Source organism: Podarcis bocagei (genome assembly GCF_964188305.1).
Source record: "Podarcis bocagei genome assembly, chromosome: 11".
In the NCBI taxonomy this organism is placed as follows: Eukaryota; Metazoa; Chordata; class Lepidosauria; order Squamata; family Lacertidae; genus Podarcis; species Podarcis bocagei.
In genome coordinates, this window is record NC_138136.1 from 33,055,240 (window position 1) to 33,343,597 (window position 288,358).

General features: G+C 41.9%; 4 protein-coding genes across 13 annotated transcripts in view; 2 read left to right on the forward strand and 2 right to left on the reverse strand.

Annotated features, from left to right (window-relative positions):
* Positions 1 to 11,370: 11,370 nt before the first annotated feature.
* On the reverse strand, positions 11,371 to 143,127 carry VCAN (versican). 3 transcript variants are annotated; one of them, XM_081213448.1, is made up of 16 exons: positions 142,665 to 143,127; positions 126,069 to 126,135; positions 109,706 to 110,071; positions 101,101 to 101,275; positions 100,866 to 100,993; positions 92,615 to 92,908; positions 80,028 to 82,076; positions 55,651 to 60,972; positions 53,475 to 53,588; positions 51,599 to 51,712; positions 47,791 to 47,838; positions 40,391 to 40,549; positions 34,819 to 34,901; positions 14,605 to 14,749; positions 13,434 to 13,616; positions 11,371 to 12,741 (listed from the first exon to the last, which is right to left on the reverse strand). In XM_081213448.1, the coding sequence occupies exons 2-16, from the start codon at positions 126,127 to 126,129 to the stop codon at positions 12,611 to 12,613; spliced, it is 9,372 nt and encodes a 3,123-aa protein (XP_081069574.1). In that variant the 5' UTR covers positions 126,130 to 126,135; positions 142,665 to 143,127; the 3' UTR covers positions 11,371 to 12,610. The 3 variants fall into 3 exon arrangements, with proteins under 3 accessions (XP_081069574.1, XP_081069575.1, XP_081069576.1); XM_081213449.1 differs by lacking the exon at positions 142,665 to 143,127 and adding an exon at positions 141,439 to 141,459; XM_081213450.1 differs by lacking the exon at positions 47,791 to 47,838 and having other exon boundaries at positions 142,665 to 143,126.
* On the forward strand, positions 37,649 to 40,373 carry LOC308597603 (tigger transposable element-derived protein 1-like). The gene is made up of 2 exons (XM_081213451.1): positions 37,649 to 37,853; positions 38,038 to 40,373. The coding sequence occupies exon 2, from the start codon at positions 38,055 to 38,057 to the stop codon at positions 39,753 to 39,755; it is 1,701 nt and encodes a 566-aa protein (XP_081069577.1). The 5' UTR covers positions 37,649 to 37,853; positions 38,038 to 38,054; the 3' UTR covers positions 39,756 to 40,373.
* Positions 143,128 to 184,745: 41,618 nt separating the features above from the next.
* Positions 184,746 to 286,407, reverse strand: XRCC4 (X-ray repair cross complementing 4). Of its 8 annotated transcripts, none has more exons than XR_014013078.1 (10): positions 286,130 to 286,267; positions 277,952 to 278,103; positions 277,438 to 277,590; positions 272,822 to 273,012; positions 244,722 to 244,888; positions 241,774 to 241,926; positions 239,654 to 239,757; positions 228,650 to 228,797; positions 221,603 to 221,770; positions 184,746 to 186,724 (listed from the first exon to the last, which is right to left on the reverse strand). XR_014013078.1 is itself a non-coding variant. In XM_081213465.1 (10 exons), the coding sequence occupies exons 3-10, from the start codon at positions 277,980 to 277,982 to the stop codon at positions 186,616 to 186,618; spliced, it is 1,056 nt and encodes a 351-aa protein (XP_081069591.1). In that variant the 5' UTR covers positions 277,983 to 278,103; positions 279,337 to 279,589; positions 286,130 to 286,237; the 3' UTR covers positions 184,746 to 186,615. The 8 variants fall into 8 exon arrangements, 7 of the variants coding, with proteins under 7 accessions (XP_081069591.1, XP_081069592.1, XP_081069593.1 ...); XM_081213465.1 differs by lacking the exon at positions 221,603 to 221,770 and adding an exon at positions 279,337 to 279,589 and having other exon boundaries at positions 286,130 to 286,237; XM_081213466.1 differs by lacking the exons at positions 221,603 to 221,770; positions 286,130 to 286,267 and adding an exon at positions 286,308 to 286,407.
* The window catches only part of TMEM167A (transmembrane protein 167A), an 8,479-nt gene continuing 6,472 nt past the window's right edge, over positions 286,352 to 288,358 (forward strand). Inside the window, exon 1 of the mRNA XM_081213479.1 lies at positions 286,352 to 286,466. Within this exon, the coding sequence (XP_081069605.1) occupies positions 286,464 to 286,466 (3 nt within the window). The 5' untranslated portion in view covers positions 286,352 to 286,463. The remainder of the gene's footprint in view (positions 286,467 to 288,358) is intronic.

Genomic DNA, 288,358 nt, shown 5'->3' on the forward strand with positions numbered 1-288,358 from the left:
AGAGAGAGAGAGAGAGAGAGAGAAATCCTGTAACTTAAAGGAAAACTGCCTCAAATGAAGGGCAGTATAGAAAAGTAAGTAAGTAAGTAAGTAAGTAAGTAAGTAAGTAAGTAAGTACAGGACATGTTGCAGAGGAGGGAACCTTAACATTTACACAGGAAAACACTTCTCTATGTGTCTACAATTCTTTATTTGCTCATGAATTACACTTATGACATATTGGCAGCTTAGTTCTTTCCAGGCCTTTAGCACTTGCACAAGACACTGTTTGTTCTGCAACAGCTAAAGAAGAATCCTGCACCAAGTAAATAGGACAAAGTGCCCTATTTCCCACACATATCTCTTATAATATATTTGCTCGTGCCATTGTCAAATCTTAGAATACCTTTGGAAGATTTTCTTGCTTTCCAACATGGAAGAAAATCTATTGGGCCATTCCCTCGTTTTTCTAAGGCTTTTAAGATGGTGTCCACTGCAGCTTTATATAGCTGGACAGTGACTCACCATCATTATAAGCTTAATGTGTGTCATATATTTGCTTCATTGCTGTCTTCCGAACCAACATGGTCTAGCACAGGTTATGACAGCTATATTTTCAAAGACTCATCCTGAGGTAAGAATGTGGTGGGTTGGGGGGGGGGGGCAACCATTTCTCCACAACTCCAGAACTGAGGCCTACTAAGAACTGAAGTAATGACTATGGCAAAAATGAGGCAGGAATGTATATATAGGTTCACAGCCAAGGCTGCAATCCTGTGCAGACTTTAATGGGAGTAAGCACCACTGAATTCAATGGCATTTATTCTAAGGAAACATATTGTGTTGTCAGTCATGTTACAGGTGTGTCACCAGGTATTAAAATTATCACTATATTACCACAAGATTTACAGGAAAGTAATGCACTTAGCACTGGGTCTTAATCCTGACTGGACCTGGAAAAATAAGGAACTCCTCCCACTCCAAAACTGTATTTCTCCAGCTAAGTTGACATCTGAAGCGATAGAGTAGCCTTCCTCCACCCCCCTCTTCGTGTTATTAATCTTTGACTGCGTCTCAGCTCATTGTAACATTATCCACTGGTTGTGAATTATTGATTTGATTAAAAGGCTATTTAATAAGTTTACTTGGCAGAGAAACTGTTTTGCAGTGCCCTCAGGCAAAGGCTATTAATGCCTGACTCTCCTCTCCACAATCAGATAATTTATACATAACCTTTTAATATTCAGACATAAAGGTTACTGCTTCAGTAAAGCAGCCCCATCTTCTTCGTTTCCATATTTGCATCAGAACTGTGTAGATCCATTCGGAATCAAGTTTTATGCATTAATCATTTTACAGTCCTATGCTGGACAATACAAAATTCATCATGTCGGTATAAAACCCCATAGGTTTTGAACTTGCCATTTTCCTTTGTAGCGGTATAAATTATTATTCCAGTCACACAATTCATTTTGACTTTGCTGTTGTTGTAACACATGTATTTCCACTTTTTGAAAGTGATGTGCTTTTGTTCCACATTATATGTGGGAAACAGTAGTAGCTGAGGAACAAAAATAATAATACCCGGGTCTACTTCCATTGGCAGGTCAATGTCAATGTCACAAAAGTAAATTGGAAAGTGGGGGCCCCATGTCCCCTCCTAAATCCAACTGGAGGAGTGCCTCTCCTCAAAATGAAAACAACATGTCCCTTCCATTATGGCTCCAAACTGCAAGCCACACCCATTAACAATATTGTTTTGAAACTTTGGACCCTGGGAGACTCCAGCTGTGGCTGTTCCAAATTCAGTGACTATAGCCCATTTCGCTGGACTCTGTGAGAATCAATTCATTTTCATAATAACCAGTGGAAGGATTTCCCTGAATTCTAAATGGGAGATAAATGCCTCTCGACAAGTAGGTGTTATGAGTAAACAGTTACCCTTCTTCCATTCAGCAGCCAACCCTCGCCCTTTCCAAAACCAATCTTAACACATCCAACGTAATAAAGCCTCCTGTGGCTGACATCTAGTGGTGGCATGCTCAAATTACAGTCTGTGGAAGTTAAAAATGATGTGTTCAAAATCACATTTCTTGAAGGAAATTAAAACCTACGTGTGGCAGATCAGCTCACGGAAATAACAGTCTTTTCACTGTGCCTCCATAATAGGCATGACTTTTCAACAGAACTAGGATTTCTCAGTTCACCCGGACCTGTTCCAGGGCCTTTGCAGCAGCTGAATCCATTACTTCAAGTCTGTACTATATTATAAAGTTGTTTTCCTTCATTTGCCATACATTATCCAAAGTCCCTACTCAGGATTTGTGTAGGGTTTGTTCCTTAGCTTTTTCTTCTCCCATAGATGTCCCACAAGGCAGTGGGTACAGGTTTTTCCTCAGGGCTTACTCTCAAAGCAAGGCAGCAGATGTTTAGGATCAGTGTTTACACCTTCACCTCAGTGGGCTACCTGCCCAGGTTGATAATTGTAGCCAAGGGGCCCCTCCAGATGTGCACTCATTTTACACTTTATTATTATTATTATTAATTATTATTTTTACTGAATGTGCAAATTATTGGGAATTGATTTGTACTCATGATGCTCTCGGGGCGATCCATACACAATCCCACTTTTTACAGCATTTGCGCTCACTAAAATTTCAGAGCATTCTTATGGCTTCATTTCCAGTCACTGAATGTCCTGCTGAAATCACATAGCTTTTCAGACCACACATGTTCTGGGTGGTGGAGCCTTGTGTTTACTGTGCTAACCCTTCCAGAGAGTAATGATACGGTAGCAATTCGAGGATGGGGAAGGGTTGTTGTTGCTGTTTTACTATGGAATGTAATTTGCAGCACCGGATTTTGGGTGGTGCAGGCGGTTCCCCCGCACAGGGCGCTGAGCCGATGGAGCACAAAAGAAGAAGATGAAGATGAAGATGAAGATGAAGATGAAGAAGAAGAAGAAGAAGAAGAAGAAGAAGAAGAAGAAGAAGCGGCCTATTTTTATATGGGTACCTGCTGAGAATGCCTGTTAATCAGCAACTGTACTAAAAGGAATTATTGTTAAAATAAGAAATATTCAGGGGAGGGGGATTTTGTCTTCGCTCAGGGCACCATATTGCCAAAGTCTGCCTTTGCTTTTTAGTGTTTGTATATTGTAAACGGCTCGTGATCTTCAGATGAAGAGTGGTATAGAAATTTAAGAGATAAATAAAGAGGAAGGCAGAATAAATCCACCCGAATGCATTAGTATTGTGCCAAGAACATATTGCAGAATGCACCCACAATGCAACACCAATCTGGGAGGTGGGGAATAGGGACAAGAGTCCTAGTACCAATAGCCAGGACAGAAGAATTAGTTTCATGCTAGGATATGGAAGTGACAGCAACCTTTTTCTGGTGGTCCCTCGATGCCTGTTCCTTCAGCCTACAGAAAGGAAGGCTGTTTCAGGGCCCTGTGGCAGGTTGGGGTGGTCCTCCTGGCACTGTTTCCGGATAGCTATTGTTCAGCTGCTGGCGCAAATTTGCTTTGTCTGAGGCATCACTCCTACAACACAAGGATTTAAACCCTAATAACCTCCAGATGGTTCTGCACTGTTTCTTGGCTTTCACTCCTTTTCTTGGACGCAGAGGTACTGCATTTGGAAGAGACTCTGGCGCCGTGAATCAAAAAGCTATCCTGAGCCATCAAGTTATTATTATTATTATTATTTTAAAAAAGCTTCCTTATTAATTTTGGCTTTTTTCCATCATTGCAACACAATTAACTTTCTGTAAAATAAAAAGTAAAATGTGTATTTAGAAATGATAAAGTTTTCCCATGCTTTGTGCTGTTAGTGAAAAGCAATGTCACAGTCTAAGTAAGTTAAACTATATTAGTTTATATTATACAGACTTTGGTGGGATTTGAGCTTAAGGGGCAAAAATACACACACAAATGCCTGTACCTTGTTTCTTCCCTCTCTCTCTCTCTGTTTTTTTGTGGTTGTTTTTTTAATTAAAAGCAGTCTTGGAAATTAAAAGCTGTGCATTTGGGTGCAGGAGTGGGGAAGTGACCTTGAAAGGCGAGGACTCTAGCACAATGGCAGGACACATGCTTTGCATGTAGAAGGTCCCAGATTCCATTCATAGCATCTCCAGGAAGGGCTATGTCTGAAACCCTGGAGAGACTACGCTACTTTGAGCTAGATTGCTCAAAGGTCTTATTCAGTAGAAGGCAGCTTCCTATGTTCCTTTCTGTGCTGGTTGTTTTTCAGTTACAATCATGCCTGTCTCAAGCTCCTTTTCTAAATTGCAGCGTGGAAGATGCATTTTATGAGAGTAATCATACATCTGGAAGTGCAAGGGGAGCTGTGGTGGGGAAAGGATTAAGCAGGCTCCCCACACTGCTCTTCCACTGTGCAACATTGCAGCCCCTCAAGACTGCTTTTCAGGAAGGGGGAAAAATACAAAGAGTTGAAGCTTATGTGCATTTGTATATAATGTGCAGCTGACCTCTACATTTCATCAGGTATGCTTCAGGCTATTTAATTAATCTTTCCATCATGAGTAAATAAACCTGTCCTAATTCTAGGACTATTATTTTCACATATGAAGCTACATTTTGCTGAGTCAGACCACCCCTACTATCTCAACTCCTCTGAATGGAGATTGAACCTGTGACTTGAAGGATGCTGCAAAACTTTGGGAAGGCTGTATTTTAGTGCTTTGGGTGAGTGGGCACAGCTCAGTGGTACAGCATACAGTGGTACCTCGGGTTACATACACTTCAGGCTACATACGCTTCAGGTTACAGACTCCTCTAACCCAGATATAGTGCTTCAGGTTAAGAACTTTGCTTCAGGATAAGAACAGAAACCGTGCTCTGGCGGCGCGGCAGCAGCAGGAGGCCCCATTAGCTAAAGTGGTGCTTCAGGTTAAGAACAGTTTCAGGTTAAGAACGGACCTCCGGAACGAATTAAGTACCATTGTATACAACTTTACATGCAGAAGGTTCCAAGTCGGGGGCATAGGAAGGAGTGGTGGGGGGGGGGCAACCCGCCCCAGGTGCCCTCACTGAGGGGGGTGACATTTGGCGTGCCGCCCACCTGCCACTCCCAAGCCTACCCTGAGCCGCAGCCAGTGGTATTACACCCTCCCCCCTTCATTTTGACAGCTTGGGGGAGGCTTGGGAATCACTGGCAGGCAGCGTGCCGAATGTCCACCATGGGTGGCTCACTCCGCCCTGGCTGCAGGGCACGCGCACCGCTCCGGGCACCCGAGCGGCTATCCCGCGGCTGGGAGGGCACCCTCTGCGCCACTCCCCCCTCGGGAGCGCACCCACCCTGCACAGTGCAGGCATATGCTCTGCCGCTGTCCCAGGTTTATTTCATCTGAGGATCACAAGGTGGCTTACCGTTTACAGGTTCCAATCCCCGGCATCTCCAGGTTGGCTTGGAAAAGACTCCCTGCAGAAAAACCTGGAAAGCCTCTGCTACAAAGTGTGCACAAAACTGAGCAAAATGGACTGAGCAGCCACTGACTCCCTATGGTCCTGTGAGCTGTTACCTTTCTGTTTCTCTGCAAAGAGATGTGCATGTTTTGTGGGTGGGTGTATGGAAAAGAGAAGGAAAGCGAGAAGCAAGGTAGAGTTGGAAGGAGAGGTGTTCAGTATATGCTGCAGGAAAACAGCAGTTTCCTAAGTCTTTCAGACATCTCACGCTTCCATTTTTAAAAGCGAAGGAATGTTCTTCTTGCATATATACAAACATATGCGTTTGTCCACTTCCTTTAAAAGCTAAGGCATGCAGAGAACCCAGGTGCTATTCAGCAAATCCTGGTGTTCTTGGCATTTATTCATTTCAAGTTCTGTATTTATGTGTATAAAACCTTTCCTATAAGCAAAGAGGTGGTGTTGGATTGCGCCCATAACTTAAAACATAATGTAGGAAAGCAAATGTAGGTGTCCATTAACGGAGAGAGTTTGGACCATTCAGCTCTGTAAATGTGTGTGGTGGGAAGCGGAGAGCATGCTGCAGATATCAACACAGGTTCTCCCAAGTCAGCTTTTGTTTCCAATACAGCACGAAGACCCTGATCTTGCCAGGTTTGTTCTTATCAGTTCTGAGTTGGGTTGCATCTTCTGCCTAAAGCAGATCCATGCAACTTTGTACCCTGCAGCTGCTGAAGTATATTTTGAAAGCATATTGTGGGGCAACTATAGCCCTGTTCAGACGTTCTCTGGGCTTTTGTTGTGTGGGATTGTGCTTACTCACAATCTTCTTCCTGCCTTGTATACTTCTTTGCCATGTCTGACGCATCCAGTGTGTATACGAACTGCACACCCAAACATACCTGTTCATTTGATTGTGGGCCCTGCCCATTCAAGGGTCCTCAATCACATAAACAGAGCCTATCGCTCATACAGTTTGAATGGCTTTAGGCTCTTTTAGACATGGCACCAAGCACTCATAGGTCCAGGAGGTACACAAGTTGGTTCAATCCAGTTCTGCCCTGTACAAGCATTCAAGGAACATGTGGGCAGTGCTTATATTTTTCAAGGTTATCTTTAAATTAAATGAACAAAAGACCCAGTTGAGTGTTAAATCAGTGGGCAATGAACTATTGCAGGGTAAACGAACAGAAAAAAAACAGAAGATGGAATAGAACCTTTGGCAATGTGTAGCAATGTTAATGGAACTAAGTAAGAGAGTTAGTAAAGCAGACAGGAGAAGTCAGTGGAACAAGAGGGAAATGCAGATTAAGGGAAGGACAACCCAAAAGTGACAACATAGAAACAAAGAAAAAGAGAGAAAAGTGACATAGAACAGTGGTTCCCAACTGTTTTGGAATGGCAACCCACAAGTCCAATTTTACTTGGTAGGTTGACCCTTTGTTTTACTGTCACATGAATTTTGGACCCTTGGTCTTTGGCAGCTATTATCTACGTGCATTTTAACTGCAAGTTTGCCTAATTTATAACCACCTCAACAAAAATTTACTTAATGCTTCTATTAATGTGGAATTTGTTGAAATATTTATAGTACTTACAAAGTTATTCAGTTTTGTTTATGGGAACGTAAAAACACCAACCATCTAATTGCAGGATATTGCTCCGTAAGCTGTACAAATTTTATTCTAAAACGTTACTCAAGCAGCGTTAGATATAATGAACTAGTAAGCTTTTTAATCCTATTTACAATAGAGTCCATTTTGGCAAGCATCAGTGGGATGGCTGAGCTTGCATTTTGCCAATGAGTTGGTCAGTGCAGAGTGTGATGGTTGTCAGACATACTCTCAAATCTTTATTGTTACATTGGCTAATGCTTTTAATTGTTATTTCGCCTAAGCAACCTTCAGATCACCCTTGGCTCAACTACAAGCTGTTCCCTGCAGCAGATCTGGTGACAAGCACCTGCACATCACAGGCACTTATGCACACCCTGCATGAGCAGCCTGTGGCAAACTGTCAACAGCTCTGCCACCAGCAAGCAGCTCCCATGTGTTAAAATGTAAGCCTTGGGCTTTGCTGATGTTCAGTTACAAGTGTCAACACATCATTATAATAGGCCAGCCAAACAAAAAGCTGTAAGGGGTATTCATCCTATGAATTGGGGATTAAATGCAATAATTATTTGGGGTTTACTTACCAAGTCCACGACCCACGTGCCCAGTGGGCTACAATCCACAGGCTGGGCATGGCTGGCTTAAAGGAGGTTTAGCCAGACTTTAGGGATAAGGAGCACACAGGGCGTCAGATATCTGACAGGGATACTGAAACTTAATATCGTGAACCCTCTTGGTGGTAAAATAGCCTGATAAGGAGCTGGCATGCCTGCCACCACATTTGAAGCACACTCCCAGTGGCGAAGGAAGAGGAGTGCGGGGGGAGTGCACAGCCCCTGGCAGCTCAATCCCGGTGGGGTACCATCGCGGCTGCACCCCCCCGCCCGTTCTGGGTGCCATGCCCCTGCAGGTGGCGTGCCACGCTTGCAGGATGCGCACCACCACCCCAGTGCCGGAGCATGAAGCTCTGCCACTGTACCCTCCTTCTCCAACCCCAGGTAAATGGGCCACTGAATGGAAAGGGGATCAGGCAACGGTGAAGGTGAGCCCTTCGAGGGCCAGTGGGTGCTTGGTGCACAATCGCTTGGAGAACGCAGAAACCACTGGTCTTTTGGATGTGGTTGCTTGGATTGTGCACAAAGAATTTAGCGTGAAAATGTTCATGCATTCCTACTACCTTCTTTGAAACGAGATGTAAAAGAGACAAGGGGAGGGGCAAGCAAGAGTGCAAGGACTTAAAAGGTTGTTCTTGATCCAGCAAACCTTGGTTCAGTGGACTGAGATCCCTACCCAGAGCCAGGAGTCAGCAAACTTTTTCAGCAGGGGGCGGTCCACAGTCTCTCAGACCTTGTGGGGGGCCAGACTATATTTTGAAGGGGGGGGGGAAATGAACGAATTCCTATGCTCCACAAATAACCCAGAGATGCAATTTAAATAAAAGGGCACATTCTACTCATGTAAAAACACGCTGATTCCCGGACCGTCCGCAGGCCAGATTTAGAAGACGATTGGGCCAGATCCGGCCCCCGGGCCTTAGTTTGCCTACCCATGCCCCAGACCATTGACTTGGAGAATGGGACAATGGGCTTATTGTGTAAAGCAGAGGCAGTTAACCTGTGGCCCTCTAGATGCCATTGTATCCCAACACCCATCAGCATGGCCGATAGTCAGGGAAGATTGGAGTTGTAGTCTAGCTCCAATCGGGGGGGGGGGGGCAAAGGTTAGCCACCATGGTGGTGTAAGGGCCAGACAGTGCATATGTTCACTAAGACTGGCAAACTGTTTCAAAGACCAACCTTCACAAAGAAATCAACTAAGAAGGAAGGCAGGCATGACTCAGAAATACATGCACTTACTTAGCACTATGCCAAATGATTTTATTTTTTATTTTGTAATGATAGAGCACCTCTGCTTTGCAAAGTATATCCCCACTTTCAAATCCTTTGAAGAGTCTTTGTATTATTAGTTGGCTGAGCTGAGGTTCAGCAATTCTTCAGTTCCCTCTCCTCCACTTACCTTGATTTGTCAGCGAGTCTCAGGAATAACAGCAGTAATCCTTGTGCTGGTACCAACAAGATCAAAATGTCTGATCAAAATGTCTGTTTCAGTACAAATGGTGAAAAGCAGTGATAAAACCTACACTAGTGTATTTTTGTACAAAAGGACATATATATACTGTTTATTGAGAATAATCTCAGTTTACACAAGATTTATTATTTATATTTATATATATATATATGGTATATTATAAAACAGATTTCATAAATTACCTGCATCTAATTGACTATGGTCAAATCAATTTCCCATTAAGTCAATCAAAAAAATTGACCCTGGTTAATCAGCTAAAAAGTTATTATTAGAAATGTAGAAAAAAAGTTATGAAAGTGTTTGCATCACTCAGTATTTGTTGCTCTTGGTTATTTGACTTGACTCATCAGTAGAACTTGACATTACATAGACTTAAATTTGAAGACATGCAATAAACAGAACATATCACAGTAGAGCAAAACAAGATTTCTTTGGTGAGCCAGAAGCCGATATATAAAAAAATTAACAAGGTTTCTAAAGTTCTTTCACAAAAAACCCCAAAACATTCACATTACACACCATACAAAATAGAATACAAATAGTGAAAAAAGTATTATGGGTATAGAAAAGGAAAGAAATGTACAGTTCAAAACAGTGGTAGCTTTTTTATGAGAGACCATGATTCTTCTCAAGGTGATTTTACATTTCACAAAACTGGTCCCAGTCTGGGAACCCCTGGGCCTTTGTAAGAGTGAAGCGACTGAATGTGCAACAAAATGAAGCTATATATTGTTTATGCTCATTGTATACCTTTGGTGAGCAAGCTTACCTGCCAACTACCTCAGTCTTAACATGGAAGGTTAGCACACCTATTTCCCACAGCATGGTTCAGTTTTGCTTCTGATCATCACACAACAGGGCACCTGAAATGGGATCTCACCACTCCTCTCCAACTCTGGTTTTTGGGCCAGCCAGATATTGTGCATTATTGTCTTGAAGCTCATTTAATAAATGGCCCAGTTTCTTTTAGATTCCTCCATATTTTGTTTGCAGATTGTTGTACAGAGGAAATAAACTGTGTTAATCTACCATAGATTCACACATTATTTAATCAGTCTATGGTCACCACAAGTTGTCAGGGTGCATTAATTCAGCTGAAAGAGGTTTCAGGCAGTGGGAAACTGTAAACTACCTAGGGGAACATGCCAAAATCAGAGTTACAATTTGTTTTCTTACATTTTATCCTGCCTCTCTTCCATCATGGCACCTAGGGTCCCAGTAAGTCTTCCCATGCCTATTGAAGGGGTCCAGAGTTGCTTAGTGTCAGCAACATGTGCCTTCAGACCATAACCTCGGACTTGAGAGGAAGCCCTTTACAAGTAAATAATCCACACCACTTGAGGCTGCATCTGTTTGAAATTCTAACCGCACAACATTTATGTGTGAAGACACATTGCTGCACCAATCCAGGGCCAGTTTCTTGACTTGTGAGAGTACACATGAGCTCTGTTCACAACTATAGCTACATCACATACTAAACGTACACAACAGAATTGGATTATGAAGAGGTCAGTCTATCAGCTAGCCCTTACTGATTGATTAATGTTACCTTCTACTTACAAACTTCACATGTACTGATACAACTAGAATATTTTTCTTCTTTAATACGTTTTTGGAATTCAAAGAACAGAACATTTCAGATCTTTTCTTCTCTCCTCAACAAAGCTAAAAACAGAATATTGCAACTGGGGCGGGGGTTCTTTTGGGCCAGATAGGACCATACTTGTTCAAAGATCCACCATTTGTGCCTAACGCAGAGAGTGTACATTACATCCCTCTGCGCACTCCTGGAATGCCTATACTGCTTCTCTGATATCACCAGGCATCCATGCAGAGCAGACCCATTTTTGTGTGGTCAATTTTATCCCAGATAAAATCCAGAAATTGTCCTGTGTTAGACTTGATGCACAAGGCCAGATTAGAATGTCATACACTTGTGTGGGTAGTGGCAGCTTTGTAGGTGAGGAAGGCATACCAGAAATGTGGAGAGGGAAGACACACTCTTGCTCCCCAGGCATGGCATAGATCTGGAGATAAGATACTTCTAGCCCTTGAAAGTACCGACCCAGCCTAGCCCTTGAAAGTACCACTTTCTGCAATTAGTGTACCCCACCTGGCCATGGAAGATGAATCGAGAAGAGCTAAGGAGACATATCCCCTCCTTATACTAGGCCTGTTAGGCAGAAAAATCTACAATAGTTCTAGGAACACAGAGATTATTCACAAGTCAAGGTATTGATTGCTTACAAGTCACACAGCTCTCACTCATGATCCCATTTATTATATAGATATAGATATATTCTCTCAAGTCAAGTCAAAAACATTTGAAGCCAACTCTAGTTCTCCCAAATGCATCAGGATGAGCTTGGAGGCTGAAAACAAGCTACCAAGCTATTTCAAGATAAAAAGAACATCCAATAAATTATATCAGTATGGCTTACTTCATTTATTTAGGTACGCTTCACAGCTGCAGCATTCATACACAAACATTCATTACTTTATAAAAGGATTAAAAATGGTTATATATATTTATATATACAAAATTATTTACTTTTTCGTTTGTTCGGTTTTTTTGTACAACAAAAGTTGTAGGTCTATCGTATCTCCATCTTAAAATGCAGAGAGCTGTAATGTAGACCCACGGTTAGTGTTGTAAAAGTCATCGTTTAAAAAAAAAAGTGGCCCTGGTTGAGATTTATTGTATTAGCACTTATTATTGTTATTGTTATTCCTACAGGCCCTCCTTGTCATCTTTAAAAAAAAAGTCCTCCAGGCAAGTCCCTTTTCAATCAGTGCCAATGCTGAAAAGGACGGAAGTCAAGTTCCACATTGCAGTCCATTGTTCACGGTTGTTCCTGCTTGCTGTGCTCCTTATGTGTAAGGTTTCAACACACAGTTCTCTATGGACCTCTGCTGGGAAAGAACAGCGTTCCTCTGCTACTTTGCTCATCTTCAGCCATTGCAACAGCCGTTTTCTCCCATGGTTACAAAAAGAAAAGAGAGAGCAGACTGCAATTTAAAATTATTTTCAGCCTGATGAAGTACCTCAAGACAAACAAACAAACAAAAAATGATTAAAGACCTCTGAGGCCAAAAAGCCATAAATAAACTTGAACTTAGTGTGACATTTCATTGTATATACAGGGTTGCTGTTCTTTTAACGTAACACACATTAAAACACCATTAAATCATCTTATTTACATTATCATTGGTGCTAAAATGGAAGAGTTTTAATTATTATAGGACGCTGGGACAGGGACTCTAATGTTCCCTCATCAATGACATATGAACATTAACATGCTATAGATGGCTGGCAATGTCTCCCTTTTCAATTTTGCATTTGTAGCGATCACAGATGTGTGCTGAGAGTTCTGAGGTCCTTAAGTTTTCAAAAAAATAAAAATGCTTGGTAATACTCCTATAATTGATTTTTAAAAAGGCACAGTTAAGTTAGGACTTTGGCTGGCATGGAGAACATCCCGCTTTTGCCAGAGTGCGTTCAGCGCCTTGAATCCTGCCATGTCCTGATCCAACGATGAAAATGTTTTGATGAATTTAATGAGTTTCCCTTTCCTGGTGAAGAATGTTTATAATAATATTTCTTAGAGTAAGTCCTTTGGAATGAGGATGCTGGAAACAAAAGAGAAAGAAAAGAAGGAAAATGTTGTAAGCATGCCAGCAAAACTAGAAGCATGATGAAGAGATGCACTGTGTTAGACACACAACTCAGGTTCGGACATTTCCTGACCAGCATAAAGTCTTTGTGTGGTGGAGGAGAGGGCATGGAGGTAACATGGGTGTTCACACATTACATTCAACGAGGGTGCAGTCTGTGAAACTGGGAGCACAAATAGTTGAGCTACACACTCATACAGTAATGTATGTGTGTTGTTCAGCCAGTGTACAGTCTGTGTACCTGCCTACAGCAGAGCTGTTCATATGAACAAGTGTACACTCTTTCACACAAATGTTTGTACAAGTGCAAAGACGGCTTGTACTGTATTCAGGGTAACTTGTGAACCATCCTAGAGTCACATGCAATTCGGGCTCTCTGTTTGGAAATCCCAATTGTGCAGATGTCCAATTTGCACAATTCTCCCACATCATAAAAATAAGACGATGGAATAAAATGAGCATCAGAATGGTCATACACCTGTATGGAACACCTGCATTAAATAACACTATCTACAGGGTAGAGTGGAGAGGTGTGTTGGGGCAGGGAATGGTTTCTCATCCTCCATGCAAAGACATTTGACTGACAGACTGGTGAGGGTCTAGCCTGAACCTTGCCAATCACAAATCCCTTTGCATAGGCAACTCACGATTCATGCAGGTAATTTTAGGCAAATCCCATCGTCCATTCCCTTGGCACCGGATGATTGGAACGTGGCGCTGGATAAAACCATCTTTGCAGTGGTATCTGATCAAGGAGTTTATTTCATAACGAGGCTTCATCTTCCCAAAAGTCTTTGCATTTTCTACAACTGGGGGCTGGCCACAGGCAACTAAAAGTACAAATTCAGACTTATTGTCAGTTTTCTTCCACACCATAATCTTGGACAAAGCTCCCTTCTCTCTCCAAAAAGCCCACGATTCAGACTGGGTTCTCAGTCATTTTTAGAGAGTTTGATTAAATGGGTGGGGACCCCTAGCCTTCATTTTTAAAAACTAAATTAGTCAATTGGAAATATAACTTAATTTGATTACAACAATTTTCAACCTTTCCTAAATAGTCACTAGAAGTTTATAACATTGGAGGAAGGCTAGGAGGGCTCGTGTGAAATCTCACGGGAACATCGACGGCCGTTTGAGATGTTGTGAGAGCATCCGAGAACCAGCATGCTGAGATGACCTTGCCCCACAATCAAGGCACAGAGGTTAAAAGCTCTTTTCATGCCAGGTCTGCCTGGGTTACCCACCACGAAAGAGCTTTTAAGCTCTTTGTCTGATTTGGGGGGCAAGGCATGCCAGCTCCAGAAAACTAGGATTGCTCATGGGGGGCAGTTCCAAGGGGGTACTTTGCATATAGGCACTTTTGCTCATATGAGGGACCCTTGGGACCAAACCCCCATGAGAATGAACTCTGCTCATTGAAGGATCTCACAAGTGGAACAACACAATCCTAAGCACATCTACTCAGAAATAAAGCCTATTGAATTCAGTGCTGAATTAAAATAAGTGGAGTTAAGATGGCAGTCATATGTCATTGCATTTTTCTCTTACTCAGCTGAAACATGAAATTACAAGAAAGCTAAAGTTGGGATGAAGAATTCTTCTTAGAATGCATTCATTTGTTTCAGCACATTTTTAGTAATGGCATGGAGCCAGTTTCAATAACACAGCCAGCACTGATTTCTGCAGCACTAACATAGCTTGGTGTGCAATGAAATATGCTAGTATTCAGACATTATGACTTGCACACGTAAGTCCACAAGCCTGCACTTCTTATGTATTTCATGTGGCAATTTGTGACCCTGGTCTGAAAATCTTTACCTGTTCCTTTCTTGCAAGTGTATGTGAGATGATAATTGCATGGTACATCGTTCCACTGGCCATTCTCATGCCAAATTATAACAACACAATCTTCTCCAGAAGAAAAGAAACTGTCTGGTTGGTTTGGTCTCCAGTTTTCATATTGCTGAGGAAGACAAAGAAAAATACCAGAAGCATGGTTTAAGAGAAACTGAATTCAAGCAGGGCTTGCTAAGTTAAGGACCAATGAAGTGTAAATATTTCCTTCCTCCCCGTAGTCCCAAGGAAAACCTGTCCTCTGAAGCTGCTATCTGCACTGGGAAGAAAATTTTCCCATAAGTCAATAAAGTGTTCCCTCCCAATGCAAATAGCAGCTTCAGAGGGGAGATTTTCATCAGGATCACAGTAAATGGGGAAGGGTTCTCCACCCATTGCTATTCCACTATTTATCCTTCCCCGAGTACCATAGCTCTTATTTTAAATTTTTTTGAAATGTATACATTAAATACTGTAAGGTAAAGGTAAAGGACCCCTTGATGGTTAAGTCCAGCCAAGGGGACTATGGGGTTGTGGCACTCATCTCACTTTCAGTCCAAGGGAGACGGTGTTTGTCCACAGACAGCTTTCTGAGTCATGTGGTCAGCATAACTAAACTGCTTCTGTCACAACGGGACACCGTGACAGAAAACAGAGCGCACGGAAACACCGTTTGCCTTCCTGTCGCAGTGGTCCCTATTTATCTACTTGTACTGGTGTGCTTTCGAACTGCTAGGTTGGCAGGGGCTGGGACAGAGCAATGAGAGCTCATCCCGTCACGGGGGTTTGAGCCACTGACCTTCTGATTGGCAAGCCCAAGAGGCTCAGTGGTTTAGACTACAGCACCAAGCAAGGACACAGGAGCAGGAGCACCCAGCTGGTCTCCTGGCACTGATGATGCTGTGGCTGATTGAGAGGGTGAAAAGCAAGGCTAGGGAAAAGTCAGTGCTATAAGGCAGGTTGATCTGGCACTCCTTCTGCTGTGTTCACACAGTGCCAACCTCCCTCTCCCAGCAACAAACAGCAGGGGCAGAAGGCCAAGTGCCACTGCCATCCCCGTCGGCCACTCCCAATTGCAAAGATGCATTTAACATCACATTTAGGCCAGCCACTCCTCAGGGCAAATATGCATTTAGCATCACATTTGGGTAGGCCCTTAGTTTAGGAATCAGAAAGTTTTCAAATATATAGGCGGATTGTTTGTTTGACCTATTTTCTAATTTTTAAAGGTATGTTGCCATCACATCTTCTATCCCTCCCTGAAAATAGTGAAATACTTGTATTAATAACTGAGAAAGCTGAAATTTTAGTCAAGAGTCTAACATGGAAGCACCCATCAGAGATTGCCATGTGGACATTCTGTACTATCCAATATGTACTACTACAACCTTGTGTCTTGTTTCTCAAATAGCCCAGAGAGAGAAAATGCTTGCCTTGCCAAGATATCCCTTTTTCATTTCTGTAATGCACAGCATTAGAATATGTTTCAAAACATATTCAAAACATATTGGGAAAGATTGAGGGCACAAGGAGAAGGGGACGACAGAGGACGAGATGGTTGGACAGTGTTCTCAAAGCTACCAGCATGAGTTTGACCAAACTGCGGGAGGCAGTGGAAGACAGGAGTGCCTGGTGTGCTCTGGTCCATGGGGTCACGACTAAACAACAACAACGTTTCAAAACTCTTTATCTGAATAAATAGGACTACGGCAGAATAAGTACTACATTGTACTATTCTTTGTCTTGCGTACAGGTACAGATATATGAGTGACCAGGAAAAGAGAGGGAGAATACTTGAAATCTTTTTAGCTTTTCTCTGTGGTGCTACAAAACTTTCATTTCAAGTAGAAATTAATGGTGGATAAAAATAAGTTTCTAGAAGAGCAAGAATCCTCATAAATACCTGGCACGTACCAGTCACTCTGTCCCTTAAATGGTCATAATGGCACAGTTCACAAGTGCTTTTATTTAATCTCAGTGCTTACTTCTTGGAGCTGGTCCACTTACATGCTTATAAAAAGTACAAATTGTTTTCCTTTAATTCTTTATCTAGTAATCCAAACATAATGTCTTTCTGAGAACATTTTACTAATAAAGTTAATGCATCACACAAAAGTGGTGCTTAATTATCCTGGCTGTGGAAAAGCGGGATATAGTATTTTGAATACTGTATAGTATTTTAGTGTCGTATTTCCTCCAGTATGTCAATAATAGCGTTTTATGTATACAGGCAAGTGAACTGTAGACTTCTAAATTGGGCTGCGTTAAAAGTATTGTCTGTGCCAGGCTATAAAACATTTTAATTGCCATAAGGCTAGGGCTACAGTCTTATGCTTACTTATCTGTGAGTAAGACCCACTAAACTACAGCATCTTTTTTTCCTATATAAATATGCATAGGATCATTCTTGCCTGGTATCATGGTATAATACACATTGGTCTTCTAGGAGATTCTAACTAAACATCAGGAAGAACTTTCTGACAGCAAGAGCTGCTTGACAGCAGAACAGACTCCCTCAGGGTCCTTTCCAACTCTACAATTCTACCCCAAGCAATGAACTGACTTGCTTTCTAACCAGGTGCAAAACTCTGAATATAACTGCAAGAGTCAGGGCTTATTTTGCAAACCTCATCCAAAACTACTAAGTGACTTCAGTCACTCTGTAGCCAAGCCTCTAAGTAACACCTTTTCCTCCAATAGCTGAACATTCATTTTAGTTTCCATATGCTAGTAGGGGATGCTGGTGGTCAACTCCTGGCAGAAATGGCAGCCCTGGGATTTCAAGACGTTACATTCCAGCCAACAAAGATTCAAGAGCCTTTACATCAAGGGCCTGCAATAACAGCCGTGAGCCCTGGCTTGCATATGCTGCTGGCAAGGCCCTTCAGTCCCATGGAATGGATTTTGCAAGATTGCACCACATCCCCGGCCGTAACGTGCTGTTGCCTCACAGCTGATATCATCACTGTGCACATTTACTTTGGCTTTCTGACCCGCATGCTGCTTTTTACTAATGCCAGAACCACTTAACAGAGGAGGTTCCAGACTCCTGAAATGCTTTCTTAACTCTCCATGCTACACATATTGAACTTTTCCATTTCCTTATTTAGGCAAGCATCACTGATGGGGAGATAAGCCTTCAGAAACGGTTCCCTCGGCCCGCATTAAAACATGGCACAAGACAAGTGCATTGGGGGCTTGATTCCTCCTTTTACAAATATGGGTGGAAGTCAGGTTTAACTGATGCAGACCAGTTATTGGAAGATCCCAGTGCAGATGGTGCTCAGATGGCTCTGGTGAGGCAACTGTGGCCCTCCAGTTGTTGTTGGACTCCCATCAGTCCCAACTAACATGGCTAGTGACCAGGGTTGGAAAGAACTGTAGCTCAACAATATCTGGAGGACCACAGCTCATATGATCAAGGCAAGCTTTACATTTTGCCACTACCTCTGTGGCATCACGTGCTTCTTGTTGTTGGCATTCGTCTGTCTCCAGAGATAATTGAGCGCACCTCTGGGGGTGAAGTCCAACTACTGCATTAGCAACACTGAAGTGACTCCCCTGGGTGCCCTGCAGTGTGTATGGAGGTTCTGGGCTGCCTAGACAACAAGACCTCTCTTTTGGCCTCGTTGATGTGGTCCAAAGAAAGCAGAGCAATATGTTTAGCATCAGCTAAGCTGCAGAAATTTTTGGAAGGCGGTGTACAAGGCGCCATCCAGCTCTGCATTTGTGTAGAGTTTGCTCACGAACCTTTTCTTCTCCCAAAGATATCCCGCAAGGCAGTCAACATTTTCCTTCTCCAGGGGTACCAACTTGAATAAAATATTGGTGTGACCCAGGTAAGCCCTGCCGTGCATAACTGATCCCATCACACAGCACACATGCACTGTTTGAATGACAATGTCCATTAACTTTGGGAGGCCCGAGCCTCCTTAAATATTTTATGGGTGGGGTGAAGGAACTTCAGCCCCTAAGACTTGGCTCCTATGTCCTCCAAGATGTGCTACCTTCCCAGGTTGATGAGCCCCATCTGCCTCTCACTGCCCTCTACAGCATGTACAGAAAGTGTCTTCATAACTGTTAGACTGTCTTGCCCAACCAATCCGCTGGAGCCTGTCTTGGCATGCAGGGAAAGTCTCTAACTCACTGAGGGTTTGAGACCCATCAGCTACCCTCACCTGGTTTAGCCGGCCAGTCAAAACCATTTCCTGTGGTGTGGCTACTGTCACTTGCGGACAGCTTTTAGGAGCCATAGGTGAGAGCCGAGTGCAGGGTGAGGACCAAAGGTAGGCAAACTACCCAAGAAGCAGCACAATGTACCCCCCCACCAGAGGTACAACCCCTCCCTAGTAGGATGGAAAGTAATAGTAGATAAATGAACTTTCTGATGAGAAGAAAGGACCTCAATCTTTCACTAAGCTCCACAACTACAATCTGCCGCAAGACTTTAAGGGTTGGGATTTCGGCAACCACAGTATCAGTTAACTGATGCATGAGCAAGGCTACTAATGGGAATGTGATCCAGCTATATCTTTTAATAGATTTAGGTGAAAACGGACATCATTTCATGGGAGCTTCTCCTGGTATATTCATGGAAGTGTCTTGTGCAGAAGCTTTCAACTGATTTCCATCAACTAATTTCAACAGGGCTCATGCAGGCAACATTGCTGTGGTTTGTGCTCCATGTCTTTGTACTTTCTATTTTATTTTATTCTATTTCTGTATTCTTCAAATAACACATGGAAGAGAAACAGAATGTTTCATTTCCAGTTTTGGCACAGAACAATGTCTTATATTTTTGAAGCTCAGCCAGCCAAATGAACAGGCGGATACAAAAACAATACCCCTTTCCCAGTTACTTTCCAGCTAAGTTACATCTTTGTATAAATGAAGAAATAAAGTGTTATGCTTTAATAGATGAATGAAGCCATCAGCTAAAAGTCTCGCTTTTGTACTTAAATCAATCCAAGGATGATCCAGGTACAACAGCAAGCTTCCACAGATACAATGGCATGTGGGGATATGTTCTGTGTGTGCAGAGTGGTTCTGCTTGGGGTAATATACAGGGCATCAAGAATATGGAACAAAATGCACAGAGATCTTTACGGGAGTGATCCTCACATACAAGTGTCAACAGATGAGAACTGAAATGTGACATTGCCAAATCTTCTAACAAGTATATACAACTTGTCCCTAAGATCAGCTTCCATACCTGAGGACTGGAAAGTAGCCAATGTAACACCATTTAAAAAGGGGGGGTGGAGGGAAGAGGACCCTGGAAATTACAGGTCACTTCACTTAATATTAGTCTCTGGAAAACTGGTGGAAAGCACTGGTAAAGATAAAACAGCATATGCCGAAGCAAAACCAGCATAGCCCAGGATGCTGAGCTAGATGGTTAGATCTTCTCAACAGATTTTTGCTACTTCCAGCTTTGACATCCATTTGAACCCAAGCTCTCCTGTACTCCATTTCCTGAAAAGCAAGTGGGTGCTGTTACCGGAAAAATCCGAGGGCTCCCTTGGACAAAAACAAAGACACCAACCAGGATAACTTGGAGCAAAACAGCAGCCTGTAGGCTTGGCCTTTATTGAACTAAGACTGTCACGGCAGGGTGCTCCCCTCACTTGCAGGTGAGAGGAAAGACCCAGAAAGATGGTCTGCCAGACCTTATAAAAACTTTTGAAATTCCCATCCTCCAGGTCAAGCCCACCCCCAGAAACATCATGCATACATTACAGAAAGGAGGGGTTGACATCATGCATACATTACAGAAGGGGTTGACATCATGCATACATTACAGAAAAGAGGGGTTGAGGGAGGAGTTGTGGTGGTAACCTGAGTGTCCTGTCACCTGGCTGGTTCCTCCTTTCCCACTCCCCATGAGTCACTTCCAGGAGACAAAGGGGTTTGCAGTTTCCTGCCCCCAGAGGGAAGATCTGATTATTGTCCTTTGTTTCAGTCTGTGCTGAATCCACTACCATATGCAGGTTCTTTGTGATTTTGATTGTCTTCTGTCTGGGATTATCAGGGCTGACATAGCAACTGGGCAGGGCTCCTGTGGATGTGCTGGTATGCTGAAGGGATTATGGCTGACCAGAACCAAGCCACCCCCCTTTGATAGTCCTTGTCACATGGAGTAAAATAAAATGGAACAGTGCAAATCCGATGTATGGTTGATTTTCTATGAATTTATAACAGAAATGTGGCGTATGTAGTGTGTGAGTGTGAGTGTGTGTGAAGTTTGTGCAAACAGAATGATTGGGGTGGGGGGTTCCTGCTACAGTGCACGGCCAGCCCTACCATTAGGCTAACTGAAGCAGCTGCCTTAGATGACAGATGCTGTTGTTGGGGAATCCTGCTAAAGGGAAGGGAAGCACCATCCTGCTAAATGGGGAGTGGTCATGGAAGCACCATGTTCAAAGCCCATTTCCCAATGCATGCAGAAATGGCACAATCCTATGGCAGCAAATTGTCATCGGTTGAAGGGAAGGACACACTTTGCTCAACCTCTGGGCCTCCCCACAAGAAAAGAACAAAGCAATGGATTGTGGTTGCTTCACCAACAGGGGCTTCTTTCTAAGTTGATTTGTTTACAAGCTTTAATTAATTAAATAGTTCATCAATACATTGAATTTGCAAGTTAATTGAACAAGAGTTCTGAAGCCAAAAGCACACAGTCTTTGTTTTTTAGATGATGTAGATGTATTGTAGAAGGCACCAGCATAGAAGAGGCAACCCCAGTTTGGGAGAATTCCTCATTTAGGACGGTGCATGCTACCCATATTTTTCAAACAACCCTGTAAAGTAGGTTAAGCTGAGGAACATTAGCTGGCCCATGGTCACTATATTAACTTTATGGCTGAGGGTAGACTTAAATCTGCGACTCTCCAGTCCTAATTGGACATCCAAACTATAATCCCATGCTGGCTTTCACATAGATCTTTCTTGGTGAGATTCATTACAGGAAATTTAAGCTGCTTTCTGCATCGCCAACTAAGCACCACTTTCCAATAATTTATCATTCTTTCAGAGAAAGTAAATACAGTAGTGTGGTCATTCCTCATTAGTTATAGGACTGTGTTCCTACTGCTACCCATTTCTATGGTATCTAACATTTAAGTTTCAGTTAAATTATACTGCTCCATGCCACAAGAGATACAGAAATCCTTTCTTGAAACTGCATTTAGACAAAACAAGATAAAAACAACAATTGGTTTTGTTAGCTGCTTGCTAACTTTTGTCATTCACTCACGACGCACATCCAAAATATACAACTCTAGCTTTTCTTTCTTGAAATCTTTTGCATATATCCTAACCTATTCTGGCTTTATAGCAGCTTAGTTACTTGGGTAACCAATAAGTAATTCTCGTGGCTCTTCAGTTGTTTGAATGTTGTCAAGGTGAATCTGTCCTGAACAGTATCTAAGCAATGCAATAGATACTGAATGATAACAGCTATCCCTTTTATCTCTGAAATCCCCACCAAGTGCCTGGGATCAATAGTTGGGATTTCACATTCCAGAGCAGTCAATGGGACAGAGTGTAATGAACCGCGACTAAATCAACTGCCAATGCAGAAAGCATAATTACTTGACCGTTGTGTGAGAAACCAATGAGCATCCAATATCAAGGATGTGGCTCTTTCTAATAAACAAGTCCCAAAATTAAGTAAGTCAGTCATTTAATTTTCAGCTTCTTTAAATGCTTCCTTAAGAGAACTGAGGTTTTCTTTCTCTTCCTTCCACTATCCCCTGGAAATTTTTTGTCTATGTGGGCAGGGGGAATGTTACAAGCCTTTCATAAAACCCAAGAAGCCAAGGACACCTTCAAAGCAAAGCAAAATAAGCCTAGCATTTATCAGTGAGTGCTTTAAAACTGAACACCGGAAACCTTCATTAACTAGTGTTGTCTTTCCCATAATCCCTCCTATCTATTAGGAAAAAAACTTTTCCACTAAGGCAAATAAGACCTTTCAGGTTTTTATCTAGAAAGTGTGCTTCCTACACTGGTAAATTTCTTCTGAAGTCTATTTAGCTTCAAGTAAAGTCCTTCCACTGCCCACATGAACAGCTGGGTTGTCTGAAAGTTGGCCTATCAAGGGTGGCCTTAGTTTAGTAAGTTCAGACTGAGCTGATTCATAATGAACTAAGCATGGCTTTGGTTCCACTGAAGGCAGCTTTTAATTAGTGTAACACTGCACATTGCCCATGGCACTTTTTAGATGTAGCAAAAACAAACATGGTTTTTAAATGCACTCCTAAAGTGTGCAAGCTACAAACATTTTTATCAACGTGTACTATAGGTGCAATGATAAGAGAGTCAAGAGACTTGTCAACCCAGAAATAGGTCGCAGTGTATTCAATGGGCATCACAGTTTGCATTACAGGGGTAGCGAACCTGTAGCCCTCCCATCCCTGGTTGGGCTGATGGGATATGAAGTCCAACAAGAGCTGGAGAGCCACTAGTTCCCCAAGCCTGGTGTTTAAGATCAGTGCCTAAGTGTACCAGTTTGACAGATGTGTTTGTCTCCTTCACATGTTATTATGTACGTTCAAAAATCCTAAGCACACACAAAAACAGTGTGTTTAGGAGTCATGTGTTTGTACAGTGTAACCAGCAGGTTTTGCCAGACTTGAAAAAGTGTACAAACTCCACCTTCCCCTTCTGAATCAAGGCGGAGATGTTGCACAGAACAGAAGAGAGATATTCTCCCATCCCAACAGCTACCATTGACGAACTTATGTGTGCTGCCAATTCACACACAGAGGTGGGAAAAGACAAATGTATCATTGGAATTCTCCAGGAGGCTACAATGAATCAGGGGAGGATAGATCTAATCTAGTTGCATGGTTAAACGTGCCACTCTGAGTAAAAAAATAAGAGAGTTGATGGGAACATTCAGAAAGCAGATCTGCATACTTTAATGCAGGACAGACAAAAAGTTATACAAGTCTCTACTTTGGATGTGCCACCCACATAAAATCTTATTAGCTCCCTCCTACTGGAGTCTGCTGATTGGACTAGGGTAAATATTACATGTGTACCTCAGGTACACTGAGTTTTGCACACCAGACACCTGAGAATCCTCCACATGAAAGGGCCTAACATGACTTATTAGGATGTGGGATACTATTAACTTTCTGACTGCATGCCAAATTTTAAGCCTGTGGATCTCTCAGCACATATATCTTCCGATATATGTTTTCCACATGTCTCACAATGATTTCCTAGTATAAAAAAGTGCCTTATGTAAAAAAATAAAATAAAATGCTCTGAATTTTTATTTTGCTATTGGGGAGCAATCATTTGGGGATTTAAAGCTATTTTCCACCAAAACTTGAAGAGATCAGCTCAGTGTAAATGCTTATTCAGCGTCACGGAAAATCCCCACTAGATGGAGCTGTTTACTCGTTGCTGAACCAGGATAATAAACGTCCTTGATTAAAGGAGGTTAAGAGCTTTAATACACCGGAAAGATGTGATTCCTTTAGTGCTCAGCACAAATACCAAGGAAATCAATCACAATCTTCCCATTGCCTTCTGCGAGCTTCGTGTGCTTAATGGTATGGTGTCTCTAGCTGGGAGAGGAAACGAGAAGGAAGAACAAAGAGAGGAACTGGGTTTTTAGAGCAAGTCTTAATAAAATGCAGATTCAAGCAACTGGTTTTGTTACATCAGCAGTTTACAAAAAACAACAACAAACCATTCATCACTGAAGACTACACTCAAAAATTCCCATTTCAGACATTTGTGCCATAGTATCACAACAGGCAACAGGACCCACCCTACCATTAGACAAAGGGAGGCAGCCACTTTAGGTGGAAAATACAGGGGAGCAGGCAGTGGCTACAAGGTGCTGAGTGACAGATCTGTGTGTCCCACACAGCCTGCTCTGCACCCTCTAAGCCCAGCTGCTGCCCTCTGTTGCGGATATGGTGGAGGATGCCGTCCTGTCACAAGTGTTGAAAGATTTGACGGCCACTCCAGTCAGCTTCTGTACATTGAATGGGATGGGGTGCCACCTTGCTTTTTGCCCCAGGCAGCAAAATATCTTGGGCCAGCCCTGTCAGACAATGAAGAAACAGCCTGCCTACCTATCCATCCTACACACTTTATGGGTCTCTGTGATTAAAATGGCTTTTCCAACTTGTCACAACTATAACATGAAAAACAGCAGACAATTCAGTTAGTGTATGTCCAGCTTTGCAAAAACATAATTAACAATTTAAAAAATCCGGTTATACCAAATGGCAATCATAAAAGCAGCACCTTGCAGCCTTTCCAAAAAAACAGGAAGAGGCCAAGGAAAGCAAGAACACTTCACAGTCTCAGGACAACCACCACAAAGGCCTGTTTTTCACAGCACATATTATTGGCTCACATGGCAAGGTTGGATCTGAAGCATGCAGCTGGTATTGGGAGATGCAGTCACTGAGGTATATTAGTCTGAGTCTTTGAAGAACTGAGGAGGTTAAAACTAAGGCCTTGAACATTTATCCAATGAAAATAGGTACATCCTAAGTGGGACATTCTGGACTCAAATAAGAAACCGGGACGGCTTCTCTAAATCAGGGACGTTTCTGGAAAAGAGGGACACTTCCAGGCTAAATCTGCTTCTGCCTTCTAAGATTCATTTGTTCCAGCCCAAAGATTAAAAAACAAAGCAAAACGCCCATATATATATGCTGCTTGAAGGTAACGGGCTACCTTGTTTCACTAAGCAAAAAATACAAACAAATGCCTGTGTGAGTGGCGTCTTTACTAGTTTGAGCAAAATAAACACAATTTTGTCACCAAACAATATGTTTCAAGTAATTATAGTGGCAGGCTTTCCCCTCCTCTTCCTCAGAGTAGGTCAAATGGGTATCTTAAATTGAAGCCGTACCAACCAAAAATGAAAATATTTGCTAAGTTTTAAAATCCTTTTATTCGAGGGTCCCGGGGGTCTTTGGCACAACAGGCTTTTTGTCTGCAGTCTGCCTACAGCACTCTCAAGCGGGGGTTGTTTGTTTTATTTAACTCTCCCAGGCAACTTTATTCCATGGAAGGCTCACGGTCTCTCTCACCTCCCCACCTTCCTTTATGCTCTCTCTGAAAGGGGCACAGGCACGGATTTGTGTAGGGTAAAACTGAAGAAAGAAAGAAAGAAAGAAAGAAAGAAAGAAAGAAAGAAAGAAAGAAAGAAAGAAAGAAAGAAAGAAAGAAAATGCTTTGTTCTTTTCGCATAAAGAACTTCTGTTTCCTTTTGTTGCAACATTGCCTCTTCCCACTGGCATCCTGAAAACCCATATTATAAACATGTGAAATGTGTCTGCATGGAAGGGAAGCGAAATGAGCATAGGTCTCTGGACAGTTTTAAAGTGGCAATGCGCCTGTTTCCTTGCTGCCAGCGAGCCAGGGGTGAGACACAATCTGGCTGCAGAGACCAGTCTGCTCGTTTAATAAAGCACTAATCTTGTGTAATGTGAGTGAGCTCACTGCCATACAAAGTACTAATTATCAGCAGCGTTTTCCAAAGGATATGAATAACTCCCCCCTGTGAGAAAGAGGCCCAGCGCACAACCCCGAGTAGCTGTAAGTAGTTAATCCATAACATGAATGGTTCCAGTGGACTCCTTTACAGCTTCGCCTGCTTGCAAAGGTCCCGAATAGCAAAATGGTAATCATCCAAGTTCAGTGGAAAATGTGCCAAAAACAATACCTGCTTTTTTCTGTTTACATGGTTAGGCTTTGCTGATATCAAAGTTGGCACTCGCCAATCTAATTGAATTATTTGAAATGCAATTTCCCTACAAGGTTTTTAAACACCTCCTAATGATGTCTGAAGGGGGCTATTTACTCACGGCATGTGCATATCTTTTTCTTCTTTTTCTTTTAAAGAATTCAAGTAATTAAAAGGGGAAGCAGCAGAACTTTAGGAACTCAAACCTTAGAGACAGGAATTGTTTGATCAACAGATGCCCCTGTGTTTATATGAAAAAGGCTTTCTCCCCAGTTTGGGCAGCAACCCAGGCTTGTCAAGACTTGAATCATAAAATTCCCATGTGCTTCTAAGGAAGCCCCAGGAAATCCAACAGGACTGAAATGTGAAGAACCCATGGTCAAATCCTTTTGTAGTTCAGATTTCACATGGCACCATGGCTTGTACAGTGGTACCTCAGGTTACGTACTTAATTCGTTCCGGAGGTCTGTTCTTAACCTGAAACTGTTCTTAACCTGAAGCACCACTTTAGCTAATGGGGCCTCCCACTGCTGCCGCGCTGCCGCAGTGCGATTTCTGTTCTCATCCTGAAGGAAAGTTCTTAACCTGAGGTACTATTTCTGTGTTGGCAGAGTCTGTAACCTGAAGCATCTGTAACCTGAAGCGTATGTAACCTGAGGTACCACTGTATAGGTAAATAATGACTTGCTTTAATTAGGGCTGCCATACATCGGAAGCACAGATTTTGGCAAAATTGCGTAAGAATAACTCCAAAAATTTTGCAAAGAAAAAAGGGGGGAGAGAGAGATCAACAACTTTGGGCAAAACTAAAAAAAAGCTCCTGAACAACTTTTATGTCCAACAGATAAAGACATTGGTAAGATTATTGTAATAATCTGCAGTTTCAAAAGAACATAGAATCAAAATAGATGAATAAAAGAATAAGTTAAGTTAAAATATGCAGGAAATGATAAAATAAATTTAAGGAACCGAAGAAAGAGGAAGAAGGAAGTCGAGGTTGGAAATGTTAGAACTATGGTTAAACTACTGAAATGTATATAAATGAAAATAATAATAATAATAATAATAATAATAATAATAATAATAATAATAAAAACTTTTGTGTTCAGATTTTCACTTTTGGAAATATGGCAACCCTAGCTTTAATGGCTTGGCTCACGCACAGCACTAAGCCAAGTCTCAGCTCTGAAGCTGAGTACAGAGCAGATGGGCAACACTAGACAAGCAGCTCTAAGCAATGGTTTGCATATTTTACACCTGGAAGGTCACATTGTAATGTGGGGCTTATGGTTAGAACAAACCATGGTATGTCTAGTATATTATGTCTAGACTTAGGCACACAGCTATTATTGCTACAAAACCTGGAGCAAGGCGAATCAGGCTACAAGAGAGTCCAAGTTGGATCTGCTTGTGAGCTTTCCATAAGAACATAAGAGTAGTCCTTCTGGCTCAAACCAAAGTCTTGCTTAGTCTAGCATTCTGTTCTTTTAGTGGACAATCAGGTGCCTATGGGAATCCCAGTAGTGGGACATATCTGGGGACACCGGGTATGAAACCTGAGACCTGAAATTCTTTTCAAAAGTGCTTGGCTCAAGAGTTGCAGCAAATTATGCCTTTACATTGGTAAGAAGTCTTAACTTGCTTTTGTTCATGAAGTTCAGTTCAGTTCATATGCAAACTCTTGCAGCAATTTTAATAAAGCTCCTTTAACACTAAGCATGAACCCTACAGAGAGAGCTATGTTTATATAGGAAGCCCTCCTGAATTCCAGACACCTCCAGGGTGCAAGATACTAGGAACTGCATTCCCCCCCCCTCTCTCTCTCCTTTTTATTCTTGGGTGGTTTTCCCAAACTTTTTTTTTAAGCTTTTGTAAAACTTGAGGTATTACTGGTGAAATGCATGAAAGCAATTTTGTTTGGTCCATGAAGAATGATTCCAGTGTGACAGCTCGTGGTTGGCTCTGCAATGACCTAAGCATTTTTTCCTGCAAAGCTTTGCTTGTCAATGAGTCCTCATGGATTAGAAGCTTACTCCACTTACTGGAATTATTTTTGTTAACTTCATATGCATTCCAGTCAGGGTATGAAAAAAAAATGCAGTGCACAAGTCTGGTATTTTTACAGTTGTTAATTCTGGTAAATTGCCAACAGCTGATAATTTCCATGGGAAAAAGTAACCCAAGAATTCTGAAAATGAACAGGTAGACCCTTGATTCTTAATTACACTTCTCGTCTAACACATTGATTGATGAAGTATTCAGTTAACAATATAGCAGTTGATCCTTACTTGTACAAAGGCATTGTGCAAAGAGACTACTACTGGGCAAAAGAGTGAAAAGTTGCCATTCAATGAAGTTATTGAAATGAAAACTCTACTGTATTTCAGCATGCAACTAGTTTCTCCTGATTCAAAGAAGTCTTCTCTCAAGTCTTGGTTCCAATGGGAATTTCAGGTGGAAGCTTTTTTTTAATAGGAACCATGCCCTCAGAGAACATATGTAGCAAGTCTTACAGACTTGTATATGAACATCTACTGATCTCTGATTCCCCCAAGTATCTCCTTATTTAAAAATGGGTAGAAGATTAAATTGGGTAGAAGAGAAGGGCGGCCAAGATGATCAAGGGTCTGGAAGCCAAGCCTGATGAGAAACGGTTGAGGGAGCTGTGCATGTTTGGCCTGAGTAAGAGGAGACTGAGAGGAGATATGGTAACCATCTTCAGATATTTAAAGGGCAGTCACATAGAAGATGGAGCAAGCTTGTTTCCTTCTGATCCAGTGGCTAGGACCCGAACCAATGGATTCAAGTTACAAGATTCTGACTAAACATCAGGAAGAAATTTCTGACAGTAAGAGCTGTTCGACAATGGAATGGACTCCCTTGGAGATTTTTAAGCATAGTTGGATGGCCAACTGTCATTGATGCTTTAGCTGAGATTCCTCGAGGCCCCTTCTAACTCTACAATTCTATCATTCTATGATTATGTTCTATCAATCTGTGATTCTGTGTGCAATTCCCTAGACCCTAGCAATGATCAAACATTTATGAGCTGTAGTTTTTAAATAAGCTACAGCCACCAACTATACAAATATACCTGCTAAAAATTTCATTTAATTTATATTTTTATTTTCTTTAAGGTTCAAAAAATGGAAAAAAAATGATTTTTTTGGTTAAGAAACAAATTATTTCAACCAAAATTTATTTTTCTTCTAAGATTTGAAAGTAAGAGATGCTTCTCCACATGAGACAAAAGATATCACTACAGCTGGAAATTAAATATTGAATGGTTTGGAACAAAAGTACTATGTGATTGTTCTTGAGCTCAGGTACACCCCCCTCCAACTGTTACCACCCTGGGGCTTTCTCCCTCTGCTCATTTGCCCTTCCCAGTTTAACCAGTTGGAGCAAAGCTTTGTGATGGAGAATCCTTGGACTTCAAAAACAGCTGGACTAGATAAGCTGTTTCCTCCAATACTATAAAAACACAATTCAATTCTAAAAATATATATTGCCAGTTCTTGCCAAACAAATTGCCTTATATGGACAGCATGAGAAAACTGAGAACTTCCTCAATAACTTCATGAAAAAGATATGCACTGAAGCAACCCTAAAGCACATTCTATAATTTGCCATGGTAGTTTCCCATTAAAATGTTCTGTTCCTATGAAGAAGAAACCAGGAAAAGGAGAAAAACAAAAGCAGAAGTGACAGAAGAGAATTTCTGAAGACAAAGCTGACAGCAGTTGAAAATATTTCATTGTGCCAATTCATAATTTATTTCAGAACTCTGTGTTGGATATATTCATTCATTTATCTGTCTGTCTTGCCTACTAATTACACTTCCATATCCCACATTTTAAAATATACATTATCTTCTGCTTTTCCTCCATAATGGAGCCCAAGAAAGTGTACAGGCAGTTTCCAAGCTATCACCCATCTAGGCACTGACTAGACGTATAAGCAAGGTTGTGCCTTTAGGCCAGTGTGGGATTATTCTTTCAGAGAGCCTCACAGTGACATACATTGGATAACCCAGATGGGTGAAATCCATAGTGAAGTCCCTTTTGTTTGTTAGGCATCACTGCACTGGTTTCCCAGGGTGTGGCTGCTGTGACATTGCTAACAGCTTCTGGGAACCACAGGTGACAGCTGAGTGCAGGGTGGGGACCAAAGGTGGACAAGCTACCCCAGAAGGAGCACAACGTGTCCATACGCCCGGAAGTACTACCACTCTCCTATCTATAGCAGGGATAGCTAACCTGTGGCACTCAGTGTTGGATTCCAGCTCTCATCAGCCTTGACTGCTGGTTATGCTGGTTATGCTGTCTGGGGATGATGGGAAATAGAGTCCAGCGACATCTAGAGGGTTGCAGGTTAGCCACTCTGGTATATAGAATAGCAGAGCTTTTCAGGAAAATACAAAATAAGTCATTGCTTAATAAAACAACGCAAGGAACTATCAGGTGAACTTGTTACTTCCTTCAGTTCTATAACCTGTGTCAGAATTCAGCTCAAAACATAGTGCACATTCATTAATTAGTTGGAAAAAGCTGTATCAAAATGTGCAGAAAAGATGTACAGTGGTACCTCGGGTTACAGACGCTTCAGGTTACAGATGCTTCACGTTACTGATTCCACTAACCCAGAAATAGTACGTCAGGTTAAGAACTTTGCTTCAGGATGAGAACAGAAATCGCATGGCGGCACGGCAGCGGCAGCAGGAGGCCCCATTAGCTAAAGTGGTGCTTCAGGTTAAGAACAGTTTCAGGTTAAGAACGGACCTCCAGAACAAATTAAGTTCTTAACCCAAGGTACCACTGTAGTCTCGGCTCTTGACACCCTACCAATGAAGAGGGCAAGCTTATACAGCCATGGTAGACTTCTTTGCTGCTTCTCATATGCCCTAGTCCCCTGCCTTCCTCCTCTCCAAACGCTTGCACATTTCCACATCCCTTTAAATAAAAAAAAGGATGCACAGAGTCGTAGAATTGTAGTGTTTGGAAGGATGGCAGGTTAAAATTATATTCATTGCAACTAGTGGAAGTTGGGACCAGTTCTCTTTTGCTGAGTGAGCTGGGAAGGCAGGAAGTTTACATAAGAAATGAATAAGAGCCCTGCTGGATCAAAATGAAGATCAGTCGAGTCCAGGATCATGTTTCCCACAGTAACCAACAATACATCTGTGGGAAACCCCGGCAAGACCTGAGTGCAATAGCATCTTCTGCTGTTATTTCCACGCAACTGATATTCAAAGGCATGCTGTTTAACACTTTGGGATGCATAAAATACTGGTCATGCTTAGAAGATATCCATTAATGTTAGCAATGACTGAATTAAGTTCTATTGATTTCAGTAGAACTACTCTAATCACTGCTAAATCTGGCTTTAATCCTGTTTGTATAAGCTGGAAAAAGCATAAACATTATTGATTGTTTCTAAAGAAAAGAAGTGGAGGGAAGTGGTTAACAGAAAGGAAGAAAAAATGGGATGGAGATCAGTCGGAAAGAGGTCTGTTGGCAGATGTCCTTATCCTGCTCATCAAATGCCTTCTTTTCCTCATCTCAAAAAAGAAGCTAAAAATTTAACACTCGGGTTTGTTCAAAAGCCTGAATTAGGATTTCATTTCCTGGAGTCTGAAGATTGGTTCCATGCCATTCTTGGCTCTCCCACCCTGAGGTTTATCACATGTTTAATACTGACTAGCTTGAAGACAGGCTGATCTTGCGAATACAATTCTTGGAGTGCTAGAATGCATTCAATCATGAAAGGGTGGGGGGGAGGATAAACATGGTAAGTGGAGAACAAGGCCATTCAAGCCCACAATACAGACAGAATGTATGAGGCTTCCAAGAATGAGAAAAAAAGGGGGTGGGAGGGTGCCCTGGGGAGAAACAGGCTCTCTCCTGCCACACGCCAAGAGAAACTACTCCTCAAGGCACAATAAAGCACATTTGTTCCAGCAATAAAGTATGTCAGCAATATAGCACATTAAGAGAAGGAAAGAGTTGCTCCCCTTTTTCATTTTCTACACTGTCACCTGCAGCAAATAGCAGCTCTTAAAGAAAAGGGTCCTTCAAACACATGCACACACACAAAGCCGCTCAAATCCTCTGGTAAACTCTAAATGGTAATCAATCAAGGCAGATTCTTCAGTGACTTCTTTCTGAAGCTGTCATGTGTGATAGTCAGAAGTGATGCCAGGACCAGACCTTTTCCTGGAGTCCTGACAACAGAAGGCAAATGGTAAGCGTAGCTAGCTCCAGTATCTGTGCACAATCCACAGGCTAAATATATATATATATATATATATATATATATATATATATATATATATATATATATTCATATGGAAAAAAGGTATTTTTCACTTGGATGAAACAAAACCCTGTTTTAAAAAGAAAGGGGCAGCTGAGTGAGCAGCAGTTTTATTTGCTTTACTTTTGAATTTATGCGGTATTTTGTTGCAAAGCATCTGCGCTTAGGTTGGAGAGTGAACCGACTTCAGTTCACGCTATTCAGTCTGAGAATGTTCCACACCATCCCAGTTAGGGCCTAGCTACATGTGGCAGGAATAAGACGTCACTAGTGATCATGCTGTAGCTTTTAAAAAAATTAAATACCAGGCACAGGAGCAGGAATTGTTCCAAGGAGCACAATATGGGGTAGAGGGCAGATTTAAGCTTCCCCTCCCACACCTAGGTATCGGAGAAAATCCACACCACCACGGCAATTTGGGTTAGGATAAAATAAAAATTCACGTCAATGCCATTTAAGCCCTTAGAAAAGAACAGAACATGGAAGACTTCAGTCTCCAAAGCAGAATACATGCAAGGCAAGGACTTCAGTGTGGGACGGTGGGTGCCTATTCTTGTAGCTGCAGGTTGGCAGCCTTTGTGCAATGCAGCTGGGACTATAGGAGCCTCAGCGGTTTGTATTCATGGGGTCCACATGCTCCATTTCTCCCAGGAAATAGCTGTGTATTAAAGGCCCCAACAGAGAACACAGGAAATGTTAGTGCAAATGTTCACTCATCCAAGGCTTGCAGCTCACTGAAATACCTCAAGGACTGCCTCTCCCCATATAAAGTGACCAAGACTCTGCATTAATCACCTGAGGCCCTTCTTCGTGTGCCTCCTCTCCATGTGGGATCTGGAGGGTGGCAACACAAGGGCGGGTCTTTTCTGCAGTGGCTCCCCATTTGTGGAATGCTCTCATCCAGGGGGAGGTTTGCCTGCCACATCTATTATAGGCACCAGCCAAAAAAAAAACATTCTTCTTCAACCAGGCCTCTGACTGATTCCACAGCCTTTTAAATGTGTTTGTGGGAGGGGGAGTTATTGATTTATTGTTTCTGTTTTTTAACTATTTCTTTGTGCTTTTGTCTCATGTTTTTATCTTGTGAACCACTGTATATGTGGTTTGTGAAGATAAATGGTGGGCTGGGACTTCTGTGGAGAGTAGAAGTTGTGATTAAAACTTAGGTTCATTCATAGAAACTAGGGACTAGGGAAAGATCTAATCCAGGGGTCGGTAAGGTTTTCCTTGCCTGGGCAGAGATCCCTCCATGGGCTAGATCCCACCCCCCGCAATTTCCGGCGTTTGTGTCTGTGCAGGCGCAATTTCCGGAATCGCAAAAACGAGTCCCCGGTTTAGCACAGCGCGCAGGGACTCGCTGAGCGGGCAGCTCGGCTCCGGGGCCGGTTAAACAACCCCCATGGGACACAAGTGCCTTAGGTTGCCGACCTCTGATCTAATCTGAATCCCTCCTAAGTTTAAGCAAATGCCTAGAGGAGGTGCAGCTAACCCGACGCCCTCCAGAAGTTGCTGGAGTACAACTGCCGCCACAATCTCTGGTCATTTGCCATGCTGTTTAGGGCTGATGGGAGTCTTTCTTTAGAAAGCTCTGGAGAGCCACAGTTTATCCACCGTATGCATAAAGCCCATACAATGGTTGTGTATAAGCTACGTTTTTAAGTTGCTAGGGAAACAGCTACCACCATTTCTCTTACTTCGCCCTATTATACAAGCAAATGACATGTCTTTGTCCCAGGCATGCAATCTAATTCAGTTGGGTGGGGCAACAGTAGAAAAGAGTGTGAGCAAATGCTAAGATGGGATGAATTCAAGCATATGCCACTTTATTTTAGTTGGAGATTGAAGGCAAAAGGGTTAAGGGAAGAGGTAAGTTCTGAGCTGGAATTTGAAAGAAAGACTGGACCAGGAGTAAGGAAAGTTATGTACAAACACGTGATGAATCACACTCACCGAGGCTCAAATCCAAAATTACCTTGGTATTATTACTGCCTGCCCTACATTACAATAATAAGAACATCATACCATAGCAAATCAGGCTGGTTGTTTGCTAGGATATAGTTTTCTCCATTGTTCTCGCAGCCTGACCTATTTTCTTTTCTAAGAAGCAGTGTCACAAACAACTGAAACGTTTTCCAGATACTGTTTTATAGGTCTCTTACCAGCACGCTGCCATCAGTCCAGCGGAAGTCACTCTCATACATCTTATCGTTTAGGCCAATCCACTGGTAGTCATGCCCTATGCCTAAAAGGAAACAGAACCAGTGATTTTTTTTTAACCAACTTTCCCATAAAAGGGAATTATCTCAAAATGAAAGTATTTTCATAGACTTGAATTAGCCTTCCTGTGTGTGCTTCAAAATGATTATTCTTTCACAAAGAAAATAAATGAATATCTGCAGCAGCTTTTTATAACTGAAGTTATTTATTTTAAAAAAATCACATTGCCACCCGCCCCCCAATGATTTCATATTTTGCTGCTGACTACTCTTAAAGAGTTGGATAGTTGGTTTGCTTTTCAGATGGCTGTATATGATAAAATGCTTGACACTCGCCAGTATTTGAACAGGCTTGTTTAGTTTGTTACACTTAAAGAAGTAAAACTTCTCAATGCCCTTATGGTATCAGACTAATAATTTATCTATGAAAAAAGCGGGTGGAATTCGACATAGTACTAAGGCAATTGTTCCATCAGTGCAAGAGTGACAAATTTATTGATCTGCTTTCCTTTGGACCACATCAGTGAGGATGAGAGGGGGGGTCTTGTTGTCTGGACAGTCCAGGACCTTCATACACATTGTCCAGGCTTGTACTCTGAGGAAGTCACTTTGCTGTTGCTAGCACAGTAATTTGATTTCACCCCCAAAAGCACACTCCACTGTCTCTTGAGACAGACGGATGCCAACAACTACAAGCATTTCAGCAAGGAAATCTCCTCTCATCCCCTATTCCTGCATGGCCCCTAAAACTGTTCTAAGGCTTCCCCCAAGTTCCTCAAGAAGATTTGAGGAGGGTGTGTAAGAGGGGGAGAGGACGGGCAAGTGGAAATCCTCATGATGATAGTACTGATTAGTAGAATACCACCCATGGTCACTTATCTTGATCACTACTGTTGCCATTGGCTGCTATTTTTTACCCTGAATACAAATGTCCAATGACTGTGCTGATTTCACACGTACTGTGATCCAGCAACTTCAGTGCACATGCGGGTGCTCCATTGCATATTTTGCACCCTGATGGATCAGGCTTTCCAGCAATTTAGAGTTGGAGAATGATGTGAGTAGATGACAGTAATTTAACCATTTTGTTATGTACCACAAATTGTATGTAGAATATTCCCTGGAAGAGGTAAAAAGCGTGTGTCACATTTGTATGAGCACATAGAAGTTGAATAATGCCCAATTGAAAACATAATATTTATATTTTTTTTGAAGGAGGGAAACCCTCACCCCATGCTGATTGTATTTTCTTGTTTAATATAAAAAACAGAAAATGCAATAAGCTACAAATAACGAAAATGGCCACCATAAATATTTCCTTCTTAATTTTCCTAGTTATTTCTAATGTTTTACTGTGCCGAGCTGGTGTGCCGGTTTTTCTTTCCAGGGATGCATATCCTCCTGAAGCAATTTTTAGAAACATTTGAAAGGAAGGGTGTGCCAAACGACTTGGCAGAAAATCAACAACCTGGTGACTTCTCAGAAGACAACACAAACCCAGAACGAACATGTGTTTTCTTCCAAGAACATATTCAGGGAATGAACATCTTACCCAAACATTAACACAGCTAATGATGAGCATTTTGAAATGAACCTCATGTGCATTAGCCTGGAATGAGAATTTGGATTTTCCGATAGCACCTGGGACTGCAACCAATGTCAGCCACTTGTAGTAGAACGCAAAGTGACTGATGCAGGCGTTCCTGCAAGCAACAGTATTTTTAAAGTGCCTGGAGATGAGACTGTCTAAACAGTGAGCCTAAAATACAGTAGTGCCCCGCAAGACGAATGCCTCGCAAGACAAAAAACTCGCTAGACGAAAGGTTTTTTTGTCCGCGATTTGCCTCGCAAGACGAATTCCCCTATGGGCTTGCTTCGCAAAACGAAAACGTCTCGCGACATTGTTTCCTTTGTGTAAAAACCGTTAAAACCAAGGGTGCTTAGCTTGAGCAGCTGCAGTTGCGACTTGGCTTCGAGGAGCAACTGTTAGCACGTGGTTTGGTAGCCTTTTATCAGACTTTGCTCACTTTTGAAGATTTTCCAAAACTTTTCCAGAACTTTTCCAGAACTTCTCTTTCATCCATTTGGTAAGTTAAACTTTTAAAACTTTTTGGGGGGGTTTTGGATTTTGGGTTGGGGTGTTTGGGATTCAAGGACTTGGTGTTGGGAAGGGGTTTGCGATAATCTGGGGGCTTGTGGGCCTTTTTGGGGAATTTTTATGATTTTCTGTGACCATTGTGCCAGGTTGCTTATTTTTGAAAATTTTTCTGAGTTTGAATTTCTGAGTGCTGGCTGGCTAGGGGAACAGTGGGGGAGGTTTCTGCAGAAATCTGGGACCATGTGGGGGTTTTTTGGGATTTTTTATGATTTTCTGTGACCATTGGGCATGGCTGTTTTTTTTCAAATTTTTTTTTCTGAGTTTGAATTTCTGAGTGCTGGCTGGCTGGGGGAACAGTGGGGGAGGTTTCTGCAGAAATCTGGGGGCTTGTGGGGGTTTTTTTGGAATTTTTATGATTTTCTGTGACCATTGGGCATGGCTGTTTTTTTTTGAAAATTTTTCTGAGTTTGAATTTCTGAGTGCTGGCTGGCTGGGGGAACAGTGGGGGAGGTTTCTGCAGAAATCTGGGGGCTTGTGGGGGTTTTTTTGGAATTTTTATGATTTTCTGTGACCACTAGGCATGGCTGTTTTTTTTTGAAATTTTGTTGTTATTTTTTGAATTTTTTTTTGTCTGGGTGGGGAAGCAGTTGGGGAGGGGTTTGCAGCAGTAGGGGAGGGGCTGGGGGAGCAGTTGAGGAGGGGTTTGCAATTTCTGTGTTATGGGTGGGTTGGTGCGTGTCTGTGGGAGCAGTTGAGGTTTTTGAAGACATTGGTGATTTTTGAAGCTTTTCCTAAACTTTTTTTACAGCCATTTGAGGTTCCTGAGGACTTCGGTGGTTGATTGCTGAAGCTTTTCCAGAACTTCTCTTTCATCCATTTGGTAAGCTCAACTTTTAAAACTTTTTTGGGGGTTTTTGGGATTTTTGATTTGGGGTTGGGGTGCTTGGGATTCAAGGCCTTGGTTCTGGGTTTTAATTTCTGTGTGGTGGGTGGCTGGGTGCTTTTGTATTTTTTGGGTTTGAAGCACATCACTGATTTTTTTTCCTGTTTCTTAGTTTACGAAGGTGGGACCTGTGCTGCCATGGGACCCAAGAAGACTGCTCCTGCGGTGGCCGGCGAGAGGAAGAAGGAGAAGGTGACGCTGGAGATGAAGAAGGACATCATTCGGAAGCACGACGGCGGAATGCGTGTGACGGACATCGCCAGGGAGTACGGCAGGAACCCATCGACCATCGGGACCATCCTGAAGATGAGGGAGAAGATCATGGCGACTGATGCAGCCAAGGGAGTCACCAGGATCGTGAGGAACCGCCCAGCTGTCCTGGAGGAGGTCGAGAAGTTGCTGCTCATCTGGATAGAAGAGAAGCAGCGTGCAGGGGACACAGTGTCTGAGGCCGTCATTTGTGAGAAGGCCAAGGCCTTGCATGCTGACCTCATCCGGGATCAGCCAGGAACCTCAGCCGAGCCAGAAGTCTTCAAGGCTAGCAGAGGTTGGTTTGACCGGTTCAAGACGAGATCTGGCATCCACAGCGTGGTCAGGCATGGAGAGGCTGCCAGTTCTGATGTTCCTGCGGCTGAAGACTTTGCAGCGGAGTTCCTGGAGCTTGTGAAGACGGAGGGCTACGTTCCGCAGCAGGTCTTCAACTGCGACGAGACCGGGCTGTTTTGGAAGAGGATGCCCAAAAGGACTTTCATCACTCAGGAGGAGTCCAGGCTGCCTGGCCACAAGCCCATGAAGGACCGTCTGACCCTGCTCTTCTGTGCCAACGCCAGCGGCGACCTGAAGATCAAGCCCCTGCTGGTGTACCACTCGGAGAACCCACGGGCCTTCAAGAGACACAAGATCGACAAGGAGCGGCTGAGTGTCATGTGGCGATCCAACAGCAAGGCTTGGGTCACACGTGTGCTGTTTGTGGACTGGGTCAATCTTGCTTTTGGCCCTGCTGTCAAGCAGTACCTGCTGGACAACGACCTGCCGCTGAAGGCTTTGCTTCTGATGGACAATGCTCCTGCCCATCCTAAAGGCCTTGAGGTGGACTTGTTGGAGGAGTTCAGCTTCATCAACATCATGTTCCTGCCGCCTAACACCACGCCACTGCTCCAGCCGATGGATCAGCAGGTCATCGCCAATTTCAAAAAACTCTACACCAAGGAGCTTTTCAGGCGATGCTTCGAGGTGACTGACTGCACCACCATCACCCTGCGGGAATTCTGGAAGGACCACTTCGACATTGCCACCTGCTTGAAGATGGTCAACACGGCCTGGAAAGGGATCAGCCAGAGAAATTTGAATTGCGCTTGGCGCAACCTGTGGCCGGACTGTGTGGCACCAAGTGACTCTGATGCACCAGAGTCAACAGTGGTGCAGGACATTGTTGCCTTGGGGAGGACCATGGGCCTGGAGGTCACGGAGGAGGACATCTGCGAGCTGGTAGAGGGGCACGACGACGAGCTGACCACCCAGGAGCTGGTTGAACTGCAGGCAGAGGCTGCGCAGGAGCAGGCCTCACTGGAAGAGGAGGAAGCAACTGGGGAACGGCTGTCCTCCGAAAGACTGAGGGACATTTGCCAGAGGTGGAAGGAGGTGCAGACTTTTGCAGATCTACACCACCATGAGAAGCACGTGGCACATGACGCTGGGAACTTTTATGATACGAGGGTCATGTCGTATTTCAGGGAGCTGCTGAAAAGGCGGATGAAGCAGCAGACAATGGACAGGTTCTTGACCAAGAAGCAAAGAGTGGAAGAGGAGCCTTCTTCAAGTGCTCCCCCAGAGTCTTAGAAAATGTCTGTATACTGTACTTTGTTGATTTTTAAATGTATTTCTGTCATGTTTATAAAGTTAATTTATTTTCCCTTCAATTTTTGAACTGCTCTTTACAGTATGTGTGACTTTAAAGAGCAGTTAATAAACTGTTGTTGTACCAAATTTGGCTTTGTTTGGACTTTTTTTGACCATAGGAACGCATTAATTGATTTTCAATGCATTCCTATGGGATTTCGTGCTTCGCAAGACGAAAAATTCGCTAGACGACAAAAATTGCGGAACGAATTAATTTCGTCTTGCGGGGCACCACTGTAAAATTAAAACATTGGAATAAAATGCCTCACTTAATTCTTCTTCTAATGTCTTTTTCTCATGAACTAAATTCTTTAGGATTGTAAAAGATGAATCCCTCCAAAGATCAGCCATTTCTCCCACTCTAGCTAATGAGTTTGGCAGATCCTTAGAGCTGGGCTGAAAGGAACAAAGTAGCGGTCAAGGACAAAAGGTCCTCTTTTAAAAAGGATAAACGATAACACACATTTCAGAAAGCAAAACATAAAATAAAATATTTTGAGGCCTGGTTGATATTTTGTTTTACAGCCATTTCCACTGCCTCTGCATCCTCAGCGTTGGATCAAAATGCCACATACGGTTCACAAAGAGCTGTTCTTCGTGAGACAGGATGCTGGTCAGATGGGCTCCCTGGAGGCGGCACTCTCTCTCTGCCGCGTCCCACGTGCGCCGATGAGCAAAGTATTTGTAGCACTGCCCTTGGAACTTGTGCCATCCGTAATCACAGGTTTCAGTATCTGCAACAAACAATTGCAAAACTCTTATTGTAAACATGGGTTGGCAATGCCCAGGGGCTGCCCATTGGCAGAGGCAACGCTGAAATGCCCAAAATGAAACATTCAGTGACAAGGGGACCAGACATTCTGCATACAGAAACGCTCAAATGCTTCACTCAAAAAAATAAACTGAGTCGGTGAATAACATTTATGTAGTAAGTGTGTGCCTTCTGCAGATTGTTGTTTGGAAAATATTACATAACATCAACATTAAGGGGTGGGGGGAGACCATGGTGGTGAACAGCATAAAATCAGCAATAAAATTGCAACCATGAAACAAATACAAAATACATTACACATCAGCTTAATACACTGAAACAGCTGGATCACCCCTAAGGGTAAAGCCTGGACAAACAGGTGAATTTTAGGCAGGAGATCAAATGCCAATGCTGCAGGTATCAGGCTGATGTTCACTGAAAGCATATTCCAAATAACATGATGCTACCACACACAAGGCCCTGATCTTAGTGAGCATAGACTGAATCTCAGGAGCAAACTAAGTATCTCTTTGATGTCCAACTTTGAAGAAGAAATTGTGCAAGACAAGGAAGTGGTCTGGAGAACTGAATTCTACTGAGGGTTAGAAAGTGAAGGCCCACTGGCAGAGATCACAACGAACTGACAGATAACCTTATTACACCCAAAAGCTCTGATCCATGAACATAAAGAGCTTCCTGAGGACCACAGCTCCCAAGGAAGTTGTATGCTTTCACCCAGGGGATTCTTCATCTGGGAACAACCTGGAGCCCCTGTGCTGAGCAAAGTCCAGGAACCAGCTAGATTTAGAGATAAGGCTACCAGTCCAGACACCAGCAGCCAAGATCTAATGGGCTCTGAGCCTGCAGAAGTGACTGATGCCTTAAACAACAGATGGAAATGGAGACGTGCAAGACTTTGAGGAAAGATTCCTTGGGAGTAATGGTCTTCTCATGAGTAAGGTCTTCCTTCTGAGGACACTTCTCTTTGACAACAGTTGACAGAATTCAGCAGGACTTGGGCAATGCTATTCTACCAGAAATGTGCCTTGATTCTAAGACACTGCTTGCCCGAAATCAGACCTTGCCTGAGCCCTCATTTGAAATACTTCTTGCCTGGCAAGAGACCTCAGACTGGCCTTGGATTGGTTGCTGACTGTGCCCACAACAGCTCTGTTATCTGGAAGTTCCCTTGTGACCCAGGACCCAGCTAGGACAGCAACTAAGCCTGAAGATTTAATGACAGGCAGTGGCTCTCACTACACTAGAATCAGGACACTTCCTCATCTGAACGGTGTACAGGTTGCTTCTTCAGCAGAGGGAGCTGCTGCAGTTACATCTTCAAAGAAAGCTATTTGCATATAGAGCTTTTTGGATTTGGACCATGGCTTGTATGTTTTCCAGATGCATACACTCAGCCATTAGCGCTAGAAAGCAGAAAGGAAATTCTACACCAGATGCCAGATACCACATTCCACGTGGAATTGCAAAAAAAAGAAAAAAGGAACGACCTCATCTGTGTCATTTAACGGCTTAAAAGACAGTGATATCATTTTAACATTTCATAGGAATATAGACAGCATAAATGAAGCTGCAAGCCCTGCACACACTTGGGCGTCTGATCCACTTTAATTCCTTTAGCAAAACTATACCCTATGCTTGGTAGTTAAAGGTCACTTATTCCCCCCATTAACCATTGTTGAGTGATACAGTTTTAAACATACAGGGCTGGGAGGGGTTTCCTGCACTCACACTCCATGACTAAACAAGCTCTAATCACAGCTAATGATCAAAACCCATTGTAATATCATTCAGACAACATGATTCACTGAGCAGAGATTAGCTGAGGATAGTCAGATTTACCCAAGTAATGTACATCTCAGTGAAGCCAGTGGCAAAGTTTCCATTGATTTAATTCATTCAGACTGTGCAAATAGATTTTGAAGTAGATAAAGGCAGAGGCACAGCTTTCAGATTTAACTGTAAAGAAAATTCATTCCTGATTCCTAACACTTTGAAAATGGAGACCCAAGGAAGTTGACTTCCATAATAAAAATGATGCATGAAGACTATTGTCAGCTAATACTCAAAAACACTGCAGCCCACACCCTGACAAAGTTAGTCATGACTATGAGTCAAGACAAGTGACATGGGCCAGCAAGCTGTACTTTTTCACATCTCCACATGTCTTCCTGATGCACATGTAAAGTGGTGTGTGTGTGTGTGTGTGTGTGTGTGTCTGTTGGTCTGTGTGTGTGTATATAAATAATGTTTGTATCAAGTGGGTAAGGGAAGCAAAATCCCATCTAGAGCCGAGGGGACATGTCTTGGTTTTTTCTTGGAGGTTTTTCTTTTCTCACTCCTCCCACAACGAAAAAGAAAAACCACTTTGCTGAATTTTCTCATATTTCCCTCTGCTATTTCTTTGTTATGATCACCATTTCCTCTCTTCCACACCACATAGACACACAATGCCCTGGGTATGTCCAGGGTGGAGGGTGTGAAGTCGCACTGTTGCCTCTTGAGGGGGGAAAGCCCCACACTGAGAAACTGTAGGATAATTTCTCCTCTCCACAGAGAAATTCAGTGCATTGTCTGCCCCTGCCCAACTCCACCCTATTCCCCAACATCTCTGCCCACACACAGGATGGAGATTAATATTGAGAAACTACACATGTGTCAGATTTGGCCCCTCTTTCCCCCTATCTTATCATGCTGTGTTCGAATGTTTGAAGCACTTCCTACACACAAGCCCTAAAATCAGAAATGAGCTGAGTGGGCAGAATTATTATTATTTTTAAGCAACAGGTCACACTATGGGAGGGGCAATGGCTTTGTTCACCTCCTTTGTCATGTAAAAAAAGAAAAGATGCCCCCAGTTCTCAGTTGTCTGTATGTGAAAAGGGAAGACACATGAATATAATACACATGGTTGCACACGTAGTTTGGTTCTAAATCTCATTGAAAGCAATGGGATTCGAGTCAGCTGCAACTGATTTGTTCCACTGGTTTCATGAATAACTTTAGTTGGACTGGGCCTGTGTGCTAGGTTTTAACATTGCAACAGGACACACAAGTTATAACTAGTGAGAAAGAAAAATTAGATCCAGGTGGATTTCTGGCCCTAATATGGAAGGGTTTTGTGTTTTTTCCCATAGCCTTCATAAAATAAAATAAAAAACATTATTTGCGTTTTTCATTTTGGCAATGCGGTCTTTAAGAACTGATGACTGAAAATAGCCATGGAAAAAAATAACTGTTGTTGTGCATGTTGTTGTGCAGTTCACAGATGCAAAGCTGGAGTACTACCTCAACAGAGATTAAGACCAGCCAAACAATAATAAAAAGGCCCCTGGAGGGGACCTTTTTAAATATATTAAATAAATTTAAGGGACTATTTTCTGAAGGCAGCTGTAAAACTGAAACATAAAATAATGAAATGCACGTTGTCTATCTTCACGTGACGGATGGTCCCGATAAGAACACACAGTAGAAAAGCGTTTGCATCAGCCTGTAATTCAATTTTGCTAAAGGGAAGCAAACATGAAGCTTGGCAACGTAGCACATTTTAATGGCTTCGTGTCAATTACACTGCCAGCACCGCAGAATCCCAGAGTGGAGCTGACAAGTGGCATAAAATTCCACTGCTGCTTTGGGTTGTGCCTGAGCCCTTTGCAGATGTGCTTTTTTAAAAACCATGCCCTGGGGCGGAGGGATGGTTCAAATCCAGTGAGGATTTACATTGAGAAAAAGAGTTCCATTCTAGCCTACTTCCTGACATAAGCAGGGAGAAGGGATATTTGGATATTTGTGGATGTTTCAACATATAACTTTCTACCAGCATTCCAAAATGGTACAGTCTCACTGCATCTTCTTTCCACAAGGTTGCACTCTACTAAATTCTGCCCACTGAAATGGATGTACCCAAGTTAACCATGTCCTTCCATTTGAATGGGTTTATTCGGAGCAGGACTGACATTAGTTACAACACATAGGATGGTGCTAATGTGAGGTCCGTATACAAAAAGAGGTCTTAGGACTTTTTAAGTACCAAAGAGCCTGTTATACTAGATAATCCATGAAATTTCCTGAATCAGTGAATAATTTAAATACAAATAATAATAATCCAATGTGACCCATGTGCATAGAGACGCTTCCTTTTACAACATTCTAGGCATTCATAGTTAAAATGTATTATATTAGAACTGAAATTCAGCTTGGCATGTTTATGGTGTTTTAAAAGCTGTTTCACTAAACCCAGGAGTCATTATAGTGCAGCAGTTCATTTTTATTTATGGAGTTTTATATATTCACATCATCTCTTTACGATAACTTCAGCATGGATATTATTCTTCAGACGTATCTAAGTTATACTGTCTAGAGATTCTGAGCAGAGTTGCTTTAAAAAAAATATTTTAGAGCTGTTGGCTTGTTTTTAACTGGTGCAATAATCATTTGACTATAACCCTTGTCTTGTTTTAGAAGTCCTCTGAAAATGCGAGAAAAGCAAAGTCTGAACCACAATTGCTATCAAAGTCAGTGGGGTATAGTAGATAAAGCATTGGACTTAGATTGAGACCTAGGTTCAAATTGCCTTAGCCATGAAGTTTACTGGCAAGTCACTTTTTAGCCTACTTTACCTTAAAGGGTTGTTTTTAGGATAAAAACGGTATTACTTCATGGATGCATCTCTGATGTCCTTTGGGGAAACATGGAATACAAAATGTGGTAGGTAATGGGTAATTCCATTAACATGTCAACCTGCAGACCCATTTTTTAATTTCCATATATAATTAACATGTTCTGTATCATTTGAAAGATAATTTCCCAAAGTTTCATGATCTGGCAACAATTTTTCAAAATGACATTTTACACATGAGTAAAACAACCTGAAGCATGACATGCAAGATTACTCAGAATTTCTCTCTTTCTTTTTTTTAAAGTTTGGTTAAATACCTCTCTAAGAAAATAGAGAATTGGTTGATGATCCATCATTGCAGTGATATGGTTTTGCTTTTCATTTGGTGAAATGACAATAAATTTTATGTTGGGGGGGAATTCAGATGAGTTTAGGTCAGTAAAACGTATGTTACTTGACCATGTTATGTTAGTCACAAAAACACATACTTTTATTCCCTCAACAAAAGAAAAGAAACATACATGTTTTGCGTTTTTCTCTTCTTTGAGGTTCTTAACATTAATAAAATGTGGTAAGATATTAACTGAAATGTTCTTTACATGCAACATTTTTGTGACCAACCTACCACCACTATTATGCATAAATGTTGCCATGTGTGTCATTTAAACCTCTTTCTAGGACTGTCATATTTTCTTCCCTAAGAATTTAATCATTATTAAGGGAGAAATCCTATGCACAAGGAACTGCCATAAAGCAAGCTGGTGCAAATTAAGCTGTAGCAAAGTTACATGAGATCCAAATTCTGGTGGAATCTACACACATATTAAAAACGCTATGAAAATGCTTTTTCAAAAAACATTTTGAAAAATACATTGAATTTGGCATAGCTCACTGTCACCATCTAGTGTCACATTTGCATATTGCACTTTACAAAACATTTAAAATGTCCTATTTGCAGCTGTATAGCTGAGTCCTCTGTTCAACAGCATGGCTGCTGCTGCTGCTCTGCCTAAGCCTGGTAGAAGGAAAACGAGCCTTTAAAATAGTGTTATGCAGCAGGCTGCCAGGTCACATGGCTGAACTGAGCAGGCATGACATGCAGCCTAAGTCCCTCCCCCCCTCCCGTTCCTGCCACCCCCCTGGAATGCCCCTTTTCGGGGGCTTACATTGGCCTTGGTTCAGCCAGCTGAGTCCCAGCTGAGCAAGTTGCACTTCTGTATCTTTCACTGAGCTAGGGACTTAATGTTGATCTGCTGCACCCTAAGTTGCCTATTCCAGCAGATCTTGCCAGGGCCTATTATATGTACCATCAGCATAGATCATCTTACACAATTTTACAAAAGGAGACAAGTGGTACAATCAAGAGGCTTACAGTCTGAAAGATCAGTCAAGCAAGGGAAGGTAGATATATCTTATTGCTTTTAGAAGAAAGGTAATATAATCATGTGCATAATATATATTTAGGAATCAGACACCCTTATTAGGTTAATTAGAAGCACCTATGGTTTTTAGAAAAGTGCAGAAATATTTGGCTACTAGATTCCTCACTGCCACCCCCTTTCTTGAAGCAGGCAAAAGCTTCTCCCGGTTTCCCCTCAGATGCATCAAGGAGGTAGATCTGTCTTAAATGGCTCTCGCTAGGTAGGTTCATCCAGAGCAGAGGTGGAGGACAGTTTTGGCACCACAGGCCAAAGTTGATGTCAAAATCCCTTCTGCTCCCATCAGAGTGAGACTGGGCTTAAAAGGGAAGAAGAAGCCTTTGGGAGTCCCCTTTAAGCAAGACTGTAGGCGGGGGGACTCCCAAAGGCTTTTGGAAGCATTTGCAAGCCTCCCTCCCATTAACATTGCAGTGAGATTGGACTTAACAGGGAAGGGAGAAAGAGCCTTTGGGAGTCTCCATCTCACTCTTTAAGATCGCAGGAAGATCAGGTTTAAAAGGGAGCGGTTGAGTTTGGGCACGTCTCCAGGTTGGAAACTGTAAGGCCCCTTGTTCTCACATCTAAAGGTATTTAAATGGGACTTGGGTTAGACAACCCTTCAAATAAAGGATGCTTTCAAATAGAGGACTGTCTGCTATAAAGGAAGGCGCATGGCCACTCTAATCCCACTTTCCTGTCTACATGTTGTGCCCAGTTAAGCTGCCTGAAGAGTCCTGCTGCCAAGCAGGGTCCTGTGCAGACAAGCTCTAACTCCCCAAGATGGCTTCACTTCAGGGCCTGAGACGAAGTGGGTTTAGCAAACATATAAAGCAAAAGCTTGTAAATCTAATTTAGTCAAATGGCTTTCAGAAGTGGCATTGCTTCCCCCAGTCCTTCTCAGCTGTGGGAACTGAGCTAGAAGCTATTTCCAAATAGAAATGCTTCTTTCCTTCCCAAACTACAATGACTTCCAGAACTGAGCCTGTGGGGAGGGACAAGAGCAATCACAAACATTTGGACAGGGAACGAACTCCTTTATAAAACGGAGCACTTTTGCTAACAAAGAAATCATTTATTTTCCTTAGGAAAAGGAGGAAGAAAAGAAAAGAGGAGGAAGGGGGAAAGAAACCATCTCTGGCTATACTGCCCCAAGGAGGGTTGTCTACTCACAATTGCATCTGCGCAGTTTTGGCAGCAGGTTCACATGCACATCTGCATCTGGTAAACAGTGCAACGAAGGTTCAATTTTACTTAATGTTTTTATATATGTAAAAAAGACTTTATATAACACAGTAAGGCTGAGTTGTACTGCCAGGAAGAAATGGCACCAAAAGCAAAACCTGAGCTATAGGAGCAGAGTGCAAGAGAAGAAGAAGATGATGACAGAGGTGAAGGCAAAGACAAAGGAAGACCATAGTTTAAAGCACGCCTTCTACTTTGTTCCAATGGTCTTGGAATAAATATGCTGATTGTGTTGCATTTCTTCAAAATAGCCACCCAATTAAAAAAGTCAAACGCCAGTGTTAGATGCCGCCAAACCCAAAAGCAACATACACAATCTAGTCACACACCTCCATCTACCCACACATATACAACCTCAGCCACACACATCAATATCCCACATTTGCACTGTCATTTTAAACTCCCCTCACCATCATTTGCCCTTTTTCTCATCCCATCCCTATCTGTGGTAGTTAGGGAGGGAAATGAGAATGGAACCTTTATCTAAGAGCAATTGCAAGGGACAAGCCGTATTTTCCCATGTATAAGACTAGATTTTTTTCCTAAACAACAATGTCCAAAATTTTGGGGCATCTTATACATGGGGGCCATCTCCCCCCATTTTCTTAAATTGGAGGCCCCCCAAATAAGGGGCGTCTTATAGACGGAAAAATACGGTAATTTTCATAAGGTGGCAGCATGAAGGAAGGGGAAAAACATTTTCCCCCTGCTGTCACCCAACCATCTCTCTACAAAAACTTTCCTCCCCATACAGTAATCAGGCTAAGAAGTAAGCTCCTGTTCATTTAATGGGATCTTTTTTAAGAAGCTGGACTGCCACAGGGCTGAGAGAGGCTCTGGCCCTCTGGTAGCTCACCCCCCGTTTTACAATCTGATCTGGCAATGAACACACTGAATCCAGTGTTAGTTGCAAATAGACGGGGAACAGTATTCAGACAGCTTTTTCACAGATGAGGTCTACCTATGGGGAAAGGCTGCAGCTCAGTGATAGAACATCTGCTTTGCATGAAGAAGGTCCCAGGTTCAATCTTCAACATTTATAGAAAGGGCTGGGAGGGACCCCTGCCTGAAACCTCAGAGGGCTACTACCAGTCATTATAGATAATATTAAGCTAGCTGGACCAACAGCCTGACTCAATATAAGGCAGCTTCCACAATCTTGGGTTTCTCTGCCTATTGGAAGAGGTGAAGGAAGTGAAAGCAGTCAAATAGCAGTGAATCTTGATGTTTCCATATTTCAGTTCTTCCATCTCTTCCACTGTGACAACCAGGATTCACTGGCTAATGTCCCTTTCTTGGCCCTCATGTTCCCCCGCTAAGCTGATACTGACAGAGAAAATATAAACACTGGCTGAATGCCAACTGCCCTGCATACAATTACCTTATCTTCTTGGTACAACAAAAAGGTCACCTACATCTTCTCTAATATTAGTTCAAATGTTCGCAAGCACTCAGAAATCCATTTGGCAAACGATTGTTTTTACAAGCCAATAACTAGTTCTAGGAAATAACAGAATCATTCACTCATGCCCTTTCGTGGCATAGGAATGCATGGTTCTGTACTTTTTGGCTTTGCTTTAGATCTAATGAAATCAGGTTCATTGACATGTAATCAAAACTGCTTTCCAGACAGCGGTCCACATTTTCTTCCCCCATTGTCTGGTAGAATGGGCAGGGGGTAGGGGCTGCCAATGAATGCCTTCCTGCGATCTCAAACCACTGCAGGACTTTCTGTGGAGGAAATTTAAATTCCAGAGTTGACTGAGCTGAGGTCTGTTTCAGACTGACAAACGAGGAAATGTTCACATTAAGCATTTCAAATACACTCTCCCTGGTTGGTCATAAAGCACAACTTAAAGCTGCCATGAACTTCAGACTATTTCAGCGTTAAGGATTTGTTGCGGGAAGATATTTTCAGAAATATCCTTCTGCTCTAAAAACATGGGTCAAATTCTTGTATTAAAGAGGAGATTTCAGGAGACTTTCCCAGCCTATGCCAGACTACTGCAAAACTGAAATATAATGAGTGCTGGACCTAGTCCTATGCCTGAGGCTTCAACATTAACAAAACAAAAGCAAAAAAAAAAAGTCCCTTCAGGCTCATGGAATATTTTTAAAGCACTTGCAAATTCACAGTCTTTCGCCCAGTAGGCTTACGATGAAAGGCAATCCTGAAACATGCCAATGTTTATGTAATTATGCCTGGAAGACACTCTTGCTCTAGCTGTGAGTGAATCCAGTCAGAGCAAGATGGGGGGGGGATGGTATTTTCCTACATGTGAGGGTGAACGTAAAGGGGTAAAACCCACAACTATTAAAACCTTCAGCTCATTTTTCATCCTGGAAATTTCCCTATTACCTTTGGACAGGCCCGAACCCATGCTGGAAGATTCGTGTTTATTCTGTAATACCACCTTTACAAATGAAGGGCAGGGAGGTAATGTTAAAAGAGTGCTGGAAAGCCCACAGCAACACTACGTAATTAACTTCTCCGTAGGGCCATTACGTTAGCCTGCTTGACCAGAAGACCCAGACACAAAAGGAAAGAAAAACATGGTGTCACCTTGAGAAAGGCTTGTTGAGTTTGTTAAGGACTCTCTCAGGTCTGCAGTGTTGGGTGTATTACCATCACTGTGCTTATCTTGTAAATGGCAGAAATGTCATATACCTTTTGAATTTCATGGCTGTTAGATTCCACTGTTTACTTTTCTCTCTCTACACCAGGAAAATCTGTAACCCTCTGGATGTTTTGGGCTCCATCTACCATCAGCCCCAAACTGCATGGCAAATGGTCATGGATGATGGGAACTGTAGTCTAGCAACACCTGGAAGGCCACAGGCCTCCAATCCCTGGGTTGGTGAACCTAAGGTCCCCTACATGGTGCTGAAGAACAACTGCATCATCTCTGCCCACTTGCCATACTGGCAGGGCATGAATCTTTCTTGGTTCATGGGAGTGAAGTGTTTCTCCACTGATATGATCTGAAGGACCTCATGTTTCCTGTCTTAATTCAAGCAGAACATTTCTAAAATCAATTCACATCACAATTCTATACATGCATTTAAAGGCCCATAGAATTCAGTATGTTTATTACCCAACAAAGTGGGTGCAGGATTGCAGGGATTATGGGAATTGTAGTCCAACAATATCTGGGCACCCACAGGAGTCTCCCCTTCCCCCCAAAAAAAACCTCTACACCTGTGTAAACACACACAGAGAAGAAGAGACTTGCCAACTGAGGATAAGATTTATCTGATGAAGAGGCTTTGGTCCACAAAGTTATGTAACAATAAATTCTTTTTTGTATTTTCTGTAGCAGACTAATGCAGTTACCTTTCTGGAATCTGGAATAGCATCGTCCAGGGACAGATTAAAGAACACAAATTAAAGAACCATATCCCAAACTTAAAACTTCATTTTTTAAACATCACTCTTGAAGTCAAATGTTGGAAACATAAGATGACAAACTAAAATCAAGCTGAGAGGATTAATTTTCTACCTCAGTAAAAGAGACTACAGCAATTCCCACCCCCCACCCCCCAGTTATGACTATTTTCAGCAGGAAGGAGAAAGAAAGCAAAGCAACACAAGCGAAAGAAAATAAAAGCAAAGACAAATAATTATCCATTAATTGCCCCCACCCTCCCAATAGAGGCCTGATTTGTTAGCAAATTTGCATATTTGATTCCATTGTAAGCACAGTGGAGTTAACTATAAATTTCAAACTGAACTCACCTTTTTCACAAAGAGCCCCAACATAGCTTGGAAGACAAAGGCAAGTAAACGTATTGATGCCATCAATGCATGTGGCTCCATTTCTGCAAGGGCTGGATTGACATTCATCAATGTCTGCCCAAGAAAATGAAACAGATATTTAGAATGAGGTATTGTCCTCACTTGCAATGTAAAAGAAAGTTTATATGTATTAATAATGTCAAATAAATAATGTACCTAAATTGATTTCAGATATCACAATGCATAAGGACCTAACAATTTTCTTCAACATTTGCACACAGAGTTCAGCAGCATTTACATCTCAGAATTTGCAGAACAATTCTAAACAAAATATACACACACACTGCATGACCACTGGGTCTGTAACCTGCATCATCAGTTTCTACCTCTCAGAACTTGTAGTAGTAATAGTAGTAGTGGTGGTAGTAGTAGTAGTAATTTACTTTACTCATCTGGCTGGGCAGCTCCGAACAGAATATTAAAAACACGATAAAACATCAGTCATTAAAAACTTCCCTAAAGAGGACTGACTTCAGATGTCTTCTAAACGTCAGATAGTTGTTTATTTCCTTGATATCTGATGGGAGGGCGTTCCACAGGGTGGGTGCCACTACCAAGAAGGCCCTCTGCCTGGTTCCCTGTAGCCTCACTTCTTGCAGGGAGGGAACCGCCAGGAGGCCCTTGGAGCTGGATCTCAGTGTCGGGGCTGAACAATGGGGTTGAACGATTCTCTCTCTTTTTTTTTGAACCCTCAGAATACCTTTGTGATGTATCCAACTTATTCTAACTTGGGACCATGGAAGACTGAACTCCTATTAGGCTGCAATGGCTGCATTTCACATTACTTCGGTAGACACTGGCATCTGTTCCTACTGCCCTTGCCCTTTCATCTCCTGGTGGTCATAAAAACCACCTCTCCTGGTGGTCATAAAAACTCCAAACAATAGGGGTTGTGTCCGGTGAAGGTGGTCCTGTGTCGCCCAATATATTATTGGGGTTGCTCCAACCCTCCAAAACAGATTGAGGGCACATGCAGCAAGAGGAGAGGGAGGAGAAGTTCCGTTGCACAACCAGAATTCCTTGTACAGTTGGGACAACTTCATTGGATACAAACATAGGAATCCCAGAGAAATTGGCTAATCCAAGAACAGTAGGCTAACTGTTTACAGAGTCCATCATCACAAAGAGTCTTGCCATTACCACAACTGTTTTTGTCTTCATGCAATGTGACTGGCCTAATGAATCAATCAAATAAATAAATAAAAAAGCAAATTCATTAATTCATTCAGTGAATATGCTCATACTTCTGCCACTCAGTTTCTTTTTAACTTCTCTTTAGCACATGTAGCGGTCTTACCTCCAATGTGCTACTAATCTGAAATCTGAACTGGAAGAACTTTCAACAGGCTATTAGCAGCATTCAAACATTTGAGGCAGTTATTCTTCCTCATCTATTTATAAACACCAGATATTGCCATTCATAAATATTTCTACAGGTTTTGCATGTGTATAAATTGCAGTTGATCATCCTAGTAGATCTCACAGAGATTTGCTGCCTGGTGTTCAAGTTTGTATACAAACTACCACATAAGAAAGCATACGGAATAAGGCACATTTTGCTGGTGTACTGGATACAAATTCCCATCTTCCCGTTGGCTTTTGTCCACTCAGCACAGTAGATTGGCACATGAAAATTTACTCCCATACACAAACTGCATTTGCGGATTGGACCGAAAATGGACAAAGTTGGTAAGCAAGCAAGAGTTCGTCTTGCTTGCTTACATCAGTCTGAGTCTTCTGGTACTACAATACCATGCCCTGTTTTGCACATTGAATAATCAGATAATCAAATACCAACAAAGACTTTGCTTCTTACCTACTTCACACTGGTCACCACTGAAACCCGGCATACAAGTGCAGATGTAGAAAGTGTCACGTGGATAACAAGTTCCCCCATGCTGGCATGGATTACTCTTGCATGGCTCTTGGCCTGTAAAGTGAGTTCATGGAAAATTGCTATATTTTGCTAAAATTGCTTGTTGGGTGCTGACTCTCTTTCAGCAGAAAGACATTTCCTACTTTTCAGCTGGTTCTGTCAGATTTGCTATAGTTGCAGATTAGACAGAAACCAAAAGCAATTCATCATAATATGCAGCAGCCATCATCCATGTTGGCAATGCAATCCTTACTCGCTGGTGAAAACAATTTACTTTCAGAAATATTTCATTTTCTTCAAATGACATTTTGTATTATTTTTGGCAACTGCAATATTCTACTGAGGATTTAGTTGGCATGACATGACAATTAATTATAGCCGAAAACAGTTAAAACATATGTGCACAGTGAGTGAAATATGCATTTATCTGAACGGGGTTAGTTTATGTGGAATGATTGGGTACACAGAACATGCATTCTTATACCACACTTCTTGTTTGTCATTCTGGATATTGTTTGCTTTCCATCAAGCCATATTCTCATTTTGTTTCTTTATATGGTTATTGAAGGACTAACTGAATAAGAGGCCAAACCAATATGCATATTTAAACATTATTTCACATAAGATTACAAATGTATAAGGCTCTTATATTATGTAAAATAGTATGCAATGAACCAATTTTGGTTCGGCATGTAATATTTGGACCAGTTCCTCATATGCATTATATCAAGATAGCATCAGGTATGATTACTTATGCTACATAAAAGTGCTTAGTGGAACTACTACAGCCATTTTCAATCATATCTATAGCCTTGCCATGGGAAGACTTTGGGGAATGTTTAAGACTATAATCTTTTACACATGTAAGCTACCAATATACAGAACCTCCATGGCAAGTTACTGTCACACATAAAACATCTTTATGACATGAAAGCAGCATCAATCAACAGGGAATCATATTTATATTTGATAATAAACACATTAAGAAGGTGTAAATCTGTCCTGTCATAAAGGAACAGATCATGCCCCAGAGTGCCTCCTTTAATGATTTAATCACAAATACAAATAAAAAAACCCTAAGTCTTCAAATTTATCTGTCTAGCACTATTCGTAATGCTTCCTGTCATGGTTGACAGACAATGGGAGATCTCCACTAATGTCAAGGACTCATCCTTACATTTTAAAAACAAAACCACAAACTTTAAAAAGAACTTGAGACCAATAGCGTAATTTATCAAAGCCATACCAAAAGTGCCACCAAGAGTACTAGGAAATCATCCATTTGTCATGTTCCCTCAACAGTAGGAGCTTATCACATGTAAAGCAGTTGTTCCAAATGCAGAAACCCACACCAACAGCAAATCCTATACATGCCTATTCAGAAGTCTCATTGGGTGGGGCTTATGCCTCTATAAGTTGGTATAGGATTTCTGCCTGAATCCCACCGTACCCCATGTACAAAAGAGTAAAATAAAAGAACTGATGCAGATTCAATGGGGCAGGGAGATAATTGCTATCCACCTCTTTAGTCAGGTGTGATTTTCTTTCATTCCAGGATTGGGATAAAATTGTGAATCCAGTCAAAATTACTATTAGTAAGACTCATTTTTGTAGCCCCCTTTTGCACATAGGTATATCTGGCTGAAGACAAATATATCTGCATTATTATGACATATCAAAGTCTAATAACCTTAGAATATCTGTTAACATAAAAAGACTTGTTATTCTGTAAATATTCCAAAATTATTTCCCCATGTAACCCAAAGTTTCATGGCTCTCTCACACAATATGTCTTTTCTTCATGCAATCAGCCTTCACTGTTGCTGGACAATGAATGGGCACATGTTACATGTGAATCTGCCAAGCCTAGATACAGCCAAAAGTAATTGATGAGGGGAAAGGCACTTCTGCCAGCCATACCCACAAAAGATCCAATTTGCCTATTACATTTGTAAATGTGTCTGTGTGCTCAAAAAAGGTTGAGATTGCAAAGATTGATGAAAAATGCATTGTGAGACCTAACAGTAGTATCTTCAGAGTTTACTATATTGTATCATCAGGCCAATATTTTCATGTGAGTGAAGAACATTTCAGTAGTGGAAAATTTAACTCTTACCTGGTATCTGAACTGCTGTGCCTTCGACTGAACCCCCACCTGTGCCAATCAGGAAATCTGATCCATTAGTTACATCCAGAAGCAAAAGTGGTGGTGTTACAAGTTCAATGCTGTTTATGCCCCCTGTGGTTCTTGCCTGCTTAATATATTCGGGAGTGTTTTCAGAGCCTGGGTTTTTTGTTGCAGCATTAGAGGAAACAGTCGTTGGCTTCTTCTGCCCATCCAATGCAGTCTGGGTTTCCACAGTTGTGTCGACTGATGGAGGGGATGAAATTGGCCAAACATCGGCTTCACCATCAGTCCCAAATACTCCACCTGTTTTACTTTCATGTGGAATGGGAGACGGTGTGGTGCGTATCCATGGTAAGTCTCCATCAGCACTATTTTCATCTAACTGATTTAGCTCCTTCTCATGAGAAGTTTCTTCTTCTGAACTAGATTCTAAAATGTCAGTTCCTGGAACTATAAATGTTGTTGGCTTAGCTTCTTTTGAAAGAGACTCTCCAGGAGCAATGGTTCCTTCGACAATAATCACTTCTGTTGAACTTCCTGGCTTTTCCTTCATTTCTGTTACAGAACTAGGCACAGATTCAGTGGTCTTGCTTTCTGATACCAGTTTGGGAGAAGATGCTAATGGGAACTCGGTGCTTCCTGAAGACTCTTTCAGGGCAGGTTTGTAAGTTGCTGTGATGTCAGCACTAGCTTCTCTAAAGGTTTGTACTGGTGACAAATCATGCTTGTCATTGTCAACTGATGATGAAGTACTTGGCATTATGTCTTCAGGATACTCAGAAGCTCCATTGAGTAAATAGACAGTCACGGGCAACTTTGGAGTTTGAGTTGCAGAATGTATTTTTTCTGGATCTGTTTCTATGGATTTTGTGGCTTCCGTTTCCTTCATTCCTTTGTAGACCTCTTGGGTTGTTTCTTCAGACTTCGTTACACTTTGGGAAGCAAGTTGTACAGTAACTGTGCTTTCTTCAGATTTGTGTGTTGTCAAAGATTGCCATGGCTCAATGGGTAGGTATGGTGGCGTAGGAGCCACGAGTTTCTTTTCATCCATATCTACTTCTCCTTTTCCTGAAGAGTCTGCGGTAGAAGCAATTTCACTTTCATCAGCTATTGCTTGGTTGTCTGACAATGTTTGTAATTCAGCATTGTCTTCTATTGTATTTTTGGAATCTGTATGTTTAGTTTCCAGCTCTAATTCTTTGTCCTTTTCATCAGTTTTGGAGCTGGTTGGCGATGACGTGGTAGATCTAACAAGAACTGGCATAGTTGGAAGCAATGCAGCTATTTTGGGCAGCTCTTGAGTAACACCCGTTTCTGTTGTGAAAGGTGTGGCATCTCCTGAGCCCACATCATCTGATGTTGGTGTCAGATCAGATATCATGGGCTTGCTGAATATGAACTTACTGGTTACAGAACTCCCTTGACCATCTCCAAAGCCATCTGATTTTTCAACAGCTAAAGTAATTGTAGGTGTGGCAGTCTGAATTTCTGTTACAGAAGTATAAATGCTGTACATCGAGGGTCTCTCAGAGCCCACAGTTCTTTGTCCACCTATGTCTTCAATATTTGATTTCAAGTCATCAATGTCTATAATTGTTGTTGCATCAGATATTATTCCATGGCCTACATCAATGAAGCTGGAAATATCCCCCGAATAATTCCTTTTGTCACCAGGCAGTGGGATAAGTTCCTCAAAGTCTTTTATGCTGTTTGTGGAACTTTCATCTGCAAATGTCTCTGAAAAGTCACTATCCGAGGTTGGTAGCATTTGTTTTTCTTCTCCGTGGGTGGGTGATGATACTAATTCTATTTCAGATCCATTCACTGCTTCAGCAAGGTCCACAACTTTTGAATTATTTTTGCCAGGTGTATGAAATGATGTTGTTACTATTTTTGGCAACTGGGTAGGTGATTCAGGATATTTTTCCATGGTGTCCTGCCAACCAGAACCTTCTCCAGATCCTTCGTGAATTGCTATTCTCATCATTTCAGGTTTCGAGGTGGGTTTAGGTTCTTTAGCAATTCCAAGAGTAGGCCTTCCAGGAACAGATTCAGGAACAGGAGTTGTGTCTTCATACATCACCACGTGAGAAGCTTCCTCTGAAATTCCATCAGTAGCTACCGATGTTGATAATGTTGTATTTTCCTTCTCCTGATAGCTATTTTCTAGGTTTTGAGAATTTTCAAGAATGAGTTGCTTTATAGTAGGTACTTCTGTGCCAATGACCCTAGTATCTAAGGTAGATGCACTAGGGGCTATTTTGTCTCTTCCTGCAAGCAACTCTACTGCTATAGTATATGGATATTTATTAACATTGCTGAAATCCTCATATTTTTCAGTGGGATATGTATCAGATTCTTTTATTTTTTCCTCTGAAGTACTTGCTTCTGAACTTCTAGGATGAAGAATGTCAAGACTTAATGTGCTTGCACTGACATTTAATATAGCAGAACTTATAGGCACAGTAGTAGATGGAACAGTAAAGATTGCATCTCCTGAACCTTGTTCTGAAAAAAATGGAGCATTACTGGTTGCCTTTTTTACTGGCTTGTACCCTGTAGACATGGAGGAAAGTTTGTGGCTGTCCTCAGTTGGGTAAGCATTTTGCGCCAACTGTTCTTTCTCTTCAGCTGCTGGTGAAGGGCTTACAGGTTCATCTGGAAATGTTTCAGACTCAATCGTGAGGATGTTATCATGTGAAGAAAGATTCTTTTGCACAAATTCAGTTCCAGGTGTGACATCAGTTTTTATTTCTTCTATGTATGGGATAAATGTAGAAACAGTTGAAATTCCTGTCTGTCCAGTTAAAGGTTTTTTACTTTTAATGAAAGATTCTTGTGTTGCCACTCCAAAGGTCTGTACCATTTCATCTGATGTTTCAGCAGCATGTTCTTCATCAGAATTCATTTCATCTTCTAAAGGAGGGATTGTAGTAAAAGCTATTGTTTCCGATTCAGCTGGTGTTTCTCCTTCAGTGTTTGTAATTCCTGCATTCACTGAAGTGAATGTGGTGGTGTGATGACTATGTGTGTCTAACTTTGCAGGTGCATCAGTAAACAGCATATATCTAGATGTCACGCTGCTACCTTTGTTTTCATTTGTTGTTTTTATAGGAGGTTCTGTAAAAGAATCTATGTCTCCAGAACCTTGTTCAATCAATGGAAATTTAGTATTTATTATTCTTTCTGTAGGACCACGAGCCACAAGTACTACACTACTTCTGTTATCTCCTGATTCCTCTCCAGAGCCTACATCCACCAGGTCAATTATCTCAGCAGAAATGGTTGGAGAAAACTGTCCAGTGCTTTCTGGTTTGGCAGATTCCATTGTTTCGTTTATTAAAAACTCAGAACCTCTTTCTTGCAGAATAATGTTATCTTTCAATGGTGTAGGAATGCTGACAGAAAGGATTGTAGTGCTTCCACTTCCAGTTGACTCTACAGATGATGCCACACCAGATGTCTCAAACAAGTCAATTTTCTTTTCAGTCGCTGTAGAAGATGTTATCTCTTCATTGGATTCCAGAATAGACTTTTCACTAAATGGCAATTGCGTGACTGCATCCAATTCATGTTTTACAGGTCCTTGGTTATCAGTTATATCCTCTGATACTTGCACGTCAGTTTTAGTTTCCATGGCCTTTCTGTCTGATTCAGTACTTAACACTTGCATTGTGGGATCAATAATAATTGCATATTCCAAAGGTGATGAATCTGTGTTAAGTGTGTCTAGCTCCTTCACTTGTGTGTCTGTGCTTCCAGGATGAGATCTCAATAGTAATGAACTCAATGTAGTAGCTATAGTGATAACATCTATTTTTTCAGTACCTGGGTCAATAAATGGGGAGTCAGTACTTACCACTTTGCTGGTGGGACCCCCCAAAAGAATGTCCATGCCAGGTTTCCTCCAAACATCTGTGGATCCATCCCCAGATTCTTCATCTACAGGAATTATCTTCTCTGTGGCCTCTTTAGTTTTGAGAGGTGAGGCATCTGTCACTGATACTGATTTAGTGAGAGTTATGGATTCTTGGCTCACAGATCTGACGCTATCATTACTAAGCAGCAACTTTTCTGCTTTAACAGTAGTTGAATACTCCTTGGTTGAGGAAATGGTGCTCTTATTCTCGTCCTTATCATCCCTCACTTCTTCGGCATTTTTGGTAGAGTTCAAAATCAATTTAGGAATAGTTTGGGTAGTAAGAGCTTCTACAGAACTCTGTTCAAGTGTAGAATTCATGTCTATATACAAAGATGCAGGAGGCTGTGAAGCACTAGGGCTGCTTTTTGTAGGGCTGTGTCTGCCAAGATCTGAGGAAATATCCTGAACAGGATTTTTTTCTGTTCCTGTCATTTTTATTACCGCGGTCGTAGGTTTAGCATTCTCTTGTTGAACATCTCCAGAGCCTTCTGGTATATTCAACAAATTAGGACTTCTGGTTTTTTCTATTGAACTTTCAGCAGTAAGAAGTGCATCTGGTCTAACTGTTGATTTATATTCATCTTGTAGAACATTTTCAAGTGCTGTGCTGTCTTCTATGATTATGGAAGCAAACGTTGGACCAAACGTTGTAGTAGAAAACATTTCAGAAGCTTCTTTTGGAGGTGTTTTTACTGAGTGTGAAAAGCTGTAACTGTTTGACTCAGGCATGGTAGTAGAAGCGCCTGAATATTTTGTATTAATTACAGAGAAAATGCCAGGATGTTTGCTTAAGATTTGATGAAAACCTGTTTCAATTTGTGTTGATTTCTCTGTAGTGTCTGATAAAGGCTGGCCATGTAGAGATGTTATTTCAAGGATTGTATCTGTAGTAGAAACTTCAGAATCGCCACTAAAGGCCAGTTCCGTCATGATAGATTCTGCTGTTAGCTTCTGCGTAGTGGCTTCTCCTATAATTTCAGCAGATTCATTTGGCTGCATTGTGGCAGAGATCTCATTTTCAGACACTATGTTAGTATCATTGATGTGTGAAAACGTTACGTTTTTGGAATGTGGTAAACTTTCAATCTGGTCACTCCTTGCTTCTTCCGCATTTCTATCTTTAGGTGCTGTAGTCACCTGTTGCTTTCCATTGATAAACTGCAAAGCCGGTGGAGTTGTGACATCAGTAGTATTCTCGCAGTCTTCTTCGTCATCATCTTCTCCAAGATTGTATATTTCTGGGTAGAATAAAGGGTCCAAAATTAAAAGTTCTGCAGATTCCTCATCTGGCGTTGCTGTGCAGGGTTCATCTTGTGTTGAATCAGTATCTGTAGGGGGCTCGTCTATTTCATGATAACCAAATAAATCCCAAACTTCATGCACTGGATCTGCAAAGAAAGAGAGCTTTTAATAATATTTTTAGCAACTGGCTTGACATGGGCATCAACTGTCACAGTAAAACCAAATGCACTGAAAGGAAAAATAGATCAAATGCTCCCATGTGCTTCCATTAGTATCCAGCTATTTAAACACTCCTAATATTTCACTACCATGCTGTTGTTGTGTTTGTTGTACTGAGTCGTCCCTCCCCAAGTTTTGTGATACCATGAAATGAAACAAAATAAATATTTCAAAGTGCTTATTGAAACAGAGATACTATAGTCTACGAAGAAAGAGGAAATTGTCAACTATTAGGTGAATAAAGTATCGATGATATCACACACATAACTACATGCCACTGCAGTATGTTCTATAATAAACTAATCTTCCTTAGAAAGTTAGAAAAGAAAATTTAGAGTTTAAATATAGACAGCTTAGTGAAAATTAACAAATCAATTAGGTCTTCAAATAGTTCAGCATCAGTGTTTGAAGGGCATGGCCTTCTAGTGGCAGTACAGCATTCACTGGGAGAAGGATGTAGCAAGGTGATAGAAAGATTTGAGACACTCTATCAGAAGCTATGGAGGGAAAGGAGATTGACAGTATCTGGGACATCTTGGAGACTATGAAGAGGTCCAGGGTGACTCTGTGAGCGATGATAGCATCTAGATATGTTTGGTCGGGATATGAAGCCAGTGGGTAGGTATGACTGCATTGAGAGCAAGATGGATGTGGGAAAAAGGACTTGCTATCTGGAGGTTCCTTTAATGAACTGACCAAGGTCACGGCTAACTGCCCTTGCTTTGCACACAACCTGCTTTATGGGCTAATGAAACTGAAGTAAAGGTATTACAAGCTATTTTAACATCAGGATTATTTTAGGGCACACCATTTTTTAATTACAGAGATGAAAGATAGAGACCTTTTCTCTAGTTTTGTCTCTCCAGCATTTTTTAATAAAATGAAAGTCTGGAGAGCTTTTATTGTAACTGAGAGGCCTGTAATAGAAGGGAAGAAGCCCAAACCCTTCATACTGACTATAATTTTCACTCTGCCCTGAGATCTATTCAGGCATATCCAAATACAGCTAAGGTTCCCAGAACTGCTTTACCCCATGATAGTAGTTTCTTGGAAAAGTAGAAGACTGTGGAGTTGTCTTCATATACTGCAGTAAACCAATCAATCCCCCGAGGCTATTGAAAGCAATGGCAGCAAAACAAACTACCATGATGAGAAAAACTCAGGAATAATTTTCCCCCTTACCTAAACAATGCCATCTTCAGTAATTCTGAAAGTCTTTGTTTGTTTGTTAAACTCTCTGCTGCTGTAGTTCAAAACATTTAACCAATCAATTCAAAATTATAAACTGAAAAACTGGCCCCTCTATTGTGGGGCAGTAATGAGACTAAAAAAATTCTGGCCATTGGGTTACTTTTCTCACCTGGGAGACACATAGATTACTGGTTTAGTATAATTCATTTATAGTAGGTAATAACCCTGATGAAAAGCATCTGTTTTAGGCACCCAGAGAAGACATAAACATATATACATGTAGCCAACAACAGCCTACATCAAGTCTGCATTGATCTCCTTAAGCTTTAAAACATATAATACACACAAAAGAAACAATTTATAGAGATGCAATGCTCCAACATGATTCTGCTACAGATTTAGCATATTTAGATGATTTTAAAACCAGGTTCTCTTCTAAAACATTGAACAGTTGTTCACAACCTAACAGTTCCCCTGGGTGGATGGAATGGTATTGTATAGCATAGCATGGAGTTCTATAATATTACATTAAATACCTTCTTCATGCTACAGTTTTTGTAATTTGGCTGTGATCATCAGTTTTTCAGTCCTCATAGGTATTTGCCTTATGAACAGAGCTTGAATCTGTACCTTTTCTTTTACCTTTTTTCATTTTCTTTTGCTCCTGTCAGAGCACACATTACATCACCTAGGGTCCAGATTCACTGCAATTCTCTCCATTTGGACTCTCACTGCTTTGATCAACCTCTCCCCCTATAAAATGTATGACCACTGGAAATCTAGCAATCTGATAGAGGGTTGGGGGACACCATCTCCCCACCACCACCACACACACACCCCTCCCTCTCCCTCACCTGGCTTGAGAGGGGCGGTTGTCAATAATTTTCAGTAGTCTCAGTTCTTCCCCAGATGAAGAGATCAGAAAGGCATGCAAGCCATCTAAAGGGTGTGTATCCATTCAGCTCTCATTTAGGGGATATGGAAGACTAAATTATGCTTCAGGATAATCCTGTCCTTCTAAGCTGGGCAACAACATAGATGAGGAATGGTCAGCAATTGCGGAACGATCAAGGTTTAGATAGTTTATATGGATAGCATCAGAGGGACGCGGGTGGCGCTGTGGGTTAAACCACAGAGCCTAGGGCTTGCCAATCAGAAGGTCGGCAATTCGAACCCCCACAATGGGGTGAGCTCCCATTGCTCGGTCCCAGCTCCTGCCAACCTAGCAGTTCAAAAGCACGTCAAAGTGCAAGTAGATAAATAGGTACCACTCCGGTGGGAAGGTAAACAGCATTTCCGTGCACTGCTCTGGTTCACCAGAAAGTGGCTTAGTCATGCTGGCCACATGACCCGGAAGCTGTACGCTGACTTCTTCGGCCAGTAAAGCAAGATGAGTGCCACAATGCCAAAGTCATTCACAACTGGACCTAACGGTCAGGGGTCCCTTTACCTTTATGGGTAGCATCAGCTTCAACTGGATGAAGATCTTTTGAGAACTGTTGGTTCTCAACTGTGCCAATTTTGGTCCTTGGCTTTAGCTTTCTATTGACTACACTATTTTCTTGACCTGCCATAGCTCTCTATAACCTTCCAGCTTTTACCTAGTAGAACTCAGGGTATTGCACATGATAAGAAGCTATATCACTAGACTATAGACCTTGCTGACCCTGCCACTGCTGACTTGTCAGTGATATTGTCAGTTTGCCAGGAGGGGCATGATTATGCCAAAGCATCGTTTAGTCTTCCAAATTTAATGAATAATTGCTGTATGAATGCAGCCTTCAAATATCAATGATGAATCTCTGATCCCTCCATCTGGGGAAGAACTGAAACCCCTGAAAGTTGCTAACAGTTTTACTCCCTCTGGCAAGATGGAATTTGGAATTTGCCCAATGTCAGCAAGTTAGTTGTGGGGGGGAAAACATAGCTACTACATACACTTAAGTTAAACAAACCAAGCTATGCAAAAATTATTAACTTTTTTATTCTATTCTCCCCTCTCAGACTTATTTGTAAGCAGGCTGGCCAAAGTCAGAGTGAAAGTCAGTGTTTTTTGAAGTCCTGTTCACAATGTTTCCTAGCTGATGTATCCTTGTCAAAGCACTGTTATCTTTGGCTGTGGTTTAAAAGTTTAAGGAATATATTGCTGAACATTTTTCTGTTGATTCAGTCTTTCACCCAAACACATTTAATCAAAGTACACTTTTTGTCCTCTCTTCAACAATTAAAAGAGAGATTTGGGGGAAAGAGAGATTTTGCAGCAGTAAGCCCTTCTTCTTCTTTTTAAGGACACATGAAACTTGTATAAAGCTATAAATTATTAGTCAACTCAGTTTCTTGAAGGCAGTGCTAAAGAAGAACTTATTTATTGTACAATTGGCTTGAAAGGAGTTTAAAGTCAAGCAAGTTGGGTGGTCAGTCTTGGTATTGGAGTTTTTAGATTCAGTTACAGAACTGGTTTACAGCATTGCCTGTATTCCAGTAGAAGAGCATGGAAAAGCAGATGAATGTTTTAATTAGCAGAATCTTCTCAAGTTCCAATTCTTGTCTGAAGGGCCCCATTTCAGACTGTCAGAATTGTTGGCTGAGACCAGAAACATCTGTGCAGAGTGGATGTTGCCAGAGGGAGCATCCTCACATTCTCCACTCTGGCTTCATCACAGCTTTGCAAATGCTTCTTCCAAGCTCAGAAAAGTCATTCATTCATTTCAGTTTAATGCATCTTCTGGCTCAGTGGTACACTGGCTCTTTAATCATATTTTGTTGACCTCCAATGTTTTAAATTAGCACCTCAGCAATATCCTCACTTCTGTCTAAATCTTATGCCATGTCAGCACTCTCAATTTTATTTTTCCAAAACAAGAAATGCAAAGCTTTTCACACCTGTCCTCCTTATACTGACAAATCTGGGTAGTTCTATTTGCACATGTGCAGTTCACACTTATCCGGGCCACTTACACACAAGTAGATGTGAACGAGCCACCATTTATACTGCATATCGCCAGAATTTGTGCGGAAATGAAACAGCTGGAAACAACTGGAAAATTCTTTTCTACCTTATGTATGTCAAGATTTTTCTTAGAAATTCCAGGAGATATATATATATGAGGACAAATATGATGGACATTGAGTGCACAGGTGAACACTTTTGAACATGGGACAGGTTACTTTGGTCTGGGGTTATTTATACCACCAGAGGTTAAGAATAATCTCTTCCTTATTTACTAAAGAGACCATTTATGGTAAGGACAATTATGTATACTATTGATAAGCTGCTTTCAGATAATATTTCTGGTAGAACATTCAAAGAAGTAACCCTAGATCTCAAGGGAAATGGGGAGGGATGTTTTATTCTCACTTTCAGAGGGGTGGTGGTGGTTCTTGTTATAGAATTTAGCATTTCTTCCGCTTTCTTATGTCTTCCATTTCTGTTTAAAGTTCAATATAGCCTTGTTTTTTTTTATTCACTCATCTGTTGGCTGTAGATTTTCAATATGACTGTTAATATGGTTTTGGATTGTGCAGAATGGTTGCAATAGACTTAATATATATTTTAGGGCAGTTCTAAGAAAGTTTAAATTAATGCCACACGTCCTAAATGTTGACAATGGCAGTGCTATTTCTTTCTGCAGCTTTAGTTAATATTCAGCTGTCCAAGACTATTATTTTTAGACTATAGTTGAAATCCTCAAACCGCTTACTCTGAATTGCAGTCAGTATAACTGCACTGGAGAAAGTGGCCTGAAGTAGCAGCTTATGGTGATTAAGTGAAAGATGTGTCATATATAAAAGTAAGTTATAAAACTATAAAGACAGCATTTTTTTAAGATTGTTCTGTCTCTGAATCTGCATGCATGTATACTGTGCAATTATTAGTACATGTAGTACAATTTTCAAAGACAAAAATTGCATTTCCATTGAAAATCACTGTCTGACAATCACCAAGAGAGATTGATTTGCCATGCACTCGTCAGGTACTACAAAACTTCAGTTCTGAGAGTGGAAGAACCTTACAAGTTCCTGTTCAATATTAGTTACAGGTAGGTAGCCGCGTTGGCCTGCCGTACTCGAAACAAAATAAAAAATTCCTTCCAGTAGCACCTTAGAGACCAACTAAGTTTGTTATTGGTATGAGCTTCCGTGTGCTACTGGAAGGAATTTTTTTATTTTGTTTCTATTCAATATTAGTTTGGAATAGCTGTATTTTCCCCCTGGCTATGTGAGCATATTCCAAAGGGGCATCAAGTAAGGCCCAATTTCAATATTGACTATCTGAGCCTGCCACAGTCTGCACAAAATAAACTGAACCTTATGCAGAATAACTTGAGTCAAAGGGGAAGAGGCCCAATTCAAGCTGAGAAGACTATGGGAAAGCGTAACAAAGCTTGATCCAACTTGCCGTCTAGCTGGGTCCAAAGAGGAAACAATAACTGCACAATTAGGTATGTCCCTCCTTGAATTCTACAGCAAGTTCTGCCTGACCAGACTCTGAAAACCACCATCAAAACCCATTAAGGGGGGGAAAGGCTATTCACATAAATGTTGCTAATATAAAAGAGGACCTTTTCATACGTATGGGCACAAAGTAACTGACGGTTTGTTTGTTCTTAACTGCGCTGTGCTCAACCGAGCATTGACAATGATCAAGCATGACACTGTATTACTTTATTTTAGCCAGTGCCTAATTCTTTAACTACCTAAGCAGTTAATGAATGTGTCTTTAATCAGGGGTATACTGATTTGCCAAAAGAAAGACCTTGATTCTAGCATGCTCTCCTTAACTTAACCTGGTATTTTAAACAATCATTAAGTTACAGGATAAACCAAGGAATTTGTTAATGTTTATTCTCCCTTACTAAATGAATACTTCCACCTTGCCTTTTTTAGTCATGGGAATGAACCCATAACTTAATCCCATGTCTAAAAATGTAACCTTGGAAGAGTTTGCCCCAAAACTATATAGGTTTGCTGTGTGTCAGGCTTGGCAATAGCAGTGTCTTTCTTGGAAGTCCCCTCTTCCATAAACTGTTCCTAGCTTATGGTTTTAAGATCTGGCTTAACGAAGAAATCTCATAGTATTTCTTAGCATTAAACACACAATCCTATTCCGAATCATTATTTATTCACTAATATCAATATGCCAAAACATGTTTTCTTATGCTGCCTTCAATCAAGGAATTTTGCCCTTTTTGGCAATAAAACTGTGAACACAGATGCACACCCACTCTCTCACACATTCTATGTGGGTGTTATACCAAAACTATCTTTCCACTCTGGCAGCCTGCACACACCACTAAAAAATGAGGAAATTGAGGTTCTGGTGAGCTCAGCATCTTTTATATGGCATTAAATCTTGCCCTAAAAAAATCCTTTAAGACTCTTTACAGTTCAGCATTGCATACAGGACTGGTAGGGTGAGATAAATACAAAAATGCATCCTTCAGTGAAGTGGTAGGATTACTGGGATAATGAAGCTTTAAGGATAAGTGAACTCAATAACAGGTCTCAAACCTTTACTCGGGTTTATCACTCCAGCCCATGGATTCCTCCCTCTGCTTGAACAAATTGGTTAGTGAGGACTCCTACATCATTTCTCCCCAATGGTTAATCATCTCCCAAGCAGGATTCAACATTCTCTGACCACCAGCACAAGGGTGAGAATAATGGTGGAAGAAAATGAAAACCCATGCAACAATTGCGCTAGCAGAAGCTTCTTGTGCAGCCAGTTGTGCAAATTATTGTCACTGTCCATTTTCCAGGAAGAGGGTCACAGAAAAACCAAAGTCTAAATACCATAGTTCTTGGGGCTGGTTGTGCAACTATCCACAAATATCCTGGCTTCCTGCACTTTCTCTCACGCAAGCCATTCTGCTAGGGCCGCTAAGGGACTTTAACTTGGTGCTACAATGAACTCCTCTCTAAATGCTTACATGGCAGAAGTCAAAATGGCATGCAGGAGCATCAGCATCCTGATACTTAGGAATGGCCAAGTGAGCACAATCAGTTACTTATATATGTGCTGAAGACTGAAGTAGAAAGGTCAAGTAAGCCTTCTCAAAGCTAAAACGCGTTGCACTTTACTGGCGACGTTAATGGAGAATCCTGAACAGCTGGCTATGTGCTGAACTCAGAGGAAGGAAGTAGTCAGAAATGTATCCTTTCTTCAACGAATACCTGTTGTTAATATCTCACTGGAGTCAAGGATATGGTAAATGTTAATAATACTTTAAAAATGTATTCATCATGTGTTGTTCAGGAAAACACTGCTGTCAACTTTACTGTGTGAGATTTATGCAGAATAAGACTATTCTATGTACCCTTGCTTAGGTGTAATTCTCCCAAGAGAACTTGCATCTGACAAATATTGTATAGGACTGGGCTTGAAATCAGCTCATTTCCTGATTAATCTGTCAAGTTAAAAAATTGCACGGTGGAAAAATTATATTTATTTCATACTACCACCATTTTAATTTGAAATGAAGGGGGGGGACCAAGTTAAAATTGAGAGTAATGAAACATTCTTTCTCACTCTGGACTGTTTACATGTGGCTTTCCATGTGAAACTGAAGAACTTTCCATGTGGTATCTGAAGAAGTGTGCATGCACACGAAAGCTCATACCAAGAACTAACTTAGTTGGTCTTTAAGGTGCTACAGGAAGGAATTTTTTTATTTTGACCATGTGAAACTGAGGTAATGAAATTACCCACAAGCACTTTACTACCTTCAATATGCACACATAAATTGGGCCTGACTTTTTAAAAAGCATTTATCAAAAGAATATGGTATCTCATCTAACATAGGTACTGAAATATGCCTGTGCTGGTAGTTCTCTAACAGTTATTCTCATATTCCCCCCCCCCAAAAAAAATGGGTGCCTAAAAATAGCATAATGTGGCTAAGGATAACATTCTTGCAGGATTAACACTGCTATATAACCTAGTAAACACCATGAAAAGAACAAGGGATCTGCCGAGGACAGTTTATTTGATCAACTGTGATTCTGACTGCTGGCTGTGTGTCCAATGGCCTTGTAAAGGTAACATTTGAATTTTGTTTTAAACGACTAAGAAGATACTTGGAACACTCAATGCCAAAAAAGTCATAACATAACTGTGATTCCCCATTGTATTCACATATATGGGATGTAGATCTGAATTCCTATATTGTTTGATGCCCAGAAGCATTATTAGGAAAATGATTTTTCTTGTCTAAATTATGCCAGTAAAGCTGAATGAATGAGTAAACCAACATTTGGATTCACAGCAGATAATAATCATGGACCTCACTAAATATTCGGTTGTAACTGCTTATGTCACAGTAACAGATAGGTAGCCGTGTTGGTCTGCCATAGTCAAAATAAAAAAATTCCTTCCTGTAACACCTTAAAGACCAACTAAGTCAGTTCTTGGTATAAGCTTTCGTGTGCATGCACACTTCTTCAGATACACATATGTCACAGTAATACACATTTATTCTAGATCTGTGACTCCATATGACCCATTCCCCCCTACCTAACCCCATAAATCATTGGGCATTTTTTCATTTAGTAGGAGAGAGATAATGACCCACCAGCTTAGTTCCTAATATTTACTTCTCTAAATATAGGTCCTGTAAAAGTGGGTCACTGACTAGAACAGAACAGTCTTACTTCTCTTATTTCAAAAACGTTCCTGTAAATATTTATTAGCTACATAGAGCAGTAATTTGTTTCCAGAAACTTGAACCCAAAATAAGTGATGTTACCTTTGCTTTGTAAATTTATTATGATGTTCTGCTGATTTTCCAAAAAGGGCAAGGCTAGATTAGAAAAAGGAGATGATGTTCCCACATTCACTCAGCCACTTCCCAATGAAACAACATAATAAAGTTACAATGACAAATTAAGTGGTGACAACCCATTTCACCAAGGATCTCTTCATATGCCACCCCGTGGTTTCTTCCTGCAATGCTTAGCCGATGTCAGAAGCCTTACGCCACATAAGAAAAACAAATGCTGTAGCTCAGCATCACCCTCCAGAAACTGGAAAGGAGTGCAGTGTGCTGCAGCTTCTCTGCAAGAATATAATGGGGGGCTTTGACAAAATCCTTACTGAAATCAAGATACACTACGTCCACAGCACTCCCCTGATCCACCAAGCTTGTAACTCTATCAAAAAAAGAAATGAAATTCATCCAGCATTACTTGTTTTTGAGAAACCCATGCTGGGTCTTAGTAATCACAGCATCCTTTTCTAAGTGCTCACAGACTGACTGTTTATCCTTTCTGTCAACCTGATGGTGATTTCAGGAGTGACAGACCTGGCAAAAGGGGAAGAGATTAAAATATGTGTGTATAGGAGATCCTATAAAGCTATGGTTTTCCCACTAGTGATGTATGGAAGTGAGAGCTGGACCATAAAGAAGGCTGATCACTGAAGAATTGTTGCTTTTGAATTATGGTGCTGGAGGAGACTCTTGAGAGTCCCATGGACTGCAAGAAGATCAAACCAATCCATTCTTAAGGAAATCAGCCCTGTGTGCTCACTGAGTGGAAGGACAGATCGTGAAGCTGAGGCTCCAATACTTTGGCCACTTCATGAGAAGAGAAGACTCCCTGGAAAAGACCCTGATGTTGGGAAAGATTGAGGGCACAAGGAGAACTGGACGACAGAGGACGAGATGGTTGGGCAGTGTTCTCAAAGCTACCAGCATGAGTTTGACCAAACTGCGGGAGGAAGTGGAAGACAGGAGTGCCTGGCGTGCTCTGGTCCATGGGGTCACGAAGAGTCAGACACAACAAATTCAGCTTAACTTGGTGGGGTTATTCATAGATGATGGATCTGTCTCTTTGAGAGGAGTGTTTTCATTTTACTATTTCTACTGCAGTGTTAATGTGCCAAAAATGGCTCTTACACTAATCACGCCTGATAAAGTACTGGACATTCCCTGCAATTTTAGCGCTTTCATGAGACTGGATGTGTTGAAATAGGGAGAAAGCGCTCAAAGTAGTATGGTATTAATATAATAAATTAGAGCTGGTGGTGGTGGCTGTAGTACCTCAATCTTTAAAAAGCACCATTTTGAAATTTCTATACCACTGCGAAATTTGTTTGGAAAGCAACATATACAAAAAGAGAGGAAAAAAGAGAGGCATCAAAAGCTTCTGCCCATACAAGGCTATTTGCATTAATGGTGCCAAATGCCACATTTGTTCTGAATTTGGTTTTATGAGTGTTGGCCCATTTGTTTTGGAACTAAAGTTCTCACTATGTCCAGCTATTTCCCCAGAGGTGACAATTAGCTAACATTTGCAGCAAGAATGGCAGGACATTCACATTTCAATAGTGCCTGAAGGAACAGATGACAAACTTTCCACATGTTCAAGAAGTGAAACATATTCCTCAATAGAAAACACATGTTAAGAGTTGCATCCATGTAAAATGCGGAATAGGTCCTTCTCTATATGTACTTTGCAAAGGGCTTTTTTCTATTTCCCTATGAGAATAATGAAAATGGCATGGTACCCATGAATAAAGTGACCATTCATTTGTTTCATAAATGCACAAAAAGCCATTAGGAAGCCTCAATTATTGTTTATAGGGTGATGAAGTTTCCTTGGCAACAATGCAAAAAACAGCAGAGACAATGTGTATATGATTTTGTTTCCTGGTGTCTACGAAGGAATCTGAGGAAAGATAATCATTCTTTAACAAGCTTCACAGAAACATCTTACAATGGACGGCAATGGACTATTGAGTCAATTGTTTAAGATTTTTTCAAATCTACAGTTTAGGCTGGCAATTAACATTAAGCAGTTTTCAAGCCTACAATTCACATTTTGAACAAAGGGCAGGAATAATCCATAATAGATGCTTTTCTCTCTTTCAAACACATACAATCGTTTCTCAAATAAAAAATGAGCTTATACTATCCCTGTGTTCACTTTGTTTAGAAAGGCGTCCATAATGCTTGTAGAGCAAGCATAACAAACAACAGGTCTTCCAGTTAGACGGATTTAACACAAAGTGGTTTCACTTGTACCAGTGAAAAATTAAGTGAAACAAATAATACTTAGGAATGTGAGAGAGCCAAATTCTAATGTCCACTTCAGAACAAACTTATGTTCTCACTCGCTCCACTTTACTTAGATTCTGATTCTTATCTGCTTTTTAAAATAGCAGTGGCCTATTGCCATATTCACCTCGGTAGTTAAGGCCTTTTTTCAGATATCACAGCTATGGTGAGTGAAAGCTAGCGGAGGAGCAAGATCTCAGCAGCAGACCCCCATCTCAATCATTTGTATGATTCAAAACAACAGGAACTATATGTTCATAGAGGTCTCTCCACTGGGAAGCCTTGAAAAGCAGGGTAGCCAATAGTGTGTGGATAGAGATCTAAACGAACACAGCTGTCCATTCATAAGTGCCATGCAGACACTCAACTGCATTCAGACAGATCCCTCTACAATATGTGAACTCATGCACCAAGAAGATCACCAGTAGGGGCACTTGACCTTTTAATTTAATTTAACAAAGAAAGCTGTTCAGAAAATGTATAAGTCATGACATAGCACTGTTTGCATTGGTCCACTCTGTTACTAATTTGGAATGCCACTGGGCTGCTTATTAAAGCAACAAAGTGGCAGCAAATGTTGTCTCTCCCACCCCCTGTAAAAGGCCGAATTCAAGTCCTCTGTTATCTTACCTATACAGTGGTACCTCGGGTTACATACGCTTCAGGTTGCATACGCTTCAGGTTATAGACTCTGCTAACCCAGAAATATTACCTCGGGTTAAGAACTTTGCTTCAGGATGAGAACAGAAATCATGCTCCAGCGGCAGTGGGAGGCCCTATTAGCTAAAGTGGTGCTTCAGGTTAAGAACACTTTCAGGTTAAGAACAGACCTCCAGAACGAATTAAGTACTTAACCTGAGGTACCACTGTAATGGTACGCCTTCTGCCCTCTCAAGAACTGTAGAATTTCAAGCAATCCCCACCCCCAGACTTCTCCAAAAGGTCTTCCAAAAGGCCACACACATGCACACACACACTTTTGTAGAAGACAAGCAGCACCATGAATTGGGGGTGATAGTCAACTCAAGCTGAGGTGAAATCCAAGTCTGACAATGGTAAAGAACTCCCAGGAGTCATTTCCTGTGGTAAAGCAGCAGTCAGTCACTGCACTGTGAGATAATAATGCAATTCTCCTCATTAAAGAGAGAGAGAGAAAAGAACTTGATCATTCAGAATATGAGAATTACTACAGCTGTCTTAGTGATTAACTAAGAAATTAACACTCACTGACAAGATGACAGCCTAATTACACTATGAGAAATACAGCTTTTAGACACAGAAAAGCTTGCACATTTAAAGGGAAAGCAGGCAGACAAAATCAAGTGTGCGTGTTGTCCCTGCAAAACTAATACACTTGGAGCAAGGATTAAATCCCAACCGCTTCTCTATTAGGCTAGTTTTGCTTAGGCAGAGAAATTTGACGTGAGTCCTTTCAAACAAACAATCCTCCATGTGCCTTCTGATGCAGAGCATGAAAAGAGGTTCCATCTCTTTCCACATTCCCACACAAGCATTTTTTAAAAAAACTTTTCAAAATAAAACATCTATAAGCCTTTTCACGGTGGAAATATCAGCAATAAACAACAGCATCGTTCAAGTCCATATGCACCAAACTAGCACTCACTGTTCCAAATGCTCCACATTTGATGCCCCAAATCTTGCTATATTGTGGAAATGAGGTCTCTTCCTGTATTCATCTTGTTCTGAAAGCCTCCCTCAGAAGCAATACCTAGTCTGCTGCCAAACATACAATTTTATGTCCACCAGTGATTTTTATTTTTAGTTTAAGTAGCTTCTCATACATCTGGTGCCACTGAATCTGAGACATTTTTCATATAACTCTTAGGTTCTCACCATGTGACCTTTGATGTTAAGGTTTTTTAAAAAATAAATAAAATAAAAGTAAATACAATGTCCAATCTCAAAGAACAGTATTAGCCCTAACAAGGACACTTGTTTATTCCAAAGCTTAAGGTTATGTTTTAATCTGTGCATTCTGTGAAAGACTCTTACTTTCACTGAAGTTTTATACACTTATTACCGTATTTTTCGCCCTATAGGACGCACTTTTTCCCCTCCAAAAATGAAGGGGAAATGTGTGTGCGTCCTATGGGGCGAATGCAGGCTTTCCCGGGCTTCTTGCAGCTCCGCGCCACCCTCCCGATCCCGGCGCGAAGCTGCGCGGAGCTCCGGAGGGTGGCGCGGAGCGTGCCTGTGCTCCAGGGCTTCTTGCAGCTCCGCGCCACCCTCCCGATCCGGCGCGAAGCTGCGCAGGGCTCTGGAGGGTGGCGCGGAGCTGCCTGCGCTCCAGGGCTTCTTGCAGCTCCACGCCACCCTCCCGATCCCGGCGCGAAGCTGCGCGGGGCTCCGGAGGGCGGCGCGGAGCTGCCTGCGCTCCAGGGCTTCTTGCAGCTCCGCGCCACCCTCCCGATCCCGGCGCGAAGCTGCGCGGGGCTCCGGAGGGCGGCGCGGAGCTGCCTGCGCTCCAGGGCTTCTTGCAGCTCCGCGCCACCCTCCCGATCCCGGCGCGAAGCTGCGCAGGGCTCTGGAGGGTGGCGCGGAGCTGCAAGAAGCCCTGGAGCACAGGCACCTCCGCGCCACCCTCCCGATCCCGGCGCGAAGCTGCGCAGGGCTCTGGAGGGTGGCGCGGAGCTGCCTGCGCTCCAGGGCTTCTTGCAGCTCCACGCCACCCTCCCGATCCCGGCGCGAAGCTGCGCGGGGCTCCGGAGGGCGGCGCGGAGCTGCCTGCGCTCCAGGGCTTCTTGCAGCTCCGCGCCACCCTCCCGATCCCGGCGCGAAGCTGCGCGGGGCTCCGGAGGGCGGCGCGGAGCTGCCTGCGCTCCAGGGCTTCTTGCAGCTCCGCACCACCCTCCCGATCCCGGCGCGAAGCTGCGCGGAGCTCCGGAGGGTGGCGTGGAGCGTGCCTGTGCTCCAGGGCTTCTTGCAGCTCCGCGCCACCCTCCCGATCCGGCGCGAAGCTGCGCAGGGCTCTGGAGGGTGGCGCGGAGCTGCCTGTGCTCCAGGGCTTCTTACAGCTCCGCGCCACCCTCCCGATCCCGGCGCGAAGCTGCGCGGAGCTCCGGAGGGTGGCGCGGAGCTGCCTGCGCTCCAGGGCTTCCTGCAGCTCCGTGCCACCCCCCGGATCCCGGCAAGAGGTCCTGCGGGGTCGCAAGGCTTGCAGGCAGCAGCCTGCAGCCCATAAACTCGGGGGATAGCAGGGAGGCGCAGCGCCGCCACCCCGCTATTCCCTGACCTGATCTGAAGGCGGGGGGGGGGAGCAAGCTTGCTTCTCCCCCCCGCCAGCCCCACAAGCTCGGGGGACAGCGGGGCAAGCCGCTGCCCCACGGAGGCTAGAGATGCTGTCCCTGAAGGCAGAAGAGGGAGATGGAGCGCTCTGTCTCTCTCTTCTAGCTTGGGGATGGCTGCGCAAACCTGGGGGGGAAATAAATTTTTTTTCCTTGATTTCCCCCCCAAAAAACTTGGTGCGTCCTATGGGCCGGTGCGTCCTATAGGGCGAAAAATACGGTACATCTTGGATGCAGAAAATAAGCGAAGTAAAAAATAAATGGCATGCTAAATGGCATTAAAAAGGCTGCAGTCCCTTTTCATAAAAGGTTGCGTTCAAAAAGTGATGGCTCCCTCTCAGCTTCAGACTTTTCGAAAGCAGAAGGGGTCAAAAAACCAGACATAGCTGGTGTGAAACCTGGGCTCGCAGCAAGCCTTTCCAAGCATGCTAAGTAAACACTTTCCAATGCCTCCACAAGACGCAGGTGCGCAAATTATTCTCGACACAGACAGAAGTCATGTTTTCAGTATCCCCTCGGCTGCTGTTAAACAACAGCCTCACCTCAATCCCCCAGTATTTGTCAGCTCATAAAAAGTTTTATATGCTCAAGAAAAGTTCCTTTTTTCTTCTGCTAGTTCATTCGCTCCTTGCTCTTGAATCATAACTCTCCATTACTGCTCCTTTTAAGCTGCACAGAAATGACGCGTATCTCCCCGCACCCCCAAGTATTGACGCAAGACGGATTCCACTTGCACAATACGAAAAGACTGTAGCATCAAACTGTTGGAGACTATTCCGTCCACCCTGTTGTATCATCATGTATTCAACAATAGTATGAAAGTTAAGTTATGGGATCCTGTTGAAAGAAATAACAGCCCCTGAGAAAACATAGCAGCATGCATAGCCATGGTTCCCTTTTTAAGAAAGTAAATTCCCAAAGGGTTGTCTCCCCATACACACATATTTTTGCTCATTAATTTGCACACCTGCCCTAGAACTCCTCATGACCCACACTAATGGTGTGCTTTATATATTCCTCATTAACTTGTACACCTGTCTCAAATTGCGTCAGTGCATGGTTTGCTTGTGCAATACATTTTCTCAGGAAAACCACCATATTCTAACACATATGAGGGGGGGAAAGAACCATTTTAATCCCTTCAGCAATATTATCAGCATATCCCTTATCAACATTTTTGTGAAGCTGCCAAAACAAAAAACGATTTTGGTTTTCAGCCAGATCTCAGTCAACCCCTTCGCCCCACAAGTGGAATTCTGTAACTACAACAGATATTTTGTACCAAACAATAATTGATATGGTGTAAGGAAAGAATAAATAAACTTCCAGAATAATTTCATGTTATGCTATATCAATAGAAAAGGCATGCAACATAGGAAAACAATCATATAGGTCCCAAGGGATCAGAAATAGAATATGGAGTTATAGGTTGTTTCTATGGTTCATGACATATACAAATAAATGCACACACACACATAGGGTTGTTGCGACATATTCTTACCCTAATTTAGCAACAAATGGAAATGGGTCCTTTTTTACAATTATCTGGGGACATACAATTTTTCAGGACAATTTTTCAAATACTTTCAAGGAGTTTACTCTTTTATCCCTTGCTGATGTCTGTCTTTCTGGCAAGCAGAATGTCCTGGAATGATGCTATGCCTTGACACAGCATTGTTCTGAGTGAGGTTCAAGGCGTGAGGTGGGGAATGGTAGTTTTGTTTCCCCAAAAAGCCTCATTTCCAGCAAACCTACTTTAGGTGTTAGCCAGCCACACATCCTAAGCCACCATTAGCCAACTCACAGAACTAGATTATACAACAACACAGTGTTCTTAAGCACCCTTCTCATGTGAGAGCATCATCTATAGACCATGTTTAGTTGTTTGGTACAAGGAATGACAGGACGCAGGTGGCGCTGTGGGTTAAACCACAGAGCCTAGGACTTGCCAATCAAAAGGTTGATGGTTCGAATCCCCGCGATGGGGTGAGCTTCCTTTGCTCGTTCCCTGCTCCTGCCAACCTAGCAGTTCAAAAGCACCTCAAAGTGCAAGTAGATAAATAGGTACCGCTCCAGCGGGGGAAGGTAAACGGCATTTCCGTGCGCTGCTCTGGTTCGCCAGAAGCGGCTTAGTCATGCTGGCCGCATGACCCGGAAGCTGTATGCCGGCTCCCTTGGCCAATAAAGCGAGATGAGCGCCACAACCCCAGAGTCGGCCATGACTGGACCTAATGGTCAGAGGTACCTTTACCTTTACCTTACAAGGAATGACATGATCAGGAACTTAAGATCAAGAGAGACTTCAAACACACTACCTACTGAAAACACCCCAAAGTTCTGGTCAAACATTTCTTTTGGTTTTATCTGAGTTAGACTTGTTACTGGAGCCAGTTGAACCACTTAGAGAACAAACATCAGAGGAATTGTGTTAGGTCTTTGTACTCACTCTGCAGCTTCAAGCCTGAACCCAGATCATGCGGTACCTTCGTGAGTGGCATCCATTTGGCCAATGAGGCCAGCTCAGAGGAAAGATCCAACCGGCTGTAATCAATGGTGTAATCATTGCAAGCTGATTCAGTAAAATAAATGCTAAAGCCCAACAATATGAATCATCCACCTGTGTTCCTTGGCAAAGTAACAAACTGGCAGCTGACAGGGATATGAAGGAGAGGGCCCAATGGAACTTGGTTACTAAACCAATTCATCTCTATGGCACAGGGTCATAGCCTATCTTCTTGAAGCCTCATTCTTGCTGATAATAAATGTTTGAGAAAATTGCATGATGTTTTTGCTACTCAGGAATGATTACTACTGAATTCTTACTATAGTGTTAGTTACCCACCAGGTAATCCAACCAGGTAAAACTAACTAGTTTTAGCCCCACCCTCCCTTCAACACAGAGACTAAGAAGGAGGAAGCTGATAGGTTGTGAGGCAGAAGTGGGCATGTGGGGGCTGGCTAGAGAGAGGCTGAGGTTGGTGGGGCAGTCCCTCATTTGCCCTAACAGACCAGCCCACACTGGAAATTATAGTCTCTGCACAACTGGCTTGCAGATGCAATAATTTATTATGACTTGGGTAGAGGCCAGGAATCAATAATTAGCTTTGAGAATGGGATTCAGGGATTTCACGGAAATGGGGGAACTGGTAAGAGTCAAGAGTCTACTTTTGTTTGGCTGAGAGCTCCAAATAAATTACTTTCTGATGTAATTTTCAGCATTATTTCAGTGAACTTGGTCTACCCACACATGTTCATTATGACACTATGTACAGCCAAGAGTGAGTGTGAAGTTCATAAAACAACAACTGGAAAAGAGTACTCTGTAAAGCTTATAGAAGTGCCCTACTGGTTGGAAAGAGCATATAAAGAGTAGTAAGGTAGAATTACATACAGTAAGCCTGCAACTTAGTTGCGTTTAACTTGTGTGCATTCAGCTTTATGAACGTGGCAAAAAAATAAAAAAAGTAAGAAATTTAAATGGAGGCAGAAAAGGGGAGTGGTTCTGGGAGAAATGACTTTGGTAATCCCACTGAACTTCAAAAAATGAAACATGACTTTGGCCATTGAACCCAATTATTAGCTTTAGGCATGATCCCCGGAATGTATCCCCCGCATAAATTGTGGGCTTACTGTATGAAAAATTATATAAGACATGATATCCAATAAGCTTTCATTGCTATTTTCTCCAATAATGTTTCTATCTGACTTCAAAACATAGTTATCATTGATGATGTTAAAAAATCCCACAACGTCTCCTGTCAGATCTCTTTTCAGTTGACACATTGGCCTCTTTTCTTAACACAGAAGAAATCATATAACTTATTAGTGACAGTTGATATCTCTGTTCTGGATACCCACAAGATTAAAGCTGCATAGGCAGTGCCCTCAGCTAAAACAGAACAGAACAGAAGAAAACAAATGTTTGTTCTGATTACAACCTGGCAATTTCACACAATACCCTTTTCTTTCCCCAAATTTGATAGCACCCTTTGGCGTAAGCAAAGAAAAAAGAACTCACGCCTTGTTTAGCTGATAGCACTGCAGATGCCATTGTTAATAGCTACAGACTAATGGAATGTTAACACGCTCCAATGCCACACTCAGGAGTAGTAATGCATGGAGTGGAAGCTATGAAATTAAAATGCCTTGTTCCACAAATAATGGAAGTCAATTCAATGATTTGCTAGTATCAGATAGGAAGCTCTCATATATTATTGCTACATCCACAACTGATGATTTGCACATTTATATTGCCAATAGCTATTACCAATACCTCATTTCAAAAATATCAACTATTTCTAACATACAGAAGTGTAAGATAGTTTCATGCTCCAGACATAAAAGACACATCTTCCAGCACATTTTAAAACTACTTGCTATGGCCAAAGGTCCATCAGGTTGGGCATATGGCCCTGAGAAGCAAAGTCTTACCTGTATCATTGCCAGAGATAGCAACAACAAACACTTTTATGTCAGGCCTGCTTTCCACTTCTATGTCAGCATCTGAAGTAGAAGGAGCCTCTTCCTGAGACTCTAAAACCTCAGAGGGTGGTCCTGTAGGCTGTGCAACCGCAGTAACACTCGATGATGTAAAATATTCTGTATCAATCTCTGGCTCTGCCGTCTTGCCTGTAAAATCATCATCAGTAGTAGTTTTAATGGGAGAAACAGATTCCTCAATTATTACCATGTCTTTACTCGTATCCTCGTCGGGTTCACTGTAAATTAAGGGTGGCTGTGTTTTGGTAATTAAAGGCTTGGATGGTGAAGTGGTCAGGGTCTTGTCTACTGGAGCAATGGTAGCTGTGGCTATGCCACTTACCACCGTCGGTTTACTTGTCACAATAGCCGAGAATAAAACTGGCTCCGTTCCTACGGCCTCTTCTGTCGTTCCTGAACCTTCTGGGCTATGAGTTGTAAGAGTCTCCACATGAGGTAATTTTTCAGTGACAGGAGCAGTAGCTTTAGTAGGAAAGGGACCTGCAAATCTAATTGTGGGTACATCCTTTTCACTTTCTGTGCTTGCCTTTCTGGGGGGAACACCCGTCGTTTTTAGTTCGCGTTCCGTGACAGCATCCATTCCAGGAGACAGTTCAGGTTTTGTGGCTGTTTCATAAACTGTTATTTTGACACCTGGGCCCAAAGCCTCAGTAGTTGCATATTTTCCTTCATATGCAGATCCTTCAGCAGTTAAGTCACTTTCAGGTGTCAAAAGCAATGTTGAAATCACTGCAGTAGTGTCTGGGACAGTAGCCAGTTTTTCCACAGCTTGATCTCTAGCACCAGGTTCCTCCTGAATAGCTGTTGTAGCCTCTGTTTTCGTACCTCTGACGCCTGTATGAATAGTAACAGTGACCACATCTTTAGCAATTTTATCTACTGGAGTTTCAGAAATGAGGGAAATGCCAGGTTCTTCCTTTGCTGTTGCAGGAGTTACCATCTTTGTAAATATAATTGATTCTGTGCCTGATATGCCTGTTGAGGAAATAGTAGTGATTTGTCTGGGAATTCCTAAGTCTGGCTGATGCTCAGCAGAACTCCCTTCAGAAGTCCAGTCATATTTCTGATCGTCTGTTCCTGCAGTTTTTTCTTGTTGCATCTCTGGAGTAGGTGTTACTGTATCATGGTGCCTTGGCATGTCCTCTCTTTCAGCTTTGGGGAAAACCCCTGCCACTGTATCATTCACTTCTGTTGCAGTGGTTGTGGTCTTTGGAAACTCCACAGAGCCTAACTCAGAGCTAAATGATGTTTCATAGCTCTTTGTATATCCGGTAGTTAGTGCTATTTTGCTTTCAGATGAACTGACTATTACACCTGGTGTAGCTGTAGCAATCTCAGGTGAGAAGGTCTTTGACACTTTGACTACATCTGATTCTGAAACAGTGCTAGAGGCAACTGGCCTGTCATCGGGTGAAATATTGCCATTGTTATCGTCTTTTGTAGGTTCATGATGATCAGGGAGCAGTTCTTTGGGGATGACAACGGTTGTCAGTTTTACGTCGCTTTTTGCTTCCATTGATTTTTTTGTAGGCTGGGTGCCAGGATGTGTTTCTTCCTTTGTTAATGTAACAGAAGTTTTTGTTTCTACAGGTTCACTCAAGTTATTTCTCAGTAGAACGTCTACAGAAGTGATTATTGGTCCCACCTCTATTTGTTCAGTCTGACTTTCAGAGCTCTTCTCACTGAGGTCAGAGACAACTTGTGTGGGTGTGATCCCTACTAGGTCACTCGGTGAAGTATCTGTTTCTGTCACTTCTGATGAATCAGAAAAGTCTGTAACAGTCTGAGGTAGAACAGTGGATAAACTAACAATCTGCTTAGGTACCTTCTCTTCCAGTTTTGCCTTAGGCATTCCTTGTGTGACCGAAGAGATATGAGGATCAAGATTAGTTTTAGAAGCGATTTGTTCAGATAATAAATTGGAAGATCCGCTTTCCAAAGGTATATTCGGTTCAACAGTTGCAGAATCATTCGGCTTAGCTATAAAAAAAGACAATTAAAATGAATGTCATGCTTAATACAATATCTTAAATGTAAGAAGCATTTTTAATAAATTAATTCTGAACAAGCATCCTTTATCTCTACTGTATCTTTACTATATGCCAGTTGCTCCCAGAATGTATTTGCTGAGCATCTTGACCAGAAAGCAGCTGTAATTAAGCTAATTTAGTCCCATGTACTTCTATAGTAAAGCAATTCAACCCAATGTAGTTTAAATGAATTATGAACTCCTACTAGTCCATAGCAGTGACCTAAAAGTCTTGTATGTGGTAGTTTTCTGCTTATTGTAAATTGGTCATATGGAACCACTGTCGCACAGATTCAAACTTTTTTCATGCTACTTCAAATGGGAATTTGCCCCTCCATGTTAAAATAAAAGCCTGGATTGGTTTGAATGGCTGATCATATGCTACATTGCTGGAGTTTGTAGACCTGGGTTCAATCCTGCTTAGCCACAAAGCTTGCCAGATGGCCTTGGATCGATATTTACTCTTCCAGCCCAACAGCTGCTAAAAGCAGTGTTGTTGTTGTTGTTTTTGGTAAAATGAAATGAGGTGGCGCTGCTGCTCTTATGTTGATAAAAGTAATGCGTGTACCAGCACAAAATGGTGGTCAAGGCATCAACAACAATGATCTGAAGGTACTCCATACCAATGGGTACTGTCACAAAGAAAGCACTAGCTATAAGAACAAAACTGGATAAACCTATGTATGTTTCCCTGGGTTCCTTAGAAGCTGGGCAGGGTATACATGTGCTAAATAAATATGCAAAGGAATTTAAGTGGCTGCCTCATGGTCCACTGATCTGCGAAATGGCTCTCATTTTTGCTGACCTGAAGTTATTGTACTCTAGCTGCCTCCACTATCACATCTGAATTCAAACACTTTCTGCTTTAGTCATTTGTATTATACAGTGCAGTTCTCAAGGTAAGGTGGGACACCATTCCAAATTTGTATAGGTGAGGCATCAGGCATAAGCCTGCATTTTATTAATGTTTGATCAGGACTTGTATATTAAAGAGAGGGCTTAGATTTTCAAAAGTTTCATGCCAGGCAGACCAGCTGCTTAAGAAAACACTGGCAATGTTTTCCTCCTAGACAAGGGGGCCCTTGATTTATAGCAGAAAACAAATCTCAAAGTCGTAAAAGCTGGAATTACAGACTGAGTAAGGACACTGACCCTACATGTTACAGAAGATAACAAAGGCAGAGATAAATATAATTAGGAATGAGTAAATAGTAAAATAATACCAATGTGCCTCCCAGTAAAATGAGCCAGATCTTCTTTCTAAGGTTAAAGACCAAATGGAGAAAGAGAGCAATTTTTGGGAAGTCTCCTTTTAAAGCTGTTTCTTTCTTAAACTGAGAGAGTTAGAGGGCAATAAATATTGGGAAAAGCAGCTGGCTGAAGGGGGGGTGTTAAACTGAAGAGGCTTCTTTTAAAGCGGTTTTTTACTGTGTTCCTTTTTTTTTACTGAGTTCCCTTTTCTACTTTACAAAGACCTTATTCCTTTTAAGAGGCTACCTGTGTTGTGTATTAAGTGTATTGGCATAGATGTAATTATGCAAAGGATTTAACAAATGCTAGATTTTTATTTCATATAGTTGTAAGAGTTGTATTTTGAAATTAAGTCAGCCACCAGTTTAGCCCCCCCTGCCAGACAGGAAGACGCCATCCAAGCTGTCCTGATATATAAGCTGTCAGACATTTGTTTAGAAACCTTCAAATGAAGGAGATCTTTCAATGTTGATGTGAAACTCAAGATCCTTGACATATGTTTAAGATAAAAATTTAAGATTAACCATTTGTTTTAGAAGGCAATAGGGCAAGGAGGGCAAGAGGTGAGCTGGTAATTAAGATTCCTTGTTGAGACACATGTAAGATATATTACTACTTATTTGTCATTTATAGATGTAACAATATATAGCTCTTTGTGTTCCATATAAGGACAGGAGGATATGGGTGTATCTTTTAGGATTGGTTATAGCAATCAGCCAATAGGAAATCCAACCAGGCTGATTGGACAGAGGCAGCCAAAGGAGGAGCAAAGGGGGCTGGATTAAGGGAATATAAGTGCTGGCCATAATGGCAGGAGGCCAGGCCAGAGCTTGGTAACCATATACCACTGTGCCTCTCATTTATTTGTCTGACAAATAAATTATTATTTTAATTTCTCTGTTGCTGCGTTGAATATTTCATTCCAGCTAAGCGTTAACCACAAGCAGGATGCTACATAGGCACCTATATTTTATGCATTATACCCTTTTTAAGCTTTAAAAAAGAGAGAGTAAAAATGTCAGATTCCACTTAGACACAACAAATAAAAGCCTCAGCACTTATTTCACTGTTTAAATTTCAACTAATATTTCCAGAAAATATTCACTCAGCACACTTCATCTACAATCAGGTTTCTCTCTAGTGGCAGCAATATATTAATCCAGGATTATTGCACCATCACTGAACATTGCTTAATTAACAGCACAGTTCAGAAGATACAAGCTTTAAATTTCTAAATTTAACTTTTAAAAAAAGAGAGAGAGAAGGGATGAATGAATGGATGTTAAAGCTGTACCGTCTCAAAGAAGATATTATCCGCATTTCATCTGCCTTTTGCTTAAAAGAAGATGACCTGCCCAGAGAAGGGTGTTTCCTTTCTAAAAGGCTCTGCTCCAGCTTTAACAGACTCCCTCGCTGTACAGATGTTTCACATTACTAAACTCCTAGAATCATATGTTCAATGGGATATCTTCTTTGTGCTCCTTCTAATGCAAGACATGAGGCAGTTTTTCCTAATAAAATATCCACATCTAATACAGCAAGAAAGCAAATTATCTCACCGACAGCTGCTTACATCAAAGTCTATCCTGAGTTCTTTTTTAAAAAAAAATAATAGTGTTTTTTTACATTATGCACAACCTGAATGAAGCTGAGCAACTGGAAGAGGTTTCTATGCTTAAGAAACAATCCACATATTTCCTTTGTTTTTATATTAAAACAAACTTGTTCTTCATTGGATAACTTTTTTAAAAAGTTGGAGAATCATTAAATATTAGATCACAGAATAGTGTAGTAACACACTTGCTTCCAGGTTGCTTACTGTGCAGTGCAGTGATTCTGAATTAAGCTAAATAACGTTTACCAAAAAGGAACAGATAAAATTGGGAGATAAGAGGAGCTGCTGCTTTAAAAGGGTCTCCATGATGCCTGTTATCTTTGTATGCAGCCATATGCATGGGAAATCAGTGGTCAGAGAAAATGGCCTAATTCCCAAAGCAAGCTACTGCACTGTAATTGCTCCCTGTCATAACACTGTGCCCTTTTTAAAAGTACAGCAATCCAGAGTGAGAACTGACGTCCTCTTCTTCCCTCTGCAAACCCATGTAAAGATGGGACACTGAACAGTGTGAAATTATACCTCAGAATATACCAACCAAAAGGTTCAAGATGCGGAGCACATATTGGTTTGGAACCCCCAAGCACATTGGGCCACTTGTATGATCTAGAGCCACAATTATTGTGGTTATTAAGTTACACGCCCTTCACTACCAGGTCTCAGGGCAGATTATAGAGCATGGAGTGCCATGGTCAAGTCATTTCTGTCCAAAAGGGCCCATAGTTGGCTAATCATCAGGAGCTGGAAACAGGCACCCAGTCACCAAGGCCACCTGGGTTTCAAATAACAATGTTAGATCTATGGGTACCCCAAGCTATGAACCCGTACCATCCAAAACAGGCCGCCTTCCCACCTCCTGGACTCAAGAACTTGGAAGCATAACTAAGGCTTACTGCAGTTTGCATGGATTTGGACGTAACACTGGTCAGTCAAAATCAGAAGAGAATGCTTCTGATCTCCTCCTCACAGCTGGTCTGGAGGGGTGGAGGGTGCAATCCTGACAGAGTTCCAGCTGAATCATGCTTCTCAGTAACACAAACGTCCCAAGAATTTCAATTACTTATTTGGCTGTGTGTGCCTAAAAAGTGTTTTCTTTTTTTTAAAAAAAAAAGGAGAGCAACTACAATCATTAATGATGTCCATAACTAGGCCTACATACTTAAAGGACCAGGATACTTGGGGTGATCTTCTACATGTGGTAACCCAGGACCAGCCCAGGATATTTTGCCACTTCCGGCAAAAAAAGAAAATGTCTCCCCCTGCCCCACTGCCACAGCAATCTTTTCTGTCCCTGGTCTCCTCCTCTGACATCAGCCACTCCTCCTCCTCTGCACCCATCCACCACCATGGCTGGGCACAGAGGTAGTGGTGGCAGCGGCAAGTAGCCACAGAGGTGGCGGCCATGGTGGCAAAGAGGGTGGCTAGGAGTGGAGGAAGCAGCTATGGTGGAAGGTGGATACGGAGGAGGAGGACGCAGTGAGTGGTAGCAGAGAAGGTCAGATCTGCCGCCTGACTCAACTGCCTCACCTTGCCTCATGGACAAGCAGGCCTTGCACTAGCCCCTTGTCTGCAAATTCAGAAGTTCAGGACTGATATTGCTTTGGGTTCCACCACCATATGAGGTTAGATTAACTACAAAAATAGAGGTTTTTCCGGTGTTTAACTGAATCTTTAAATTCCTTCCCTAGGAAAAAATACCAGACTAGTTTTATTGAGAGTTTTAAGAGATCTGTGAAGATTCTGAAACATAGGAAGCTGCAATCAGGCTGTTGCTCAATCTAGCTCAGCATTGCCTTGCATTGAATGACATCAGCCCTCCTGGTTTTCAGAAAGGAGTTTATCTTGAGATGCTGGAAGTTGAACCTGAAACCTTTTGTATGTGAGGCATGCTCCAGAACTGGTCGTGGATGCTTTTTAATCCATCAGGTTTGTGGAGGGATTATTTGTTTCTGTTTTATTATGAGATAGACTGTCCACTGTATTTTCTATTGTGTTGGCAGTCATGGCTGAAAAGCAGCATTAAAACCCCTAAGTAAAAGAAGGAAAAAAGAAAGAAAAGAAAGCAAACTGCTTTGGTTTTGTACACTTTAGCCAAAGCTTACAAAGCAATGGACAGACTGTGGTTGACTTCATTAGGGTTAGGTCTTAAGAAAGAGGAGGGAAATCTTCCAAAATACTCTTATGTCTGACCACAAAACCAGGATCCATTAGGAACAAATTGTTTTTGGCTAAAGTTGTGTTTTACTTTACTATAGTTAAGATGAATCAGAATTCATTATAAGTCCCTCTTCACATTTTTCTTTAATGCTTCCTCTCCCAGCAAAGACTTTTTAATACACAAAAGGCCTTTTAAATAACAGTCCAGATTCAACATAAGCATTACTAAGATTGTGCCCTACTGACGAGGGCAACAGAGGAAACTTTAGAAACTGAAATTATCCAACTGCCCCCAAAATCTGAATTAAGCCTTCTTGGTTGTACCCCCACCCCAGCTATAGAGCTCCTTGTCCAACAAGCTTAATTTGGACACCCTCCTCCTAGCCTTCAGGCAGCAGACAACTCTGCCCATAACATCTCATATTGTATGCTTTGATTTTGTGTGTGGTGTTTTATTGCATTGTTTTAAATGTTCTCTCTTTCTTTACCTTCTAACTTTTTTGCTTAGCACGCAACTATCATGTAGTTTTAGGAGGCAAAGAAGATGTGCTCATCATTCAGTTTTATATTGTATTTTAGTGCGTATGATTTTGTTCTCTAGACTAATTAGAGAACAAGATCATACACATTAAAAATATAATAAAATACAGAGAAACGTAAAATGTGCATGAACACAATGGTTCAGAAAGCCTTACAGCTGAGTGCTATATAAATTTAATAAATAAGCATATATATGTATATTTAATAAATAAGTCCTGCAGGACTTGATATCTTTCTGCAGGGCCTGCTAGACAGAGCTGTTCCACCAGGCCTTTGGCCAAGGCACAGTCTGACCCCCTCCTTTGGCAATCTCATAGAACTCTAGCCCAATGGTTGCCATTATTTTGATTCTGAATTTACTTTAGAATGAATTGATTTTAGAATGTATTTCAATTACAGTGGTACCTCAGGTTAGGTACTTAATTCGTTCCGGAGGTCAGTTCTTAACCTGAAACTGTTCTTAACCGGAAGCACCACTTTAGCTAATGGGGCCTCCTGCTGCCGCTGCGCCACCGGAGCACGATTTCCATTCTCATCCTGAAGCAAACTTCTTAACCCAAGGTACTATTTCTGGGTTAGTGGAGTCTGTAACCTGAAGCATGTGTAACGCGAGGTACCACTGTAATTGATTGTGATTCTATGTAAACTGTGTTACTTTGACTGTTGTTAGCCTCTCTGAGCCCGGCTTTGGCTGGGGAGGACGGGATATAAATAAAAAATTGTTGTTGTTGTTGTTGTTGTTGTTTTCTTGGAAGTTCAGTGGTACAGCAGCTGCTTTGCATGCAAAGGTTCTGGTTCAGTCTCTGGCATCTCCAGGTAGAGGTGGAAGAAGCACCTGCATGGAACTCTAAGGAGCTACTGCCAGTATAAATAGTACTGAGCTAGAAAGATGAATGATTTGACAATACAAACAGTACAAGGCAGCTTCTAATGTTCTGATATGTAATACTGGAAGCAATAATTCACTCATCTGCTGTATGAGCTATACATGCATTTGACGTTCACACCTCCATGCACAGAGAAGATGTACAAGTTCTGACTGATGTTATACGGGAAGTACAAAAGGTGGAAGTAACAAATCACTTGTACATATCTGCTGCTACCAGGGTGGTTTCTTTTCTCAATCAGAAACTCTTTCGACTGGCTTAATTTATGTCACTGACTACCAGATGGTCTGGACTAACAGGGGGCTAGACACTGCCATGATACCCTGTTAGGGAAACCCTCTATGACATTCTTCCTGGCTACTGTGACTAATAGCACAAACTAGATAGTCAGCAAGTTAAATGGGCTGCTTATTGTTGCTGGCATCTGTCTGTCTCGAGAGACAATGAAAGAATGTGAGGTCTTCTGATATTCAGGAAGCAAACAGGAAACAAATTCGTTAAATGATCAGAATACAGATTTGAGCAACAGGTGAGAAACTGTGAAGGGGAAAGAAGTTCCAGAGCTAGGACCACTATATTTTAGGTGTGCAATAGTGAAATCATTTTGGAACAATAGGGTTAGTAGTGTCTATAAAGGGCAAGGGAACTCTAGGCTCAGATCCTCAAAAGTCTTCTACTATATTTCGATAATGCCAGTGGAATTGGCTCCATACCCAAAAGAGAACATGAAAATGATTAGCATTTTAGAAAGCCCCATGATTTCTCTAGGAACAAATCCATGATCAAAGTGGTTATGGTCAGCATTGTGAACTTCCCTTTTTTTTAAAAAAAACAAACCTAAAACTAAAACTAAACACATATGGCATGATTCAAAAGAGTAAAGAGCATTTGCACATCTACTTGGGGCTTTCTTGGCACAGCCGCTTTCAGCTCCCAACATCTAAAACTTCTTTTTCACAGACTTGCTGCAAGTACAGAAAGCAGTCTGGTAGTCCAGGAGTGAGAGAAACGAAAGTCAGAATGAAAATTATAAAGAAAAGCCCAGAGCCCTTGCACATCTGGTACACATGGATATGGGGATCAGACTCACTATTTCAATTGCCTGCTTTTACTTGCCAAGGTTTAGGCCATATATATATATATACTCCAGGCACTGCAATGTGAAATCAAATTAAGTGAGAGCTTAAATATAATTCCATTAGCTTTAAGTTATATTTTGGGTACTTATTAGAAGCATCATCCAGACATAGCTGGACATGTAGGAGAAACCACTGGGGCTTTAGCCCATAGTTAAGCATTTGATCCCCACTCATATCAATGTGAGTTAAGAGCATCTAAACATTACGATTGTGTTTACATTAGTAGCAGATACCTTGTAATTTATCCTTACTGGAATTGGTTGTTCAGATTTTTTAAAAAATAAAATCAGGGCTTCATTTTCCTTAACTTAAAAGACATGTTAATTTTAAAACATTCATTTTGCTCCAAAGAAAGGTTTTACTCACAAACAGTTTCTTGCTGAGACACAAAGAAAAGGCTGTCTGCTTTGTTGACAGCAATGTTTGTTTTTTTTTATAATTATTAAGACAGATGCCTTTTCTGGCAAAGATCCTGTGCTTTGCTGGATGTGAAAACACCAGCGTCTGGTTGGCTTCTCAGAGGCCTCCCCCCCCCCTCCCCGCCCCTCCTGATTTCCTGGCTTTGCTGGGAGTGACATTGCAATGCAAATCTTTACATCGATGGCTCCAGAATGGGGCAACTCCCTGAGTAAAGGGGTAGGATTTGAGCCCTCCACATTAGAGTAAATACATAACATGTGGCATAAAAGCAGAAAGGTTAAGTAAATGAGTACATCTCCTGCTCCAAAGCGAGGGGGAAAGGGGCACAGTAAAAGGGTGACGTCGTTCCTTTTTACTGTACGAACATCTGTTCTACAGACTTCAGGCGCTGCTGTTAGCTAGATGTCTTAGCCTCTGCTAGCTAGATGTCTTAGCTGCATTTTGCCTTTCTGAGAAGTGAATGCAGTGTTTTCTGTCCTCACCTCTATCCCCACAATTAACAGCCTGTAATGTGATATAGAGGGGACGCGGGTGGCGCTGTGGGTTAAACCACAGAGCCTAGGACTTGCCGATCAGAAGGTCGGCGGTTCGAATCCCTGTGACGGGGTGAGTTCCCGTTGCTCGGTCCCTGCTCCTGCCAACCTAGCAGTTCAAAAGCACATCAAAGTGCAAGTAGATAAATAGGTACTGCTCCGGCAGAAAGGTAAATGGCATTTCCGTGTGCGGCTCTGGTTCGCCAGAAGCAGCTTAGTCATGCTGGCCACATGACCCGTAAGCTGTACGCAGGCTCCCTCGGCCAATAAAGCGAGATGAGCGCCGCAACCCCAGAGTCAGCCATGACTGGACCTAATGGTCAGGGGTCCCTTTACCTAATTTGATATAAATGGTTGCAATTATAAACTGTCCTTTGCTTTTAATTCCAAAGGTATTCTTTTCAAAGAGGATTGGTCGCTTGTCCAAGGAGTTGTATATGGGTATGAGCAGGGAGTGTAACAATTTAATAACGGGGGCAATCCAAGACGCCTGCACAGCTTGTTAAAGCACTCTTTCACATGTACAAAATGTTGCACTTTCCCTAGACATTGGCTAGCATTAGATGAACCTGATTCTCACCAGGTGTAATTCTCACAGGACACTTCTGTCCATGGAACAAAAGCTTGGACTTAGTTTACTTCTTAAGGTAGTCATGAAAACAATTAAAGCCACACAAGCAATCAAAGCAGGACTGAACCTTCCGCTCGTCAATTGGTCATCATGACGTGCATGTGGCTGGTCCTGCCCACCTCTCAAAGCTGGCCTGTGGGGGCGGGGGAGATAAAGATCTAGCCCACAGCACAAAGGGTCCCCCCACACCGCACCGCCAACACTAATGGGACAACTGTGTTGGGTACGACCCAGTACTGTACTGAGCAGAGCAGGGGTTGCATGAGAAAAGAGAAAAGAACCAGACCCCTATTCAAGGCACTTAGCAGTTACAGCCAGTCCTCGTCCAATGAAACCATCAGACAGTGTGTGTGCTCGCAGCAATCAGGAAGAATCACAGGTTTTTCCTCAAAACTCCAAAGAAAGTAATGGTTCAGTCAAGCTTGTTAATCTACTATCTAACCCTTGGAAACTGCAATCAACCTTTGGGTGGCTGATCAAATGTTTTTCCAAGAGGTGGCAGATCACAAAGCCAAGGTTCAAGCCTATATCAACATTTCCTTCATCTCCACAGTGAAATATCTATAGACAATGTTACTTCAGGAATTATTTCATCTGAGCTCCTTTGCTTGGTGTGTAAAGCCTCTGTCAAGAGCAGCTTTGATGCATGGTTGGTGGCGCCCATGACGGGGCAGTTCTCCCTTTGTATAATGCCCTCCCTAGTGAGGGATAATGCCTATCTCCCTCCTTCATGACTTGCAGGAGAAATTTAAAAGCATTCCGGTGTTACCCAGGCATTTGATGGCTGAAACACACTGTTCCTGGCAACCTTGAGATCACTGGCTTAGAATGCTTTTGACTGTTGTTGTTTTTTAAATACAGTCATACCTCATGTTACGTTTGCTTCAGGTGGAGCATTTTCAAGTTGTGTCCCACGGTGACCTGGAAGTACCAGAAAGGGTTACTTCCGGGTTTCACTGCTCGCGCATGCGCAGACGTGCAAAATGACATCACGCGCATGCGCAGAAGTGGTGAGTCGTGACCTGCGCACATGCAGATGCGGGTTGAGTTCTGCTCATGTTGCAAACGGGCCTCTGGAACGGATGCCGTTCACAACCAGAGGTACCACTGTAATGTTTTTAGTTCTTGAGTTTTTAATGTTTTATCATTACTGTGTCTGCAATCCTGGAGGAAGGGTTAAATAGAAATTGAACAAATAAAGAAACAATAAACCACAAGAAAGTGAATCCAGTAGATTGGCAGGTTATATTATGTCCCCTTTTTTCCTTTAAAAAAATTGTGATAGTTATACATTCTTAAGCATTAAACAAACTTACGTAGAAAGCAGTAGGCATCAAATCTGCTGTCTCGGGGAGGGAAATATGTTTGATTCTCATAGCGATACAAGGTTCGCACTCCAAGCAAACCTCCGCCACACTGGATCCTTGCCACAGAAACAGGATAGCGCACACTGCCATCAGCCAGCCAGCCATAGTCGCATTGGTCAAAGCCATTTCTCCAAGCGGCATGCAGATCACCGACAGAAGCGAGAACTGCACCGTTTGCCTCACACCGCTCTTTAGCTTCTTCAAAGGTTAGCTTGTTGGGAGAAGTGATATGGAAGACATCGCCTACAAGAAGAGAAACAAAGAGCACCTTTACTTCTTTGCATGGGCGGCTGTGTCACATTCCTAAAATGTATTTTAAATGGGGGGGGGGGAATTACTTCCAGGATTATTGTAATAATGAATTAATTATGTATATTTTTCCTTACTGGTCACACAGCTATAACTAGTTGGTTTGATGTATACTGCCATGAGCAGTGTGCACATGTGCATAATACTATATACGGTAAATAAAAAATGGAACATTGACATTGAATTGGAAGCATGAATCTGCTGTGATAAAATGTGTTACGAGGATCTTCCTGCCCAGATCTCCCAATGTGTCTCTCCCCATTAAAAAAGTATCCTATTCACGTAAATAAAATGTTCTCTTTGTCCATTCTTCCCAGCTGTCTCTTCGACCTTGGATCTCATTCCCTGAAGATTCAGGTCCTGTCCTTTCTTTCTCTCTCCCTCCAGCAGATCCCTCCTCAAGTAACACATTTTCCTGTAACATTTGGCTTAACTACTTAGTACTCAGCCCAACTATAACTATAACATCAATCATAGCCAACCTAAGTACCTGTACCTTCAGTCAGTCATTTACTCTTGTCCTTCCCTCTCAAACCCCATTCGTTTTGACTCTCTCATTGTCAACATTTAGATTTAAGTTTCTTGCAAGCAGTAACATCCCTCCCTCTTCCTAAGAAACTTTGCAAAGTACTATGCACCTTGATGGTACTGTACATATCATTGGTAGCACTGAATGTTATCACAACAATAAACACACGCAATAACATTCCATCATAGCATGACCAATGAACAGAACCTAAAAAGGGGGCATAGCAACTGGGATCACTGCGGATCACAAGAGACAGAAAGTATGTTGAACCCCCACTGCCATCCTATCAGGGCCCAAGTAATTTATCCAGTATAGCTAAATTTCTGCTATTCGCTGCTGTGGGGAAATGTAACGTACTTCACTTGGGGTACACTGCTTCCTTATAAGCGACAGAACAACTCAACCTCTAGCCTTGACAGTGGGTAGATCAGACATCTCAGAGAGAAGGAAGTGGGGAGCATGCTCCTGGGCTCCTTGCAATATACACAGAAGCCTTCTGTCTTCATATACCCTCCTCTGTCCATCATGATAATAGGCATCTTACTAACAGGAGAGAATAACAAGTGCCAAAGATTACTATAGAGGCATAGAGTGCTGGCTCCATATTTATGCACATGAAGCCAAAGATCCTGGGCTTTTGTCCCAAGGCACCTGACTAATTAAGAAACACAATGCCTCTGATAACAGGACACTATTTACTCAAGAGGACCACATCACAGCTGAAAGTTAAAACAAAAAACATAAAAAGAAAACCAACGCCAAGAAAACCAACGCTATATTTGCATGGCCATTCCATCATGTATTTTGTACAGATTCATGCTAATATGAACACCAAATGTTTGATTAGGTTAATGTGTCCAGATGTTGGCATCCAAACCAAGCAATTACACAATAACATCTCAAAACTTCTAGCTTAAAAAACAGCTACTAAGCCAATTCCAGTTAATGTGTTGCCACAAAGAGGCAGTAAGGTCTTCAAAATACGCCATCTGCTTTGCAAGGAAACTACAAATCCATGTGTCAATATTAATCTAATCTGCATCTCAAGTGGTGTACACAGCCATTGCGACATGTTAACAAAATGAGCATTCAACGAGAACTAAACAATGGTTGTTTGAGGCTAAAAATGTTGAAACAACACTATTTAATTCTGCCAAATTGCAGTGGAATATATATGTTTTGTTCTGTTACTTTGGAGGATACATATGAATGTGCTTTCCAAGGCAATTTAACAGGTAATAAAAATGCTCTGGTCTCATTTCGGCTAGCAGTGGAATTGATGTCTGGTTTGGGAGATTCTTCATGTTTTATGAAATAATGATTTCACTACTGTTTCAGAGAGCATACTCCAAAGACTGTAAGGGAAGTCCAAAGTTGCAAACCTAAGTGCAATTATTTAGGGGGGTGGGGATCACTGAAATCAATTGCATCTTCTGAGAAAACATGTTTGGGGTCAGGGAGTGAGTCCTACTGAAATTGCTAGGATACATTTGAATACGGGCTTAGGTTAAAGTGCTGCTTGGGACAGGGTGGGGCTACGTTTCTTTCCTGACTTCCCAACACGGCACATTGCTGTTGGTTACCAAAAGACAATGGGAGACGCAAGGCAGCAGGGAGCTCAGCATGGTGTGGACACAGCATCAGAAGTGTTGGATTGGTTTTCTGCTGCCTTGCCTGTCCACCTATCAGCAACCAGCAGTGACGTATGGCCAAGAGAGCCCCACCCGCACTAGACCACCAGTTGCTTTAGGCTCAGCAGCTACATACAGCTGCATGTCAATCCTTACAGTCACTTCACTGGACCATATTACCACTTCAGACAAGATGCCAGGATCACAAGGTTAAGCTCCCTGCATATTTGATGTCTGACAGGCTAGGGCTTTTTAATGAGCAGGCTGTTCTTTCATGTACTGACCATGTACCATATCATAACCTCCAATATGAAGCAGCTCAAAACCAGGATGCCATCTTCCGGCGCTGAGGTCCCACATGAGTCAAGTGACCCACATGAGATCTCAGCCTCCCAAAAAGTGCTTTCTTCAGGCACAGCACCAGAAAAAATACATGTTTTAGGGCACTGCGTAAGATAGCTGCCCCCTCCCCCCAAAGCACTTTTCCAGGGCAAGAGTGCAGCCTGAAATCACACGAGATTGCAGAGGCCATTTTGGCCACTGTCCTTTTGTGAGAAAAACAGAATGTTCCGGGGGGGTTTCAGGACAGCTTGATGGGTATGCTATATGTGGAAATCTCTCCTTTACCATGGGAAATGGTGCAGTCCAGAAACAAGCTTGAAATCTCATACACTGTGTCTTATGATGACACACACACACACCCCTGCAATCTTCAGTTGTATAACCCACAGAGATTATAAGATCTGTCTTGTTTCTATATGCTGCATCCCAGGCCACAAGTCTCAGAACGGCTAAACTTTTAATCCTGACTTCCACAGGCGTAGCCAAGCTAGGGTGGTGTTTATCCACAGCTTCCCATTCCACAGCGTCAAGGGGAAAGATTATCTGGACCTTCTAAGCAACTTCCCTCAACAAGATTATGACTGTTAGTGAACTCAGTAAAAGTATTAAAAGTATAATCTCCAAAACCAGCTCTTATTCTCACCATGGCAGTGTTGCAGTCAACTTTTAAGTGTGGGGATTAGTTCTATCATACACTTTGAGGTGCTGAATTATGTATCTGCCTGAGCCAAGGTTTCCCAAACAAAAACAGTTTAATGTATCTCTCCCACATGTTCCAGAAAGACACAGAGAAAATCCATCTGGCAGGCTTGAGAGTGACGTAGCTCCGAGCATTAGAGCAATGAAGAAATACTTAGAAAGAAGTGGTGGGAGGGAGAATCAAGAGTTAAAAGTGGTCTGTAATGTTTTGATAGCTGGAATCCACACTGAGAGTAACTCAGCAAAATGATCCAGGCAAACACCAGGGCCAGGAGCAAGAGAGCTAGCTGTGCCCTGCAATAACAGGGGTGACATGGAAACCATGACAATCTTTGGATTGCAGACAGCAATGTGATTTCTGTTAGTTTTGGCCCCCTGTTTTAGGCTGATTGCCTCTGCCCCAGAGTCAAAGCACTCTAAGAATCTCCAGATTTCCCCTGTTGTGTGTATTTGCATTGCTCAGTTTAAAAAGCACCTGACTAAGCTGCTTTTTATTGCTGTTAAATGCAGCAAGATAGACTTGGCAGCCAAGCTTTCTCTCTCTCTCTCTCTCTCTCTCTCTCTCTCTCTCTCTCTCTCTCTCTCTCTCTCACACACACACACACACACACACACACACACACACAGATTCACCACAGCCTCGTGCCAAAATGCTTGAACTCCAAAGAGTTACCCTCTAGTATTCTATCCTCTGAGACTCAGTTCATATGTTTTGTTGTGCATGAAATTTAATCAGGAAAGAATATTGTTGCACACCTGCAATGGGGTTTTGCCATTGGTCAGTGGCAGTTTGAATTACATCCAACCAGGGTCATTGGCATGTAGACCATCTGTGAATTGGTTTAGGCATGAGATTACCGTATTTAGGATCCTTCAGATAGAGGATCACTCCCCTAGCTGTACCAGGCATTGTGCTTCAGTGCACCTAACACTGTTGTTGTTGTTGTTGTTCCCTCACAGGACTCAATGCAGTTTACACATAAAATTGAGAACCGCTAAAAACATAGAAAATAGGGATGTGGGTGGCGCTCTGGTGTAAACCACTGAGCCTTGGGCTTGCTGATCAGAAGGTTGGCGGTTCGAATCCCTGTGATGGGGTGAGCTCCTGTTGCTCGGTCCCAGCTCCTGCCAACCTAGCAGTTCGAAAGCACGCCAGTGCGAGTAGATAAATAGGTACCGCTCTGGTGGGAAGGTAAACGGCGTTTCCGTGCGCTGCTGTGGTTCACCAGAAGCGGCTTAGTCATGCTGGCCACATGACCCGGAAAAACTGTCTGCGGACAAACATTGGCCCCCTCAGCCAGTAAAGCGAGATGAGCACCGCAACCTCAGAGTCGTTCGCGACTAGACTTAACTGTCAGGAGTCCTTTACTTTTTAAAAAAAAACATAGAAAAGACTTATCCATATAGGGACTCTGCCAATCTCTCTGTTGATCACAAGCAAATCCAAATGACAGGCCAAATTGTTCAAATCTTTTCATTGTACCCTGCCTTTGGAATCTGACAAGGTTGAAAATCAGCCTACGAATGACCTGAATTCATTTGCTTTGGGAATCAATAGGCATACACTGGTTGTTTTTAATTGTTGTTTGATTCCATAAAACTGTGTCAAATTCATTTTTGTTAGTTTGTAACAGTTACTTTTTTTAACCCTTTTTTTCATCCTGTCTTTAATATGAATGGTTTCGTCATGATGCTGCGTGTTTGGCAGAGTAGTAATGGTGCAAAAGAAAAAATGCCCTTCTGCTGACTCCTGTGGGGCTCATCTGCATGCTTCTCTGCACACACATTGCACTCGGTGTCAACTTTGAATGGTTTCTTATATTCCTGAGTAGGCTCCCTGAAGCCAACTGAACAGCAACAATGCACACAGCTTAAAGTTTGCCAGTGATGATCCTTGTCCTAACTGTTTATTGGGAAGTAAAATCTCAGTGGGGCTTGCTTCCAGGTAAGTACAGTCAGCACGGCTGCCAAACTCACATTCGCTTTACGGCCCTTGTTTTCTCCAGAACTGAGGTCTGCAATTATTATTCTTACCAATAGACTATTTTGCAACTGCAGTCTGAAGTCAACGAGTTTCCCTTGCTGTGTGGTGGGTTGTGCATACTCACTAACGTACGTCTGTGTGTGTGTGTGTGTGTGTGTGTGTAAAAATCTGCAAGAAACATCTGGATTTATATTGCTTTTCTTGACTAAAAGGCATAAAGGTGGATCATGGGGAAATATATGTTAGATTTCCCTTTACACTTCCATAAAATAAGTTTCCTACCACTCCCTTGATTACTTATTATATGGGCATAGTTTAATAGGATTTGAGGCAGGAGATTTTACATTCCATAGCTGTGTTTTGGATCAGCATCATCAGTGGGACATGGAAAATGGGCTTTTTTACAAGTCAGATTTTCCATTGGTTCCAGCCAGATATCAATACCATGTTTATCTAGGGGGTCAAACTAAATAAACATTCCTGAACTATTTGTTTACAAGTTGCCGAGAGTGGCTGGAGAAACTTAGTCAGATGGGTGGGGTGCAAATTAAAAATTATTGCTGTTATTATTATTATTATTCAAAAGCTCTACTTAGGCATTATTATGTCAATATGTTCTTTAAGCAGGCATATCAACAAAAACACCTCTGACAGACCACTCAGGTGCCCTTTCTGACCCCGTATTTGTTAATTAAGGAATTAATTAGTTTGTAATAATCACATTAAAGAGGAAACATACAAACAGGGATCACTTGCCCCCAGTTTCACAATTAGCTGCGCAGAATTCTGAATGTGAAAATATTTCTCTTTCTAATCATGCAGCATTCAAAGCAAAACAATTTGCCTTTAAGTCAAATTATGAACAATTATATTTGTGCATTTGAATGATTTTTACACTGCCCCTTCAGCAAAACTATTCAGGGCATTGCAAAATAAATAAAAGGCCAGTATGAAATATGAAATCACATATAAGTGACCACCAGAGTAGAACAGTGTCGGGGAAATTCATGCAGATTGTATCTTTTCTTGAACAAAAACTCAGCTCCTACACCTATAAATGCAGAGGTGATTTTTGAAAGCCCAAAGTCACAACACCATGCCCCTTTGCTTGGGAATAAACACTGCTGAATTCACTAGAACTTAACTCCAAGTAAGCATGCATAGAAACAGGCTATAAAAGGAGATGCAAAGAGCTAAAATCATGTGTGCTTACATATATCTCACCCTGATGAATCTAATTAGTATGGTAAATTCACAACATATTTCCACATGCTCTCCACCCTGCTAATAATCCCATCTGGTGTAACACTTTGGCACTGGCATTTCACTGTATAATAATATCCTTCCATCAGTTATTCTTCAGTTATCTGCATGTGCTCTCACTTAGTGATTAGTCCAACAATGACAATGAAATCGCTTATTGATTCGGATACTAGTAAACAATCGCGGTGACTCAGGTACGTGATGTTAAGAATCCAGTGGCATAATAACAAGTGTCAATGGCTTTCTTCACCAAGGTTTTCCCTACCTTGAAAAATCAGTCCAAAATTAAAATGCCTCCACCGTGAGGTTCCACAGGACACTATTTTTCCCTGAAGTTTTTTTAACACCTACATGTGAAGCTGTTAGGAGCAGTCGTTAGTTTTGGGGCATGGTGTCATTGCTACATTGATAGACAAGCAGCTCTCTTTCTCCATAATATATGAATCTGGAGATACTGTGCAAGCCCTGCACTAGCCCATGAATGTACTTATGGAGTGAACGAGGACCAGTGAATGCATGTTGAATCCTGGCAAGAAGGAAGCTCTGTAAGTGCTTCCTGTGTCCAGAAAGCAGGTCGCTTGTCTGTTCTGGTTAAGGTTGCCCTCCCTCTGAAGAAACACCTTTTTCATAAGAGACCCAAATGACCTCTGTGACCAGCAGTGTCATTTGCCAGCTTCATCTGGTATGCCAGCTACAGCCATAATCAGTCCGTGAAATGGGAACCTTGAGATTGGATTACTGCAATATGCTCTATGTGGAGCTGGCCTTGGGCCTGGTTCAAAAGCTCCAGCTAGCACAGATTGCAGCGACTAAATTGCTGAGGGGGAACGGGGGCAGATGGTCAATTCTTCTTAAACATCTGCACTGGCTGCCCACAGACTACTGGACCCGGTTCAAGGCACTGGAACCTTTTTCTTTTAGAGGATAAAATGAATACTGAGCTGCCATTGAAAGCTTAGGTCTATGCAAGGTTCACTACCATGATGTTTGGTTTCCGAAAAACCGCATATGCTTTAAATAAGCCCTCCCCATCCGGATTCCTCCAGATGCTCTGGGCTAAAGCTCTCAAAAGCTCTGACCATCGGCTATGCTGACTTGGGCTGATGTAAGTGAAATATACTTGGAGTCGAGAGTGGATTTCATGCTCTTTATTCAGCTCATAGTGGTGAGAAAGAATGGAAGTTCCCCCAGAATGTCTGCTTTATATACATTATTTACACAATGGGCCCCATGTGATTGGCTAATTCCGGGATTCTCCTGTAGGCCAATCAGGTTGCGGATTCACTTCTACCTGGAGCTGGATTGGGTGGCTCCTGTGGACTAACCAGAGTGCTGCATTTTGGATCCTATTCAACTCAGTACATAACACCAAGTTACAGTCCAAACCTTTTGGAGGGCATCAGGATGGGGAAGCCAGCATGCATAAAAAAAGATTCCGCTTACCATTTAAGGCTCCCACATAGCAATAGACATCATAGGTTTCATTAGGAAGACGATATCCATAGGTTCTGACTCCTTCCTTCCCCATCATGTCTCCATAGCATCCAACTCTTGGTTGCCTGATGGGATACCTGCAACAGAGTAAGCGGAAGTTTGTGAAGGTCACGTTTCATTTGCCCCCGCAGATGTACAAAAAAGTTTTAGGGTGTGCAGTCAAGAAGCAACTTGGTCCTCTCACCTAACGGTCTGATCGGACAACCAGCCCGCATCACACTGCTCAAAGCCATCTTCATAGGCTGCTTTCAGCTGATCAGGGCTTGCTATAACAGCACCATTCTCCACACAAACCTCCTGAGCCTGCTTGAAATTCAAGGTGTACCTGCTAGTAGCTGCTCGGTAGTGAAACACAACACCTGCAAAGAAAGAAAAACCATGCTGGTCACTTGCGTGTCATCAACATTATTATTATTAATAATATTAATATTATCATCATATTGCTGATGAAATTATACTAGCCTCATTAAGCAGTAAGCTTAGAAATAACATGGAGGAAGGATTTTAAAACTTCAGATTTTATTCTACATCACCAGGAATGTGGAACTGAAAACTAAATTTAGTTGAACTATCTTTTGCTCACTGTACTAATCTGTAAGATATGGGTTCCATTAAGTACTAGAGTTAAGTACTGCATTTCTGCATTTCTGTTATGGCCTACAGCCAATGTGGAAATAAAACAGAATTGGAATTTTACCCTACTGAAATTTCTTGAAATAAAATAGACTGTCAATTTTCTATGCTCCACTCTGCAGCCCAAAAGGAATAGACAATAGAGCTGAACATATTCTCTCAGTGCTTGGGTTCAAAGCTTTCAGGCTCTTCTTAGATTATGTATGGGACTTTAGAGGTGTAGGAGTCTCATAGCCACCCCGTGGAGTCCCCATCAAGCTGAGATTCAGTGAAGACAAGTCTTAGCTAGAGGACATATTCTTCCATAGCTGTCAACGTTTCCCCGTTTTTAAGGGAAATTCCCTTATTCTGAATAGAATTCCTCGCAAGAAAAGGGAAAAGTTATGTATTCTTCTCCCAGTTGAAAGATGGGCATATGTTTGAATCTGAAATGAATAAAGATACTTGCATTTGTAGACAGTGCTGTGCTTTATATGGCTGTGCAACAGCTATCTCAACATTTTCCATAATGAATAATTCCATACAAATGAGAAAACTTGTCAGACAACAGAAGTTAGAAACAAGGGTTTCTTTAAAGAGAAATAATGTATCTTCCATGATAGGCTATGTCACTAAACGTACATTGTAATTTTCAGAGACACTCTTAATTGCCTCTAACTGAACGCTGTTTGGACAGTTTGCAGAATTTATTTTAATTTTTATTATGACCAACACAAGAATAATGCACAAAACATTAATGCACTAGTGTAACTTTTGAAAGAATGCATAAAATTCAAGCCCACTTTGATCTGTAGGAGGTAGGAGTCATGCCAGTTCAGCAACTTAACTGGCTACACAAAAAGCAAAACTGGGGGAAATGGTCTTATATTCATAGAATCATAAAGCTGTAGAGTTGGAAGGGACCCCAAGAGGGTGGCATGTAAATATTTCTATAAATAAATAAAAACCATTATCTCACACCTTCCAGTGCATTTTCCTATCACCTTCTTTACTGCAAAAAGTCCAGTATTGGGGAGGTCTGCTGCATTAGACTGCTAAATCTACTCTAACTGTGCAACCTGCATTTCATAGCAAGTGACCAAAGCCCACTCTAAAATACCACAGCCTGAAGCAGCCTCAGAATGTGGCAAAATGTCCTTTCTTCTGTTATGTGTATGTCTTCTCAATAACCTTGTGGCCCCTCCACTGTATGCATTACCTGAAGTGTTCTAACTCAAATAAACATTTAAACATGATTAACTAGGTGCAAGATTGCAACCCAAATCTTCCTGAAATTAGCAGGAGTTAGGCGTGCTTAATAGGGATACAGCATTTTGCTGTAAAACACCCCTTACTGTTTCCATGAATTTTCATGATAGGCTCTCTCCGTCGCTGAAAATGTGGAATGATTCCATAGAACACAAAGTTATTCCAAATGTATAATTCATCAGAATACCGTTGGGTTGCTAACATTTGGTCAAACAGTACTTGGAAGAGGCTTATGGCTTGGCATGGTCTTAATGTTATGAGAAGATGGCAGAGAGCCAGTTACATTAGGTGTTTACCACCCTGGAATTTCCCACATGCCATTTAAACAAATTTACAATCCCTTTCTCCACCCCACCCCACCCTCCACACAACACAACTATCTAAGTAACAGCGATAACAATGATAATATTACTATGAATAACATTCTGCTATTATTTGATATTGAAACGTTCATAACAACGCTAATTGACAGAACTGCCATGCAGTGAAAAACCTTGACTCTGTTCCTGAAGGTTAAAGGTTCAAGACTCAGTGGGTTCCATAACAGATGGCCACCCCAGTCTAGACAGCTGTAAAAGAAGAAATTGATCCATCGCTTCACGTTAAGAAGTGACAATCAGGCATGCTATTGCTTATTTCTCTTCCCTTGTGAACAACAGACCACAGCAACTGGTGTCCAGGTTAATGAACTGGAAAATGGCTCCAGATAGACTTTGGCCACAAATAGGTGAAGCTATTGATCTGGTCAGCTTGCATCTTGATCTTCATTAAAATGTAATTTGCCAGCTAATTTGGATTTGTGATGCGGCACATTCCCAACTTGATGCAACCCAGTTTCAGTCTGTTATGCTCCACTGCTGCAGAGATACAAATGAGACAAATGAAGCAACATTTTCCCAGCTTCTTTCTGCCAGTGATTATTACCCAAGGGCAGGTATGCTTCCAAGGGGCTGAGATAGCGTCTTTTAAAATCTAAACAGAAAGACAGCTTAAAGCTTTCTGATATCTGAGCAAGATGGAATTAAAAATTGGGAGCATTCTGTTGGAACAGCCTAAGCATGTTCTCTAGATGATTACAGGAACTTGCAGAACATATGTCCAAATAAGGATCAAGCTTACATGTGAGGTGAAACATCCATGATGGAAACTCAAGAAATCTTTTTAGTTTACCAAAGGCAGCTGCAGCAGGACCCTGATTTGGAAGAATGGCATTGCTGCGGGGGCAGGATACAAAGAGTCTTTTATGCCAGGTTTCATATCTCCTACCACTTCCTTCCTTTTATTTTATTAGTTTTTATTTCACTTATGTTGCAGGTGAACATGCTGCAGAGTGCAGTGTTGGGCTGGGCTGGGCGATATCTGGTTTTCCACATTGTGATATATCACCAGCTAAACATCGCAATATACTGATATATCATGATGTCTGAAATAAGGATGGAGCTATGTAGAGGCACTGACTGGCTTCACAGTTTTTCCCGCATCATGATTTTTGCAGAGTACGCACTCACACATCATGATTTGCAATGTATTGTCAGGTCAAAAATTATGAAACTAATATCACAATATGGACTTCAAGACGGTTTTGCACGATATATCGATATATCACCTGGCCCTAGTGAAGTGCCAGTGCAAGTCTATTCACCTCCCATCTTAATTTGCCCAGATCTACTCTATACATTTATGTAAATTTGCATCATGGGCCTTTACCACAAGTCCTGTTTATTGCTTTGCAATGTCTCTGATAAGCCCATGCCCCATGATGATTCCCTTGACTTACATCAACCCCTGAAGCTGCTCTTACCTACAGAGGGGGAACATTGCGAGCTTAGAGTGCCATCCTAGACTAAGGTTACTGGATTTTTTTCAATGAATCCGGGACACTTTTCAACTTCAATGGATTTTGTATGGGGATTTGTAAATCCGGGGACTGTCCCCAGGAAAAGGGGACGTCTGGTAACCTAATCCTAGACATAATTGCTCAGAAGTGGGAGTTTTAATCCAGCAACATCTGGAGGGTCACAGGTTCTTGCCCTGTCCCAAAGTTTTCCCTTCCATGGCTGAGGCTCCACACCACCAATTTAAATACATCCAAAATAAACTGTAGTGAGCAATACAGTGGTATCTCTGGTTACAAACTTAATTTGTTCTGGAGGTCCATTTTTAACCTGAAACTGTTCTTAACTAGAGGCGTGCTTTTGCTAATGGGGCGTCTTGCTGCCACTGTGTCGCCAGCACACGATTTCCATTCTCATCCTGGGGCAAAGTTTTCAACTCGAGGTAACTCTTCCAGGTTAGCAGAGTTTGTAACCTGAAGCATTTGTAACCTGATGCATTTGTAACTTGAAGTACCACTGTACTCACAAAGCCTTGAAGCAGAGAGGCAGTGGCAAACAGGGCTGCTCTGTGACTAGATGAAAATATTGGCCTGACCTGCCCCTGTGCCTGATCAACAGAAATCAGCAGAGGACGTTGATGGCACTGATGCTGTTAAAGTGACAGGGACTGACAAACCACTGAAGTGGCAAATTATGTCCTATAACAGTAAGGAAAGTCAATACTGAATGGTCCAAAAATATGAAAACATCCAAAGCATTGTCCCATGGGTGCTATGCTTTCCATTGATATTCTCAAGGCCCTCGCCCAAAGTTGGAGAATCTCAGACTGGAATGTCATGAAGTGCAAAGGGTCTGCTGCTGTAGCATCATGCTTGTGGTCCGTTCATAATAGAGCAAGGATGTTGTTGTAGTTTTTTGTTAAGTGTAAACTTGGTTTTTCCCCACTATGTAACATCTAGAGGTGGGAAACTGAACACCTTGTGCACTGTTATCCCACTGTTTTCAGTGAGTCAGAATCCCCCAGAGAGTTCTCTCATGCATGCCTCACTGATATAAATGGGAAATGAGATTACCCTTCCTCCTCCCCAAGACAGACAGAAAGACACACACACACAGAGAGAGAGAGAGAGAGAGAGAGAGAGAGAGAGAGAGAGAGAGAGAGAGAGAGAATTTTCTCTGTTTAATGTTAATTATTCCAACTTGCTACCGGATCAAATTCAAATGAACAGGCTAATATCCATGAAAACAGCCCTTCCCCTATATTAGTCAGAGAGACACAAAGAAGGCTGATCTATTACTGACACGTTGAGTTAATGAGGTTTTAAAAGAGAAAATAAAAGCTATATATAAAAATAAAAGCTATATATAAAAATGTCATCTGCCACTGCCATCTCCTGGGAGTCTAGACCTAGAAAAATCTTTTGAAGTTGTTCTGAAATTCTTGAGTTTTCCAAGGGACGTTTCTTTTGATTATGTGTTCTACTTGACATGAGTGATATATTGAGCACTGCAACTTGTTCCTGGGTAATGCTGGTTTACAAAGACAGCTGGAAACAAAATGGAACAGTCAGCCAAGCTGTCCTTTAAACTGATGACAGAGAAGAAAGACACAGTTTGATCCTCAATTTATCTAAAGGGTAACAAGGAACAGAGGCAGTATTTGCTTTATTGTTGTATACTCCCTAGTAGAAATCCTAGAACAAAAGCAGCAGGGTCTGTTCAGGCATAATAGTTTCTGTCCAATAAACTATGGCTGTACACTTTCCCTTTAGTATCTCCCCAATCACTTTGCTCGTGCATCAGACTTAAAAGACTCCCAGTGCTTGTTAAACCACGGTTTCCTGTTATAATCAAATCAGGAAACAGTGGTTTAATCTCTACTTACTAACTGCAATGAACCCAGAATCAGCTATCCTTAGTCCTAACAAGCAATTGAAGGGAGAGGGAGAGGGGTGATGGGGGAAGATGACATGTGGATACAATGCTCAATCTTGGTCAGCAGTTGTTATGTCTGGCACAACATACAGTTAATTTATGGAATTCACTGCCACAAGATATGGTGATAACTAGTATCTCATGTGGTTTTAATAGGGGATTAGACAAATCCATGAAGGATGGGCCTACAAATGGCTATATGCAATGAACAGAGCCTCTATGTTCAGTATGCGCTAAATAACATAGAATCATAGAACTGTAGAGTTAAAGGGACCATTAGGTTCATCTAGTCCAACCCCCAGCAATATGGAATTTTCTTTATGAATGCTAACTAAGTTAAAGCTATGTAGGCTCAGGGTGGCTTCTTACTTTTAGCACACTCCTTCTGTGGAAAGGCAGCATACAAATAAAATTATGATATATCATTATACTTGACTGATTTGAGGCAGTGGTTATCAATTTTTATTTTGTGGATATTATAGGACTCTTTAGTCCACAGCACTGATGCGCTTTTCAATTACAGTGCTCACCCCTGAGACCATGCCATCTGTCACTGAGCTAAATACCTCTCCCCATTTAATACTGCCATCATGGCTTTCCATAAATTCAATTTTATTTTCACCCCAGTAGCCTTGATTAATTCTGGTTAACTCCAAACACTCTGTTGAGGGTAGACTATATGCTTCTAGCTCTCCAGGCCAAATAATAAAGATTAGAAATATGATGCTATGCTGTGTAGCCTTGGAATGCAAAGGAAACAGACAAGCATATTTTGTTGCATATAAAAAGTCCCATCACTTATCAACCAGTTTGATGAAACGAGGGAGCTTAGTTGATCATTTGTGGTGAGTAATGCTTCCCATATTATTATTATCATGAGGAAGACATATTATCTCATTTCTGCACGCAAACACCACAGGCTTAAGAAAAACAGAGGGGGAAGTTCCCAGCTTGTATTCAACTTTGACCATCTTTTGTGACACAATCCTGATTCCTGCACAAAAAGCAAATGGGAACCTTCCCCTCATTTTCCCTGTAAAGTTTATACGATGGACGGATCAAGAACAGTGGCTAGAGATGTTGCAAGGTGGGCATGCAAAGAAAAGAGGTGGGGACAGCACCACTGGGCAGGGTTGGAAGTTAAGAGTAGTAGTTATGGAAGGGCACAGAAACAGAACATGGAGCACCTTGCCTCCTCAAGGAGCTCATTTGTTGTTCCCTTGCTGTGTAGTCAGAGACCTATATAAGAGTGCCAGGAAGAACAGACCTGGGAATTTTTGCGAGAAAAAGGACCCTAAACATCCTTCACTATTTTTAGCCTTCAGCGTTGCATTTAGCTTGGTTTGAGTCATCTGCTTTACTCTACTCAGTTCTTCCTTGCCCCCAGCTATGTATGATGTGGATAATCTTGTGTGCTTCTAAATGTCTGCTTTTGTAGCACTATCATCTAGATTACATTATACATGTGATGAGGGCAGAAGAAATGTTCATATTTGGGGTTTCTGCGTGCCGGTTTAAGTACTATAAATCTGGTCACATTCCTATGACAATAAAAATGGTGAAATTTTGGTTTTATTTTGCACCATGCAGTCATCTTTAAACTCATTTTTCCTGTATGAATTTGGCACCATAAGGAAGCTACTGTGGTGGTAGATGTCAAAAATGATGCCTTAACAATTACCTGTGATTCTTGCATTGCAGGGAATTGGACTAGATGGTCCTTTGGGTCCCTTTCAATGCTACAACTGTATGGTGAGCAGTAAGAGACCCCCATTCCCTGACCTCTTGGCATTCCCTCAACCCATGGCCTGGCAGCTTTAGTCACACTGAAGTTTACATAAGCAATGATGTTAACTACAGTTAATAATAACTAAGTTTCTCTCTTAACCAACAGCCTCAAACTTGGGACTCAGCTATACAGCTGCAAATAAAATGTTTTAAGTGTGTTTTAAGTACAATATACAATGTGACACTAGGTGGTGAGCTTAATGGAAAAATTCATTTATTTTTAAAAACGCTTTTTTTAAAAGCATTTTTGGAACATTTTAAATATGTATGTAGGTTCCACCTTGGGCATCACTTCCTGGTAAAAAGGACTAGTGATTTAAATACAGTGATGAAGCAGTATTTAACTAATATTCAAGCCAAATAAGAGGAGGAGGAGGGTGCCATCCCATGTCCAGTTCCCGATCTCTTAAGCACTGTGGAGAGATTACAGCATTACATCTGATAAAAGTGACAACAAGTGATGGAGCCCAAACTGGGAATATTAAGAAGTATCATAATAGATAAGAAAATAAAAGAGCATAGTAAGAGCAGGGTTTGCATTCAATGAATACAGGGGTTGCTTTGAATTTTGGGTGGGGAACCATCTCTCCTTCAAAGAAAGGTGAATAAAAGGAAACTCAGTATCTGGGAAGAAAGCAGAAAGTACTTCCAGACTGTCACTATTTTTGAGTAGGATTCGATCACATACTGGCATATTCAGTTTGTGAAATTATAACCGGTTAGTAGACCTTCTACAACAAACCTGCTTTCCCCAAAGATCAGAACTTTTCCAATATCAATAGCAACAGGGGGGGGGAAACACTGGAAAATGTGGGATAACACTTGCTTTGATGCAACATCTTCTAACCTCCCCAGAAACAAATCAGAATGAATGGTCATTAAGTAACTGGTATTGTCACTATGCAAACCAATCAGGATGGACGCTCAATAAGCAGATGGTCTGGAAGCACCCAAAATCAAGGCAGGATCAGCAATTGGAGGCTTTGTGGTCAATTCTGGCCAAATACTAAACAACAGCTGTCTCCCACCATTGCTGTCCAGAGGCAAAAGATGGAGATCAACCAATGCCAGTAGCAATAGGACTTACTGGCAGACTACTTATGACAATAGAAGGAAAGGCCACACCCACCACACTCCATTGTCTCCTTAGACTGACTCTCCCAGGAAACTAGAAACAGCAGGAGTAGAAACGGAGGCTAAGAAGATAATTGAGATGTAACAGTATCTTGCCGGCAAACGGGAAAAGCTTTGCGAAACATATTAAACATGCTAGTTCATTCATATATAATGATTCATTTTGTAATTTGAAGCTGATAAAGCAGATGAACAAATACAAAAGTGTAGTCTTACCATCCACAGCTAATGAGACAACATTTTGGGTATCTTCAATTCCATAGATGACATCGCAGCGGTAAACCCCAGCATCGCTTGCCTGCAATTTCTCCATAGTCAATGATGCATCACCAATGTCTTCCCAGTTGCTCGGAACAGACACCCTGTCTTTGTAGCCTCGCTCTAGCTTGACTTTCCCATTCTGGGCCACCAAAACAGTGGTTTCTCTTAGATCTTTTCCGCCTTTATCCTGTTCGATCTTTGACCACTTAATCCGGAAAAGTTCATTTGAACTGTGGTAGTTAGGCAAAGTAGGCAAGGTCGAAAAGAAGCAAGGGAGGATGACTTTTCCAGAGAGCGAGCCCTTCACCGGTGGGCTTTTTTCTGGAAAAGAAAATAGCATATAAGTGAGCTGGCAAAAGCTGATTTACACAAAATCAACAGAGACTTAAAATTCAAGCAACAATAGCCCCCCTTCTATTACTACAGCTGAAAGTGTGCAGCAATTGGTTGATTCAAACAGCTGTCTGACATGTCACATTGGACCATAGTTTAAAACTTTGGTTATCACTTATGGTTTATTTGAAGGAAACAAACCATGGCCCCAGGTTTGGGCACAGCCATAGGAAGAGAAGTGGAGGAGCATATTGTTTTAATGGCTTTTAAATTGTATTTTTGTATTTTATTGTCCTGTAAATTGCTTCAGGACTCCTTTGAGGCATGCGACATGATATATACATTTAATAAAATTAACATCTGGAAGACTGAAAGTTGCCTATCCCTCTTCTGAGTGAGGCCCTGTATGACAAATAGAGCCTCATAAAACCCAGCCACTGAAAAATAACATTGCATTTAAAATATGGAATCTCAGTTATGGGGGGGTCCCCTTTACAGGAAGGAGTCACCCCAGGATAGCATTTCTATGTAATATAAACAGCAACCCATATACATCGGCATTGTCACTTGTTATCTTCTCATCATCCCTTTTGTCTTAAGTCATTAATTTAAATCCTTGGAGCAGGGCAGTCACTCGAACCCCTTGACACATTAAAAGAATGAGTACACAGCACATAGCCCAAGTTCTGCAACCAGGAACTGGGTGACTGTTGGAATGGCCCTACATGCACAAGAATCTCCTTCATGAGGGGGGTTCCTGACCACATGTGTACAGTCCCTTCCCACAGCCATCCTATCTGAAATACAGCAGGAAGAGTGGCCAATGGGTACATTGATGGCGGCGGTGAGAACCAGCCTGCACAGCCCAGCAGCTCCTGCACAACTCTTACGCCGTGTGAAAGGGTCTGTGAGAATTCCCTCATATTTGCAGCATAAGAGACCACAGTAACAGCAGCGATATCCAATGGCCAAGCCTAATTTCACTGAGCTCGATACAGGCTGCTAATGCAGCCCCTCTTTCCCATGGGGAATGGCCGGGACTGATACAGATGGAAACGAGGGTCCCTTCCTCACTCTCTTCCAGCAAAAGGCCTTGTCTGTTTTGAAAAAATGGGAGATTAATTCATACAGGCGGCAAGCATTTTAGACTCGTCCAAATGGCGCGCTATTGCCAACACATGGATCCTTTTGGGTCCAGAAAAGGGAAGAATGGGGGCAGAAAAGGGAAGAACGGAGTGGGGCACACTTATGCGCACACTGCCGATATCACGCAGGGGCTGGGGACGGAACCGCCATGCGAAATTATTGTCACCTGCATGAATTAGTTTCTTCAGGTCCCTTTATTAAAGCTTCATGTGTGTCAGGCTCCCTAGCAACACAGGGCAATATCAGATGTATGTATATAAATCATACCCAAGAGCCCTGACAATTGCCATTTCAGCACCATTCTTTGTCCCTTCGATCAACGGTCCGTGGCTCCGTGCAATTTTTAGACAGAGGTCTACCTCATGTGCTCACCTACTTCCTGGGCTCAGTAAATATTTTCAGCAGCACTGGCTCCTCCTGTGACTAATTTCTCCCTTCCACTGCCATGCCCTGTTGGTTTCTCCAACCTGTGCATAGGAAATGCCTACAGGAACTATGGATCACTAGGAGTTGTAGTTCTTGAGAGGGCATGACACAAAGGAGGACATACTTTCCTTTGTGTTTCAAACTACAAATCCTCTCTCTCTGACTCCACATTTACTCAGTAATTGAATGCAGACATCAAACCAGGTGAAAGAGGTATATTTTGCTACAGATATTATACACAGTGATGGTTGGGACAGAAGAAGCATGATGTTGGAGTTAAAACACACAACTCCAAAGACCGTTTCATCATGTTTTTTCTCTATGCGTCAGTGGGGGTTCTCTCATTCTCTGGACAGCCTAGGCCAGCGACTCGCTTTTCAGAATACAATGGTACCTCGGGTTAAGAACTTAATTCGTTCTGGAGGTCCGTTCTTAACCTGAAACTGTTCTTAACCTGAGGTACCACTTTAGCTAATGGGGCCTCCTGCTGCTGCCGTGCAATTTCTGCTCTCACCCTGAAGCAAAGTTCTTAACCTGAAGTACTATTTCTGGGTTAGCGGAGTCTGTAACCTGAAGCATATGTAACCCGAGGTAAACACTGTATTACATGTTCTACCCTAACACTGTTTCCAGAAAATCTCACAAGATCTGGATATCATGTATGAATACATGGAAATAAGTTTGTATAAACATCTTCAATGCACCATCTACTAGTTGACTTGTTTTTCTCCTCACAGAAATGGGCATGTAGCCCAGGCCTGGCCTCCCCTGGAGCTCTGGGCCTGGGTAAGCCAAATGTACCCACCCATCCTCTTGCTTGGGCCCTGCTGATACTGCACAGATTTAAGTTTGTTACAGAATAAACTTGTGGTGCACTCCAGTAATGTCGGACTGCAGCTCCCATCATCTCTGATCACTGGCCATGTTGGCTGTGGCTTGTGGGAGTTGTGATCCAAAAGATCTGGAAATTTGGTTCATGTACCAGGCTCTCATCCTGACCTTTTGCCAGGTCGAGGTTGGTTTTTATTCTAAAATCGTGGTGCTGTTTTCTAGTGTATATAAGCAACCACTCTGGTTAGAACTATTGTATTGTTCTAACTTTGCACACTGCATTGCTAAGGTTTGCGCAATGTTTATTGAGACTCAGCAAAGTAAAATTTTAAAAGAATACATTATCTAGTAATTCTAAGCAAGTGTCGGATTATTTTTAACATTTATCTAGAGGAAACAGCCACATTCCCATTATTTCCAGAAAAACACACTCCAGGCAACAAATCATTGCCTTTTAATTATTGCCTTTCCAATCTAGGGGCTTAACATATCACTGAAATAAAACACCCCATGGCATTTTATGGGAGAAGGGCCCAAAGAGGAAGTGAAAGCACGTGGATAGTCCCTGCTTGATTAAAGGACTTTTACAATGGTTTTATACATCTCCAGCTGCAAACACTTTACTGCAAAATGTTTCCATACAACAAAAGAATATCCTTAAGGGTAACGCTGGCTACTGTTCATCAAACCAGCCTGCAGCATGTCTGGAGACGAAACTTTACATTTGCTAACACTGAATGCCAACCCTTAATCCCTCATTAAGTTATTCAATGCGACTTGACAGCCCTGGATACAAAAGCGAACTTCGTCCTTCCTTTCTTAAAAGCCCATTCAAAATGAATTAATGTATTAATTCAAAACAATTGAGAAACGTAATATCTGTGAACTAGTGCTGGCCACCAACAGTGCAAAGCAAGAAATGAGCACTTCCGACACCTGCAAGATATTTAGCTGTTTAGGAAACAGCATTGCTTGCATGTAGTAATAGCCAGGGATGTTTTATAAATGCTCATTTTATGTGTACGCTGAGAGATACAGAGCAGGTTGAGAAGATATTGCATACTAATATACAGTGGTGCCTCGCAAGACGAAATTAATTCGTTCCGCAAGTCTCTTCGTCTTGCGGTTTTTTCGTCTTGCGATGCACGGTTTCCCATAGGAATGCATTGAAAATCAATTAATGCGTTCCTAGGGAAACCGCCTTCAGACCAGGTCCGGGGACAGTCTGTCCCCGGACCTCTTCTGAAGGCTGGGGGGGGGACAAGGGCTTTTCTTCCCACCCCCAGCATTTTAAAAAACCCTGGGACAGCGGAGGACTTCTCCGCTGTGCGGGGCTATCTTAAAATGCTGGCGGGCGGCATTTTAAAATCGCCCCGGACAGCGGAGGACTTCTCCGCTGTCCGGGGCGATTTAAAAGCCCCTGGGAAGGCAGGCAGGGGGGACAAAGACTTTCGCCCCCTGCCCGCCTTCAGAAGGTGTCCCGAAGTGGAAAGTGTCCCCGCCCCCCCGCCCCACTTCGGAAAGCTGTTCCGAAGTGGGGCGGCGGCGGCAGGTGTCCCCGCCCCCCCCGCCCCACTTCGGAACAGCGTTCCGAAGTGGGGCGGCTGGGGCAGGTGTTCCCCCGAGCGCTTCTAAAGGTGGGCGGCGGTGAGGGAATCCCTTGGACCCCCGCCGGACTTCAAAAGTGCTTCGGGAAGTCCCGCGGGGGGCCAAGGGATTCCCTCCCAGCCGCCCGCATTTAAAAGCACTCTGGGCAAAGCAGCGAAGTGCGCTGCTTTGCCCAGAGTGCTTTTAAAAGCGGGCGGCTGGGAAGGAATCCCTTGGCCCCCCGCCGGACTTAAAAAGAGCTTCGGGAAGTCCCGCGGGGGGCCAAGGGATTCCCTCCCAGCCGCCCGCATTTAAAAGCACTCTGGGCAAAGCAGCGAAGTGCGCTGCTTTGCCCAGAGTGCTTTTAAACGCAGGCGGCTGGGAAGGAATCCCTTGGCCCCCCGCCGGACTTAAAAAGAGCTTCGGGAAGTCCCGCGGGGGGCCAAGGGATTCCCTCCCAGCCGCCCGCATTTAAAAGCACTCTGGGCAAAGCAGCGAAGTGCGCTGCTTTGCCCAGAGTGCTTTTAAACGCGGGCGGCTGGGAAGGAATCCCTTGGCCCCCCGCCGGACTTAAAAAGAGCTTCGGGAAGTCCCGCGGGGGGCCAAGGGATTCCCTCCCAGCCGCCTGCATTTAAAAGCACTCCGGGGAAAGCAGCGAAGTGCGCTGCTTTCCCCGAGCGCTTCTAAATGCGCTGCGCTTCCCCGCTGTCCCAGAGATTTCCCTATGGGCTTTCGTCTTGCGAAGCAAGCCCATAGGGAAATTCGTTTTGCGAAGCGCCTCCAAAACGGAAAACCCTTTCGTCTAGCGGGTTTTCCGTCTTGCGAGGCGTTCGTCTTGCGGGGCACCACTGTACACAAACGAGAATAAAGAAAACAAAGCACACAGGGCCATGATGGGAATCACAAGCTGTTGGGAATCCCAATTGGGGAGAGTATTGTTGAATTCATTTTTCATATTCAACTGGTTGGCCTCTGCGAGAACAAGGTGCTGGAGTCAGTAGCATAGCGTGGGCAGTTGCCCCGGGTGCAAATTTGTTAGAGGCACAAAATTCCTACACCCAGTGCTGCCTCAATACAGTTGCGTGTTTCCCTTTCTGGGCTTTGTTGAAAACGGCTTCTCCACGCGAACCAGGAAATGACCTCTCCAGACAACGGAACAACTCTTCTTTTCTTTTCTTTTCTCTGCGGCTGCAACCTTCTGGGTGACATGGATGCCATTAGCCGTTGAATGTGCATGTGTACTCCCAGTGCTTTATTTATTTTAGGGGAAAAGGAACTGGTATTCACCATGAAATTGTTACAGTAAGTGCCACACTTTTAATATGGGGGGGGGGGGTTGCCAGTACTGCATACTCTTGAGTACAAAGCACTGCATACACCCATCTTCAAATATCTGAAGGGCTGTCACATGGAAGATGGAGCAAACTTATTTTCTCCTGCTGTGGAGGGTAGGACTTGAACCAATGGCTTCAAGTGACAAGAAAGGTAAAGGTAAAGGTAAAGGGACCCCTGACCATTAGGTCCAGTTGTGACCGACTCTGGGGTTGCAGCGCTCATCTCACTTTATTGGTAGAGGGAGCCGGCGTACAGCTTCCGGGTCATGTGGCCAGCAGGACTAAGCCGCTTCTGGCGAACCAGAGCAGCGCACGGAAACGCCGTTTACCTTCCCACCAGAGCGGTACCTATTTATCTACTTGCACTTTGATGTGCTTTCGAACTGCTAGGTTGGCAGGAGCAGGGACCGAGCAACGGGAGCTCACCCCGTCGCAGGGATACGAACCGCTGGCCTTCGGATCGGCAAGTCCTAGGCTCTGTGGTTTAACCCACAGCGCCACCCGCGTCCCTTTTGACAAGAAAGGAGAATCCCACTAAACATCAGGGAGAACTTGCTGACAGCGAGACCTATTTGAAAGAGGAACGAACTCCCTAGGGAGGTGTTGGAGTCTCTTTCATTGGAGGTTTTTAAGCAGAGGTTGGGTGACCATCAGTCATGGACTTTTTAGTTGTAGTTCCTGCATTGCAGGGGGTTAGACTAGATGAGCCTCGGGGGTCCCCCTCTCAACTCTACAATTCTACGGCTCTATGAAAACACAACTATAACAAATTCAATAACCATCAGTTGCTCTTTCATGATACACAAAATCAGTTATGTGAAGCAACAAGCTCATAGTACCCAACAGTAGAGTCATCCACAATGCATGATGAACAAGCCTTCTGTTCAACATAGAACAAAAAATGACAGTGTAGCCATATATATATTCAACTATTCCATAATAGGCAGCCCAAGGTAGCTTTCCCTGGGAGTTCTTTCTGGTCTAGCTTTCAGATTAATCAACCAAACCTGTAACTGGGAAGAATTGGGGAAGGGGGGATAATGGAGTTGTGGGGGTTTTTTGTTTTGTTTTTTTGTGTTTTTTGCTCATTCTCCCAATTCAGGAATGATTTATTGCCCTTTCTGCTGAAGTATCCATTTTAATTGGCAGAGACTTCTAGAGATAGGATGTTTCAAAGCAAAATAAATTTGCCTAAACCATATGTTCAGCTTGGCACTGCCACCTCTCCTGAGAAATGGGGTGCCGGAAATAATGATGCTTGTTTATATTTCGTGCAAATATTTGTTACGGTCACTTATACCCATTTTAAGTAAGTCTAGAGATGAATAAGAAAACCTTAACCAAATACTGTAGCATGAAATTGGCCAAATTAGTTTTCACCAGCACATCAGAAATCCTGCTTAACCTTTCAGAGGAAGAAAGAAAGGAATGGAAATACTAAGCGATAGTTCACATGTCCAAAAATGGGTGAAGGCTTTGCAGGGACATGTGCTTACTCTCACAAAACACAGCAGTGTCGAAAGATGTGTAAAAATGCAGTGTACACTAGGGTGATCATTTATGCATCACCACCAAATGAGGACACAGATTTGCATAATATTTTTGTGTACATATTTATATGTCTTGCACAGGTGCAAATTTAGAAATAATCACCATAATTTAAATAGAAATATAATACATCTCACCATAGTGAGGAAGACTAACCAGGCGACCTGCATGCCTACTCATTCTGCTGGTCAGATGCTAACGGCTGATGGGCAACTCCAAAGTGCCTGCTCTTTCTTTTGAATGTTTTTAAATCTTTAAACCCAACAGACTGTGCAATGCTTCAAATTCTGGCTAGCCCGGTGTACAGTGGTACCTCGCATTAAGAACTTAATTCGTTCCAGAGGTCCGTTCTTAACCTGAAACTGTTCTTAACCTGAGGTACCACTTTAGCTAATGGGGCCTCCCGCTGCCAATGCACCGAAGCCACGTGATTTCTGTTCTTATCCTGAAGCAAAGTTCTTAACCCAAGGTACTATTTCTGGGTTAGCGGAATCTGTAACCTGAAGCGTCTGTAACCTGAAGCATCTGTAACCTGAGGTACCACTGTACAGATATTTTCACTGCATCTTGCCACGCAATGAATGTCTATCTGAGCAAGATCAGGGAAACATCAAAAAGCTTTCTGGGGTGGGGGGAGCTTTCCCTAGCAGGGCGAGCAGAATCAAGGAGAGGCGACCAAAGTCTGCAGAGTCAAAAATCTAAATCACAACGCATGAGGAAGTGAGGAACTAGGGCTGCTGTTTCAGCAGAGGCTGAGACATAACAGCTACTTTCTGAAAGCTAGATAAGTGCAAGCAGGCCACAGCTTCACAGTTCTGCAGCATTTATCATCATGCTGGAAGCACTACTGAGCCAAGTGGGAGAACATTTAAAAAAAAAAAAATGTGCTAGAGGCTCAGGAAGAAAGACCCACCAGACAGCTGCTGGGAGGTAAGCTTGGAAAGCTGGCCAACAACTGCCGAGACCCCAGCTCAGAGCATGCTTGCAAGGAAACCTAAGAGAATTGTTCTGTCAGGTAGTAAATCAATGGTTTTATGCTGCTGAAAATCACTGCTCTGGAGACAGGGGCTGGGAACCTCCAAAAATCTGTCCCCGTAAAAGTGTCTTAGGAGAACAGTTCTTTGCAAGTAGACCTAATTCACCGGTGTCTGGATCACTTGAAGACACTGAGGAGCAGCTCCTCTAAGAGGAAAAGTTACAATGGTATGGGTTACTTAGATTAGAGGTAAGGACAGCAGGACATGACAGGGGTGTATAAAACAAACCTCTCAGAATTGTGAAATGTAGGGTTATTCATATAAGATGATTGACATAAGGAGCCGAGGCGGCTTCTGTCAATCAGTGATGTATCGGAAAAATTGGGGCTATTGGCGGGTGTGAGGATGTGAATAGAAGAAACAAGGTGGCCCCCCAAGGCAGGAGCTGATGGGCAGGGTGGTGGTAGCAGCAACACACTCTTCCCCCGCCCCGCACCCCAGATGTTCCTCCTGAGCCCTCCAAAATGGCTAGGCTCAGGCTGCATAAGTATTATATCATAAATAAATGCAGCAACAACAAAAAAGGAAGAGAACAAAGCAAAAACTCCTAGAGGAGAGCAGAAACTCATAAGACACAGTGTACCTTATAGCAAAAATTCACTTCTTTGAGATATGAGCCCATATCTTCAGCCTTCTAGTAAGAGCAGGCAGCTAGACACAACACATAGTAGTGTGGATTATGTTTGTTCTGCCTACTGATACAAAATAAAATCATCAGAGATACTATTGACATTGAGGTGGGGGGCATTCCATTTGCAGATTAGGGACTAGGGTATCTTATAGACTGCCTCTCCTGGTACAGACCACGCAAATCATTATGATCTTCCAAGAGGACCCTGCTTGTTCCACCACTAGCAGAATGTCAGTAAGTGACAATAAGGAAGCAAGTCTTCTTGGTGATAACACCTACCTTCTGGAATGCACCCTCCAAGGTAATTCATGAGGCAGACTGCAAAGACCTTTACATCATAGAGTTGCAAGGGACCACAAGGGTAATCTAGTCCAACCCCCTGAAATTCAGGAATCTTTTGCCCAAACCAACAACTCCAGGATTAAGTCTTATGCTCTACTAACTGAGCTATTAAACTCATATATGCTTACACAAGCTATCCTGGACTGTTACTTTTTATTTTTGGTTAAGTACTCTTACTCAGTTTTATTTTCTCATACACCATTGTGTTTTGTTTTTGTTTAGTTTCTGGAAAATTTTATTGAATGTTGTTTCTGAATGTATATATTTTTAAATGTAAACCAATTACAGCAGTCTCCGAAAATCAGAAGGGCTGTCAGCCAGAGATAGAGCAGACTTGAGCCCCATTGGCACCATACATTTAAAGCAGTGTTTCCCAACCTTTTTTGGGCAAAGGCACACTTGTTTGATGAAAAAAATCTCGAGGCACACCACCATTACAGCCCCGTGACGTCAGCGCGCAGCGTCACGCCGGGAGGGACGCACAAAAGTGTAAGTTTCAATTTTTTCCCTCCCCCTTGCCGGGGAACCTCCAAGCTTTGGGGGTGGGGGGGAGGAGGCAGCAAAGCGAGGCAGGAAGGAGAGCGCGGCTTGGCTGGGTGAGCTTTGGCAGGGGCAGGGAATGAGAGCCGCGAGGCGGGTGCTGCGGACGGAGGCGCTGCCCGCCGAGCTCGCAGGCAGCCAGGCAGGCAGACGGCGAGAGCCCCGCGCTGGGCGGCCTCTCCTCGCCGCCGCCGCCCCGCCTCTCGCCGCCCGACTCGCCCGCCTCCCTCCAGGCAACATCTCGCGGCACACCAGGCAACATCTCGCGGCACACTAGTGTGCCGCGGAACAGTGGTTGGGAAACACTGATTTAAAGCACTTTAAACAGACATGGCTTCACACACACACCCAAAAATCCTGGGAACTGTAGTTTGCTGAGGTGCTGAGAGTTGTTAGGAGATCCCTACTCATCCCATAGAAGTGCAATGCTTAGAGTTTCTTGTTTAAAAGGGTCGATCATTAAACCACTTTGTGAATTGTAGCTCTGTGAGAGGAAAAGGGGGCTCCGAACAGCACTCTTACCAAACTAACACTGTTGTCATACCCTCCAACATTTCTCTGATGAAAATAGGGACATCCCATTCCATAATGATAATTTTACTATTTATGACCCACACATCTTACTGGGTTGCCCCAGCCATTCTTGGCAGCTTCCAAAATATATAAAAACATGAGAAAACATTAAACAAGCTTCGCTATAGAGGATTGCCTTCAGACGGCTTGGGGGGCTGGATAACTCCATACCCTACAAATGAAAATAAGGACATCCTAAGGAAAAGTGAAACATTCTGGGATCAAATCAGAAACTGGGATGGCCTCTCTAAATCAGGGACATCCCTGGAAAATAGGGACACTTGGAGGATCTGTATTGTATAGCCTGGCAAGTATAAGGTTCTACACCAACCTCCTCCGTCTTTATCTATGAATTCCGTCCCATCACTGAGGGAGCCAAAGGACCCCACTCTTTCGTTAATGTGCACAAAACATATTGCAAAACAATCACCTCTTGAACATGTGGTAATAGTCTTCCACCCAGAGAGCTAATGCATTCAGTTGCTAGGCAGTTATAAGAGCTGTTGAGCTGTTTAATTAATTTAAAGGGAGGTAGTTATAGGCAGGGATCCCAGAGAAGCTATAAATTCTATATCCCACCTCCTGGAGCTCACAGTCACATTTTTCCCCTCTACACTGAATAAAATCTCTTCTCTTTTTTGACCTCAATCAGAATCACAGCCTTCCCGTATTCAAAGGACTCAGACCTCTGGGTTAAAAATCTGTGCTGTTAAACCTCATCTTGTTATCCATTGCAAAAAAATTGTCTTCTTTTTTTTTTTAAGATGCTCAGCACTTGAGAGGCAACAAAGACTTATAAATTATTATAACTTATAAGCTGCAACTGGATTTCTTGTGGGCAGTGCCAATCCTGTACAGTGGTACCTCGGGTTAAGTACTTAATTCGTTCCAGAGGTCTTAATTTGTTCCAGAGGTCCGTTCTTGACCTGAAACTGTTCTTAACCTGAAGCACCACTTTAGCTAATGGGCCCTCCTGCTCCCGCCGTGCCGCCAGAGCACAATTTCTGTTCTTATCCTGAAACAAAGTTATTAACCTGAAGCACTACTTCTGGGTTAGTGGAGTCTGTAACCTGAAGCGTATGTAACCTGAAGCATATGTAACCCAAGGTACCACTGTATGTATTGGATTTGTGACCATTTTGCTTATTTGCCTTCAGTAGCAGTAAAGCTCTGCCGGATGAGATACAATTGCCTCTGGTCTATTTTGGTAGATCCTGCAATGTGTTTAAGTTTTGCTTACTGGATCCTGCAATGTGTTTAAGTTTTGCTTCTGCTAACTATATGTTGGTTTTTATCTCTGGATAAATATGAGTAGAATTTATGACCATATTGTTAACTATAATAAATATAAATCTGAGCAACTCCCAGCCCAATGATCAGCTATGAAGGCACAGATCCATATGTGCTTGTTATTCTATAACCAAAATAGAAAAACCTTAGAGAAAAACCTTCCACAAATTAATTATTCCAGGATATTGCAATGCCAGCTTGCAACCCAAAGATCCGCCCATGTCTCTTGAACAGCCCCATAACTCCCAAAAGGGATATTCTTCCTGTTCATGGAAGGCACTGTACTTGTATGTAGATTGTCATGTTTGAGAATCATCAGTGCTTTGTGGTCCAAATACACTCTAAGCACTATCACAAAATTCAGATAAGTGTGAGCTCTGAAGGCTATCTATGTTTCAATGAGCACATTAGCCCAGCAGACTAGATTCAGGCCACTTTATATCAGAATTCACAAATTCCCCAAGCATTCCTAATCATGTCTAATAAACCATTGAGAGGTATATCTTGGGTGAGTTTACATAGTAGTGTTCAACGTCATTTAAACTAGTCTTCATTGCCCCATATTTTGATACAAAATTCCATAAATCAGTTGTACTTTGGGTGAAGAAATACAGCTTCCTTGAGCGAAGTAGTAAATGAAGCAGGAAGTCGCTGAAAGCAATCTTGGCTTCCAGGTGACAGTTCACATCATACATATGCATGCAATCATCAAACGTGATGATTTACATATGGAGGACTAGGACAACATTTGCAAAGGGCAACAGAAAGTCCAACAAACTTATAGTTTCAGACCACATACAGTTTTTCCACAGAAGAGGCTATTCTTTTCTATAGTATCTACAACAAATGTTTTTGAAACGCACAGCTTCCCTCAATTTCTGCAATTCAGTTTTGAATATATAGAAAAGAACAGCCCCTTAACTACTGTGTGAACCTCTTCTTCCCCTGTCCAACACACACACACCCCTTAGGTACACATAATGGGGTCACCGGCTATTACCAACATGGAAGTGCCTTCTGTGCAGGACTTTCATCAGATGTAAATCAGCCCTTAGGATCACCCCATCAACGTATATAGATTGCGAGAGCAGATCTGCAGAAATATCCAGGTCTACCAGCAGAAACGTGCATGAGGCTTTGACAATGAACGTAATAAATTGAATTCTAACAAAAACCTTTCTGTTCTGCCAGATGGCTTGTGGTCTGAGTTCGTACAGTAAAGAGAGGGAGGATGTAAACCAGGCATGGTGAAGGATCAGTTACTGTTCAGGCTCCGGCTGTAAATCATGTGAAACTAGGCAAATGTACATTCCATCTGCAGCAATAATATTTAAGAGGGCACATGCATCTGAATGTAGTAGCATGAAACACCCACAAACACATCAATACATGCTTCTTGTTAATACTCACTGGCCCTTTCGAAACAAATACCATAGAGCTAGAGGCAATAGCCATTCCACCCCTGAGGCATCTACAAATCTCTTGACCAGGGCTGGCCCAAGACATTCTGACACCTGAGGCAAACCACAAAATGGCACCACTGCGCCAGGGGAAAGGGGGCAGGTGAAGATTTACAAAAGGAACAAGTTGGGAATGAGTATATGCAATCTGCAACAAAGGGAAGCCAAGGCTGGATTCAGCGACTTGCTGCCATGTGTACTACTTCATTCAAATCAACCTTGATGGTGGGAATCAAAGCAGAGGAAAGGGTGGGGGAGGGGGACTGTGGAAGGTGGAGTGGGGTAGAAAATGAAGGGGAGCAGAAAAGAGGACAGCAGAAAAGGGGGGGAACAGCATTCCCTTTAAATTAGGTGAGGTGTAAGAGGCATACGTTAGCTGCTGCCTTAGATGAAATGGAGAAATCATGGAGTGTTGAGGCAGCTTCTAGGCACAGTATTGATATGTTGTGGTTTATTCCAGCTCCACAATTCTATGATTCTATGATGATGCCATGAGAGGAAAAGAGAGAGGTGTAGGAGGAGGCTATATCTGGGTAATCTTTCCTCCCCCATATGAAAGTTTTGGGGCAAAACCCAGCAATTTTGAGCCTCTGAAATGAGGCTCTCAAACAGATAATGTGGCACCGCTGCCTCACTTGCCAGTTGCTCCCCAAAAGAAATGAAAGCAGCCATCACAAATGCTTAACTATGGTTGAATGCAAATGAGCAGTGTGCTAGTACACGCTGCTCAAAAGTCCCTGTGTTTGCTCTTCCACCACTCCTGGACGTGCTGCACTGGGAGCAACAAACCACAATGCTTGGCATCCAAGCCCAGACTCGTGCTTAGTTTCCCCCAAATGAACCACAAGCAGCAAGCCAAGAACAAACCCTGGCTACCACTTGTGCTTTGTTTGGAGAGAAACAAACCATTAGTCTGGGTTTGAATGACAGGGCAAGCCAAGGCTTGCGGTTTGCTGCTCCCAGCATGGCCTGTGAGCAAAGTGAAGAGGGGACCTTGGAGCAGTATGTCCCAGGACATGGCCCATTCACATGAAACCCTGATTAAAGATGCAATTGCTTAATTGTTTATCATGGTGTGGAAACCAGGCCAGTGATGAAAACCATTGATAAAATTACAACAGCAGTTGTCCTACAAAGAGCCTTATTATTTTCAATATAAATGTATTTTTGTTGTCGTAATTGAAATGGTAGGTGGCATTTGCACATACCAGGGGAAATGTGGCAGGGAGGTTTTAAGAAAAACTGGGTTTTAATATGGAAAAATATGAAAGTGTAAGGCAGGTCAATTAATTTTGATTTTATACATTCTTCTTTCCTGTTAGGGGATTACACCCAGTTGCAAATATTTAAATTATGCCTCCATTTACGTCACACATACATTTAGCTTGCTATTAAAGGTACCACCTTAGCAACAGACAGGGCAAATCATGATGGAAATCTCCACCTCAGTGGAATATATAGCCCATAAAAGTCTGTCAATGGTTTAATCCACAAACCAGTTGAACCAACTGAAGCAACATAAGGTACAGCGTTCTTTACACAGAAAACACTTCTGTGTGGGAATCACCATGCAATCTCTGTGTAGATGGTCACATGTGAATAATCATGTAGCAATGCGCATGTGTGAGATCACAAGTTGTACTTCTTTCCATACAGCAATATTGTAACATCTGAAGTCACCATAATCCAGTCTGAGATTAGGCTGGAATCCTATGCTTATTTACCAGGTATTGTCCTGTTGGAACCTAGTGGGAAATGCTTTGTACTGTAAATCTAGGTGTTCTGGTTTAGCTACAATCAACTATTAATGCAGTACAGTGGTACCTCAGGTTACATACGCTTCAGGTTACATACACTTCAGGTTACATACACTTCAGGTTACAGACTCCGCTAACCCAGAAATATTACCTCAGGTTAAGAACTTTGCTTCAGGATGAGAACAGAAATCGTGCTTGGGCGGCGCGGCAGCAGCAGGAGGCCCCATTAGCTAAAGTGGTGCTTCAGGTTAAGAACAGTTTCAGGTTAAGTATGGACCTCCAGAACGAATTAAGTACTTAACCTGAGGTACCACTGTATTCGGTTTGCCAACGGACCAGAAGATAACAGTCCTGGTTGATGTGTGTGATGTGCAAAAGTTGGCGTATAATAAAGATAACCATTATCTCACTTCACAATGGCTGCACAGCAAACTGCTCTTATAGGCACAGCAGCAGTGGGTAGCTAAATAATTGACAAGCAACTAGTGTAGGCTAGCACCCCCTCTATAGGCCAGGCATAGGCAAACTCAGCCCTCCAGATGTTTTGGGACTACAACTCCCATCATCCTTAGCTAACAGGACCAGTGATCAGGGATGATGGGAATTGTAGTCCCAAAACATCTGGAGGGCCAAGTTTGCCTATGCCTGCTATAGGCCATTCTGGGTGGAGCTGGTGGAGGTTAGAGTCCAACAACATTCTGAGAGCACCATGTTGTCTGCTGCTGGTCTACAGTGACTGACAACGACTTCTCAAGGTTTCAGAAAATAGTCCCTCCTAGTCCTACTTGGAGGAATTTAGGAATGTCTGCATGCAAAGCATGTACTCTACCACTGAAGAACAATATAGGAATATAGGAAACAGACCCATTGGTCCTTCTATCTTGGTACTGGCTGGCGCTGGGTCTCCAAGGTTTGCTGCAGGATTGTCTCCCAGTCCTACCTTGAGAAGCTAGGGATTAACTTGGGACTTTATTCAGCTCCCATTCAGAATATTAACTAGCAGTTACATGAGGAACAGAGTGCTCTCTCGCTGGCTAATTCCCCCTGGGAATATAATCTGAGAAGAGCACTGTCATCTATGTTCCCAACAGGAACTCTTGAACCTTTGCTAGCTCTTGCATGGTGCTGAAATGCTTCTTTGCCTCAACATCATAGGTTGATAACGGCACAAGCTTTTACTCCTTAGTTATTTTTATTGTCAAGCAGCTGTTAAAGGCGCATAGGAACCCTGTCCAAAAAGGGGCGGGGAAGAAGTGGCAACCCTAAATAAATAAATATACAGAGATTTTCCTTCATTTCTGTGTAACTAGGAGCCATCAGGGCAAAGGAACTGCACACACAAATGCACATTAAAGTTATGAAGGTCAGACTAATTGCTTCAGAATAATAGCCATATTCCCACTGCCACAAAACATCAGGACAACTTCTCCAGTTCACACAGAAGCCAGCTTCAGCAAATATTCCTGGTCTACAATGTCCTTACCTTTGTGAAGTGCACCTGTTATGGCTAAGGTCCAACACATCCATAAGAGATTTTTTAACATCTTGACCTACAAAAAATGAAAACACAAAATAAATTAAATGTACTCTGCTGTGGTCTAATAAAAGCTTCTAAGTAAATACTTGATCTGGTAATTATATATATTTATCAAATTACAGGCTATTTCGTTGTCTTTATTCTAGCTCTTTAGACAAGTGGTTCTATCCAGTGCCTTTCCATCCTAGTCACACAGACTGCAAGTGACAAGCGCCATTAACATATGCGTTTCCCCATAACCATATACGAGGAATCTCTCTTCTCTCATTATGCCTGTTATGGCTGATGTGCGTATAACCTAAACACAAAAGTTGAATGGTGCTTCAATATATATGGAATAATTGACAGTTTCATTTATTAATCAATTAAAAGTCATATTATTGAGTTTGATTGATAAATTGCAATTAATTAATATCCTTTAATTGGGGGACAACCCTCTGCCATTTTTTGCTTCAGGTGCTCTAAGTCACCATGTGTCAAGGGTGGTGAAACCCAGACTAGCTCGCTCTTTCATGCTATACATTTAAACCACTTACTGGTATATAGCACACAGCTTCCCCCAGAGAATCCTGGGAGCTGTAGGTTATGCTTCACAGAGCTACACTTCTCAGTGCTCTTAACAAATGACAGTTCCCAGAATTCTCTGGGGGAAGGCGTGTGCTTTCAATGTATGGTGTGTCCAATACCTTCATACTTCTGCATCTACCTTCTGACACTCTCCAATAAAGGTGAAGGTTCTCTCTTCAAATAGTACTTAGCAGTGGAAACTCACACTCCACCAGCAAAGCACCTTATAAGCTGTGGCTAAATATAGTTTTGTGCTTGGTCCACTACTTAGGATTCCCTGCCACTTGCCCTTCTTCCGGACCTTGCCTAAACACTTTATTTTTTCCATCTCACCACTTCCTCTTTTTTCTTACTCCACAAAAAGAGCATATTTTATTTTGAAATTTCTATACTACAGGGAAAATGAGAGAAGCCTGATACCTAAAAACCCAACAACAGCAGCAGCAGCAGCAGCCAGACCATAGTCATATTCTGAAACCAGCTTTGTTGGTTTATGTACATCAGAGATGGAGAAGCTGTAGCCTACTAGATGTTGCTGAACTACAACTCCCATCATCCTGGACCACTTGCCATGCTGCCTGGGGCTGACAAGACTTTATAAGTCCAACCAAATCTGTAGGTGTACAGGTTCCTCCCCTCCAGCCCAATCTAGATGGACAGATCAGGAGAGGCAGAGAAAAGGACAGGGGAAACATGATAAGGAATATAATGAGAAAGGGATTACTTAAGACGATCAGTTTCTTTCTCTCTCTTTCTCTTGGAGTTTAGCAACAACAATGAAGCAGAGGAAGAGCATGATGGTGTTTCCAGAAAACATTTCCTTCACATTCACTGCTGAGCTTAGATTTCCTGTATAACATGATCAGAACTGCAGGAAACAAATCACCCACATTCATCACTGTCAAGTAGTATTAGTAATGCAGTGGTAGTTAATTTGAGTTAAGGGAGGCCTACAAACCCAAGGGAATCCTAAAACAAAGGACCTGGTGGTACACAACTAAATTTCTCCTAATTAATAATTTTTCTGACACTGGAATTTTGATAGTTGAGCCAATTAGCTGCCCTTCCTGCTATCTTCACTCTCCTGCGAGTCAATCCAAATGCAATTCCTCCCTGCTGGAACAAGTCTTGATGTGTCTCTCTCTAAATTCTGTATGGCTTTGCCAAAACATGACACTTGGATCACTCTTTTAAGTTCTGGGGTGCTATATCTATATGGGGGAATGGGCTATTCCTTTTTTTCTTTTTCTTTTTCTTTTTCTTTTGCTATGGTAATCCACAAGGGCAAGTTTTGTGTTGGAGAGAAGTAGCTATGTACACTGTACTGCAGTTTTTAATGGGTATGGACAGAGACTGGAAAACCAGGAGTTAGGGCTTGGGAGGCATAAATCTCTGGTCCATAGTAAATGGAGCCCAAATGCTAATCTCAGAACCAAAAATGCATATAACTCAGAGTAGTAGATTGCTGCTGAAAATGTACCAAGTTCATGTTACTTTCCAAATTTCCTTTACCTCTTCTCTGTCCCCGCTTCACACCATTGGTTGTCTCTGGCAGGGATGAAGAGGACAAAGACTTTTTTTGTTCTAATGCTGTAAGAATACCTTACCACCAGAGCTAACACCAAGACAACAAATAAAATTGACTGCAAGACACAGCATGACATTCAGTGTTGTATGCCAGAGTTATTTACATCAACACCAGCCCACCAGCCCCATTTTGATCCTTGACCCATGCACAGACATTCCCCCAAACAGGGGTGTCTAACAACAAATCCTCCCTCCGGTGGATCAGTACCATACCCTCCAACATTCCTCAGAGGAAAATAGGGACATTTCTCACTTCCCAACCCCAATTATTCCTCCCCACGCCCTGCAGAACATTTCCTATCAGAAGAAGGGTGATTGCTAGCACCACCAAACCAATGGGACACTGCACCCAGGCCCACCACCTCCATAATTTGATAGATTTACAAAAAGAAAAACACACCCCAATAAATAAATTTTAGAAAGGGGCAAGACTGGGCACAGATAAACAAAGCATTTTTTAAAAAGCATCAGAACTCCTTCTGCTCTGCTCTGCTCTGCTCTGCTCTGGTCCCCCTTTCTTCCCACCCAGGGCAGCCTCTCCTCCTCTTTGCCCACCTCCAGCAGCTGCTACAAACTGCCCAAGGGAGGAGGCTGGCAGCGGCAGCCATGGAGAGGCCATGGATGCTCCTTCGTAGCCACTGCAAGCACTGCTTGGGACAAGCTCCATCTCCTCCTCCTCCTTGAGCTCAGTGGCAGCAGCACCAGCAGGGAAAATAGGGACATTCTGGGATCAAATCAGAAGCCAGGATGTCTTTTGAAATTCCAGGACAATCCCTCGGAAATCAGAACACTTGGAGGGTATGCGGTACAAAAGGTTAATGCTGAAACTGTGGAACTGTGGAACACCCCTCTATAGCAGATGGCAGAAATGATCTTCTCCATATGGAAGCCAGGGTGAAAAGCCTGGGGCGCGATCCGTGCAAAAACTGTGGCTCCAGTTGACCAACCTCTATCCTCAGTTACTATTCTAATTGGATGTAACGCATTGCTGTTCATTGCAGTAGCACCCAGAGTAACTGGTTTTTTAAATTGTATTCCTAGCCATATACTGGGAGAACAAATGCACCATATAGTGGTACCTCGGGTTACATATGCTTCAGGTTACATACGCTTCAGGTTACAGACTCCGCTAACCCAGAAATAGTACCTCAGGTTAAGAACTTTGCTTCAGGATAAAAACAGAAATCATGGCACGGCGGCGCAGCAGGAGGCCCCATTAGCTAAAGTGGTGCTTCAGGTTAAGAACAGTTTCAGGTTAAGAACGGACCTCCAGAACGAATTAAGTACTTAACCTGAGGTACCACTGTATTTGAGTCTACTTTTTAACCAGGTGCCCATAAGCCCTTTGGACAAAATGGCAGGCTCTTGTTGCAGCTGGAAGAGAAGATGCCTAAATGGCAGTTTCTCTCATCTTGCTTTTAAAGAATACAATTTCCTGTTTTCACACGGTCGCTCTCACCCTTAACACATTTATTACGTGTTCCAGCTTGAAGAAAGCCAAAGCCTTAGGTAAAGTCAACATCATTTTTAAAATAATGTGAATAAAAATCACAGGGCATAGCTATACATTTTTAATATGGGTGGGGGTTTTTTTAAAAAAAAAACAATTAGGCAAACCGCCACTCCAGTTCATTAGCAGATAATAAGAAAACTTCAAATGTTCAGAATGACTTGGGAATCTAACCTCTGAGGGTGAATTTTTATTAATCCTGTGTAATATTAGCCAGCCGATTTCAGTAGCAGCACAATACATTCAGTGAGAAGGCATATTAAAAAAAGAATACTCCTGGGGCACTTCCCTCCTATTCAGGTGAATAGGCTGCGGCTGACCCAGCTTATTTCTAGGTCATTTGGAAGCAACCCAACCAGAATGAGGCAAGAAGTTGAAAATGCTGCATACTCTCACCCCTCTTCAACATATTGCCCTGCCAGTGGAGTTGGATGGACCCTGAACACACAGAATGCATGTGAAAGCTTCTTAAAGTGACCTAATTTTGATAGACAGATACGGGGCCTATCCAACCATTAGGCAGGGTGAGGCTGCTTCCTCAGGCAGCAGATGTCCGCAAGGCAGCACTTCTATGGTCAATCTTCCAGGGAACATGCACCAATGGGCAGAAGCATTCAAGCATCGCCAGTAAGTGGAGAAGTTTGTGGAGAGTCCTTAGGGCCAGACAGAGCTGTGTTTGGCCCAGAGGCCTGATTTCAAGCCACCTTCCGGTCAGGGTTCAGGACTGAGGCTGCCTTAGTTGATTATGTCTTTCACTGAACAAGAGGAAAGGATGGGTATGACCCATTTGATTCTCTTGGCTCTCGTGCTGAGGATCACTCATGCTGACATTCACACATTGAATGTCACTGTAAGCCATGGTTTGCATATCACAGCAACAAGCCATGAATGAGCAGCATGCTTATGCACATTCTTCAATCACCCTCCTTTCACTCTGCCCTGTCTACAGCTGCAAGAAACAAGCCACAAGGCTTGCCTTAGTGCTACATGTGAAATGGTCTCATGGTTTCCCACAAAATGAAAGCAGTAAGCCAAGAACAAAGTTTAAAGGAGGAGTGGCTGAGCAGAATGCCCCATCGTGTTGCTCGATCATGGTAAGCCATAAACTATGGCTTTTCATGTCATGTGGCTACGGCTCATTATGAATGCACACTTTGGGGGGTCTACAAGCTGGAAAAGTACAATGTGTGAGGCAGCCTCCCATGAGTAGATGAGCAACCGTCTGCATAGCTCTGAGAGAGCATGCTGCAATTTCAATCTCATATCAAGCCAGTGTGTGCACAAAAAAACTGAGCAAAAGAGATTCAAGGAGATGCTTCTGGGACAGAAACATGCCTGAGCTTGGAGCACTTGCAATGAAAGATGAACAGGAACAGAGTCTGTTAAGAGCTGTGACTTTTCCCATCCTTACGTTGCTTGTCAGAACTGTTTGTTCCTTGATGGAAGGAAGTTTTGCCTGTCCCCTGCTCCTTCCTCCATTTTTCAAAGTCTTCTTGTTGTGATCAAAGATGTAATAAACCCTTGCTCCTTGGGCCGCAGAGTCTATCAGAGGCTTGTCTCTTCCTGTTCATCTGCTGTTGCTGCTGTGAAAGAGCCCTGGGGATCTCTATTCACTTAGAAGAGTCTTACTCCTTTTTTCAGACACAAAATGTGCAGAGATTCTAATCTAATCCTCCCCAAAATAGACATGCAGATGTTGTTCCTTCTGGTTTAATTAATGGCTAAATCCTACCCCAAGTATTTTATGTGAACTGAAGTACCGCAACAAGGTTGTAGAAAAAGTATAACAGGAAACAACCTCTACTGCTAGATTTGCTGAATCTACTTCAAATAACTACATTCATTCAAGCAGAAGGCTATAGCACTGTTTACTTTGATGCTTATATCAGGATAGTTTTGCCTTCCCATTTCCTGTTTCCAAAGGTTGGTGTCATTTTATCCATTCAGTTTGTTTAATTTACATCCCATCTTTCCTCCAAGGAGTTCAAAGTATCATACATAATTCTCCTCCTCCCCAGGTTATCCTCACAACAAATCTGTGAGTTAGGTAAGGGTGAGATTGACTGACCAGTGAGCTTCATGGCAGAGTGGGGATTCAAACCCTGGTCTCCCAGGTCCTAGTCCAACAACCTAACCACTACACCACACTGGCAGCTAGACTTGCTCACTAGTGACTATGCATAGGATTGTAGTCTTGGTCTTTGAGAAGCCATGGCACTCTGGCATGTTACTTGTTTTAGTGAAGTTGAAAAGCCCAAGTCTCGGCATGGACTATATGGGCATAGACTCCAAGCGACCATTTCCTTACTATGCCCAGCTAACAAGCTATGATGGAAATTATTGCAGCAGCCCTAACATATACTTGCACTTTGTATTGTTCACTATCAACCCATCTCCCATCTTTTGAAACTCTCTGCTGGACTGTTAATTGCTGAACACTGATTAGTTTCACCATAAACGCTGCTGCTTAAATATTCTCCTCTCGGTTTAATTAACTTTGCCAGTTTCACCACATTACTGCCAGTTGATTAATTGCTCTGTTGCTCACAGTTGGTTAATTTCGGCCATATTCAATTAATCACAGTCTCTTGATGAGCTCATTATCGCTTGCTATGGACTGGCTGCCAGAACCTCAAAACGACTGACTCCCCCAAGGCACGCTTTGGTCCTTGCTTCTGTCTCTTCACACCATACTTAAAGTGTTCTCTGAAAACTTCTGAAAGGTTTGTGTCACATGGAAGAAGCCAAGGAGTGTCACACAGATCTACATACAGAGCAGAAACCTGCATAATTTCTATCTCACCAAGTAAAAAAAAAAAAAAAAAGAGCTCACCAACCATGTGTGGAGCCAAGCACTGTCAACCTTCTGTTTTTGCTGCTTGACAGGAGCTGCAGAAATGAGTTATTGGCAGGCCTGGTAGGCTGTGCTCAAATAATTGGGTTACATCTTGTGCAGATTTGATGTGTGGATGTCGGGAAGTCAAGCCCTAGATATCCATTCTCCCCGTCACATATATATACAGTCATGTGAGGGAGGGGGAAGTGTGGATGGACCCTGGTTAGCTCAGTTGGTTAGAACGTAGTTCTGATAGTGCCAAGGTTGCAGGTTTGATCCCCGTATGGGACAGCTGCATATTTCTGCACTGCAGGGGGTTGGACTAGATGATCCTCAAGTTCCTTCCAACTCTACAATTCTATAATTCTATTGACCCGCTGGCCTGTCTCCTCTGTCACCTGCACACACTCACAGAAACACACAAAACACTGGTATTCCAGGGTTCTTAATTAGACAGAGAGTGCATTCAGACATAAGCGTTATTGCATTAGTTTTCCTGGTTACAATGCTAGTGCTTCTATACCAGTTTCTAATGTTCCTTTTACACTGCATTACCCAATGTGTTAAGGAACTGTGGCTTTTTCATCAACATGCCATGTCACGCTGAATTTCAGTGGGTGTGTTGTGACACAACAGTTAACATCACTGGACATGTTGCCACCCATTACACACATGTGGGCTTCTGTTTCCCCGTGAAAATGTCAGGAAAGAACTGTAGTCAAGAATATTACCCCAGATTTCATCACATGGCACGATCCATGGAAAACCATAGGAAAATTACAGCACAAAGCTCCCACGATTTTCTAGGTTAACGAGGTTGCAAATGGATTTTTTTCTGGAAGCAATTAAAACAGAATGAGTGCTTAACTTCCATTGAATCCCAATTTTCAGAAGCTGCTTTTGCAACATGTGAAAGAGCACATGAAACACAGAAATTATCCAATAAAGAAATTGAGAACACAGAATAAAGTGTCATCTGAATGCAACCAGAGACTCTGCACAACTAAAGCAAGGAAACATTCAGTCACAGATGGACCTAGCTACCAGTAGTTTGTTCCTGCTCTAAAGTGTAGGACCCAAACCAATGGATTACAATAAGGGAGACTCCAACTAAACCAGAAGTGGTCCAACACACAGCCCATGGGCCACACGTGGCCCCCGAGGCTGATTTTGGTGGCCCCAGGGAGAGTACCGGGACAGGAGCCCTGGATGTGCCAAGGTGGTGGCTGCCTGCAGCGCCAGCAGTGCTCAACTCCACCATATTGTGTGCGGCTCTAGCCTTGCCAGGGCAGTCGCTGTCACCAGCCCAGGTGCTTCAGGGGGAGGGTGGGCAGCACAGCCTGGGCTGACCAATGCCAGGCAGGCAGGCAGGTGGCACTGGCACTGGGCTCACAGGGCCTCTTTTAGCAGCCACCACCTCTGCTGACGCTTCTCCCGCTGGGCTCAGCTCTCCCTAGTCCAGGTATGAGAGTTGGAAGCATGGATTTGGAGGACCAGAACGAGCCGGAGCCTCTCTGAGATGCGCCCCTTGGGATCTTGGAAGAAAGCAAGGCAGAGAAGGGGCTCCATGTGCCGAAGCAGCTTCTGGGGGGTGGTATTGGCTTGTTGTTTTTATTTTGATTTATATTTTGTGGTTTTATATTTTGATTTTGTTCTGTGAACTGCCCTGAGACCTCTGGGTATTGGGCGTATATATATACAATAAATAATAATAATAATAATAATTCTACAGCATTATTATTATTTTGCTGTGAGGGAAGCCAGCCTAGCAGACTTTTGGCCTGCTTTGGATAGATGGGTGGGCGGAAAGGGGTTCCTTACTCAGACCCTCCCTATATTCTAGAGACAGTCCCAGATTTACAGAAGCCGTCCTGGTTTCTGATTTGATCCTGCAATGTCCTGCTTTCCCTTAGGAAGTCCCTTTTTTCATTGGAGAAACGTTGGAGGGTGTATTCTTAGGAGTAGAATGCCTTGCCCAAGGGCAGTCATTTGGTCAAATCTCTCTCTCCTTTTAGCTAACATGTAAAAAAAAAAAAAGCCCCAAATTCATATTAAGGCAATGCCTTCCTTAGGCCAACTAGAATGTCACAAAAAGAGTGTGGAAGCTTTTGAGTTCTCCATAACTCATCCTACTATGGTAAACAAAGGAAGTGTGAGGGAGAGAGAGTTGGCTGGTGGTGAAACATCTGGCAGCATCTGGTCTGATGAAGAGTTCTGAAGAACTCAAATGTTTGCACACAATTTTATGGCATGTTGGTTGGCCTAATAAAAATATTGCTCTACGGTGGAGTTTGGATTTCTTTTACTTATGGGCCAGTACAGTTCCAGCGAGTTCCAGCTGAAAAAAAGCCCTGGTTCTAGCACCTCTCAGGTGGGCACCATTGCCAGTCTAAGAGGACAAGGAAAGTGTTCATGGTGAGTTCAGACTCCCTTTTTCCTATAAAAATACCACTGCTCCTGGGTATTGATATTTTAATGAATCTGTCCATCTCCACACCAGACATTTAAAACACTGTTATACTATTTTAACAGTTGTGGCTTCCCCCAAATAATCCTGGGAGATGTAGTATGTAAAGGGTGCAGAGAGTTAGGAGAACCCTAATCTCCTCACAGAGCTACAATTCCCAAAGTTGTTTAGAAATTGCTCCCTCCTTCCTAGGGAAATTTGGAGAATTTAGCTTGCTAGGGGGAATTTCAGCTCTCCCATCAACAAATGACAGTTCCCAGGATTCTTTGGGGACAGCCATGCCTGTTTACAGTGCTACGATCCTGCTTTAAATGTAGAGTGCAGTTGTAGCCTCTAAAGGGCCTGGAGCAGCCTTCTTCAACCTCTCCAGATGTTTTGGACTTCAGTTCCCATCAGCCTCACCAGCACAGCCAAAGGCCAGAATGCTGGGAACATTTGGAGGGCCCAAGGCTGACAAAGTCTGTCCTAGAATATCTGCTCTCCATTCTTCAAGTGGGTCAAGTCTTTTTAAAAAGCTGTTAACAAGAATCTTCAAAACTACACAATAAAACCCCCTTCACCCCCATCTTATCGCCAAGTTGCTAAATATTCCTAAAATGTGCAAAGATATAATGAGGTATTGATCTTTCAAACGCATTAGCAGGGACACCTGTTAGCCGCCACTGTATTAAGAATCCTTCTGCAATAAGGCTGGCATGCAAAAACATGAATGTGCTGGAGGAACATCAGATTTAAATATTAAAGTTTGAAATGATAAGATACTCTTCCCACCCACCCCCAAAATTGTATCAGGGACACTCTTCCCGTTTCATGTGACAAGGAAATAGGAAGGATGTTTCAGATGATACAGAAAAGAGATGTCTACTGTATGTCCAGTGCACACAATCAGTTCTGAAAAGAGAAACCTCTTTGAAATATTCCAGCACTGCAGGGAGTTGGACTAGATGACCCTTGGGGTCCCTTCCATCTCTACAATTCCATGATTCTATGATTTAAAGAGACAACAAATGCCCAGCTCCTAGGCACTTTGTTATTGCACAAGGTTTGTTTGCAAGCACTCAGATCAGCTTCAAATGGCATTATGTTCTCTGCTGCAACACTTGATGCAAACATCTCTTTTCCACATTGTGTGGGATATCCCTGAATGATGGAATATCTCAGAAGGTCCGAGGATAAAGAGGTGTGTGAAAGCAATCCCACATGTTCATCCTGTTTCAGTACAGGGAGGACCAAATGATGATGAATACTGGCTTGCTTACGGGGGCCTATGCTGAACTCTACGTTATGCCAAACTTCTCCGATTCATATCACCGTCTGTCCCCATCTAGAAATAGCCATACACTGAGGCAGTCATCATAACATTCATGTCGTTGCAGCAGCAGCAGCAGCGGCAGACATCCGTCTCCTTTCCTGCTAATCCTGCACCTGGAATGTCCCTCCATATAGAGAGCTCTTTCATTCTGATCATCAGCGGGAACATGGCCATTGATAGGCTGCCATGGGATGCGACAACATCGGAACTGGAGGGAGTCTACGAAAGAGGACTGCTCCCATCTCCACACAAAGGCACTGTCTGATCATTCCATCCCTGCAGGACTCCTCGTTTGCATATCTACCCAAGTGGTTACATCATTGCTGCCTATCCATCACTGAGGCTCAGTCCACCCAGACAAATGGCAGGTCCCCCTTGAGTTCCCAGCCTGGCATCTCTCTCAGCAAGGATTACTGAGAAGATTACCTGGGTCAGTGCATCCATCTTGACCCCTGGTCCTATTTGCCTTTGCACTCTTGACTATTTCAAGGTGTTTATTGGCCTCCTGTGATGTTTGCAGACTAGGACTTAACACATGATGATAAATAAGTACTAATGACTAAATCATATTTATGTACAAAGTCAGAGTCTGCATGGAGAACTGGGAGGGGGAGCAAAGTAGAAGAAGAATCTCTGTGCATTTAGAAACCCCCTGCCATGGCAGTGGAGGGTCATTCTGAGCCCATAATTTCCCATCCAAATTCTAGCAGGACAGGGTCACACATTTGTGCACTTTGTGCTCTGTGGGGAACATGCTGTCAGGTTTGATAGAACTGATGCATTGCTTTGGAACACTGTGGTGTGGCTGAATATGGCTCCCTTTCAGCTCCCCCCCCCCTTTGGAAAATGGAGGTCTTGTGCCCCTTCCCTTCTAAACAGGTAACGAGCTTCATCAAATTTGACATCATCCAGCTGTTGGCTGTCTAGGCCATCACAACATACTTTGGGTACCCTTGAAATTCCAAGGGGGAGTCATGAAACCCATTGACAGAGGGGGAGGCAGAGTCTATCAAGGAATCCTGAAGGCTCCAGACAGAGTCACAAGAAAAATTAGGCTCCAGAGCTTGGTGCAGGGAGGATGGAAGCAACATCAGCTGTGGAGAGCAATTCCAGGGATACCAGTAGCAAGGATGAGTTGTTGGGAGTGTTGCAATGGGTCTCTGTGCGACTCCTTGCAGGGCCTGTGTGTGTACATGTGGACAATTGGGGAATGTCAGCTGAGAGGATGTAGTTTTCCTAGGGTGACAACATGCCTTTGAGAGCTGGCAGTATGTGGATAAGATGTAAAGGTACAATTGGTCGGGTCAGAGCAGTGGTACATAAAAGGCAATTTATGATTCAAATCTGCCCTATACAGGCAAGCTGGCATCTTAAGGAAGATGACACAAAATATATTGGTTGTGCTGCCCTGATATTTTCTATAGTACTGTATCCTCATTCCTCATATTCCCCAGGCAGCTCAATGTACAGAGCAATAACAAGTGAATTACTGGGGTGGGGTGTTGCCATATCCCTGTGCTGTGCAATACATTGATCCTAACCACTTGTTGTAGAACAGGCTCAAAAGACTAGCTATGTTGGTTTTCAAAGCCAAAGAGAGAGAGAGAAAGCATTAACTGTGCTGTGATACTTGAAATTGTACTGGGATATATTTAAACATTTTTCACATGGCCCTGCTATTCTGAAGGCAACAACCTACTTCACTGGCCATTCCCAATCCCCACTACAATCCAGTTTTAGAAGTCGACTAAGACAAATCAACAACAAAAATGTCCGTCTCTGACGGTAAGTCAGGGGGACTAGATGGAGCCTCCAGATTCAGGGGCACTATACCTCTGAGTTCCAGATGGTGGGGGATTAAAACAACGGAAGAGGGCTGTTGCCTGCTTCCCCAAAGCATTTGGGCGGTCCCTGTGGGAAACAGGATGCAGAACTAGACAGACCCTTTGCTTGGTCTGATTCAGCGGGCCTCTCCTCCTGCTCCCACCTAAGACATTCTTTGTCTGCTTCATGAATGTGAAGCAAGCAGTTTCATTGGCTGTCTTCTGAAGCTGATGTCATAGCAAACTAGGAAAGTCTCCCACGGCACTCTTGGGGTGGGGGAACAAACCAGCTAATCCTGGCAATTGCTCGCAACGGTACCTCGCCCCACGGTGGCCTCTTTCCACCTGCGATTGCCCGTGTCCTCCCCTGCCACCCCCATTCAGCCAGGCCATGTCGCTAATAAAGCAACCCGCCTTCCGTAGCCGCTGTTGCAGACGACCTTAATATTCCGTGAGCGTCTCCGAACGCCAACTCCCGGGTCACCTCTCTAACTTTCAGCCCTTCTCTCCCTCTCTCTCTCTTTCTTTCTCTCCCTCTCTCTCTCCTGGCTCTTGTCGTCGTTAGACAAAAGGCGCCGGGCAAACTGCTCCGCAGCAGCTCCTAACTTCACACGAGACAGGCAAGGACAAAGGAGGAGCAAGACTGCCTCCCAGCTGAACCTCCTCAGTCCACGTGGCTCCGGGAGAACCAGACCTCCCAGGCTCCCGCTCCCAGGCAAGGGGGGAGTAGGCAGGAGGCGACGCCCAGGGCGCGCCCCCCACCCTCACCCCCCCCCCCAGGTCCTGCTCTGCTATGGGGAGTGGGAAAGGGGCGCATTATGGATCCCGGATTTATTTTATTTTATTTTTAACAACAGCTGGCTGGGACTGCTCAGCCTTTTTGCCAGATTCCTGGCTCCATCTCCATTGGGAATCAAATCCGAAATGTGACACGGTCCCTTCTGCCCCCGTTCTCAGAGGCGGGACCCATCTTCATCGGAAACTGCATTTGTGCAGAGAGTCTAGGGGGAGTCTGTGGGGATCTCTTCGCCCTTTCGCGCCCGACCGCTCCGGAAGAAAAGCGGAACAAGACTTTTCTTTCTCTCGCCAAAGAAACGTGGGATTCGCTGCTTGTCTTGGAGCGCGCCTTATTACGCATCACTCCGAGGCAGCTAAAAGCCTCGGATCCAGAAGATCCCAACTGGGGCTTCTTATCACGTGTTGGTTTCGTTTCCATTTTTGAAAGAAAGAGAAAGGACTCGGGCCATTAAGTAGGAAGGAAGCAAAGAGTCGAATCAAGGGAGTCCGCGTGGAATAGGAAAGGTGGTCAGAGGCAAGACTAACGGAAAGGTTGGGGGGCAGCTGAGGTTCCTGTTTCCAATGGTATGCTCCTCGCTGACATAAGACTAAGCAACTCCGGGTCTTGTACCCTGACGATACTCTGTGGCAGGGACTCGGAGCCGGTGGGTGGCCCGTCATCATTCCTGCCCATTGGTCATGCTGGTGGGAGCTGGAGTCCCGAAACATCTGGAGAGATACAGATACCGCTGCCTGGCTGCATGAAAAAGTAAATAAAGTCTGCCGGAAAGACTTGCCTCTTTACTTGAAAGCCCGATCCCTACTTCCAGATGTGTGCAGCAGGAAAGAACGCCCCCCCCAGCACCCCCTCCAAACACACACACACACACACCCTGACTATGCTCAAGTAGTCAGTTCCCACGTGCATGCGGCTTTTTAAATCCAATGTGTGAACTGGCTCCGCTGAAAATAAGAGTTATCTCCAAAATGCTAGGACGTGCCCGGATGTGTGAATATTCTCTTTGTGAACTGCAAAGGCTCATTCATTCACACATGCAAAGGCATCGCTAATCGCTTGATGCAGTCATCAAACTAGTCCGGAGTCCACGCCTCTGTATTATTACTTTTCACGTGCTCCAGACTTTCGCTCCGGCATAAATAAATAAATAAATTCATTGTGAGATCCCTGGCTCAAATTAAGCCGGTTCAAACGGAGCTTGAATGAACTGATAAATTATCTTTTCGTTACGATAGCAAAATTTATTCCCCACAACATTTGTGGTACGTACAGAACGTTTATTGCCTACGGTAATAACATTCCGTTCCAAGTTCAAGAAAAGTTGCGCATGGAAAGGAACCGTAAAAAACTTGCTAAATGATCGGGAAGACGGCTAGAAGGCATTAATTGGTGATCTCTTGTGGCATTAAGATTCCCTGAGGTAGCGCAATGCGTGCAAGTATCGTGTTCTCCCTAGTGAGAGAAGATGCTTGCCCAAGAATACTTGTGTGAATGAACTTTCCCTTCCCCGCCTCCAGCCTTCCTTCGCAGTTTCCCCAGCAGGGGGAGCCGGGGGTCTATCAAAAAAGCGTCCGATTCCTAGATTTCCGACTTCGGGGTGGATGAGGTGAGCGCTCCGCGCTTTCAAACCTGCCCTTTCTACGTCCTGGGCTTTTTAAAGCGTGGTCCATCGGAACCCGAAAGGGACTGGAGCAGGAAGCTGCAAGCGGCGGAGCCCTCTTTGCAAAGCGGCCCATTCATTTGCTCAATAAAGACTTCCTGCAAAATGGGGAAGGAGAGATTGCGTCCCGGATCCTGGAAGGAGGAGGATGCGCGGGGGCGTCTTTGGATGGGCTTTCCCCCGCAGCTCCAGCCAACTTTTTAAAAAATCTGCCAAAAAAAACCCTTCCCCCCCCCCACCCGGACTGGGAGGGGTGGGGAGTCTGTCTAGAAGAAAGCAGCTGCGCTGGGGAAAGAAGCAGTTCCTTGCCGAACCGATGGCGATGACATAGACTTTTCCTGCCGTGGAGAAAATCCTGACCCGCCGCCGCCCCACCCCCAGTGACATTTTGGAGCCCGCCAGAGGGGCTGGCGGTGGCTTGGGAAGTTGCACATCGCTCCTTTTGCACAGAAGAAACCTCGGAGGAGCTTCTCCCCCGGACGCAAACTCCCTTGTGCAGAGACACAGGCGCGCACCAAAAGCAAACCCGAGCGGGGAAAGATCCTCTCCACCCCGCCCGCCTCCTCCTCCTCCTCCTCCAGCACGCCTGAAACATAAGCAACCGGCCCGAAGCAGACAAAACAACGCTCCATCCTCCGACACAACGTTTCAGTGCACGAAAACAAAACTCTTACTCTTTCCATCCCCTTCCCCCCCCCCCGCACCACCACCACACCCACCCTCAGTTTTTTCCATGTTGCACATTCGCTCTTTCTGACCTGCCAAGTCTGAACTCAGTTCTGGATGGAGTTGCCTCCCCCTCGAGATGATGCGTTTTGCAATCTGGAGCAGTGGGTCAAGATTAAAGTTTGGGGGTTGGCTTCCCCCCCCCCTTAATCTCCCCCTCCCTCCCGCTTCCTCAAAGCGTTCTAGCCTCTTGAACTCCTTTCCAGCAACTCCTGTCGGAAATCTGGGTAGGAAACTGATAGAGACAGACAGACAGATGCCTCGCCGAAGCCTTCCTTGAGCATTCACGTTTCTTTCTGAACCAAATGCCGATGCAAAGGGAATTCCGGTCACTTCCCCAACGCTTTCCTGCTTCACCGGAGGGGCTTCCCCCGCCAGTTTAACGTCCCCATTTCTCTCCCCGCACACTTTAAAACACACAAAAAGGTGTCGGTGGGTGAGCAGGAGAAGGACGGTGGGAAAGAAACGTGGAAATGTTCCCCAAGACCAGTTGAAGCCGGCTGGGGGTGCCAAGGGGAGGGGACGAGGGGGAGACCCCCTTTCCTCCTGGTCGCCTACCAGTGGGGCTGGAGGGTTTCTATTCTCTTTCACCCCCTTCTCCCGGGAGATCTCCAGAGACCCCCACCCCAACCTGAGGAGGAGGAAGGCTGCTTCCCAGGAATCCCCCAAGCCACCTCAGCGTGGCTAGGAAGTGGTCTCTCATCCTCGCCACCACCATCCTCGCGGGCTGTTCAAGCCCATTCAGCCGAACCTGATCAGTGCAATAATCATCGTAATAATAATGAAACCCACCCGGCTTTCTACCACCTCCTTCCTCCAGCGCCGCTTTGTGTATTCAAGCCCCTACAAAGACTTCTCTCTCTTTCTTTCTTTCTTTCTCTCTCTCTCCCCCCCCCCGCCATTAACCGTTTGAGAGCCGCCAAACTCCCAACTCTACCTTGCCTGCCATTCAATTACTCCGGCCACACACACTTCCTCCATTCTTTTCACTTTTCTTTGTTCTCTCTCTCTTTCCCACCCCCCCTCCCCAGAACTTGTGGTTCCCACCAAAAAAGAACCCTTTTGCTTTGCGCCCCAGATCCGTAGATTTTCTTTTTCTTTAAGTAACAATCCACTCCTTCCGCCTCGCCCCCTTTTCTCTTTCCCCAAACTCTTTGTTTCACAGGTAAACTGGAGTGGCCACAGCAGCGGAATCCTAGATGGTGGGAACCTTCCCCACCCGACAAATGCAGAAAATTAGAGGGGAGGGTATAGTTACCTTTTAAAGCAGTTTATTGCAGAGACTGGAAAAAAATCAAGAAAAAAAAGAACGATTGGAAAGGAGCACCAAAAAATAAAAATAAAAATCACAGCGTGCTTGTTAATCCAGAAGTGCCCTCATGCAAGCCCTGGGCTTCTTAGTCGCTGGTCCAGGCTCGGGAGTTTTTCTCCTCGTGACCCCCCCGGTGGTGAACACCTGATCCCCGGCTGTGGAAGTCCGGCTTGGGGAGCTGCAGGCACCCAGATGCACCCAGCCCGCTTTCCCTGCAAGTTCAAATGCGGGCTCCGCCACCCATCATTATTATATCATGGTACCGTCAGCGCTCCAGAGGAGGGGCCCTGCCCTGCCTCTCCGAGAGGAGGGCTCTTCCCTCCAGCGCAAGGCGAGGTTCGCCAAGGCAGACGAGCCCCGAGCCAAAGGGGGGCAGGAGGAGCAGAGCGGCGGCGGCGGCGGCGGCTTCCCTGCGCCCGCCTCGCCTCTGCCCCCTCCCACAGCCTCCTGCCGGACTCAGCAAGTCCCAAGAGGCTCGGCAGAGCGCGGCCTCCTTCAGCCCCTCGCCGGGGATGCCGGAGAAGCGACCGGGAGGCTGGAGCAGGGGACCTTCCCGCCTTCCGTCGCCCAAACTGGGAGAGCAACTGGTTTCAGTGGGACAAGGATGGAGACCCCCCCTCTCTCTAATATGTGCCATAGAGCGTTCTGATTAACTAATTTTTATTTTATTGTATTCATAGCCCATCTTTCCTCCAAGGTTCTCTGCCTCAATTAAACCCCACAACAGTCCTGGGGGTCACCCCCTGAGATTCATGGCCGAGATGGGATTTGAACCTTGTTCTCTCCCAGGCCCTAGTCCAACCCTCTTAACTACTGCACCGCACTGGCTTTCTAACCAGTGAAACACCCCCTGTGGTGGGGTGTGGGATTTGGGGGTGTCGTGTGAACCCCTCCCATGGGAGGATGGGTTACAAACTGTATAGGGGTGCTCTTCTTGAAAAAAACATCGCCCCTGTTAAATTATGACTCCCAACCAGCCACTGTCCTGGTGGTCCATCTAGCTCAGTATGGTCCACACTGACTGGTGGAAGCTCTCCGGAAAGGGGATATTATCCTTTCTAGGATTTCTAATTAAACTGCTGTTTCCTGGGTTGCCAAATATATCTGCAAACTGAAGGAAAGCCTGTGATAAGGACAAAGTGCATTCTTCAAACATATCCACAGCACTTTATTATCTTCATATATCTGTGATGCGACTTAATGCAATCTGCCCATCTTATAAAGACAGTAACTTGCCTCCAGTCACTCAGAGTTTGGACTGGCAGGGCTTTAAACTGAGATTTCCCAGGCTTTGTTCTAAAAGTAGGGTTGCCATATTTCAAAAAGTAAAAACCAGGACACCCCAAAAGTTGTTTTGGTTTTTTTAAGGAAAACTTGGAAGTTTTTGAGCTTCCAATGCCAAATAAGCGTGATTTTTCGACTTACTCACTGAAGATCTAGGACAAAGCGCTAACTTCCAGAAATTACCCCCAGATGTCACGTCCGCCTTTAAAATCCCAGCAATGTTTGGGAAAATCCGGACATATGGCAGCCCTCTCTAAAAGCCATCATCGTGGTGGCAGGCATGTGTGTTGTACTGACACTAGCTTTCTTAGCAAAGGGTACATGAAGTGTAAAGGGAGATGAGCATCTTTGTGTTGGCTAGAGCTCATGGGAGTTGTAGTCTGAAACAACTATAGAGGGCATTAAGTTTGCAAATGCTGATTTAGGGGATTCCGTAGCTGAACCATGCTTTAGTTTGTACTGGTCACACATACATGAAACTAAGGTTTGTTCAGTTATTATACATTGTACATGCAGAGAGGGAGCAAGACTGCCCCCTTCCAGCCCCATCTTAAGATTCCCAGGCGCGAGAAACCGGTCCCCCTCCAGATGTTTTTGAACTACAAAAGGCCATGATGGGTGGAGCTGAGAAGACCTGGAGTCCAAAAGCATCTGGAGGTTCCCCACCCTGACTTAAGATGCTTGTTTCCCCCCAACATCCACACATTCACCAGGTGGGATGCTTATCCATTTGCTTCCTAGAAATATTTGTTTGTGGAACAAGACTGAAAACTGGTTCACCCGATACAAAAGAGCTCCACACAATGCGCCTCAACTGTTCCAAGGGATACATTCAAACAAAGAACCACGGCATGTGTGAACCAAGGCCTCCACAGATGCAGGTACAACTTTACTGGGAGAAGATAAATGTGTGAATACCAATAGTAATAGTGGTGGTAGCAGCAGTAGTAAGTGGAAATAATACACTTGAAAGAGTTAAGTGTACTGTATCATTGTAATGTGGAAATCTCTTAGCATTGTGAAAATGCTTCTACTAACACACAATAAATATGAATAGGCAAGAAATGTATCTTCTGCAGGACACAAATTTATAATCCTAAAAAACAAGCAACTGGCCAATGAAAAACCATCTCCCAAGCCTCCTTTGTAATCTTCTCATGCCAGTAAAAGAGTAACATCCTAAACCCTCTCTCGCTTGAAGGGAGTTTTAAAGAAAAATACATTTGTAATTGTTAGCTTCATCCCTTTCTCTGCCAGAACTGTGGACAGTCCAACATTAACAGCTTTTCTCGCCAGGGGTGTTTCCCTCTGAGGTTTAGCAATCTCCAGCCCTTAACACTGGGGGGGGGGGCTTTTACAGTGCGATGTGGTCAGCTTCCCTACAGAGCTGGTGCCTTCTGTTGAAGGTGGCAGTGGGTGCTCCTTTTCTCAGTGTGCCCATGGATATTCATGCTTCCCCCACCCCACCTTGCCCCGCTGATTCATTTGGCCTTGTGGCTGGATTGTTTGTTTCCCCTTAATTGCACTTGGAGAGGCTCACGCTTTTTATTTCTTGGCCTGGGGAACGTTGTTTACAGCAAAGGTCAAAGACTTCTGTTTTACATCATTTGATTCTGCACTTCCAGGTTTCTTGGATGTGCAGTAAGGTCTGGGTTTTTACCTTAGGGGGAGTAGCATGATTGTTACTTCCCTGCAGTTGCTACCTATGTCATCCCAGTAAAATTAAAACCGCAAAGTCATGTGGGAGGGGCTGGCAAAGTTGTTCTATCCCATGTCAATCTGGCCCCTTCCAGGGGGTGGGGCGAGGCTGCTGTAGCAAGTCACCATGTCATTATCCCCTCCCACATAATCTCTCTTTTAATAGGACCAGGGTGGAGTGGGAAGCAGCTATGGGGGAGCATGAGATACGTTGCTCATGCAACGTAAGAACTGGCCCTAGAATGACTGTCTGGCTCTATTATAGGGATTCCCACTGAGGCCACATAGTAAAGGATTGGTTAGTGCTTCCATGTGTAGGCCTGCACTTAATTATTCTAAAAAGAGAGAGTTAAGACTGATACTGTTTTCTATCGCTGCTGCTAGATTTTCTGCTTGCCGTTAAATGTACTCCTGATCCCCTTTTCTGCTTAATTCCTGTACTTCACGATAAGACAATTTTTACACTTTATGATTTCCAGAGGAGCAGCCATGTTAAGCCTTCCACATCAAAACCAAGAAAGTTGGAGCCTTGTGGCACCTTAGAGATTAACCGATTTATTATGGGAAAAGCTGTCATGGAGTACAGTCTACTTTATCAGATGCGCAAAGTGTTATCCTGAGTCGTGGGTAAATATATATATACCAGGGAAGTCCAACTCCCAATAGACTGTGATCTACCCATTGTCACTGGATGGACCAAAGTTATTGAGCTTTTTGGGGGGAGAGGGGATCACTGAGGGGCCAGGGATCTACCAGGATCTACCAGGAACACCCTGTGATCTACCAGATGATCATGATCTACCTGTTGGACATACCTGAATTATATACCATGGTTGGGGGGAGATCGTAAAAAGTCAGGTCAGAGTGAAATGACATGCAGAAAAGTGCAGTGATAATTACATACTTAACAATGGTAATTCATAAAACATCTTTTGATGGCACAGATATCCTGGCATTGGTCAGCTAATTAACACATATAATGTGCTAAAATGCCTTTGTTTTGGTTAGATTCTTTGTTCTTGAAGGTCATTTACAGAGTGTCCTGGAAAGCAGAAATGCCCCCAACCCTGCTTTTGAATACTACTATTCCTGATGTCAGATTTGTGCCCATTTATCCTTTTGCACAGTGTCTTTTGCATGGCATTTGTCCTATGTAGAATGCAGAAAAGAACATTCCTAGGAGACACTGGCATAAGGAAGAAGAGTAGGAGAAGAAGCATGTGATGTTGTCAATGATATTATTAGGTTCTGTAATAGTGTTGTCAGAATATACACAGTGATGACTTAAAACACAGCTAGATCATTCTTTTTCTCATTTTGGACTGAAGCTGGTCTTGGGGAGAAATGCATCAAATTGCAAATGGGCTGTGGCTAATGTCTTGTGTATATCACTTCCTAAAGCAGTCGTGGGAGTGCATTGGATGCAGAGAAAACAAGTGTCTGCTCAGTTAGATATGTGGAAAGAGTTGGCATCTGCAATGATTACATTGTTGCCACTACTACTGTGTTGTTGTTTGTTGCCGCACACTTTAAGTTGACTTCTTGGAACAGAGTAGGGGATTTGGAAAATAGTATACCTTATTGGCGCTGTGAGTTAAACCACAGAGCCTAGGGCTTGCCGATCAGAAGGTCGGCAGTTCGAATCCCCGCAACGGGGTGAGCTCCCATTGCTCTGTCCCAGCTCCTGCCAACCTAGCAGTTCAAAAGCACATCAAAGTGCAAGTAGATAAATGGTACCGCTCCGGCAGGAAGGTAAATGGTGTTTCCGTATGCTGCTCTGGTTCGCCAGAAGCAGCTTAGTTATGCTGGCCACATGACTTGGAAGTACACTGGCTCCCTCAGCCAGTAAAGTGAGATGAGTGCCGCAACCCTAGAGTTGTCCGTGACTGGACCTAATGGTCAGTAAAAGGGTCCCTTTACCTTTACCTTTACACCTTACCATTCTGGCATCAGGAATGGGCATTGTTGGGCATTTGCCAGTGCTCTGCAAGGAATCAGCTACGTACCTGGATGTCATGCCTCTCCATCCGTCGCTCTTCAAGGAAGTGAGCATTGACAAGAGCAAGGGATGGAGCCATTTCTTCCACTTTCCTTGATCTTTCCCAAATAATGGATTGGGTCCCCCAAAAGGGAAGGAATTGAGCAGCAGTGGTGGCACCAAGATGGCAGGCCCACTTAGGAATGGGGGTCCATTGAAAGCAACTTGCTCAAGGTCCCCCTCCCCCACATACCTGAAGACAGCACCAAACTACCCAATTGTTTTTGTTCAATAGCATATACTACAAAAGTTCAAAGAGTGTATGCAATTAAGAGGTGTATACTAACCCTCTAAATCCTAATATTCCATGAATATTCTGGAAAACATCTGCACCTTACAACTATTGCAAAATTAAAATCTAGCACTGAACCACAGAGATGGAATGTGCCTTGAAAGTTCAATAAACTCTAAGCAAGCCTACCTTTGAAAAGTAGATGTACTGTGATACAGAAGGCAGCAATCGTAGGTTGGTGAGGTGGAGTTGGTCACTTGGCTTCTCAGCATGGAGGTTGCTGGTGGTAAGAGGAGGGGCAAGATTGGCAACAATGTGCCGCTCTGCCCTGTGCCACTGACCACTACAGCACTGTTTGGCAAATGGTACGGAATATGCCGCTGTCTCGGGCCTACAATCGCATTACATATACAACAGTCACAATATAAGAGAAAGCTCTGGGTGATCCGCACATACCACTTTAAGAATATTTGTGAACAAGAGTAAGCCAACCAGGCTCCAAGCTGCACACAAGTCAATTTAAAGACACATTTCCCTTCCAGGCAGATACAAACTCTTGAAAATCCAAACATTTAAGGTAAATGTGACATTATTGAATGCACATTTGTCTAATTTTGGTGGCTTCCAAACTATTTCTCCAGAGAGTAACATGCATTTAGGTAAGACATTCTGAAGCACGCTGTAATCACAGGAACAATGTGTTGTGTACCTCTAAACAGTGTTATTTTTCTAGAAAAAAAAGAGGTGCTGGAACTCACAATGAACGCCTCCCTCGTTCTTATAGAATGGCAATGGCGCTCACCAGAGAGGTTCCAGAACTGAGTTCCCACTGAGAAAAAGCCCTGCCTCTAACCATCAGTGAAGCCCATAACACACTGGCCCTTCCTACACCTTCAGCTCAGAAGCTGCTCTAAGTTGTGGTGACTGTGTGGCCATAGACAACAGTCACCAGCCACACAATGAGGTCACAGCCACTGTGTTTTTAAACAGGTATCCTGTAATTCCCGGTTGTCTCTTTCAATGAAAAATTATTTTTTAAAAATGAAAAACTCAAGACAATTTCATTCATTCAGCTCTTGTGGTTGCCACAGAAGCTGTGGCATGATGAATCAGAAGTTTTGCTTCCCTTATTATATTTTTACAACACAAGAGTTGCTTGGAAGCAAGCATCAATACTGTGGAGGAAATAACTTGCATTAACTCTTTCCTGCAAAACGTTGTGTGTGCAGATTTAAGGGTGGGATCTGTACATTATGCAGCTAATATGGAAAGTCGAGAAAAGTATGGGTCTGAAACTATTTACTGAGCTGATATTTGGTTTCTTAATACTGCTGTGAGACTCACTCCTTTGGGCGGTGTCCTCTGTTCTCCCTACCCTCCAATATTTGGAGTAAATCCCACAAGATTTACTGTATTGCCTTTGGTTGCCATGTTCTGCTTTTCATCCAAAGAACTCAGCGAATTGTCCAGTCAGTTTCCCACTCAGAAGGCTTACATGGCCAGCTTGTGAAGTATGGCAGTGTCATGTGCCTTTAAATTATTTTCAGGGACATTTACTGCCTTCACATGCATCACTCAGAAGGAATTGGTTCAAAACTGTGGCCGTGGTATACAACAAAAGGCATATCTATCTGTCTGTCTGTCTGTCTGAAACTAATTAAGAGCTTCTGCTTCTTCATTTGTCACACACACAAAAATGGGGCTGACTAATACATGAGTGCAAATGAACTCCTGCTCTCACAAAGTCCTGTGATCTTTCAGAAAGGCATTGCAAATTACCCTGGCTTCCTTGTAAAGAATGGAAAAGTTTCTGCTGAGGAGTCAAAAAGTGCTCGAAGACTGCAGTCACTGCAACTAGGGATAAGGACAGTGATATCGCTTGCTTCAGCTATAACACCAGGTCAACCATACAGTAAGACTAGCAGCTGGCTGGAGTGACACAAAGCCAGCACAAGCACAATCCAGTGGTCACCTGGTGTGCTAGAAGCAGCATAGGAACAGGCATGGGAACCAACGCCAAGGTTCGTGTGGGCTTCAGCCCCCACAGTAAAATATTTGAGGGGGCCGGGCCCCCACAAAGTTGATGGGCATTCCCATTCAAATGGTGTGTGTGATCGATTATGTGGGGCAGGGCTTACATGGGCCCCCACAATATTTTATTCAAGTTGACACCCCTGTGAGGGGCTCTTGCATTGCTCTGAACATGCCAGGCCCTCTATGCAATCTGAAGGGGGTGCTTCAGAGTCTTCTGTAACATCTTGGGAGTAGGGGGGAGGAAGGCAATATCCACTGTTGATCCTTTGTGCCCCCCAAAAAGTTCTTGAGCCTGCAAGTCAGCCAATAACATAGAAAGAAGCAAGATTGGAAATGCAGTCAGAGTAGTCATGGAGATCGCACTAGAGGGTTACATATGGAGAAATTTCTTCTGCTGCTGCTGCTTCTTGGAATAAAGGTCAACATGAGAGAAACCGTTTCGGTCAGAGTGGCAGAGTTACCCCAGAAAACAGAAGTCGTTCCATACGAGCATTGGGCCTGATTGGATTCAGCATATCAATTCTTTAAATTATGTGAACTGGGTAGGGCATTCACAGATCCAGAACAAATTCCAGAGGGCATCTGATTGACTCCAGAGCTGCTGCTCTAGCATTTCCCTGATCATTTTTAAAGAGGTTTTTTGTTTGACTTCTGAAAAGCTTGAGGTTTACCCAAGCCTGCTGCTACACCTCGTGTGTGTGTGTGTGTGTGTGTGTGTGTGTGTGTGTGTGTGGTTTTTGCCATCTTGACTACATAATAAGCAATGATGCTCACAGCTTGAACATAAAAAGAGGGAGTTATTTAGCAAATAAGTAGTTGTCTGTATCAAGCATGTTTTATACATGTTAATTGTCATACCAGTTCTTTATAATTTTAAAATTGCAATGAAACCGTACAGATACCTAGGAGAATGGTGCTAATTTGCCCTCAGTACTGAGGATATAGTTGCTTGTACCTGTAGGAGGACTGGCTGCCGGGGGCCTGAAGGGCCCCGCCCTTGCCTCTTTCCACCTGGCTTGGGGCTTGACAGGCTTCACAAGGATAGTGGCTGCTGCTTAGTACCAAGGACTCCTCTTTTGAATTGTTTTTAATTTTTATCTGTGTTGTTTTAGATGAGATCATCTTGGCTGTGAGCCCTGGAAGACCTGCACCCTGCCTTACTGGCCCTTTCCCATCTGGCCTGGGAGAGTGGAGTGCTGACTGACTCCAGCTACAAAAGCTGAGGCTGCTGAACAGATTCTTGAGCTGGAGTATTGTTTACTGGGGGGGGGTGTTGAGAGAGCTGTTGCTGTTATTTAGTTTTACATCTTATGATTTATGTGGAAATTGTTTCCATTAGATTGTGTACTTTTTGATGTGTTTTATTTATTGTTTATGACTTGTTATGTTGTTTGTAATTATGTAAATCTTGTCATGTTGTAAGCCGCCTTGAGCATAGTTTCAACTATGGAAAGGCGGCATACAAATAAAATGATGGTGATGATAGGAGGAGAACTTCAATAGCATAACTCTTGATAACTACTGTAGTCACACATGCAGGTGCTCACATGGCCAGACGGTGGGCCAGCAATGCATGACAAAACCAGTGTACGAATGACAGAGTCCCCAGGAATATGTGGGCCTCCAGGATTTCAGTCAGGGGATATCCACAGCCCTACCAGGGGATGCCAAGAACTGAACCTGAGACTTTCTGCATGCGAGGCAGATGCCATCCCACAAAGCTTCCCTTTCCCTACCGATGTGCACTTCTGCTACATGGACACGCATAGGCTTTTGTGGAGGTTGATGCCATGTATTCAGTGAAGACCCTACACAGTCCTTACCCTTCCAGACAATCTGTTCAATGAGCATTCATCTTGATTTGTTTGCAAGGAAATTAGATGATGTTGTGTCAAGCAAGTGTTGCCCCATACTTTCCATTTTCACATCACTATTCTTATTGCAAAATGCCCGTTCTTTTGGGGAAGTGGGCTCATTTCATAAGAGCGTCAAATCAGCCTGAAGTTTTCCATGATGTCATTGAATCCCACCCCAAAATAGTGGTTGTCTGGAAATGCCCTGTGTAAATAGAAACTGAGTTTCATGTTATGTGTATTAACCAAAGGTAAAGTAATGATTAGTGATAGCAGCCCAAGATCTAGTGGGTTCTTTCACGCCAATATGTGGAATCTATCCCTTCTATTATGCTCTTGACGTCACTGTCACCCCAGTTCCCTGACCCACAACCTCCTCAGCCTCTTGACCTCCTTGTTCCTTTTCCCCAGCAGCAACAGATAGTTCCTTGTCTCTCAACACAAACCTTATCTTTTCCCTTTCCTCACACCAGCTGCACTGTCTGTTTTTGTTATGGCTCTTTCATCTTAGCAATTAGGGTGGCTACTTAACATGCCATGACATCACTGCAGTTCAGCAAATGCCTGGTATGGAGGAGGGCAGCTGGGAAGGGGAACTCACAGACAAGTGATAGCTAGCCCCATCTACAAAAAAGAATGGGTCTGTGAGCTTTGACCTGTAAAGTTTTTTGCAGATCAGGACCCCAATTTATTCTGGAATGCCTCTCCTGATATGAGCCTCTTCAGATGCTTAGATCTTCCTCTGAGGGAGGCTCAGGGTGCTGACAAAGGGAAGGACCTTTTCAGTTGTGGCTCCTGTCTGTGGAATATTCTCCCCAGTGAGCGCCACCTGGCGTTTTCATTGACATCAGATGATGTTGGCCCTGTATGGATGATGAAATAAAATAAAAAACCCAACCAGCATTGATATTAATCTTGCTAGTCAAGTCGGTGCAAGAGGTTTGCACCTTGAAATCTCCACTATTTATTTATGACCAAGGGGAGCCTATGTGGTTTACTCCAGATGTTGTTAGATTCCCACTATCAGCCTCAGCCAGCATCAAGAAGTAGTCAAACAACATCCATAGGGTACAAGATTGGTTGGAAAAGAGGCAACCAAAGTCTGACACACTTGAACTCACTCCTACCTACAACTTTACAGATACTCATGTAAAACAGTTATTCAAAATGCGTATTTTGAATAATGGTGTTAAGTTCTGTGCAAGTGATCTATATGCATTTATCCCACAGATACATTACTTCCAAATAAACACATACATATTGAATGCTAACTTTATTTAAAATTTAATCTGTCGTGACATGAAGTAATTTTTAAATGCAAGTTAAATAATTATTCAGTTCAGAGCAAAGCAGTTAGGCAACCAAAAAACGTTCCACTTGCTAGAAAAATAATAAAATGTGGTTCTCAGGATAAAAATCCTGAGATACCCATTTGTCCTGTAACACGTTGGCATGTCCACAGAAGGCAGAAATCATCAGACCCATTTGCTGACAAATTGAGAGCCAACATACAGAAGATGCTAAGACTTAGTCATTTTTATTAGGCACCCTGAAAATGTCTCCAATAAGACTGGCCTCTACTTTGAGCAACATATCATCGATTTTTAAACTGGTAAGGTTATTAACTTAACTTTAAAATGATTCTTAGCTGCTGGTCAGGCCTACAAAATGAAAGCCCTAGAAATCAAGAAGTTAGCACTCTCTCACTTCATATGTGCTTATTTGCTTTATTTTCCTCCCAAGCATTTCCAGACAGGGCCTGTTCTGTGGACCCTTTCCTGAGGCCCTATCAGCTGCTGCGCCTAAGCACAATGTAGCGATTAAAGGAGAAACCCTCAGCCTTCACTTTGAATTTCCTTGCATATGTTGGCTTAAGCCAACCCCTTAACCTTTCTGCAACATAGTTTTTGTGTGCACGTTTATGAAGCCTCTCTCTCCCACCACCACCCTCCTTCGACTCCCCCTTCCTTCTTGACTGTAGATCAAACACTTCCATGACATATGGGCAAAGTATTTGCCAAGAAATTGCTCTTCTCACGATGGGAAATTGCAGCCCCGTTCCTCCCTCGTTTCACACACCATACAACAATGTCCAGCTCTCCCCCCCACACCCCCAGCAGCCCTTTCAGGCCATGCTGGGAGGAGAACGGGGATGAATGGGGGTTGTTTCGCCTTGCCACCCTCAAGGTCTTGTTTTTACAAGGCGATCCCTATCCTGCCCTCTGCCTGCCTCCCCTTTGCCTGTGTAATACGAAAGACATCTCTAACCTCAGTCATAGGGGACGAGGGAGGGGGAGACGTCGTGAAAAGATATTCATTATCTTTACAGTTCTCTTAATAGCTAGTCCCAAAGGCCTATTCAAAATATCATTAACAATGGAGCTCAACAGAGGTATAAATGTCAGAATATGACCAGGGTCAGACTCCTTTTTTACAGGCTTACGCCTCCCTTATTACGATTCTCATGTGCCTGTTTTATTCTTGGCTTTCCACTTCTGCATCTTAGTCACACAGCTTTTGTGCTTCCAATTGCATAGGCGGGTGGAACACCTTTGATTTTGTGGCAGTCCTGTAACATAAATAATGTGGTCTCAATCAGTGGGGTGCCCTTAATTTTGGTTTTCTTCTTGGAAGACGCCTGTGCGTGAATTTGTTTTATGTGTGGAAATCAGTGCACGCTGACCAACGAACAGTCTTCGCCGTATGGCTGTATTCCGATGGCATGAGTATCAGAACGACCAGTAGATTCTTATCTGCTGCAGCCTTCATCCACCTTCACAGCTGTTGTAGCTGTTGTAACATACCACTTGTTATCTTCTGCTTGGTTCTGCTATTGAGGACTTTTTGGATCATTCTTTGTTTAGCTCTTTCCCCTTGACCTTATCGCCTTGGGTGACCCTACTGGGTCACCATGGCCTGTAGAACAAATTTTATTCCAGACTTCAGAACAAGAGAGCATGCAGAACTACTTCTTCTTCTTCTTTTTTATAAGTGGATATAACACTACAGCTCAGCCAGGGGTGCCAACTTGAATGAAATATGGAGGGGGGGCAGATATGCCCTGCCCCATCGATCACATGACGCAGTGCATGGGCACAATTTGAATGGCAATGCTCATGGACTTTGGGGCAGGGTTCAAATATTTTAATGGGGGGCTGAAGCCCTGTTATGTACTGAGCTGAATCCTAGAATAGGATCCAGAATGCAGCAGTCTGATTGGTCTGCAGGAGCCACCCAATCCAGCTCCAGGTGGAAGTGAATCAGTGCCCTGATTAGCCTGCAGGAGCAGCCAATCAGGCTCCTGGAGGAGGTGAATCCGCAACCTGATTGGCCTACAGGAGCAGCCCGGAATTAGCCAATCATGCGGGGCCCGTTGTGTAAAGAATGTATATGTAGCTAGACGTTTTGGGGAAGTTTTCATTCATTGCTACTATGAGCTGTATAAAGAGCATGAAATTCATACTCAACTCCGAGTATATTTCAAGCCCCCTCATGCCCTAGACGTTGGCTCCTATGAACCCAGGTTTGGCAACACTTCAACACAAAAGACCACTTTACGGAGTTCTGTACAAACTGATATGAATAGAAAGGTTTTTGGGGGGAGGAAGAGAGTTATTTTTTCTGATATTAATTCTGTTTTATAATGACAAGTTCAATATGTTCCAGGGGGCTCATTCTTTCAAAATACTTAAAGAGTGGGAATTCTATGTAAATGTGAACTAGTGCTGTCTAGTTCTATGTAGCAACTATTGTTTTCATCCAATGTGATTAATTAATACAATTCTCCATTGATAAATGTTCATCTTAGTAAGAACAAATTAATTAAAACTTAACAGACAATACCCACTGTTAGACACACTGTTAGTAGATCCATTACAATTGATACTTAGATAATTTAAGTCCGTTGATTTTTATGCATACCACCCACGACCTCCTGCAGTGGCTGCACCCAGATTGACATTGGGCCCCTCCCTCAACATTTTGCGCTGATTATTGTGGCCCTCACACCATACATTTAAAGCACATGGCTTCCCAAAATAATCCTGGAAACAGTAGTTTGTTAAGTTCACTGGGAATTGTAGCAGTGCAAGGAGTAAACTACAGGTCCCAAGATTGGGGGATGCTATGTGCTTTGACTGCATAGTGTGGGTATGAGCTGCATAACAGCAAACAAAATTTGTAGTGCTGACCTTTTCTCTTTCTTCATGTTCTATATTGCTGTTTTATGAAATTTTTAATGTTGTAAGCTGCCCTGAAAATGGGATATAAATGCTGTAAAAATTTAAAGATTGGTTTGTTTGCTTTTATTTCATGTGCAGTACCCTAGCCCGGCATGTGCACTGCTGAAAAGTTATATATTACTTTCAACTAGTTATCTCAATTCTCTTATTGATGGTTTAATATTGTATCAATACAAACTTTGTTGCCTGTAGCCAGAGGCCACCACAATCACATGGAACACGATGTAGTCTGTGTGTAATTTTATTTTGATTGGTTGTGTTTTCATCTGTATTCTACTGATAGTATTATCTGCTCATATGTTCAGCTGAAGGAGCCAGTGATTTTGTGAATAATAGTGTCAGCATTGGATAGCCCTGACAAGTGCCTTTATAAATATTAAGTTTTAATCACTTAGACAGAGCTACGGGTACACACTAGTTTTGAGATGATCTTTTGGTTCTAGTGTGTTACTTAATAGGAAAGAGAGGGGGGGGACACTAAATATAGCTTTCCTTCTAACTATTAGTGGTAGCATTTCCCCCCTCAAACTGTATATTAACTCATATTTTCCCCAAATTTCAAAAAACAATTATCAAAATTCTGCTGACACAAATTTATTAAATGAAGCAGTTAAAAGACATATTTAATCATCAGATAAAACTTATCAGCTGACAAGCTTTATTTGACACAGTCATGAAACTTGGAAGAAAAAATAACTACATGCAGGATGCTATTGAGTCAACCCAACTAGCCTTTATCTTTGTGTGATTAGAGAGAAAAGTTCTCAAGCCAAGGTGTCTATGAATTCTAGAGGTCTTGTACCTTACAGGACACTCGGCTTAATATCTATCCCAGAAAAACTGATGAAAAGTGTTGTTGAGGATAAAATGGCCAAGCATACAAAAGAAAAAGCCTTGCTGAAGCAGAACCAGCAAGGGCAAGTCCTGTCTCAAGAACCTATTAGACTCTATAGACAGAGGTGATCCAGTTGATACTGCGTACCTCGACTTTCAAAACTTTTTGACAAGGTACCTCACCCAAGACTCCCGAATAAGCTTAACAGTCATGGAACAAGAGGAGAGGTCCTCTTGTGGATCAGGAATTTCTTAAGAAGTAGAAAGCAGAGAGTAGGAATAAACAGACATTCCTCCAGAGATGCAGAAAAGTAAGTCCCTCAAAGAACGGTATTGGGACCTGTGCTTTTTAACTTGTTCAAAAACAATCTTGATTTGGGAATGAGCAGATGGCCAAGTTTGCTGATGATACTAAATTTTTCGGGGTCATTAAAACAAAAAGAGATTGCAAAAAAGAGCTCCAGAAGGATATCTCCAGAAGGATAACTGAGTTAATGGGTGGTAAAATGGCAAATGCAACCCAGTGTGAACAAGTGTAAAATGATGCATGTCAGGGCATAAACTCTTAATTTCACATATATGCTCATAGGATCTGAACAGTGACTGACCAGGAATGAGACCTTGGGATCATTGTGGATAGCTCTATGGAGGTGTTGATCCAGTGTGGGGCAGCTGTGAAAATGACAGATTCCATGCTAGGGATCATTAGGAAAGAATCTAAAATAAAACTGCTGATCATAAATACAAATCTATGGTGGCCTGCCTAGTTTTGCTGCCTCCCTACCACTCACACTGAAACATCGCTTACCGGGGTCATGTGAGCTTCTGGTAAGATCTTGTGGGATTACATGGAGGCCTCCAGAAGCCTCCACACAACCTCTTGGGGCTCTCACAAGATCTCCCCAGAACCCAGAAGCCATCGCAGCTGCTTTTCTGATGGCTGCAGTGGTGTACTTGGGGAGGCCACCCCTTGGATTCTACCACCTGAGGTGGCTGCCTCTGTCTACCTCAGAGGACAGGACACCCCCCTGGGGAACTGTGGGAAAATGATTGCTTGTACATAAGAGCATGAGCAGAGTTCTTATTATTGCAGAGTGATTTTACAGCACGAGATATTGCTAAGAGCATGATGAGCACGTGAACACATCATGCTAGACTAATGATTGGCTCACGTAGATAACACTCTCTTTGTCTGTGGGCAAAAGCAAGGTTACATTCCTTTGATTTGGTACCTTTGAGTACCAGGCAGAGCAAGCGCAGTGCTGGAGGAGGGAGGATGATCTACTTTTTACTGCACACAATAAACGTTACGGCTGAAGCCAAAGCTTTTTCTTCAAGTCATCTTGGTGTGAGACTGATTTCTTACTGATTTTCTTACTGATGTCGAGCTGGATTCTCGACATTTGGTGCCCCGTGTGACTACCTTCGGACTCCACGTTGTTTCTCATCGTTCAGCGCTCACCACACGTCTTTCATCCGCTATGGATCCCGGTGAGTGCTCCCTTGCTACCCCGTGTATGTGATTCTGGACTACGTTAAGGACTTATCAGCACTCATCTCGCCCGGCAAGGGCTGCAGACGCGTCGTTCATCCACCTAGTGGATCCCTGGTGAGTGCTCCCAACCCCCCCCCCTTTTCTTTTGCCATTATGGGGCAGTCTCTCTCTCCACCACAGAAAAAGTTTTTTGAAGACCTTAAATCTCTTTTGGCCAGCAACAGCCTTCTTGTCTCAGATGCTGATATCGTGTCTCTTATAGAAGCATTGGATATTCACTGTCCCTGGTTTCCTCAGAATGGGAATTATCATTTAAAAGACTGGGAAAAAATAGGACAATTTTTCCAAAACCATCCTCAGATTGATGTCAAAGTTTTGCATGCCTGCTGTAAGGTTTATAAGGCTATCTCAAGCCTAACTCCTACAAATCTCCTCCTGGCCGCTGCTTCAGCTCCTTTGCCCCCCCTCCCAGTCTTCATGCTGCCTTTAGAAGCACCGTCTTATCAGCCTCCTAAACAGGCAGACATTTTTTCTCCTTCGGCTCCTGTCGTCCCTCCCCTGCATTCTTCGCATTCAGCACCCCCCATTTCCACTCCTCTCCAAGAAGAGACTCTTTGTACTGCTGCTCCGTTGCTGCCTTTTGATTCTGATACTCCAAATCTCTTTCCTGTGATTGCTCCTGCACCCCCAGCCCCCGTCATGCTGACCCAAACTGATGTTCTCGATGGGCTGACGGGAGGAGGCAATTTTCTTCCTATTGCCCAACAGTTGGCCCTTGATCCTATGTATTGGGCAGCCACCACAGCCTCAGCCCAAGAGGCTCTGGCCTCTGTCACTGATGCCAGGAATGAGCGCAATGGCCGATGGGGCAGCATCAGACAGGGCCCTGCAAAGCCCTATGGACAATTTGTTGATCGCTTGTACAATACCTTCAAGCGGCAAGTTCAGGACCTGGCAGCACAAGACCTGACTGTACGCCAGCTTGCGTTCACTAATGTAAATGAGAACCATAAGCAACATCCTTTGATGTGCCCTTTGATGACAACATCAAATATAGCCATTGCTGATATCCTTACAGCCTGCCAGTCAGTGGGCACTGAGATGCACAAAGCTCATCTGCTAGCCACGGCTCTGTCCTCCACCGTGTCCCAAAATCCTGCTAAGGATAAAACCTGTTGGATTGACAGTGGCTAAGGAAAAAATCCAGCGGACTTTACCCATTACGTACCTGGGACACAAGCTGACAGCATCTGCAGCCATTCCAGTTACGCCTCAACTACAGTTTCCTGGTTATCTTAGATTGGTGGATTTACAACAAATTCTTGGACAGCTGAATTGGATAAAGAGTTATTTGGACCTGCCCACCTCCACTTTGTCTCCACTATTTTCTGCCCTTAAAGGACATAAGGATCCAGCAGACAAGATCACAGTCATTTCTTTTGATGCAGTCAACCCTAGAGGCCTGCATCCCCTGGCAATTTGGCAAATGGATGTCACCCACACGCCTTCTTTGGCTCCATTTTCTAAGGTACATCTCACTGTGGACACTGCCTCTGTGTCACCACGTTTCATTGGGCTTGGATTTTTGACTCAGCAGTACAAGGAGCAATACATCAGACTTATTTACAGCAAATGGGCTCCTGTATCTGCAGAAATGGTTGTGTGACTTCTTCTGGATTATGGTTTTTACATGCCAATAATCGAGCCACGAAATATCACACAGGTTGCTCGGAAGCGGCCATTGGACTAATATACCATTCTCATCCTTATTGGCATCACTCGGATTTTACCCCCCAGATATTTTTTTTCCTCCTCCCTCAGGAGTCCTGCCCTATGATGTGTTCCCCTGAGCATGTACAGAGGGCTGTCTTGGAACTATTGTGGACTCTTGGCAAGGGAGGGGGTGAGGTTTCAGTGTGTTCCAGTTGTTTCATTTTTGTGCTTTGGCATGGTTCCCGGACAGAAGGCGGGTTGCGGTGTGGTTCTTTGGCAAGGCTTGCAAAGACAATGGGCTCTGTTCTCGACCTTGTTGCAATCTTTTTAGTTACAGCAAGCGGAATATGCTTGGCTAGTGCCTTTAGCTGCTGAGAAAAATGATTTTAAAAAAGCTTCTCAAAGCTTTGAACCTTTTTTTTGGTGGTGGTATTCTAGCATTCCAGTAAATGCTTCATATAAGATTAGCAATAATATGAAGGATAATCGCATAAGTTTATTCCCTGTTTTTTTTTTTTTTTTTTAATCGCTTGTAAAAATAGTGCCTTATTGTTTTCGTTTTAATCATAATAGCAAAAAAATTTTAGGTCATTATCCATATTGTAATTGGACCTATGAGTATGTTAATGGATCTTCTTATTTTTTTTATTACCACTATGAGTGATAGGCCAAAAGTCTCAGTTAATAATGTCACAATTTACATGACTTATGAACAACAGGCTGCGTGTAGAGATTTTTATGTTTGGTTCGACTGGATGAGAAAGAGCAGTAAATCTACATGTTTGCTTCAATCTGATTTATGGTTATTCTGTGGCAAATTGGACCGAAGCTTTTTTTTTAATTCTATCATCTTTGTTTTAAAAATAATTAACCAAAAAAAAAAAAAAAAAAAAGGCAGAAATGAGAGAAGTTGCTTTATAAACTTTTTATGCTTTAAATGTAATCCTTGCCTCTAAAGGTGGAATTTATGCCTTAATTCATTCTCATTGTTGTATGTATATAACTGATCAATCAACCAATATCTCCACTACTATTGATTATATGGAACAAATGATAACCCATAATCCTTTGAATCCGCCTGAAGGTTTTGATCCATGGGATTGGTTATTTTCTTGGTTACTTAATGGATTATGGTTAAGAAAAATATTATTGATTGTAATTGCATGTATTGTTGGTTTTATTATTCAATGCTTGCTTTCTTTGATTTCCCAATATATTGCATGGTGGTTTCGACCAAGGCCCACCATAGGGGTTACAAGGGGAATTTATGTTGCAAAATATAAACGCTTAGGTAATGAGATATATGATTCTGATTAAGATTTCCTCTTATAATATAAACAAGAAAAGAGGGCATGTGGGAAAATGATTGCTTGTACATAAGAGCATGAGCAGAGTTCTTATTATTGCAGAGTGATTTTACAGCACGAGATATTGCTAAGAGCATGATGAGCACGTGAACACATCATGCTAGACTAATGATTGGCTCACGTAGATAACACTCTCTTTGTCTGTGGGCAAAAGCAAGGTTACATTCCTTTGATTTGGTACCTTTGAGTACCAGGCAGAGCAAGCGCAGTGCTGGAGGAGGGAGGATGATCTACTTTTTACTGCACACAATAAACGTTACGGCTGAAGCCAAAGCTTTTTCTTCAAGTCATCTTGGTGTGAGACTGATTTCTTACTGATTTTCTTACTGATGTCGAGCTGGATTCTCGACAGGGAACACATCTGGAATACTGTCTACTGTTCTGGTAACTTCCTCTCAGAAAGGATATTATAGAGTTGGAAAAGGTTCAGAAAAAAGCAATGAAAATGATCAAGCAGATTCTAGTGAATTATGATGTGGAATATGGAGAAGCAACAATGACCGTCTGATAGGAAGTGATACTAGGGTCCTGATTTACAAAGAGAAATGTGTTGTTGAGCTGTATGGGGAGATCCACAAAGGAGAATGTCACATACACCACCATTTTGTACTTAGGGGATAAGACGGGATCCCACTGGATTAGGATGACTGACAGTTGTGGATGGCTTGGTAGAGGAACTCGTTTTCCATAGAGTCTTTTATTATTATTTGCTTATTTATTTAGTACATTTGTAATGTACAGTACCTTTCTTCCATTGTGGAACTCAAGGCAGTGTACATGGGCCACACGAGTGGGTCACTATTCAGCTACTAAACAGCTCTAAACCTACATAATGTACCTTCAGACCATGTCCTAAGAGGAATTTGCTCTAAACAAAGTGATGGGTTTTGATCCTGTAGCTCAATAATTCAGATTGCAGTATTTTTTCCCCCCTGGATAGTCCCTTGGAGTTTCAGAGGGAAATAAAAAAAAGTCCTCTTAAGGCTGTTCTGCCCCAGCATAAATGTTGCCAGCAGGGTCTCTTAAAAACAGAAAGAAGGTTAAAAATTATTCTGAGGTCCATTGGCTGAAATTTGGGCTGGTGCTCAATTGCATCTTAGTCTGTTAGTGGTCCACTGTCTAAAAGACCATAAATTCAAAATCATTTGCTTAATTGGTTAATTGGTTTTTGCTTTGAAAGTTTTCACAATTGGACCAGATAATACACATGCTAATATTGTGCAGCGGTTACCTTTTTGAACAGCCTGACTGGAAATCAAGTAGCAGACACGAAATAATACTCTGGTTGGTATAAGAAGCAATGGCACTTCTGCCTATCTCCGTGTCAGGTATAAATGATAGTCTGTTTGGCCGGTATAGAATTTGATCTGTATATTTAAAGAATAGGCCTTCTGTAGTTTATAGTGGGAGTCTTTAGAGAAGGGTTTAAAAGGTCACATGCTACCAGTTTCCTTCTGCACACCGGTCTGAATGGGAACAGAGCACAATCAAATGAGGGAGAGAAACTTATCACTATCAAGAGGTCCAGGTCACAGTGAAGTACTGTGTTAATCCTTACTGTCTCAGACTTCCTTTGATAAATTTCACCCCGGGCTCATATTATTTTTGTTTTGATAATGCAGAGACTGCACCACAAGAGTTGACACAGAAGTAATACTGGACAATCAATTGCGGGTTTGTTCTTTCCCCTTTTACCTCATGCAACCAGACTTTCATAATTTACGATATGATGTTACCGCAATTGTGCAAATACTAAGTCTGGGTCCACACTGATAGGGAGGGCTCTTGAAACCAAGAAAAGCAGTGTGTCTGTCAGTAATCCTTTCCTGAGCCTCACTCTGTATCTGCTAAATGTTACAATAAATGGGAACTGTCCAAATGTATGAAACTCAATGGAAAATGACTGTAGGGCCCAAATTAACTGGGAAATTCTCCTGCAGAAGCCCCACTGAATAACTTACAAATCCCCAAGGTTCCCAATCCATCTCTACCATATTTAATTTATTGCTCTTGTACCTCTTCCTCTTTGTTCACAGGTTTGCTTCTTTAAGTTTTTTTTTGGTCCCAGTCCAAAACAGGTATACGTAAAAATATGCCCTTATTATGTCGTTCGCTTCCATTGGGGAGCTTAGAGCAGTTTAAACATGGTCCCTCAGCTGATCTGCCTTCCATGTTGTCTCCAAGGCCTGAACTACTTCACTTAAGCGATTTCAGAGACTACTCTCTGATCTTAGGTCCAGTTCTCAGAAAGAGCTGGCGAGTGAATAACCTTACACTTCAGGTGCAGGGTATCTCAGTTTTATGTGGAAGAAATACGTTTGGGAAAAGGGGGGGTATTTAGTCATAGCAGCCCCCACATGCAATCTGGAGTGGAATCCAGGAACTGTTGTTTAAATGTATGCCTTTGTCATATCCACGGCCCATTTTTCAACAATGGTTTTCAAAGCAGGTGGTAAGTTGTTGGCATCCGCCTGTCCTGAGATGCAAGGGAGTGTGCCTCTGGGGGTGAAGTCAAACCGCTGTGTTAACAGCACCAAAGTGACCTCTCTGGGGTGCAAGCTGAGCAAGTGTATGGAGGCCCTAGGCTGCCCAGATGACAAGACCCCACACTCAGCCTTGCTGTTGTGGTCCAAAGCAGAGCAACACATTTGGTACCAGCTTGGCTGTGGGAGTTGCAGAAAGGAGGCATATAAAGGCACTATCCAACCATCTTAGGGCCTCCAGATTTGCGTAGGGTTTGTTCCTTTTCTTCTCCCAAAGATATCCCACAAGGCAATGGAAGTCTAGGATCAGACTTTTCCTTCTCAGATTTTGTAGTGCTGACCACTCTTAGCATTCCACTAAGTGAAGACACAGTAGATGAAATCTGGGTATTTCCAGAAAATTACCTTTGAAAACTGGGTTTTAACGACTTTGGGTTGGGGAAATAATACCTACATAAATTAAGGGAGCTGCAGGGGATGAGATTTTTGTCCACTAGGTGGTGCTTTATCTCTTACATTACCTACCATAATTATAATGCAATTATTTGAAGCTGATAAGGATTATCAGCAACTCTTTTATCTAGGTAATAATCACCTCTGTGTTGCTGTTTTGGTAACTGGGCGAAAGGCAGAGGCCACTAATTAAGGTCTTATGCAAAGCTATGTTTCTTAGATTAGAGTATCTGGAAATTGCTCACCGACTCAAACTCTGTCCTTCAACTGCCACATTAAATACAAGTAAAGCCAGTGTTTGGTTAAGTTAGAGTCACAAATTACTCTGTAGATTTACTAATTTCTAAGGCCTGGATTTTACCTGTAATTCACCCAGATGTCCCTACAAGACCAGGCAATGTCTGTGAGAAAACAAGAGTAACACCATTAATGTGGAAAACCTCAACCTTAGCTTTCAGAGAGTTGCCACCAATTTCTTTGGCTGGGTTCCTTTGTTTTTAGCAGCTGCAGGAGAGGCAAACTTTCAGCAGAGACAGCCCCCCACCCCACCCCCACCCCGCATGAATGGAGCAACCCAAAGTGTGCTAGCCATAGTCATTCCTGTATTAGCAGAAGCCAGGATCTCAAATGTTACTTTATTGATTGATTCAATTTCTAGGACTCTCCATCCAGACTTGAAGCAAGGGGAGGCGGGGATGCCCTGCCCACATATATACAATTAACGTGCAGTTAAGACATATGTTGAAAACCATGTTCTCCTTTTACAAAATACATGAGACAGAGATTTAATTTAGAAATATTTCACACTTTGCTGATTTTATGTAGAAAAGCTTGCTTGAGAAGTGCTATGCTAAAAATGAAACAGCAGCGTTTACAAGCACGTTTGGGCTGTACCCAACACTGTTCTGCTCATGCAGCAGATTTTTGCTTCTTCAGAAGAACTTCCCACTCCTCTGCCCAGAAATCTCCCAACATCCTCTTAGTCTGCTCCAAAGGGTTGGGAGAGCCTGCCATGCGAGTTAAACTCTACTTGGGCAGCATATAAACCCAGTAAGTTCCTATACTAGATTTCATATTTTAGCATTTTATAGATTATTACAGTGGACGCTCGGGTTGCGAACGTGATCCATGTGGGATGCACATTCGCAACCCGCGTCTGTGCATGCGCGAGTTGTGATTCGGTGCTTCTGCGCATGCGTAAAGCGCAATTCGGCGCTTCTGCGCATGCGCAACCACGAAACCCGGAAGTAACCCGTTCCGGTACTTCCAGGTTTTGGAGGTCCATAACCCCCAAAAATGCAACCTGAAGTGGCTGTAACCCAAGGTATGACTATATGTTATCATTAATACTGTGTTTTCTATAGGGTTCCGTAACACAGAGAGAGAATGGGTAATCCAGGCAAAGAAGTGCTTAATCCTGTTTTCAAGAAGGTGACACTCCCTTTCAAAATACAGTCGTACCTTGGATTCTGAACACCTTGTAAGTCTAATGTTTCGGCTCCCGAATGTTGCAAATCCGGGAGTGAGTGTTCCGGTTTGCAAAGGTTCTTTGGAACCCGAACGGCTTCTGCAGCTTCCGACTGAGTGCAGGAAGCTCCTGCAGCCAATCGGAAGCTACACCTTGGTTTTCGAATGTTTTGGAAGCCAAACGGACTTCCAGAACGGATTCCATTCGACTTCTGAGGTATCACTGTACAGCTGTGTCGTTTGGGCGTCTTCTGTCACCTATAATTCCTGCTAGATCTCTAGGTGGCAGCTTACATCCAAGAGTACTTATGCACAGCTAAGAGTGGCATGCAAACTGTTCCCATTCCAAGAAAAGGTCGACCTGGCCATGGTGACGTGTGCCCTCAGTTTCATAAAGATTAGATGGCTCTAAATAGGCTTTATATGTGGCTGACTTAGAAAAGCGTTTGGAAACTTCAGCTGTTTCAAAAGGCTGCAGTGAAAGTCTTGACCACAGCTGACCCTTTGGAGCATGTGACTTCTCCATTATAGTGTCCAAGTGGTGGAACTCCCTGTCCCAGGAGATCCATCTGTCCGGCCATGTTTCCTTTCACCACCTTTTCGGGATGCAAAATATTGCTCACTCCAATGTGTTTTCCAATTTTTTTTATTTATCGCTAGAAAGTTAGATAGATAAAATATAAAATGAAACACATGCAATATATTTCTGATTATTTTAATTTTTGAATTGTTAGCTGCCTAGTTCATTCATTGAAAACAGAGAGGAGGATAAAGAATGCTCTTGGAAACAAGAATAGCAAATGATTTGCCTGAATCTTTTTGGTCCAAACCTTAGTAAAAGTCACCTTGAATGAAAAAGGGTGTATGATGCCTCAGAAAGAAATACAGTACAATCATTAGAGAAATAAGCACTGTTGTAATGGAGCTATGGAGGACATAACTTGCTGTCTTAAGTGGTAGTAGTAGTAGTAGTAGTAGTAGTAGTAGTAGTAAGGTTCAGAAACAGACTTTTCTACCTCATTTGCGATTTAAGAAGTAGGCCTGAGACTCTCCAACATAGTTCATGGGTAGTAATATTTGTCTTGTATGCTTTATATGTAATGACAGGTTGGGTTTGAGTTTGGAGCACTATTTTAGGTACAGGAGAGGCTTCCACTCAGAACACGTATCTGATCTAAAACAATATTATAAATAAACAAATATAGGTAAATATTTCTTTTGTTATTTTGGAAATGTTTAGCATTTTCTGGAGACCTATAGCCCAGAAGCTATAGTCTGATCAGCTATATGTAGTAACTTTTAGAGGCAATCATTTCTTGCCTTGCTGTTAGCTCAGGTAATCAGACTCATGAGACGTTATTTTGAGTGTTTAGTGAAAACCTTAACTTTATAAAACAAAGCAAATAATTTCCAAAAGCATGGAGTGGAACTTGCAAGAACTTCAACCTTAATAAATGGAAATTGACACCAGGCAGGCAGTTTGCTGTACTCATTCAGAACCTGCTTAAAACTTTTTTTTAAGACAAACCTATCCAGATATGTAGAAGCTGCATGTGTTTTATTTCTTCTTTTTAAAAAACTACTGTTGAATTTAATCATCTTTTGTTTTTTTAAAAAAATATTTTTATTATATTTTTTCCAGATAAAGATAAACAGCACAGAAGAACAAAGAAAACAAAAAAAGAAAAGAAAAAGAAAAAACAGATTATTTCCAAAGCTTGTTTCAATCTTCCATCGAACTTCCCCACATCTCCCGCACAATGCAATCTTAATAATAAATTTGTCAGCAAATTATAACCTTGTTTCATGTGTTTCTTTTGTACTTTCAATTGCATTTTAAGTTTAAATTACTTATTATCCGTTTACTCTATAAACACGTATATTATCCTTTTTAAACATTTAAACATTGGTTCTTTCATTAATATTATCTAATTTCATATATATTCCACTCTCATTGCTGGGGCTAACCTTCCAAATCATGCGAAATCCTATAATTCATATAACTTGTAAAATTTTTGCAAATAGTCCTTAAATTTTTTCCAGTCCTCCTCCATTGCTTCTTCTCCCAAATCTCGAATCCTGGCAGTCATCTCGGCCAACTCCATGTAGTCCATCAATTGCGTTTGCCACTCTTCCAGTGTGGGCAAATCTTGAGTCTTCCAATGTTTAGCAATAAGAATTCTTGCTGCTGTAGTAGCATACATAAAAAACGTTCTATCCTTCTTTAACACCTTTTGGCCGACAATGCCCAAGAGGAAGGCCTCCGGTTTCTTAGGAAAGGTGTACTTAAACACCTTTTTTAACTCATTGTAGATCATTTCCCAGAAGGCCTTCACTTTTGGACAAGTCCACCAAAGGTGAAAGAATGTCCCTTCAGCCTCCTTACACTTCCAACATTTATTATCAGACAAATGGTATATCTTAGCAAGCTTGACTGGGGTCATGTACCACCTGTATATCATTTTCATAATGTTTTCTTTCAGGGCATTACATGCCGTAAATTTCATACCGGTGGTCCATAACCTTTCCCAGTCTTCAAACATAATGTTGTACCCAATGTCTTGAGCCCACTTTATCATGGCTGATTTAACTGTCTCATCCTGAGTGTTCCATTTAAGCAGCAAGTTATACATTCTCGATAATACCTTGGTCTTTGGTTCTAACAACTCTGTCTCAAGTTTCGATTTTTCCACCTGGAATCCTGTTTTTTTGTCCAACTTAAAAACCTCATTAATTTGGGCATAATGAAACCAATCTTGCACCTTATCCTTTAGTTTTTCATAGCTCTGCAACCTCCAATTATCTCCAATATTTTCTATTATTTCCCAATATTTCGGCCAGACGGCCTCCATATTGGGGTTTTTCCGGGCCTTGGCCTCCACTGGTGATAACCACCTCGGAGTCTTACTTTCAAGTAAGTCTTTATACTTTGTCCAGACCATAAATATTGCTTTCCTGACAATATGGTTTTTAAACATTTTGTGTGTTTTTACCTTGTCATACCACAAAAACGCATGCCATCCTAACGAATTATTAAAACCTTCCAGATCTAGGACATCAGTGTTCTCTAGCAAGATCCAATCTTTCATCCAGCAGAAGGCTGCAGCTTCATAATATAACCTTAAGTCTGGCAGGGCAAACCCCCCTCTTTCTTTTGCATCAGTTAGTATTTTAAACTTTATTCGGGGCTTTTTGCCCTGCCAAACAAATTTTGAGATATCCTTCTGCCACTTTCCAAAACATTCCACTCTGTCCACGATCTGTAAGGTTTGAAACAAAAACAAAATTTTTGGCAGAACGTTCATCTTTATAGCTGCGATTCGGCCTAACAAGGAAAGTTTCAGTCTTGACCAAATTTCTAGGTCTTTTTTAACTTCTGACCAACATTTTTCGTAGTTATCTTTAAATAAATTCAAATTTTTGGAAGACAAGTTGACCCCCAGGTATTTCACTTTTTTAACCACATTTAATTCTGTTTCCCTCTGAAACCCATCTGTTTCTAAAGATGTCAAATTTTTTCCCAGTACCTTAGTTTTTTGTTTATTCAACTTAAATCCCGCCACCCGACCAAATTCTTGAATCAGTTCTAAAACTCTTTTTGTACTAGATTCTGGCTCCTGTAATGTTAAAACCAAGTCATCTGCAAGAATTTAATCATCTTTTGAATATGTTAATACCAATTTTTACTGGGTGGGGTTTCAATAAATTTTTATTTTATATTGTGGTAAACCACTTTGAGGTTTCTTTCTTTCCTTTTAGTCAACCGGTATATTCATTCTGTTAAATAACTAAAGTAAGTAAATATGACTAAAGGATGTCATCCTCTACTTTCATCCAAGTAAACGTGGTTAAAATCTAGATATGACAATCCATAAGACTATGGGCAGATCTGCACCATACATTTTAACCACATCCAATGCATACTCAAAGCACACAGCTTCCCCCAAAGAATCTTGGGAAGTATAGTTTTCTTCACACAGAACTACAATTCCCAGCAACATTAACAAAGACTAGTTCCCAATATTCTTTGGGGACTATATGTTGGGTGTGCTTTAAAAGTATGGTGCGGATCTGCCCTAAGCAAAAACTGGCATCCAGGTTTAGAGTCCGTTATTCAAGAGACCTGTAAAGTGGTACCTCGGTTTACTAACTTAATCTGTTCCGGAAGTCCGTTCTTAAACTGAAACCGTTCTTAAACCGAGGCATGCTTTCCCTAATGAGGCTTCCGGCTGCCGGTGCCCTTCCACTGTTCGGCTTCCGTTCTTAGACAGAGGTAAAGTTCACAAACCGGGACACTACTTCTGGTTTTGCGGAGTTTGTATACCAAATCATTCGTAAACAGGACTGTTCTTAAACCAAGGTACCACTGTATTGTTATTTTAAAAGATTGGTTGTCACGAAACATGCTCAGCTATCCCTGAAATAGTTACCTCTACTGCTGGAGAAGCCTGTTCATAAGATTTGGCACAGTTTACAAGGTTTACTCATTACCTTAGGTATATATTATGTTACTTGAATTTGTCATCAGTATCTCTTCTTTTTCCCTGGGCAAACCTTTTTTTTGTTACTCTAAAAACAAAGACACCCCCCCCCGACTCATAATTTGTGTTTGAGTTCTCACACTGCATTGCTTACAGTATCCCAGGGCACTGATGGAGAACAGGATCCTATTCCATGTTGACGTGTTCCCCCAGTTTCCTCAGAGTTCAAATACTTTTGATGAGATGACTGTTTTCTTTTTAGGGCTTTTTTAAAAAAATTCAAGGCACATTGCTCATTCATTCCCTGCATTCTATTTGTGGCTTATCATCTTCAGTGAATGAGCCAGCATGACAATCAACTTTAAAGTTATTTTCAGTTCAGATTTAAACGAAGATCTGAACCTGACTAAACTACAGTTTTCTTAGGGCTGGTTCACACGTGTATGCTCATCACTTAAAGACTTTTTGGTAGTGGCGCCCACCCTGTGGAACGCCCTCCCATCAGATGTCAAGGTTCAGGTTAAGAATGGACCTCCAGAACGAATTAAGTTCTTAACCCAAGGTACCACTGTAGTTGTTTATTTCCTTTATATCTGATGGGAGGGCGTTTATCGCATTTTTAATATTCTGTTGGGAGCTGCCAATAGTAGCTGGGGAAACCCAGACAGATTGGCAGGATATAAATTATAATTTATTATTATTATTATTAATATTATTACTGCAGCATCAAATGGCTGTATACATGAATAACTGTGCCACTGCATAACCAAAACTGAAGATAAAACCTGCCATTTAACTAATCTCAAGGCCACTGAAGACAGCTCTTCCATACTGTACATTCACTGATTTTACAGACAGTGAGAGAGATTGTGGCCCTGACCTCCACATGTCTGCTGGTCCTGCCCTTCTCCTGACTTTTACACATTTTGTAATGTCTGCATATAATGTCTTCAACGTGACTGGGAATGCTGCACGATTAGGGTTCCCAATCATGTGGAAGAGCTTATGGACATACAGCTGCATATGCGTAGAGACACTGTACATATCTATCACAGAATGTGCAGAAGTTGGGGGTTAGTCCCCACTGCACACATCCAGTGAACACATGGAGGAAATGTCTGAAAGGCTACAAACACTGACTATGGTTTCCAATAGAGTCAGTCCACACATTCAGTATGCATCATTGACCATCTGTTCAATAAGCCAAGGCATGAACAAACCTTTTAGTTGCACATGCAGTCCCTTTGCTCCTTTGCATGAACAAGTGAACCAGCAAACCAGGAAGCATTCCGTTAACCATAGTTTCATATTTCACTCAAACCAGGAAACTATGCTTTGTGGCTTTGGAACAAACCAGGACCTGAAGCCTTGACTCGAAGATGGCTTGTTCCAAAACTGTTAAACATAGTTTTCTGATTCAGAAGGAACTATAGTTAACTGAAGACTGCCTTAGATGGCAAGGAAATCTGAAGACTTCCTGGTGGGTTTGCTCCCTCGTGGAAAGGAGCAGAGTGTGTGGCTAAAAGGCTCATTCATAACTCAGTTTATTAAGCTGAGTTATGAACCACCAAACCAGTACATAATGTATATTTACGTGTGCCTTATGTGATAATTAAAATATACATAAATAATAGTCCTGTGGGTCTCTTAAATGTACAGTAATAACATTAATATGGTGATTTTGATTTGCAAGAACCTTAATCGATTACATCTTGTTGAGAATTACAGCTATTAGGTAAGATGGCTCACTCAACAGCTAGAAAACTGAGAAATCATAATCTCCTCTGGGTTTGGGGTTTAGATACATTGCACACACACCAACCTCGTCTGCTCATAAGCGTTTCCCTATTCATTCCAGCAAAGGGGGAAGTTCCCTACACATATTCCTTTGTGTAAAGAGAGTAGCATTGAGATGAATGTTGTTCTGTTTTATGCTTTAGTCCTTCTCTTCCTGCAAAGGAGCTCAAAAGAAACAACATATGGTTTGCAGGCAGTTGCCTATTAGGGCCAGATCTGTTTAGCTTCAGCGACAGCAATGCAATGTGGACCTTGGTTCTCTGGGTCAATGAAAAAGCCCACTTACCCAGAGCTGTGTATCTACTGGAAAATATGTGGGGATTTGTTTGGCCATTTACTTACCTGCTTAGGTTTATATATGGCTTTTCTGTCAACATAGGACTGCTTACAAATAAATAGTGGCAAACACAATAGGCATGATACAGAAGGAATAAAGGCAGTGGCATAGGAAGGGGGTACGGTGGGTGTGGGCTGCCCCAGGTGTCATCACTGAGGGGAGTGACCGCAGGGCCTGGCCTGCAGTGCGCCTGAGCCACACGTCTCACCTGGGGAGTGACGCAGTGGCTCGGGCACCTGCAGGCTCCATGCTGCCTGAAACAGCAACGTGGGGCTTGCGGACTTCATGGAGGTTTTACGCAGCGTGCTCTGCCCTGGTTTTCCCCACCCCGTGGGTGGCTTTCCCTGCTCCCCGAGTGCAGGGCATTTGCACCGCCCTGGGCACCCAAGCAGCTAGCTACGCCACTGAATAAAGGAACACGGTGGGAGTGTGAGAATAAGTACATTCAAGTTCTTATGTAACGGCTGAAGACTAACCATGTATTTCAGGGATGGGCAAGAATGTTGTTAGACACCAGCTCTCATCATCTCCAGCCAGTATGGCCAGTGGTCAGGGATATTTGAAGTTGCATTCCAGCAATATCCAGAGAGCCATAGGTTGCCCATCACTGCTGTATCAAATAGCCATTATAGGAGACCAATTGAGGAGCAGAGGTGCTAATGACTGTTTGTGCCAGCCAAACCAATGGAAATATCCCACTGTCTTGCCTCACCCACTGAGGACTTTGGACCAAGAGGAGTCTACTTTATTTTCTGTAATGCATACACAGCTCATTCTTCACAGGCTAAGTCACATATTCAATTAAATCGTCTTGGGATTCCTGTCCCCACCCTTGAGCAAAATAGATAGCACCCCTCGCAGACTGGTAGGGGGTTCAGTTCTTTCTGCAGCTGAACACGTCTCATAACAAGTATTGGGCCACATTTAGGGTATCTGTTTCTCTCATACTATGAAAGCATTTATCAAGCAGCTTTCCTTGGATGCGCTGCTTATGAAGACATATGGCAGCTTTAAAGATTAGCACGACTATAATGGCACAATACTTTGATTTAGTCCCTCTGCTTGAAAATATTTGGTTAAGTGCCAGCTCCAGCTATATATCTTTGTTCAGTATTGCTGCAAACACTCAGCCAAAGCAAAAGAGAATGGGCTATCCAATAGGTTTTCTCATGCCTGGAGCAAAGGATGTCATCTATTTATACTTCTGCATCTAGTGCAGATGCCATCTGGCTGTATTTCTAGATTATTCTCTCCCATCAGTGATGCTTGGTGAAGAAATAAAATGTAGTTTTCGTCTTTAGACCTGGGATAGATTCAGGAGTGGAATCGTGCCTGTTGGTCTCATCCCCAGCCCTCTCACAGAGGCTACATCTGTACTGCACTCAACCACTTCAGTCTGTGGAACTGGCGTTATATCAGGTACCGCATAATACTCGTTGTACAGTTCTAAAGAATCAATAATTTAGTGTGGAAATACCTATGCTTTGAAACTCTCTGCCTACTGATATCCAGTTATATTTGTTTATGTGTTAGAGCTGCGCATGGGATCAGCTGAACACACTGAATGGTGAGGCAACGCCAGTGCTGTGGTCTCATGCTACCACGCCACCCAGTTATTGAACACAAATATATATCCCAAAAGTGATTGAGCCAATCTGTTTTGTTAACTGAGGAGATGTTCAAAAGCAGTTTAATGCCAAATAGGTGTCTGTTTAAAACAAACAAAGAAAGAAAGAAAGAAAGAAAGAAAGAAAGAAAGAAAGAAAGAAAGAAAGAAAGAAAGAAAGAAAGCATAATACTGGACATGCCACATGCCTAAGACCTCAGATGTACCTGATGAAGTTCTTTGTCTCTTCGCCACATTTACTTATTCAAGGAGACGAGTGAAGCCAATACAAGCCTCTTCCCTTAATCTCAAATCTAGTCTCAGTTGTAAAGTCTTTGAGAAATATTTTAATTTTTCCAACATAAACAAAATAACTCAGAGTGTAATTTTCAAGTACTTAAGTAGAAGTAAGTATTTGGTCAAAGGAGTGTGAATATTCTATTTCCACACAAACACACTGAAAACATGAAAATATTGGGGAATCACTTCTGAGGGAACAGAATTCCTGAGAATTAGTGTTATGATGCCAAAAGCACAGGTGCTCAAGTCAAATCATGCTTTACCCCAGGACATGAAGCTAGGAATTGTATACATATCTCCCTAAGGGAGCTGAATACAAACAAGTGTACTAGGTCAAGAATATCTGGTTTGCAGCCCAGAGGAGGAGGACTGGAGGGCACAAAAGGAGCCAGACAGGGCATATGATCCCCATTATAACTTAGATGTTGGATGGAACTGGCTAGACCCTTATCTGAATGTGAGCTGCCATTTTCCTCTTCTTTAATCAGTGAGTATTCACTCAGAGTACAAACTGCAAGGTTAGGACCTTTAAGCAAAGGTTATGATAATAAACCAAGCCCTTTCATGAACATGGGCAGAAAGGGGGCCTTGGAAACCACCACGGTATTGTAAACAACCAAATGCAAGTTTACTTTAGTGACAAATCCAGATAAACAGAATAAGGCAGCTGTAAAAAGAATTCCCACTGAAAATGTGCAGTTTTCCACAAACTAAACAGATCTCCAATAAAGAAGCTACAGATTATTTAGATGCTGCAAAGAATCTTCCTCCAGGGTCCTTCAGATTTTAAGAGGAAGAGATACACAGAAAAAGCATGAAAACCCACATTTAGTCAAGGAGTCCTATTCAGTGTTGGCTACACACACATGCTTCTCTATCAAATAAGCCTGAAATTGAAAAGCTACCCTTTGTAAACATGGATTAGCTCAAGCATGCAAATCAAATTCCCAGCATTGAAATTAATTTCTACAATATTGTGAACTAGCAATGCAATCCACAGAACTCAGCCTCAAAGTCCAATCAGTGGGAATTTGGAGCGAGTCACTTCCTTATACTAGAGCAGAGATCCAGAGTTCCTCATTTTTCACCATAGTTCTCATAATCTAGGAGCCATCAGCCACACTGCAAAAACTCTTCCTGGCTGTTCCTACTTCCTACACGGCTGAGTGAGATCTCAGGAACCAGACTAGGTCAGGTATTGTTTGGCTGAATTAAAATTTCCACCATTGTGCAATGCAATATACGTATTTTAAATGAATTGTTAAACTATGTGATGTAGTGATATTATAATTATGCATTTAGACTGGGTTTTTTTATATATAAGTTACTATGAGCATAAATCTGTGGAATATTCAGCATGTAGATTGTTGGCATCTATCTGTCTCGAGAGACAATGGAGTGCGCCTTTAGGGGGTAAAGTCAAACCTCTGTGTTAGCAGCACCAAAGTAACCTCCCCAGGGCCTAAGCCTGGGCAGTGTGAATGGAGGTCCTGAGCTGACCAGACAACAAGATCCCCCTCTTGGCAATGGTCTTGAACCCCTGGCCTACCTGGCGGCAAGTCAGTATGTCAAGTCCCCAATCCAGAATCAACTCATGTGTCCAAAGTCCTGCAGAGATTCTGGAGCATCCAAGCTGAGAGCCATCAACATGGGCAGCTGAGCAGACACAGGCATTCAGCTCTGCTTCCTTTCTATACTTTGCATGCTGATTGCAGCACCTGGGCTTGATGTTCTGAGCCTGTTCTGAGCCTACTCCATACCTCCTCCCAGAGCCAGTGAGCCCTACCTGGCCAACTAGGGAGCTGGGCTGTGGGCCCTTGCCTGCCTCAGCCTCCTGGGGTGCCCCACCTGCTGCTCCCTATGCTTCAGAGCCTGCCATGCTTGTGGAGACAGGGGTCCCTTTGGTGATGAGTCTTGCTGCTCTGCTTCCTGTGCACTAACCCCCATCCCCTAGTCATTATCCATCATCCTCTGAGTAATTCCTACACCAACCTCTCTTTCCTCATCGCCAGCTTGTCCCGGTGTGTCCCAGTCGCGGTTGCACCCCTTGCCAGGATCTCCCTCCTCCTTCCCATTGTCCTGCCAGTTCATGATCTTGTAGGGTTTACCCCTTAGCCTTACTTCTCCCCAAGATATCCTGCAAGGATCAAGAGTTTACCTTCTCCTAGGTGGGCTACCTTGTTGACAAGCCCCATCTGCCCCTCACAACTAAAATATACATGACAAAATGTTATTATTTACTGCGCAGCACAATGAATGAATGGAACTTTATTTGCGTCAGCCATCAGCCATAGCAACAAAGAACATTGTGATATACACAGAACAAAATAAAAAGTCGATTATATAAAACACAGTTTAGGGTCCTGAATCAGCAGTCGAACAGTGGACCTTATTCTGATTTCCTCAGCTAGAAACCTTGCAACCTTTGTAGTCATCTGCTTCTCTTGATCTGGAGCAGCACAATGTTTGCCCACAAAATTTGGCAGAGATGCTACTCTGTTTCACACATTCCCTTGTGGGAAATGATTTCTAAATTCAACAGACCAAATTAACTAACATTAGTTAAGATGGACTAAATGTTACCTCCAGATTCCAAAGCACTTCATTAACAAAGATTAGAATTCCCTCAATAGTTCTTATTCATGATGAATGCAACAATACTGGCAGACGTTTGTGTCTGTAACTGTAAAAATGGAGTATGTGCCAGTTATTTGTGGCTAGTCACAGTTTCCAATGCATTTCCACCGCCTATTTGCATACAGTATGTGCCTCTTCTGTTCAGAGGTCATTGAAGGATGTGCTTTGGACACGCTGAAAAGATGCTAGCTGTGTAAAGTGAAAATTACAGTATGAAGTAAACCTAATTTGGATACCTGTTTCCAAGGCCCTGGGAAATAGATTTGGTATCACAAGATCTCAGAGAATCCTTATAATATCCTCAGTGTCTCCAGCTGAGGTCTTTCTGTTTGCAGTCAGCAGACACCACCATCTGGGCATGACTAAGCCAGTTTCACACCAGATAAGCCCAAGTGATATTTTTGTTCACTTCACAATGAATTCAGATTTTAATGAGCTAGTGTGAGAGGCAAACAGCAAATTAGACACTACAGCCACATATCCCCCTAAATTGCCAGGGCTAATAAGGAGAAAGAACAAAAGCAATAATCTCCCCAACCAACAAAGCAACAGATGAGAAGTGAATGGGCAAGCCCTGGGGATAATCTCTTGCTTTTGTGACTACAGTTGTATCACTGTAATAGGTAGTGAGCCTGGCGTGCTCTGGTCCATGGGGTCACGAAGAGTCGGACACGACTAAACGACTAAACAACAACAATAGGTAGTAATTTGGGAACATGTACCTTATGTGCAACTTCCACACTAAAAGATCACAAAGTATTTCTGTGCACAGTATCATTTTATGAGCCCATGGGGTACAACTTCCTCTGGAATGGAAAGTAGCAACTGGTCAGCTCTACGTATCATAGATGAACAGCATTCACATGACGTTAAGTCTTATATTTTGCATAAGCAATGGGGAAAAGAAAGAGGTGGAATTTGGTTCATTTGTCAGGATTTTAGCATTTTTAAAGCAAAGAGCCATTGGTGGGGTTGGAATGTTTAACTGATCAATCAGTTCTATTAATTGACTAAAAAGGTGCCCAGAAGGAATTGAGCGTAAGATTTTGTGCAGAAGTCCTTTAAAAAACTGCAGGTAGTTGAACCATTTTGAAAGTGGCATTCCCCTTTTCACTAGCATGCCTCTTCTAAGATAAAGGCCATAGTGATATATGTGCCCATTATCTAAAAAAACAAAGGAAGTATGTTTCCTGCTTCATAGTAATTGCTTTTACCCATGAGCAAATTTAGATTAATCAACTAAAATTAATGTGATTTAAAAAGTAATATTTCTTCAATGGGGTGATGACACTAGTTATCAGCTCTGCAAAATATGGTTTTAGGGAAATGCTCATGAAACATAGTTTGACCCAGAGCATACAGGTGCGCCAGCTGCATTTCCCTTGGTGTAAGAGACTTTGCTTTCTGAGTCACATGCCTGGGACAGGAATGCTCACTTCAGTAACACGCACTCTAAAATGCACAACCCAAAGTTTATTTTCATAGTTCTAACTACTTTTTTCTTAAAGGGATTTCAAACTATGGATTTAGAACACTATTTCCAGATGTACTATAACCTCATTTATTTATTTTTGAGGAGATTTTATCATCTACTGACTCACAAATTTCCTGCTACACCTATTTGGCCCTAGGAAACCTACATCAAATCTTTCAGGGGCGAAGTAGGACACTTGATGCAGCCTGTCCAAGAAGCAGAGGTGGAAATACTTGCATCATCTCACAATGGAGGCAGCAAGAACTGAACAACATGTCCAAAACTGTTACTGATGCAGATGTCCTGGGAACATACCATTTCTGAATGTGCCATCTCAGTGTGCAGAACCAGTTTGTTGGCCAGCGGTAGAGATTCGCTGAAGACTAATTATATTGGTCTGAAACATGGGGTGTGGCTCCGTCTCCTTCGCTCTCCACAGATGACCTCTTAGATTCAACATTTGGTATATAGTGATATTTTAATTCCACCCTCCCATGTGCTTGATTCATTCATTCTTGCCTCCTCCCACTCTGTGTACATTCTTGGAAGAGGGGAAGACAGAGCTGCTGTTGCATCAGGCACCTTCCCCTTTGCCAGTCCACTACTGCCTTCATATGAAGCACTCCTGGGGGTGCTTTAATCTCTCCAAATTTAGGATTGCTGGCAGTAACAAGCTAAACCACAGTTCTTGCTAATGAAGCCCAGATAGGAAATAAGAGGTTGGAAGCAGAGTACAACTTCAGTTAGGATACATCTAGTCCAGAGATGGGAACCTGTGGCCAGATGTCATTGGACTCCAACTCCCACCAGCCCAAGCCAGCAGGGATGATGGGAGCTGTAGTCCTACATGATCTCCAGTCCTTTTTATTGTATCACAACAGGCAACCAGATGTACTGAAAAGGTCCACAAGCAGTGGACAAAGGCAGTAGCTAGCCCTTCCATGCTGTTGCCTTCCTAGCAAATGGTATTCAGTGATCGCTGCTTCTGATAGAGGTTCTGTTGGATTAATGGCCTAATAACCCTTGATGCATATCTTTGTTGAACTGGTCTATTTCCCATTGAAAGCCCTCTAAGCTCATAGCCAACACTCATTAATTCCTGGTCATGAAGTCTAGCACTTGCTGCATAATTCATAAATCTACTCATCCAATGAGATTGCAGCCTTAATTATGCATTATGGGAAGAAGTACTTTCTCTTATCTGTTCTGTATCTATTGCCAATCAGTTTAGGTAACCCCTGATTCTTAGCATCGTAGGAAAGGGTAGACCGTCCCCCCCCCAATTTTCTCAACACGATGCATCATTTTTTAACCTTGATCATGTCACCATGTAGTCACCTCTTCTCTAAAGTAAAGCATCTCCTTTTAGTTAGTCTTTCCTAATAGGCAGCTCAAGTCCTTGAACATTTTGGCTTCCCCTTCCAGTCCAGAATGAAAACAGGTAGCCACTTATACACCTGAAGTTCTTAGCATTTGTCCCTGACAATGCAGTGGTAATATTTCGAGAGAAGAGGGTAAAGCAGAATCAGCACATTCATGTTGAGGACTATTTTTGCATTCCAGATTTTTGCCTAAAACACATGGGGCAATGCCCTGAGATTTTTGTCTGTTCAGCAGGGGACTCCTGCTGCCCTTCAGACTTCTGCATCAGAGTTGTTCCTGACAATGCAATTCTTGGGAGACAAGGGAGAGTTAAAGCTGAATCAATAATTAAATTTTGAGGACTAATTTTTGGCCTGAGATTTTTGTCAATTCAACAGGGGACTCCCTCTGCCCTTCCAACTTTTTTTTATCAGTGTTGCCAGCAACAAGTTATTCATAAACAATGACTCACATTTCCACCTTCCCAACTAAACACTGATTTCAAATAATCTCTTTTATTGATGATTTAAAATATGACTTTAGGAAACAAACTACTGAAATATTTTTCTTTGTAACCCTGTTGATATAAATGAGGGGGTGCACAAGAAGGTGCTCTTGCTCAGCTCCCCCTCCTTTTTCTGCTGATCATATAACACCCAGGCATTTGATAGATGAAAAATAGGTTGACATGAGAGTAAATGCTTGTTACTGAATGGCCTCTGAGGACTTCAGCAGCTGACATGTCCCACACTACACTGGGGAAATCCTAGTCCCCAAATGTATATGAACACAGAATTCTTACATATTTCAAGAAAAGTACTCAGATTTGTGATATGACACCAATCTTGGTGTGGAGCTAGACAACATCCATGAAGCTGCATGTTGGAAGATTCAGGGCAGAGCTACAATTTCCAGAGTTCCCTGTGAAGATGGATCAATTGTTAAACCATTCTGGGCACTGTAGCTTTGGGAGGAGAATAGGGGTCTCTTAACAACTCTCAGCACCGTTAACAAACTGCAGTTCCCAGAAATCTTTGGGGGAAGCCATGACTGTTTGAAGGGAGTGTGTGTCTTTCTACTAACTCTAATGGAGATGCTATTCTGTGGTGAAGCTGCCAGGGCAACATTTACTTCTATTCAGCCCTTTGTCAGCCTATCCCATCACTCTGTGTTTTTGTTTCATTATATTGCAACAGGAAAGGTTCTGGCAGCAGAAAGGTTGCTGTTTCATATCTGCCTATAGCTCAATGAAAAGGGTGGAAATGCAACAGCGACACACTGTTATCCGCAGCTCTGCAGGCGAACCATGTGTCAAGATCAAGTGTAAAAGAAAACAGCTTACATTGCATCTCATTGCTGAGTTGCCCTCATAAATCAGAATCACTCTCACCTTGACTGATGCCTTCCCAAAGTCAAATGGGAAGAAGGAACACACTTAACCTGATTCATTATTGGGAAGACTGCCAATTTGCCAGGGATTTCTAGTGCCCAACAAGTGTAAGGAAAGAAGAGGTGATTTTTCTTTCTCAGCAATTATTTCCATAAAACACCCCTGATTAACTTATCATAAATGTCGCTCAGCTTAAAGATGGCAGCTGCACTCCTTGTCTGGAACCACATTACATTGCCGGAAGGACGGTGACTTCCAGGTCTCTGAACAAACTTAAGGATACCTTTGAAAGCAATTTCCATTACAGATCTGAGTTTTGTAAACAAACTCCGAGAGAGACCCACACCAGTTGAGAAAAAACTAGAAAGCCTAAAATCTCTTGCATATGCATTCTTGGGATCTCTAGACTTCATGATTCGTGGCCCAACCTATCAGAACTCTTCCATAGAAAGCTACAAAGCTTAGGAACAAGATTGAAACACAGCTTCACCTTTTTCAACATATCCAGGCCCTGGATATCCATCCCACATGTGTTCTGCTGTCTGCCAGCCCTGAGTGTTCATTTTGCAGGGTCAGAGGGAAAGGGGAATCACTCTGTTGATGTTGCTAGGCAACCCACAGCCGTCATCACCAAATACCCAGTGCTTTATTTCTCAAAAGGCCCCAGTTCCTGGAAGCCAGGCTGTTTGGGCCAGAAGACCTCTTTCCCAATCTTAGAAGTGAAACAGCTACTTGGGCCTGCGTGGCGATGAAGGGAAGCCGTTCTGCATGTGCTCAAAAGGATCCCTTGCATCATTAAAATCCCATTTTAATTCACATATTTGAGAGTTGAGCTCCCGAGCATGAAAACAGGATTGAGGGCTGAGCTTTGTCTCAAAGTAAGTCTTTGGGGCACATCAGCATTGTGGCCGCAGTTGCCTAGCAGAATGATTTCTTTTCCAGGTCTAGCAATAGGAAATAAGCAGGGATCATCACGGAGAGAAGTGCATACCACAACAGCCAGACTGAAGGGCAGTCAGACATGCACAGTGCTCAGAGCAGTCCAAGCCATGTCTCTCTTCAGAGCAGTGCTCAAACGATGGAGAAAAGGAGTTGAGACCCCTTCATGAAATGTAACCCCTCCACCAACAATTTTAGCTAAATCATGTCCCCAATAACCTTCTTTTAAAAAGCTAAATTACAAAATTCGGGGTTTGAAAAATGAGCATTTGATACTGCATGATTAGTACACACTTGTATACTGGTATTAGTATGATTAGTATACACTATCTCACTCAAGCTGCTGGGTAGCTAAAGCTCTCTGGATTGGTCAGATATCTGGGAATATAACTACATGTAAGCATCTGTGTACTGCAGTTCTCCTGAAAGCATCAGCAACCGGATGTACAAGATGACTTAATAACACCGATCTGTTCCATCTCACTCTCTCAAACACACGTCACAGACCTTTCCCCCTTGTTCCAGCGAGGCAATAACAATATCCCCAAACAGCTGATCTTCCTCACTGTTCCAGCCAAAGCTAGTTGTCTTCTTTCTTTTCAAGAGACTTCTTGTGAGCAGAATTAGAGTGAGCAGGGTTTGTTTTCATGCAGTTCCTTTCCAGTGCTGAGCAAATCTCAAGAAAACTGACTGCAATCATTTGCAGATCATTTTCCATCCTCCTGCATCGGTCTTCCAAAATGACTGCTTTCACGAACCCAGACATAATTTTTTTAGAGTTACCTTTGCCCTGTTGAGTAGTACCTCCAGGTTACTGTTAAAATAAAACTAATATTTAAAACTACACTTTAATCGTCTTGTTAAATGAAAGAGAACATTGTATAAGCTTAGCGGGGTGGGGGGTGGGGAGAATGGAAACACAAGGCTAGAGGGAAATACAAGGGCAAAAAAGCTTTGATCCAATACAGGATTCATGCTCAGCCGGAGTAATCAGAACCATATGCAGAAACTATGGGACTTTCAGCTGCTCTTTAATTAAATAGCATAAAAATGACTTGACATCATTTTGTGTACTGGGGCACTTTGCAGAAGTGCTTTATACTAGGATAAGTAGCCTTATGGAATGTCCTCCACTGGTTGAAAAAAGCAACAAGACCCCAAGTACCTTGGAAACTGCTGAAATCAGTGAGACAATATATCAAAGAGTGACATGAACTAAAGCAAGTGTGTGTGTGTGTGTGTGTGTGTGAGAGAGAGAGAGAGAGAGAGAGAGAGAGAGAGAGAGAGAGAGAGAGAGGGAGGGAGAGAGAGAACAAATAGACAACTATTGGGTTGACCACAGAGGACTCTTACACCTCTTAAGTGTATAAAATAAACAGGATCCACTCAAAAGGTAAACTAGTTTCTAATCATTTCCCGAGTGGTTCTGCTTTATATTTTGGCTTATTGCATCAACAGGAGTTCTTTGAAAATGATGGTAAATTTGGGTGTAAGACTGAATGCACAACATTTGATTTTACTTATCTATAATAAACCTGCATGCATAATTTTAGCCCGTATACACCCAATTTGGCACATCTGAGTGGTTTTTATTTGCATTTGGCCTTTTATATATGCTGTTAAATTTATTGTGTCCTGTTCTGTATGCCAAGAAGGAACAATAAGCTGAGGGTGACAACGTAAGAATCAAAACCACATGAATATTTTGCATCAAGAGACAGATTTGGAATTTGTCACATTTGTTTCCTTACCTTTCTTTCAAGGAGCACTTCGCCCATAAAATAGGTCAGGCAGAAAGTGGGAAAGGGAAGGGGATGTTTCGAGTGAACTTCATGGCAGAGTGGAGATGGAACTAAAGTGAGGTCAACCTTCGCCAACCGGGTGTCCTCCAGAAGTTCTGGACTACCAGCCCCACCCGGAAGAACATCAGCTCAGCCTCTGGTCCAAAATATCTGAAGGACACCAGATTGGCAAAGACTGACCCAAGCCAAATGTTCTGTGCTGAGAAATCTTGACTCAAAGGTTGGGACGGTCAAAGAAGAAGAGGAGGAGGAGGAGGAGAGAGAGAGTACCCCACACAAGGGGCTGATTTCAGTGAGAGGGATAGGGGAAAAAATCCCCAGGATTTTAAGATACAGAACTTTTCTGGCCATACTGGTGGAAGATTCTTTTTTGTTTAGTTCATTTTTGCTGCTTTCTATTAGTCATGTCGGAGCTCCTCGTTGTGGTCAGATAGTGGGAACCATTTTCTTCCTCATAATGATTGGGAATTTTACTACTGCCTTTGCTAGGCCACTTTGGGGGAGGAAATGGTGTCTGGTCAGTACAAGAAACAACAAAAACTGAAACCTGCCCTCATTGTTGCTGACAAAAGTAATCTTGAAAAATATCTCTCCCCACTTCATTTTCATATCCTGTGAATGGGATTACAAATCCATGGAAGTGCATTTTGCTTTGGCACTAAAACAAACCCATAATTTTCTAGCCCAAAGTCAAACTCTCCACCACTGGCTATAAAAAATAGTTTTTAATGGTTTGAAGATGATGCATGTAATCTCTGTACATTTCGCATTTAACGGTAGAGGCATTGATAAAAACTCATGAAAACTGTATATAGCTGAGCAGATGTTTACACATAAAGCATTTTTAAAAAGAAGGTATGGCTACAATCCCAAGGAAAAAGTTGAGTTGGATGCAGAGGAAGTTAGTCACAACTATAATCTATGACTAATTTCCTCAAGATCCAACCCATTTGAGATTCCAGGATGGGCAAACGTATGGAGTTGCAGCCAACACATGTCCAAAGAGTATGAGTAAAAAGTAAAAGTGGGTTTTCCCATTATTTCCTAATTAAATATGGTTATACATTGGAAAGCATCTACAGTAGGGAGCACCTGGTTACAATCTACCTATCTTTTCATAACATACACTCTAATCCTTCTTATCCCTTTTCAGCTTTGCACACTGTTTATAGAAAGAGCAGTGTTTTTCATCCATATTTCTTATTTCCATAACGGATTCAGTGTCCTATTTTCATTTTTTTTTTGTTTCTTCTTCTTCTTTGTTTAGTCTTGTATGCCTTAAGCAAGCTGAACTATTGTTGAATTTGCAGTGCTATAAAATGTGGCAGCAAATGTCGAACTGAAAAAAACCAAAGGGTTGTATTCAACTAACTTTTATTTTCAGTAGACTCTGTGAAATTAATGTTCTCTAAATTAGCCATGGCCAACAATTTCAATAGGTCTACTCTGAGCAAAGGTTAGTAGATGCCCATCCAAAACAAACTTAGATTAAAAACCCCAGTGGGTCCAAAAGAATTGAGAATCATAAATGTGTGACTGCTAAAATGGGAGTTCCATATAGCAACTATAATCTTGTTAATTTTGGCATTTCTCTTTCTTCTTCCCAGAGTTGAACTGCACCATCTGCTCCAGTAGCAACTAGCATCGATTAAGGCTGAAACGGACACTGTTTTCCAGAAGCGTGTTTTGTAGTAAAAAAATAATAATGTCCTGTTTCTTCTGTGTTTTCTGGCAGTACCTGCAAAAACACCTACCTATTCATCTGCACTACCTTCTCTTGCTCTCTTTCACAAGTGACTTTGTTTGCCCCTGAAGGCGTTGTCATAGAAAAACTTGCCCTCTGGAATAACTTCCGCAAGAAGAAATGATACATGTGAGAGGTATAGTGGGAGGCTGAAGTTATTTGGTTTTGTTCTATGCTCCCTTCTGTTTATTATTTATTTGAGACTTTTGTTTACCGCCTTTTGCCAGTAGGTCCCAAAGTGGTTTGCATCAATAAAAATATGAAACAATGGTGCAGCTTGAGCAAGATGTAGCACCTTAGACCACGGCATAACTGGAGCTAAGGATGATCTGCCTTCACCCTGGGACTTTTAAAAAAAGTGGCGCCCAAGGAGAGACAGAGAGGACATTGGATTCCATAGCAGAATGCTGCAAATTAGAAAATATTTGTCAGCCTTGAATTTGGGAAATATCTTACGGATATCTATGAAAAAGTTATAGACTTTTAATCCCTTTCTGCAGGGATTGCAGTCTTAATCTCCCCTCACTGTTTTTATTGCTGCCACTTTGGTGGTCTGGTTAATTTTTCTCCCTAACCCCCAAGGGAAGATCAGCTTCCCTCACACAAATCAACTGTAGACAAACCCAGCTTCGAAATCTTGAGTGACAAATGATGACCACTAGGGGGATCACACACAAAAACTTTATTAGAAAAAGATAAAGCCATTGTTAAAAATGTTCTCCGAAAGAACAAATAGCCCCCCCCCCCCGCTTCTAGATAAAAATATTCTTTTTGAGACAAATAATTAATTGGACATAATCAGCTTGTAGTGAGGTCATAGTCTTCTTCCAGATTGGTCAGATATCATCAAAGAGGTCTTCAGGATCACCAGTGTTTTTTTCTGACTCTGAAGGCATCTCTTTCGATGACGGCTGCTTGTCTGACGATTTTGGAGGAGAATCAGCTCTAGAGATTTAAAGCAGAGAACCTTTGTGAAACAAATTTATGTTGGTTATTTTTAAACCATGTTAGGTGAAGATACTTAAAGGAAAGTTTAGTGTCTTTGGAGACTGTATTCATTTTTAGGATGAAATTCTGCTCATATTTGCTACTTGCTCATTTGCGGTAAAGCCAGCAATGAAAATTATTCAGGTTGCAGTAGTTTAGCTGTCACTTTTCCATTTGAATCCCCCCTCTCATTTTCCTCAAGATGCCAATCCAACCTGTGATGCCAACATAAAGAATTAAGCAGAAGCAAGCAAGTAAATGGAAAAGACAGCTAAGCTGTATTTAGTTCAGTTACCACTGCATGGCATAGCTGGAAATTGGCTGGAGTTCCCCCCTCATTTTTCTCGCATGAGATTTATAGCCATTTTCTAATATTTTGACATTAGGAGCAAATTCCTAAATTTCAAGGTCTTAAGCTCTACCTTCTGCCTTGCCAATAGTTGAAATATCAAAAACAAAACAAAAAAACCCTTACAAATAGCAAAAAGATTTGAACTTTCAAATCTAGAGAGTGTATTTGGGCCTGTTGTGCATATTTGAAATCCTTGAGAAGAATGTGTTTAGATATTCCCAATTTCTTTACCTTCATTGCTTGTCTTTTAATTACAGTGGTTAAAAAATAAAATCTGCAGTTTACTGAGAAATGTAATAAATCCTGATTCATAGAGTTGTTAGCAGGTTGATACAGTCAAGCAGCTGGCACAGGAATTGCATGATCCAAACTTCTGTTGTGTACCACACAAGTAACTTATCACATAAGCCAGGTATTCCACGCAAACCAAGAGATGTGGGCAATCATAAGGCCCTCTTTGGACAACCTCCTCTTACTTCTCCCCAGGATCTGAGAGTAAAATGAGACTATGCCAGCCAGCCACACTCCCAACACCAGCGCATCCATCTAGCCACACCCCCAGCAGCACCTATCTGTTTAGCTCAAGGAAGCAAATGGTATAAAGGAACAAGAGGCAGGGGAGCTGACCTGGGCCCCAGTTTATGGGTGCCCGGTGCACATGACAGCATGTTGTCATGCCCGTGTCCTGGCCTTGGAACCTCGCAAGACTTCAGACTTGACTTCTGGTGCTTCGTGAGGCACTGGAAGTTGTGTCGGGGGCTCTCTGGTGAGCACCCGCAACAATTTTTTGTGGGTGCTTGGGCACCCAGAGCCCTCTATAGTTGGTGCCCTTGACAGGAGGTCACCACCTTGCCAAAGCTAAGCAGGCATGAGCCTAACCAGTTCAGATGGGAGACCACCAGGGAAACACATGTATATCCCTGTGGGTTCCATGACAGAAGGCAGGGTATACAGTGGTGCCCCGCAAGACGAATGCCTCGCAAGATGAAAAACTCGCTAGATGAAAGGGTTTTTCGGTTTTGCGTTGCTTCGCTAGACAAATTTCCCTATGGGCTTGCTTCGCAAGATGAAAACGTCTTGCGCTTTTTTCTTAAAGCCGCTTGAGGCGCAGTTGCAACGGACCGTGCTTCGCAAGACGAAAAACATCGCAAGACGAAAAGACTCGCGGAACAAATTATTTTCGTCTTGCGAGGCACCACTGTAAATGTTACAAAAGTAAGAAATACAGTGGTACCTTGGGTTAAGTACTTAATTCGTTCCAGAGGTCCATACTTAACCTGAAACTGTTCTTAACCTGAAGCACCACTTTAGCTAATGGGGCCTCCTGCTGCTGCCGTGCCACCAGAGCACGATTTCTGTTCCTGAAGCAAAGTTCTTAACCTGAAGCACTATTTCTGGGTTAGCAGAGACTGTAACATGAAGCGTATGTAACCTGAAGCGTATGTAACCCGAGGTACCACTGTAAAGAGACCCTCGTATCCTCATACTAAGTGCACAGGGGCTTCCATCTTATATCTTGATTGTGAAGCACAGATGCACAGATACCAGGGGCATGGACAGAAGGGCATGAAGAGGCATTGCTCTTTTCCTCACACTGTTACAATACACAAAGCGTTTTCTTAAACACACAGTAAGCAATGGAATCTCTGCTCTCTGGCTCATACAGTTTGTGCTGCCGCCACCACCACATTAGTTAAAGGAGCCTTGTGAACTCTATGACATTTAGCAGGATTGCCAGGGAACCAAAACTTTAAAATACATCCCCAAATCAAGGATATTATAGTCCCACCGTGGTTTGTCCAGTGATGTTTTGAACATTCCCACCACAGATGAAGAAAGTCTGCTTTGGGAGTGTGCCAGAACTTGAGAATATGTCTGCTTGGGGAGTCCCAGGTTGAAATCCATTCTCACCTATAAACCTCACTGGGTGACACTGGGCTATCTCTCAGTCTAACCTAAGGTTGTTGTGAGGATAAAACAAAGGAAAAGAAGTACACACACTATGTTCATCTCCTTGGAGAAAAAGCAGGATAATAATGTAATGAAAAAAGAATTCTAACTTCACCACAGTTTAGCACCCTCAAATGTGAAACATCAACTCTGTTTATGAGTTGTGTGACTAATACAGAGAGCTGAACCACAAATTGAAGGGCAGGTAAGAGCACTGATAAGTATTTGTTTTCTCAGCTGAGAACGAGCCACACAAACCTGAAAAAGCAGATGTGAGACATCTGAACAGACAAAGCAAAGCACCCACTAACTATTTAGTGTGATTGAGTGCCTATCCTAATGATGAGGTGATACGACAGATAATGCAACTTAAATGCTCCTACAGCCACACAAATTTCAGAATTCTGACAACAAATTAAATATTTCAAAGCTCTTGGAATGTTTACCTAAAACTCAGTTACATGTTAACATCTATATCCAAAGTGACATGTGCTATTGTTAATAATACAGGGAATAAACACTTTGCCCTTTTCCTTTTGAAAAAAGAAAAATTCAGATTGGAGGCTGAATTTGCCAAGACTTTATATAAGATCTACATAAGTGTAGGATGCTTGGTTTTTTGCCAGTGCTGGCACATCCATCATGTCCTAGGCTGTGCTGACATATTTACTGGGGCTTTGTTCTTAAATTCCCAGTGTGGGGTATATTGTAGCATGGTTCACGTATTAGGAAATGTTTTCCTAGAAATTCTAACAACTACACTGGAAAACTACTTGGATTTGGTTATGCTCTATGCTCTATATAAATTTATCATTAGTTAATCACTCCCCTGTATGAAAATGATGGGGAACTAACATGTTTCCCACTAAACTTTGTGTCTCCCAGGGTGAGAATTTCTATGTCATGTTTTCAGATACTATGGGAGTTCCTTCACCTCCTATCACTGTGCAGAGCAACATATTCATGGTAGTGGTTTCTTCTATGGGAGGGGTGGGGTAAAATACTCATTACCATTGTACTGGATGGTAATGTAGTCAGGAAGATAGACATCCCTTCATTACATCATGACGTTAGTAAAGGGACCCCTGAACATTAGGTCCAGTCGTGGCCGACTCTGGGGTTGCGGTGCTCATCTCGCTTTACTGGCTGAGGGAGCCGGCATACGGCTTCTGGGTCATGTGGCCAGCATGACTAAGCCTCTTCTGGTGAACCAGAGCAGCACACGGAAACGCCGTACCTTCCCGCCGGAGCGGTGCCTATTTATCTACTTGCAGTTTGACCTGCTTTCGAACTGCTAGGTTGGCAGGAGCTGGGACCGAGCAACGGGAGCTCACCCCGTCGTGGGGATTTGAACCGCCGACTTTCTGATCGGCAAGTCCTAGGCTCTGTGGTTTAACCCACAGTGCCACCCGTGTCCCTATCATGATATTACTTAGCTGCTTAAGTCAACCTGGTAGCATCTAGCAGTTGTTGGACCCCAACTCTCATCAGCCCCAGCTAGCCAATGGTCAGAGAAGATGACTGCTGTAATCCACAACATCTGGAGAGCACCTTGTTGGCTATGGCCAAGTTGAAATTATCCATCCAGTTTAATTTTTGTTATTGAGATGTTTTGCTTCTTCAAAATCATGATCATTTTTAAGCCAAGCAAAATCTGGATGAAATCCTGTGCACAAAGGGGATGAGGAGCTATTGGTAGGGCACGAGATAGAAACACTATAACCCAGATGAAATGGGAGGGAGGGAGGAAATTCCCTGGGTATATAACAGCAGAGGCTGGCTGGTCTCTCACTCAGTATGGTTGAGATGTTTCCTTAAACTTGGCTTTTGTGGACTAAGCTCAGGCCCTGCACAATCATGAAGTTCTCAAGACCCAACAGACCCCTAGAAACAGTCTTGTAGGAGTGCCTTAACAACAAAAACTTTGTGGCTTCCTGCACATCTCTCTGTGAGCAATACTTTGTGACCAGACATGGAATGAAACAAAAGAACAAAAAGAGCACAATTATTTTGATTTTCTTATAAAAAAGATAAAAATTACATTGCTGAATAATGCAAACCTCAACACAGGAATCAAGACCCACAAAGATTTAACTAGGCAGTTGGTTGCCCGCTATCCCAGGGGTGGACTTCAGTCTTTCAAATTTCAGCTGCACCCTGTGCAAGGCAAAAATTCGGCAATCCCTGCTTCTCATCTTCCATTTTGCTCAATTCACTATGTCATAGTTGCAGTACCCTGCAGCACCCTCTAGGCTCAGCGCCCAGTGCGGCAGAACTGATTGTGCTGCTCTAAATCTGCCTCTGCCACCCCCCACTTCTAACTTTGTCACATGACTAGGAGAGAGGAGCTTTTTAAATGCATGTGATGGTCTGGGAAGGAGGGAAGTGTGGGAATACGGCAGGAGGGAAGAGTTTACTTAATCGTGCATTTTAGAAAGACATTTTCAAAGAAACTGGGCAACTGAATGGTCCAGAAGGAATTCAGCACTCATTACCCAGCATAAGCGTTTGGCAGAAGTAAATACTGCACCTGCCTTTATCATAAATACAATTGGCATCTGAAAAAAAGATCTAAAGGCACTAATTCAACAAATCATATGTGCATGTTCCAGACTGAAGGCTTCACGATGCTCACCATTTGCTGCTTTCAATTGTTAAATTACATTTAAAATTGAGGCTAGTGTTTTTGTTTTTACAGAATTAACTGTGATCTGCTTGGATATAGCTTGGCTGGATCATTTAAAGAATGATAGCTATTGATTTATAAAATAATTTAACTCACAAATACATACTGGACAGAATGAACCCATCTTAATAAAGATCTATTTCTTTTCTTAAACTAAATTTAATATTGTAAAAATAAGCGGTGGCAACAAGTATATTCAGTTTAATATTATTACATTAGGAGAATTAACAAAGTGATATATAATTATTATATGTAGTCAAAATACATTTCTGCCTGCTTGTCAATAATTCAAGTTTTGAGAATTAAATCCATATACCATTAAAAAAAATTCACAAGCCTGAGGTGAGTTAACAAGAGACATACATTCCTGTGGTTCATTTACACTTAAGCTCATTCCTGCATAAAGGAACTAGACCACACATCTAGACTGAGAAATCGTTTTACAGCCACTGTCTCAGTAGGGAGGGGGGAAAGGGATCTGATTACTTAGTCAAAACCACAAAAAAGTATATACACAGCACAAACGTTTGGGTTTGCCTAGCATTTTAGACAAGAGTTTTTACAAACCCAATACAACATAAACTATCCACCAATATTGCAATATTTTCTACTTTTTCTTTTTAAATTATATTTACAATGATGTGTTGGTGCTCAATACTTTCTCCCTTCCAGCAACCCTGCAGCAGCTAATAATCTTGAGCAAACTCAATAATGTTGGTCATTCCGTTCATGATTTCTTATTTAGATACATCACTATGGAATGCCTTCTTGAATACACCCAGCAGCCACTATTGATCTGTCACCTCTCAGTCTAGAATGTTTATCTTGCTGAATTGGGGGAACAAATGTTTGAGGGAGGGCAGATATCGTCTTCAAAAAACTTCACCTTTACATTAAACCCCACCATCAAAGTAGCTGAGGTGGTTAGTTCATAAAGACCACACTAGAAAGTCCAAGACCTCCGTTTAGTATACAAATGCCTTCTATCTGGTGGTTGCGCTGAAACGGTCGAGACTCGTTCACTCTAAAGCTGAGGCACCTGAGACAGCGATGTCTCAGGTGCCTCACCTTCTCCTGGCTCTCAAAGGCCAAGTAAAAATATTGAATCCTGGATATAGCCCCAAACTCCTTCTACATAGGAAATGCTAAAATGTAATGTTCAAATCCCATGCATTTGAATGAGAGGAGTTTGTTGGTTTCACAAGTGGCTCTCAACAGATAGCACCATTAAGAACTTGCAGTGATTCAGATACTGTGGTAATTTAATTTAAGTGGACGTAATCAGTCTTACCTGTTTGCTTCAACAAAGTAAGATTTAATTTGGCTTCTAAAAATGTAACATTTATTTTTTTTTAAAGGTGAATTGATTATGCTCCCAACTTTCTAGCTTTCCAGGAGCCTCTGGTTCATCACCTGTGTATCCTCATTCATATCAGACAAGTTCAGGTAGCTTCTCTCTCTCTTTTCTCTCCCCAAATGAGCATTTCCCCCTACTATCCTACAATTCTATATAGAATTATTCTAGCCAGGTCATGAAATGGATTTGTGCTGCAATCACAATGATCGAACAGCTTTCATCTATTTTTTAGCTAGAGATGAAATCAAAAGGCTAAAAAATCAAAAGGCTAATAGCTACACAGTAGGTAGCTATTGGCAGTCTCAGTTGTTGGTAGCATCAAAAAAAGCATGCAGACCATAATTGGCAGAATAAATACCTGTTTGGCAGGATTCTTAGCCACATAAAGCCAAGAGGCAGGGGAAACTGAGTTAATATTCATCTTTGAAGTATCTGAAGAAGTGTGCATGCACACGAAAGCTTATACCTAGAACAAACTTAGTTGGTCTCTAAGGTGCTACTGGACATTTTTTAAAAAAAAAAAAATTAAATTTATTCCATCTTTGAAGTGTGATAGAAGTGAGGACCCTTTTCATGCCTGTGTGTTTTGTCCTTCCGATGTTTTGGACACCTGTCTGTACGAGTTCATTGATGAGGTCTGTGAAACTGACAAAGGTTCAGCTCTCTGGATGAATGAATTTAAATATTTCAGGATCAAACAATGATTCTAGAGCTGGGTGCCATCACTCTACCAAGAGATAATTAATTCCATAGCTGGACAGAAAGGACAGACAGAGCAGAGGTGAGTCTTCTCTGGATGTTAATATACACCAAGGAATGAAGTACCAGTCTAGTTGCAATTCAGAGAGCATTCCGCTGTCAGTTCTTCCTTTGTTTGCAGACAGGAAACCTGCTTCCAAGTTAAATAATTTACACTTTGCAAGTTTATGAAGAATTCATAGCGGCATTCTTGGCAGGAAGTTGGACTGATCGACCCGCAAAAGTGATGGGAGCCCTTTGCAAGGCTAAAGCATGCATTACTCCTAAATGGTATTTACCAACCCTACTGATTTTGAAGCAAATGCATGTTCAGGACTGCAGTACAAAGCAAATTAATGAGACTGGTATAAAGAGAAGTGAGGTGTTAATTGAAATTCTTTCTTTCTTTCTTTCTTTCTTTCTTTCTTTCTTTCTTTCTTTCTTTCTTTCACACTGGAGAGACTTTATTGTTTTATTTTGACTTTTATTGCTGAATCACTATAAGCTGTCTTTAAGTCTGTTTCTCACAGAAAGTCAGCATATCAATGGAAAGATTGATAAATAAATAACACACAGGGCATATGTAGACCAGATGCAACCCATGTAAAATAACACAGTGTTACCCAGATGAACCTGGGAAGCACTAATGTCCCATCTCTCTTGGGTTATTCTTCTCTGAAAGCCAGTGCAAGTTTCAACTCCCTAATCTTTCTCCCCCTGCTCCCCAGCTCTGGACAGGGGAACAGGAAGAATGGCTGGCAGACATTTGTCAGGCATCAGTTTCTCACTTGAGGCTTTCGCTTTCCCCTTCCAAAGGATAAACAGCAATTGTATGTTTATGGTTCAGCATCACAGGGAAAGCTTTCATCTGCTGTCTTTCATTAACTAGGTGTGTGCGCCACTATTTACATTGCAAAGCTGGAATTCAATATATATGCTGAAAAATATGAGATTTGAAAACATGGCATAGTTCACAGACTGAAATCATTTAGCGTTTTTTAAAAAATCAAGACAGAAATGGCAGAAATTAACAAATTTTACTCCCTACAGATTTTTAGAACTCTAATTACAAGAAAGGTAATTGTAACAAACGCAAAGAGCAGAATCTAAGTAATGATATGATTATTATCCCATTAACATTAAGTACAGACATATATTTAAAATCAATGAGAAGAACTTTTTCTGAGGATAAATTCATATGTAACAGTTTTCCATATGTCTTTCCTTTTAAAAAAAGATTATCTTCTGTTTGATAGCTGTTGTTATGGCATGGAATATCTCTGCATCTCCATCACAAACCAGAACATTAGCACAACATTTTCAGTGTTGCACTTTTGTTGTCATCTGAGCACAATGGTACCTCAGGTTAAGTACTTAATTCGTTCCGGAGGTCCATACTTAACCTGAAACTGTTCTTAACCTGAAGCACCACTTTAGCTAATGGGGCCTCCTGCTGCCGCTGGAGTACGATTTCTGTTCTTATCCTGAAGCAAAGTTCTCAACCCGAGGTACTATTTCTGGGTTAGCGGAGTCTGTAACCTGAAGCGAATGTAACCTGAAGCGTATGTAACCCGAGGTACCACTGTAGTGCTGTTTGCTTCTCATGTGACAGAACTTATCTCTCTATTTGTGTGCTACTGCATACATCTGCAGAAATAAGTACCTGGCACGTGTGATCGCTCAAAAGCTAATTTTGGGGAAATAGCAAAACTATTTTTGGGATCTTTACGGGAGATGATTAAGCTTAGACACACAAAAGTGCACTGGCTTCTATAATCTTGCTGAATTTGGGGCATTTAATACTGAACAATAGTGATGTTCTTACTTTGGAGACCACACTATCACTACATTTGTTATAATTTTATATATTTATAATTGAAGTATGCAAATATAATACAATTACAAGCTACAAAAGGGTTTTATTTTTTGCAACATCAGATTCCCACTGGCCCTGCTTGCATTTAACAGAAGGCAGCACACCTTCACACAGAATTTCCAATTACACAAAAGGGTCTATGTAAGAGTCATGTTCCGGTCTGATGCCAGATCCCACAGAGAAGGGTAAGGCTGGAGGCAGGTTGCGTGAAGTTGGCAATTACAGAACCACAGAGAACTCCAAGTGAGAAACCCACCCTGATAAAAGGTTGAGAGCATTCTGATGCTTTGTAAAGCTCCTGCTATCAGACCAAAGGCACAACCTTGAGGCTCCTTCACAATGCTTTGCCTATTCCTGCAAGTGGTGACAATTTACAGTGGTACCTTGGTTGTCAAAAAGCTTGGCTCCCGAACAAATCGGCTCCCGAATGCGGCAAACCCAGAAGTAAGTATTCAAGTTTGTGAACGTTTTTTGGAAGCCGAACATCCAACGCAGCTTCTGCTTGAGTACAGGAAGCTCTTGCAGCCAATCGGAAGCTGCGCCTTGGTTTTCAAATGGTTTCAGGAGTCAAACAGACTCCCAGAATGGATTAAGTTTGAGAACCAAGGTACTACTGTACTACATATTGGAGTTTTATAAATGTCGGAAACAAACCAAGGAGATAACATGAAAAACTAGGTTCCTTTTTGCAGACTTATAGAGCAATTCTTGCCATAAAAACTTGAGGGCCCATGTACAGTTAATGCCATGTATGGCATATGGAATCAGAATGGGATGTGTTGCAATGCACCTGCAATAGCCCTGAACTGGTTTTTCATCTGCGCACAAGGATATTGGTGGGGTCAGAGGCAGGTGGGAGTCTGCAACATTCCATACATCATGGAACTTTTTATTATTGACACTGATTCCTGCAATTCTAAGTTATGCTCTTAAGCTCCAAACTGAGAACATGGAAGCTTCTACGTAGGCATTCCTTAAAGGCAATAGATTCCTTGATCTGTGAGAGTGCTGGCTCTCCCAGACTATTATGATCCTGTGGCTGGGCTTTTTACACAATCTTTGGAATCACGTCATTAAATTCATAACCATGAGACAAGTTTTGAGTAAATAGCACTACTGAGTGGTGTGCATTACAATAGTTCTGTAGGGATCACGACAGTCTACTTTCAGCAACTGAATCAAATATTAGCTCATAAAAAGCACTGGTCTGAAAAACCCAATCAAACTTCATCACCAGGAGGTGGTTCACAAGAACTAGCATATTAATAATAGGGACTAATTATATCCAGGGATTTCACTAATCCAGCTATGTCCTCTAAAGCATACGGGGAATGAGTCTGATATAAAGTCCATGTAACTCTCACTGCTGAACTCAGTATTCAGGGATTCAGGGTATGTGTGTTGATTCAGTGAGAGGCATTTAAGAACTTTTAGCATGTTCCTATGAAGTTTTGCGGTGGCATATAGAATACAGATTTATGTGGGTTAAAATTACTAATAAATTCAAGGCACCCAGTTCTCAAGACAGGTTATTACTATGTTTACAATTTTGCTGGAAGGAATCTGGAATGCCAACATGTTGATCCTAATTGTAATAATTATTTACTTCCTGGATGACTAGCATGTCACAATTAGTCTAAAGGCTTGCTCTTAAGGCACTGAATTTAGGTGGTCTATATTATTTTCCCCCATCTGCCACAAAACCTGGGATACTTCATGCATAATTTCTTTTGTTGCTGCAGTACTATTTCTGCAGGAGAACGTTACAGAAATTATTATTCTGTAAGGATCGGTGGGGGGCGGGGAGGATATCAGGAAGCACATTCACTTTGGATATTCACCACTCATGGAGGTATTCATTTACATCCTGCAATAAGACATACATATTGACTCAGTTTGCATGTAAAACTAAACCAAACCATGGGCTCTCGGAGAGGAAATTTTGGCTGCTCCGCTCTTCCTGCAGTCCAGTTCTGTCCTCCTCCTGCTGTGCTACTGTGAGCTAAGCCATGGTTTGGCATAGCACATTGTCCAAACTTCAGCTTTTGATTTGTCTCCTCCAGACAAACCACAAGCTGTAAACAAATTACACATCTTGTTTACAGCTCATGATTTTTCTGAAGTGAGACAAACCATGAGCCCAGGTTCAAAGAGTATGCTAATCCAAACCATGGCTTAGTTTGCAGTAGCAGGAGGACTGTGGGAGGGACCAGGTGGCCTCACTTTTCTCTCCAGGAATCCACATGTTCATGCCAAGTGATATCTTGACTTAGTTTTATGTGCAAATCAGGTTGTTATGAGGATTGGAGAATCAGCAGCAGTAAACAGAGAAGTAAACACAACTTTAACATTAAAAAGTGTTAAAATATGCATTCAAAACTATTTTTCACATCTATCCATTGGAGCAAAGAAGAGATGTGTACAAATCATAATCAATCAGTCCATTATACCAAGTACAGGGGAACTTTCATAAAACTACCATCAATAGTATTGGCTGGTGAAATTGGCCGCAATTCTTCCTCTCCTCTCCTCTAAATCATTCGTAGTAGCCAAAACAGCAACAAAAGAGTAATGTGTTTGGTAGACAAGAGGTTTAAGGAAATGAATCGAGAAGCAGTTGCCAGCAGACAGCAATGGCTAAACGTAGTCTCTTCTAGATAGGAGACAGCTGTATTCCTTAAATCTATGACAGACAAGCCTACTTAGGATTTCTAGCCATGCAGATCTTCTGATTGGAGATGCATGTGACAAATGTTCTAGAAGCAGCTATATTGCAAATTTTGATATCACAGAGAGGTAGAACAGGAAGATGGCTATAGAAGCACAGTGCCAAACCTGCATTCATGCAAAGGAAGACCACCTGTTCTACAACAGCTTATCTTGAGTATTATGACAACCACCAACAAAATCTACCAGAAGATCATGTATCTATTTAAATGTATTTGCAGAACAAATACGAGCCCTTTTCGGACATCTGATCCATGGTGGGCAAATGAGTGTAAACAAAAGGTTGGGAAACAGGGGTCTGAGATGCACCCCTTTTCAGTCACATTCAGAGAAAAATGGCTCCTAGTCGTACTGGCTATGTATTACTTCCAGGACCAGAGGTAGTTTGCCTCTAATTATCAGCTGCTGGAGAACACAAATGCCTGATGGTGGGCTTCCATTAGGCATTTTGTTGGCCACTGTGAGAACAGGAGGCTGGACTAGATGGACCTTTGGGATGATCCAGGTAGGCATTTGCTCTTTTTCCCCCACAAAGGGAAGTGAGCCTGCGTAGACGGCGGTCGACCACTATCACCCGGGGATCGACCTGTCGATCACAGTTGACTGGTTGGACATCCCTGATGTATACTATTCATTTTTAATGTTGTAACTGATGCTGTGTTTGCTGTTTTTGCACATTTATAATATTCAGTGTAACCATGCATGTTCCTTGGAGATGCACATTGAGCCAGTCTGCATACAACTGCACATGCAGATTGTTCCATGCAAACATGAACCTTAGTCTTTAGTCTTTGCCAACTGGCCACCTGGGGAAACCTAGCATTACTGCACAATACTACATGGCAGGTTGCTGCAGACAAATGGCTTGCCAGGCAGAGAGAGCTACCATGCAGTGTTAATTTAATGTAAGTATGGCTTTAGCTTTGTTCATGTGTAACCTCCGGGGTCAATGCCAGTATCATCTATACAAAATATTTGCAGGGCGGAAAGTCAAAGAAAGTGGGAAAGGCTTTTGTCTGTTTTCAGATGCTGCCTCTAGGCAGCACTCCTTGGAGAATATGCTTAATTTAATAGTTTGCTGTCATGTTTTCTTGACTGATTCTTTACTGAATAAAAGACAATAACTGTTGTCTAAATGTCCCTTATGTACACAGTTGGGATCAATACAAGAGCAAGAGCAAGAATTAAATCGATATGAGAATAATGAACCAAACTAACTCTGATTAAATCAACGAACATAGGAGCATCAGACCCCCTCTTAGGTACCTGTCTTGCTTGACTGATTCAAGTTAACAAATCTCTGCATAGCTGAAACCCTGAGGCTTTGCGAACTGTTTACTCTATATCCAGCAAAGATGGTTCTGTTAATGGGGAAGAAAATGTATGGGTATCTTTCCCCCCCCCCCTTTCCTTCTTCAAGAATGACATTCAACCTAGCATTTAAAACACAAATCTAAGCTTTTATAAAGGTAGATCTCAGTAAGGCATTCAAAATGCAACAACTCAGGGATAAAGCTAAGTTTTCAGTCTCATTCTTGTGACAGGGGCCGACTTCAAATTGGCAGATCAAGCCTTGCCTAGTATAGTACTATGGGAAATGAAAAACCTCTATGAGCTATTTCTTTAAAACAAAATTCTTTGTGCTGCTCAGCCATGTAAACTTTCCTGTAAAAACATTATGATAACCCACGGGGTCCAAGTGCAGAATCCTCTCATCTCCTGGTGCAACGTAATTGTATTTTCTGTGCTTCCTTTCATTATTTGAGCCATCACAGAACAAAAATATCACCCTCCAAACTGTGATTGCTATTCTGAGATTAGGGATGCTCTGACAACCCATCTCTCCGCAGACTAAGCACAAACCAAATCTTCAGGTTACTGAGGAACTGAAAGACTGCCAGGAATGAAATATTTCTCACTGCATTTAGAGAGATAAAATAGGTAAAAAGCTATTTACTTTGTAGAAATACGCAACTTTCTAAGGAAGGCAGAACTCTTCATCAGGCAAGTTAGAAGAATACTTAGGTCTTTGCTAGGTAAAGGGAAAAAAATTTCACTACCGACAGGCGGTGGACCAGCAAAAAAAACACCAACTACCCCAACTCTCAGCACTTTGTGTGCTCCCTATTCCCTGAGACTAGTACAGCAGCAACAGTTGGTCTGTTATGAACTGCTTGTGTACAGTTACCTGGAAATTCCCAGATTTTACATTTCCTGGTGTTTGTGTTTCTTTGGCCACATTAAGTCCTCAATCTTCTTGTCTTTGCTCTTTACTAACGTTGTTCCTGATGATGCACAAGCAGCTGAGTCAGAAATTCTAGCTTTTCCAATATGGAGATATGCCAAAGCTTGTGAAGACCCAGCAGGAAGACCCAGTCCAGGGATTCAGAATGTCTTGCCTAATCGGTTATTTTGCCTTGGCTGAAAGGCAGGCTTGCTTGTGCTATGGCTTTGGGACAACACGAATTACAGGCCATACAATTTAATGTCTATTGCTTACTCATCTCACAATGGTGGGAACAAAATCCCAGGGAAACCAAAATGGTCTGAGGAGGATAATTTACTGCTGTATTTTTGCTGGAACAAAACTTCTTCCTTTTAAGATGCTTTCACGTTAGAACACTATTTTCAATGTCTGGAACAATTTAAACCAAGTTCCACTCTGCAATTCAACATTTCCAAAGGAATAAGCCAAATAAGCAGACAATAGGTTTTCTTAAAAGATTCTTTTAAAAATAATGTGTAAATGTAAATCCAAAACCTTTATGCTAACACTCTCTGGAAATCAAATATGCTGATTAAACTGTGCGCCTCATAGATTGAGGCACTTTTGCAAATGATTTTGCAGCTGAAGGAGATGAAAATGTTTTAACTAATCTGATGATATGAAATATCATTATGAATATTATGAACCTTCACTATGTTTGTGAAAGCCATACAAAGATCCTAATGCCTTTGCTGAGACAGAAGAAAAATAAATGTCGAATTTAACCAACAGTTACAAATGAATAGTTAACATATGGTGGTCAACCACATATATCATAAAGTGGTCAAGGCATAGGCAAATATTTGGATTCTACAAATTTGTTAAAGAATACCAATTACCTTGATCTAATATGGGTACTTCACATTTTCCAACTTACAGAAACTTGGGGGTGCTGTTAAGTCAAGGAAATGGCCGCTACAGTTCAAATCCAATTCTCTTTACAGCTGCTTTTTTTTTTTTTTTTAGACAAATAACCATTCCAGTTATGAATGTCCGGTATCAAACATTCTGGCTCACCTTGGTTGCAACTGCCAGAATCCTTGCACTTGTCATCACTGGAAGCTCATGAACAATTACCCACTCCCCTCCCCATGTCTGAAACTAGAAAGGATAGCAAGGGCTTTTCAGTTTGCCCCAACACCATGGAATTTGCTCCAGCAGCCAAAGGGACCTTAGCCTTCTTCCCAACTTTGAAACGGTGGAGGAGGCAATGGTGAAGAGACAATCGCAATGGAGGAGGCAATGGTGAAGAGACAATTAGCACACAACTCTGCAGCTGCAAGACTGAGAAGATGGCTGAGGTTCATCACACCCTCCCAAGGGCAACAGCAAACTACGGTAGCTATGGAAAGAAAGTTGCAAGATCCTGATCTAGCTCAGGACCCAGAACGTTTTGCATGCATAGCCTGTGCTCTGTCCCACAGCAACACACCCCTCCCCACCCAGCATTTTCCTTTCACTTCATTGTATGAAAGCATCATGGCAAGGAGTTAATTCATAAACAAAATACTGATTGAACTCAATGCACAATTATACCAAGCACCAAACTGCGTATTATTTAGCTGTCTGTGTAGACTTCTGTTGCTATGCCGCACATAGAAGCAGTTTAATTTCCCTCGGGGAATTAAGAAAGGATAAAGACATTCAGACATTTCTGGTCTGTAAAACTCAAAGTAGGAGGACAGCTCAGAAGTCCAAACCACAGAGCAGAAAGCACCCCATAAAATAGAAATCAGACCAAATACTAGCAACAGACAAAAAACTCCAATTATATATAACTAAACAAAGGATGGTGAACATGTAAGACAACGTTCAATGGCATTTGCCTGGAAGCTCAGGGGAAAGCACATTATTCATTTTATTTCATGTTATTTTTTCACTGAAAACTTTTAATAATTATGGGTAGGTGGGTGTGGGTGTAACGACTATAGTGAGAAAATCAGTAAGAATACAGACATTCAAACTGTATGGAAAGTTTGATCCTTGTGATATATTAATAGAATCCACACCATGAAGCTAATAAATAGGTTTCAAAAAGTATTATTACACAGGAAGACCATGTATCATAGAATTAAATATGCATGTTCACGCATAAACTAATATAAGCCTATATATAGCTTCCTATTGGGTGTATTCAGATGCAATGGGAAACCATTGTTTACAGCAATCCAGGAAAGTACTTGATCTCTACCCCTTACATATGGAAGGAGGAGAGGAGGGAGTACACTAGCCCGGGGTTGCTTATGTTCATAATAGCAAACAATGTATTGCTTTTATATCTGAATGCAGTCACTGAGTTTTCACTGGCTATACCTCATGGTCATACACACTGTGAGGATTGTTATTTATTTATCTATCACACAAATCAGATCCTGCACCTGTGTACGGTTTCAGTGCATTCCCATTTACCATTTTCTGATGCTTATCTTTTTTATATAAAAAAAGAAAAAGAAGAAAAAGAATGTATTTTGTACTCGGAAATAGTGGCTGCAATTTAATACATTAGTGATTTTGTCTGTTACCAAATAAATTTGTGCATTTCTATTTGGGGGGATGCTTTCTTTGTTCGCTGTACATTTTGGGTGAGGACACCACAGTAGCAGCATAAGCATGCAGCAGAGATTTGCATATTATAATACAATCCGAAAAAAATGGAGAGAGCTTTTATGTTATATCTCTCTGGAAGAATAAAAAGCTTTACTCTTAGATAGTAAATTTATGCTAATGACACCACGGCTCATCTAAAATGAGAGGGAGGAATGAAACACTAAAGTGTCAAAAGCTAGCTGATGGTGACCCTGCAGGCACATGCCACTGATCAACTAATTACTATGATTCTGAAGGATGCCCTAGGAAACAGCAAGTGGTTGACTGCTGGGACAGACATGCTGAATCTTTAGCAGCTGAAATTTGCTGAATGAGAATTTGTCATTGTCTCTTTTGAACGAGGGTGGGGCGTGTTTATTGCCTGTTACCTCAAGAAGCTCTCACATTTATTTTATGGTTATGAAAAAGAAGCCACCGATTTATGTATTCATTCTCTAAATATGAAAATCACTCACAGTCTGAATTCCAGTTGTTTGGCAACCAATTGATCATTCCTCCAAAACAAACAAACAACATACAATTGAGTATCCGGTCCAAAGGAAAGCATTTATCTCATACAGAATGGTAGTTATTATATACAGCCTGTAAATATAAACCTATCCGAAATTAGCAATCTATGCCTCACCTTCAAGACAGACTACGTTGGTAGGTATTTAGGACAAGGCCTTTCCTGTAAGGAGTGCCCCAATTGTGGAATTTCCTCCCCAAGGCAGATAGGTTGGCCACCATCCTAGCCTAGCCTTAGGCAGGCCATAAAAGCAGTTTAGTTTTACTTGGCTTTCAGTGGGCTTTAAATTCTGATGTATGGCTTTGTATTTTGATTTGTATAGTTGTTTTAATTATTGTATATAACCCTTGTGAGCACAAAGGCAATCCATAACTATGTTAAAGAAAAGAAAAAGAATTCAGGGACAAGTATGCTTAAGACCATTGATTAAAATGTATAGGATTGGCCTGGGAAGACCCGAACTCCTTTGAAGGTGAGTATGAATGGCTAGAAATATATATATACTTTTGATTCCAAAACTAATCTTAACATACAAATCCAGTCTCCCAGGATAATTGCTGTTGTTTGCATCCACCAGTCTCGGGAGACACTGGAAGACTTTACCTTCGGAGGTAAAGTCAAACGGTTGGAAAGTTACAACTGTGGCAGCAAAGCCTGATACAGAAGAGACATGCTTTATTGCAGGTGGGGCAGATGAGGGCATCCAGTTTTGCTGCTACAGGTTATTCTTTCTGCGCTTCTCCCAGCGATCATTCCTCCTCTGGTCACTGCTGTGGATACATCATCAGTCTGTCTCCAAGCACTGACGTCGTCTGCAAGGGATTCCCATATGGTGTCTTGCATGGACACAATCATCTTGTAGAGCTTAGGTAGGAATGCTGTCTTGCTGAGCAGTTTGAGAGGCCGTAGCTCAGTGGAAAAGCATCTGCCTTGCTCCTACCTGAAAACCCATAGAGCTGCTGCCAGTCAGTGTAGGCAGTACTGAGCTAGATGGGCATATAGTTGTGTTGATGGAGAACTGACCTTCAGGCCTATGCATTCCCACCCCGGTTCCTGTTGCCCAAGGTCTTGCACAGAGTCTGACTGCTGAGGGAGGAAGTAGTTCTGAGAACACCCTAGTGACCATGCAGGTTTTGGTTCCTGGAGCTCCTCCATCTCTCCAGGGCATCCCTTGTGTCTGCCTCATGGGAGGGACCTTCTTCTTCAGGTACTGTTTGTTCACCCAGGCCCAGAACTATTCCATCTGATAGCCTGGTGGCTGAGTGGCTCTGGCTGAAGCAGCTTGGCGTGTCAGACAATGTCCTGGCTATGCTCCTGGTTTCCAGGAAGAGTTCCACAAATACGTTCGTATGGCTCCACATGGAGGGTGTTTCTTGACTAGTGCAGGGACAGTGGGAGGGGCCCCACATTTAGGGAAATGGTGGACATCCTGTGGTTCCTCCAGGCAGTGCCCACCTCCTCTGCCAGAAGCTGGTCATATCCAGTGCAGGGGTGGGTGCTGTGTTCTGGAAGTTAGCCAAGGGCCTCCTAAGGGAAGTCCACATTGTCCTCCTGTTTTTCACTGTCCTGTACACCTTACTTGTTTAACTGTTCTTTGCCTCTGACAGTGTGTCTCTGTCATTAGTAGCTCCTAGGGGTTTTGGACCTGGAGTGGTCGGATGTGGTATGTGAGGTTGAGGGTTCATCTCTGCTCTTCCAGACATTCTGGGGGAGAGGGAAGCCCTCTCCCACCACGAGAATCATCAATTTGGACTCTGCTTGACACTTCCAAATCACTTCCTACCCAAAGTCATATTGGGGCATGATTTACAACAGCCTATAATTTGCAACTTACTTAACTTTGTGGGCTAACAGGGTAGAAATCATTCTTATAGACTGGTTTTATTTTATTTTCAGCGTAGTGAAATTTGGAGCACTCTCTCTCTCTCATACAAATTCTAGCAGCGTAATTGGTTCTATTTTATCCCCCTTTTAAGCTACAGAAACAAAAAGCAAGGGAACTCGTATGTGAGACTGGATTGTTTTACAGCTCTATTCATTTTAATTGCCTAATTTCTCCCCCATCAGCATTCTTTCAAGAAAGATTTGCTCCTCAGTCAAATATGGCATGTGCTAGAACCTAATACAAAGAGGTTTTTCACAGCCAATAATAATACATTTTGGAAAATGAGTTCCAACGTGCTAATAAACCTTTAAGTACAGAAGTGGCAGCAGTGTCTCTAATAACATATGATGTAAAGATCAATTTGAATATCAAAGAACATATTGAAATACTTTCAAAATTGCTACCATTCAGTCGGTATAAATGGGAAGGGGCCAAAATCTAATAATGATTCTCCCCCCACTTCAGCACTTTCTACCCTTTAGTACAAGTAAAAACACACACAAATTATTTGAAATTAACAGGCTTTACAGGGAGACGAGAGCCAAAAACTGAACATTAATTCACCATTATACAACACTTGGTTCATTGTTTGTGCATTGAAACAATCTGTTCAAAAAATGACATCAGCAGACTTCAGTAAATAGCTGCACTTATAAACCTTTTTATCTTATACATAAGGCATGAAAGAACAAGGTAGGAACATTTGTGAGGTCACCAGCTGCTAAGGAGGAAATGTAACAAGCCCATAGCAACTCCCAGTCTCTTGTGCTGGAGGCAAAAGCATCCCAAGTCACTCCTGGTCTTTTTCTGTTCCACCCACAAAGTCACCCTGGACTTTGTGTACCATAGATGATTTGAGTGATTTCTGTGCTGGCACAGCATCCAGTCAAGGATCATGGTTAGTGTGTGGTAGGCATCTCATGCAGATGACCTTAGCAAACTTGGATAGATTTCTAAATTTTGCTGTTACACATTAAAAAAAAAAAGCAGTTTCATTTTCGGCACGCTGCCATACATCCTGAAGCAGCAATGCTGTTTACAGCTAGATGTGCTGAAAAGTTATTAGGAGATGCTGTTCATTACAAAACAGTGTTTCTTCCCATTACATTTTTTCCCTGCCAACGCTCTGATAAATCGACATGGTGTAAGCACATGTGTAGCTCACTGGCTGATGGCATGTCTTTCTGGCTTCAAAACACAGGGTGAGATCCAGTGCTGCCATCCTCCTGGCAGAACAGCATCAGATCCAGTTGAGGCATTGTAAGAGGAGACAAGGCACATCCCTCAGATTCTCCCTGTGACACCTTCCATGCTGCTCCGGAGGGTCCCCCGGCCCTCTGGAGGGTCCCTCTGGTTGAGGCTGATGGGAGTTTGCAGCCCAACAATATCTGGAGGGCCATAGATGCTCCACCCATGGCTTACATAGAAGGGATACTGGAGGTGGAGAAGTCTGGAGGGGACAAGATGGGAAGGTGGGGAAGCCAAATGGAACTGGTAGGGAGGAGTAAATTGGGCTATCTCCTTCCCATGGCTGGCCTAAGACTTTTTGATGATGGAAGTGGAAAGTAAATGGCACCTTCTCCCTACACTTCCCAGTTAAGGAGAACAATAACCAAGACATAATATCTCACAACTGCCTTCTCCTGGCAGTAAAAATAGAACAACAAATTAAATTGCTACTTTCATGACATCCAAAATCAGATGCTTGAGGAAGCCTCCTAGCTCTGCCATTACCCCCTTCATAGTGAGTCTGGCTACTTATGTTTTCCAATGAAATACCAGAATGGCATAGTGATTCTGTAGGAATCAGAAGCCACTGATTCCTATTTGAGAGCTAAGCAAGGTATAGACAATTGTCTATAGACATAGACAATTATGTGATCAGAATCTCCTGTGTTGTCATTTTTCTTTTCTTAGCTAGCAGATGTTTTCTTTTCAATTAGATGTGAAACGAGCAAGGCTGCCTAGGTTAGCCAAAATGTTTCCATTTGGTTTTAAAAAAGAAAAGAGAGTCCTAAAACTGGGAATGAATGCTGTGAATCCAGCACACCATCTACTTCATTTTAACTGAGATAAATTCATCTCAACATTTAGATTGCCCAGAGGATGTTGGGGATCCACAGTAATTCTGGTTCTGCAAATTGGGTGCTAAACAAATGGGGTTTCATGGGATTCTGAACTCACCAGTGCTATGGGCCAAGCTTATCAATGCAATGCAGCAGGTTGGGAGCATATAAGGCATCTAATAAAATGGGGGATAGAGAGTGGAAGACTCAAGCAGGCAGCTGTCCCCAGTATGCAATAGCCTGTCTGAACCTGATAGCCGACTACAGCCGTGCTTATTGGATAATTCTCACATTTCTAGTGTGTACATGAGATGATTTACATTTCCCCTTCAAACAAAATGTTTGCAAACCATTTCCCAGCAGCTGGATAGGCTATAGCTCCTACTGTATAATGGGTCTGCTGTTGCATAACGTGTGGAACTGTTATTAAAAGGTTGGTAGCGCTGCCAACTATCTGTAGTTGACGGGCTCATGGCATGTGAGAGGGGCTTTCTTGTGATGGCCCCCCAGATTGTGGAATGCACTCTTATGAGGTGTGTCTTGTATGCTTCATCACTGTATGCTTTTTGATGATTGTTCAAGATGCATCTCTTTAACCAGGCCTTTGGTTGAGGATATGCCTTCACTCCTCTGGCATTGCTGTGCATTGCTCTCTGCTTGTTTTGCTATTCTGTTACCTGCTTTTGAGATTTTAATTTCCAATTTTGAAATAGATTGTACTTATTTTAATGGCAATATTTTTTAACCTGCCCTGGAAGAATAGCTACAAAAAATAAAATAACCAACATAGTATGGGTAGACTTCTCACACAATTTTTTAATAGCCAGCCTTGGTTTTCAGGGCCCTGGATAATACCTAGTTTATAGTCACAAAAGCATATATCAATACATAACTATAAATGCTAAGGTGCAATTATTTGTTCTTGATACATCAACAATATGTGTACGGCAGGTGTAACAGCACTAGTATGAAGTTAAGTGTAACAACACTGACCTTACTACTTTACTTTTATATCAATCTACGCGCGCGCGCGCGCGCACACACACACACACACTGCTCTGTAGCCCAGGAATCCAGACCAGGGCCTGAGGTTCTCAATTCCTGTATTAGCTCATCACCAAATAAGCTCAGTTTTCTACAAAAAAATACCTATCAAACAGGAATGCTTTATGAATGACCTCTTACCCCAAATGGGCAATGTATTCAAAACAGAGGCCTTAACATTTTATCTGGTGGCTTCTGTCTATGTTAGAAAGTGGGGGGTTAAAACATGCTTAATGCATGCCATCAGTTCTACAACATTGTAAACAAAATGGAGGAGGGGGGCAGAGAGGGAGATATTACTTTAAAAGCCCAGTGGGAAATACCCACTGCCAGAAATATGTTAGCCATATAATAGTTTTATGCTGCTGTATCGTTAGTATGCCGCACTTTTCTTTCACCACTAAGGGTGCTGTGTTTCATTTTCAGTAAAGATTTATTGATTCCCAATTGTTTGTGAAGGGAAAATGTGACATTTATGGTTTTACGCTTTACTGAGATACTACATTCTATGCAGAGGATGTCATTAAAATGCACTGTATTGTTTGATTCTGTCATGGCAACTGCAGTATTTTCCACATGGAGATTCCTAAAAGCACTTACTAAATCCATGTCATTTCTGCCACAATGAAGATGGTCATAAAAACTAAAGAAACTGTCCTTACCGTGGAATTTTAAGAACTTTTCATTTTTTGTAATTAAAGTAGCATATTAATCTCATAGAGTGGCGATTTAATGCAAAGTAATGCTATAAATTCTAAGGTCTGTCGTTTTAAAGATTTATCCTGTTGAAACACAAACATATTGTTTACGCTTGAAATACATATTTAGCAGCTAGCATTTCTGCAGAGGGTAAAAAAAAAATAGATACGAAAATCCAGCGATATAAACTCATGCAGAATATTTTACAGTTCATAGCAAATAAATATTAAATATTTTATTATTTTAATTCTACTTTTCATAGATTTGCAAGTTTTATATTTAGGACATTCATTGACAAGCTTCCTTTTCAAGCCTGAACACAAACGTTGAAAGAAACTTAAGCTAACATGACTTCTAGTAGTATGTAATTGTGACAGCTCCGTGGATGTGGTGGAGCTGAAAAAAAGGACATGAAGTGGATGATGGCATCCCTGACCACTGGCCATGCTGGCTTGGGCTGATGGGAGTTGGAGAGCCACAGGTTCCTCCTCTTTGCTCCATACTTCAAATCACTGACACCATTCTGAATCAAAGCAGGCAATGATGAACTGGCAAGAGAAAATGCAAACCATCTGATGCTACAGTGGTCCAGTGAAGGGTTTTTCAAAAGTAATGATGTTTGAGTAGGATTTGTAAGGGTAGAGAAAGGTGGTTTCAGCTGCAGGAGGTTATTCCAGATATAGGGAACAGCATACACAAGACCATAAAAGGAGCCAATGATTGTCCTGAGCTACTCGGTAAACTTGCTTTTCCATCATGGCCTTCTCTTAACCACACCATTTGTTTTCAAGAACGATTATTCCAAAATTATTGCATTAAGTCAATCTGCTTTAGTGGTCAGTTTAAATGATAGCATGATTGACTATTACAAGTTAAAGCAGCATCTCTACAATTGTTTTTACACTTAGTGCATGGAATAAATGTACAAACCACACATTTCCTAATCCCATGTAAATTAATGTATTTTGAAAATCTGCAATAAAGGCTCTATTACATTTTCAGTACCAATTTTTAAACTAGTTATTTGCCTTGTTCTCTATATCCCTTGAAATCCTTCTTTCTGAGCTAAATATAGAAAAATACAGACGCACAGGATGGATCACTTTTGCTAGCTTCTTTCATTTTTATCTTGCATCTTTCCCAAGTTATCATATTAGCCACACTCGAAGGGTTTAGTCAAAACGTATCAGACTATTCTCCTACTCTGACCCATTCATTTGTATCTTGGTATAAACATTTTAAAGAGATACTGGGCTCTTCCATTTCATTGCTTTAGACTAGCAAGCTATATTTCCCGAGGCTGACCGTTGTATCATAATTGGTATGAGAGAGACAATATGTGTGTGTGTTTGTGTAATGGATGACCTTGCTATGACTTAAGGAAATAATAAGATCCCCCAAGGAAAATGTACAAAAGCCTGCTGATAATACCACAGCAAATAAAAATTCTGAAGGACAAATATACCTCTTGTCAGAGCATTAACATTAACAGTATTTTCTCCTTAGTCTGTTATTTGATCTGCACCATGCTAAGTGTGCCAAGTCTACTTTTTTTCTAAAGAGTAAACATTCAGAACAGAATGAACCTCAGTGTGTTACTTTTACCATCCCTCTACGTGTCTAGAAAATCTTAACCTCTATCACTAATGCACATTTTTGTTTGCAATAGCATGGATTTATATCTACACTATTGGAATCTGTTCTTTAGCACCCTTCACTTGTCTGTGTTTTAGGGTTTTGTGGGGGGCAAGCTTCCCCTGCTTCCCTCTTTAACACTGCTGTCAATAAAAAAAATGACATGTTTAATAAAGAAGTTGCTTTCTTGGTCTCCCTCCTTCCACCTGCCTTGCCCCACCCTCTGGCCCTAGGAGTCCTCATAAGGGAGCTGTTCCTGGAGGAAGAACTGTGAGGGGAGAGACTCCATCAGGCAAGGCCTCCTTCCACCTGCCTTGCTCTACCCTCTGCTTCTCGATGTGTATTGTATTATGTACTGTGGCTTGTCGTTGTTTTATTGATTACAGTTTAGATATTATTGTAACCTTTGAGTGGATTTCTGTTTAACTTTTATATGTTGATATTATCATTTTATACTATTCAAATGATTGTTAAATGTTACCTTTTTTGATGGAGGTTGCCTATTTTAAAGTTATGTTTTATTATCACATTTTTGTTTTGCACTAGATTATAAAATGTACATTTTTTGTTTCTTCAGCTTGTAAACCGCCTTGAGTATTGTAAGATAGAAAGGCGGCATACAAATTAAAAATGATGATGATGATGATGATGATGATGAAGGGAAAGAGCCATAGCTCAGGGGCAGAGCTTATGCTTTGTTTACAGAAGGTCCCAGGTTCAATCCCTGGCATCTCAAGGTAGGACTGGGAGGCTAAAATTCTGGAGAGCCACTACCAGACAATATAGGCAATACTGAACTAGATGGAGCTAGGTGAGTCAGGCCAATGGTCTGACCCAACATAAGGCAGATGCCTATGTTCCTCAGTACAGGGGGCTGGTACGCTAAGCCACTTGCAGCTTTTCCTTTAAGTGCCATTTTGTTGCACCTTCACCCAGATTTTCTCTAACTGGACAATTTTTCTGAATAGAGTGTGGGGGCCGCTTCTGCTTCCTACCTTCTGTAACTTATCTGGCTTTACATTTTGGTAGACTTGTCTCCGTCTCCACACTTTCTCCCCTACTCCCCCACCCTCTCTTAATTCTGCTTCGCAGTTTAGTGAAAACTGGGCAGTCCTTCACAAAGGTCCTAGAAACGATCTACAGCTATAGATGTGGCGGGGGGGGGGGGAGATGGAGAGCACACACTGAAGCCTTAGCCAGCACGTAGGGGCTTACATTTGATAATTGCAGTGGCTAAGACAGGAAACTAATTCAGACAAACTAGACCACGGTCTTCACAGTTGAAAGCTGAGATAAGTCATTTAGAACTGAGCACTGGAATGAATGAATATCCTCTCCCACAAAACCTCTCCCTGAAACATGCAGCACTTTATTAACTAGGAATTAAGAGCTGGATCTCAGCATCACTCCCATGTGCCAGGTGTTCTGTGTAAGTCATAGCCGCTCCAGTTTTGGCTCCTATTAATTTTGACAACAAAATTGCTTCTATGGCAAGTAATGTTTATAAATCTGGGGAATCAATCTCAATGTTCCAGAATCGTTGGAAAGAAGGCTGAAGGAATACGAATGCACCTCCGCCCTCTACCAGAATTCAACTGCACAAAGCCCCAAGGAATTGCCAAATGTTCATAAATTCAGCAATGGCAATACATGGCTTAATATTTTGCTTTCAAATGTCCTAGTTGTCATTCCGGCTACCAATGCAGACTGTCAAAAGTAGGGCACGGGGGATATTATTACAGTTAGGGCTTACACTGCTTGATTAATTTTCTGTTATTGGCGAGGGCTGCATATGGGATTAAATTATTCTGGAAAAACTACTTTCTTCCCTTTACTTTTCATCTCTCTCATTCAACAGGCAATAATGAGCTATCCATTTTAACACTCAAGAAATATAAAACCTGACAGCAATTTATTTCACGGCATGGCAGCAAACTGCTACTGCCATGCTGCTCTTCAATTTTCAGCAAAGTAATGCATGGACTTGAGCTATAGGATGCATGCAACATGATGATACAGACATTAGCAGTACAATCCTATGTATGCCTACTCAGAGGTAAGTCCCACTGAGTTCAATGGGGCTTACTCTCAGGTAAGTAGGTACAGGATTGCAACTTTATGAGGCCATTTTATCAGGAGAGTCGGCTTGGTTTCAGTTTCATGATAAAAATGAAACAACTTAAAATTCAAGTCTACCAAAAAAGTCAAAACCAAGTGAAACTTTAAAAAAAATTATTTAACATTTGAAATTGTATTTTTAAAAAACATTAATTTATTACTACAGTATTATTGCTACTGCTGTTAAAACATACATAGCTACTCATCAATAAATATTCATGGTGAGACTACCTTTTTCATTTTCAATGTAAAACTCAAGTCTTGAGTTCAACTGCACAATGCCAATTTCATTTTTGCAGTACAGAACTGAAAAAAGGAAGAAATTTTCATTAAGTACAACACAAAAACTGTGCAAATTTATAGAAAGTGAATCTAATAAGAAATGTTGGCATTCAGAAAGAAATCTAAGAAATTAAAATCATATGTTAAGTTTAAAGAACTAATGATTTTGGAAAACATGTCCATTAAAAATGCCCTTCCTGTTCAAAACTTTAACTAAAATAAAGATAAGATTTGTACAACATTAAATAATGCCTTGTACAAGAGATAACTTTGTAACATTTGTCAAGCCACAGGGGGAAACTGAATGGCTAACTTTTGCCTCACACATAGATACAAACTGTTCACCTGGAAAAGGAGTGTTTCCTATAGACCAAACTCTTTATTGGACTGTCATTGCGAATGTTTGAACAGCAGCACAAAAGTAAGGACAATGCTAAATCCGGTAGAAAGGAAATGGTCTGTTATCAGAGAACTATTGATTGCTTCCATGTCATGATCTTCTTTTATTCAGTTGTCCAAACAACAATGCCTTGGCTGTACAAAAAAAGAAATAAAGCCCATTCTTTGTTTCATTTATTGCCTGGCTTTCACTTTGCTGATTTTATAGGTCATTGCAGCACTTGGGAGAATCTTATCAAAGCCACATTCCTAGGTGGGTCAGCAACACAGAAAAAATTTCCAAGCCCACTGAGGATAAAAACAGTTTATTGAAAAGCCCAAGAAAAACCCCAAGAAAATAAAGCCTGAAGTATCCACCTAGTGCAGTAAAGTCAGAGTAGGATCTTCCAAAGCCCTTGCAAGTGAAAAGGCCTTCTGCCCTCAACCTCAGAGAATGAGATATAAGAGATGCTGAGAAAACAGGCTCTGAAGTTAATCTTAGTGTATGGAAACATTTTAGACCTATGTATCAAATGGCTGTGCTTTGCTACAAGAGCATCATCATTCCAGAAGTATCCCTATACCACAGAAATTTTGATCTGGCAACTTCTAGCGAGAACCAATCTTTTCACAACAAAAATTATTATTTTTGAAAAAAACAAGCACACCTAAGACACTCAGCTAAGACAATATCCTTTTAAAATGGGACATACATACCCCAGATGTTGGGCAACAGCTCTCATTGTTCCTGACTTCTGGCTGGGGCTGGAGTTCAACAACATCTGGGGGGCTCTAGGTTCCTCACCCCATGTTTTAAAAGACTAGACAATAAGAATAATTTGTATGCTTCAGTCTTTTCACTGTGAGTCTTTGAGATTAATTTCTGCAAAATTTAAACCCTAGTACTTTATTCAAAGCAGTGAAACAGGTACTTGAGGCACTGTGAAAGGTTTCCTAAGATTAAACATGCCTAAATGTTTTTGCTGAAGTAGTAGAAAGAAAACTGCTGTTTGGGAAAGAACAAAACATTGCTTGTTTAAATGGCACAGTGTCACCTGTTTTTAAAACTTCTTTTTGTTAGCTGGAGTTCCATTTCAAATATTGGTGACTTTTGCTACCCTGCTTAGGTTCCATGCTTATTCATAAAAGGGTAGCCTACAGTTATAGCCTGAAAGGTATAGGGCCACTTCTTAGTTTGTTATGTTTCATGTGACTATAGTTTCAGATGCTTTCCATAAAAACACATGTAGCCAGAGAAGAGTTAACCCAGCTTTCTGCATAAGTAACAATACAGACCTTATCCTCCCATTTTAATTCATTCACTCAAGTTGGAAGCAGAAAACATGAGGCAATGGAAGTATTCAATAATACAGGTCATCTGCTTAGCAGAATGCCAAATTCAGCAGCAACTAGAAAAAATGCAGTGTCATAACAGCTTGCCAAAAATTAAATGTGGACACTCCTGTGACATTTTTGTCTGGTTTTGTGCTTAGACGTTCTGGAAACCTTGCTACATTTAGATACCAGGGATCTCTAAATTCTCACATCTATAACTTGACATGGTTTGCAGCCATGGCAGAACCCACACCTACCCACTTTCTTGATTTGCCAAGGGACATTTAACAAAAAAAGAAAGGGAGATTAGCATCACAGATGGATTAATAGAAGAAATAAGAGTATTTACTGTGAACTGCCTTCACTAACTGACTGAGACAGATTCAAAATATTGATAACACAGGTATTTTAATAACATGATTTGATGTTGCATTATTTTTTTGCCAATACTGCAGCAGAAAGATTCAAGTGCTTTAGAAGCCACCTGAGTCATACAGCTGATATTTCAACGTCTCCTATGTATTTCATTGTTTGATTGGCATAAATTGCAATTGTAATGAATAAACATTTTTCTTTCTTTCAATTAGAAATTGCACTAGCTGATCAAGGGGATTGCCATAGGTTTCCTCTCTCTCCAGACCTTGCCAAATTGTATTTGGGACAATCTGATGATCACTGTAAGTGCAACTCTACTTATACGGTGATATATCTCCACCTTTCATTTAGTAAAACAGTTAAAGAGGCAGATCTAAATATGATTGAGAACTACATCAGTAATGCAATTGCCTCATTTACCCTGTGAAATGTAGTCTAACACCCATACCCAGCATAGAAAGCATAAGAAAAATGGGGAAAGGGGTTTCCAAAATTTAAAACAGTAAGTTTTTTTCTTTTTTAAAATTACCTGGGTTAAATTAAAATTTGAATTTCTTAAAACATGGTGAATCCTAGCCTCTTAAAATTGAATTATATCTATCTAAAGGTGCCTTCCCACTTGTGGAAAGCTCCTTTGCTCATGGAAAGGCTGGTTCCAACCTAGCAGACTGTATTGCTTCATTCAGTGAAGTGTGAATTTTGGATGGCTGTGTTTTGGCTTGCATTTTATTTCAGAAAGTGCAAATTAGGTAACTTCACCTTTAATGTGAGATTAATTATTTTCCCCCAAATTCCCTAAGTGAGTGACTAGCTAATGGGTATATAATTTATTACCACCACCGCCACAAATTATTATACAGGTTTCTACGTGAATCAAATATTTTATTTCCAGGCCTTTTTGCTTAACAGCTTGCAAACAAAAAATGATGGGTTCTACTCTTCAAGAAGGGTGACACTCCTTCAAAAGGAATACATTTCCACTGGGGTGGCAAATATTTCACAGCTAACACAGCATTCATTTTGGACCTCTGGAACTGGCTCAGATGTTGTAGCTCCGTTTCTTTCATGTTAACTCATTCACAGCTCTGTAATTTCACAGCACATTACCTCTAGTCAATTAAGCAGGTGAACAGCCTTATTGTAACCCTTGTGAGCCTACCCGTGTGAGGAGCAATAACAATGACAGACTTTCTCCAGAGAGAAATCTACTCAAATTCATATGGGCCTGACCTGTTTGCCAGAGAATAAAACACATGGGCCTGAAGGAAGCTTTCTTTTTTTTCATGATAGGATCCAAATTCAGTATTTCAGAGAACTCTAGTCTGAATATTTCTGCACCATTCAGTCTCTCTTACTGTATATTGTTTTATGGCCCTAATGTTTTACATTAAAGAACCATGAGATACTTACGCCTGTGAGATTACTTTATATACATTAGATTGACAGAATCATTTACTTATGAATAGCTTAGCAGCCTTTTAATACATTTTGAAATTAGAAACTGTGCCAGTTTATACAAACAGAAGCTCTGAACTATATTTTTAAACATATGCACAGAATATCTCTGTTACACTCAAGTGGCTTTCTAATAATGTATGGCCAATGTGTTACATGTGCCTTGCTGAATGGTATCCATGACTTAGAAAACTGTGAGCAACCAAAATGGCCACACTGATGTGTGTTATAGTCCCAAACATGTTTGTCAGAGAATACAACACAGAGGTTGAAGAAGTTTAACCTACACTCCTCCCGGATGAGGAAAAGTACATTTGTTTTATTGTATTTTTAATGTTTTGTTGGAAGCTGCCTGGAGTGGCTGGGGAAACCCAGCCAGATAGGTGGGATATAAAAAAAAGTAAATTATATTACTACTACTACTACTACTACTACTACTACTACTAAAGATCTACTTTTTTCATTTTCCTTGCTTTAATGAATTGCACTAAAGAGATCAGTTTGCTTGATGTTCTTTGGGTGTTCTGGCAATCAACAGATTTTTTTCCTTACTACATTAGGCTCCTTAACCAGGCGCTGGTACAGAAACTACCTTGGCCACCCTTTGTTGTGAAAGAGATGGGGAAGTGTGACACTGGTTCTTGATCTTTCAGTCACTTGATATCAAGGAGCATAGTTTTCTCCTGGAGCGGCTGTCTGAACTGGGACTGGGATTCCACCTGGCCATCCACTCTCTGCTATGCAAATTCCCCTGAGAGGCTGTTCACAAGATATGGATGCGGTGGGGGGTGGGGCACGGCCATGGTCACTTGGGATGGGGGAGAAGAAGACAACGATGCTGTCGATCTCTTTGTGTTTAGTTCTGGCATATTTTAACACCTCTGCCAAAAAAAAATTGAATTTGCGGCTTTGTTGAGTATCAAACTAATTTATTATTTTTCTTTCTACTAGTTTCTCAATAGAACCTTTACAATAAATCATTTTCTAAATCAGAGTTCCATTTTACATAATTGAAAATAGTTAGCTGCTGTATTGCTGGTGGCAATGCAATTTACCAGAAAAATAAATTCTGTCCGATGCATTTAGTACTTCCACAGTGTGATCAAAGGTTTGCGGTATGAAAATTATCTGATGCTATTGACGTGAAACATAATGAGTATCCGAGAGCCATCACATCATATTTAATAAAAACGACATGAAAGGTTTACCCAAAACTCAAGTCCTCTAGCTGGTTTCTATAATTGAAAGCATGCTATGCTGCACATTAAACAGAAAAACCCAAATTACACGGTGACAAGAGAACACTCACGAGTTAGGTGCAGCCAGAGAGAGAGAAACGACAGTACAGGTCTAGCTCTGTGGCCTCACACTATAGGGAGGAATTAAAACCATGAATGGAAGATCACCCCGTCCCCATTTACAATACGTTACTACTATATGAAAGCTTTACAGTGCAATTCTTCATGTATATTTCTTTGTATGTTTGTGGTGGCTGGTTCCCCTTGGGACTGGTAGGGCAGAGGTCAGGGAAGCCAACCATAAATGGGAGTCAGAGCCAAAGACAGGCAGAGCCAACTAATTCCACTTTTGTCTCTGCTGAGCTTCACAAGTGTCCAACACCAAGAATCAGGAGGAGGAAGTACCACCCCCTAGACTGGCTCTAAATAAGCAGGCAGGCAGGTGGGGCTGGCTAGAGGCAGAAGAAGACAGGTGGGGCAGTACCGCATTTGCCATAATGGACCAATCTCCACTGCTGTACATCTATTTAATTTTGAAGTTAGTTCCAATGCGTTCAGTGAGACATACCCCTACATAAGTGCACACAGGACTGCAGATATCAATGCTACACATGTTTACTCAGAAGTAAGACCCACCATGCTCAGTGGAACTTACTCCCTAGGAAGCTTACGTAAGACTGCAGCCTTAGTCTGATATTTTCCCATGATGTCTATCTTCATCACGAGGGCTGAACAGAGGAACATGGCAATGTAGGCTCTTGGTCAACCTGCCTCTGAAGCATTAACCTACCAAAGTATATAATGAAAAGCACCAACAGTGCCTTGCGTTATCCTGCTAGGACTGTTGTAAGCCAGAAAATAGCCTATCTCCTGAGTTTACGCTAATAAAACTCAGAAACACGAGGAGTTAGGATTCCAACGTTATTTATGATTCACGAAATTAAAAGACGCCTGCTTCTTGGGAGAAGAGCAATGACAAACCCAGACAGCATCTTAAAAAGCAGAGACATCACCTTGCCGACAAAGGTCCGTATAGTCAAAGCTATGGTTTTCCCAGTAGTGATGTATGGAAGCTGGACCATGAAGAAGGCTGATCGCCGAAGAATTGATGCTTTTGAATTATGGTGCTGGAGGAGACTCTTGAGAGTTCCATGGACTACAAGAAGATCAAACCTATCCATTCTGATACGGAGGAGGAAAGGGGGGGGGCATACTATCCTCAACTGCCACTGGGTCCGAGGCGATGACCTCGATAGAGCCCATCCCACAATGTCTCACAAGCACCACACTTTCCCCAGACCTCCATGAAACGCTCCTTTCCCGTCCCTTCCACGAGCGAGATAAGCTCCGATATATTCCCGTATTTCTTTAGCTATGCCTATTCGCACTCTATGCTTATAACGAGTAGACCGTGTGTTGCTGTATCCCCGCTTATTCCTATGGCCGCGCTTTAGCCAATCAGGACAATGCATTCCCTTTGCAGAACTAGCTCAGCTAGCTCTTGCACGCCTCATTTAACCCCCTGACAAGCCGAGGATGGCCCCCCACGGAGAGAACAATAGAACTGAAACCAGCGACCTCGTAAAACTGTCAAAATCCTGCTACAATGTATCCATTCTTGCTACAATGTATCCATTGATACACATTTGGCTAGCAAAGGGCTGAAACCTTCGGAAATTAATATAAAATCAACCGTAACTCCGATTTCCCTCATCCTGGCATCGTTCGATTCAGCTTTCCCCGGACTCCATGATGCTACCCCCGACTCCATAATCCCCGAAATGACAGGTCACGTACTCAGGAAGACCCAAATCCTGTCAGATCGTTCTGTTAAGCTCTTCCCCCCGGGCAATGCCAGGTGACAGACGATGCATATCTGGACTATTGTTTCATCATCACTGGTACTTAGAAAGTGTTTACCTTTGCATATCCCTCACTCTGCATACTCCCCCTCCCTTCTCTAAAATGCTAATCCACGAAGTCCTACCTTCCTGTAACATATTCATGATGTAATCCAACGAAACCCAACCCTTCCATAATGTATTCATGACGTTTCTTGCAATGTATCATGGGGCATGGAGGGAACTTTTAAAAGTCTATGTCACCCCATTCTTGGGGTTCAATCCCATTTTGAACCTGTTGCGCAATAAACTTTGGATCTCCGCATCTTGCTCCTGTGTCCGGCTGAGCTTATTTTCCGCTAGGACCCGCGGACTTAGTCCGACGAGCCGGGTGGCAGGGCAACTCCGCACCCGGGATTTTTCTGTGACAATTCTGAAGGAAATCAGCCCTGAGTGCTCACTGGAAGGACAGATCGTGGAGCTGAGGCTCCAATACTTTGGCCACCTCATGATAAGAGTAGAATCCCTGGAAAAGACCCTGGTGCTGGGAAAGATGGAGGGCACAAGGAGAAGGGGACGACAGAGGATGAGGTGGTTGGACAGTGTTCTCAAAGCTACCAGCATGAGTTTGACTAAACTGTGGGAGGCAGTGGAAGACAGGAGTGCCTGGCATGCTCTGGTCCATGGGGTCAGGAAGAGTCGGACACGACTAAATGACTAAACAACAACAACAAATATTAGCTGTATTTCTGCCCCAATTGGAGGGTTAGGATGGCAGCTTGCAAAATCATCAGTTTCATGAAGTAACAGGCCACCATAACTTCTCTATTAGAAGCATACTCAAGGATTTAAAGAGGTACGCATTATCACATTTACTGTGGCCCTATCACAATTTCAAAATGTCTGATAGCCAAGTTCCACTACTTTTCACAGGCTGGGAGTATGCATTGTGACAGTCTGTAGCAGTTGCAGCTGTGAAATATGCTAGGGGCAAGCATGTTTGTTGTTGTGAATTCTATTGCTGTTAACAATGTTATCTGACCAATAGTACGCAAAATCTCTTAACTGGTATTTGAAGCCTACAGTATGTGTTAACGAGATGAAAGCAAACTAACCGTGGCTCCAGTTGAGAAAATGTTTGATATAAATTGACTTTTAGTGACTTTTTTGTGGGTTGATTCATTTTCCACATTGATCAAAAGGTCGACAACTCTGAGGAACCTTTCCTAAAAAAGGGCAACAACTTTGGGGTTCCATCCCCCCAAAAAGGTCAACAACTCTGGAAAAGGGGGGGGGGCGCCGGAGGGATCTTTGCACCACAGCACTGGATATGCTTAAGACGGCCCTGTGGATTACACAATCTTCCTTGGGTGTCATCAGTATGCTTTAGGGACTTGTACCTTATGCTTTATTCTTACCTCCACCTTCGGCCTCGAAAGTCTTTCCCACACTGAGGGGTCCACTTTTCTCTCCTCCTTTGGCAGAGGGAATATCCAGCAGGCAGGGGAACCTGGAATTGGATATCTGCCGCCTTGCTTCTTCCTTCTCCTTTTTAATCAGAAAGGGCTTGGATCCATGCAATCCAGCTGCAAAGTGGGGACCCGACACCTGCACGATTTCCATTGCACAATCTCCCCTGAAGCCCCCCTCCCCAACACATAAAAGTTGTGCATTCCCAGTGATGGCAAACAAATGTGACCTGCAGAGCTGACTACAAAGACCATTTGCATCCCTGGGTGAAGATAAAGCACACCTGTGGGGATAATACAACACATGGGCTACCATAACTTCTCTATTAGAAGCACACTCAAGGATTTACAGGGGTACACATTATCACATTTACTGTGGCCCTTTGGGCCGCTGCCACACAAGGGTACAACCTTTTCAAATATTCAGCATTTAGAATATGCGGGTACAGAAGTGTCTCCAAAATAGAAGACAAATCTTTGACACACAGGCATTCATTAAGGTCATTATCTACAAAATTGGGCAGATGTCATCAGTCGGGAATGCCATTCCTCCTTTCAGTATCAGGAAGAAAAACCAGTGGGATGTTCTTCTACGCTGTCATGTTGGCACTGAACTTTCATTTCCCCCTATACTTGAGTACTCTCCCTGCTCCAGCCAGTTTCTTGCCCAGCGTTGACTAGACCTAATTCTGTGAAGAATATATACTGAAGCAGCTCCTGTGCATCCTTCAGTGTGCTGTGCCTGGTAGCTCTGTCTGTGACCCCATGACCAATGCATCATTAGAAAATGAGTGCTTTGGTTTGCTAGGCAGAAATGCCCCTGCAGGGATGAACTAATGTGCTATGATGTACACCAGAGGAATTCACCATAATGAAAACAGTTACTGCAATACTTACATTCTACTTGTAAGGACAAAGGAAGCAAGCCAGACCCACCAAAACATAGACTCAGAAATACAATAAAGCACATATTTTCCTCATATAAATTAGAACTGATTTAGAGAGGCAGTCAGCTGAGAAAAATGTATTCAATTTCCCCCACATTTCATCATTCTTATTCATGTAAGCATTCCATTAAAAAAGGAGCCCTGAATGCTTCAGAAGCAAAAAAATGGGTATATACTGAATGCAATTGTGCTAGGGGGCTTTACATAGGATTACTTGTGTCATGGGATCAAGGAGAACAATGCATATTCTTCCTTGTTCCATCTGTTACTTCCTTCCATTATTACAGGCTGCAGAAATGGATAATGGTAGGGTAGAGATAGCCAATGTTTGCAGGACAAACGGACAGGTCTGCCTACACACAAACAGCAGCAACTTTTGTCTCTGTAATTGTACATCTACCTGTAATTGTACATCAGAAGGTTAGTGTGAAATGGGCTGTATGTAGATTTCTGTGAACTACTTTGCCTATATCCAGATACCAAATAGATTGTCCCTAACATTTCACTCTTGTAATTGTAAACAAATGACCAAAGAGAGATTATGTCTATTCCCTGTAAGAAACTGCATTTGTGAACTGATCCTTTCACTGTCCATGGTAGTCATCATTCAAGACTTCTTTTACAAAATAAATGGGTACTATATTGTGTGTCAAGGATCAGGTTAGCTGCGCTTTGGACTAGGAAACTGCTGAAAAGAAACTGAAAAACTTCCCTTCTTCCATATTTTATGGTGGAATCTTTACAGTGCAAATTTGGGAACAAAAGAGTGAAAATCAGTCCTCTTGAAACTGGATAATTTTGCAGTGCAAATGCTTGCAAATTCAAAGCTGTATTTTCCAATCAATAGCACCATGCATAAATCAGGGAAATGTCTATAATGTACAAATTACCACCCCAGATGTAACATTTACTGGCTTAGCTTACATTTTTTCATTTTGTGGGACTGAGTTTTACCCAGTTACAATGCATGACACAGGTGTGGCTGGATAAATATTTGAGTTGATTTCAGTACAGTGGTGCCCCGCAAGACGAATGCCTCGCAAGACGGAAAACTCGCTAGAAGAAAGAGTTTTCCGTTTTGGAGGTGCTTTGCAAAACGAATCTCCTATGGGCTTGCTTCGCAAGACGACAATGTCTTGCGAGTTCCTGCTGGTTTTTTTTCCTCCCCCCCCTTTTTCTAAGCCGCTAAGCTGCTTATCAGCTGATCCGATCAGCAGATAAGCCGCTAAAAGCCACTAATAGCACTAATCCACTAATCCTTCAATGGGCTTGCTTCGCAAGACGAAAAAACCACTAGACGAAGAGAATCACAGAACGGATTATTTTCGTCTTGCGAGGCACCACTGTAAACCTATTTCATTCCCCTGCAAGAAATTTGTACGACACTTGAGGCCTAAAGCAGAATGACGTCCCCACTGAAGTGTGCCTCACCCAAAACTTATATTTCTTTAGATGCCTAGTAAAAACCCAACTCTACCCACTGCTACCAGGTTTTTAGAAGCTGATGGGTTATTATTTGCCAGTTGCATTATTTATGAATATGGTGTTTTGCTTTATTTGGTAAAACTCCTTGTGACCTTTCTTTGGTGAAGGGCAGCATAAAATCTCTTAATAAAGTAAATAAATAAATAAATACAACAAACCCTTGTTTGCACTACTGTTTTAGGCATTTAGGCAAAGGTTTCCTCCAACAATGGTTACCTGTGTTAAGTTGCGACAGAAGCACACTATGCAGGTTCTGAAATACTCTTTAAATTACAATAACTAAATCTTTCTAAAGTGCAATGACATGCTAACATACAGGTTTGAAAGAAAATAGGGGTTTTTTTAAAGGGGGGGAAAGAGTGACGGTAGTGTAAACTTCATACCCTCGCTGGGCCACGAAAAAGGTTGATGCCTTTTTAAGTGGCATCCAGTTTCACAGAGTTAAACCTTTCCAGTAAAACATTGCTTCATGTGAGACAGTAATACCAACATCTGCATGGCCCTCTGAGAAAGCTGAAATTCAAGATAAGCCCAAGCTGCTGCTACTTGAATCATTGATGGTAGCAAACCACATTTTAAACAAAGGTTGAATTCAGTGTTTAAAAATGTGAGCCACAGGCAATAAATTAGGCAAAAGAAGAGAAAGAATCCCAAGGGAATTCATGATGTACTGCAGACTTGCCATGCTTTTAAGGAGGCAGGGGGTTATCAAAAGAAAAGCTGTTTACATCCACACAAGGTTTTGAAGAAAATCCTAGGCAACTTTAGTGAGACATTTCCCAAGGAGATAATATAGACTGCTGAAAGGAGGAGGTACACACAGCACTGCACTTAAATTTCCCTCGAGAACTTCTTGGTAGAGAAGGTCAATGTCACATCCACAAGGAGGGAAAACCCTAATTTTTATCCATCAGGTTTTCTCTAACCACGGAGAGTTTCTGAATCAGCTCCTTCCGTTCCAAGCGTAATTAGGAGAAGGTGATGTGATGGGGGTGAGAGAGAAAGAAGGTTCTTGATACCATCTAGCTGAGTATTGTAAAGACTTACTGGCAGTGACTCCCAAGGTTTCATTAGAGCTGGAAGGGGCCATGAGGGTCATCTAGTTCAACCCCTGGCAATGAAGGAATCTTTTGCTCCACATTGGGCTTGAACCCATGATCCAAAATTAAGAGTCTCATGCTCTACCATCTGAGCTCAGACAGGGATCTCTCCTGGCCCTACTTGATGCTGGGGACTGAAACTGGGATCTTCCACATGCAAAGCAGATACTGTGCTGTTTGCATCTCACTAAATATAACACTCACTAGGTGAGACCAAAGGGACGCGGGTGGCGCTGTGGGTTAAACCACAGAGCCTAGGACTTGCCAATCAGAAGGTCGTCAGTTCGAATCCCTGCAACAGGGTGAGCTCCCATTGCTCGGTCCCTGCTCCTGCCAACCTAGCAGTTCGAAAGCACGTCAAAGTGCAAGTAGATAAATAGGTACCGCTCTGGCGGGAAGGTAAACGGTGTTTCCGTGCGCTGCTCTGGTTCGCCAGAAGCAGCTTAGTCATGCTGGCCACATGACCCGGAAGCTGTACGCCGGCTCCCTCGGCCAATAAAGCGAGATGAGCACCGCAACCCCAGAGTCGGCCACGACTGGACCTAATGGTCAGGGGTCCCTTTACCTTTACCTTTTTAGGTGAGTCCACCACATTGGCTGTGCCTGCTGAGAATTCTATAGGCTCCCCTTGACACAAGCAAAGAAGACTGGTCAAATAGGCAAGAAAGGGAAAGAAGACCTGCTAGCTGATTCTCTCCTCTGCCCCTATTTATTTTCACTTCTTAGAGGCCAGTTTCCCCTAAAAATCAAGGGGAAATGGTAAGGGCAAAAAGACAAGAACATAAAGAATGGATCAGTCAGCAGTTACTTCTTCACTGCATATTTGATTGAGCTTTCTTTCCCTGTTGGTGGGGGAATCTTCCAAATTCACACATGCAGAGTTAGGTTGCTTTCATGTGATAAGATTAATGCCTACTTGGGCATTATTCTTGTATAATATTCTAAAACAGTTTTCATTTTAAGACTTCTTTAACCAATTTATTCATCCTCCCAACTATGGAGCAATGTCAACCTTTAATGTTCAGTTTTACAGATGGGCGAATTGACGCAGAGAGCAGCTTACCCAGGGCCACCCAACAAGTCTGGACCTGAGCTAGAGGATTTGAACCGAGATTTCCCAGGTCCAAGTCTAGCAAACGATTCATTGGACCACACTGCCTCTCAGATCCAGATGCGGTATGAGTCATGACCCTTTAAACAGGCTGAAAGCTCTTTCCTGTAGATAGGATAAATTAATCATGTCTATTTACTAGCACTGAAAATGAGTCAAATTCTTTGAGTCAGCATTCAAAATCCAGTCTCACTCCATTCTAAGGCTCGTATTTTATTAATAAAGAGGTATAGCTAGGGCTATGATCACAAAAATCTTCACTGCTTTCACTCACCTTCAAGACTATTTTAGCCTATTGCTAGGTATTCTGCCTCCAGTATTACGGCTTTCCTTTTATACTGAAATAAATAATTTGATATCACTTGATATGTTTGAACTATTTCTGAGCCATATGTGCATGATGATGAAATGAAATTCCAAGCTACTGCTATACTATTATAAATTCTGTCATAACACAGTCACCAATGACACTAACTTAAATGTGGAGTAAAGAGTAAAACAAAACAGATGTACATGGAAAGTAGCTGCTTGCTCAAATAAAGCTTTTTGCAGCAATCCATAGCAATCTTCATTGGGAAGTGGCACCTCTAATACAAATAGTAAAAGTAAATCCCAACTAATCTTAGGAAATTGTTTCTTGTTGATTTGTTCCTGCTTCTTCATAGACAATTTATTATTTGCAGAATGCTGCAAATTATAATAGAATATCATTTTCAGAACTGATTTGCTACAGATTCTGAAGGATCGGTTTTCAATACTAGTGTCAGGCCTCTCAAGAATCTCTGATATACACACTGCTTCTGTTCCCCAGAGATCATTTGGAAATGCTTTCATAAGACAGCAGAGATATTAACATAACCATCTTCCAAGACAGCACCCTAAGGCAATAATCTTATGCACCATTAGGCTGCTTGAATCCCAGTGACTTCAATGGGCTTTAAGTAGTCTGACTGCAAATGGGATTTCAGCCAACCAACGTACTTAACTGCTTCTATTATAAGCATACTGAAATCTCTTCATGAAGTGCATTGCTTTGTTTGAACTGCAGGTTATTAAGAACTTTGAACCAAATACGTGCTATTAAATAAATAATATTACAACTTTTTGTTTATTTTCCCTGTTATTTTGGAGGACACTACGGTTTCCTCATTGCTTTCTTTGTGCCATTAAAAAGGACAATTACGGTACTAGCGCCAGGCCTATGTACAGTACAGTACACTATAGTAGCATGACAGGAAAGTAAATTACATGGGAAAGAAAGCCACAAGGGAAAGAATACCACAACATGCAGGAACTACAAATATAATTAGGGGGGAAGGGAGCATGATAAAAAAATCCCCATGAAAAATATTAAAATACCTCAAAACACCTGAGATCCATTATCTGGCTACTAGTCATGCTGGTTAGGTTCTACCTCCACTGTCAGAGGAGGCACCTATGAATACCAGTTGCTGGAAACCACAGGAAGGAAGAGCCTTGCTTGTGGGCATCTTGCTTTTGGGCCACTTTGAGACCAGGGTGCTGGCCCAATCTATTTTTACAATTTAACCCCTGTGTTACAAACAATAGTCAGTAATATCCAAGGCTGTTTTCAGCAGATAAGAATCCGATATATTGCTTCTTTCAGAGACTTGCATAGTCTTCAAAGACTTTCAGAGACTTATAAGACTTATGTTTATTTGGTTTTATGTTTTCAAGAGAATCCATTAAGAGTACATATTTTGTGATCTTCAGAGATTCATAAGTTTTCTGTTTATGTGATTTCATATATTTCATATTATATAAAGAGTGTATATTGATATTGTATCATTATATTTGGTCATCGTGTTGCCTTGGATATTACCCATCTATTTTTATGCAGATATCTATTTTTACGTAGATATTACTACTTTAACGCAAACAAATTAATACTATTTTTTATGGCTTGACCTAGTAATTGGATTTCAGTCTAAATCAGTGGTTTCCAATCTTTTTTTGGCCTGCCTCAGCTAAGTATCTCTAAAATCCTGACACACACACACACACACACACACACACACACACACCGTTACATATAATTCTTATTATTCAAAAAGTGAACTATTCATGTGGAGGAAGCCTAAAGGCCATTAACTGTTAAAAACTCATTTTCAAATTGCCCCCCTTAAAAATCAACCTCCCACATTGGGAACGACAGGTCTAAATTATCCTTAAAAGTCTATGTTATCCTTAAAGCTGCGTGTTAGCCCTATTGAAAATGCTGGAATTTACTTTGGTGCAAACATGCATGGATTTGTAGCACAGTCTAAATCTAAATTCAATATGCTACAAACGGTACCTTTGGCAATTGATATAAATACTAAACCATTCTTACCTTTTCTTTGCTGCCGTTTGGGACTCGTATAACGCCACTTTTGGTTCTGCCCTTGGAACATTTCGGGCCCGCTGCCTTCTCTTTCTACTTGGTGCAACATCAATAATATCTGGGCTACCAAGTAATGAGTCTCTTCTGGGTTTAGCTACCAAAGAGAGAAGAGGTAGAAAATGACAAAATAGATTATCATTTATGGGAATGTGAAATGACTGTTTTGCAAGTTGCACTGCTCAGCACATAATTTTTCAGGCAAAACATAAATACACTCCATACACCCCAAACATAGTAGGTGCTAGGAAGTACTCTTCATGACTAATAAGAGCATCTAGGTGTTTCCTACCTATTAATAAATATCCACATTCTGCTATATCTCCCAAATTCAGATAATGGAATCCAAGTGAATCTGGTTTTACAACGAGTCTAGCCATAACATTTGTATTTGGTAGTTGGATAATTTGGAAATATTTTAGATTTTGAAATCATAAAACAATGCATTAATCAGTTAATGATTGCTCTATTCACTTGCTTAAACTTCTTGGTTGGATCTACTGTTTCTTACAGCAATTTATTTCAGAATGCACAGGCCAAAACTTGAAGAGATCAAAGTTTGCAAGAGAAGAAGACAGGAAATTCATTCTCCAGATTTGGCGGTCTTGTTTTGCAAAGCAGCTGCATAGCGCATAATGTCATTTTTATTCCTCCCTAGGTGAAAATCTTAGAGCAGGTTTGCTTTTTTCTCCATTACTGTTTCATGAATTGGACCACTGGATGGGCCCAGTATTTACACAGTACTAATAACACAAAACTTTTAAAGGCAGATTGTGTAGTTGCATTCCTATACAGGCCATACAGTAAAAATAAATAAATACAAGGGTATTGCCTCAGATTTTGTTGCTGCTGCTGTGTTTTTCTTATAAAATTCAGGTTGAATGTGTTGGGATTCCTATACATTACACACAAAATGAATAGCTGGTTTGGACACCCAAAGAGATTACAAAAAAAAAAAATACTCTAATATCCATTTTTGCTGGTGCAGGGCATTAAGAATACGACTTTATCAAAACGTCTAGAAGCTTGACTATCAAATACTTTACAAATCTGTGATTATATAGATATGGCTATATTCCTAAACCCATCAACAGTGGCTTAGATACAATAAGCCCTTTCTTATTTGGGCTAGGAGTAGGGCTTCTCTCATTTTCTTGAATGCCCACCACAATTATAGGTCTTTCGTGTTTCGGACATGATTCTAGATTTACAGAAGTGGGTGAGTGGAAACAGGGTGGGGTGGGGGAGACTCCTGTCGTGTGTGTATGTGCAGAATGCTATCCATGGTTCTTTGGATCAAAGCCTATATTTCCTATTCCAAAAAGGTTTGCTTTACTTAGATAGACTCCACTATAATGTTACATAGAACTTGTTAGGCAGCCAAGCTACAATTCCACTCACAATATCTTCCCAAAGATCTTAATTAATTCAGAGAAGTGCTTGCTATTAAGAAAGATTTCCTAACCGAAAAGATGCATTACTTTTTATAGCTAATAATAAACTTTATTTAATACCTCCTCAAATGAACAATGGGACTTCAAGGGGGGGGGGATGAAGTCAAGGTTATATGCGGTTAAAACCAGAACAAATGCTTCAAGTTGAGAATTCACTGCCTCTCAAAAGTGAATGCACGATTCCACTAAATGTTTTCCTGTTGGAAAACCGCCATTAGAAAATCTGCAATGACTTTGCTTTTAGATATATTGTCAGGTCTGCAGTGAAGAGGAGGGAGAGTTTTCATGTATGGAGAGAGATCCAAGAATCCACTTGGATAATACGATAATTTACCATGGAGTGTTTATTTGTGTCATGATTACCTGAGATAACTGGCTCTAGTACAACAACTGGATGGTTTATGTTGCAGCAGCCAGTAAGATGCTCATGCCACTGCAATTTAGAGTATATCTCCCGAACCACTTCAGCAGCACTAAATTTTGATTGGAGGGAAGCGGTTGGGTGGGGAGGGAGGAGGCCAACAATGGCAGATAATGAAGCATGGCCAGTGGCCATGAAGAAAGCCGGTGAAAGACCATTTGAACTGCACTAAAGCTTGAACATAACAACAACAAGTTTTGGGCTTTTCAAAACACTTCATATACAGTATTTCAGCAACTTTGACAAGGTAGATCATTATTATTATTATTATTATTATTATTATTATTCCTATCCCTATAGCGCAGGTGGAGAGTCTAAAAGACAGTGGTTTGCCTAAGACCACCTAATGAGTTCAAGGCAGATGAGACAGATACAACTTTTTGCATGGACGTGAGCACAAACACAGAGCCAGAAAGGAGAACGAACACACACACACACACACACACACACACACAGAGAGAGAGAGAGAGAGAGAGAGAGAGATTATAGAAAGTGCTGCAGAATTCTAGTCTGGGTGTATTCTTAGGCACAGTTCTGTGCTTGGAAAGTAAATGGTGACATTCTACTTGCTGAATAATCACATGCAAAGTTGCATGCACCCAGCAGGGTGGCCATCTGTCTTACTTTGCAGGGGAAAGTCCTCTATTTGACAGGCTGTCCAGTCCAAGTTTTGGAGCAAAGGGTCATCAGTATGCTGATGCAATGCAGCTCTGCTTCTCCATAACATGTGACTCAGGAGAGACTGTGAATGATCTAGAGTCTAGACTGTTTTCTGGAAGCAGTACTGGAGTGGATGAGGGCCAATATGATGAGTCCGAGCCCTGGAAAGACAGAGGCACCATGGGTGAGGAGTGGTTCCCATATCTAGGAGATAGGCCAGTTGCCTGTTTTGGATGGGGTGGCAGTCCCTTGAAAGAACAGGCATGGAGTTTAGGGGTGTTACTGGATCCATCTTTGTCGCTGCAGGCTCAGATAGCCTCAGTTGCCTGGAGGGCCTTTCACCAGCTATGGCCATTCTTGGACATGGTTAGTCCAGTTGCAGTGATTTATGCAACTGTGACTTCAAGTCTTGATTACTGCAAGTAGCTCTATGTGGGGCTACCCTTGGACCTGGTCCAGGGGCACAAGCTGCTGGAAAATGCTGCAGCAAGACTGTTGATGGGGATAGACTATTGCCAGCACCTAACTCCAATGTTCAAAAGCTTGCACCTGCTGCCCATAAGCTACTGAGTCAGGTTCAATGTTCTTGTATTAATTCTCCCTTAACAATTTGGGTTCAGCATACCTCAGAGACCACCCTTGTATCCCTGCTCAATCACTGAGATCTTGGTGAAAGTCACTGTTAGCTACACTTTCATAGCTCAGATCCACAAGGAGCTTGTGCTTCGTATTGTGGGCTGAAGTTTGTGGAACTCCCTTGCAGTTGAGGTTAGATAGGCTCCCTGTTGAACTTCTGGCACTGAATGCACTTAAAAAATAATCCACCAGGCTTTTAAACTGAATTCAGATTTTATAGCTTCAACTCATTTTTGCAGTATTGCTTCTTCTATCTGTAGCTTAGAGATAGTTGTGATTAAGTGGTATACAAATGGTTGAAATAAATAAAAGGGGGGAAATATAAGAAGGGAGAGAAATTGCCTATAAATAGCACTTGGACAGAAGATGGAGGACCGTAGACAGGTTAAAGTCTTTCCCATTTTGGTAAGATGTATTTCTAGTTAAATTGGGGTAGATTTGCATTTATACTTATAATAAGCATATGCAGATTTCAGACAGATCCATTTCCTCTTTCCTGCTGGTGCCTAAGTGCCCACCTGTACATCCTTTCATCTGCTATGCAGATTTAAGGCTGGATGCATGACCAGAAAACCCCCAAAACTGGGAGGGAGATTTTCCTCAACCTACCTCACAGGGAAAGGCCCAACAAATTTCACCTCCATGTATACAGTGATATAAAAGTATTATTAGGATAGGATCTACACACTCTCTCTCTCTCTCTCTCTATATATATATATAAAGGTAGCTTCCTCCAAAAGGAGACTTACTCGCCTCCCTTCCATTGGAGAAGAGAACTCTTGGATCCAGCAAACTGATGCTTAGTTATAGTGATTTTTTATTCATTAAAACAGGTGTGAGGGACCTATGGATGTCCAGATGTTGCTAGATTACAACCCATCATCTCTGACCACTAGGCATGCTAGACAGATTCCCCAGCCCTAGTTCAGTGCTTTATGGGGAAAACATGCTTTTAAAACCAATAATATTAACAACAGTGACATAAGCTGTCATATTGTCAAAATGAAACATTTAAGATATAAAATGAACCCCTCTCCGTTCATCAAGAAAAAAAAACATGATGGGAACTTTCAAAAACTTTTTGGCTACACAAAAAATGAGGCTGTTTCACAGTACAATGAAAGCTTTATAATAGTGCTTTAAAATCTCTGTGACATACACTGGAGGTAAAAGATCCATTACAAAGCTGCTGAAAGCTGAGGAATTATAATTTTGTTATCTGAAACTTCTAGCCCACAAGTTGATTCTCTCCTCCCCCCCACCGTTATTTTATTTAAAATGGTTAGCATAACTAGCAGTGACTACAATGACAGTAGAAACATTTTCTTGATGCCATGTTTTGACAAACCAAAAGTTGTTGAATGATAAGATGTTCATTAATATAGTGCCCAAAATTAAACATTCCCACCCACCATAAATTTCTAACTTATAAAGTTCATGTTTTCAATGTAGCTTTGCCAACTTTATGTTGCAATCTGTCCAGTGACTAGATTTTTTATTATAATTAGAATTATTTATAACCCAATTTTTTCCGTGACAGAACTCAAGGCAGCTTACAGATAAGAGTAAAAATGCCAAAAACATGGAAAATGCAATCATTAAAAACAATTAAAAGTTGATAGAATTAAAACTATATACATATGTGAAATCTATTAAAACAAAACCAATAACTACAATAAAAATAGCACAGAAACAGCCCTTTCATTAAAAGCATCAGTTCCCAAAAGCCTGTTGGGACAAGAAAGTCTGTCAGTGGAAGAACAACAAGGAAGGAACCAGTCTAGCTTCTCTAGGGTGTTCCAAAATTTCAGAGCAGCCACTGAGAAGGCCCTCTTCCACATCCATATGAGGGTGGAGGGACCAGGATATGGCCGCCTCCAAAGATCTCAAAGCCTGGGCAGGTTCCTATGAGAGAATACCCTCATCCAGTCCATTACTGATACCAGTGTAGAATCAAAATGGCTTCCTTTGATTTCGGTGGAAAGGAGAAATAGAGCTGGTGCCATGGAACCCCGAAAATATGGACAATCTTTCCCAGTGGTTTCAGGTAAATGTTAAATAGCATGGCAGAACCCTGAGGGACCCATAGACCAATGACCAAGGTGTCAAGCAAGAGTCCCCCTACACCACCTTCAGGGTTTGCCCCTCCAGGAAGAAACAAAGCCACTGTAAAACACTGTCTCCAGTTCTACCCCAGCAAGGCGGCTCAGAAGGATACTATGGTCGATGGTATCGAAAGTCACCAAGATGAAGAACCAACAGTGACACGCTCCTCCTGTCCAATTCCAATTCCATCAATTTAAACTCAATGTCAAATGCAGTTTAAAGTAATGTACAATCACAGAAATAAGGTGGGTTCTAAAATATACAACTCTCTCTCTTCCCCTTTATCATTTGCATCTAATTATTTACTTGCGTTTCTTTTTTATTTGTATGACTATAAAGGCCTGTGGGAGTATACTTTCTGAAGAAGTTATTTTTGGATTAATATAGGAATAGGAATTTTAGCTATTAACAAAATTTTGAAACTTTAAAACAACATAACTTAGTTTTAGTTTTACCAGTTTCTGACAAGATTAAGAATGTGAGAGATTCTGAGAGATTCCTTATTTTATTTAACAGTCTGCTTATTTACCAAGGTTAAAATATGCTTCCTCTATGCAGAGTCCCACTTAATTTGCTAGCTTACAAACATTAATTTCTACGTACTCTTTAATCTCTTGCCTGTGCCCCTCAAGGAAAGTCCCACTGGTTTCCAAAGCACAGGTCATTCTATGCTTTCCCAGTCATCATATTTGAAATAATAAATCTTTTTCAGGCCTGAGAGAAAGCCCAACTGAGCTGTCTGACTAGAGGGTCAAATGTCAGCCGTTAGGAGGTCATGCCCTGATGCAACTCAGGATTCTCATTCAAGAAGCTGATCACTGCTTTGCTGCTAGCTTACACTGCTGCCTATTAAGGCTCATTTCTGGGCTCTTATTTCAATCTCACCTAGAAAGAAAATAAGTGTGTCCCAGTGATTTACTCTTTCATTGACTTTTTACTACCAGGACACCTGTTATTTTCTCCAAACTTGCTTTTACTCATAATAACAGAGCTATGTTGATCTTGCTGCCCAAGGATACCAAAAGACAATTTAACAAACACCACTCTAAAAGGAACCATGTTCCAATACTCTTAAATAAAATAAATCACCAACTTAACACCAAAGCAATTAGACTGCATCTTCTCTCAGAACTGAATATTAAAGCTTATTTGAAAGATCACATTAAAGGCCTATTGCCATTTCTGAAAGGTAGAGCATCTGCTTTGCATGTAGAAGATCTCAAGTTCAGTCCCCAGCATCTCAAGGTAGGATTGGGAATGTCTCTTGCCTGAAGAGCTGCTGCCATTCAGTACCAAGCTAGCTGGACCAACCAACTGACATGGTATAAAGGAGCTTCCCATGTTCCAGATTTCTGTCTACTGGTTTTTGCCTTTCTCTGTGTTTATATATACACACACATGCACAGACTTGTGGAATATACTTTACACATCTATACCATCAACACTTATTCCATAATAAATTGGCCAAAGGTACCCCCAATATTGTTCCTGCTCCTCATCAATATCTAGTGGTACTTTTAAAAACAAATTTTCATTGGTTTTTAAACAAATACAATAACCATTAAACACACATCCAGCAGTACATCTAATGGTGTTTTATCCTTTGTTTCTAGACATACACTTACACATTCAACATTCAAGTATATTATTTAACATATTCTCTCCAATGAGAATATTGAGCGGTTGGTATAACAAGGTCTTGATTTTGGCCGTTAACATAGTTAAAGGGGCCTATGTGTCTTGGAAGGTATATTATTTGTTATGTCTTTAATTGCCTCCCTGTGTCTGGTGCGATGTTCAGACATTGCTGTATCCAAGATATTATTCTCCCATATATTCAGGGGTATTTCAATGTGGTTCTTTCATCACTGAGCTATCACTAATCGTGCTGCAGTCAGTAAGATGCCTCCTAGTTCTCTATGGAGCAGGGTGGAACCTACGTCTATGTCCAAAGATAGTAGGGCTAAGGCAGGATTTAGAGAAAGGGGTTGGCCTGCATTTGCAGATATGATGGAGAATACTCTATTCTAAAAAAAATTAACATGGAGGCATTCCCACCAAACCTGAATAAATGAACCAACCTTTCCAAAGCCCTTCCATCATAAAGGAGAAGGGAGGGGTTAATTTTTGCCAACTTGACTGTTGTCTACTGCCATTGGAGGATAACCTTGCAAAAAGCTTCCTGTTGCAGTTTTCTTCCCTGTTCCTGCCTATCATCATTGGCTGCTGCTGGTGATGGAGGGAAATGCAGTCTATCATAACAGCAGGAGGCAAGTTCTGTTAGATATTGTGAAGGAGGTAACTAGATCCACAACTATTACTTGCAATGGCAGCTGAATGTTTAGTGTAGTGTCTAATTTGGACCCTAGAGCCATGCAATACTGGTGATTCTCTTTTCATTCCTAGAATGCCACTACTTATTCTTAAGACAGGGCTACCCAATATGGTACCCTCCTGGTGTTGCTAGACTACAACTCCCATAATTCCTACTATTTGGCCATGAGGCTGATGGGACCTGTGAACCAACAAGCTCTGGTGGGCACTATGTTAGCTACCGTTGATTTAAGGGTAGAATTATTTAAGGGCACAGAATTATCAGCTAAAATCAGAATACTCTAACAGCTAACTTCATTTCAACCCAGCAGTGGTGCTTTTATTCTTCTGCACAATAGATTGTTCCAGATGACGTCGTCCAACAAATAAGCAGTGTGCTAGTGCAGAGGGAAGCTTGCTTTGTTAAGTACAATGGCTTACACATAGTAAATTTAGATTTTAAAATGAAGAAATCAACCAACCAAGTCTTTCCAACTCCTGAAAATGCAGTAAAGCTACCTGTGAATAAGCACCGGATATTAGCCAAGTAATGAATAGAGTGCTTTTAGTAGTAATTTGTACCAAACAGCAACACTTAAATGTTATGAGAAAGAATGACAAAAAGTAGGATAAACTACTCTTTGCGGATCAGAGATCCGAGGAGCATTTTGCTGAAAGACAGCTGTAACAGCCCAGTCTGAGTAGCAACGTAAGTAAACAAAATAAAACTGCTTCCCAGAGTGGCTATGCTTTGCCAAAGAAAGCAGTCAGGTAAGAGCTATAAACAGCTGAGAGACCTGTAAACATTGCACTCTAATTTGTTCTGAACACAGGAGAAAGTAAAATGATTTACAAAGATCCTTCCAATTCATGCTATGCACACATTGTGTCTGTTTCAAATCTACTTAAGACCAAACGTCAGAGGACTGACATTGCCTCCACATTATTTATAGGTTTAAAAATTAATTCAAGAGCAATTTCCTATGTAAAGTGCTAGGAAGTCTTTATTTCTTTTCTTGAAAAGGCTACTATGTTCTTGCTAATTTTATTCACCATAAGCATTTGGTTTATCGCGAGAGATATTGTAGTGTCAGTATACGGACATTTAGGAAGGTGGTAATAAAGATCTTTTTCTCTGCTACAAATAATGAAGTTCTTTAGGATTTACTGTTATAAAAGTTTCCTTTCTTCACTTCAGTCTTGTGCAAAAGAAATCATATACTCTCTGAAGGACTGCTCAAGTAAGACATATTCTTCCAAATTCTATCTTTATTTTTGTTTAATGTGTAATTGTTCAGTAGTTGTAACAGTAACAAACAAGCAACCATAACATAATAAACTAGAATGGTTTAAATTTCAAGAAAGGTACCTTTATTAGTTTGCGGTAGTGAAAAAAGAGTCTTATGGTAAAGACTAACAAATTTGTTAAGGGATAAGCTTTCATGGACCACAGTCTACTTCATCAGATGATATATACGCTGCACACAGACACACTCTTAGGGAAATAGTGTCTCTATAATATCAGCCACTGCCACCTCCTCCCAAATTTCCTTGACTATGGGATTTCTTACAAGTAGGGAAATCTCTGGTCTCTTCAGCATGTGGCCCTCAGAACATTGCTCAGAAGGGCCCTTGGGCTTAATGTGGCCCTTGGGCTTAAAATGTTTCTCCACCCCTGCTGTAATCTAAGAACACAACTTCTGCTGGATCATTTCCATTTTACTGGAGAAATTCCCATTGGTTTCAACACATTTGGCTTCTGCAAAATATATTAATGACCTGGTAGTTAAGGGGTTCAAACCATTTGGAATACAGAATTAGACTCCCCCCCCTCTTTTTTGGTAAATTACAATCACTAAACATCCTCTACCTATTGCTATTTAAATCAAATGGCTGGAACCCTAATGTGAAATAACAGCACCCCAAATGCTATTTTAATTGATGAAATTATTTCTAATGTAGAAATAAAGAAACCCTTCACTTCAAGTACTGCATACTTTTGTTTCAATATTTCCCACTGTTACAAAGCTGAATACAGAGCTCATTGTGTGTGCTATTCTACTATGCCAATCCACCCCCTAAACCCAATTTATACAATAAGCCCCAAAGGCTGCTACTAATAGCAGCCTATGTTGACAGGTTCAATTTTTTGAGAGGAGGAGGAGGGAATTGATATGGTTCCACAAGAGTGAGCTGTCTTTCAAATGTCTATTATATTGCAATATCCATCTGCAGAAAGGTTTTGGAATTAACAGCTTTGGTCTCCTACATTTCTGTCCATCATGTGAAGCTATAGATAATGAACAGGCTATTCCACATTTGCCACAAGAAACAAATGTGCAGAGCAAAGATAGAGCAATATGGAAACCTGAACTTAATTTATTTTAAGAACAGCAACGTTCAGAATACTCTTAATTTATTTTAAGAACAGCAATATCCCAAACGTCCTGCTACTTTAGAACCTGGTTATATTTTAACTTAATAAAGGAGGGATAAAAATATTATTCATATTGCTTCCAGCCTGCCTGGTCTTACAAAGCCCTTGCACTAAGTTTTACAAATCTATAACACCATATTGAAAGTGTGTCTGTCATGCTATGCAGATGCAGGGGAAAGTGTCCTGGGGAGAGCTTTTCATCATGAAGATGAAAGAGAGCTCCCAGGCCTTTTGGAATGAGATTTACTGGAACGCAGCAAAAAAACAGATGCTTCCTTTTTAATGGCAATTATTACAATACTCTGGCACAGCATTAAATCCATTTCTGATCATTTTCATCTCTTAGAAATTAATCAATGCCGCCTCCCCCCCCCCCCTTTATATAAAATTGTATTTTTTCAGTACCTTCCAGATTGGTGTGTATTCAGTGTCCGCTAACAGGAAGGGAGAAGTTTTTGTTTTTTAACTTAAGAAGAATTTCAGAAGTCAATCATTAGAAGCATCGTGACAAGTATTGTAGCATTCACATCATAAGAGCACTTTGATAAAATAGCATATGCGGATCAGACCTCAACATGAGGGTAATCCCAGTAGCATGTACAAATCTTAGTCAAATAAGGACTGGAGACAGGACCGGCTCAATACATTTTGCTGCTTGAAGCAAAACAGAAGGTGCTGCATCCTGCCACTGCCCCTTCCGCCACTGCTCCCTCCTCCTCTTTTGCCACTGCCTGAAGTGACTGGAGGCAGCCCAGGAAAGGCCCAACATACTGAAGGCAGCAAGGGAGACAAAAGGATGCTGGAGAGGAGCAGGTGGTGGCAGCAGCAAAGTAGTCTGCCTGACAGCTTGGCCTTCATCATAAAATATTCCTGTAAAATAAAAGGCATGCCTGTGATATCTCTGGTACAAACAATTTGATCTACCTCACCTGCTGCTGATGTGGAGGGCTGTGTTGAATTTTCACTTTCATCATCAGTGCTTCCGTCATAATCTTCTGTTTCAACTTTACTTTCGGATGTAGACATGGTGTCCCTGTAAAAACACAAAGGCATTTCCTTCTCATGCCTTTAAAATACATTTTAAACCAATAGATATGACATCATCATCTGCATATGCAGCACAGTTGAACAGGTATTTGAATTGTATTAATTGGATAAGGGATCCAAATAGAGACCATTATTTGTGGTGTGACACCCCTTTTGCATTGATTCAGATTTGTCATGGCCAATGTCTGATGCAATAAAGATATCTGGATTGGATTGGATAATGAAAGTTTTAGACAAATCTGACCAAACTCAGGTGCCCTAACTATTTTTCTTTGAAAAAAATAATTATTGTGATTCCTAAGTTTAGATAACATTTATGGTGGTTACATTTTTTTTTAATTATGTTCCTTTCCAAATGTATAATAAGTGAAGTGTGGTGAAGATTTCACAAAAGTCCTTTAAGTTGGCAGTTTCCAACATTTTCATAATTGGGACTGACCTTAGTCCTAACCTCCAACGAAACCCATTTCCTCCCCGTATATACGTTTTTAGTCATTCTCTGCTGTCTTTCTCATTCTCTCGTTTCCTTTTCTCCTTTTCCTAACTCTCCTCACTTTCTCTCTGTGTTTCTCTGTTAAAAAAACAAATCCTTAAAAGATGGTGCTGCTGCTGGTGTGACCAACTTTAGGTCAGGGCACAACCCAGCTGTGGGTCCTGACCCAGCCACTGAAGGTCAGTGTTTCTATCATCCGTCTAAAGGCCACTTCACATACAGTAGTTATAGCAGATTCTCATTTAAAAGTTTAGTACGTAATGTGTGATGTTGCTAAAACAAAGAGAAAAACAAGGACAGAAAGGAAAGGTAAAATGAATTCTAAGACTGGTTGACCTGATCCACACCTCCTCGATTAATTCTGGGAATTTCAATATGAACCTATTTGATCTTCACCATCCACATTAAATCACAGATTGGAAACTAAGCTTTCAGATTTTGCTCTCCTCTAAATTTTTCAGTGAATTTCTCCGTTCAAAAAAGTACCATCAAATGCATTATTTTAGGATAAAATACATCAAAAATACATTGATGTGTACTGTGAGAAAAAAAATATTTAGAAATTTGGATTGCGTGAGGAAATACATACAAACATATCTAGGATCTTTGTGCTTTAAAAACAATACAGATAAATATGAAAATGAGATGAAATGAATGTGTTATGAATGAACAGATGGAAAAGTACACAGAGAAGAAATATACTGATTTGTCCACCCTTAGTTACAACATGATTTCTTCTCCCCTCCCTTATGAAGTCACAGTAAGATCCTGAACACATTTCCAGGAAAATACTATGCATAATAGTAAAAACAAGGTACATGCAAAATTTGCAATGTGTGCCTGTTTCTGTTGCATTGTGTGAAACAAGCCAGAGTAGGGTATTTTATTTTATACCTAAAATTATACAAGCTTGATGTTTTCAAGGTCATCTGCCATTAGAGATGGTGATACAGCTTCAAATCCTACAAACGCATTCTTCTACAGTCCCAATTAGCTAACTCAGTGGAAACAAAGCCCCACTCTCAGTAGGGAAAATAGCCACCAATAGCTCCTTTCGTCAAGTTCAGATTATTATTAACGAGCTCTAATACTTTACTGCATTTACATGGAATAAACTTTTGCTAACCCTGATCAATCTCTGTTCTAGCTAAGTCTTAGCCATTCCATCATCACAAATATTTTCAAGGAAAGCCCAGTCTGCATATCAGGTATCTCATTAGCTAACACTTTTATCCTTCTTTTAAAGCCAGGATTAAGAAAAGACGGGCAGGCATGCCTGTGATATACAAAATATTTGACAGTTTCAAATGAAGATTCAGATTTACTACTTTGCTTCTAGATGGCATTAATGAGACTGAATTGCAGAACTGCTAAAGGTGCCTGCACTTCAGAGCTCAACAAAGTGATTTTTGCTGTAAGATCATTCTGCTAAAGCTTAGATGAGTCAACCAAACTGAACCACATTTATTTTAAGCATGATGCTTAGTTGCACAAAGAAATAAAGAGTACCTTGCTTGTGTTGTTTCCAAGACAGCTTCTTCAGCTTCTTTCAAACTTTTCTGTAAGTTTCTTATCTTAGCTTTCTTTTCATTGAGGACCAAGATAAATCTTTTATAAAGTTCCATCTCTAGTTCTTCTTTAGCTTCAACACATTTTTGTAATCTTAAAAACGAAATGTACATTTCCGTACAGTCAGCTTTATACATTTCAACACTTTCCCCCAAAACTTAGTGAGAATATGCAAGAACATATGTTTCAAAGAGCATTATCCTTATTAAATCTCCAACAAGAAGTAGTGTTAGACAGTCCTTTTCTATACAAATGTAGTGGAGTCTAAAATATTCTAAACATGATTTTCTGTTGTATAAGTCTTAGATCCATTGATACCACTGCTTACAGAAGTTAAGACACTATCCCACTATCTAGGTAGTATAGGTAGTCTGACTGTACGGAAAAACTAAAAAAATTCAGAAGAAAATATTATTTTGAATTATATACCTATCATATGGAAGTTGACAACTGGACAACAAAAATGAACTCTAGGTGCCCTAACTATGGCCAAAAGACTAGAACTGATGAATTGGAAGGGGGGGACTATGTTCCCTTTAACCAATGGATTGAAGACATTACAGCATTTACAACATATGAACAGATTGCTTATTGTTTGGATAAACATACTGCTGTTTGGAATGAGTTTATACAGAGTATAGCAGGTTATTAATAATCATATATGTATTAGCACAGATAAGCTTTAAAAACTTTAAAATATTAATAAAAATACAAATGTACATTTCATGTTTATGATAAAGAGTAAGGGAGGTCTCTAAATTGTCTTAGATGCTTACATCAAAAGCATGAGGCATGACAGCAGCCTTCCAAGTTTACCCAAGTGGAGAAACCAGCTCCTAAAATTGAATGTGTTGCCATACTATTGGGTGATATTCAATGTTACTCTGAGCAGGCCCACTGATTTCACCCAGTGTCTATAAATTTAAAATTTTAAATTCAGGTTTTTGTGTGCATATTAAACCATAAAGACCCAACATATTAAGCTTATGAAAAAGAATGTATTTGGCTCTTTAGGTCACTAGCCCAGTTTAAAATATTAGCAAATATAGATTGTACCGCTTTGCAGATTAAATTCCATAATGGGAAAATAATCTTATGAACTATTAACACAGTCTGCCTTGATGTGTTCAACAGCTGATAAATAATTCATCTAATTTAAATGCAAATGCAAATGGCTGTGTATTATTAGCATGTAGATCAGCTCAATAACTCTTAAAAGAAAGATGATATGTACTAATCAACTATAAATCAAACCTCAAACTCTTTAGCAGGGGTGGGGAAATTGAACAGAAACGGTAAAATGTTAAGATTAACAGTAAAAGGAGAATCCTTACACATTTCATTGGGGAAGCAAATTTTTAAAAAATGTTTCAGAAAATAAAGACAAAGTGATGACTGGAGTTTTTTCCTATTCTGTAACAGCAAGGTTCAAAAAGTTCAATCTTGCTTACACATCAGCCATAGGACCTTATCATTTGCAGAAAATACATCTACAACTGCTTTCAGTAAGAAACAAAATCCATACAAATTTCTGAATTATAGCTATCTGGAGGATAAACCAAAGCTCAGCAGATGGAAGTATGCTTTTATTATTGCTAAAAGCAACAGATTTAAATTAACACCAGCAGATTCCTGGTTTAGCACGGAGTAGTGGCATGCAAGGATTATGAAAGTCACAAAAACCAGGCAGCTTCTTTTTCACAGAAGAACAAGCTCCACCATCTTAGAAGGTGACCAAAAACTTGTTGCATCTAGAATAAGGAGGGACATTTTACATTTTACAAAATTTAAGTTTGCAAGTGTTACTTTCATCCTTTGTTGCCTTATGTCCTCATTTTATTTGTATTGCTCTCTCCTTTTTCATTCCAGTCTGGCTTCAGGCTTCCTCATGGCCCTGAAACTGGCTTGGTCACCCTTGTTGATGATTAATTGGGAGAGAGATGGGGGCAGTGCAACACTGCACTCTCTCCTTGATCTCTCAAAACTGTTAACCACAGTAGCTTTCTGGAGTGTCTCAGGGGGTTGGGGGCCACTGAACCAGGCAGAGGGCCTTCTCGGTAGTGGCGCCTGCCCTGTGGAAGGCCCTCCCAGCAGATGTCAAGGCAATAAACAACTATTTTACTTTTAAAAGACAAATGTTTAGGGAAGTTTTTAATGTCTGATGCTGTATTGTTTTTAATATTCGGTTGGGAGCCACCCAGAGATGTGTGGGGTATAAATAAATAAATTAATAATAATAATAATAATAATAATAATAATAATAATAATAATAATAATTCTCTAGTTTCCTTCGTCAACAGGAGATTCAGAGTGAAGTATCATCCATATGCAGATGACACCAGCTCTATCTGTACCATCTGAATCAGGAGAGACAGTTGAGCTATTAGGCCAGTGGTTGGAGGCAGTGATAAGATGAAAAATGGGCCAATAAACTGAAGTTGGAAGGGACATCGGGAGTCATCTAATCCAACCCCTCTGGAATGCAGGAATCTCAACTAACACATCCATGACACATGGCCATCCAACCACTGCTTAAAAACCTCCAGGAAAGGAGAGTCTACAGTACAACCTCGCGAGGGAGTCTGTTCCACCGTCAAACAGCTCTTACTGGGACAAAAATTATTCCTGATGTTTAGTCGGAATCTCCTTTCTTGCAATTTGAAGACACTGGTTCGGGTCCTACCCTCTGGAACAGGAGAAAACAAGCTTGCTCCATCTTCCAGTTGACAGCCCTTAAGATATTTTAAGATGGTTATTTTAAGACACTTAATCATCAAAATAGCCATTATTCATCCTTACATTAGAAGTACAGATTACTGAAGCTATTTCATTGATATTAGAATAAAAATCAAACCAAGAATATCCCATGCAGTTTATTTTCAACTTACTGCTCTTGCACATCATCCAGATCACTTTGAAGTCTTTCATTCTCTTTTTGCAGATGCTCATTTTTTGAATGTAGCCCTTTTATGCAGTCTAGGCAATAGCTAATCAGCTCACTAATGACTTCTGCCGGACCTGAGACTTTCTGTAACATCAGCGATCCGAGTCTAAACTAGGACAAAAAGAAACAATGAGTTACTTAGCTAGATAAGGTCAGGATACCCATTTTCAACCAGGCATCTTCAATGGTCACTCTACAAATGCTTTCCTGTTACAAATGACAACAGCAAGACGATAGAGCTTGTATACTGGTGAAAGCTTTTCCTTCCTAGGACTTGATCTGAAAGGTCTCTACTGATATTTGAAAATGGACATTAGAGCAGGGATTAGTTTCATTTCAACTGTAAATGGAACTCCAATAAAACACAGATTGTGTGCTGCCTTCCGAAATAGAAGTGCCATAAAATATAGGACTTTATTGGATCTGCATAGGATAAAGCTATACCTCTCAAATCTATAGTGGTCTAATACAAGCCACAAGAAATTGCATGTGCATTCAGATCCTGCTAACTGATAAAGTCATTATTAATAAATCAATTTATCAATCCCAAAAGCTTGGGACTTGAATTTTTTACATTTTATCAAGAGTTAAGGTAATCCACTAGCAAAGATGACAATGGGGCCAAACTTAGATTCACAAAATGTTTAGGGGCATGCATACCCCTGTGTACCCCCAGAAAAAAGCACTGCCTTTAGCTAATTTAAGTTCCTACGTCACTTTTTCTGTCATGGGTATTTGCCACAGCATCCGCGACTGGACCTAACGGTCAGGGGTCCCTTTACCTTTACCCTTTACCTGTACCAATAATTTAACCGTACCAATAATAAGCAAAAGTGAAGTCAGGTTGCACAAGAGTAGTGAGCATGGCATGACAGTGAGAAGGGAGAAACACTGAAAGGCTGGTGGGGACGGGGGAAACTGGCAGTTTTAAACAATGGTAAGAGGTTTGAGTAAAGTACTGTGGAATATTTGAGAGCTCTCATGAGGCAGCTGAGGAATGGAAGAGGGAGTAGTTTGAGTACAGTGAGAAGGGAGAGAGATGAAGGTTTTTGTACTTTTAAACTTATTGTTGAAACCATATTGTTTTTGTTGACCCTCTTTTCCACTTACAGAGCTAGTTTACTGTTTTTCTTTGAAATAAATATTCAAAAACATTTAACCTACTGATGCCTCGATTAATGTAATTTTATTGGTATCTATTTTTATTTTTGAAATTTACCAGTAGCTGCTGCATTTCCCACCCTGGGCTTATACTTGAGTCAATAAGTTTTCCCAGTTTTTTGTGGTAAAATTAGGTGCCTTGGCTTATATTCGGGTCGGCTTATACTCGAGTATATATGGTAAGTTCTTAACCCGAGGTACCACTGTACAACATGTAGGTGGTTCACAAATTTCTTTTTTTTTTCCTGATGTCCCAACTCCTCCCTTTCTTTCCCCAGCTAATATTTTTCCCCAAGACAAATTTCACTAATTTCTGCACATTGCTGAATCAATTCATATCTTCCTACTGCCTCCAGCTGTTTTCAGCTATCTGATTTTGTACCATGTGCAAATGTAATTACTTTGTTTCCCACTTCTCTTTTCAGTCTACTAACATGACATTTAACAAGAACCCAACACCAGGATTTTGGTGGTCCAGTATATATATTCCACTGACATTTCTAAGTGGATCCGCTGGGGAAATGGTGTCTCAATCTGAAGTCCCCCACTTTTTAAAAAAATAATACCCATTACATAACAGGGACACAGAGCAAAGCAAGTAAGAGCAGAATCCTATATTCATGTCTAATAAGAAGAAAACTTACTGAATTCAATTAGGCTTACTCATATGTAAGCAGCTATAGAATTACAGTATAGTCTAACTAGGCATGCACCAATATAGCTTGTTTGGAATTGCCTCTCTACCTGGATTTCTAAAATCCTGTATCTTTTGCCTAGCCAATCAACGACTTCATTGAGCACTGATGCTCTTTGGGCGAAACTGGTATCAAGCTTCTTCTGATAACATTTACCTTTTCCAAATACTAACTTTTCCAATTACTACAATTGCAATGATATTTGGTTGAGAAAATTCAGCAAATTACAAATCAGTCTTACACCACAGGGTGTTGGGTTTTGTAGGTTTTTCTTTCATTTGCTTTGATCTTGGTTTGTTCAGAGTGAGCAATTGTATTATACAATATAAAATACTAGATCTCTATACCAAATTGTTTCCAGGCTCTATCCGCTGGATGACATAGGGAGGAAAAGAATGGAGCAAAACAGGAAAAAGAGGGTGGAGGGTACATTGGGTTTTTTAATATAAAAACAACATTTTTATTGGTTTTTAAACAAATACAAATAAAATAACCATTAAGCACTTATCCAGCAGTACATCTAATGGTGTCTGTTTTATCCATTCTCTGTAGACATTCACTTACACATTCAACATTCAAACATATTACTTAATGTAACCTCTCCAATGAGAATAATGAGCGCTTGATATAATAAGGTCTTGATTTGAGGCACATTGTTCTGATCCATCGCATTATCAAACCCTCATCTAAGGAAGCCCCATTCCCAATAAGACTACCTCCCCACCACTCCCCAAGAAGTCTTCTGTACCCTTAATAGCTTCACAGAGAGCATAACATTCCATGGAGTTCAGTTTCTGCCATAATTAAGATACCAGGAAGAGGAAGATCTCACCTGCAATATTCTGCCCTCTACATAAATTACTGTACACAGAGATAAGAAACCAGCTCCAAACACCCCAAATAGATCCTTTCCTATTCAGCAGCGTATTATATATAGTTTTCTTCATAATGAGCCAACCATTGCTTTTATTTATGCGGAAAACCTCAGCTACTCTTCGCTCGGGATGTCAGAATTCGAAGGAAAAAGGGGAATGGGAGTGGAATTTGCTGAAGTTCACTTATTTGTGAGGTGGGGGGGATGTAGACCAGCAACATGGCAGACAGTTGGAAATAGAGACATAGTTAGTGCAGTTGGTTCTTCTGTGAGGGGAGATAGAAGAGTTAGAGGCAGGATAAAATAAGACTAAGAAGGTAAAGAGTAACAACATTTTGAATGCAGTTAAATTTTATTTGTGTTTGCAATAAACTACACTCTTTGTTAACTTAAGAACCTGACTGAGAATAAGTGATTTACCAGGGAGGACCTGGTTGGTGGCAGCGGATTAGTGGTGTACGGGTCAATAGTCCGTGAGACAACTGGGGGCTCTATACGAACGCCACAATGATCTATTCCCCCCCTCCCCCCAAAAATGAGCTGCTGCTGCTGTTGTATAGTGCGGAGAAAACCATTTCATAACATTCTTTATAAAAAATTAGGAAAATCTATCAGAAATGTTTGGGTACATAATCCTGCCTCAACAAGGACTTTTTTTTAATCACAATATATTTATACCCCACTTTTCTATGTAAAACACTGAATGCAACTGATACATTTCAAATAACAAAATGCCACATCAATGCAACAAGTTATGAGGCGAGAAACTTATACAATAAAAGCATTATATCGTGTTTTTAAGATCACTTTCCAAGTGTTCCTGTTTGAAATTGACACAATGACAAACTTGTTTTCACAAAACATCCATCTGGAAAACATTATGCCATTTGATTTCCTAAGTTAATCAGTCAGTGGTCCTGATACGTGTTTTTTTAAGCTGTGCCATCACCATCTCCAGGGATAATGTTCAACAGCAACCATGTCATTGCTGGGTGCGGCAAAGAACCCGTGTTATTACGCAACACACTTACAAAAAAATGTAAAAGCTAAACTTGCCTTTAGTCTGAAAATTCTGGAAAGAAAGTAAAAAAGGCTAAAAACTTTGGTTACAGTATTCTAGGTGTTGCATCAGCAAAAGCTGCGCTGGGTTATAAGGGGTTTGTTTTAAGACAGATCATTGATGTTTGCGTGGTTTCCTCATTTTCTCTTTCATAGGAAAGCTAGTTCGTTCACATTTAAAGAGGGGATGTGTGTTCTGAACATGGGGCGGGTGGTGGTGGAAGTAAGTCTATCAGCAGCTGGACCTGCCTACTCCATGAATGGCCATCTGAACAGAGGCTGCATATGCACATATTCATGTAGGCATATTCATCTAGGCATATGCCTACATATACATGTAGGCTTCCTAGAGCAATTGTTCAGACATTACAATGCATGCGCATGGAAAGGCTGGGCCATAATATCTCTCCCCACACAACCCCAGCATTTGTTCATCATCCCCCTCACACAAAGTTCTCTAGGCCGCTTACAATGAAAGCAGTGTAAATATATAATCAAACATAAAATCAAAACCAAACAGGTACAACAAAAAGAGCGCACACAACATTCCCAATATTAGCAGAAGGCCTTCTCAGTAGTGGCGCCTGCCCTGTGGAACGCCCTCTCATCAGATGTCAAGGAAATAAACAACTATCTGACTTTTAGAAGACATCTGAAGGCAGCCCTGTTTAGGAAAGTTTTTAATGTTTGATGTTTTATCGTGTTTTTAATGCTCTGTTGGGAGCCACCCAGAGTGGCTGGGGAAACCCAGCCAGATGGGCGGGCTAATAATAATAATAATAATAATAATAATAATAATAACTATAGCAAACAAGAGGCTCAGACTACAAAAGTGGCTTAGAAGGTCTAACAAAGTTTTATCCGGCTTGCTCAATGGCTGGGTGATATTTAGCAAAGGGGGAAAGGCCCCAACCATGAGTACTGTGTGAGGCTATAGGGGCATCTGCATGTGACATCTCCTTCTCCACCCCTGACCTTCCCTTATTGGGCAGGAAGGTCTGTGGTGGTGTGTGTGTGAGTGAGAGAGAGAGAGAGAGAGAGAGAGCACCCTGTGTAATCTGGGTTCCTGTTTACAAGGTGCACTGTAACTGCATTCAGCCAAATCCCCTTATAATACTCCTTCAATCAACAGGAAGGTCAGTGATGGAGGAAACAGGGCTGGCTGGCATGCACAACCCATGGACAGAATTGAAGCCGGGGTGTAGGAAGGGGGGGTCCGTCCTGGGTGTCATCCCGGAGGGGGTGACAAAATGGCATACCGCGGGGGGCATAACGCGGAGTGACGCAGTGGCTCGGGGCCCCACACAGCCCAAAAGGGCAACGTGAGGCTTGCGTCTGACAAGCGGACTCCATGGGCAGCTCACTGTGGCACCCCCGCCCTGGGCGGATCAAGGATCACCGAAGCACCTCCGTGCACGGATCGCCCCACCCCCGCTGCTCCAGGTGCCAGAGCAGCTAGCTACGCCCCTGAATTGAAGATTACTCGAGTAGAATTTCAGAAGAAGCATCTGGCTTGTATGAGAAGGCACAAAGATGGGCCCAGATTTAAGTAGGAAGTAAGCAGACAGATGAAGGCAAGGCAAGCTGGCGAGTTACCAGCCCTGGAAGGGCAAGGGAAACTCTCTCCAACACACCTAACCACATGCTCAGAAATGGTGACTTTGGTTTGCTGCTAATTGCCTCAGCAAGATGCAAGAGGCAAGCTGTTAACGTTTATTATACTCGCATGGGAGTGTGTGCAAGCCTATCTCACACCCCTAAATTAGCCCCTTAGGTGAAGTGGAAGACTCTTGTGTTGAAGAATGAATAGACTGCCAGGCCAGCTAGCTTCCATATATCAGAATGGAAACACACCATTTTATTTTTTGCCTAAAGCAGCCTCAGGCAGTCGCCCCTAGCCTTATAACAGGTGTAAACAACCCAGTTTTCACACAGGCCTCTCAAGGTTGCCAAATAATAAGCAGTCAATTAACAACATCAGACCATCAACCGTCACAACCAGAATGTGAGCTGCAGAGTTATATAAATATAGATTTGTGCCTGCTATCATGCTTGCAATATGCTGTCAAAGTACACAAAGTTGGCAAAAGTAATAATTAAGACTTCCAGCACTTTTAAGAAAAGCAACAGCACACCAACATATGATGTAGTAGCAGCTACATAAATAGGAGCATGTTAAAACTACATCTCAATTGGCCATATTTATAAAAAGGCAAAGCCAGACTGATTTTTTAAAAAGCCTTAATAAAACACAACTGAAACGTCTAGCATAATAAATGTCAGGTATGCAGAGAACATGTCTTGGGAACTACTTCCCTTTCAGGTGTTGACCTTTTCATTTGAGAAGTAATGGAAACTATATAAAGTACCTCTTAAACATACCACTGAAATTAATACGGCAGTGGTGTGCAGTAATTTAAACCCAACTCCTTTTGAATATACAGTAATCAGAAAGTGAAAATCTCAACCATTGTGGAGGCTTTTACATTTTTGTGTTTTGGTTCCTAGCGTGGAAAGTCAATGTATACCCCCGTGAATATGAATAAGCATGAGATAATGCCTAGACTGAGGCAAAATATACATGTTTCTAAATTGAGTACTACAAACAATTTTCCAGTATGAGTAATAACATTATGTTCATTTCAAATAACTATAGCCTGTTTTCTTGGTGCTTTTTACTGGGCTCCTCCAGGAAGAAAGGCAGGATATAAATTGAATTATTAATGCTTATAATACTAAAATTTTACAAAATCCTACTGAAGTTCCAAACTGCATCCAGCTAGAATTGTCAAGTAAATTATGTATAAATCACCTATTAGCAAGTACAAACCTCTCTAAAGACTTTAGCCTTAAAGTATTAGCGTTCGGTATTATTAGTATTATTAATAACATTATTATTTAATTTTTTATCTTATTTTTATACATTTTTAAAAATTAAAAAAAATATTTTGACAAAGTAATAATCATAAATAAATAAGAATAAAAAATGTGCACCCCATCACCGAGACCATTCCATTGTAACTATCCAACCCCCCAAAATTTCAACACCTCTTGTGATGGTTTGACCCCTGTCCATTTTAACAGTACAAATTCTACAAACGCCCTCCATATCTCCTCAGAATAATTTCTCCTGCATATTCCCCATCTTACCTTAATGACACATTCAGTATTATTTTAAGGCTTTTGAATCATCACTTTCTATATTAATATATTGGGAAGTTCATGTGTAAACAGTTCAATAATCTATATGGTGGGAAGATTAGGAAAGATTCTGCTTTATTGATAGAGACTCCTTATCCTTGCAGAAAAATATTTCTGCAACCCCAAAAGCTAGCTGGCACCAAGGACTGCAGATGGACATTGCCCTCATACTGGTAGGAAATATCATGGTGAGTGGACAGTGAGAGGAAGTGTCTACTGTTATAGTTTTACAGTTTCTATAGCCTGTCATCAAATCTAAAGGCAAATATTTTCTATCGGTCAGTTTTGTGTGAGAAGGCTATTTCATAGGAGAAGGAGGAAAATGAAAGAACATAGGAAACTGGAAGGCAGTTTTGGAATACATAAGGAAAACATTGCCGTAAATTGGTTAACATGCAATAGTTTCTTCTAGCCTACAAAGCAAACCTAATTCAATACACAATATTAGGATTGTGTCATAAAATTCTCTTGAGGAAAACTGGGAGATACTTCACAGTGAAACAAGAGGAAATTCTGGCAACTATGAAAACAACATTTCTATCAAAACCAATTGGATAGTGCTAACTGTGAAAGAGGTCAGCAACAGTTTTCCTTACTTAAACAAATATCCTCGACTAAAGATAAACTTGAATGCAGTAAGATTGTGTACCCTTCTCTATAGTCGATTACAATTCCACTTTGCCACTGTAAAACACAAGTTTTCAGATTCTTTGTTTTGAAGGGGAGAAACAGTCCCTGAACCTACATGTAACATACATGCTTAATATAATAGCCAATTCTTAGGTTTTCTTAATGCACCAGTTGTATCTTCCATTCATTACTTCTCTCAACCTCTCTCTATTTGCTCATTAGCCTCTATACAGCACAAGTGTGCTAGCTACCGGTGCTAATGGGAATTTTAGTCCAAAAGATCTGAAGGATGCCAGCTTGGAGAAGACTGTCTTATGTTAAACAAGAGTAGCATGTCCAGTATAAGAGGAATGCACTCTAACTTGATTGAAAAAAAACAAATTTAATTACTTAAATAAAAATTAGAAGGGTGATAACTTAGCAAATTAACATGTAAGCATTTCTTACTATATAATGAAAATGTACAAGTGTCATCATACAACAGTTTGCTTGGCCACAGATGGCAAACTACAGTGGAATAAGAGGAAGTGAATGAATGGCCCAGGCAACCTGCAGCAGGACAGCCTACTCTGCTGGCTCTCTTGGTTCAGAAGTGGGTAACTTTTGGCCCTCTAGACATTGTCTAATCAGTCCCAGCCAGAATGGCCAATGGTCAGGAATGAAGGAAGATAAGTCCATAACATCGGGTTGAGGAAGGCTGTGCTAACATCACATATAAACATCCAATCTGGATGGTCGCAGGTTCCTTATACCTGACTGATGTGCCATCACGGCACTGTAGAGAAGGAGTGGGGAAATGCATAATGCCACGTCACGTTTCTCTCACTAAAAGTTACAGGGAGACAACGGGGGATATCATGGCACACAATACTGTTTTCAGTGACAAGTCTATGAATGGCATCACGTATTTCCCTTTCCTGAAACACAGGGTTTGAATAAAGAGTGTCATGAGGAATGATCAACAGCCGTTCACGCAGTAAAAAAGGAGTTTCGTTGGATGTCTCGCCTCCAAGACTCTGATCCCATTTAGCTTTCAAGATCAGAATATGTAGTCACAGTCTGGCAGGATATAATGTGCTAGTAAGCCAGCGTTATCACTGTTTCCAGAGACGTTGCTGTTCAATTTCAGTGAAGTACACGGTGGTATTTTGTGGTAACTATGTAAATAATGACCCTGCTGCCCAGCACCTAGCCATTAATGGTCATTAAAAACAAAGATCTAATTCAACCTTAGTACAATATCGGCCACCACACAGATGAGAAGTATGAACTTCAGCTGAAAAAAGTTTAAAAGCATTTTGAATCAGTACAATTTCAGAGGGGGGTATATATGTTTACAATGCCTGGCCATTAAGCAGCAGTTACAGAAAATCTGTGATGTCAAGGACTTCATTATATTTGTGTGTGCAAGTTGAATTACAACAGCTGTGCCAAGGTTAACAAAGGTGGTACCCGAGGGAGAGTCATTTCATTGATTTATTTATTGGGGGCTTAACCTAAAATGTATGTTGTATACAAAGTACACATTTGAGAAAAACTGTGTCCAAACTTTTAGTGTTTTACTCAGATCAAGTTTTAACAGGAAACATTACTTTACTTTTTCTTTCAGCTGCATACAGCAAAAGTTTAGAAAATAATCATTTTAAGTTAATCAACTCAAGCCGTATTTTGGATTAGTGTACCCTGGTTACTACATACATAGCACAAGAAGACTGAATGCTCACTTCTGCAACTGCACTCTGAGTTACAAACAGCTTGACAGAATCAAGAGCACATCCTCTGTGCAGCAGGGTTCACATTTCCTCTACTGTGGCAAAGTTTTCTATACTTCTTTAGCAAATGGAATATCTGTTTGGGAAATATGCCTTTTCTGAAATGGGGCCGCAGAAAATCCTGTTGCACAGTTATTTGCAAGGAAGCTCCACTGAACTCAGAGGCATTTACTACTGAACAAACAGCCATTTGTTTGAGCGAACACCTCATGTAAACGCTCCCTTTCTAAAAATGCTTTTAGCGTCAACAATGGTCGTGAAAAATCAGGAACATCCAAAGCACAAGGTTGAAGCCTGAACACCAATTTCCCCTTCCCCTTGTCTCTATTGCTGTTGGAGCCTTTAAGAACTGCCTTTAAGGACCTTCAAGAACCAGAATATGAGAGAGTGGAGGAGCAGGAGACAGCATCAGCCGAAATCTGTTTGCTATTTCCTGCTTGGCTCTTTTTAGGAACTAGCTGCTAGTTAATATTATTTATTAATACTGTACCTGACCACACTGGAAAGTTTTATCAGATCTGACTCTGATTTATTATATATTTTTAAAAAACTGATAAATAACATTGATTTAGATGTGTTTAAATGGTTGATATTTAATAATGAATTTAAAATGTCAGGCAGATTTGTATTATTTATATATAGCCTAGGGAGCAACAAGCAACTCCCGATTTTACAGTCCACACAAGGTACTCATATGGGGAAAGAAATCTTAAACTGTGAGCGACCTTCTGGGAGCCAGAGGGGGGTGGAGCCAATCACAAAAGTGGGCAGAGCAAAGGTTGTGACTCCTACCTTTGTGTGACATTTTACACTCCAGCCATGCAAATAGCAGAGACTTCCACATGCCCAAATACATACACCTCTCTCCATCCTCCTTTCACGAAGGCAACAGGCATTATCACAGTTACAGAACACATTCCAGCCAATCGAAAGCATTCAAGAGGGTGGCCTCTGAGAGATGGTATTGTCTGGAGATAGTTCCAATGGCCAAACAGAAAGTACTGGAGGGCCACATTTGGGCCTTGGATTCCCTGGCCCTGTCTTAGATGTACGACAATGCCAGCCATTAAAATAAATTTAAAATCCTAAAATATTTCTACTGTCAAATATTTGTACTGTTAAATTAGATAATTTAACTTGGACCTGGCTACTTGCAAGGCAAAAAAACAGTAGAACCAAAGTTCATTAAGGCTTAAACAAATTGAAAGCTATGCAGTTGCCCTACATACCAAAGTCCTTGGTATCAAGGAGTCTGCTGTCTTAATACAGTTCAATTATTCCACATTTTGCATCATGTTTTCAGCAGCTACTCGCAGAGAATGTAACATCTGGCATGCTGAAATGCATTTTAAGACACACGTGAAACATGGTCTTCCCAACAGGACAAACGAATGAAGGAAACTTAAATTGCTTCCATCTCAGAAAGTTGATAATGGTATGCATGATATTAGGGAAGAGCAAAACATTTTTTCCACATGCAAACAGCACCAAACCATTCCAGGGTATTCCTTTAAACAAATGGAATGTGAGGAAACCCCATCATCATAAATCCAAGTGGCAGCAACTGTGATTATTGCAGTGTCTGGAAGACATGCATTCACAACCACATCCACAATCACAGCATTGGCAGTACATCTGTGCCTTGCACTCTTACAACATGATTTTCCACTTCTTTTCCTCATGTCGGGGGGGGGCGGCATTTGAAGCGCAATCTTATTCAGAAGTAAACCCCTTTGATTTCAGTGGGGCTTACTCCCAGGTAAGTGGGCATAATTTTGTGACCTAGGTCAGTCGATATTTTAACTTACCTAATTATAACAACAGGCATTTAAATTGAAAACGGTAGAATTCCTTGGGGAATATTCATTCAGGTATATGAGCTTCACCAAGCACTAGAATGCACGTCATTAAAGTGAATTTTATTGGGCCAATTTAAGTTTGAAAGAGCTTTGCAAGATTGTTTTCTTGCTTTATAAGAGCCAAAGTCTAATCAGCACTAGTGAAAAAGTAAAAAGTGATCTGAAATGAGTAGGTCAATGATGAAAGCTTTTCCACTGCTCCTCTCCAGTCTGTGACTAACCTGGATAGGTCACTCTATGATGGACTAAAACAATCCATACTCCAGCATTGCTACTGGCTTCTCTTCAGGAGCAATATTCAACTCTCTTTCTACTAAGGTAAGGTGATATCCATACCTTGCTTTTTCTAAATCTGACCCCACAGAATGGACAGAAACATAGGTAATAATTACAGTGGTACCTCGGGTTAAGAACTTAATTCGTTCTGGAGGTCTGTTCTTAACCTGAAACTGTTCTTAACCTGAAGCACCACTTTAGCTAAGGGGGCCTCCCGCTGCTGCCACGTGATTTCTATTCTCATCTTGAAGCAAAGTTCTTAACCTGAGGTACTATTTCTGGGTTTGCAGAGTCTGTAACCTGAAGCGTATGTAACCTGAAGCGTCTGTAACCCGAGGTACCACTGTACTATGTAAGTTCTTTTTTTAAAAAAATGATATTTATTAGAAGTTTAAAGATTACAGAAAAAAGAAAACAATAGAAAATTTAACAGAACATACCTTACAATACATAAAAAGAAAAACATAGAAGAACAATACAACAAGACAACAAAAAGAAACAAAAACATTAAAACACACATCCAATATTCCATATCTTTACCTTTCATTTACTTGTTTCATCGACCTCCTCACACCTCCCTTTTTTGTATTCTAGCTCAATTAGCTATTTCAGCAAATTCTTTCCATCTTTCTCAATTTTTGTTCTATAATTTATCTTAACGGTCTAACCTTAAATTTTTCCATTTTGGCCCATTATCAATCAGTTTTTACTTAATTCTTTATTACATTTCTGCTAAAGCCATATAGCTTCATTCCAGCATCCTTCTAACATTCATTGTACTATGTAAGTTCTTAAATGATTGCCTGTTTTAATTTCTTTGATTCCTTTAGTGCTTGATTTTTGTATTGGGTGGTGGTGGTTATTTATTGGTAATTATTTATTGTTTTCATTCTTTTCGTCCCTTCTGCAGTAGCATTGGGCAAGAAATTAAAATAATGTTCCATCTAATGCAGGGGTAGTTAATCTTTTTATACCTACTGCCCACTAATGTATCTTTCTTGATGGTAAAATTTCCTTACCACCCACCAGTGCTTGATGGAATGAGGATTCAGCTTGTGCCGTAGAACCCCCTACTGCCCACCTAGAACCCTGAAACGCCCACTAGCGGGCAGTAGGGACCAGGCTGACAACTCCTGATCTAATGCAATACTTCACCATGTCAAGTGACACAAGACATCCATAAAGGAATGCCTCCTTGTGCAACTATCAGCTCTGCAAGATAGGCTTGATTCACAGCTTGATCACAACAGAAATGCAGCATTCAGCTTTAAATTGGGAAGCCCATTCTCCACTCTTCTCTTGCCCTTTCAATCAAGCAGTCTCTTGGACAATGTCATGACAATGCTGACTGGCTACAGAAACTTTTAACTCAACTCCCATACAAAGATTTATCCACTAGGGTATTTGCACCATTGCCCATCACCTCCAAGGTTTTTGAAACAAGGAAGTAGCAGGTGACATCACAAGATCACACAGTGAGTCAACAAGTAAGTAATGAAGGGGGAAACTGTATTTTGGACAAATACAAACCTGGGTGGAGATTACCGTCCAAGATGAACGACTTAAATATTTTTTTCAGTTTACAAAGCTGATACAATTCATGGGTGCTGTCTCGTTACCACAGCAATGCACAGTCTGTTTACTTTAAATATTACAGCTTAAGAACATTTTTAGAAAGCGTTTCCCCCCCTGCGCAATCAAGCCAAAGGGAACACAAAAGGCTAAATGCGTGAAGAATTAGTGAGATCCAAAATGAACTTCAGCCAATCCCACAAGCTTTCAGGACGAAAAAGCTGAACTGCAGCTGTTCTAGCTTAATGCAGGGATATATTGACCAACATGTTTCCACTATCATTTTCCCAACTTAAAAAGAAAAGAAAAAGAGTAGCAATATGCAGGATGCAGGCTGTAAAACAGTAAATGGCGGGGAAACATTTAAAAAAATGTATACCCAAGGTAGAATCAATAGTTATTTCTTTCAGTTAATTTGTAAAGGGTTGTTGGCAAAGTGCGGGAGTGGGGGGAGAAAAGAGGAAATCTGGTTCAAGGAGCAGGAAATGGAAGCAAGGAGTTTGGAAAAAACAGGGATGAAATTAAAAGTTTCAATTTCAAACTTTTAGACAATGCAATGTTAAGGCACACTATATTACATGTGTAGTTTCTCTTTGCATTGGTGGCTTTTACTTATTGCTCACTTGCTTGCCTCTACCCTTCTCAGACAGCAGCCAAGTTAGCCCTGGAGCAGGAGACAAGACTATAGCCCTGGCTCCTTCCTATGGCCAGGCCCACACATCCTTCTGTTTTCGCTCAGGAATATCACAAACACTAGCTGCCTTGATCACCTGCGGCCAGGGGCATAGGAAGGGGGGGTGCAGGCCGCCCCAGTTGTCATCCTGAAGGGGGTGACATTCAGTGTGCCCCGCACCGCCCACGACTCCCCCAAGCCCAGCGAGCGGCAAAGCTGTAGGCTTGGGAGTCGGGGGGGGGCACCAAATGTCACCCCCCTTCAGCCTGAAGAGGGGGTGACATTCAGCGCAGCCCCCCCTCATGCCAAGATCGGCCCAAGATGACTTTCCATGGCAAGAAGCATTGCAAAGTATTAGAATACAAAACATCAACATGCATTTGAATCTGTGTCCCGCCCCCGTCACCTTGCAACATACGTGAGGTTACATTGTATGTGATTTCAGATTTACGCACAATCCCTGCAATCAAAACAACCTGGAACTGCTTCCGCATGAAAACTCCTACCTTTCTGAAGCTGGTGCACTAGGAAAACCCAGTGTGGGAAGAGCTTTTAAGCTCTCCGCCTTATGTGCATTTAATTTGTGCAATTTCAGCTGGTTGGCTACCAAGCACATAAAGCTGAAATCATGCAAGTTAAATGTGTGCCTAGGGCTTGCCAATCGGTAGGTTGGTGGTTCGAATCCCCGTGACGGGGTGAGCTCCCGTTGTTCGGTCCCAGCTCCTGCTCACCTAGCAGTTCAAAAGCACGTCAAGTGCAAGTAGATAAATAGGTACTGCTCCAGAGGGAAGGTAAACGCCGTTTCCGTGCGCTGCTCTGGTTCGTCAGAAGTGGCTTAGGCATGCTGGCCACATGACCCGGAAGCTGTCTGAGGACAAACGCTGGCTCCCTCAGCCTATAGAACGAGATGAGCGCTGCAACCCCAGAGTTGTCCACGACTGGACCTTACGGTCAGGGGTACCTTTACCTTTTAACCCTCAGAAAAATGAAAATAAGCCAATTTCAGTTTTGCCTATTAATGCATGCATATGTTAACCAAAGCAGAGGTGAGTAACCTGTTTCCCTCTGGATGTTGCTGGGCTTACATGCTCCATCATCCCTGACCATTAAGAGTCCAACAACATTTGAAGAGCCACAAGTTTCCTACTCCTGAATTGAAGAAAAAACTTGTTTTAGTATATTTAACCTTGTTCACAGACTCAGCACTCTTATTTGTTTATTTGTTTATGTCTTTATTTACAAAATGTATATATACCACGATTGTATCCTGAATGTAATTTACAAATGTTTCAACAGAGATCTTCAAATAAGAACAAATTGCTATTTTTCAAGCACAAGTCTGAGGCTCTGTTTCTTCCCCTTCACTTCCATTTCAATGAATTAGTCATGCTTTATCAGCTTGCCCTCTTAGGACATTCAAGGACAGGACATCTTGTTATCAAGGCCATAAGATTGTGAAATCCTAAAGTCAACATATATGAATAAACTTTTTTGTTTCATCATCCAAATCAGACTCAAGTTCCTCTTCCAAAGTGCCAAGGTTCATAAGAAGGCATAACGAGAGATTAGAAACCTTTGGAAAGATCCCCACTGCTATCCCTAGACTTTGATCCATGGTCTGTAATATTTTCTCAAGCAGAGAAAGTAATAAAAGTTCTGATAAACTGCAAGAAGTTCTGTGTAACTATGACTGCTCTCATGATACTTGAGCATGGAGTTTTTACTGTGCCAAGCACTTCCACTGGGCTCATGAAAGCATGATCTTGCTCTCTGGTCGTAGGTGTCTAAAACAAGTTTCCAGAAATGAAAAAGTCACCGAGTTCACAACGCAGTAAGAACCGCTAGAAAACATGACTTTTTGGTATATAAATTATTTGGCACCCGATATAATGTTTTGCAGGACGCTGTTATAACAAGAGCAGATTTCTGCCCTCTGTACTTCCAAGTAGCATATTCAGTATCATATCCACAATAACCTTTAATCCAATCACATTTCTTCCTGTAACATGTTAATGGCTAGTTCATTCATGATAATGTCCTGGTTCACACGTCACATGAAGCCATAGTCTAAACAATGGTTTAAAGTGATGAGCAAACTGGGCCAATTACACACAGCACTATTGCCTTCAGGCAGGTTTCAGTTCCATTTTCTCAAGGATGCCTATTTTTTCCCCCAGAAAGGGAGAGATGCAACATTCAATAATGAACCTGAAATATGCTTTCGTTCCCTGCTCCTTGCGAGACCCATGTCTCTCCTGCATTATGAATTTGCATGTTGTCATGGACTGGCTGGCTGCAGAGGAGTGGTGGGAGGCAGCAGCTGGGGAACCCCCTAAGGGAATGGTCAGGGGAAGAAGGCTCAGAGTCAGGATACTGGTGGTGGGACAATGACGCACGGTCAGAAGGAGCCCCGTCAGCCCCTGCCAGTGCAAGCTGGAGCTGATGAGAGTTCTAGTCCAAAGCAGCTGGAAAGTGTGAGGTTGACAAAGGCTACTAAAAGTGGTCTGCATTAATTATTAAGATTATTTCCATCCCCCCTTTCCACTAAAATTAATACTTTTACCGAAACATGTTTTACCACATGGGAAATGAATGAACAGTATTGAGTTTCCTTTTGCACTCCCTTATAACATGTAGTTTTAATACACATGGACCTCTTCACATAACTGCTTCAAACCTTGAAACACTGTTGGCATTTGTCTGTCTCAAGAGACAATGGAGTGCACCTCTGAAGGTGAAGTCAAACCACTGGAGAATCCCAGTACCTGCTGCGGCTGCAGACCAGTAACTCATAACTGCTGCCTCTCATGTCGTTTTTGCTGCAGTAGCAGAACCAAAGTGACCTCTCCAGGGTTCAAGCCTGAGCAGCATATATGGAAGTCCTTAGGCTGCCCAGGCAACAAGACCCCCTCCCCCTCAGCCTTGCTGATGTGGTTCAAAGGAAAAGAAAGCAATACATTTGGCACCAGCTTGGCTGCAGGAGTTACCAGAAGGAAGCATATATTGCGCCGTCCAACTACCTTATGGACTGTGCTCCGGATTTGTGTAGGATTTACACCTTTGCCTTTTTCCCCCTCACAAAGATATATTGCAAGGCAGCGGAGGTTTCAAAGCAAAGTTTTCCTTTTCCTAGATGGGCTACCGTCCCAGGTTGCCCCTCACTTCCTTCTACAGCTCATGCAGAAACTGCCTTCTTGACTGTTGGACCCACTATTGGCCTTGTCCACTCAATCCACTTAAGCCTGTCTTCACATGCAGGGGAAGTCCCTAACTGAATGTTTGAGATCCATCAGCTACCCCTGGTATAGGAGGCCAGTCAAAGCCGTCCCTGAGGTGTGGCCTCTGGCTCCAAACTCACACAGGCAATAATTATGTGAGTCATCCAGTTTGCCCTCACTCTCTGCTTCTGGCACACAACCAGTTGACTGACAGTTTGTTTTACCTTAGAGGAGAGTGTGCTATTTTGTGGTGTACATTAGGAACATGCCTATGGACAGAAAGGTTTGGACTGAATCAAAGGACAGAACTTCCCTGTTTCTTACACTACTAATGGCTGGGACCCTGAAAAAATGTAAGAAAAAAATTATCCGCATGGCTGGGCCCAACACTTTAGACCTGTGAGCAAATTTTGGGTCAAAGTATTTTTGTGTAACGGTGGGCGGGTCATATTTTAAAAGACCCCATGATTTCTGGTCAAACTCCATCAATACTAAAGCAAGCTACTGTTCCTAAAAGGTGGAGTCCATATGACATTATTTGCACAGAGGACTGTCCCTTAAGTGTATGCTTCTAAGTAATACCAGAACAATAATACAATTATCAACCTATTTTGTAAAAAGTGAGTATCATGCAGAAAGGACCTTTGGTAATCTAGGGCTTGTGGACATCATGCATGACCAGACTTTCCTTGCCCCCACTATTATGAATTGGTTTCAAAACTCCTCTTTATTTTAAAGTAGTTTTCAACGTGGGAGGTTCCCTTTGCAGGGTGGGGGAATTTTTCTGGATCACAGCCATTACCACTGGAAAACTACAATGAAATTTTATACCAGCAGGTTGTGAGAAACGCAGAGCTGAACAACAAGGACCAGCATTAAGCCGATACAAGCATTCACGGATGACAATTACTTCCGTTTTATTTTTCCTTAAGTGCTTTAATGTTTTGGCCACTGTCCAAACTATAAAATCCGATATGAGTAAGTCCTCTGCCCAAAACATCTTTAGCAACCCACCCCCCACCCCTCGCCAACTTAGAAAACTATTGTGCGGGGGGGGGGGATTAGAGGAGATTCAAGCAAATGTACACTTAATTTCTATCCTGGCAATGTACTTGCTACATACTTGTTGTCCTTGTTGTCTATCTCTAGGAGGTGGCCTTGATTAAAGCTCATTGTTCAGGAAACTAAATACATGTGTTTCTAGATAGCATAAATATACTGCAATGACTAAACAACATTTGAGGAACACATGCAGCACTGGAAGCATGCCAGGCACAAACCTTTGTGCTTAAAATGTTATACAAATACTGTCTGGCACGTCTGATTTAAATTACATGGCAATTAAAATCCACAAGCTTTCAATATCCCTGGGTTTAACCCGTCATGGCTATCATCACTACTCTAAAGGCAGCATTAGCCCTAAAGGTCTTCTTCTGGTCACAGATGACTATGAATTTCCTTGCCTGGTTATGATCAAGCATTTAAAAAAGATTACTTAACAAATAGAAAGATCTCCACCTTGGATGTTTCCCTTTGGATTAGTTTCTGGTTCTTAAGCACAGAAAGTGAACACCACAACCATGTAAGGTAACTGGGATTGTGACCGCAAGCACACCTTTAAGTTCCACCAGCAAAGCAACGTGGGACATTGCAACTGTGCCAAATATGGGTAAAGTGGGAGCAGACACAGAGGGAAGCCATGTTGTAGCAGTGCAAAAATAAAATCCCAAAGCATAATACTAAGGGAAAACATATTATCACCAGATGCCAACAAAGGGTCATAGCCCAAAGAGATACCACAGAGAGCAGGCAGACACACACAAATGGCAATGCCACGCTATCTACCAACCATGGAAAAAAGCTGACAAGTTTTGATATGGACTTACCCCTCTGATACCCACATTTACATGAACACCACGTAATTCTCTGGCACCATCTGCTTCACATAAAGAGGCAATGAACATTCTCGGCTGCCATGTGCTGGTGTAGCAACAGCACTCAGCAAGCACCAACAGAATAGCATGAAGTTTGCCCCCCTCTCCATATTGGAGGGATCGTAGCACGCGCTTTCTCAAGAACTTAGCTAATTGCTTACATACTCCTCAAAACTGTATTTCTCTCTCCATATAAATTTTATGCTCCAAGTTCAAAATATTCATTATTTTCGTATCATCATACAAAAATGTTGTTTTATGAGGAGTATGAATAATGTTTGCTAGTTTAAGTTTCATATCAACAGCTGTTAAATCTTTAGGAAATTATCTGGCTAGGAGTGCTTTTTCCCATCTGTCTGATAAGTCAGAAGGCCAGATGCAAAGAAGAGTTGCAAACTTAACATAAAAGCTTTTGTTGAAAAAGAATGAACTTCAACCCCATTGACAAAACCTGCAACAAGTGGACCAAACACCATAGCTAAGAGATTAGAGCTAGCAGACCGGGGAAGCTGGATTGAAAAAATACTCTTGGTCGCATATGCCACCTAAACATAAAAGCCAGGTCCAGAAACACCAAACACGAAATATTCCCAAGCTATAAACCGGATCCTTCAATAAATCATAACCACAACCAGAAGTTCAACTGGCCACAAATCACTAACATCTCAGTCATATCCGGAGTGAGCTCGTCCACAGGTGTTCATCTAACCCATTACTGACACCAGATACCAGATTCACTGAACCACCATCTCACTAAGAGCCACATATTTCTGACACTGAGCTCCAAATCCCTGTCCAGTAAATTGTCCAGTAGATATTAAACAGTGAAAGAAAAAATGCATAGCTTTGAGATGGAGCAATAGTCTCTTTGTATTCAGTTCTGGAACTTAAGTGGAAACATTACAAAACAATGCACCCTGCTCCCAACCCTGTCAGGTGATCCAGAAAAGTCTATGGTCAATGACCTTCCCACAGCAGTGTCAATGATGCTTACTGGGATGGTGCAGGGGATGGGCAGGGACACAATTGCAAAGATTGTCGCCAAATCAGTTTCTGCCCCCAAAACAGATAAAAAGTCAAAGTGAAATGAGATCTGATAATTAGCCCTATCCAATAATTAGCTTCATCCAAAGAAGCCTGTAGTTGACATACCACTATTCATTATCTAAGTAAAGGTAAAAGATCCCTGGATGGTCAAGTCCAGTCAAAGGCAACTATAGGGTGCAGCACTCATCTCGCTTCAGGACAAGGGAGCTGGCGTTTGTCCAGCTTTCTGGGTCATGTGGCCAGCATGACTAAACCGCACAACAGAACACCGTGACGGAAACCAGAGCACATGGAAATGCTGTTTACCTTCCCGCTGCAGCGGTACCTATTTATCTACTTGCACTCGTATGCTTTTGAACTGCTAGGTTGGCAGAAGCTGGAACACGGCAATGGAAGCTCACCCCATCACATGGATTCAAACTGCAAAGCTTCTGATAGGCAATCCCAGGAGGCTCAGTGGTTTAGACCACAGCGCCACCCGCTCCCTAACATTCATTATATAACTGTGCCCATGAATGGAATTACTGGATTGTTAATGAGGAATTCCTGAAAACTGATATATGTAAGGCTTTAGGAAAGGTTTTACATTTAACTTCTTTCAGTATATTAATTATTCATGGTAAACACCAGGTTTTTAATGAGGATTGTAATTGTCATTTGCCAGATGTAGACGTTGTTGATATTTGACAATATTCCCAGGACATTATATGCTGGGTCATGGCCTATGTACATAGAATCAGGGCCATTTTTTAAATTTAAATATCATTCTAGTAATGGGAGTCAGAGTTACAGCTATCAGGAGATTCCTCTGAGTCTTTTTATGCACAAGGTATAGCTTCTCTGGGAATCCAACAAATGGCTACGAAACAAAACATCACTGGTGTAAAACAGTTTTCTTAGATTAGAAATATAGTAATTACTCTTGAAAAGTTTTTAATAATTTAGGTAGGTAAACAAGATGAACCACAATGTTAATTTACTTCACAATGTTAATTTAATTCACATGACAGATATTTCATTTATGAAATCTCACTACAAAATAGTATGATGGCCACCAGTTTAGATGTTTTTGCAATATAGTACTAACTAATAACTGTACAAATTTACAAAGGATAGGTCCATCAATGGCTGTAAAGATAAGGCTTGAAGTGCTGCCATAATTTTTGGACTCGAAGCTTGCAGTATATTTCAAGAAGCAGCCACTGGAGAAGGGATTTGGCTACAACATGGTGAGGAGGAGAATTTTACCTTGCACCTCCACCTTAGAAGCTGCTGTTAGCTGCAGAGACAAAAATGCTAAGGTTTAGGAACTGACACTGCTAACCAGAACTATGGTGAATTTAAATCGGAGATTTGGCAGAGGGGCAAAGAGCAAAACCATCTATAGTGTGGCCAGAATCCAAATAGTCCTGGAATGACTTTTATGATACAAAAAGACCCTGCATACTATTCTCTCTTTAGTAAGTGCCTTCTTAAACAACAGCAGCAGTAGCAGCAAGCAAGCAAATAAACAAGCATGGCACTGATTCAAAACTGCCCCCACCCTTTTATCACCCTTTAATCATTCTCACATGTCTTCCCATTAAGTTCTTTTTGAATCCAGCCATAAATATCATAAATATGACAAAATGCTCTGTTAACTGTTCCAGTTTCCCTGCTTCTGTTAACTGTTCCAGTTACCCAGCCATGCCCTTGCCAAGCGTACTCCATTCCAGTCTTTCTACCTGATCCCCTAGAGCTAGACCCCACAGTCAGCATTTGGTGGCCACTGAGCATGCTCACTGCACAATGGGCTGTTTGGGGGAATTCGCTTTACAGATTCACTTCCTCTTCCCCATACACATGCACATCTGGGCTCCCCCAAACATGCTGGGTTCCCCAGAGCTTGCACATGGGTGGTCCTGTTTTTTTACATATGCATTGACTGACTATCAGAAATAGAAGCAATGAGGATTTAATTTTTTGTGCAACCAATAAATTTAAACATTTGCCTTTATGAATGTGAAATGCTAGAAATTCACAGTTTGAGCCTGCAGCTCTTTCCATAGTATCTAATAGGGAATGAGTTCCTTCTCTGAAGATGCTGAACACTGGCAAAGGCAAATTGTAGGCAAAACATTTTACGTCCTGTAGGTTTATATTTTTTTAAACAAATAACAATATGAATGATGTGGCGGAGCAGTCACGATGCACTTGATGTTCCATAATCATCTCTTTCTTCTCTTTCTCTCTTCCTCCCTCTGTGGAAACCAAGTCTTGTCACCAGCCCATGATTTAAAGATTTTCCTCATGACAAGAAGTTATTTTAACTCAGCTGAACAAGAAAATGTAAACACTGACTTGAAATATCAAGAGCTATACTGCCCAGCATGCATCCCAAAACAGGAAAGCACAACTCAGAGCCTTTGGGTCCTTGACATTACCATATGGGAAACTCTGAAATGCACACAAATTCTAGTTGGTGATGGTGCAGAGGGATATGTGAAAATATACGCATGCATATAAGGTGATGCTTTAATCCATTTGAAAATTAAAATTATCCCTCTGTCCTGTGACCTGTATTTTAAGAACACACTACAAAAAAGATGGGCAAGCTGAAACAAATTATGTGGGTTTCTTTCTTCAGCCTAGTAAATCATGTTGTTTTTCACATGCTGACAGAACTTCATTGACTAAAATTTTAGCAATGTTCTTAGGCGGGGGTGGAGGCAGAAAGAAAATACAATACTTGCCACCTTATTATACAGAAAGGTTTGCTAGCCCTCAAATGCTGCTTATCAAGAGGTCTTTAATCAATTTAATTGCCACCTCCAATGAGAAAGTCTTGCAGGAGTCCCATTTATTTGTTATATGCAGAGAGTTCCTAGCTGAAGTACTTGGAAAGATTTACTTCCAAGTGGTCACCTACTTAGATCAAACAGTAAATCACTGACTCTTGTTATGGTGTTTGTTTAGGTGGCAGCAGTTTAGCTGGCCGAGCCTCAATGGCCCCTTACTGAGTTCTCAGTGTGTGTGGCCCATTTTGCTCTGCAGCTGCTTTGACACACAAGCCCTACTGTGTACCAAGCCTATTGTTATTTTAATGCAATTCTCAACAGTCTAGTTTGCCCTTACCAGTCTAAGAGCGTTTCCAAAGAGCAGCATGTTAAAAACTCTTAAGACAAAAGACAGCTGTCTTAAGAGGCAAAGTCATTAATAATTGGTATTATATAATTTAGTGGCTTCAGATTCAACTAATACAGATCTCTAGTATTTTCTGGTATATGAAAGCCTCGTGTCCTTTGGCTGAAAGTTCAGTGGACTTAGAACAAAGCATTTCACAGAAACAGAGGCAGTGTTATATACTTGTTCTATTTCTTCAAAACATAGTTTAAAACGCACAATAATTGATTTGAACATTACTTTTGGCTATCAAACTATTATGAAGTTGTAACATTCTGTCTACAGTATAGTAAATCCTTTTCTTCCATGGGAAGAATAATTATTGGTAGAAACTGCAACCTTTCTTTATTAATTCTCTACACTGCACATTAATATCATCTTCTGACAAACATCAAATACAATTTCACAGCATCCCACATATATCTAGGATATCATAATCAGAAAGGCAAAAGAAGTTATCTTTTGCTCTATTCATTAAAGTCAAATAATAATAATAATAATAATAATAATAATAATTTATTGAATTTATATACCGCCCTATACCCAATACAGTGGTACCTCGGGTTACATACGCTTCAGGTTACATACGCTTCAGGTTACAGACTCTGCTAACCCAGAAATAATACTCGGGTTAAGAACAGAAATCGTGCTCCAGCGGCACGGTAGCAGCAGGAGGCCCCATTAGCTAAAGTGGTGCTTCAGGTTAAGTACAGTTTCAGGTTAAGTACGGACCTCTGGAACAAATTAAATATTTAACCCGAGGTACCACTGTAGTCTCAGGGTGGTTCACAGAACAAAATCAAAATATAAAACCACAAAACAGGAACCCCCAATTCCTAATCTATTTGAGTCTCATAAAAATTTTAAAAATTAAAAAATTTAACTGCCAAGAAAGAAATAAGTTCTATTGGTGCAGCTGTTGGAGATGTAGATTTGAATGTGACTCCAATTGCACAACTCAGTGGGCCCAGTGTTGAAATCAACACTCACAAGGCATTGAAGATCAAATTTTAGGAGGACTAGCTTGAATTGTGAATTGACTCGAATGAATTGTACTTCACTAAAACATCATTGCTTGGAAGATTTTTCATGTCTGCCCCATGTGTGGGCTAGCTGTCACAGAATTATAAATTTCTAGGATGCAAAACACCTAATTAGGTCATGAAATGCATTTCAATGCCAATGCAAGACTGCTTCAAGGCGCAGATTTTCCAATGCTTTGTCTAGTTTATTGCAGAATGACTCAAACTAAACTACCACTATTTCCTCCAGCAAGTATTTCCAAAGACATACAGATTTTGCCAACTGTACATGTTCCCCAGTCAACAGCCCTTATTTTCCTTTCCTTTATTTTAACTTATTACATCTAATGTAGTAGATAAAATTAACTGGGTTACCTTGAAATTTTCAACTAAAGGAGGCCCATACTATGTTATGTTCCCCAGACCCCCTTCCTGATTAGTATAGTTATGCAAATTACCCACATGCTTAGCGGGTTAACTTTTAACAACATCCATCCTGTTACAAAAAATGTTAACACTTCAAAAGCGCAGATAATGCCACTGGTTAATGTCATCACCACTATACAAGACTGTCCACCTCAATCATACCTAGATTTCCTTATCTAAATCCCCATCGAACCATGAAGCAGACTGGGTGGCCTTGGGCAAGCCACTGGGTTGTTATGAAGATAACACACACAAATGACAGAATACAAATGTGATGAGTGATCCATGCGACGGTCATCTCCAGGCTTGACTACTGTAATTCGCTCTACGCGGGGCTGCCCTTGAAGCTGTCCCAGAAACTCCAGCAGGTACAGAATGCTGCAGCGAGGCTCCTCATGGGGTCTCTGCCATGGGAGCATATTCACCCAGTGCTTTTCAAGCTGCACTGGCTCCCGGTGGAGTACAGGATCAGATTTAAGGTGCTGCTTTTGACCTTTAAAGCCCTTCACGGCCTAGGACCCTCGTACCTACGGGACCACCTCTCCTGGTATGCCCCACGGAGAGCCTCAAGGTCCATAAATAACAACACCCTAGTGGTCCCAGGCCCTAAGGAAGTTAGATTGGCTTCAACCAGAAACAGGGCCTTTTCAACTCTGGCTCGCCTGGTGGAACGCTCTTCCTCATGAGACCAGGGCCCTGCAGGATCTGATTTCTTTCCGCAGGGCCTGTAAGACAGAGTTGTTCCGCCTGGCCTTTGGCTTGGAGCCAATTTGATTCCCTCCCTCCCTCTCTCTCTTTCTTTTTTCTTTTCCTTCTCCTCCTGCAATGAGGCTACATTTTAATATTTTAATGTTCCATTATTTTAATGTTGTATTTTATTTTTGTTTTTAAGTTGTAATCATTCATCTTGTTTTTATTATTGCTTGTAAGCTGCTCTGAGCCCGGCCTTGGCTGTGGAGGGCGGGGTATAAATAAAAAATTATTATTATTATTATTATTATTATTATTATTATTATTGAGTAAAAAATAAAATACAAATTAGGGTTTTTTTAAAAATTGTTACCCTGGCTTCTCATTCTTGAACACATTTATGTGGAAGCATGGTCTATTTTTATTTCAGCTGTAACCAGTGCTGTCCCTGGACCAGGAGAGCTTAACCACAGTAATTCTGGCACAGTTGAAGACAGGAGGGAGACCCTGTTAGTATATCACATCTCTGCTCTGCAACTGGTTGACAATTTTCAACCAAGCCAGGTTCAAGGTGTTGCTATTCATATATAAAGCCCTTAACAGTATGGGACCAGTTTACTTGTGGGATCGTCTTATCCCATATACGCTCACTTGACTGCTTCAGTTTTTGAAACTGATATTGTATCAGGTGCCACATAATATGCATTCTTGTAAGAAATCAATATTTTAGTCTAACAGCACCTACACTTTGGAAGTCCCTGCCTAATGACATCAGGCAAGCGCCATCGCTGTACTCTCTCATGGTTGCTCAAAACATTTTTGTTTAGGAAAGCCTTTCCAGACATATAGAAGTTACATGCGTTTTAATCTTGTTTTCAGCTTATTGTTGTTTCCAATTATTTGTGAACGTTTTTAAAAATATATCTGTGACTGTCCTTTACTGAAAACGTTATATGTTATTGTACATGGGTTTGAGGCTTTATTACAATCAAGTGGTAGATAAATTTTGTTGAAATAAATAAATACATACATACATAAATAAAGTCAACAGGACTTATTTCCAACGATGTACACTAAAGAGTGCGGCCTGATCTTATTACAGTTTTCACGCAATAGTCTTGATGAGCACAGCTTCCCAGGTCTAGTCTGCTTGCCTAGTAAGCCACCTTTTGGAACCTACATGGTTCAGTGAGACTAGAACTATGGGAATAGAACTTCAGAAAGGAATCTCAGTAGGGACAAATATCAGGTTCTACACTTAGGTTTGAAGAACCAGCTGCACAAATATAAAATAGGAGACACTTGGATTGCCAGTACTACATGTGGAAAGGATCTAGGGAGTCTTAGAAGACCCCAAGCTTAACATGAGTCCAGAGCGTGATGCAGCAGAAAAAAAGCTAATGCTATTCTAGGCTGCATCAACAGAAGTAAATTGTCCAGATTAAGGGGACAGTATACTTTATTCTTCCTTGGTCAGACCACACCTGGAGTACTGTGTCCAGTTCTGGGCACCACACTTTAGGAAGGATATGGACAAACTGGAATGTGTGCAGAAGAGGGCGACCAAGATGAACATAGGTCTGGAAACCAAGCTTTATGAGGAACGGTGAAGGGAATTTGATAAGTTTTTCCTGGTAAAAAGGAGACAGAGGAGAAAGGATAGCTATCTTCAAATATCTAAAGGGCTGTTACATGAAGGATGGAGCAAGCTTGTTTTCTCCTGCTCCAGGGGATAGGACCCAAGCCAATGACCTCAAGTTACAAGAAAGGAAATTCTGACTAAACAACAGAAAGAAATTTCTGACAGTAAGAGCTGTTTAACAGTGGAAGAGACTCCCATAAGAGGTGGTGGACTGAGGCCATCTATCATGGATGCTTTAGTTAAGATTTGTGTATTGCAGGGGATTGGACTAGATGACCCTCGAGGTCCCTTCAAACTCTACAATTCTATGGTGCAGATAGGTAGTTATTTCCTCAAAAAAAGTGTCTATTTCCCCTGAAACAAACACATATAAGTTTTCCAACATAAAAGTAGAAAGCATAGGGCACTGTTGGGAAGGACAAATAGAAGATGGTAAAACGGCAGAGGAAAGATTTCTGATCTTTCTCCCTCTCATACATATCCACAGGTATCACATTGGGGTCTATGGCCTGAGCAGTTGTTTTTAAGTAAAATAAATAGATGAAGCATTAAGGGACAAAACTACATAACATTAACATCATGTGAAGAAATGTTAGTGACTAAAAACCATATATAAAAAAATTAGAGATCTGGAAAGCCTCTGTTTACCTCATGTGATAAATATTTTTATTTATCAATGCTAGTAACTTACAAGAAACTTCTGTCATTTTTCAAATCACGCCAGATAGTCTAAAAGCATTAAATTAAATTCATTCAAATTATGTTCCCAAGAGGAGGGTAAATATAAAGCTACATTATAATTTAAGCCGTTCCCATAGCTTTCATTGTTGTTGCCTTCATCAGAGTAACTATATAGCCTTTTACTCCTTGGGATTCATACAATAACTCAACTTAATGTATGTTTAACAAAATGATTCCTTGCTTTACTTAAATTTTGGAATCAAAAAGTCAAAGAAATCCTTATACTGATTAAAAACAACCTCACAGATCTTACCCATTACAGAATTATTGAAAAATAAAGTTTAAGGAATTGCTGTGCAGTGTCCACTATATTACTGAAGATTAATGGTCTATACTGAAACTCTCTTGGGAAAACCATAATGTAACAATTCTTAATAAAGCAATACTTACAGAAACATCTTTCAGATTCTTTTCATAAGAAAAATTGAGGCACTCTCCATCCACTCCTCCTTTAGAAATATCAAAATTGTATTTGTCTGCCAGTCCTCCTTCAAATAACAACACTTTTTTAAGCTCTCCAATGTATTTCTCGCGTTCCATTTCCATGTCATCAGCTTCCTTGGAAATATCTTCCTCAGGCACTGTTGGAAGATTCCATACACATTTTTGTCACAATGCAGTTTCTTACAGGATTTCTTCAAAGTACAGAATAAGGCAAGACATGGTTGGTTTTATATTCCATCCCTTATCACATTCTGTAATTAATCAAACACTTTATAGGTCAATTTATTGCTGCTGACTGCTGAAGCAAGTAATTAAAAATCACCACAATGATTCAAAAGTTTCTAAAGCTAAAGAAATATGAACTGCCTGATGATATCCAGGTAAGGCACACATAAACCCACTAAAATAAAATGGTTTAGGTGCACATAACTCTGCAAGGATTATAGCCTGAAATCCAGGATTCGAACCAAACCTCACAGGATTAGAGGACCTTTCTAGAGAGCTCAGTAGTATTTGAATCAGCTCTCCTCTTTAATGCTCCTTATCTTCTTTTTTTTAACATTTACAACTCAATTTAGTTTTTGCTCGCCCCATCTGAAGTTACGCTATGATTTCAAAGCCCATTTCACAATCCTATGTTAAGGAAAGCATCAAACCAAAACATGTGGATGATTTGAAGAGTAAACAAGTACGCACTTTGGCATTGGTCTTGATAGCGTAAGCTCAACATTTCTACTTAGAAGTAAACACTACGGGCTTAGTAAACATATGCCTGGGATCAGATAATTTGATATCTCCCTTTTATATTCCACTGCAATGTATTTTAATGTTATTATTCAATTATTTTTTGTGCTCCTTTTCTTTCTTAACTCTTACACTCAACCCAATTCACAAATAAAGTTAGGTTTAGTTCAACAGGTCTTCCAACACCAGCATGTACCGCCACCCAGATTTCAACACTGATCCATTGAAAAGCCATCCTGCACATTTAGTGATCCTTGTAGTGAGCAATTTCTCCATGGGGACACCCTGCACATTCCATTAATATGTATCACCCCTCTTCTTAATGACTAGGAGTCAGGGCCAGTATCAGCACCCGACACCCTTGGGCAACTGCTGAGGCCTCAGCCCCACAGCAGAGTCGAGCGCCAGTATCTGGTCCAAGCTCCCCTTTAAAACATCTGACCTGACAGTCGATTCAACTGCCGTATTAATTCTCCAGCTCAGACATCTAGCTGTCAAATTCATCTCATATAATGCTCTTATATAGCAGGGGTGGCCAACTCCCAAGAGACTGCAATCTACTCACAGAATTAAAAACTGGCAGTGATCTAACCCCGTTTTGGGGGGGTTCAGGTCCAAGTTGTTGAGCTTTTTTAATGGAGGAGGAGAGCCACATTTTGGGGGAGTTCAAAGTTTAGCTGTTGGCCATTTTTAGGGAGAAAGGGGGACAGCCACTCACCAACAGATCGCTGGGGAAACAAACAGCCTCACTAAACTCTGTGCAACAATGGAGGGTGGGGCTTTACCAGCGCTAAGGAAAGGGACCCAACAAACCTCCCTGGGGTCTACCAGTAGATCGTGATCGAGCTGTTGGACATCCCCGCTATATAGCATCACTCTGGGGCATTGTGGGAAATTGTAATGGTGGTTAGACTGAGCTGCCAAGTGCTGTTTGTAATACAGTGGCCAGGTAAACCCAATGGGGCCAACTGACAAATGAGGAGGCTCCTCAAAGGATGCATTGTCCACAGTGTTACAAACTGAGATACGAAAGCAAGGAGCTAAATGGCACCTTAAACCTAGGCTATGGGTACAACAACAGAATGTCTAGAAGTGCTTTTAAATAAGAATACAAAACTGAAAATGAACAAACTACAGCTAAAATATTATGTTCATTTTTCATATGGTCTTGTTCTTCCCATGCCAACCCCCTAATATTCTTAAGAGGGTCTCTTCTCCAGTCTTCAGGGAGTAACTGGAAGTGGGGAGGCAGAAAAGTCATCCTTTCCTTCCACTCTGAAGTTTTAATCTGAAATCTTAGGCGCAGTACTGCGCCCAGAGCTCAAGAACTGCTCATGCTAATGAAATTCCCTGTCACAAAATGCGCCTAGAACAATGGGGGTTTTGAACACTCTTTGTCCAGGGCCATCTGACACCTGGTAAAAATTTCTGTTTTTATAAGCATCCATAGTTGTTATGGAAATTTTCAATGGCTAAGTATTAATTAGGAAGATTAAATGTGTTTGCTTTATATACGCAAATTTGCTTTTTCTTCTTTCTTTTTTCTGTATTTTCTTCTTTTCTTTTTTCTTAATTGTTTTTTCTTTAATTTTCTTTTTGTAGTATGAGATTGTAAATTCTTTGTATAAGTGTGTAATTTAAATTAATAAAGATTATTTTTTTAAAAGGAAATTTTCAATGGCATCTGTAATTCCCACAACAGTTTTGCAGGGTAATGCTATAGAGTACAATCAAGCAAGAAAAGGAACCATGGGGAAATGGCTCACAATGAAAATCAGATAATGTGTAGATTATTGATGTCCATTAATCATTGGGAGGGTGACAAGCATTAGGATTTAGCAACTTGCACCCACCCAAGTATGATAATCACCAGAACAATTGCTTCCCACACTTGGGAGCACAAAACAGGCATAAAGGAAGAACCCGCAAACTGACTTACTTTACATACGCATATGTGTAATACTCTTCCTGCCAACAAGCTCTACGAGGTCACTTCAAATACTCAACATTTCGTAAACCACTTAATCTCTAAAGCTATATATGCGGAACAGTCATTTATATCCAGGCATGAACCAATAAGACATTTGAGATTTCTCTTCTGTGTCACCCCATGAGTCAAGCCACTGCTCAGTTTAAAAGGAGATTGCCCTGTCAACTCTGGGTAATTCAGTGATGAAAACCTAAAAAGAACACCATGGCTCTTCCTCAGTTTCCCTACACACATTAGTTCCATTGGACTGCAACCTGAATAAATGGAACAATGGCAGAAGTGATCATTAGGAGCTGTGGGGGTTGCAAAGGGCCAGCAGTATGCTGATGACACACAGCTCCACATCTTCACAGCACCTGAGGTAGGAAAGGCTATGCAATATCTAGTCCACTTCCTGGACTAAATGAGGTAGACTAAATGAGGGTCAATAAACTAAGTTTGAATCCTTGGCAGATGCAGGCACTGCAGGTGGGTGGTTCCCATGTCCAGGAAATTGGTTGGTTGTCTGTTCTGGACAGGGTTGCATGCTTTCTGAAAGAAAAGGTTTGCAGTATGTGGCTGCTCATGGATCCATCTGTGTGGCTGGAGGCTCAGGCAGCTGCAGTGGCTAGAAGTGCCTCCAACCACTGTCCTGATCCCCTGGCCTACCTGGCGGCAAGTCAGTATGTCAAGTCCAAAGTTCAAACTCCAGGGGTCAAGCCACACAAGCAAGGTCCAAGGTCCAGAAATGCAGTCCAGAGTCAATACAAGTAACCAAATCTGAAGTCCAACGGTCAGGATACAGTCCAGAGTCAAACCCAAGGTGCAGTCCAACAGCATCCAAGTCAAGGTCTACCAACACGGGCAGCTGAATAGACGCTGCCCCTCAGCTCTGCTTCCCTTTTGTACTTTGCATGTTGATTGCAGCATCTGGACAATGAGGCATGTGATCCTCACCTGTTCCAAGCCTCCTCCAGCTGAGAAATCACACACCTTCTCCCAGAACTAGTGAGCCTCACCTAGCGAGCTAGGAAGATGGGCCATGGGCACTTGCCTGCCTCAGCCTCCTAGAGCGGCACTTCCGCTGCTCCCTATGCCTCAGAGCCTGCCAAGTTCATTGAGACAGTGGCTCCTCTGCCTCTGGTGATGGGTCCTGCTGCTCTGGTTCTGGTGCACTGACTCCCATCCCCCTCGCCATCCTCCACTATCCCGTGAGTATTTCCTTCCCTATTGCTTGCTTGCCCCGGTGTGTCCCAATCTTGGCTACACTCCTCACTGGGATCCTCTTCCTCCTCCCTGTCATCTCACCAGTTCATGACACCTATTGCTGGTACACCAGCCATGGGTGTTCTTCAGCAGGGATAGCGTGACTGTAGTGTATCACGGATTGGCAAGCAATGCACTCTGCGTAGGGCTACCCTTGAACTTGTCTCAATAGCTCCTCCTGATGCAAAATGCTGTGGCAAGACTGTACCATCAGCACAAAACTCTAGTACTTAAACTCTTGCATTGACCATCTATATGGCACGAGGCCAAGTTCAGGATTCTGGTATTAATTTACAAGGCCCTTAACAACTTTGGTCCAGGATATCTTAAGGCCCACTTGATACCTTATATCCCTGGCTGGCTGCTGCTGAGGTTTTCAGGAAAGTCACTGTTTGTGGCTTAGCCTTATAGTTCAACATTATAAGTTTTGAAGTTTTGCTTATGCATTTGAGGCCTGACTATGAAGAATCTGGGGGAAGTCTCATTTCACATATACCATTCTGTGCACTTGTTGCAGAAAAGTGAGACAGAAATCCTTGAAATAAATAATTACATAAATAAATAGCATCTGATCATACATCACCTTTCCCAGTCCAAGCTGATAGGCCATCACTGAGTACTACATCAAAACCGGCGCCCAAATCTTTTTGCCACGCTATCTGAAGAAAATAAGTTGTGCCTGGATCAGAAACAGGGCAGATGCGAACAACTTTCTTCTCCATTGTTCTCCAAAAGGCTGTTTAGGAAAATTGAGAGATGGAGGATGGGGGGGGGGGGGAGAAACAATATATAATTTAAATCTATTCCCAGTTCAATGAAGAGGAACAAAATATGAAATTGGCAAGCTACGCTAACCACAGCTCTGTGAATTAATACAGATAATGTTTCAATTTCTCTATGGGACCAAATAATTTAAGCTTCCTTTATTTGTCCTGTAGGAATTTAAAATCTAATACACAAAACCTGCATGGCCTCCATAACCTGAAAGAGATTGTACTATACGTTAGAATAAATATTCAAGTGGGGTGGGAGTACTAAATATAGTTCACTTGAGCCAACAAGTAGAGGAAGAGGGACCTTTGTGTCAGGATTCTTACCTCTCCCAAAGCTAAGCACAACTATACACATGTGTGCAAACCCATAGGCAGTGGTCACTGCTGCTCACATGCATCCCTGGATCTAAGTCAACAAAGCCTTCTGCTCTTGAGCAATGGAGACGTTCAGCTCCAAATGTTAACTTAGAAAACAGCTGCATTGTAAGAAAAAGAAAAAGAAAAAAGTGAGGAGCAATTCACTTAAAATAATGCTGAGGGGTCTAAAGACTATAACCATAACAAAAATCACAACTGGAACTCATCAATTGGAAAAACATGTTTGAATTCTAAGTGAAAAATCAGTCTTCTACTCTTGATTGAGCATGAATACCCAGAGTAACCAATGCAAAGCTTAAAAGCTTAATTACACATAAGTTCCTTGTTTATTTCATTTATTTAAAAGTTTTTTTATCAACTAAAGAAGCAGTGTAGATAAAGGGGCAAATGGGGGGGGGAGCTTTTGATAGAAGATTATAGTTAAGCAAAGAAACACCCAAGATAATTTGACACAACCCACCCTGTAAAAATTCACCACACCAGCTCATTTCAGGCCTGTCAGAAAGTAATCTAGGCTACAGAATGCAATGATATCATCTTCAGTGCATGCCAAACCTAGAGACATCCGTAGATCAGGTCCTCTCTCTCATTCAACAGAGACATCAAGGATCTGATTCACTGTGGAAGTCACAGTTTGCACTGGGATTCCGATGATGCAGATGGCCTTTGAGCCTGCAGGGCCCAGACAGTATGGGGGCAGGACGGAGGGGGAATACAAACTTATAACACGGGTCCCCTTCAGTGCACATCATCCACATTACAACCGTATTTCAGCATTTGTTCCTAAAACACCCAGTAGCCTATTGTAATGCTTGTGAATTCTTCTGAAAATGTTTAAATAAACAATTAAAAACAGTTTGCTTCTTTTGTTACTGAAAGAAAAACACACATTAAAAACTTCACAAGTTCTTAAAAGCAGCTTTTGCAAATTTCTGATATGACAGCCAGTTGAATAATAACTGTTGGGATTTTACTTTTACAACAATATCACGGTTTAATTAAAGCAGACTGGTAAAACCCAAATATTTTCTAGCACTACCTCATTTAGATGCTATTGTAAATAAGACCCATTTTTAATCCTATGATAAGCATCTCTCAGGCAGTAATAGCCAGATGGGAAGGAGTATCCTGGAATGCCTTTAAAGATTCAATAAAGCTGCTTCTGTAGTCTGAAGATACTTGCCATCTCTGGAAAATTAAAGCACTCAGTCTCTATGTCCCTTCATTAATACAAAGAAACGCTTTAGGGAAACTGATTGATTATAGCAACAGGAAAGCCAGCATTTTTTTCCTAAGGGTTTGAAAAATCATATTACATATCAACACCTCACCATATAACTGCTAAGGAAGAAAGATTGGCTTGCAGGTGGGAAGCACAGAGTTCCACCCCAATTTGTACATCACTGGCTGTATTGAAAGCATCAGACAGTTGACGATTGAGCTGCTCATCTTTAGTACTTTGTGTCTTTTAGTGTTGGCATCTATGATCTTTATTAGGCAATGCTTCCTTCTGGGTAAGAATCAGCTGTTGGCTGGCATGTAATTAGTTGGAGTCTACTCCACGAACAATGACAGTCCACATTCCTGATGAATAAACAGGACACTTTTTTAAAAATCAGTAGACAAATGATTTTGTACACTGCTTTGGACAGCACTCAGGCACAATACAGAAGCCAATTTTTAGGTTTCCTTCACTGTTCCACAGAGTGTCATTTATACTTCGACTCCAGCTTTTCCTTTCTGGCTTACAGAACTGTCTTTTGAGAGAGTGATTGAGGGAGAAAGGTTGCAGCAGCAGGTGTCTCAAACCTCCGCTATTATACTTTGGGAACATGCAGATCTAAAAGAAAAAATATTACAACTCTTGAACAATTACATTTACAGCTTGATCCTGTCCACATGGCACATAGCCTTAGCTGATCTTGCCATGTTTCAAGAAACACATGAGCAGTAATGGAGTCTTGTCCGTAAGGGCTGCCTGTTAGCCCCGGTCTGCCTCAACCAACCCTCATCTGCCTGTCCACTTACTTGCAACCAATGCACAGTGCACTTCTAACTAGCTTTCTCCACAGCTCATTTTGCCCTGGGAGGAAAAGGAGCACAGCAGTGCCCCTCTCATTGGCTTATCAAACGAGCCTTCCTTCTGTTAGCCTTAGAGCTTGGGCCTGGCTGGGACCTCTAATGTGGATAAGGGCAAAGAAACACATCTTGACTCCCCTCTACAGTTTGGTCCCTCCTTGTAAACCAATATTTCAACCCAATGCAAAAAAAAATCTGCCAACTTTTCTGGTCTATTCTGTATGACAGCAGATTGTTTCCATGCCAAAATGTCACCATTATTCTGCATGGTACCTCTGGTTAAGAACTTAATTTGTTCCAGAGGTCCGTTCTTAACCTGAAACCGTTCTTAACCTGAGGTACCATTTTAGCTAATGCAGCCTCACGCTGCCAGCGCATGATTTCTGTTCTCATCCTGAGGTAAAGTTCTTAACCCGATGTTAGCAGAGTCTGTAACCTGAAATGTCTGTAATCCGAGGTGTTTGTAACCCGAAGTACCACTGTACAGTGGTACCTCAGGTTACATACGCTTCAGGTTACATACGCTTCAGGTTACAGACTCCGCTAACTCAGAAACAGTGCTTCAGGTTAAGAACTTTGCTTCAGGTTGAGAACAGAAATCGTGCTCCGGCGGTGCGGCAGCAGCAGGCGGCCCCATTAGCTAAAGTGGTGCTTCAGGTTAAGAACAGTTTCAGGTTAAGTACAGACCTCTGGAACGAATTAAGTACTTAACCCGAGGTACCACTGTAATCATTTTTGAAGCAGCAGGCATAATTCTTGCAAACCTTCTATCACACAGGAGCCCCACAACCATTCACTCATTCCTGCAGTCAGGATGTTTGAAAAAAGACCGTTTCCCCATCACTCCTGAGGGAATTCATAGCAAGAATCTCTGTTACAGTTGCTATTGTGGCACCCACACACCCACACCCACACACCATCTTCCCAAAAACTATTCTCTACAGGTACTCCCTGACCACCATCAGTCAGTGTGCCTCCTTCCATCTTAGAAGTGAAGAATACTACCCAATAGGATGCTCATAGTCCTACCTCCGCTCAGCAAGGAAAGAGCAAGGAAAGCAATGTCCCACTGGGACTAATGCTACCTGGGAATGGAGGAAATACTAGCAAACCTAGGGAACCATTAGTTCATTGATCCCAATGCTGACTGTGTCTCCTTTCTAAAAGGCAGGAGATTCTGCTGAACGACATGCTGTTGCTGAGTTACGGGCCAGAACTAAACATGCTCAGTAGAAGAGAAGCCAGTCAGAAGATTTGTGTATGTCCTAGGTGGCAAAGAAACATGAGCATCTCAAACTTGCAGGTCAAGTCTTTAAAGTTTTAATTTGCATTTACAGGTTAAATTTATATGAACAGAAATGGTCACTGATGGCTGCAACAAAACAAAGCAATGCTTAAGCTAGCTTTCTGGATCTTAGCTAATGTAAACCAGAACAATTCATGGTACTCTTGACTTTATGGAAGAATAGCCATTGCTATGTTCCTCCCATCAAGCTAAAAACTCAGAAAATATATAATTAAGCAGCAACTTAAACAATCTCATAACTAATCAGCTATGATTTCTTCTTGTTAGAACAATATAACATTGGATTGTATCCAGCGTTAGTTCTACTTAGAGCAGGGGTCTGCAACCTTTAAGATAAAAAGAGCCACTTGGACCCGTTTCCGAAGAAAAAAAAACTGGGAGCCACAAAACTCGTCATTATAAAAATAACTTTTTTGTCACTTTTTTATTATTTCTTTGTTTGACCCCTCAGAATTACTCCTCCTCATAGAAATAAACGTTAAATTAACAAGTTACCTTTTTGTGTGTGTGTGTTCTTCACTCCCCTTCAAAACAGTGACCAGCGTACATGCCCCTTACAATGTAACGGGCGGGCGGGCAGGAACGTGACGTTGGGACGGTGTGTGACTAACGCACGCACCACCCCCATGCGACGTCACAGCCAGTACAGCGCCCGCCACAGTGGGGAGTGTCGGGGCGCACAATGCGCCTCCTCCCCTCACTAGTATCCGCCCCGGAGCCGCGGCAAAGGTGTAAAAGAGCCACATGCGGCTCCGGAGCCGCGGGTTGCAGACCCCTGACTTAGAGTAACCCTATTGAAATTAATAGGCATGACTAACTTAGGCACAATTAATAGGCACAACTAACTCTGAGCAAACCTTATTTACACATAACTTATTATGGGTTGCTACTGTATTATTTTAAAAACCATAAGCACTTTATAGTTCTGTTGACTTCAAAATAAGTTTTCATAAGATGCTTACATTTTTCAATCTGAAATCAATGGAACTGGAATTTCACTAACTCTGGCTGGATTGTGCCATGGTTTTTACAACCATGTTCTAATGTGAGCTGCATCAGACACACAGCTTGATCCACAAAGCAAACAGATGAAATGAACTTTTTTTGGGTGGGGAGTGCAATGAGCCCATTAGAATATTACTCATCTCAACATCAGTAGCACAGTTATCAAAATATTACAACATTTGGATATTTTACTGAAGTTTGCACACAATGGACTGAATAAGTTAGCTGCATTTAGATACCACTGAAAACGGGACTAGTTTGCCCCATTGGTTTCAATGGGAACATATTAACTAAGCCTGTATATTACAACAGAACAGTAAAGAAACATAGACAACTCTATGTAGTGATGTATTTCCTATGTTTTCTGCTTTCTTTTGCCAAAATGTCTCAGAGGAAGTCTACATTTCACATTCTCAGGTCATTTATTTTATTCTCCAATAAAGGAAACACATTCTTCATTTCTGAGAGTGGATGGTGGACCTAAAGTAATATTTTTGTAAACATTATTATTGTATATCATTTTCCCCAAACATGCACACAGTAAACATCAGTCCTCCAGTGCATTTCATTTTGGATCTACTGACAGCAACCAAAGCCAACATTATCGAAGACTCAAATGCAGGCATAATCAGTTTCCTGCCACCTGTGGATGGGACTGAATTTGGCCTTCATCCTCATAACCACATGAGGCTTCTGGGTCATTTCAAATAATATTCAGCTAAACACTCAACATGGAGCTTCTACTGACAACTCAACTTGCCATATAAAGGAAGCATAATTAACATTAAAAACAAAATAAAATGTAATGAACAAATTTCAAGTATAGTCTAAATCACTACATATCTTGAGCATTAATGTTACCAAAAAGGGGAATAAATAATTTAGTGAGAGCAAGTTAGGGGGCAGGACCTGCCAGTGTGCCTCTGCTCTCCATCACGTCAGGGGCATAGTGCTGTCTGCTGGTGCTGGAAGAGGAATAAAAGCATTTCAAATAGTCAAGATTACCCTGCTATTTTGGATGTTCACGTATTCCTCTCACCAGGGAACATGACCACTACCAATTTAATATATAAACACTGTTCCTGCAGGTCCCAAATCAATTATATCTCATATTAAAGGACTATCTGAACTAAATCAAAGTGTAAAGCAGGGAGAGGGGAAGTTTAGGGACCTGGGCGATCCAATCCCTTGCTTCATACTACCAACCTGGATCGCTGCAAGTACATATCAAACCTTCAATTTACATAATTCCATTTTGCAAATGTATCCATAAAGGAAAACGGCTGAGATGACAGAAACTATTTAAAGTACCGGTGTCATTCATGAGTGAAGCCGGGGAGGGGGGGGGCAAGGGGGCAGCTGCCCCCACCCCAATCAAGTAAAACAATAGAAATACTTAACTAATGGATCAATCACATCAGTTCTGCAACCCTAACAAAAGTCTTGCCCTATGGAATGTTGTGCAGTAGAGCTATTGTTCAGTTTGGAAATGGCTATCACAGTCATTTCTCCTCCAACCTGACAGCCTGCTGTAACATAATTGTTGTATGTTTGAAGATAAAGTTGCTCACATCCATTCGAACTTGTTATTATTGGGTCAAGAGTTATGTCTGAGATGTTCGTTTCACCCACTTATCTCAATTGCTTGGATCAGTTCCAGTTATAATTAACTGAGGATGTTGACAGGGTGCTTGGAAAAGTCCATTCAACCACAATTGATCCTTGCTTTTTATGGTTTATTAAAGCTAGCTAGAAAACACAGCCCCTATTGTGAACAAGGTAGTTAATTAATAGTATTTATTAAAACATTTTAACATTTTGTCCCATCTTTCAATAATGCTAATAATACCTTGAGCAAGAGTGACACAAAGGAGTGTTATGGCAAGCCATCCTTCCTGAAAATGGTGTCCCCCAAGCCAGTAGATTTGGGGAACTACTACCTGGAACCCCTCGAAATACTTTTTTTTAAAAGATAGTTAAGCACATTGTGTTTGATCAACTCCAGGCATTCCTGGGTGATAAGCTATTCTAGACCAAGTCAGAATAGCCAACATGGTGCACTCTAGTTGCTGCTGGGTTACTACTGCTATCAGCCCCCGTCAACATGGCCAGTGGTCAAATAGAAGTCCAACAATGGTCACATCCACACCATACAATTAAAGTACTCTTATACCACTTTAACAGTCACCACACTCCACAAAGGATCCTGGGATTTGTAGCTTGTTAAGGTTGCCAAGAGAGCCCCCTCACAGAGCTACAATTACCAGCACCCTTAACAAAAATAGAAGTCATACAAGGGCACTCTCTCTGAAAGTAGTTATTTAATAGCTTCTCTTTTTTTCATAGCTGGGCAGAGAAGCAATGAATGCAATTGGCAACTTAAAACCAGGGAAGTGATTATTATGGATTCCTTGGGTCCCATTAAATGGTTAGTTTCACTGTGGTATAAAAAAAAATTAAACATAATTTTTACTTCAGGTCAAAACCCTAGGTCCTAGTAGGAACAAAACTGGGGTGTTCAGAAAGATTGGGAAAAGCTCTAGTCCAAAGTTCCATACAGATCTCTTTTGGCTCAAACTAGGAAATTCTCCCTGAAAATACAGGCAGCTTCCCATTTGCAAGTTAAAGTAACATGTGACAACACACACACCGTTTTCAGCACTGCAGGGGGGTTGGGGTGAAGGGGGCTGGGCAGGCTTGTGTGTGTTCTGCTGGCACATGTGCTGCCTCAGATAGAACCCCTGCATACAAGGGGAGTTGCCATTTGGTCCAATTTCATTTCATATACAAATACAGCAGCTCAGAAGCATCAGATAGCACAGATCTATGCAAGTGTCTGGATTTAGTGCAGCCAAAGGTGGTGTGTTTTTTTTAAAAAAAAACCATCTTTTTAAATAAATAGTTTTCAGCTTTGTATTATCATTTAGACCATGGACCAACTAAGTTGTCTTGAACTACAGTGGGGCAGGCAAAAGTCTGGTCAGGATGTACTGACAGATCATTGGGTGGCTTTCTGGTTCCCACTTGCAAAAACAACGTTGTAATGTTAGGCTGCTGAAATGAAGAAAGTAAGCAAACAGCAGACCTTTTCTGCGTGAAAGGCCCGTGAACCCACTTCAATCCTGGTACCCAACGCCAATTCTTAAGACTCAAACTGTGTTCGGAGTAACTTTGCACCACCTAGTAGCTCTGGGGGCTTCTCGTAAAAAAAAAAAACACCCCACCAAAGCATATAGGATGACTTATTTCCGATTTCGACGAACTACTTTTCACAAGATCATCTAAGCGGAGAGTGGCTTGTCAGTTCAAGACTCTCTAGCGCAGCCTTGTGCACCCTCCAGATGCTTTTGGACTACAACTCCCATCAGCCCCTGCAAGCAATGTGTGAGGAGCACCCAAACAAAACGCCTAATTCTCGTATAGAAAATACAGTATAGGTGCCCAGAATGAAGTATCTCCTCCCTGGTGCAGAAAGAGAGCGAGGAAGAGGCGCAGGGCGGATAGGACTCTTTAGGGTTCAGTCCTGACCACCATGCCGCCCAAGAAGGGAGTCCTATAGGGGGAGCGGGGTTTACTCCTGTGTAAGCGGGCACAGAATTGCACTGCTGGCAAAAGACGTGTTTCTTCTCTCCCGCCCGCTCCTTCCACGCGCCCCTTGGAAGGAACTTCCTCGCTTCCAACCCCACACATTCGCCCCCCACCCGGCTCTGCTCCTTGCCCGTCACTTTGCCTACCTCACACCGCATTGAAAACTGCCACTTCCGGCTTCTATAACCAATAATACCTCCCCCCGTTTTGTGTGTGTCGGTTGGAAGTGCCCCGCCTCCTCCTTTCCCTTGAGCCAACGGGAAGCCCTAGCCTTTCCCCGTTTCGGCCCCTCCGCCGCCCTCGAGCGCTGCCCGTCCCACTCACGTCCTCCAATGGGAACGCCGGCCCCGTCTTCTCCTGAGCCTATCCGGAGCCTGAGCCTCCTCCGAACCAATCAGTGGGGCATCTAAGGCGCCGCTTCTTCCGTGCCCCGCCCCTTGGCTACCGGATGTGTGATGTGGCTCGCGGCGCTGCGTAACTATGGTAAGCGCGGCGGTCGGGGGTTTATTTGGAGGGGGGGGGGCTTCGGTTAGGTCGCCTTTGTCTCTGGTAGTCCGCCTGTGTTTGTGAGTGGGGCCGTTGGGCTCAGTGATGGGCTCCGGGGGTGGTCTCTGCCCGTTTCCGCTCCTCCCCCGCTCAGCCTCTCTCTCACTACAATAGTGGCCTTTCCTTAAAATAAAAAAGGGTTGTTGTCGTTGCAGAATGTGGTGGTGAAATTATCGTTTGTGAAACCTGCTTCCCCCTTTTTAACTTACAAGAGGTTCTTCTTGTTATATTTAAAATGCTGCCTTCTCACCTGCTATTCTAAATACTATACTCAAGGTCTCATGTCTTCTTTTTACTTTCCCCAGAGCAGCACTAAGATTCTTTAGGAGTTTTTTGGTGCTAATAATGCTGGTTAATAAATTAATAATAATAATTTGCATTAAATTGCAGAGGCCTTTGCGTGACTTTAAACTGGCCTCGCATCAAGATGCCATAGGTTTCCACATAAAAAGCACTGGACAGTACCCGTTAAAATGCAGTGGCTAAACAATTGGAATTAGTGCCCCTTTGCATGTGTGCAGCAGCACAATCTTATTCCAAGTTTACATGGAAGTAAGTTTTGTTGTGTACAGCGGAGCTTCCTCTCGGGTGGATGTGCACAGGACTGCAGCGTAGTGTTTAACATTATTTACATGTAACTATTGTGTAGATAAAGGCACATATACAAGCCATGCTGTTTACATAGGATTTCACTAATGGGGTTTTGTTTAGTAGGAAGGTGCATATATGGACCGAGCGCCAAACAGCTTTTGATATTTTGTTGGGATGAGTAGTGAAACATCACCCTATATCTCTAGTTGCTTTTGAAACTTCGCTTGGTTTCAAAAGAGGTTAGTTGTGGCTATTGTTTGAGGAAAAACTAGCCCAAAGTTTCCATTTGATGCACAGTCCTTGGTTTATGATTCTGAGTCTTGCCCATAGTTCTTTCAAATAGTGAGACCATAGATGTTCTGGTATAAAAACTACTTTTTCTCTGCCTTTTCACTTTACACTACACATATCACTTCTCTTTTTACATCAACTATAGCTGTCTGGGTTATGAGTTTAACAGGTTCATTTGAAATGATATGGTATGCCCTAATTCAGCTCTCTCTATATTTAAAAGTCAGTCCATCATACTTCAACATTGCCAAGAAATATAGTCTATGATTAGATAGGATAGATGATGAGATGCAGATAAGAACATAGGAAACTGCCTTATATGAATCAGACCACTGGTCTATCCAGCTCAGCATTGTCTACATGGATGGGCAATGGCTCTCCATGCTTTCAGGCAGAAGTTTTTCCCATCCTCCTTTTGGAGGTCAGTGATTCAACCCAGGATCATATGCATGCCAAGTATGGGCTCTGCAGCTTGCTACTCAAGGATTTAAAAAATATTAAATTGTTTCAAACAAACAATTGCTAACAAACAAACAAACAGCTGAGCTGCAGCCCATTCTCAGAGATAGGAGAAGACTTAATTATCAATGGCTTGGATTGGCAGGAAAAGGCTTGACCCCCCACATCAGTAGTGTTCCCAAGCTTACTCCTTTAATTTTACCTTAAAAAGGAATGGCTGCAGTTAACACCTATGGGGAAAAGTAAAATGCTGGACTTGTGATAGCATTTCTTTGAGGGCAAAACCTGACCTTGTGCTTTAACACTGTGTGGCCTGATCCTCGTTGACAGGGTATCCCCTAAAGGAGAACAATGTGTCTGTGAGACTTCCGGTGCCCTCAGTATGTCCTTGAAATGCACAAGTCTTCCATTTGCACACACCCTGTCTTCCATAATTATGAGCATTTCGGTGGTTGTGTGGTACAAGCAGGAACGCCAGAGTTTCAGAT

Excerpts from the sequence above, each read along its gene's own strand:
- LOC308597603 (XM_081213451.1), top strand. The coding sequence starts at position 38,055 with ATGGGACCCAAGAAGACTGCTCCTGCGGTGGCCGGCGAGAGGAAGAAG.
- VCAN (XM_081213448.1), bottom strand. The coding sequence starts at position 126,129 with ATGTTAAAAAATCTCTTATGGATGTGTTGGACCTTAGCCATAACAGGT. Across the intron at positions 110,072-126,068 it reads AACAGGTGCACTTCACAAAG|AAAAAAGCCCACCGGTGAAG; the intron begins GTAAGGACATTG and ends TTTCTTTTCCAG. Across the intron at positions 53,589-55,650 it reads CACAGCAGTTCAGATACCAG|GCCAAGAGCCATGCAAGAGT; the intron begins GTAAGAGTTAAA and ends CTCACTTTACAG.
- XRCC4 (XM_081213466.1), bottom strand. The coding sequence starts at position 277,982 with ATGTGTATAGTTGTGCTTAGCTTTGGGAGAG. Across the intron at positions 273,013-277,437 it reads ATCAGCTTGGACTGGGAAAG|TGCCTGAGGAAGATATTTCC; the intron begins GTGATGTATGAT and ends ATCTTCCAACAG. Across the intron at positions 186,725-228,649 it reads CAAACGGCAGCAAAGAAAAG|AGCTGATTCTCCTCCAAAAT; the intron begins GTAAGAATGGTT and ends TTAAATCTCTAG.